The 288,358-nt window shown below is 41.9% G+C and overlaps 1 protein-coding gene across 3 annotated transcripts; it reads left to right on the top strand.

The window, feature by feature from the left end:
* The first annotated feature begins 92,127 nt into the window (after window positions 1-92,127).
* Window positions 92,128-196,401, top strand: cdh8 (cadherin 8). 3 transcript variants are annotated; one of them, XM_069674278.1, is made up of 11 exons: window positions 92,128-92,385; window positions 128,843-129,137; window positions 155,294-155,413; window positions 163,965-164,132; window positions 164,389-164,576; window positions 175,481-175,728; window positions 186,282-186,418; window positions 189,287-189,408; window positions 190,119-190,236; window positions 193,849-194,100; window positions 194,265-196,401. In XM_069674278.1, the coding sequence occupies exons 1-11, from the start codon at window positions 92,128-92,130 to the stop codon at window positions 194,750-194,752; spliced, it is 2,394 nt and encodes a 797-aa protein (XP_069530379.1). In that variant the 3' UTR covers window positions 194,753-196,401. The 3 variants fall into 3 exon arrangements, with proteins under 3 accessions (XP_069530379.1, XP_069530298.1, XP_069530451.1); XM_069674197.1 differs by having other exon boundaries at window positions 194,259-196,401; XM_069674350.1 differs by lacking the exons at window positions 193,849-194,100; window positions 194,265-196,401 and adding an exon at window positions 192,065-192,091.
* The last annotated feature ends 91,957 nt before the right edge of the window (window positions 196,402-288,358 follow it).

Below are 288,358 nucleotides of genomic sequence, written 5' to 3'. Positions count from 1 at the left end.
AAATGCCATACTATGCTAGCAGTACGTACTGATTTGGCGATGTAGTATGCAAACTAAAGCAAAATGTGCAGTTTGCCAAAAATACTTGGATGTCGTACTGATTTGGAGAAAATCTCCAGTCTGCATCGGACCAGTCTACCTCGCCTACTGTATCCCACAATGCAAAGCGCTGGAACGTCACAACGGCAGTTGAAATGGCAGATAGCAGCAGAAGAACAGAAGGGGGCGCTATAGCTGAAGAAGCAGCTTTTCACTATTGGTGGGCTGTTGTTTATTTCAGCTTTCCAAAACCGGAATCTGGTGCCTGGTGTTGCATACAGGAAAATAAATTTAAGTAAATAAATTCTGTACTACATACTACTGCAGAACGCAGTATGCAGTATATAGTATGTAGTATGTTGTATGTAGTATACCGATTTTGAACACAGCAATCTTCTGTGGTAAAGGAAGCAGTCAGTGCTGAAATGAGACAGACAGTCAAATCCTGCCTATAAAATGCTCTGGTATTGCATTAAGAACTTCTGATCTCTATTTACCCTTGGGGAGGCTGTGCAATGATACATTAGCTTCCTGGTGTGCAACAATCCTGAAACATTTTCTCTACATTGTTCCATCTTGTAGCTTACTAGCTTAGCATTGGAATCAATGCAGGGTGTGTTCTTAACTGACTGTACATAAGAAGTATCCTCTGTGTCTTAAACCCTTAAACCAAGTCTGATAGTTTGGCACCAGATAATAAAATGATTGTACTACTCTGTTGATTTTTTCCCTCAGTACACATTTTCCTAATGGGTTTATGGTTTCAGTAGCTGGTTTTACGTGTCTTCAATAAAGTAGGATGTTCATTTCTAAAATTGTGGTCCCATTTAGAGTAGAACCGACGATAAAGCGGGGGATGCTTTAGAGCGTAGCTCTACCTTGATTGACACCATGTCTTCCAAATTCGGTCTCTTCTCATTCCAAAAAACCAGGATGGCAACGGCCAAAATGCCAAAGTCAAGGCTTCAAAAGGGGGCTCATGAACCAATGGGTGACCTTACAGTTGCTTCATCCACTTCTTTTATGCAGTGTATGGTAGATAATAAGGTAAAAACAGTTGGATGGTGTGTAATTGCAGGCAGGTGACCACTTGAGAGCTGCGTTTGAAGGCAGTTTCTGAATATAGGCTGTGTGCGTTTCTCTGTGGATTAAGTGTTTTAATACTTATATACAATATTCATAAATATACATATATAAATATATATATATCTATATATATATATATATATATATATGTATATATATATATATACAAACACATGGAAGTGCCTCTCAGTCTTTGTCTCCCTCTCCCTTGGGTGTTTCTGTCAACACTGTTATAAACTGCCATTTTGTTCTATTAGGTGTTTTCCATACAGTGTTCTTACTCTCCTATTTTGCACAGCTCAAGTGCTATTAAAGGAAATAAACACAGAGCGCAGTGTGTTCCTTTATAAAATGCTCAGAAATGATTTGAAAGTGAAAGACGAGTATGACTCAGTCTGCAGTGTGCAGCGTTTCAGCACTGACAAACACAACGTGGGGGTGGAGGAGACGTGGCAGACCTTCTAAAAGTCACAGAAAAACACAAAAATAATGTTTCCTTGGCCTCAAATGCACCGCGTGTCTGGTGGGTCAGGTGTTAATGATGTGTTAATTCACTGCTCAACATTTGTTGCTGTTCTCTAGAAATCAGCATCACTGTGAGCAAGCATGTGTGCAGCATGTCTGTTGTGTGAAGCTGGGAGTGCTGGGACGTGTAGGTGTGGTGTGTGTGTGTGGGGGGGGGGTCTAACAGCAGGCAGCAACAGACGGCTGAACCTTTGGCGTAAGACTACATCAGGCCCGATAGCTGCTCCTCCACTGATGCTCATCTCAGGGCAATCTGACATTTCAAAATGAGAGAACAGCTGGATGTCTTTTTTTCTAAAAGCAGCAAATGAGCGTTCATTCTGTCTTTATTCAACATAAATGTACCAGCTTCTGGTAAGAGTGATGTAATGCACAAAAACTTCAGCCTTTAATCAGCTGGAAACACAAATCCACAATAGCCTTCTGACTATGTAATTAAGGCCCTTTTGTACACAACACGAAGCATCTAAATGGTATTAAAAACAAGTTTCAATCCAAATGACAATATTTCTATTCAAGATGGCTGATACTGAGTTTGAAAATTAATTATGTTGAATAAAAATAATAATGCCGAAGATCTATTTTTGGTGGCCGGCGCTGAGCGTTATTGAAGAGAGTTTAGTTTCTTAGCTCGTAGTAATACAGCACTAGCTAACGCTATACATGCACTATTTGGCATGAATTTACAGCCTTGATAAAAAAAAGGACTTCTGAACTAATGATGCTTATGTATGCTAACTGCAAACTATGCTACTCTTGTAACTCAACATTAGCCGTGTCCCAATCCAGGGGCTGCAGCCTTCGAAGGAGGCGGTATACGGAGGATGCTCCATTCATAGCCTGTGTAGACCGTTAAAGCTGAACTGAAATGAGACGGTCTGGTCTACAGAGGATTTCTTGCTTGCGTCACCAGTTGTAACCACCCTTACCCTTACCCTATTATTATAAAGACAATTTGTTTCAAGGGCCCTCTGGTTTTTTTAAACATGTGTTTCTCTAGCTATTTGATTGAGTTGAAACAAAAAACTTTTAAAAGTGTATTCCTTGGCCGTGTAAGAGTCCACCAACTCGTTTCAATTAGCGCACAATCAATCACAGGACACGATGGGCCGCAAAGGATGCACCAAATGGATCCTTCGTTGCCCGGGAAACGGAGGACGCATTTGTCGGCCGCATCTGAAGGAGCCTTCAAATTGGGACAGCCTTCGACGCGCCGCTGTGACACAATCAGCCTTCAGATACGGCCTTCGAAGGCTGCAGCCCCTGGACTGGGACACAGCTATTCAGTGACCAGTAGAAATAAATAATGAATTTTCAGTTGGCAGGGCTTCATCCTCCTCTAATTCTGACTCAGACCACTAAAACATAATGAATAAGGCTGCACGACTCTGATTGTGCCATTGCTGTGTGCAGGGCCAGTGAGATGTCAATCAAAATGGGATCTGCTCACATTCTTGGGGTCTGCTCACGACCTCACAGTTTTTGAAATTGCCTCAAAAGAAAAATGAGCAGTATTTTGATGTGGGGTCATTTAGAGTTTTTTTTACCACCATTTTTGTGAATGCTTAATAACAATTTCAACTTTGATATCATATATACATTTTGACTCCTCTGTATTTCCAGCCTCGCTCATATCATGTCACATCATTCAGTGTCGTTGTCGACAACATCTCCATCACTGCAGACGGCATCAGGGCCGAGCTGACAGTGAGGTTTCTCTTTTTAAGTGAGATTTATCAGCACAGTGCACATTGCTAACATGCCCGTTGTTATTGTAGCATGGTGCTACTACAACACAATACCACCACCATAATCATGCCTCACACTGCTTCGCTCCGACAAGATGAAACAGTGTCAGCGCCGCGGAGCGCTGCCACATACTGAATAACAGGACAACATCTGGCTCACCAGTCGAGTTAGAGGATCTTTGCTCACCTCATGCGGCTCTGACTGGAAAAATAGTCTGTTCTGCCTCTGATTAGAAAAGCTTTCTCACTCCCAAACATATCTCAGTGTGTTTTCCACTAAGTGGTTAACTTTGAGAGTGGACTTTGCAACAAGTACAGAATCAAAGCGGTGACTGCAGGTAGTCATGGAGAGAATTTATTTCTCGCTTGCTGTCTAACAACTGTCTGGCTAAAAGAAGGCAATTGGCTTTTGTGTGCCTCATCTCTCCGGCTGCAGCCGTACGCTGACACTTCATAACATAGCACTCCCATGGTTCTTGACAACCAATTTTCAACTATCACATTTCATGCTGCAGCACGATGAAAAACTACCAGGGAGAACGGTAAAACGAACGCTGAAGTCACTATGATGAAGATGTGGTGTGCTAGATGGGGCCACATGTGAACACCACAGTCCATATACTCATGTTGTACTTATGGTCTATTAACAGTACATTCACCCAGTCAGATTCTTACTATACGCAGCAGTGTCCTACATTAAACAGTCTTTCTGCCAAAGTTAGACTAGTAGCCATTAAAGCAGGCCATGCTCAGTCGACAAAGATAATGTCATATATTTGTGAACCATTCAGAGTTCACATTTGAATCAAAATGTGATGACAGCTTGTGGGTTGTCTGCTTATTTTGCCAAACCACAGTCAATTAGATCTGATCAAACCACAGATACACAGCTCTGATGAAGGGCATTAAGTTAGTTTTTGAGTGATAATTATATTGCTGTTTATTCAGACTAAGTTTTCAGGGGCCCTTAAAAACTTACAGTGGTTTATTTAAATGAGTGTGTTTCCATCCTTGAGCCAGTTCTGTTTCAACTTCTCTCTTCAGTGACCAGTGCATAAAGCCAGTGTTCCCAGTAAGGTGAGAAAGAACGAATGGCTGGCCTGTTCAGAGCCCTGACCTCAACCCCATCAACATCTTTAGAATAAATTAGTGAGCCAGACCTTATCACCCTACATCAGTGACCTCACAAACGCTCTCGTGGCTGTGTGCAGAGGTGCAGTGATGCTTACAAGCAGGTATTTAAGGAAAACCCACCTTTAACGTGTGCTTGCTGGAAAAAACGGTTATTTAGTAGAGTACTCGCAGAGTTAGGCTGCAACAAATCACATCACCGTGTCTCCTATCCGTCCTGTTTATTGCTCATGACAAACTTTTGTTCCCTGACTTTAGCCTTTAAGGCAGCGCCTCCTCCCAGGTAATGTAAGTACCCTCGAAAAATGGACTAGGCCTGGAGAGAAGCCCGCCTTAAGGAGCGCTCTGGGAACAAATGTCCCTTTCCTTGCTGTCATTTCTTAACCATAACTCCCAACCTCAGTGGAGGCCGCTGAAATGGATGAGTACAGTGGCTATAATCGGTCATACACCTACAAATATAAATCAAGAACACCAAAGCACATTATTAAGCTTTGTCACCATGAAAAAGTGCCTCATTGTAATTACTTAAACACTTACTAACACTTAAAAGGACATCATTGGATGGATGGATTGCTGGATGGATGGATGGATGGATGGATGGATGGATGGATGGATGATTGGATGGATGGATGGATGGATGGGTGGATAGATGATTGGATGAATGGATGGATGGATGGATGATTGGATGAATGGATGAATGGATGAATGGATGGATGGATGGATGGATGGATGGATGGATGGATGACTGGATGAATGGATGGATGATTGGATGAATGGATGGATAGATGGATCCCAAACTGGGAAATTGTGGCATAAAAGCAGCAGGTTATCAAAGCGAGTACAGCACAAGTGATTATCAGTGATGGACAAAGTATTTAGCTGCTTTACCTTAAGCAACTTTATTATATACTTATATATGAAAACAGTGTTTCAGTGTAAAATAAATGCACCGTTATGAAAGAGTCCCCTCAAAGTGATGACCTGCAGCTCCCCTCACTGTGTGAGGAGCTTAGAAGTGAGTTTCATCTCATTGTTTAGCTGTCTGGACAAGATCTACTGTTTTGATTCACTCTTGCTCTCAAAGCTACATTTTGGCCAAATTAGGCCTGCTGTTTTCAGCAGAATACTTTTGAAAATGCATCTGTACACTACCTGCTTCACACCAAACAGCAGACAGACACAGTTTGTGACTTGCTGGGGAACATGGTTTAGGATTTAGCAGCAAGAGAAGCAGATATTTCCTCAGGGTTTGGCAGAGATCCCAATTTAAACATTCACTATATGACAGTGTTTTGTTTTTCCAACATGTTTCTTAAAGTTACAAATATTTAATAAAAGGATTCTTGTGTTTTTAAATGATAATCTATTCTAGGAGGAACATCTGCAAGTATTGTTTTATGTTTTGTAGTTGGTCAATGTTGACCATATAACATCTGGGAAGTGTAATCTATTAAAGTTGACATTTACCTGCGCAATCAATATTCTATTATTCTAATGTGCTTTTGAATCACGTTTGTAAAGTCGGTTTCATTTTAAAAATTGTATACATATTTTAATGTAATTCTTTTTCAGAGCCTCTCCTTCCTCCTGAAACGAACAAGCAGTTCTGCAATTCAAAGGTCAGACTTTAGCCATGATTGTCTGACAGTATTTGGAGTGACCGGGCAGCCCCTCCCCCATGTGTGCGATCCCACATGAGGGAGCGGCTGCACTGCACTGTCACTCCAAAGTTGTAGAAAACATGGCTGCTCTAGGATCGGTTATTCGGTCTTATATGTACGAGCCAGAATCAGACCCTGAGTGGGAGGACGATACACCGGAGCAAGTGCAGCAACCCAGGGGGTATCAGAATGTTACAATGTTACAGTGTTACCATTTCATTTAGCAGACGCTTTTGTCCAAAGCGACATACATCTGAGAGTTAATACAACACAAGCAACGATCAAGACAGGAGGGAACAAAGTCAGTAAGAGCCAACAAACAGCTTCAAGTGCGATCGGACACTGGTGCCAACAGGCAGTGTATAGGGATTATAATCATCATCAGCAACATCAACAAGATCAGTAAAGTCATCATCATCATGAAAATCCTAATCAGCATAAACTACATCCTCGATGTCATCATCATCAATAGCATCAATATCATTAAGGTCAGAGGTGTTCATAAAGAGCTGGGTCTTCAGCTTCTTCTTAAAGGTGAAAGGGACTCTGCGGACCGAATGGAGTTTGGTAGCTCGTTCCACCACCGGGGGACTACTGAGGAGAAGAGTCTAGTTAGCAACTAGAGAGAATGGTAAGTTGGCAGCCTGAGGTGAATGGCGATTTCAGCAAAAGCAAGGTTCTACGTAGAAACCTGCAGCTGTGCCCATTTCAGAGGCGGCCTTTTTAAACATGTCATCCTGGAGTTTTCACTTTTTCACTGTGAAGGATAAACACCCAAAAATGTGAAACCCATGAAAATATGAGAATATCCATTCAAACGATATGGCCCCTATAAGTGTATCATTTTTAAACTGTTTTGTATAACAAAATCTCAATATATATCTAAAGCTGTAGACATAGCTTTCAAATATGCTAAATGTGATTGACTTATTGTATATTTTCCTCTGCAGCGTACTGGAGTAAACATATCAAGTACTGAGCAGCATGAAAAGGAAGAAGTTGCTCTGAGTTCGCCCAGCTACACGGTAGCAAATCTCTCTGGGTAGCCTCCTGAAAAAGCAGAGGCCGTCATAGCAGTAGATTGATGCTAATGGTTTTAGAATGAGAATGAAAATAATCGAGTAAGGCGTATTTATCTGGTGCCCACACACTTACATACAGTGTATTTACCAGAGCCAGAAATCTAGTGCAGCAGCCCGCTCTGCTACATGTTGCTTCTTATACTTGTTATGATCCAGACACAAGTCTCGGCCTTTGTACTGCTGCATCTGCTACTGTAGTTCCTCCTCTGCTTTATGCCTCTGTGGTGTCACACGGCGTCGGCAGGTTCCAGATGAGATGGGTTGGAAACAGGATAGTGCACCTGGCTAACGGAGAATGTGCAGAGAATATGTAAATGGGCCCGGCAGCAGAGGTTATTTGGTATTTGTGAGATGAATCAAATTCTCCCCTCTCTTTTCCTCATTTCCCCTCTCACGTTTGTGTGACTAGACTAGTTAAGTCCCTGTCACTCAAGCTGCCAAGGTCTATGGGGCACCGGAGCGAGAAGCCGAGTAATAGGAGGAAAAGAGAGAGAGAAAGAGAGGGAGGGAAGGTGAGAGAAATTGGGCCAGGGATGATTGCAAATTGTCTGTCTAATGGCTGCCACCCAGGAAGCCATTTCAGGTGACTTGTTATCCGTCATGAGAGAGGCAGACCTGCCAGGATCCCTCTTCTCACTCTCCTTCTCAGTGGGCCACCAAACCTAAGAGCTTCAGGCTATCACCAGTGACCTCTCCTCTTAAAACTCCTCTGTCTCCAATTTTAGCTGCCTTTTCTCTCTTCTGCCTCTCTGTTGCTGTCTCCATGTCTCTCCCTCTCCCTCTTTGCCTCATCCTCCCCGCAGTGCGTCTCTCTGGCTCCTGCTCAGCAGCTGTTGTTTAGTGATAGATCAGTGAAGCAAAAAATGATGCTGGGTATAAAAAAAAATAGATCTTGAAGCAAAGCACAGCCTCCCTTTTCTCGCAACCTATTGTTCTGCATTAGCAGGGAGACTTTAGGGATTCATTCAGAGGTAATCATTTGTTACTCAGGGGCACCGTGTCTTTCAGGCACCAATGATGAAGTCACCTCTGAAAGGGCCACAAATGAGAGAGAAATCATTTGCTAACTAAGCATGCTGGGTAACTATCGATTAGAGGGACTACAACAAGAAAGCTTAAAATCTGAAAGTCATTTTTTAGCCTTCTAATCACTACCTGCACGGCAGTGTTTGTGGCTCTGTAAACATAGTAGAAATTGATTTATATAGTAAAGACTCATTGGTTTATGCTTACTGTTACAGGGCTGAGAACACCACTGATCCCTCCACTGCCTCAGATTGACATTCAAGAGGAAATTGACATGCAAAGCAAGTCTGCTCAAAGTTAATCTGTATGTGCACCGTATCACGTGGATCACAGCTCGGAGGCAGCTAGCATTAAAAGGAACCTGTCAAGCTAAGTGTGCTCCTCAACCTTTCTGCCATTACTCTGACATGTTTTGTGACCCGTGAATTGAAGTCTTGTCAAGACCTGGTCATTTTACCAGCTCTCAACACAGACGGGAGGGCTCCCAGTAAATCTGCCTCTCCTAAAAAATGCTTTCTGCCTCCTCTGCACAGCAGGTGGCACTGATTGGCTCCTGCACATATCGCTCACTTGTCAGCTTGTCCCTGTGATGGCTCAAGGACTGCCCAAGGAAACCTGGCATTAGCCACCAGCCCTTCCAATAAAGCACGGATGAAAGGAGACGCTATCAATCAGACATGGATGTCAACACAACTGACTGATCCGAGCATTTCTCTCTGAAGTATTGTTATGCTGATGTTTGAGTCATTCTTTAGTGCTCAGAATGCATTTTTTTTTTCAGTTTCTTGCTATTTTGAATAATCACTTGAACAGGATGAAAAGAACATTTCAACTCGTGTTTAATCTACAAAAAGTCCACAGCAGCTCAGCTGAACATGTGAAAATGTGTCTACTGGCAAGAATACGATTAAAGTTTCCTCTAACCCTCCTGTCGTGTTCGTTTCTCCCCCCTTACTTTGGTGTTCCCGGTCAAATTTGCCCGTTCTGTTTTAACTGCTCTTACATGAACACAAAATCCATTAATGATCACCAAACTCCTTTTTTAGCTGAAAACAATGTCTCAGACGAGTGGTTGACGTGAATAACTGCAGTGAATATACAAAGAATAGACACTGAAAATGTATTCCAAAATCCATCCATGTTGTCTTCACTTCTGAGACATCCTCCTCTACCTCTGGTTCAACTTCTATCTCCTATTCATCTGGTTCAAAGAATCAATCCAGTGGTTCAGTGTGAAATGTGTGCTTCATGTGGGGGGATGTGGGGGTGTGAATTGGGATGTTTTCCATCTTGTGGATGAACATAATCTAGTGTTACTCATTCATTTCCTATATGGCGGTCTTTTTTGCCCGGGAACACCACAGGTGTTACAAAGTTGACTAAACCACTGAAATATCAATGAAAGTGGGATCAGCAATTTTATATGTTCAAATGCCATGTGGAGGATATCATGAGACCTTGAAGAAATCAAATGTGAAACAATATTTATGACTGATGAAAGTTGTAAATCGGTCAGATTTGACCTGAACACGAACAATAACCATTTACCTGAGTAACATTAGACCTTGCTAAGCGTTAAAGGTACATCATTTGCTAATGGTTTCAATTGCAGACATGAAATAATGAGTTTCCACTTTGACCATCATAACTATAGAATATAATGAAATTGACAAAAGGCAAACGCTATCAATATGGTGTTTAGGAACATAGCTATATCCATTCCATAAAGTCTGAATGGGCTAAAAACAGTTCAGTCGGACACTTCAGCCACATTACAAGAAACTACATTTCTAACTAATATGGCTAACATGGGACAGAACTTTATTCATCCTGAAGAGATTATAGTGCCAGAGAGCTCCAAAAAACAAAAGTAGAGAAATGCAAAAAACTACTCACATATAAGTGAATATAAAGTGTATGGGTTAAAGATGCTTCATAAAGAATGTAATTGTACACACTAATTAAGAAAAGATTATATTGCTCCTGATACTATACATGGTACTAATAAAGTTTTGCACATGATTATGCATTCTATAAATCTTAACATGAATACAAATTTAATATGGACAGAAAAATAGTATTGCACATAGTGAACCTAATATAGCCAGATATAGAACAATAATATACAGTAGTGAACATAATATAACCTATGTTGAAAATGTTATTGCACATTATATCAGAAGTTGCACATGGTGATAAAAAGTCCCATCATGCTCCATGTTGGGGTCAATGTAAGACTTCCTTTTTGCAAGAGAACACCATAGTGTTGCATTGGACTGTAATAAAGTGTCATTGATTTATATACTGTAGGAATAATAGCTTAAATTACAAAAGAGACCCAAATGGTAATAAAGTGGTTTTATCCTTGAACATGAAGACCTATTTGCCTAGCTGACCTTTTTTTATTATTATTATTTTTTTTTATCAAATCATTTATTTAAAAAAATTGAAGTTTAAATTGAATATCACTGAAAATCATAAGCCTGTACATACATGTTTCTTTGTTTAGTCTTTTGCCCCTCCATTCTTAAACTCCCCCTCCCTCCCCATTTGACACCTGAGCCTATTAAATGGAAAAGAGTTTAGGGAAATGTGACACTATCATAACATAATCGTTTTCATAACTATCAAATGATACATTTCAAATTCATCCATAGATTTTATTTAATTCCCAGGAAACGCTTCTAATTCCAGCTTTGCCTCCCGACCATTTGCACGCTGCGTAATAGTAATGAAGAGGGAACCTATTTACATGGAGTGTGGCACTGTCCGGATGTGAAGCACTTTTGGTCTAGAGTCACATGTGTAGTATTCCTATTTCACCCAGTGTTTTACTCTTGAATGATGATTCTCTAACAACTGCTACCAAATCTCAGAGAAGACTTTTTTTATTAATTTAAATCTTTATTTTCATTCATATAATGATAATTGTAATCATTGTTATAATAATAGTTGTGGTTCAGAGATAATTTTCCTCACAGTTTCCTACTTCGGAGACGGCTAAAATTGCATCTCTGTTGGATCTACATCAACTATAAAAACAACATGAAAGAAAAAACCCTCAAAACAAAGTTCAGCAGGAAAAAAATGGACTACAAATATAATATTTCACAAAGCCATTGATGCATCACACAGACCCTCCACTACATAATCAGCCGTCACCTAAAGATCTTTTTGGAGCAGGCCACACTGTGTCAGCCTCTCTGGGGAAGGCTGGACAGCGTGTTTTGATGCTTCAGGGCTCTCCAGGCATCTGTCCTGTGGAGGCTGATTGCCTCGCAGCCCCCGCTCTGTGGAGAAAATGAGGTTGAGGTGGGCCACTCGGGCCTCTCCAAGGCTCAGAGCCATCGCAGTCGAAGTGGAGCCCTGACCCCCAGCAGATTTCTAATGGATTTTAGGCGTCACAGGCAAACACACAGCTGGACTCCAAACAAACTCATCAAAGCACCCCAGATTTGTGGCTCCCCCATCGACCCACGCACCCACCCACACAATCCTGTCTCTAGCACACTTTTTCTGTACTTGTGACAAGCAGCCACCGCCGGAGAAACTGAATCCGCTGCCTTTCTTGGTGCTTCAGAGCATTGTAAAACAAGATCTATTGCTACATTAGCTCCTTTTCAATAAAATCAGCGGTTTTCATCATCTGTTCTTCATATTTTGAGTATTTCACCTGTTTGTATTTTCTTGGTGAAATCCATAGAGGATATTGAAGTGATTTCAGTGTTTTATAACTCACTTTTACAGGATTTCCTTGTGTTCCTCTCGTCTCTTCTCTGACTCTCTCTGCCTCCTTTTCGCTCCCTGTGTGGGTGTATTTTTGTGTGTAGTCATATTTTTGTAGAATCCTGTGTTGTATTAAGCCTCAGAGACAGTAGTTCACTTCACTTTCAGTTAGAAAGTCAGAAAATAGCACAGTGACAAGCTGAAACATCATGCATTAATCAAAGCTCAGTTTTTGTGTATGTGCTGCAAATTACGGATAATTAGTGCAAAAAAAAGAATTCAATGATTGCATATTAATGAATGTCAGCCTCCTGACTGAAAGTGGATTTGAACTAAGCCAGGCTTTGTCACTGTTTGATGCAGTGGCTGATCCAGTGACTTTGGGCCTCTGCCACACATGTGAAAGTCATGAGCACATGTCCCTGGCGAAGTGGCTCCTGGCTTGGCAAGGTCTCAGCTTTTGTCTCATAGAAGTCAGGGGTATTGATTCACGCTTGAGGTGTCTCTCTGTGGAGATTGGCTTGCTGCACTAGCATTATCTTGGGTGGCAGCGTATTCATAGTGTACTGAACAATGGGGCTGAGGGACGATGGAGCTAAATTGTTCTGAATGACTTTCATAAGCAGCGGGGGCCGGTGGGTGCGAGGAGTAAGCAGCAATATACTTTAGAGGATACTGAGGACAAGGGGACCTCTTCTCGCTCAAACTTCTTTAAAGTTTTACTTTTTCAAGCAGCACATCTTAACATGTTATTTTACCTCTCCCTCAGTCCCACAAGCATCAATGCCAGCAATCTAGCAGTTAGCGGATTAGTCACGTACTTCAGTTTATCTTCAAAATGTCATTGTGTTATTTTAAGTGTTATTATTAAGACATTTCTTTCTTTCCCTCAGTGATGATGCCAGGCTATCTATCTGTTCGTGGGCTGCAAGAAGATACAAACTGCCCAGTAGGAGAGGGAAAGTGACAACAGCATTGTATTAGCCTGGTGAGCTAACATTAAAGGTACCCTGTGGAGGTTTTTAGTAAACAAGTTATACATTCCCCTTTTCTCAGAAACACTTAGCTCTCTCATTTTGTATCATTTGTGTAAAATACAATGTTTTGAACTGCATATTGTGTTGACCATGTGCAGGGACCCACTCATAAAAAAAATTAGCTCCATTTACCACATTGACGGAGCAGCCATTTTCCTCTGACATCATGCTTAGGGTTGAAGGCTCAAATGCTGTTTAATCTCATACAGCTGTGTTCCAGGTTGCATGTCAGGCAGGGTATCAGACGAATCACAATTATTTTACAGCTTCTTGATTGATCCGCAACATAAAGACAATGAACAGAAAAGCTAAAGGGGAAATCTTTCCATATTTTAAGTGAAAACATGAAGAATGATGAACCATTAGCTACAGCCAGACAACAACTAAGGTTATCTTTCTGCCACTTCACAGATAACCTCAAGCTAAGTGTTACACGACACAGTAGGAAAGGCATCAACTCCTAGCTAATGTATGTTAGCTAACATAATGTTAGCAAGGAATTTACTTCCTAGCTGACGCTATGTTGCAGTGTTGAATGTAGTGTTGTCAGATCAGACTGATGGTTTCCAGCCCAATTTGTAACCTTGCAACCCGTGTAAACTGTAAAACAATTACATACGCAATAGAAAACAGATCATAAGCATGCAAAGCTTTCATACCTGCATCAAATTACCAAAGATAAAATGTTAGATAAATATGCTGTCACAACCCAAAAAGAGTGCAGTTAGACAACCAAATACACAAATTGGTGTCGTGGTGAAACCACAATAAAGTGATCGAATAATGCCATGAAATCCATCCATCAGTAAGCCAGGCCCCCGGAGAGAACCCACGCATGCACCGGGAGAACATGCAAACGCTGCACAGAAAAGCCAACTTTGTCCAAACCGGGGTTTGAACCAGTGACCCTCTAGCTGTGAGGCAACAATGCACCACCGCGCAGCCCTACTGCCAAGAAGTCCGACACCAAAACAACAAAACGCATAATGTTCAAAGCAGAATGTGCTGTACTGCATGTGTTTTGAATGGCGCTAACCAACTAATACAGGTTTGAAATTTCACTGAAAATATAGGTTATCACCTTTTTATTTTATTTTAACTTGCACAATAAATTTTATCACCTCAGCTTGAATTAGCTTTAAGTATCTCATTTTCCATCATTTCTTCAGTTATAAGCTTCTAATATTATTACTTTCTTTCTTTACATAGATTAATTTTACCTTCATTCCTCCGTTATAACCTGAGCTGACCTCCCGGTAGGCCCAGCATGACATCCAGGGAATGATGATGACACCACATAGAGGATATTTCAGTGATTTCTATCTTATCAACATGTCTTCATCTCTGGAACATTGCTTGTAGGCCGCCTAAAGCAGAAAAAAACATGAATATATTCACCCAACATGGATTTAAAAAAAGTCAAAAGTGCTATTTAAGACATTAAATTATGCTATATGATTACACGTTATGTGTGAGTCCACTGTATGCACTGCATCTAAAACAAGTTCACACAATTCAGTTTATGTTTAGTAGTTTTATGTGCTGAAAATATTATACTGATTTACAGTTATTGAAAATACCAACACCTGCACTGGACTGATCAAAAACTGCCTAAAGTATTTCAAACCTAACGGCCACAAAAAGAGAGAAAACGTGAGAAAAACAGAATCACCATAGAAACAGATAGGCAGCTCAAGGTGAGCTCCTCTCAAACAGAGAAGGAGAAACAATGCTTTGTGGAGGAGGAGAGCCGAGGCGCATCCTGAAGTATATGCATGCTTACCATATGTCTCCGATGGCTGCATCCTCCAGTTCAAGGTTTTTGCTTGTGGACTCTCTCTCCCTCACTGTAAGCTGGACACTAATCCATAATTCAAGTTTGTTTGCATTGAGACGAAGGCTCAGTATCATATAGAGAAGTGCCTGAGACCACGCGGTCTCTGCAGAAAGGTATGATGCCATAGGAAATGTGAAAATGATCATTTACAGATTCTATGCTTCCTGTTCTTTAAGCAGATTGACCCACATAGCGGAGGCCCCCTGCTGCTCGGAGATCTTGTTTCCTGCAGGAAGGAGTCTGGTGAACCAACAGCGTGTTTTATTCTCTGTCCTCCAAATCTGTTCGCAGTCGTACCACTTAAGAGTCTGACGAGTGTCCATATAGCCCGCAGCATCAGATTTCACAGTGCCGGCAGTGAATAGATAAAGCCGAGGAAACACATGATGCTTTTGTAGCTCACCAAAATAACTTAAAGGCAGAAATTCAAATGCTTGTTATGCTTTTGTCACGCTAAAGGAGTATTTTAGTCATCCTTTACAAAGGCAAAAAATTTCTATTGTGCAGTCGGACATAAAATCTTCTTTTGGCATAGCTTTGTACAGACCCCCTGAGTGTTAAATACACAAATAACATAATATAACAAAAGATTTGTGAGAAATGATCATTGAGTTAATGATGTATTACGACTAAAATAATGATACTTACACTTACTTACAGCTGTGGCTCAGAGAGAGAGTCGGTTGCCATTCATTTGGAAGGTTGGTGGTTCAATCCTCGTCCAGTCTACATGCCGAAGTGTCCTTGGACAAGCCTGTAAATATGTGTGTGTGAAAGCGTGAATGAGACATGTAGTGTTAAAGCGATTTGAGTGATCTGAAAGGCGCTTTATAAGTGCCGTCCATGTTATACATATTTGTCAGTGTACTGCAACATTCTTATTCATTTGGAGCAATGATTTATTCCATCATTCTTGTATGAGTTCACAAGATGAGATTTGTTAATATTATTTGGCCATGTTTTCCTTTATTGAGAGAAAAGCTGGAGATAGACATATCTATGGGAAGAAGAGAGTGCGGGGTGACATGCAGCGAAGGGCCGAGGGCGGGAGTTGAACCTGTCACCGCTGTATCGAGGACTGTAGCCTCTGTATATGGAGCACCTGCTTTACCCACTGAGCCAAACCAGCACCACATGAGATTTATTATTAAACATAGATTTCACTTTCCTTTCCAAATGTCTTATTTGATTTTAGGCTCCTTGGGGCCCCATAGTTTTTTAGTGTCAATCTCAAATTCATGAATACACCCTGAGAGAAAGTAATGAAGCAAAAGCAACTATTTATAAAAAGACAAACAACTTCTTCTTGAAAATTCTGGCTCAAATGTCAAGGAAGGTTGTACACCGACTCAGCAGACATTTGTTTCCCAGAGCTCAGTATTTATTTACAATGATCTCCATTACTAGTGTAACTTCTCAAAACACCAAATAATCTAAGGAAATATCTCAGCAAGTCGTTTAACATAACTCACTATGACTCAAACTATAGGTACATGTATTACAGCAGCAAAGCTTCCCCTCTCTCTCCCCAGCAAGAGCAAACTTAAAGTGATAATCTGGAAGATTTACATGTCAATAAATGTCTGTTAAGTCACTCTCTATCGCTGAATGAGGTAACACAATAGTTATTGAGCCTATGGCACACTGATGAAAGCCTTTGCATTTGTGATATTACAGACTGGGTGTCTGTTGTCACAAGTGACGCCGAGTTAGTGAAACGTTTTCCATCAGCCAGCAGGGGTTGGTCTGCCAGAGAGGGTAGGCGGAGCTAAGCGGCTGCTTTTCCAGTCTCTGCAAGTGTTGCGAGTAAACAGTAATCTACTATGGCTGAACAAACAAAGAAAAGATCGATGACTACAGATACAACTTCAGAAATAAGTGAAAATACAAAGAAAAAGAAACACTCACGCTCAGATGAAGGCAAACAGGCTAAAGAGGAAAGCGACCGTCAGCAAGGAAAATCAAGAGTTACAACCGGAACCAACCATGGACGTCACACATGCAACACTCTCTGGATATCTGGGAAGTGTGCTCCTTTATTTGTCGTTTATCACCATAGATAGCAAAAGAGAGAACGAAACTAAGATTTCTCGATTTCCACTTTAAGCTGCCTTTGGAGGGTGTTCAGTTAACTCCTATAGACTGCTACAGCCAATACCATAACTCAGTAGGTTGACTTGTTCATTATCATTAATGCAAGGAAATCAAATCACATTTGATTACAGGGTAACCAAAAGTCTGTGGAAAAGGTAAGTTATTTTAGCAGAATATCCCTGGATGCTTGAAATGATATCTGGACTTGGATTGTCCCAGTGATGTAAGCAATGACATCACCAACACCACAAAAAACAGGAAACGCTAGGCCAGCCTTTCACCAACATAGGACCTGCATAGTGGGTCTCAACAAGTGAGGTAGTTTAAACAAAGGAACAAACAATTATAATGTGTAAACCTGCGTCTTAATGAAATAACTGAAGCTAACGTATGGCTGTCTCTTTGCTTTGATGTGAACTGTAACATATTGCTAAAACAAACAACCCCAGGACAGTTGGTGATGAAATGTCACAACAACAACAGTATGTTAAAAATAATGTAACATTTCTACAAGTATTGGGTTTAAAAAAAATCATTGTTTGAGCTCTCTGTACAAGAGCCAAACTTGGTCCCTTTAAACATATGATGAATTCCAGGGAATTGAAATGCTGCATGGGTTTTTCTCTGGTGGAATGGTGAGGACATATTTGCGCCCTTTTTACTGTAATCCTGACAGCTGTGACAGCGGCTCTCTTGAATTGTTAAAAGGGAAGCTGCGTGGCTGCCTTATTGCAGAGCAACCTTTTCTGCCCTAATGTCTTCTTCTGCTGCAGCTTTGATGTCAGCTCGGCTCCAACAGGAACATCAGACAAGCGGCTAAAGTAAAAACACTGTAGCTATGATTTAGCTCGAGCTTCTGTAGCTCTTTTTTTTGTCTTATTTTGTTATATTAGCACAGCGGAGCGTTATCACTGCTTTCTCACAAATAGTGCAGTTTGGAGTGAATACATTGTGAAATGTCACCTTTTAATAAAATATAAGCACTTTGGTCAGCGTTCATTGTTTTTAAATGTTCACGATGAATAAATCAACTTTACTAAAAAAGACTGTCTAGTCATTGTCATGTATTTCTGTGGTTTGGAGTAAAAAGGAAAATCAGTGTGATATTTAATAAGTGAAATGTTAGAAAAGGGGAATAAGCTGTTGGCAGGAAAAGCTATTTGGTTCATTTTGACCTGAAAACATTCTCAGCTTTATACTTTGCACCTGCAGAGCAGAAGATGGGCTTTTCTGAGAAGGAGCAATGGCTTTTCTGCCAGAGGCCTCATATGGGACTACCTGGTGCTAGAATAGACTGCAGCTCAACGGGGATCTGTGGCTGCAAAATCATTACGCTACAATCCACTAGTGACTATATGCAATCCAGCTCCTACACTAGGTGCTTTAAAACTCCTGTATTACCTTTTGTTTTGTTTTTTTGCCCTGCAAGCGCTCCGATCAATACATGTAAAGTAGCTGCAGAGAAACAAGGTCTGAAGAGCAGCTGCTGAGAGGGCTGAATACACCTGGAGGAATCTGAAAATCAAAACCCCAAATAGTTAACCTTGATTCACACGTTTGAGATACAAACATTGTATGCTTCTCTGACTATGATTACATTATTTCTTTCACCACAATTAGCGATCGTATTTATCCGAGTCTTGCCTGAACAAAATAAAATATCTTCTGGACATGTTCTTGTGGTTTGTGGAGTTCATATTGCGCTGGATGTTGGAGCTGAATTTAAGTTTTTATGATCCTTTTAAATCAATGAAGGGCTCGGCCCTTGTTTATCTGCTGCAAAGCTTTTTTACTCCCTGTACACAGAAGCATTCTTAGATGTACGACTGAAAGCATTTTCTCTGTTCTAGTTCAGATCTCCTGAGTCTGAAGTCAAATAGTTGTTTCAACTCCTTAAGATGTGACTGAAGGCTTATTATATACATTTTCATATCGCGGTGATATTTTAAAACTGCCACTGTTACTTGACAGGTACTGATAACACCTGTAATGTGCCATAAAGGCAGAGATGGATCTGCTAATTGTCACATAATTCTCACTGATTGTTGAAACATTGTTTTTTTAGTCATTTATTTTGACAGCCTGTTAAGTTTACTTACGCTAACTTTTTATATCAGGAAAAAAATGTGGAGATGCATGTTCTCCTCGTGCATGTGTGGGTTTCCTCCCACAGTCCAAAGACATGCTTGTTAGATTCACTGGTGACCCTAATGGTTTGCCGGTAGGTGTGAATGTGAGCGTGAAAGGTTGTCTGTCTCTGTGTGTCAGCCCTGTGATTGACTGGCGATCAGTCCAGGGTGTACCCTGCCTCTCGCCCAATGACAGCTCGGATAGGCTCCAGCCCCCTGCGACCCTGAACAGGATAAGCGCTATAGATAGTGGATGGATGTGTGATTTACTCAATTTTAAAGACCCAACATGTACAGTCATGTTTCAGTCTAATCACACTATTTTTTAAAAGTACAAACCCTGCTGAAGCTATTGTTTGTAAAACCCAGCACACTGTGGCAGAGCCGCTTATTCAGCTGTCGGCTCATTGTGTTCTTTTAAACCGAGCGTGGAACTGTTTTTCTTTCACTTGACCCCCTTTTAATAACTGTAAAAACAGACGTGTCAGCCTTGGCTTTGACCATACTGACATCTCATTTGTTCCTGCTCTGGATTATTACTCTAAAAGCCTCTGACATTGATAAAGTCGGATTCTCAGATGCTCAAAAGTATTTGTATTCATGAGTTTTTGAAGCACCCATTTTTTAGTTACACTCTGCAAATGAGGGAGCACAGAGCAGTTAAATAGTCTAATAAAGCTCTTTGAAAAATGGGAATGAATTATGAATTTAAATTTGGAAACTTTCCTCAGGGTCCTGACTCGCTAGGTGAACACTTCTTTTTTACTGTATTTGACTATTTTGTTCCTGAGCCTGAGGTCAGACTGTGTTTTTTCCATGGCAGGTGTTTACACATGCTAATATGTCGACTTTACCAAAGACATTTACTGCAACTTTCAAAGGATCTGTAACTCCTCACTGCATATATTAATGTTAAAAATATTGTAGGTAGGCTGCAGTGTGGTGTAGGTGTAGTTCAGGCAGCCAAATGCTTAATACATATAAGTTACATTTAAATCAGAGCAATGCCTGCTCGCTTGTCTAAATATAAACTCAATTTAACATGCTTATGAAGCTTTAGCTGTGAATCACATTTGGTTATTGTGCAAGACTAGTTAGATGGCTTTACACGTCATATTGAGACTCGCTCATACGGGGGGGGTGAAGACAAACCTTTTTGCCTTTAACTGCAGCATGGAAATGATTACAGACACAGCCACCCAGTAAGCTAAGAATGCATCGTATTATTGTTCTTATCTGTGTGGATCTTTAGTCTGTTTTCTTGTCTGTATTTGCAGCACATTTTCTAAGTGCTTTGCTTGTTGTCAAATTGATGAAGAATTTGTCTTTGTGTGCTTGTTTTGTCTTTCTGCATGTGTTCTCTTAAATTGCAGTGTGCTTAGCTCTCAGGGCCACTGTGGATTTCCACTCAGAAGATGTAATTTCATGGTTTTTGCAAGGAACAGTAGAGTGTGTGCCAACAGAATATCCTTTTTCTTTTTTTCTTGTGGGGTTTTGAATGCCTTTATTGAGAGTGAGAGGACAGTGGATAGTGTCGGAAACAGGAAATAGGGGAATAGAGGGTGGGAATGAAACGTGGCAAAGGGCCGGGGGTGGGAGTCGAACCTGGGTGCACTGCGACGCACAATTTCACCTTTAAGCTAAACCAGCGCCACCCGCCAACAGAAGATTCGTAAACTTAAAAAGTAGTTTTTACAGCTGTAATTAAGCTTAAAAGTTTAAAATGTTACATTTCTGCATTAAAAAGTCTGAAATTATTAGAAATATACTACATTTGGTAGATTAGTGTCTTTTAATTATCCCAGCAATGTTCAAATCCAGAGAAATTCATCCTTTTATTCAGGGTAAGTGTGCGATGAATTGCTCTCCTGTCTTCTGCCCAAACACAGGAAACAGACAGAAGTCTGCAGACTATTAATGTTAGATAACGTACAATTGTTATATTGGTATTAGACTGAAATGACATGATGTGAATAAATGTGACCAAACTTTACATGAATGAACTTTAATACATAACCAAATTCGGGAACATGACTTCTGCCCAAGTCACGTCAAATTGACTGTAACCAGCAATGGTGTTTGTTTAAAGTCGAGGTGAAATGAAACTGTCATTTAATCCTTTTAGATCACATCCCCGGTAATATTGTGCATCTATTTGACAATATAGGCCCAAAAATATACAGAAAATCCATTTCTACGTATTCTTATATCAAAATCCGATCATTTTTTCTTCCGGTAAAACTAGATTTCAAGCCTGCTTGCGTAAGTTAGCACCAAACAATTTCAACCAATCAATCTGCAACATTTAGCCGCAGAGCACCAAGAACGCTCGGTCAGTTAGCTAGCTACTGCGCTGTGGAGAACGTCTGTCTACGCCCACTTCTCAACGATCAAATCAAATCCCTCTAATGATACGTCCCGCCTGCACGTCCTGTTTCACTCGGAAATACACAATAGTGATTGAGCCTATGGCCCACTGATGAAAGCCTTTGCATTTGCAGTATTACAGATTGGGTGACTGTGGTGACTTTTGTGGAAAAACTCACAAGCGGCGCCCAGTTATTGACGCGTTTTCCATCAGTCAGCAGTGGTTGGTCTGCCAGAGAGGGTAGGCAGAGCTAAGCGGCTGCTAATATAAAACCAAAATTTAAAGCGGTTTAAAGTTTACTTTAATATCTTGTAAGTAAAACAAGTACAAGGCTTCAGTGTTTTTATCAGTCTGTGTAGTAGATGTATATCAGTAAAGCACAATGAATATCTTTCATGAATATACTTCATAAAATCTGCAGTAAAGCAGAAGTGTTTTACTGGTCTCTCTCCCTCCTCCCTCTTGCGATCTGCTTACAGAGCTCCTGAATCAAGAGACCTGATTGGTCAGCAGGTGGTGTTTACTACAGGTTGATCTCTTATCTCGTACAAAACCTGCTCCAGAGCAGTAGCCGTGTCACATCATAAATCATCTTAGTCTTTTTTAAGTGATTTGAGTCAGTGTTGGAAAGCAGAGAGAAATTACAAACTACTGTTTCATTCACAGAATTAGGTGTAACTTGTTTTCATTTAAATAAATGTCTGTGAACTATCTATCGCTGAACAAGGTTTATGGACTGGGTATCTGTGGCAACATTCACGGAAAAAATCTCAAGCGGCGCCCAGTTAGTGACGCGTTTTCCATCAGCCAGCAGTGGTTGGTCTGCCAGAGAGGGTAGGCGGAGCTAAGCAGCTGCTTTTCCGCTCTCTGCAAGTGTTGCGAGTAAACAGTAATCTACTATGGCTGAACAAACAAAGAAAAGATCGATGACTACAGATACAACTTCAACAATAAGTGAAAATCCAAAGAAAAAGAAACAAATTTGACGCTCAGATGAAGGCAAACAGTCAGAGATCTTCAAGATTATCACTTTTACAATGAAGACACAAACTCCCATGATCCCCCAAAATGTCATCAAACTGTGTCTTTTGTTACTGTTTTGATTACATTACATACTGTCGATTAACTTGTGTTAAAGTAGTGCTTACTCCACTTTACTTTAAACTTTACTACACAACTACACTGCGTGCACAATTATTAGGCAAGTGAGTATTTTGACCATATCGTCATTTTTATGTATACTTTCCAACTCCAAGCTGAATAACATGAATGCCTATTGGATTTAAGCATACTAGGTGATGTGCATTTGTGTAATGAGGGAGGGCGTGGCCTTAGGAGATCAACACCCTATAAACTATAAAACATCTTTCAGAGGGATGCAGCACTCTTGAAATTGCCAAGATATTAGGACGTGACCACAGAACCATCAAACGTTTTGTTGCAAATAGCCAAAACTTATAGTTGCCTAATAATTGTGCACACACAGCTATTCTCGTACAAAAGCCAAAACCTCACTTTCACTGTCTTAAATATTCAGGTTTGAGGTTTATTAACATTTTGGATTGACCAAGAGCACTGTTGTTGTTGACTAATAAAACTAATCCTCAAAAGTGCAACTTGCCTAATAATTGTGCACACAGTGTAAAGCTGCAAAAATAAGCTTGAGCATCACCTGAAAATCCTCGATTCATAAATTAGTTTATATTGTCACCTGTTGTTTCTGCTTACATACCATCCCTTTACAGCATGTATTGTGGATCACATGTGGCGGTTACCTAGCACAGCTGAGATACTGTATGACTCAACACATTCTGGCTGAGTCCTCTCAGTGAAATGTTTTCACACTCTTTCACAATTGGGAGCACTTTCTCTCTTGGCACATTACTATACACACGCTGCTGCAGTAAAAAGCCCAGGTAAAACAACAAGCTGTGCGGCTCTCTTTGAAGTTTAAGTAACATTCGGTGATGCTTGTGGAACCACTTCTGCAAATACATCAATGTGTGTGCCAAGTTTGTCGCAGTTTGCACCGAAACCTACTCTATCATTAGTTATTCATCTGACGTTAAAATGGTTCAGCCAGTTTAACTGCTGTGCTGCTTCTGTATAACACCTTCTCTACTTCATTATATTTAATATCTATAAATTACAAGTTACATTTGTTTTTTGCATGTGTCTGAATCCATTTGTTTTTTTCCCCCAGTGAAACATTGATTGACAGGTAGACAGAATGGTTGTACATAAGGCTCCAGTCTGTCTCCTGGATCTTTATTCCCTGGAACTGATTGTCTTTTACTTCTCCTGGGGATTTTTGTTTATGCTTACTGCTTCATGAATCCTGCATTTAACTGTGCATTTTTTATTTAATTGAGACATGTTTTTGCTGATGAATTGTAGATTAAAGAAGACACAAGGTTTAACATTTCCCTCTGTTCTTGGGGTAATCTCAGCTGCGTGTTTTTAGTCCATCACTGGGTTTATTTATGGTGCAAACGTGTCCTTTGTGAGGCTGACTTGGTACCAGTCAGAGTTGACTAACATCTTACATGGTAGGAGACCTGACTGGTGCTAAGACAGCTTTGTATGTACTTACAAGGTAAATGGGCATTAATCCAATCTGTTGATATGCTCTTTAAGCCCCAGGATGCAGAGGAAATAATACATGTGATTATACCTAGCTGCCATTATAAAATGACTCAAAATGAGTACTTTCAAAGAGCACAGCATATACAATTCATCCCCTTTGACCCTTGAGTCCACACTGTGATACACACATACAAACACAATATGACTAAGAGACTTCAAAGCATTATCACAGAGATCATTACAGTCATCATGTGTATGCTAATGTTCTTGTTTATGCTGTGTTAGGCCATGGTCTGCTACGCACCCTGCGTAGGACAGGAGCCATTCATAATTGATACCCAGCGTTTACTGCAGGCCCAGGTGTGTTGCAGGAAATAACCACTGACCCAATTACAGTCTGCATCCAGCATGCTTTGCTTAATTTGTGTAAAAGCCATAATTGCTCTTGGTTTTATAATTCATGAACAAGGGCGTGCGGCACTGGCAGAGCACCAGCATCTATTAGTCAACCACCCATGAGTGCATCCTCACACTCGCTGCTCTACATAGACAAATAGTAAACACGTGTGTTTGTGCATGCACACGCACACACAAAGCCAGCAAACACACTTGGGCTAAATGGTTGCAGATGTTAATATCGTGGGTGAGGGAGATTATGAACTTCAGCTCCGGTGAGCTGCCACCGGGAGATATGAATGTGTTTGACTTTTTGTTGTTGTTGTTGTTGTTTCTTTTTGCTACAGGTGCTGTCGCCATCAGAGGAGACTGGCAGCTGCTGGGGAGTCAACATGCCCATTGTTAACAGCATCGGCCATAAAGAGGAACTGCACTGCACGCTGGAGGCTGTTTGTGTCCCTGGGTTGGCAGGGATCACATGCACACTATGCACTGGTAAGTATCTTCACCTGCTTCCTCCTCTCCTTTAGTCACTCGAGTATGGAGGAGGCAACAGTAGACAAACTGTTTAATTTAGTAGAAGTACAGATACTTGTTTCAACAACTTGAGCCCTCTGAAGGACATTGCTACCAGCTGTTTCTGTGCAGAGCTCACTTCATCGTTTTAGGAGACATCATTCTAACTTGAAATAAAACGATAAATAACAATACACTGAAAGTAATGAAAATTAATGTGCACATCAGTCTGATGGATGTATCTTCCTGCTCTGAATTTGTTCTGAAGTCGTCAGCCATGTTGGCTGGTTCGCTTTCATCCATGTCTTACTACATCTCCTTGTCAATCAATCAATCAATAGACGCCTCCGATTCCAAGGTCTATATCGTCTTGAGGCATCTTTGATAAGGTTTCTTCATGTCATGTGTGTGATAATCTCTGATGGCAAAGTTTCAATGTTATTTTCCCAACGATTTAGGTTGAAATTTCTCTTGTTGTTGGGAATAATAGAAAGATTCATACTCGAATAATGTACAGATGCCTGAAAACTCCTCAAAGCTACAGCTTATGTTTGTACTTCAATACTTCACACGTCTGGTCATGTACAGTTCAGAGTCAGTTCAGTGGTTCAAAGGTTCATTTTTATCGATTTCATATCTGGTGTTATGTTCTGTACAGATATTTCTTTGTAAATCTTCAAAGGTAAATGGACTAGCCGGACTGTTCTTACATAGCACTTTGCTTGTCTTCAGACCACTCAAGTGCTTTTACACAACATGCGTGCTGCATCGTTTACAGAATAAGAACACATTTTTCTTGTGATTGACTTTAATTAACGACTCTTAAGTTTGCAGATGTTTTAGCATCATGATGCAGATTAGTTAAAAGTCAAAATGAAGCGTTTGTCGGTCAGATTGATCATTTCTGATGCATTCGAGGAAGTCGGGAAATCTAAACACTGAATGAATGGCTTTCGTGACACAGCGCCAGGGGAATTTATCTCAAGTTGAATTTTAGATCTAGAACAGATTGTTAGCTGTTAGCATGCAGATGCCCGTTTATAGAGATTAATGAGAAGGTAAATCATCATCAGATAGACGCTGATGGGAGCTGAGATGTCATTACGGCGGATTATGTTCCGCCTGCTTTTGCTCTCCACATGGACTGTTTTTTATGCATATGCCGCAGCCAGCTGATACGTGATTGGTCAATACTACTCGAACTACAAGCGTACTTCAGACAGAAACCAGAACGCTTGCCAGCCCTAAAATCCACAAGATTATCAAACTTCCAACCTTCCTATTGAGAGACGACCGACTGTACCACTGAGCCACAGCTGCCCTGGAAAGCATAACAGTAAGTTTAAGGTAAAAAAAAAAATTGGTTAAACCGCTCACCACAAATAATTTCCACACCAAGGCCACATCCTGTGAAAAGAAGTCACAAGTAGACAGTGCACAATTTGAAAGCATCAGAAGGCAAAGAGGCTGGCAAGAATATCAGCAGTAGCCACTATTTTAAAGTGACAATAACCAACAAGCCAGGGTTTATTTCTCCAGTCATCCTTGTTCAGCAGTCATACACAAGGAAAGGCTCAGGGGACACACATTCCTCCAGCAGACAAAAAACAAGAATGCATTTTTGTCATTTGAACCTGGCTCAGCGCCATACGGTCGTGTTTTCTCCTCGCTCATATTTTCTTAATGAGCTTTGATTGTTGCTCCTTTTTAGCGCTACACACAGTACAACCCGGAGCTGGACTCGGGACATTAAAGTCACAAACAACATTTCAGCGTTAAATGTGGACTCTGTGTGAAGGAAACAACACATTGGCTGGACTGAAGTCTTCAGGAAAGGCGAGCGAGGCCCTGACTGAACCTGCTACTTCACTGCCATGTGGAGAGCATTCAGGTAATCACATGAAAACAAGGCGGTGGTACTTATTTATATCTGGAATAAAGTTTGTTTTATCAAATTTCAATTTTAAAATATTTGTCCTTGAAATCCTAAAACTGTACAGACAAACTGAGTGTGTAGCTGTAGTAAAACCTGCTTCTGTTAGACAGTTTTAGCTGAACATTCACCTGCAGGGAGTTCCTGCTGTTTTCCTTCTGAGCTTGGTTTTACTTGTGTTTTGTCTTGCAGCCTCTATGAAAGAGTCTGAAGGTTACTGTTTCTTATAACACAATAACCAGAAGGACAGTCATAAAGGACAGAGGACACAATGCCACTCACAGTGTACAGCAGAAAAGCTGACATTTGAAGGTTTAAGATACAACAGATTATACCATAACGACAAGCAGCTGCTATAAAAGAAAATAAGTGTCTATTGACGGTGATAATAAGCATTTCTGCATCCATAGTTCAGACCTGCAGCTGCTTTTGCTTTCTGTATTGTAAGGTGATGCAAGGTGACCTGAAGCACCGTCGCTGTGTGAGACTGTCCTCACAAGAAACCAGCGCCTGTTTCAGCAATGGTACGCTTCTTTATGTGTTAACACCACAACTGCAGATCTTCTTTCCTTTGTATAATGCTAATGCCGAACCGCAACAAAAATGGAAGCATGCATGTTTTTTAAATGAAATGTGATTTTAAATTGGATAAACCAATGAACTCTGTTGTCTAATCTAGTTTTTATCATTTGAATCTTTTATCAAAGATTAAGTCGGTTTTATCTTTTAATCCTGGCCTCCCTCCACTGGCTCCCCGTTCGTTTTAAGTTTAATTTTAAAATGTTATTGTTTGTTTTTAAATCTCTAAATGGGTTACATCTCTGACCTCCTGCATGTTTATAACCCCTCTGAGGTCTCTGAGGTCAGCTGCTTCTTGTTGTTCCCAAGACGAGGCTGAAAACCAGGGGTGACCGTGCATTTTCAGCCGTGGCCCCCAAATTATGGAACGAGCTCCCCCCCATCGTTAGGATGGCCCCCACCTTACCTACATTTAAATCATGTCTTAAAAGTAACTTTTATTCTTTGGCTTTTAACCCAGCATGAGAGTTTTTGTGGTCTTTGTCTTTCTGCGTCATTTCTATTGTCTTATTACTGTATTTGTATGTGTTTGTGAGTTTTGATGTTTTTAACAGTGTCTTCCTGCGTGCTGTTAATGTTTCTATGCATTTTACTGTTATTTGTTTTTTATTTCATTGTGCAGCACTTTGGTAAACTTTGTTTTTTTAAATGTACTATATAAATAAAGTGGATTGGATTGAGAAACGTTCATTTTTGCTTCTCCTGGTCAAAAACTCCAAAGGGGTACCTTTATCCCGTAACTGTCACTTTATCTTGCCACTTACTACTTGTATAACAGTTGTATATACCTCGTATTTTTATTTTTTATTTATCTATCTATTCTTAATTTTATACTGTATTTACTGACTTGCTATTTTGTCTTTGTACTGCTGCAACACCCGACTTTCCCCCCTGGGGATCAATAAAGGATTATCTTATCTTATCTTTAACAATGACGTTAACATTGTGCATAACATAACCAAGACTGCAGATCTTTTTCAATAGTGATTTTATAACAGTTTCAGAAGGCACTGTCCCACTAACAAATCAGAAAACTCTAAAATGTGTTGTTGAAAGGGCACTTACAAAACAACGTTTTCTGGATGATTGATTACTTTAATTTTAATTTTTTGATTTAGAGGATTTGTTTAACCTGATTGTAACGCTGGTAAGATGTAATATAACATTGGGTTGCTCAGCGTTAACTATTAACTCGATATGTTTAATGAAATATACCTTTGGGATGTGAGCAAAGCAAGAGCACAGGGAAACTTCTGCTGTGTTTCACGGTATGCCTTTAATGACTGGCCAGACCGTAGGAAAACTGAACACTCAGCACAACCATGAACAAATATCACTTCGGCAATCTTAATTATCAGTAACCCTTACAGGCAGAGTGCACCATGTCAAAGTTACCTTTCAGAATAAGAAGAACAAAATAGCTTGGAAATATAAATGATCTTACTTAAATTAAATTACGTATATTATCTTAATGAAGAAAAGGAAACCTACAACATAAACCTTTACAAAACAAATCTTATCTTACAGGATGTGCTTGAGCTGCATGATAGTGTCGGGGCATGGTTTCGATTATTTAAATCAGTAACACTTAATATCCATACATTTTACTGATGGATTACATGTTGAGTTAAAGGGGAGGAATAAATAAGTTACTTCATCCTACTCCTTTTTAAAAATTATTAGAAGCTTTGAGTTGTCTCTTACACTCTAGCAAGTGAGGTTTATAATTGTTAGTTCTTTTATTAGTTTAGTTTCTAAGTTTATTTGACAGCAGCCGCGGGCAACACAACTGTTGGGCCAGAGTTAGCTAGATAGCTATTTCACATCTGTGGTCCCTGGGCAGGAAGATCTAAACAACACACATTACAATACAAACAATACAAACACGTTTGACAAACAGTATATGACATAAAAACAACAAACATTGCAAAGCTACATTTCCTTCTCTCCATGTAGGTGGACCGTTCCATACGAAGGTTAAAATCAGTGGTCACATGACTGGTTTGCCTTCAGCCATGTTTTAAAAATACTAAAGCTGGTGCGGTCTCTGATATGGGAGGGTACTGTGATCCAGCTTTCTGTTGCTCTCACTGAAGATGCTGATTGACCAAAAGCAGCTTTCTTAAATGTAGCTGAACAGTCCCCTGGTCTCTCTGATATTGTTCCTGCAGAGTGACACATATTGTTTAAGTGGTGGGGTTGCATGATCATGAATTAATTTATACATCAGACACACACAAAAGGTCAATAAATTATACTTTTTAATGATGTAAAAGTGGTGGTAGTTCCTTGGTTTTTTATCCAGAATTATCACAGAATGTTTGTAAAGAATGTATAATGGTTTAAGTGTGGCCCAGGACCAGCTTGTGACACAGTAAGATAAGATAATCAGTAAGATATTCTAATTCTTGTTTAGTGTAATATTCAACACCACTTCTTACCTACATGTGTTTAACCAAAACATGTGAATCAGGTTGTTACGTTTGAAAATTAATTGCAAAAACAAAAATCTGCATTAAATTAAGATCAGAAATCCAAAACAGAGCTTAGAAAAACTTGGAAGTGTACACAACACTACTTCTAAGCTTAGTCCAAAAGGCTTACCATGACCTGGATGACTGAGAACCGTCACAGATACACAAAAATTATATAGTATTAATATCACAAAGTATTATATAATAGATACATAATATCTGTCAAATCTTTTTCTGAACACTAGCAACGTAGCTCTCCCCCATATTGGTCCAAATGAAAGAAATTGAAAACATGATTTATTTAAAAGGAAAAATAAAATTATCTCGTTCTCTTATAATCAGGGTACCTTAAATTCCAACCAATACGGTGGTTGTATCTTTCTCTGACAGCCCAAACATCAAACTTAATTGTGTATAAATCTGTTTATCGTTGCCCTTTCCTCTTCTCCTCCTGTCTGAGCAGACTTTTTTCAGTTTTCTGTAATCTTCAGGTTGTTACGGTCCGTTTCAAACTGTATCTCTGAAACTTGCAGCCTGTGATTTTACCGGGACATTCGGACAGAATGAGCAATCAGTCCTCACATGGTTTTAGCCAGGCCGGGGCCTGATTATATAGTATATCACAGAAAAAGAGCCTGCAAGAGAAAATGATGAGGACTATAGTGAGATAGAGGGCGGGTGGATGTGGGGTGGTTGTTGGGGACAGAGGGAGAAATGTAGGAGACGTATAAAGGATTTTAAAGACTCATTTGTCTGGCTCCTTAATGAGAGGAAGCGGAACAAAGACCCCGGCTAATATTCCGAGGGGTCTAATTAAAATTAGGTGTGATCCGATGGAGGAAGGAGCCACAGAGGTGATTTTAGTCACAGCCCAAAAGAGACCAGCTAATTAGGGAGAGTGATGGCCTTTACTTGGAAACCACTGGAGAGTCGCAGGGCACACACATTGTCCACGTCCCTCTGGCCTTGGCATGGAGATTGCTGCCATACTCTGAGCTACAACCAGGCCAGAGAAAAGAGGACGCTACAGGGAGATGAGACAAGAACACCGGGCAACAACAGGGTCGCTGGGCCGCTGTGGACTCTGATTGGACATCAGAGCGAAGAGGAATTCCATCCATGCCATTTTCTCGGTTTCACACACCACCAGCTGCTCTGTTTCTGTTCTCCTGCTCCATGTTTTCTTCTCAAACAGGAGGGTGGGAGCCAGTGGTGGCGCCGGGGAATTTTGATTGGAGGAGCTGTGGCTGGTTGCTTAAAGTTTTTGACCTAACAATTATAAGTTAAAGAGGGGTTATTTTAACACATATATATAATGTTATGTTGGATGTCCAGACTAAACGTGGATGAAGTCTCAGATCTGTAGGTGAAAGTATGTTGGTGTAATCCCCAGGCTTCTCAGCTCAGTCTGCAGGCTGCTGTGAACGCCAGGTTTCACACAGTTTTTTCTACATGCTGCACTTTGTGACGCCTCAGCAGGCTTCAGAGAGCTGGCCAATCAGAGGAAAGTGGGCTTGTAGGGGCGGGGTTTCTCAAAGGGACAGAGCTGACTGAGTCGTTTCAGACAGAGGCTGTATGAGGGCCTGCACAGAGCACCAGTGTGAGAAAAATGAGGAGTTTTTTTGACTGTAAATTATGTGAAGCTACTCCACAGGTGCCCCAGAGTGAAATATGAAGCCCTTTTAATGTAATTTAAAATGTTAATGAAACAAATACCTACAAAATGTATGCAACAACAGTCCCAAGCAATCACATGAGCAAATTAAAGTCACCCCAAAAAGCATCTGTGGATTTACATAACACTTAAGCTGTCAGTAAAATCACTGTAGCACCGAATAGAGTTGAATACTTTTTGGTAAAGCAGATTCATCTTCCATCACTACAGAAACGAAGATACACAATTCCTGCTAGCTAGCAGCTCATGTTAGCCCTGATGCACACAGCACATGACAGAAGCATCTTATTTTTAGCTCAGGATGCTAACTTAAAATATTAACGTTGCACGACGCTAGCAGTTAGCATCCTCTTTGTAGACAGACAAAAATTAGAGTAGCAAAAGTAAAGAGGTCCAGAATCAGCTGATAAGTGTTTACACATTTTTCACACAAATGTTTCATTTGTTGCATGTGTAGACTAGAAACTATTAGAGCTACTTATAAAGACGTAATCAGACTTTCAACAATACAAACTAAATAATCAAATAGCACTAAAAGCAGCAAAGGTCAAAGGTCATCATACTGAAATGTAATTACATTACAATTATAAAGATATGATTACGGCATTTTTTTCTTTAAAAATACAAGCCAGATTCATGTCTCTATTAGGCCTACTGTATATCACATTTTTATTCCATGAAGGGAGGCTTAGAGAGGAGGCTAAGCCTTTTTCAGGGGGAACTTGAGACCCTGCTCGCCCAAAGCAGACTTCAACTGAAATGCTCCCCAGTCTGAGAATTCACCCTCTAAAATGTCATATCAAGGGAAAATAACTCTGATGCCTGAAATGAATTAATTAGACTCATCCCTTCCAAATTCGGGCCTAATTTAATATCAGAGCTGCATTTGGGATCCCCTCCAGGCTGTTTGAGCCGTGTCACTCTCAGTGATGAAGAAACATCAATAGCTGTTTGTCAATGTGAGCATTATGTATATGAGCTATCGGCTTCTCTTTGATTTTCCCAACAGCTTGTACATGTTCATCTTACCTTTGACATTGAGGGAATGCCGTCTTGTTGTTCTTTATGAGACTGTGATAGCACTTGCCCTAATCTTAATTGATGGCGCTGTGGCTCATCTGCTAAAAGCAGCCTATATTTATCTGCTCGGACTATATATGTGCACTAATAGCAATTGCTTTCTGCTGGCCGTCCTTGGGAAGCTGCCAGGAAGACTACGAGAGGGCAAGAAGTATCGTCCTAATGTCTCAACACCATCGCGCACTAAATCATTCTGTGCATAATAAAAACACACAGAAAGACCACACAGGCTGGAGCACTCGTACACAAACACCCAATGAGTCCTGTAATTATGTGTGGCAGCATGTTTTATTAACAGCAGAGGAGGTTTGAACATGTCTCCTTCCATCAGACTGAGATGATGTGAATGAGGGAAAGACCTTGGCTACATAGACTCAGAGCCGCTCTCTTCAGCCTGATATGACCAATTACTTTTCACACCACAGGCATGGGAACCTTCATGTGTCTGCAAATAGACTCCTCCGCTCTGTGTTGGGTATTTACAGGAGGAGGTGTTGGCGAGCTACATCATTACAGCACAAGGTCCATCACCAAGGTAATAAAAGTGCCGATACATTGTACATAAAAGTTATGAAATAAGAATATCATTATGTGCTTTAATTGTTATGTCATTATAATGACACAAAAAACAACACATATGCTAAAGTGGCAGAGCCTTGTAGCGTGCATAGAAATTCTGATGGAAGCAAAGCAGGAAGTCAGGTGATTGGGTTTAGTCCGAAAGTCGGAATAATATTGAGGGGAATTTTGAGTCTTCTTCTGGCTCCCAAACAGCTCTTCATTTGGTACCATTTTTAGATTCCATGACTCAGTCAAACGCTGCAATGTTCACCAAGCAAGTCTCGCCATGCTTTGCTTGCTTTGCTGTAATCAAAGTCAGGCATTTCTGGATGTATTTTACAAATGTGTTGCTTTAAAAAAAAGGGAGTCGACTTCAATCATTCTCTTACAGGAGCAGGCTTATAGAGCCAACTAGCTCCTGACTGACACGTCACTGCCAGGGTTGGGAGGAGCTCTGGGTAAATGGATGGGTCAATTAAAAAACGTGATGTATCCAGGTCTCCTGATGTTAACAAGATTAACAAGATTAATTCATTTGTCATTGTCTTGTGCACTTGCGTACATAAAAAAACTAAATATTGTTCCCCCAGCCCATGTCAGTACCACAAAAAGACAGCAATCAAGAATAACTAAAAACAAATAACATTAAAAACATGATGGTGGAACAGAAGCCTGAGCACAGTATGTTAAAGTGCTTAGAAAGTGTAATTAGCCAGGTACATAGCAGCACAGTATGTAAAAGTGCTGGTGCAGTTCAGTCTTGTAGCAACACAGTGTGTTTAAAGTGCTATAGAAAGTGTAGATTCAGAGTTGTCACAGTTGGTTATTAGTCCGTTCAGACAGCATGAATCTGTCTGTTTGGGGGGGGATGACAGGGGGAGAGGGCACAGTCCATTTGCAATCCTGACTGCTTGTGGAAAGAAGCTGTTCAGCATCCTGCTGGATCTGGCACAGAAGCTCCTATACCTTTTCCCTGACGGCGAGAGGGAGAACAGGCCGTGGGAAGGATGATGAGGGTCCTTTATGATGCTGGTGGCCCTGCGAGCATAGCGTTGGTCATAGATCTCCAGCAGGGAAGGGAGAGAGGCACCAATGATCTTGCTGGCTATCTCACGATCCTGCTCAGCTGATGTTTCTCCAGTGCTGTGCAGAGTGGTTTTCTTTTATGGCAACTTTGTGTATAATTATGAGTTATTCTAATAAGAGGATAGACGTCACGAGTCTCATGAGCTCATGAGGGATTTGAATAAAAATGGTCCAGCATTGGACAAAAAGATTTATTTTTTGCAGTAAGGTGAGTAGCCTCACCTTACTGTAAGTAGGAGTAGGAGTACAGCACCAGCAATCTGCTCCATCACTAAACTAAGCTAAACTAAATAACTGAATGTATATTAAAGTATGTTCGAAACTGAATTCTAAGGAAAATATATATATAAATTCCAAATTATCTGAACTACTCTAATATAACACTGTGTTCAATGGATGGATGTTTTTGTTTATGTGAGAAGCATCATCATATTTAATATAAAACATTTTACCATCCTTGGACCATGTTCCATTTCATGTTTCTGGTTATCACAACAAGCTGGCCCCCCATAAATGATTGTTTTCCTAAATAATCACCTCCAGTGATGGCAGGAAACATGTCCTCATACCTTCCTGGGGAAAACATTGTTCACACTGTGACATGGTGTCAGTTTGCATGTGTTTTGGAACCAAAACACAGTTACATTTAGAAAAAAAGTTATTTTAATTACATATGTTAATAATTGTTACATAAGTTATGTCATGTTTGTACCTTGATGTTACCTTTTGTAATTAACACATGGACTCTAATGGCTGAAAGTCCTGCGTTTGTCTGAGCCTCACACCTGAACCCAAACAGAATTTATTGCTCTATGCACTGTATCACCTTTCGCCTTTTCTGAGGTAATAATACCTGCGGCCTCCTAAATATAATATATAATAAAATGATGCTGTGGAGCGTCCTGTTTTTGAACTTCAAAGGCCAATGTGTTCAGTTTCACACTTGGACATAAAGTGTCCAAGGCTAGGCTCTGTTGCTAGTTTGGCTATTTATAAGAAGAACCACAATTTTCACCAATCATGTCTGCAACAGATGCAGTCTCTTGTGTGCTTATTTCCTGAATTGACAGAACAGAACTGTATTTAGTTTCCTTTAAATGTTTCCACATCCCATCCTGTGCACACTGTACAGTCTGCAGGGGGGGAGACGGCAGCAAACCCTACCAGAAATAGTTTGAAGGTGCTTGGCATAATATCGATTAGATGTCTTGAGAAAGGTACAGCTGAACAACTTGTGTTTTTATTTTGTATTAAAAAAAACCCAACATGCATTGTTCCAGTCCCCCTGACAGTATTTCATTTGTAAAATCATCCCTTGGAGCCTCCAGGAGTCCAGTCTTTGTTTAAAGCCTCTCTGTACTGTGATCCACTCTGAGAGCACTCATGTGGGGCCTGATGTGCCCAGTGGCTGTGATCTGACAGGCTACGGGTGCCACAGCCGCTTTACAAAGACCTCCGATGAGAAATTGATCTGACAACCATTCAAGGGTAAATCATTTGCACAAGTTAATTACTTTGGAAGAAAAAAAAAAAGAACACGGCTGAAACTCTGAGGCATCTGTGTGAGTGTGAGATCCATGTCTGTGCCGGGGGAACATCACTACTTACAGGCAAACTGCTCTGTGTCTGATGCTGTTTATGGATTATTCTGACTGTAAATAAGACGGCACCGCCTTAAAATGCAACATTTAAATTTGATTTCATCACGGCTGATTGACATGTATGATTGAACTGCTTCTAATTGAGACAAAACATCCACGTTTTACACTGTGTAACATCTTCCCCTTTTAGCCGGCCAATTTACACATCGTCTCTGATTAGATTTGTGCATTTTAATAAAACCACGGGTGAACTCCAATCTCCTCTAAGTGACTTTAATCTGCTCGGATTAGTCGATTTGTGCCACGTGTGAGTATAATGCAGTGAGAAGGGATGCATTTTTATGGATAAGTAGTCAATAACATCAGCATGTGACTGCCTTAGTGCTCCTTGGCTGGGATCCAACCTGTTAATACCATTACAACAATACTGGTAAAAGGCCTGTTGGCTTGGCAAATTGAGCCACTGTGGGCTCGCTGGGATCTGATTGGATTTCCCCCGGTCCTGCGGCTGGGAACATGTGTTTCTGCGATCCCCAGAGCGGCTGTCACTGATGTTTCTCTCAAACCGATGGAGGGAAAGAGCAGAGAGAGAGAGAGAGAGATGGAGAGAAAGACAGAGACGGAGAGAAACACCCGCGGCTATTTACAAAACATTCATTGTTTTATCTGCACGAGGCAGTCAGAGGCCTTCCCAGTCCTCTCCACCTCTCATTAATCAGTGACAAAGCCTTATTTAAGTGCTTGTTGTCCTGACCTATTCATGACTGACGTTGGCATTTAAGAAATACCAGCGAAGAGCGGCGCGCTATCGGCAGGGTGGGTGGGACGGGAGGGTCCACGCGTAGCATTCTAGTCAGAAGCCGAGCCATTAATATGTTTCTGCTCAGAAGAAGCTGTCAGCTCAGCGACAGCCCCCTCCTCAGACTCATCAGTCAGCGGGTGAGAGGAGTTCACTCCGGGTTGATGAGCTCAATGGGTGATCACCTTTTGTAATGAGAGCGACTGAGAGATAGCAAGCAGGGCAAAGCTGAGACACAGGGACGGGGTGAATCACCTGTTTGGAGAGATAAAAGGAAGAACAGAGCGGTGAAAAGAGAGTGCACCAGAGATGAAGGGAGGAGAATGAGTCATGTGTTCACAGAGCATGCAGGATAGTTAACTGTGAGGAAGAAAGGCAGCAGAATAGAGGCTACAGCTACAGACAGAATGAGGTATGATGGCGATGATGAGGAGTATAATTACTTTGGTGAAGATGTCGATAATCCAGCAGCCAACAAGTGAGCGCAGAAGAGGAGCCCCTGATGCATTAAGTTGACAAAGGTCAACCTCTCATAACCCCCCACCCCCCCACCCCCACCAACTCCTGCACGGCTGCACATCAGTCAGCCCGGCTTCATCATTAACACGTTCTCTGTCAAGGCTTTATCACAGGTCAAGTTCAATGGCGCTTCTGGCAAATAAATGCTCTTCATAACTCAGCCGCTTTATAAGCATGACGGGGTGATTGACAGAGGCATAAGTGATGAGGAGACAGCAGAGATGGATGGGAGAAGAGATGTGAGTCGTAAAGGCAAACAGGCAGATAAAGCACAGAAATTTAAAGGAGTAAAATACAAACCAACATTTATATTTTGTAATTACAACAATCGAACCTGGCACATTACAGCTGTGCTTCTCTGCCTGCTCTCACTTTTTGTTTTCCACTGCAGGAACCCTTCTGCGCTGCTGTTATCACTCTCCTCCTACATGCAGACAGCACAGGGAGCCCTTCACTGAGAGCTTGTCAAAAACACGCTTCTGAGGGAAGTACAATTTCACTTTCAGACAGTGGAGGATGAGAAAAACTACAACTAATGAGTCACTCTCATTTTTTGTATCAATACTCACTTGGTCCAGAATAATTGTTTCCAGGGAAGAGTGGCTGTAAAATGCTTTCACTCCTTTTGAAAAATGGAAAAAAATTTACTGTTGTGGAAGAATTCAGACAAAGGAGATACAGAATCCAAATATGCCCCGAATTTCAGAAAAAATATGTGTGAAAAAAAAACCATCCAATCAGAAAATTCCAGTGTGTAAGAGCGCTGCCCTTTCATGTAGTCTAACACTCTGTTTATTGCACTGGCTGCAATTTAAACAGATGAAACATGTGAATTTTGCATGACGTATAATGTACATTAGACTCAATGTAATTCAAAGCACTTCCTGTCCTCAGTCATTAAATATTTAATTGCACGTGACATCAGTCTCTGGCAGATTTTCATTCTTCTTCGGGGGCATGTCGGTGCAGCTCAGGTCACTCTGTGTGAAGATGTTAGCAACGGAACATTTTACAGTACAGAGTTGAAGTTAGAGCAAGTTTATGGACATTTCTGTCAATTAAATGCATTTAAGAGTTTACATAGTGTTCTGGCGTTGTGGAAGCAAAACATGTACAAGGTGTAAACAAGCTTCAAATACACACACACGGCGCTGGTCTGCCCTGCCTTCGCCGGCTCAGAGGCAGAAAGACTTCGCCCCACCATTCCACCTCCGTGTGTTTTACATAGAAGACGGAACGTGACCGAGGCGTCAAAATCCCGCTTCTCGCCCAATGACGGCAGGGATAGGCTCCAGCCCCCCCGCGACCCTGAACAGGATAAGCGGTACAGATAATGGATGGATGGATGGAAATATAATTTTGACTTTTATTTAAAGCAGTTATAATAAATATGTATAATACAAACTGTGTATCACATGACTATGTGTATGAAAAAGTGGTTACCAACAATCATCACCCCATAAAGAATCTTTACCTGACTCTGCAGCATTTTTCAACTTGTTGGCCACTGTACACCTCCTGATCAGCAACATCACACAAAATTAAAGAGTTGTTATTAAAGAAAAAGTGGAGCATTAAGCTGCTAAAGAAGCAGATGTTTTACTCAGGAGTTGGTGGATAACGTAATAACTAGATGACGATATGACAGTGTTGAGTTTACAGCTTGTTTCTGCTGTCCCCAAACGACCAACAACACTCCTTACTGCAGGTTCAAGAAAAACAAAAAGTAATAAATAAAGCTAATTGTTTGATGTTGCACATGTAAAATGTTTTACAGCACAGAAAAGACCAGTCCCAACAATAATCATCACATTTTAATACAACTGTCTGATTGTAGGAAACCTATTATTTAAAAACTGCAATGTTCCTGATGTAGTCTTCTGTGTTATTACAAGTTCTGGTCTGGGTTTGATTTCTCTACACATTGAATTGTTAAAACAGCACAGATAATAAGCATTTTGAACTTTTCAAGGTTTTTAATGAAGACGAAAACGTACTTTATTAATCCCTGAGGGGAAATTAAATTTTTTCCCACTTTGTTTGCATGCTACAAACACACACACACACACACGCACACACACGCACACACGCACGCACGCACACACACGCACACACACACACACACACACACACGCACACACACACACACCCAAAGGAAATACACACATGCACAAACAGGATCCTATGCACATGCACTAATGGAGAGGTGTCAGAGTGAGGGGGCTCCACATGGATGCGCCCCGAGCTTGGGGATTTGGTGCCTTACCCAAGAACACCTTGATCGTGCATCTCTCCAGCTACCAGCCCCAACTCCACACTTGGTCCATACCGGGACTTGAACCGGCCACTCAAGTGCCTAAAGACTGAGCTACCGTCTACCCCAAACAACAACTTATTCATTAGCATACAAGAACAACAGTCCTATGCAGTACAGCAGTGCTCATAACTGTTGATTTCTTTGTCCTCCATGACACCCTCTGCTTAAGTCAGTATCATAAATGTTATGTCACAAACAGATATTGTCTGGTTGGGTTCTTTTTATCTGACTGTCACAGAGGTTTGTTATATCTCAGCATTTTTATTGTGTGTTTAATATCACATTCACAGGGCTGTAGAACTGTTCAGGGTCACAATAATTCTGATAATAACTGGTACATATGCCTTTGTATGTGAAGTGGTCTTGAATGAATCACAGACTGGGCTTCAAGTGGCTCTGTGTTGTGTTGTTCTGCTTTAGGCTCCAATTCATCCAAATGAAAGCAAAGGACTGGAATGCATGCTAATAGATGATAAACCAGCAAATGCTTGAGCACTTTGGATGTCCTTACTGTCTGTCTGATGAAAATGATAAAGAAAAAGTTTACCTACCCTATAACCTCTGTTTCCTCTATCGGTAATACTCCAACCAGCTACACCCCATCCTACCCGCTCCTAAACCCCCACCATTTCTCTCCTAAACCAATAATCCAGCCCCCTCCCTGTTGGGTCCACTCCCTCAATTTTTTCCCACGGATCGCTCCATCCCACGTGTTGGTGTTTGGAAATGCATGTCATCCAAGACGTATAAGAGCAAGGCGAGTCTGCCAGAAGTGATTATTAAAAGATGTAGGGAAGATGGAGAGGAAGGAGGGGGAGAGCAGAGGAAATGCAATGAGGAAGACAAGGGATGAAGGGGGAGGGAGAGAGGCCTGCTAATGTCAAGCAGGGCCGAGTCTCCCGATTCAAAGGGGGATTTTCACATTATGATTCTGCAACAGTGTATTGCATACTTCAAAGACCTTATTACAACGGCCTATTAGCATTCATGCTGCCATTCACATCGCCGGTCCAACACCTGCATGGGAAACAGGGGGCAGGATTTGCAGCGAGGAGGACTCGCTGAGGATCGCAACGCTGGGGCGGATGACTCGGGGAGGAGGATACTTTCAGAGTGAGGCGCCACAGCACATGAATCCTAATTAAGACCACAGACTGAATACCACAATGGAGATGGAGGAGTCATAAGAACCTCTGTGTTTGCCCATTTCTCCTCAAAATCCATGAATCTAGCTCGTCGAAGAGCCCGACATTATTCTATATTCACCTCTCTGTCAACAAACTTAAACAAAACAGAGAAAATTACGAACAGTGTGTCAGTCTATCTGAAGTAAGTCACTCAGCCATAAGCCCTACTGAACATGTGAGTCTTCACATTTACACTAGAATTAACGTCTCATGGTTGCATGCCTCTGCCAACCAGTCAACTTGCAGTTTCCATCTCTCAGTGTTTCCCAAAGAGTGACAGAGTAACTGTGATGGGGACAGGGCAAATATTTGTGTATTGTTAGTATTTGAAAGACTAAATGACACTAAAATCAGCATGAGTAGGTCTACACTGAGCAGGAGGTGTAGCCCCGACACATCATTCCAGAGAACCTCTCTTTATCTCTGTGTGTTTCTGTGTGGAGCTCGTCATTGTCAGTAGACCCTTCTTGCATTAGCAGAACAAACATGTACACTTGTGACGGAGGAAGGGAAGTTTGTCCACTAATCCATCACGGATGGCGTTTTCTCCTCAGAGGGATTCAATAAATAACAAATAACCAGATTTGATCACACTCTCTCTCGGCGTTGTTGAAATATCATGTTAAAGTGAATGGAGTTGACTTGAGCTAAGTAGCTTGACCTTTGACCAAACTTTTAACATATCACCCCTGAGTCCAAATAGACGTGTGTGCCAAATATGCTGCTTTTCCCTCCATACATTTATGAAATATCATGTTCACAAGAAATGGATTTACAGACGGCTGGATCGACAAAAGTAATTCTTTGCCAAGTCTGTCGGCGTATAGATGCTAAAAAATACTTTGGGGCTTGGCTCAAATAAACATTGCTAATGTTCATCTTATGCATAAACATGACAGTCAGTGCTATGTTGTGCATTTTTACAGGGATGCACCGGGTATCAATCCAAATACTGACCTGAAGTGTTCCAAACAGTGTTAGTGGTTTGCTAATGTTGGATATATATATATAAAAACATTGTTTTTAGCTTAGTTTAGATGTGTTTTCTTTGCCTTGTATGCATTAAGTACTGGTAAAACTGTATCTAATGGTTAATAGAGCTTCATAATGAAGACCAGCTCAGAAAAGAAGAACTGTATATTTTATAAACACAAACCTTTAGGATTTGGTGTTTAAAATAAAAGTGTTTGTTGATTTGTTTTTCTATCTGTTTTTTAGACTTGGAAATTGAAGTTCCTGTCTGTGGGCTCAGGTTTGACCTGTGCATTCAAGTTTATATCCCTGAGATACATTTTGCAAATTTACATTTTCTTTTCTGCCTGCATCCATTTAAAAATCTGCTCCAACCAACACAAGTGTGCAACTGCATATCTATTGTAGCTGCAGTCAGGACGGACCCTGGACAAACTAAAAGGAAAAAGTTAATGAGCAAGTTTGCAAAACTAAGCTGAAAAATACAAACTTAATGGTAGAAGTTTGCTCAACTTCAGCACAGTAGACAGCAAGTGAAGCATCCCCTCTGATCACCATCAACTAGCAGCATCTTAGTAACTAAAACCTCCAAGAAGTGTGCATGAAAAATAACAATTTAGTGTCACCAATGAACCTAACGAGCATGTCTTTGGACTATAGGAGGAAGCCGGAGTACCTGGAGGGGACCCGCACATGCACGTGGAGAACATGCAAACTCAACACAGAACTGGGACTCGAACTAGGAACCTTCTAGCTGTGAGGTGACAGCGCGTGCAGCCGATTTCCATGCAGTTAGTTCTATATAGATTTAACATTTGGGAAAAAAAAAGAAAGAAACTGCTCAAGTTTTGGACTGGTACTAAACGTTGGCAGATACCCTGAGATTTGGTTTCAAAACTGATATTAGTATTGGCTTCATGTTCTGAAGTTATTTGCATACTTTGATTGTTGGTTCTGCTCCTTTGGGATGCGATTTATAGACAGTAAGAACAATAAAAAAAAATTGCAGTGGGAGTAGCTCCTGCATGCGAAGTAAAATAAATCAATTTTTCTTCCATGACAGCATTTCATTGAGGAGACACCAGTGCAAACAGGCTGCAGTACGACATGGAGAATTGATTGGCAGGGTGGATGTTCTTGTTCAGATCAGTTCAGTTATTTCTTGAAGAAAAGCGTCACACTGTCGACTCCTCGACCTTTAACAATGTGGTTGGATTTGTACTACATTTTATTCTAACACTGACTGAAGTCGTATTGTGGAAAAAATCTTCTACCGACCGGAATATATGCCACTTTTTGTGCTTATGTTGTTAATATAAAATAAAAGAGATGGACGATCAGTGTTCTCCCTCTGGGTGCTGTGCAATAACCACAACCCTACAATCAAGTTACTACTCTCTACAAACTCACCATTAAGTCCATTCAATTCATTTCCACAGCCATTGGAGTGGAGTCCTTGTTATGTGTGCCGTCTATTCTTTACTGCAGCGCTGTCTTCTTCTCCTCTCATTTTGAGTTGTATACATGTCAATGGATTACGTCTGTTTTCCACCAGCCTCAGGAAATAGTTTATTCACTTAAGCGTGCTCAAGCTGCCGATGAAGGACTTTTGATGCAACGGCTCTCTCTTGCTACACCCCACAAGCTGTTTGCTATGGTTCATTAGCTTTCTGTTGAGTTGACTGCTAACACTTGATATTGTTGCAGGCTGTTCATTCCACACATTTCCAAGTGCTGCCCACTAGCAGAGCACAATTGGAGAAAGAGAGTGCCTGCCATTATAAAGGAACAAATGCTGTGTTCACAATGTGCCAACCGAGCCAACAGTTCATCATGTGGACTGAGGAAAGGTGGAAGTCAGTAGGAAGGTTTTTCTTTTCTTTTGACTGATTGATTTTTCTGGTTTTAGATGCTATGAGAATCGGGGAGACAAAAGTAAAATCCAGATATTTTGGGGGGGAAATAAGATGTTAGAAAGTAGTGTATCCTTTTGTAGCTGCAGGGAAAAACATGTTTGCAAAATGTGTGAGATAATAAACTGACAATAATAATGCATTTTAAAACAGCATTTGCAATGCGCTCACACATGTAACTGTGTTCACAAGATGAATTGCTTTAGATAATCTAAAGTCAGTAATTATACTGATGTTATCGTTTGGTAGCCTGCCACATGTCGTATTGTAAGAACCATCATTTTGAGCAGGTAATTGGGAAAAGAGTTCACATCAGCCTCCTGGTTGTAAACCTCAGTTAGAGATATCAGGGATGTCTTATAGGCTGCAAATTGCAAAAAATAAAATTGGTGTAAACTGACTCGGCAAAGGGGGGTGAGGCGACCATAGCTGGAGATTTAAGTCAAAGTAAAGTACAATATTTACACTGATACAGGGTTACAGGTTTATTAGTATCTGGTTACTCTTACTGATATACCTACGAAAATATACAAATGTGAAAGTTGCTCATTTGGTGTCTTGGTCTGGTAGGCTAAAAATTATGTAACAAAGCTCCAAAGATGAAATAACTGGACATTTCTCTGTTCTTTTCAACACACACAAATGCAGCATAGCGTGTGTATGCTACAGCACGTAAAAAAATATGGTCTATAGTTGCTCTCATGTTAGCTTGTTTGTCTGTAACTTGCTAACACATGAAACAAGCAGCAGACTGTTCACAAAAAGCAATTCCAATGAAGCATTAATTAGTTACTGCTTGTACCAGCCCGTCTCACTCCATGACTGTATATAGATGGACAAGTCTCCATCTGCTCTCATTGTACGAAAAATAGCCCTCCTGTCGGGCACTGCCATCTTGCAATGGTGACGTCATTTGGAGCTAAAGTTGCACAATAGAGATGGCCAAGTGGAGCCGCCGTAGCCACTTATGCTAACCAAAACACACACTTAACTTACCATTAAAAAAACAGCAAGGATCCTGCACGCCGCCGTGTTTAACAGCAAACCAGCTTCTTGTGTTGGTCTGAAGCAGACGTTCACAGATATGGAAATTTCAATGACTGTAGTGACTGTTTTAGTTACGTCTCCTCTCACTGTTCCTCCTCTACTCTGCTAATCAGGAACAGATCGGCTGCAGGAGCTGTATTCGTCAACAGAGCTGTCAATCATCCTTTTTACAGCATCAAATAACTAATTAAACTTGTCAGTAAAATGAACACTTGGACATAAATCAGCATGGTAAGAACTAACTATAATGACAGATAGCATGTTTGAGAAACATTTATTTGACGTATATTTTGATTTTATAGTTTGACTCATGTCCCATCTGTTAACACGGAGGAGGCGGGCTTTATGGCCTATACAGCAGCCATTCAGCAGGGGAAGATAGAGAGGGTTTGGCTTCACTTTTAGGGAGCTGTTATGTCGGCCATCTTTTTATATAGTCTATGCTCTCACTCATTAAAATCAGCAGCTTGGTCAGTGGCCCAAGGCTTCTAAATAAGCTTGTTGTTTTCATTTGTTGCTCGGTGTTGAAGTCCGGTTACATGGTATGAAGGGCGTAAAAGTTTTGGTGTGACGGTCAGGGGTGATGGATGGGTCAAACAACTATTTGTGTGAAAATAATGTTTCATTCTGAAAGCAGTTGATGTTAGTCATATAAGTTAACATAAGTATGTTACGTTAAATACAGTGTGTTCATTGCGTAACCTAGAACTATTATGAAAGTGTAACCGGACTTTTCATATTTAATATTGTTAACTTATGCCCTGCACATGTAACACTGATAAGTTGTACCTAGATCCTAATCTTTTCAAGCTGCTTCATTCGGGGCGGCTGTGGCTCAATCAGAAGGTTTGGGGTTCGATCCCTGACTGCTACAGTCACATGTTGAAGTGTCCTTGGGCAAGACACTGAACCCCAAACTGCTCCAGGTGGCATAGCCGAATGGGCATAGATCTGATTGGAGATTGGCACTTAGGCCTTTGCCATCGGTGTGTGAATGAGTATGAGGAATGTGGTGACATGTAGTGTAAAAACAGCTTTGAGTGGTCGCAATATAAGCGCTATATAAGTACAGTCTATTCACCATTTGACAAGTTTGGAGTAAGAACATGTTGCCTTTTTGAGAGAGTGGGGATGACGTGCGGCTAAGGGCTGAGGGCAGCAGTTGAACCTGGGGCCGCAGCATCGAGGACTATAGCCTCTGTACGTGGTCGCCAATTTAACTGCTGAGCCAAACCGGCACCCTGAACATGCTGACTTGTGCTTGATCTGGTAAGACTATACCATTTAAACACCAGCGACCAGTGTCTTTGTAATAAATTCACAGAGCTTTTTTGCTATCATAAGCATGTTCTTGATTTAGAGTGAGGAAAATACTCGTTAAAGCTGGGGTAGGCAGTTTGGTATTTGGCAGGAATACAAAAATAACCTTTTATTATATTGTTCTTTCGTCTCAGAGTGTGTCTCTGTGTCTGAAAGAAAAGTCTACGTCTGCACCTCCTCTTGGCTCCGTTTTCAAGCTTTAGAAGATCTAGCCCATGATTGGTTGACTTTGGCCAATCGTATGTTGTTTCAGAGTGGCACTTCTATTGGCTGCAAACGCTGATGTGTGTGCATGTCCCTTTAAGAGGTGAAAGTAAACAACTAATTCAATGGCAAAAACATCCTGCAGAAAAAGTTGCTATTTCAGCTGTGGCACCACCTGCCTACACTGCTAAGCAACCCCCCTAAAAAAACTAAATTGACCTTTCCAAAGGATTGTCACAGCAGTGAATAGTTTTAGAGAGGGAGACGCGATTTCATCGGAGTCAAGTTGGGTTCTGAGTTTGCGGCTGTGGTGAGGTGGTTATTGATAAGGTTGTGTGATTAGATCCTTCCTATGTAGTTTTCAAAATGTTCATATGAATGCCTACAGAGAGGTGAGAAGTGACGATATTTTGTCTTTCCCAGAAAACTACATATCCCTGACTTTAAATGGTTCTCACATATTGCTAGTGGTATCTAACCATGCGGATAGTTTCAGTGTTATGTGCGCAAATTTTAAAATACTCACCTCAAAGAAGCTTAAAGAAGAGAAGAAAAGAAGAGAAAAAGCAGCAACATGTCTTACAGTGGTTACACAGAATAATCCACACATCTTGCCTGGACTATGTCTTTAGTAAAAAGGTGTCCACTTAAAGGTGTCGTTAGGGTGTGAGGATTATCCTGAGTTACTGGAGGCATTGTTCCTGAAAAGACACACTGTTGTTGAGTTTCTAAATGTCATCCTTAAAAGATTTGAAATTGCCTTGACCTCTGTTTTATTTGTATAACGCCAGACATTTCAGAGGAGGATAAATATCTGAAAAACATTTAAGCACAAAAGCAAACAAAGCCTTTGCAAAGTCAAATAACTCTAAGGCTCAGGCAGAATTACCAGTGAACTGTGATCAGACAGGAGCACATGGACACGGGCAGGCACCAGAGGCAGATATCCGACCTGGCACCAGACGCAAACATGCAGGGAGGACAGTCGGATGGATCAATAAGGCTGCTCAGAATAAGAAGAACTGGGCTTTTAATACAGATTGCCCTCCTAAATGGATGTGAACGTCTGCTCAAATGCCTCCAGTGTTAGTCAGCACAGTTGGAATCAGAGCCAAGAGTTCTCCGTCTTTATCTCTAACGTAGCACTGTGCCTCCCCTCAGGTACAGGAATATTTGGGGTAAAATTAGCTATGTTTACTCATATTAAGCCAAATTTAATGAACAAACTCAGCCCACAGGCAAATGTAAGAACACTTAATCAATGTTTGAAACATATTAAACACCTATAATCCATTTATGTTTCTGCTTCTTCACTGAACTTAGCTGCAGTTTGGTTGTTTTTGAGTGGAGATGGATGATGGGAGAGAGCGGAGGATCATAGTTTCCCCGTTATTCTCTGTGATCCGTCTCTCTGCGGACGTACGAGCGCTCGCCTCAACAAGAGAGAAGACAAACAACAATCAAAGTAGACTGAAAGAGAGGGAGGGAGAGAAAAATCCCCTGCAAAGTTAACACAGGATGTATTGCAAACGTTTTAATGAGTCTACTCTTAATTAGTGCCACAGGAAATCGATGGTTACCCCAAATGCTTGTCATTAACAAACGAGCAGACAGCCGACCCACGGGACCTGTGCTGAATAACTGTTTTTCTGTCACGTGCTGCAGCTGAGGACCAGGAGGAATGTGGAAGTGTGTGTAAGAGTGTGTGTGTGTTTGTGCACGCCGGCCTGCTGAGCGAAGCAGAGTAGGATATTTGTAATGGCTGGAGGTAAGAAGAGAATAGTTAATGTATCTGAGACGTGGGAAGGCAGAGATCTATATTACACTATTTTTTACCTTGAATCATCATTTCTGTTTCAAACTTACATTTATATTTGCTTCTCATAATAACAATTTATCCCCGACTAAAGGAACAATGGGTGTTTTGTAACTGCAGGCGTTTTCAAACCTAAAAATCCAGTGAGAATTCTTCCAAGTTAAAGGAAAAGAAATCAAAAAAGTAATGTTGTAATGTAACTGAACAAAGTCAAAAGTACTTTTGCAGTTTCAAGATGTCTAACGTGTTTAGTTTTAAAACACCTTTAGGAGCAGGTAGAGCGGTTAGTACAAAACATGTGTTAGAACATCACAACATTAAAATAAGGTATGTCAAAGAATAATAACAAGAAACTTTCTTGTTAAATTTCTTAAAAGCTATGCTGCAGGGGATCAGCACGCCTAGACAACGCACCCGACCCCTATGCCTGTGGTGCCATGCCTGGGCCATTGGTACGAGCCATCCGGGCTCTGTGTAACCAAAGTGAGAGCTGTGTCCGCATCCTCGGCACAAAGTCAGACAAGTTGGCCACCACCAGGGTTGTCCCTTGTCGCTGATTTTCTTTGTGATTTTCATGGACAGGATCTCAAGGCGCAGCCGGGGGGAGGAGGGTTTCCAGTTTGGGGACCTCAGAGTTTAATCTCAGCTTTTTGCAGATGATGTGATTCTGTTGGCTTCTTCAAGCTGGGTCCTCCAGCAGGCACTGGGGCGGTTTGCAGCTGAGTGTCCGAGGCCATGGTTCTCTGCCGGGAAACAGTGAATTGCCCACTCCGGGTGGGGAGTCAGTCTCTGCCTCAAGTGAAGGAGTTTAAGTATCTCAGGGTCTTATTCACAAGTGAGGGTAAAATGGATCGTGAGATTTGTAGGCGGATCGGTGCAGCATCAGCAGTAATGTGGACGTTGTACCAGACCATTGTGGTGAAGAGGGAGCTGAGCCGGAAGACACAGTTTTCGATTTACCACTCGATCTACGTTCCAACCCTCACCTGTGGTCATGAGCTTTGGGTAGTGACCGAAAGTATCGCGGATAAAAGTGTCCGAAATGAGTTTCTTTCGGAGGGTGTCTGGGCTCGGAAATCCTCGTTGAGGTGGTTCAGGCATCTGGTTAAGATGCCTCCTGGGCGCCTCCCTTTGGAGGTTTTCCGGGCACGTCCAACTGGGAGGAGACCCCGGGGCCGACCCAGAGCTCGCTGGGGGGATTATATATCCCATCTGGCCTGGGAACGCCTCGGAATCCCCTAGGAGCAGTTGGAAAACGTTGCTGGGGAGAGAGACACCTGGGTCACCTTGCTTATCCTGCTGTCACCGCGACCTGACCCTGGATAAGCAGAAGAAAATGGATGGCTGGATGGATTCTTAAAAGCTTTTAGATGACTAATGGAGGGTTTTAGATTGTTCCAGGTGTCAATTGTAATTGAACAGTAAGTTTCATTACACAATGTTTAAAATTCATACACAGCACTAATGGGTCTTCCTTTATTTTTTTTGTATTTATTTATTTATTATAACCTTTTATGGTCTTTCATTGCTTTTTTTTTCTCTCTTAATTCACATTGCTTATTGCTCGAAATGCCTCTGTTCCTGTTTTGTCAATTTTTCTTCTTTTGAATACCCTCGGTTTGGCCTCATTGTTGAAAGTTCCTTAAATCTGTTTTGCATTCCGTAATCCTCCAGAGTTCCTGCCTTTGCTTTGTCTGTCAAAGCACTTGGTAAACATTCTGTTTTTAAAGGTGCTATATAAATAAAGTTATTATTATTATTATGTTCATTTTAAAGTTGTTTCCAAAATCCATACAGAATTCAGATTGTAAGCAGGTTCAGAACATGTGACCTGTTCACAACACAATAACATTTTCTGAAACCTGACAATGTGCTTCGGAAATACAATAGTCAACTTCTGAGTCTGTCGTCGATTTACACTATTCAACAAAAAAAATAATGTGGATCCTTTCTGATTTGTTCCTTACGTGCTCCTTGATAAAACTACTCGTGCCGTATTGTAAAATGTCACCCATTCTGCTCAGGCAACAACTAAGGGTGCTTTCACACCTACAGTCCTTTTGTTTGATCTGAATCAAAGACCAAATTGTTCCAATGTTGCATTTTGCCTCGAGTTTGGTTTGTGTTCACACAGCAGCTTTTACCAGCCGACCAAAAGTTTTGGTGCACGGGGAAACTGCTCTCTGATTTCCACGTGTGAAAACTCCCTGAACTAAACTGAGAGAGAGCACACTTGACATGATCGTAGACTTTTATTTGTTTTTTTTTCCCTTTAACCAGCATTGTTCCACAGGTCGATCAGCTCCACTCTCCTTTAGTTTTGCACTGAACAGTTTGAACACCTCTGTGTTCATGTGCGTTTCAATAAGCATATGTGAAATTGTTTGGTCAGCCCATATTTCTATTACCTTGTCGCTCCCCCATGTCTGTCCTCTACTCATCTTGCTGCCTGGCTGCGTGTCTGTCCCTGCAAGTGTCAACATCCGTTAACGACCCACAATGCACAGTGTTTTGGTTTGCTTCCTTTATTTGGTCCTACTTGGTCCTACTAAGTCTGTCTATGTTCTCACCTGAATCGAACCGGGCCGTGATTCGTTTGGAAACGGACCGAGTCATCATCTTTTCTGGCGGAGTTCGAATGCGTGTTCTCATCACCAAGCAGACTTTCCGAAAGTTAAAGTCAGAAAGTTCGGACCAAAGCTGTCAGGTGTGAAAGCACCCTAAGAAAACAAAAAAATGAAGAAATACTGTAGATGTTGTAATTCTCTTTGAGAAGTTTACATGGGAGTCAAATCAAAGTTACAGTTTGATGACAAAAACATTACACATCCTGTTTGAAAATCAGTGATACACAAGAAATCTAAACATTGTCAAAAGTTTTTAATACATTTGGGAATATAAGAAAATAAATGAATGTGAAATTAAACAGGATATTAAATAATTTATTGAAAAACATTCCAGTAGATAGGCACATCATGATTAACATTTGAATTAAAAAAGAAAAAAAAGTGTATATATATAAATATATATATATGTATGCTTTTCTTATATGTTTTTTTTTCAGGGTTCAGGGTCAATTTCAGCACTCAGTTTGAGATCCAACTCTTCCTTTAGATATTTTTGTCTCTCAAATTGTCAAAACGTTTGGCCCCTTTTTGTCTCCATACACGATCACACCTCTCCTGTCTCTGTGACTGCAGGCTTTCAGTGTTCAGTCAAGTGTGGCTGTGAGGAACATGAAGCACTTCTGTCTTCAGACGTTCGTTGTGTGAACTCTTTCGAGCCAACACCTACCATCACAAACAGTTGTTGGGATTCACTGCATCTCCAATTAGGAATGTGTTCATTTATGGACTTTAAACTGACTCTTCAAAATGGCAGCTGAAGTTAACACTCAAACTCCAAGCAGCCTCTAGGTTTTCACATCTTCACGTGAAAACCCCTCCCCCTGGCCAGGTCTGTAAAACCGGAAGACCTCCATTGTTTTTGGGTTCTTTTTTGTTCTGAAGCTCTGAAGCTCAGAAGCTCTCCACTGCCCTCTAAGAAGGTTGGAGCTGCTGCCGCAGTTCCCTCCAATTCAACAGCTCTCATGTCTTGCTAACCGAGCAAGGCCTCAGCAGCGATGCGAGATCCTGCTGAAAAGATTACCGGTTTACTCAGCACGAACTAGTAACCGTAGTTTAGCAGCTGAAAGAGTCTGCCCGCTATTCAACGGAGCAGTGAAGGACCAGTTTCCCTCCAACTGGACACCAACACAACGACTGCAACTTCACCAGAACCGCTGCTCCCCCAGCCCGGTTGAGCAACAGGACCGTCGGCCTAACAAGCTGCAACACAGCACAGCATGCCTTTCCGTCCACGGTCTGGTAACGTAAAATCAGGGCAAATCTAGAATAACTCACAGCACCGGCTAAGCAGGAATGTTTACTGTATTGTAATGTTATTGATTTGATTTGTTACCGAGTTGTATTGTTGTAATGTCTGTTAAGTCAGGTATTGATGGTAGTTGAAGTTACTTATGCTTACACAAAGACATCGTCTGCGTGCTAAATTAACCTCGCTCTTTTCTAACCTGGCATTCTTAAGACTTACGCACACAATATTTTGGACTGACCTTTTGACCTTTTGACCAGACTAAACAGCCGGGAATTAAACCTCCCAGTTCTTTTTCTGGGTCTCGACCCGTCCCATGTGCTCAGTGCAAGTTGGTTGAGACAAAGGACAGCATTCAGTGGCCATCTTTAAATTGGCCATTTTATTCTTTGTCTCCCCTATTTGCCACTGAAGCCATGTGGTCTCTTAATGGACACAACCTCCATTTCGGTCTCTACCTGTCCTGAGACAGACACACCCTTTTTTCTCTCTCTCTCTCTCACACACACACACACTTACACATGTAAATATTAGTGTTAGTTAGATTCCATGTTTCGTGTTTTACTTCTGCATTTATTGTCTTTTTAAATAAATCATTGTGTGGAATAAAATGCTGTCTGTTTATTGTTGCACAAGAATGAATATCGCCAACCTCTTCTGCGTTTGAACTCCAAATCCTTCAAGCTACTAGCTATCAATAATTGGGTTATAGTTATTAAGTTAATGATTGATGGTCTAGTATACTTTATGAGACTGGGGTAATTAGATGGTTATTTTCTTAACTTCATTAAGTGGTGCCCCAAACAGAGGTGATTTAATGTAGACTAAATCATGTAATTTATATAATTAATAATTACTTTTAATAATTGTTAATTTCTTTTAATAGCCATTTTTAATGCCTCCCTTTACTTATGGAATCTGACTTAGAGGCATAGTCCGGTCCCAACACAGTGTAGGCCTGTGACATCATCAGTGACGGGACTGAGCTGTGGCACACGTTGTTGTTCCTGACACCTCTACCTGCTCCTGATGATGGTTCTACTTTGAAACTGAAAGTGTTAAACTACAGCAGTGCCTTTGTTCTTGTTAGTCATTAGACCCCCCGTATTACTCCATTTCATTATCACTATCACCTCTTGTTGAAACTACAGGTGTGGCACACATGCCTGCATACACTCACAATGTGTGATGTGTAACAATCTGACAGAGACAGACATTCATGTGTCCTAAATGAAAACTCCTGCGCCTGTGAAAAGCATCCAAACTTTCTTTATTTTGGGAATATTAAAGCAGCGAGGAAAACTGCATTATGTTATAGGAGCGCTTTGAAGATTAAAGTTAACTGTCGTCTCGTGTGACTTTACAGTAGGTATTTTCATGCTCCCAGACAGCATAATTTATTTTCATCGGGATCTGTCAGTACACTTGCCAGTGTGAGTATGGCCTCTGTTTGTGACGGCTTTGACTCGCTGAGCGCCTGATTGGAACACACGCGTTTTTAAAGGGGGACAAGCCCTCTGACTTTGATGGATTTCCGGGCAATATTAGTCAGCGAGCATGTATCCCCCTAAGCTGTGGTGGAACTGATCGAGGTTGACCAAATAATCTGCCAATTCCCTCCCAAGAAATGCAGAGACGACAAAAAAACGTCTAAGTCCTCCAAGCCCTCATCCCCGAGAGCTGGATCAGCACTTGTGTCAAAAAGTCTCCCGTTAAGAGCCCAAGATTTCAACTTTAGAGAAGGTGGTGGGAGGATTTGCAATTTCATGGTTTCACTTTTAATTCATGTTTAATCACACAATCGTGTACAGGATCAGGTAGAGGAGGGCTGATGGATTGTGACAGTATCGTTAAAGAATCGTGAACAAATGTCACAGCGTGGGTATTGTTATGCAGCCTGAAATTACCTGTCACATCACTCCCTTAAACCTCTTATTTATTACTCAGGTAATGAGGGACTTGAGAGCATTTCAATGTTTGTCTGTTTGTAAGTCGTGTCAAGGGCTGGCCTTGAAACTCCCAGCGCGCTCTCATTCATCTCACTTCATAAAGCTGCAGGCTTCCGAGCCCCATAAGTGCTGGAAGAGATTGTGTCAGTGTGTTTTTTTTCAGGCGATATCGTCAATATGGTTTATGAAGTCCAGGTCTCCCCGGGTCACACAAGAGCAGGACATGAAAGCCGAGCGCTCGGCCTCCACTTCACAAACAAGCTGTCCCCACTTCAAACGGGTGGTGAAGCTGCCCCACATTTCTTCCCTTTTCACTTCCAATAGCCAACACGGCTAATGGCCGCCGGCTCTCTCCATCTCCCCTATCCACCTGGCAGCAGGAGCGGGCGAGCAGCCGCGGCCAAAGGTAACCTGAACCATGACAGCACATGGCACAGAGCTGAGCTTTTAAACACAGCATCATCAACATCACCTTGGATGTGCCTTCTTTATTTATTTTTAAATTTTCCACTGAATTATAAATAGCTTTTAAAGAGAATCATATTTGATCATTTCTTTTCTTTACTTTCTTCCACAGTTTTTCGCAGTTTCCAGGAAACAAGGTCAGAAAGAGCTTCCATCAAACAGAGAGAGAAGAGAGAAACAAAGAGGGAACTGAAACGTCTTATTATTTTTTCAAAATTATAAATACAACCAGAAATAATTAACTTTTAACTTTGTATTTTCACTGGTAATGGTATTTTTAGAACCAGATTCTCAACCACATTGTCGTACTGAATTTAATTATTTTTTCTTTGAATTTTTATTTTTGGTTGCTTCAGGGCAAAAATATGTTTGAACCGTGAGAAAGCACAACAAAAGACCACAAATATTCTCACAATTACAGGTGGAAACGAGTTATATATGCATTAGATCAGTTTTATAATAACAAACAGTGTATCATGTGGTCCCCTGGTTCCTTATTTCCAAGATAATTCAGAATTTTAAATATTTTCTCAACCTCATATTTCATCTTCTAGTTTTTCATTCTGTGTGGAAACTCAGGAGGCTGCAGCATCCAGGCCATGACAACAAAACAGGGCAACATATTTTATACAAACTGGAATTATGTTGCAAACTAGGAGATAAAGGGTTACCACGGATTGAAGGGGCTCGCATGGGATCTCCTAAATCTCGTCATCATCATGTAGTACGAACCTTCTCATCCAGCAGCTCTTTGGGGGATCCAACATCCTATGGTATTCTTCCAGGATTTGGGCGTTTCAGTGTAGTGCCGCCATAAGTGATCATCAACATTGCTAACATGACACTGCTTCAGAATGAACATTTACATTGACATATCTTCAACCTGTATCTGGACCAACAGAAACACACGTAACCAACATGTCTGAATGACATCTGGTACATCTTTGTGCAGAATCAGGAACAATTTTATGGTTACATGTTCTGTGCTACGTCTCATCTGTTACTCACTGTCAACCCCTATTCATCTTCACGGGCTGTTGAACATATTTGAAAGGGCATAATCATTCCACCTGTTTTGATATGATAAACACATGTGGAACATTCTGGGTTTAACATATCTAATTCATAAAGACATAGCATGTTTGGTTTACATCTGTTGGCTGAAGACGAATGACACCTACAAACCTGCTTCTAACACCTGATGGTTGGATCCTTTCTCCTTCACTGTCTCTGCCCTCAGGCTCGCTGTCTTCAGCATGAACAGACCCTACTCATACCTCAGGTTCTTTTGCGAACATCTGACAAGCGGACAGAAAACACACGGTCACTTTACATCATCACACATCTTTGTCATCAAACATGCATAACTCTAACAAGGTAAGAGACTACAAACCACAGTATTGGAATTATATAAAGATATAATATGACTTGAAGGCTGCTTTTTAAGAGATCAGAGACCAACACTGGCCAATTAGACATTGTTTTAAACTAATTTACAGGTCGGAGTTCCCTGCGGATGTACAGCAAGATAACGTAGAAAGAACAGAGTTCATGACAGTTACTTCTGGAGACTTTTTTGTCATATGTGCACGTCAATGCTGTGGCATCATAAAAACAGGCTGAGATCGCCTTTGCAACCACAGCCGCACACAGCACACCTTCACAAGTTACCCAAACTCCAGTTGAGCAGTTCATGTGTTCTTTTACACCACAGTTGACTCACATTTTATATGTAGTGAGTTTAAATTATTGTGATGCGTTTACCGATGTTATTTTAAGAAAGCAGAAGCAGAAATGACACGTTTGTAGCGATCAGCAGCATGGTGAGTGTACGGTTCACTATTGTCATGTAATGTTGTCAACAGAAAAATGAATGTCCCAGCTAACTGTGTCTCTCACAATGTATCAAAAGACACCGATTAATTATTGAGATATAGCAGGGAAGTTGCCGAGTCCTTTACTTCCTGTACTAAGCCATGCCTCACATGACCAACGGAGCGTAACCTGATTGGCTGGATGATGGTTCGATTTGAGACAGAATCGATTGCTCTTCCTTGGTATCCCAGATGTTGCATCTGAATTTCAAAATCTGGTGAGACAGATTTGCTTCCATAAAAGTATTTTCAGACGGGGGATTGCTGCGCCCAGTAATTATTTTTCACCGAGAGGCGAGCGGGCAGGAAGGGAGGCGCAGGCAATCTGACAGGCGGAGCAACCCCATGAAATTGTCACGGCCGTACTCGTCTTCCGCACACACCCTCCCGCTGCCAGAGTTGAAAGTTCTTTAACTTTTTTCTATACGACGCGCAGTAGTAACACAAAAATCACAATGGATTAGAGACTGATCCTTGCTGTATGTAAATTCGCGGAGATATATAACCACTTTTTGTATTTTTCTTTAATATATTTTATATATATTTTTTATTTATTTTTCTATTTGTAAACAGTTACTGGGACATAAACAGGAGGGCCTTTGCTTGGCAGAGCATCAGCGCAAGACTGGATGTATCAGGTAATGTAAAGTTAGTTTTAACTTAAGCCAGGCTATACGTTACGTTAGTTGGTAATGGTTAAGTTAAAATTATGCTAATTTAGCTAGTTGTTATAGCCGATAGAGAAAATACAGTCATACCGGCAGGGATACAGAAGTGCACAGAAGCCGTTTCCATGGTTACCTTGCGTAGAGCGCCTGCTGTTTACTCGCGGGGCGCTTGTGTGCCTGTCTATTCACATGAGGAGCGCAGTGAGACACCGAGATCCAAGCGGCTACGCAGGCGGAGTGTCGCCCCCCTCTGAAAACAACTTTAGTCATTGCCATGCAACATGTGGCACTGTTCCTAAAGCATGGCTTTACATCAAAAAGCAACATTATACCCACGTTGACTTGGCAATTAATAAATCATAATCATGTCATCAGATGGTACAATAAGCAAAAATGTAAATATTTATAATGGGGGGAGTATGAGGGACCAACATGTGGAGCCCTGCATGTACTCCTCTTCCACATCCTGCCTCACTCCTCTGATACCGGACATGTTTGTTTGTTTATGCATGTGTGTGTTTATGAATCCCTTTCTGCTTATTTGCCAGAGGAGAGCACACAGGCATGCATGTCTCCCCTGCCTGTCTGCCATCCCAATCATCTCCTCTGGCCTCCTTTACCCTGCATCCCCACTTCAACCCAATGCATCGGCCCCCGTCCTCCCTCCCTCTCTCCCTCCCCGTGCCGCCAATTTGACTGGAACAGCGAGTGCAGGCTGGGCAGCCTTCCAGGAGCCTTTCTAAAGCAGCTGAATATTCATCTTCATTAAGGGGTATCACCACCCCCGCTCCGTCCAGGGCTGGGTCCTTTTAACAAGGAGCAAGTGATCCAAATGGGGAGCGGGGGGGCTCAGACTCCAAGGGTTTGGTGGGAGGTGAAGATGAGTTTTTTATCTTTTTCTTCTTCTCTTTCTTTTGTCCAAAGGCTGTATAGGCAGGCTGCCCTCATCAATATATTTGTATTATTTTGTGATCTTGTTGTTTTCGACAGTGGGCAAACATGGCTGTGAACAGTTTGGGAGCTGGTGCGATTGATTCGTCGCTGCCTGTTGAAGACAACAATATGCACAAAACACTGAGACATGAAGAGTTGACAAATCCTTCCCAAAATGTTACATAATGCAGTTAAATTCATTGTATTGTTGCTGAATTCAAACTCCACACACTTCCTGTAAAGTTGGCACTGAATGAAAAGTCGAGGGGTTTCAATGTTTGGAACATAGCATAAAAAATTGTTGTAGGTTTGCGTGCGGTAGCTCGGAGGGGGTTCTGACTTCAGATGGAAATCTATGTCAAAGGGCAAAAAACAAGCTGAGTTTTTGTACGACTTCATGAAATCGAACAATTCTCCATTGTGTTATCTGTGGTGAGTAATAACACATCAAAAAACTGAAGTAAGACACCCAGGAAAGAACATTTTTACTGCATGGCAATTCACACTCATACAGCACAAAAACAGACCTACGAATGACTTCAGAAACACACAAAATAAATAAACATAGAAACAAATCAATAATGAATCACATTATGAAACAAAGCAATTGTTCTTTTTTTATATTAAAGACTTAATCTAAACAAACAAACACACAAAGCATGATGGAGATCTACAAGAAGGCTTGTCAAGATTCAGCAGGTCTGATTTTGGAGGATGAAAGTGTAAGTATAATACACATAAGAGTTGGATTTCTGTCCACACACCAATCAGTGATTATCACTGCATGCCCATACCAGAGGGTAACACTAGAAGCGAGTTAACATCACGTTTCCCAACCGCTCAAAAGTTATGTTGTAACAATGCGTTCTCATCCCAGGTCGTCAAACACCACAGTTTGTGTGTTTGTCACAAGCCATTGGCATCCCAAGGCATATGGTGCCATCTGTTTTCTTTCTGTCTTATACGTATATGTTTAAGTTTGGGTATGGTAAGGGAAAACATCACACAGTTTTGGTGACTTGAAACCCAGTCTTCAGGGAGGGGCCTTGTGTTGTTTGGCCCATCTATCACCCCCGACCATACCTTTTCAGTCTTTCTGCTATGTCACTGAGAGCAGTTTCTGTGAGCGAAGGCTACCTAGTGTGTCTGAATGAGACACAGAGGGCCGTGCAGCGTCTGTATTTGACGCATTGGAAATGAGAATGGACTACAACCCAATGGCTGTATACAAAGATGGACGACACGTCTCCACCTCCTCTCATTGTACAAGAATGAAGGCAAAATACCCCCGGAGCATATATGGAGTTTGCGCAGTAGACATCGGCTGGTCGAGCTGCAGTACTGCCCCTCAGCTAACCACAACACACATTTAACTTCCTCTCAAGCGCACGGGCTCAGTCTGCAGCAAAACTGCTTCTTTGTGTTGGTCTGAGGTTAATGTCTACAGGTATGGAAACTTCAATGACTGTAGTTATTGTTTTAGTTACGTCTCCTCTCACCGTTCCTCCTCCACTCTGCTAATCAGGAACAGATCAGCTGCAGGAGCCGTATTTGTCAACAGAGCTGTCAAGCATCCTTTTGACAGCATCAAATAACTAATTAAAAATAAACTTGTCAGAGAAAATGAACACTTGGACATAAATCAGCGTGATAAGAACTAACTATAATGACAGATAGCATGTTTGAGAAAAATGTATTTGACGTGTATTTTGATTTTATAGTTTGACTCATGTCCCATCTGTTAACATGGAGGAGGTGGGCTTTATGGCCTATACAGCAGCCATTCAGCAGGGGAAGATAGAGAGGGTTTGGCTTCACTTTTAGGGAGCTGTTATGTCGGCCATCTTTTTATACAGTCTATGGTCTCACTCATTAAAATCAGCAGCTTGGTCAGTGGCCCAATATGATGCTATAGGTCCCCCTCTAGAGTTATTTCTGGACGCTGACCTCAAGCTTGTTGTTTTCCTTTGTTGCTCGGTGTTGAAGTCCGGTTACATAGTATGAAGGGCGTGAAAGTTTTGGGGTGACGGTTTGGGGCAATGGATGGGTCAAACAACTGTGGGACTTTCATCCAGTATCTATGTGAAAATAATGTTGATGTTAGTTTTATACGTAACATGAGTTTGTTTCGTTAAATACAGTGTGTTCGTTGCGTAACCTAGAACAATGACTGTTTCCCTACATTAACCACATGTTAATGATTGGTGCATGACCCAAAGTCATAAAGTGTTAAAGCCAGTCAGCAGGGGGCGATAGAGAGGTTTTGGCTTTACTTTTAGGGGGCTGTCATGTTGTCCATCTTTTTTCACAGTCCATGGTACAACCAAATACATTTATACTACTATTTACTACTATAAGTTAATACTGCTGTAACAGCGCTGAGTGGCTACTCTTTAAAGCATAGCTAGCAGAGAGTTGGTTAGAATAAAAAATCCCTTAGTGGGCTCAGCAAAGGGTCAGGGCTTTAAAATGGTTTCATCCACAGTTACAAAAACAGACAAAAAATTAGCATTCACTTCACTTAAGACACTCCGAGCCTGACTCTGCTCAACTCCCTGTTGGTGAAGCAGCAAACTTTTCCACTGTGCCTCTTGCTCACAATCAGAAGAAAGGCCCTCTTCTGTTTTCATACACTTTGACAAGAAGGGAAAATAATGACAGGAACGTAGGGTGCTTTTCTTCTGGGAGAGAATCAAGTCGCATCACTTCAACTCTGAGAACACCAGGCGCTTCCTCTAAAGTGCCAGCAGCAGGTAGACGTAACGCGCCTGTGGCATGAACCAGCACGCAGCTTCAAACTCATTAAAAACAATTACAGGGAAAGGGTGCATCTCACTGTTTAAAATGTCTCCTGTGGGATCATGTCAGCGCCTTTAAAATAATGCAACATAGAGCATTTACAGGAAGTGTTGAATAATGTAAGCAGTGAGATGATGTGTGTTGTTGAGAAGTACTTGGGAGAGGAGTCTTTAGTTTAGGCTCGATCTCAGGGCATCTCATTGACCCGAGGGCACAGAGCTTCACAAACACTGCAGAGCTCCTTGCAACCTTCCCAGAGCCGGGGCTTATTTCTTACTTATTGCAGTATGTGTATAAATTTTACTCCTCTGTCAGAATGAAGGGAGAACTTCTGCAAAACACAAGGTTTCCCATCCGAGACATTTTCTGCCAATTACATCATTTATTTCTCCCACTTCTGAGTCTGAGAGGGATTTGCCATTTTTTTGCTGATATCCCCTGATGCCTGTCAGACTGTGCATTGAGCCTCTGCCTTAAGCTTTCCAACAGACACTGAAATATACATTACAGCTTTGTTTAGGATTTGTTTTACTTCCCTGGCAATTGTGCACATGATGTATGTGGCCGGTATGTTTTATTTATGCACAAGCCAGGCCTTATTCTACGCCCTCCTCCTGATTTTGCAGCACAATTAGAGGCGAAGTGTAAGAAATGATTCAGAGTGACTTGCAGCTAATGATGTATACATGCCATAGGTTTGTTTTTCTAATCCTGGGAACGTTTCCTGCTGTCCTTGTGGGAGAAACCACCTGCAAATGCATAAGTCATGAGATGTAAAGGAATATAAAGTAGGTTAGAACGGCTGCAGGTTATACAATCATTCTCCTTTTGTTGTCCTAACACTTGAAATCATTTGCTTGAAGTCAAAGTCTTCACCAGAAAGCTTCAGAGACCTTTGGCAACAATGGAATATTTTACTTTCACAATTACTTGCCAAAATAGATCAGCTTTTGTTGTGCTCAATTTTCTCCCAACTAAGACTTTCCCTCCTCAAAGTGAATTTTCTACTCCTCGGTGAGCAGCCCTTTTTCTATAAAAGTATGATAGAAATTGTCTGTGACAACCGCCACTCAAACTGAGCGGCCCATAACGACAAGAGAGCCAAGAACAGGCTTAATACTATTTATAAATCTCTGAAATGGCAGGGTTTGCAGTAAAGTGTGAAGGAATAAGGGATGGAGGGGAGGAGGTGGTGTGGTGTTTTTTTTTTCACCCCAAAGCTTCTTATGACCTTAGTGGTGCTCTGGTCTAAACATAGTCCCCCTCCAAACACAAAGGAGCCTTCCAATCCAGTGCATCCCCTAAACAAGCGTGCATTTTAATCACTGTCACAATGCAGCGCTGCAGTTTGTGATTAATGTGAAGAAGTTCTCTGATGAAAGCATCTATTTCTGTCTGTAATCAGTCATAGTTTTGATATTGTGTTCATCATCTGCACGCCAGTGTAAAAGTCTTCTCCCTTTCTGCAGAGTATGTTCATTAATTTTCCAAATGAAATATTTCTAATCCCAAAAATAGTTTTATCCTGCACACCATGATTTCAACTCTTGACTCTAAGGCTCTCTACTTTTCCAAGAGCACAGCAAGTGTTCAGTCCTACAACATCCAGTTCTAAGAAGTCCCAAAGGATTAGCCAGATTATTGAATCACGGTTTTAGATAATACCATCAGTTACAGTTTGCTTCGGAGAACAGATGCAAGAAGGGGCAATATGGCAATGCTGTGCATGTGCTAATGATAGCAGCAGACTTTTCCTCCGAAGAAGCAGATGCGGTGAAGTTTGAACAGCTGTCAAACGTGATGAGCGTGACACAAGCGCCTGCAGTGGAAACTGTGGGACTTTTCCTATGATATAGCGGCCTACACACCAGCAGAACATAGCAGATGACAAATCACACTATCTGTGGAACACCTGGCGCTTCTCTTTGAGACCAGATTCAGGGTGCAGAGGAATTATAATTTAATCAAATGCGGTGCACGCAGGTAAAGTGAGTACAACCACTCAAAGATTACTAAAAATGACGATAACAAAGAAATCACACAGGCAGCTTTGTGTCAGCTTAGATGTACTGTCGACTACGAAATGATGAAATATCCCGAAATATAGGCTTCACGTGATGCGGTCGTGGCGGCCTCAAATGTGACCAGTTCAGTCCTTTTGTCTTTGGTACTAAGGTGTCAGTATGAGGTGCAGATGTGTCATTATAATGCTCTCTTTAAGGGTCACTTCAGAAAAATACCACATATTTTATCAGTCACCTTTTGTGTCATCTGCCCATGCAGATAACCATGGTTTTGTGTGCTGAGATTTTGTCTCTGAGATTTATGCCTCCAACCCCAAAACAATGGAGGTGACAGTGTGACAGCTTTGTTTGTGCTGCTCAAAGCAAAAGAAAATTACATAATGAAAGACTCAACAAAAGCGTATCGTTCTAAAAACAGTGTTCCAGATACCCTCATGATCCACAGAGGAAGCAGCACTTGGAACTACATTTCCCTGAAGAAATGGATCATCCTTTGAGCCTTTCAAACTGCGCTCATGTGCAACTCATTTTCACTTATATGTGGGGTTATTACATATAGCAGGTTTAACATGCCAATTATATAACTAGTACAGACTAATCTTTTATTGTACTCTGTTGTTGCTGTACGTTTGTAGGAAAACATACTGAGGGATTTTCAACAGGAAATGAGACGTTGATTTTGGTCCAGAAATGAATATCTGATACGTGTAATTGTTGCACCTTCAACCTGTGGAGGAGTTGTGCATGAGACTCTGTGTGTCTCCCTAAACAAGAACTCCCGTCTACAGTTCAGTTCACACACTTCACTAAACTGAAACTTATACAGCGGAACAACATGTCTCATGCTCACCACTTTTTGCACCGCGTCTCTCTCTCTCTCTCTATCTCTCTCTCCCTCTCTCTCTCTTTCTCTCTCTCCCTGAGGGAGGGCAGGTTCGTTTTAATATTATACATACTAATATTAATTAATATCGCTGCCCGGATGTCTGTGGTTACAGTGGGACATTTGAAATGAAAACACCTCATCATCAAAGCGTGCGGTATCAAAAGTTATCCATCATAATTAATGGATAAAATAAAGGATCAAACCTATTTACTGCTACAGACACAAGTTACTGAGGTGGAGATAAAGACACAGAGAGTTCATTTACTAAAGTCATTTCTTCTTTTCAGTTTCAAGCACTGATGAAACATTCATAAGGCAGAGAGAGAGCAGATGAAGCAGAGAAATCATTCTGTCCTCACTCTCTGTCAACTAAACTACTCCGAGACAACGAGGAGATTTAATGACATGAATAATCATATCTTAAATAATGCGAGGAAAAAATTCAAATTAAATAAATTAAAAAGTTGTTGTCCCTCCAATGTTACAATGAAAACTCGTCCCTTGTCTGAAACTGTCCAACTGCTATTAAAATATTAGGTCCTATTCTAGCGGAAAGCTGCCTACAAAACTCCTGTTTAGAATGAGTACATTATAAAGACACAGCTGTTACCCTCAACAGTGCAGGCCGATGCATTGTCTCATATTGTAATATGTTTAAAAATGTGCTCTAGGCAGCCTTATATGGAAAATGTCTTTAACATGTAAATGAGATCAGATGCAAATCAATTCTGTCAAAAAAATTACTTCATTAATTGTTGAATTATTGTAATAATCGTTGTAATAATCCCTTAATCAGTAACACTTTATTTTAACGCCTTAATTTGCATCTATTAGCAGCATTTAAACACATTAATTATTCATAACACACGATTAGTCAGAAGACATTTTTTAACATGATTTTTTTATTTATAAAAAAAAAATAACTTTATGTGAAACACTTGAATCGGATAAATAAAACAGTTAATGCATGCTTGATTATATAATGCACAGCTCTGCTTGTGTAACTGTCACATACAGCAGATACATGAAGTGTCTTTTAATTCAGAAACTTTGATTCATGTCTGATTTCCTCTTCTTCCCTCTCCCTGGCTGCAGAGAAAACTCCTCCTCCGCTGATAGCTCATGAAAAAATGTAGAAGACCTTGAGACCTATTTTATTTTTTATCAGGCAAACTGTTATTTCCAAGGTCAAGAATGGAAACTCTACAATTTTTCATGAGTTCTGATCACAGTGACTTAAACATGTGCATAAACAGTACACCATTTATAGTGTTTATGCTGTTTATACACTGCTTATAAATACTAAATCCTGGGTGTGATGAATTAACCATGGAGAAATATCAAACATTTGCTGGTTTCATCATCTCCACTGTGAGGATTTACAGCTGCTCCATCTTATAAAGAGAATCCTGAGTTTCAAACTGTGCCAGGAATGAGCAAGTGGAAGATGTTTTAGAGCTGAGTGATAAATCAATCTATCAATTAATTTTAGTTGATGGTTTGGGACATTGACCTAAAGTTAATATTTAATTAATAGACAATTACTATATGAGGCCCCCACTTCTTCCCCGGGCTCATGTATGTCACCCAAGAATTGCTTAAGACCCAGAGTGTCAAGTTTCAGGAATTAAACAAAAAGGCAGAGGATGCAGACTTCAATGTTTATTCTTCTTAATTCCAACAAAAAGACAAAAAAAGGAAAACCACAAGGCAGAGCAAAAGGCTTACTGTGGGATCGAGGCAAGCGGAATAATCAAAAGGAAAAGGTCCAACCAACAAACCAACAAAGGGAGAAAACACAAGGAGAGTCCACTGAGATAAATCTTAAAGGGGACCTATTTTAGCTGTGCAATCAATTTTCTGTTCTAATGTGTTTTTGAATCACATTGTTTGTAAAGTTTGTTTCCTTTTAAAAATTGTATACATTTTTTAATTTCATTATTTTTCAGAGCCGTTTGCCATTCAAAGGTCAGACCTTAGTTACAAAGTAAAACAGGAAAAGATCGAACCAATGAAATACAAGTGAAATACATGACAAGAACACAATAAAATAAAAGCAAAACTAAACAATAACAACACATGACACAGAGAAACTGTCAACATGGTGGCATTGAAGTGATTTTGTCTTTCAGCATCTGACCTCGATCAAACCTCCATCCTCATCCGCAAAGTCTGACACAACTACAAGCCACAGCGTCACTTCTTTTTTACAGCATCTAAAAGAAGAACTTAACGGGTCATTAATGCGCCAGCAGCACCTGCTAGAAACCTGCCAACTTTAACCACAGAGAATCGCTCCACACCACATGCACTAGTTATATAATATTATAAAAATAAAACTTTGAAATAGAAAAATAATATTCAGTTGTAGGAAGCTTATTAATGTAATTGCAGACTCAATGGGTTGTTCTATAATGATAAGAGCACTATGATGAACTGAAGCATCTTCAGAAGCTCAGCGGCGTGTTTAAGCTTTTACAGTAAATCTGTGGATCTCCTTCACCTCACGTTCCCACCTGACAAGCTGCCACCGCTGACTCTGCCGCGTCCTCTTACAATTACAAGATTAATGGACAGGGTGGATTTTGGTTCACAGGAATTAATTGCTTCTCATTTTACTTCCGTGCCCCGACAGATGAAACAATCAGGGCAGTAAACCTGGTGGTGATTCTTGTCAACACGAGTGCAGATGCAAATTAATAGATGCTCAACAGGCCATAACTTCCCACAGCAGTGTGGGCAGGTTCAGGACAGAGAGGATGTGCACAAAGCCCGCGCAGAGTTACAGCAATAAAACAGCGTTTTGTTGGTTTCTCCTTCACCTGATCTCACAGTTAATGTCAACGTGTTAGCGTGCATCTTAATGTGTCGACATTTACTGTCGACTCCACGAAACAACTCCGATCTTTTACTACAGACAGGAAGCTTTAGATTTCAAATGAGACCTGTTGTGTTTTTGTTGCCTTGTGTCAACCTGGGGGTTCGTTTCAGAAAGGTGGTTCAACAAACCCTCAGTCTAACCCTGGACTATGGTTTGATTTACCCTGAGCTGAAAGTCACTGGCATTTTGGTTTCAGAACGAGTTGAGTAGGTTCAGCCGGAGCTTAGTGCATGCACGCTGACTATAAAAGGCCAGCATCAATGGAGCCCCGATACCACCATTCACTATGGCAACGGTACACAAAAAGAGGTCCTCCTACGTCACACCAGTGGAGCTCGAAATCCTCAGGCAAACGTTCAGCGAATACGAGCATGTTTTTAGAAAAATAAAGTGACACGGCTGCAGCTGCAAAAGAGAGAGAAGCGGCGTGGGAAGAAACTGCTGCTCGAGTGAACGCGTAAGTTTGAACTGGTCTATTTATTTAAAATTTAATCACAACTGGAAGCAAAAATTTATATTAATTTAGGAGCAATGCAGCGGGAGAAAAACGTACATGGAAGCAGTAAAAAATAAAATACCAGAACATCATTCAAAGGTGCGGCTCAGGCAGAACAGGCTCATGGCTGAACCTCACTTCAATCATATTTTAAATATTAAACAATTAACATAATGCTAATTTCACATACGGTATGTCCACCTAAATCCTGTTTATTGATTAAACTGAATTGTTTAAAATATTTCCGATAACTATTTTGTAATTCTGTGTTCGTGGGAAATGAAGAGGACCAAATAAATGATCATTTGTCTTATCTGAGGGCTCTCTGCAGTGGTGGTGGAAAATCTACAAACGATGACTTTGACTCAGATTTGTCTTTTGATTATTTTATTATAATTATAAAAGACTTTGTCAAAGGGGTCAGAGCAGCACAGAGACGCAACGTTTTCATTTTATACGGTAACCGCTCAAACGCGCGTGATACGGGCTGAATGAATGAGGAAGTCAAATGAGGGATTTATAGCCTCGTGGGAGGAGACAGAGTGAAACTCTGAGTTTCCTGAAGAAAACCTGCTCTCGACCAGGTTAGGTTTCCCCTCATTTCAGCCCAAGGTTTTCACTAAACCCGCTTTCTGACACAGTCCCCTGGTTTGGTCCACAAACCATTAAGACAAGTCAAGCACCATATTAAAATGAAGTTGACGTAATGACATTTTATAATTCATACCGTAGTTTCTTGTGCAGTAAGCTATAGCTCCACAGTGTAATTAACCTTACATTTATATCGCTTTAAGTAAAAAAAAAAGAGAGGAAATTAGTGGTGGTCTGTGTTTGGCCACAAAGAGACCTTGAATAATGTATGGCTGCTTATAGTCACATTTTTAATAGATCAAGTGATGTGCAGGATTTTAAAGGGGCTGTAGTTAAGAACAGACAGATAATTATCACCGTACTCCACAGTTCCTCTCACCTCTTACTGAGGCTGAGGTTGATTAATATTCACTTAAAAATATAGTAAACTGTGTATAATAAAAAATACTATGTGCAGTTTGGATTCATGTTGAGTTGAATTCAACAAATATCAACAATTTAGTAGTAGATTTTAACTGAATTTTCTGTGAGTAAAATAAGCTGTGAATTACTGAGTAGAATCTAGTTGTTTTTATTAGGAACATCACAATTGCAGAAAATTGATCAATTTTACTCTGTTTCCCAAAGGTAAGACCTGTTTAATTGTTGTTAGTTAACAGAAAATTATAACCAAGTTGCTGTAACACTTGATAATTGTTTTTTGGCTGAGTTACCAGACAAACAGCCAGAGCTTCTAACTCCACTCCACCTTAACAAGCTAGCTAGAAAGTTCTGTTAGCTGATCCAACAGAAATGCTCATGCAGGAACAAACGTTGTTGCTTTCAGAGGTGAGTCATTTTGTGTTTCGTTTAGTTAACTGCACTTGTTTCATCAAGCAAACTGACATAACATTTTTAACGGCAGTAACATGTTTACTAAAGCAGTACTTTTCTGCATTAGTAGCGACATCATGGAAGTTCAGGTTGGTTTCATCTCATCACATTGTTCAAAGAAGAGTTATATCCTCATCTAGTTTTTAATATGGCTATATTTTATATTGTCGGCAGTATGTTTTTTATTTAACTACACCCATCAGGATAGATTGTCGTAAAAAGCTGGACAAAGGTGGAAACAGCTAGTCTGGCTCTGTCAGAGCATAACAAAAGTTGCATTCAACTACATACAGCTCACCGATTACCAAGTCATGTGTTGTTTGATTAATCCATACAACAAGCAAGGTTTAAAATGTGGTTATAAAAAACAGGGTTTTTTTTCATCAGCTTTATTTCTTTCTTTATTTCTTGTCTCTTCCACCTGGTATATATATAGCTGTAGTTTTGATGAGTCATTAGCGTAATCGTTGTTTTCTCTGAAAGTGTGTGCCTAGGTTTATTTAGGAATTCTTAATTGCTACTAGAGAAATGGAAGGTGTTTTTTAATGCTTGCCATCTTATTATTTGTATAAGTGAATTGTATTGATATTCGAATTGGGTCCTTTCCTGGCATGTAAATATGCTTTTTTAAGTGCATTATGTCTGATTTTTGCTAAGACACTGAAGGGGTTGTGTAATGTTCTTGAGCTATAACAGCCACAGGTTGTCTTGTCCAGAGGTTCACCATGATCCTAAATTAATTTAGTTCATGTTAAATTATGACCTTTATCTTTGGCTGTACAGTCTGAGCTACACAATCTTTCTTGCTATTCCAGGATATTGACGAAGAAGTGTGTCTGAGGACCTTGCTGTACAAAGCATGAAGATCTACAACATCAAAGCAATGTGAGGACATCGGCATCATGGTAGAGGGCGTGAAAGTTCTGACTGGTTTGGGGAACTTTCCAAGGGCTTGCGCAATGTTTGTTGGGCTGACATATGCAGTGAATCTTGCCTATCCAAAGGAGTTCACGTACACATTCAAACTATTTTAGAAACTCCTTCTTGAGCTGGACAGTTCAAAGCTGTCCCCAAATGTGAACAGCCTCAAGAATAAACTTTTTACTTTGATTCTTCAAGTGTCCCTTGTCTTAAGCTAGTAGCTAAGTCATATTTGTTACATTACCCCCAAGGCTTTGTCAAATGCTGCAGTTCCAGTGATGCAGAGTTGTTCAGAAAAACTTTGAGCGTAGTGGCATCATGTTTTTTTTACCTAATGTTGGCGCAGGCAGCTTTTCTTGTTCGTTGTGATTCTACTATGTACACCTGGGATGAAAACAAGACATATTTTATTTTACAAATTTGAATCTCTACAAATATATGTGATGGGCATAAGTCATTTTGCGGTGTTAGTTAATAAATATGGACCTTTGTATATTTTTAAGTCACAACATTTATTTCTATAGTCTGATATTTAAATAAGCTAAACAGTGTATCACAGATTAAACATTATTAAGGATTCATCAACATAAATGACTATTACATTGCAAGCACAGTATACCCCTATTAGTACACGAGCATGCATTCTGTCTGTTGTTTTACAGCCCCTCCCTCTGTTTTATGATTGTGTTTTGGCATTTTGCATTTGAAAAACATGTTTTAAAAAGTGACACAAATAAATGCTAACCTGCCGTTCATTTTATTCCACCATCATCAACAACAGCCCCGGTAACTCCAAACAACTTTTCTCGACAATAAATCACCTTCTCAAACCGCCTTCACTTGCCCACTCTGAGACCACAAAGGAGAGGTGCAATATGCACATCCCTTTTTTCAGACAAAAAGTTGATAACATTCGTTCACACCTCTCCGCCACTGCTGTCCTGCCTCTCACAACTACCGATCCACCATCTGAGACTGTCCAGCCTCTTTGTTCCTTCTCCGTTGTCACTCAGAAGGAGGTGGAGGATGTCATCAGAAACATGAAGCCAACCACCTGTGCTCTGGACCCTTTTCCTTCAGCTCCGCTGAAGACAAACATCTCTGCCATCTCTCCATTCATCACCAAGATCATAAACCACTCCCTCCTGGCCGGCCATATCCCACCTGCATTAAAAACTGCTGTCATCAGACCACTACTGAAAAAACCCACCCTGGATCCAGAAGTATTCTCCAACTACAGGCCCATTTCCAATCTTTCATTTCTGTCTAAGGTTCTGGAAAAAACAGTTGCAGCACAACTTCAGGATCACCTCAAACATAACAACCTCTTTGAGAAGTTTCAGTCTGGTTTCCGCCCTGGCCATAGCACAGAAACAGCCTTGGTCAGGGTCACCAATGACCTCCTGATGGCAGCAGACACCGGTTCCCCATCTCTACTCATCCTCCTGGACCTAACAGCTGCTTTTGACACAGTTGATCACAACATCCTCCTTCACCGTCTGAAATACACCATTGGACTCTCCGACAATGTACAAAACTGGTTCACCTCATATCTGCCCGACAGAACCGAATACGTCGCCCTGGGCAAAGCAAGGTCACACACCCACAATGTCACCTGCGGTGTCCATCAGGGCTCGGTGCTGGGCCCCACCCTCTTCACCCTCTATCTGCTCCCCCTGAGCAATCTCATCAGCAGGCATGGGGTTTCTTACCATTGCTATGCTGATGATAGACAGCTCTACCTACGGACAACCCCCACTTCTCCTTCTCCCCTGTCAACATCCGCACTCACCACCTGCCTGGAGGAGATAGAGGCGTGGATGAAGCTCAACTTTCTTCAGCTGAACAGGTCCAAAACAGAAGCCATCCTAGTTGGCACACACATCAGCTCCGCTCTTCCACCATCACCAGTATCACCTTCTCCATCCCCCTTTCCACATCTGTCACCAACCTGGGTGTTAAAATGGACCCCCAACTCACTTTTGACATACACATCAAACACCTCTGTAAAACATCATTCTACCACCTCAGGAACATCGCCAAACTCCGTCCAATACTCACCCTGGCAGATGCAGAGAAGCTCGTTCACGCCTTTGTCTCCTCCAGGCTTGACAACTGTAATGCACTTCTCAGCGGCATCTCTGGAAAGAGCATCCAGAGGCTGCAAAATATACAGAACAGCACTGCACGGATCCTGTTAAGGGTCCGCAAATATGACCACATCACCCCCTTTCTAAAATCCCTTCACTGGCTCCCTGTCCCACTCAGAATTGAGTACAAGGTCTCCCTCCTCACTCATCAGTGCATTCACGGACATGCCCCCCAATACCTGAAAGAACTCCTCACCCTCCAGACCTAGTAGTACCCAGAACCAAGCTCCGCACTATGGGTGATCGGGCCTTTTCCTCTGCAGCTCCGAGGCTGTGGAACACCCTCCCCGACCACCTGAGGGCCCCACAGACTGCAGATGTTTTAAAACGGGACCTAAAAACGTATCTTTTTAAGAAAGCTTTTTGCTAGGTGCCTTTTATAGGCTCTGCTTTTAACACATAAAAATGGTCTTGTTTTATCTTTCTTCTCTGTAGCACTTTGAGATTCCTTAAATATAAAGTGCAATACAAATAAAATGTTTTATTATTATTATTATTATTATTATTATTATTTAAAGCATTGTCATCTGTTTTTGTGATCTTGGGTTAAGTGTGCCACCAAAAAAGCAAAGTATTGAGTGGATTAGACTTGTAAAAATTGTGGCAAAAAGTGACATTTAAAACTATTTCATACAAATTTAAACTATCTAAACAATGAATATAGTTACCTTTGAATTAAGAATCACAGTGTAAATATGTTGGATTGAGCAAAAGTGTAATTGTGTGAAAAAAGGTAATTTATTTTATTTAGTGAATCCAACTGATTTCAATCCAGATATTTTGTAAATCTAAATCAATTTTAACCAGCTGATTAGTAAATATAAATCAATTTTACTTGTTAAATTAATTTTGATTTGCTCAATATTTTTTACAAAATCTAAATCTAAACTGTTTCTCTAAGTAAAATACGCTTATTTTTCTTGGTTTAAATTTGGTTACATTATGCAATACTTTCTAATCAAAGTTATAGAACTTAACATTTAATCAATGATATAATGTGTCACTTTGTTGCCATATTTTTTTTAGGTAAACAATGGTAAGACTTTTTACGGTGCATATTGTGCTTTAATGACCCCAATTTGACAGATTGTGTTACTCTCACCAGTCTCAGGGTCATTTCAAGTGTGAAAAAAACAAAAATACACGTGCTCAGCACTAAATGGCGTGAGAAAGTGAGTTAGGCCACTGTGAGCGTTTAGCTGCTCAAGAGCCAGATATTTTCCCCAGGAGTTTGTGGAGACAAAAAAAAAGATATAGGCCTTCATTCATCCCTCACCAGAAACTGAAACCCCAAAACAAAAGAATGGTGTCGAAATATTTCTGCTCAATTTGTAGTGTCCTCTTCTGTGTGTATAGTAACTGCAAGCGCCTCTGCCCAGGGTAGAAGACCATCGCTTTGGTCACGGCTGGGGAAAAGACAACATAAGCGGCCATGATGACCTCCGCTGGCCTGCTAGCAACAGCACAAGACTGGTAAAGTTGACCTGGGGAAACAACTGAAGTTTCTAGAAACTGTGGCCGTAACAATGTCAAGGCAACACATGGTCATTCTATTAGAACTCACCGTTCCCTGGGAGGGCCGCATCGACAAGGCCAATGAGAGGAGGAGGGCAAAGCACACAGACCTGGTTGAAAAGTGCAGAAAGAACGGGTGGCGAGCGAGGTGCGAGCCCATTGAGATGGGTTGCAGAGGGCTCGCAGGCCAGTCCCCGGGTCGCCTGGGTGAGGGTGTATGATTGTTGACCCGAAACACCCAATGACCCAAGGTAACATCACTGATGATGTGTCCAGGTGCATCCAAAGAAAAAGGCCTTGTCAGCCCCTCACGTCTTATTCTGCCAGGTCTGTTGCTTGAGTTCAGCAGGTATTAGATTTCAGTAGAGTCATGTTGGCCTCTTTTTAAAGAGCCCTCTAACTTTAATAATTTGCCAGATTTAGTGTATTTTGCTTTTGTCAACCCATTTTTAAATTAATAGCCTTATTTTTTTAAACTTTGAATCAGTGTTCCTTTGCGCCTTTACCGCCAATCCACTGCAGATACACGCATTTTGCAAAATTGATCATTTAAAACAAAAGAAAAAAATGTTCTTCTCCGATATGACATCTGAATCAGTAAACATCTCTCAATCCTGGGGGGGTTTCACAGATCGTACACAGATTTATGTTCATTCAAAGAGTCTATGGTTACAGCTCATCCATGTCATGTTCATTTTGACGATTCTGAATGTACAACTAAGGGCTTGAAAAGGAAACAAGTTTTTGTTATGTGAGAATAACAGATGATATCAACTGACATAAAAGGAATGAAAAATTAAATTGTGATTTATTTTGCAGTATGACACAGACATAGTTTTTCTATAGACGAAATACAAAGGAGTGCAGGTAGATAAAGGCCACTGTATTTCAGATAATAAAGGCAAGAAAACAATAAATGTCCTTTGACTTTTGCATGTATTTTAGAGAGACCTTGGTTTTACCTGCATTATAATACTGTGCAGCCTTTAATTTGGTGTGTAGTCTGAAACATTTCCTCCCCACTCCGTGGAGTCTTCTGGGCTCGCTCGCTCCGGCCTCTGCAGTGTTGGGGAATGTCAAGGATCCTCTGAGCCATTTTGAGTTTCCTGCGTTGGATATTGGCAAACAGCTTGCCTCTGTGAGTAAGGATAACCTTCCATTTGATCAATCCTGCACCCGTCTCTAAGACTATACCCTCCAATAAATCAATAGCCTGGATGTGTTTGTCCTGGTGCTTTCTATTCTCCTCCAGCCCTTCCCATCCGCTCCTTTCCTGAACTACCTTTCTTTCCTCCTGCTCTCAACACGTCCCCTTTAATATCCACATCCCTTTGTTCTTCTTTTACATCTTGTTTTTAAGCATATTTGTAAAACATGATCTAAAAGCGGATGCAAATTGCGTCCTCTGCTAATTTGTCATGATACAGTATTTCACAGAATTTCCCAGTGTTTGTCATCAAACACTACTTCACACTTGGCTGTCTGTTGTGGTTAATTTTGTCGAGAACAAAGGAAACTTTCTGTACGCAGCACCGAGGGAAAAGCCTTTTTGGACTATGAAAGCTACAAGATATGGAAAAGCAAACACAGAGGGAATTTGATTGAGAGTCGGGACAAGTGGCAATTTATCATCAAACAATGAAGTAAGTCAGAGAGAACAACAGGACTTAGGGTGTTAGCGTTAATATTTTTCCATTAAGATTATTCCAGCCCGGAGAAGAAACACATTTTCCCCTTTAATTTCATGTTAGAACAGAGTCATTATTTTGTAATACTCACAGGAACAAGTTTGTAGATGCCGCAATTAAATTTCCTGAACAAAACACTTTTGGTGCGGCTGTGCGATCCCTGCAGGATTTCTGGTCGCCTTCTCTCGCTCCTAGATTCAGTGGAAGGGGGTGCTTTCTAATGACTTCAAATAATCTCACAGCCACATATACCAATTATTAATTAGAAACTGGAAATCCCTCTGAGATGTCGTCTTGGTGCAAGAAAAAAAGAGCTAGGTAGTCCCATAGTTGCCAAGCTGCAAGCCATTTCAAGAAGATCTTCAAATGCAGGCTTTACTGCCAAGTATCCACCAGAGAGGTATGGATAGAAAAATCAAAGAATCTTTACTCAGATTATCTGCTGTAGGCCGTATATGCACAGTGACACTGTCACATGGGCTGCTACTCCTGGGGTGTAGTTACACAAGCTGCTGCTAACCTGCTAAACAACTTCCTTTTACAGCATCATTCAAATTCTCCAATGTCAAGATTAAAGAGATAAATTGAAAGTCATAAAAATCATGATAAATAATAATAATTAAAAAATAGCACAGATGAATCAATGATTGTTTTAACCTGCAATAACTGATCTTGTTGCCTGTTTTTCAGGAGCAGCAGAGAAAAGCTGTTGAGGACAGCTTTACCATATCACCACAGTCGAGAGTCAAACTGTCAGGGTCCTAGTCTGTCTTCCCCGTGTTTCCCTGTGTTTCCCCTCCCTTGTGTGCCTGTATGTTCTCTCTTTGTGTGTCAGTAGGAGCTGGGCGTGGCCTTGCTGACTTCATTCTCAGAACAAGCCTGCACACCTGCCGCTCATCAGCTAATCAAGCCACCTACACTCAGCTCTGTATAAAAGCCTGGTTGAGACAGTCATTCCTCGCCAGTTCGTCCGTTCACCACATGTGGTATTCGACCAGGCTGCTCTTTGCAAGATTTTTGAAAGCTTTTTGACGATTTATTTGTCGTATTGACTCTGTGTCTTTTGTGCTTAGATCCACCTTCTCCTGCCATCTCCACCGTCTCCGCGCCCGGCTCGTGTCCTCAAGCCACTCTGGTCTGCCTTGCCCTGCTCAACTTCAGCCTTTCAGTTTGGAATAAATTACCTTTTTTCAACCTGCATTTCCAGTGTGTTTTGCTGTTTGTACGTGGGTCCAACCTTTTGGTTACATTAAAACACAAACAGTTGCCTTTTTACATGAGACAACAGCCTGTGTTCACTCACAATTTCTTAAAGACGGCAGCTTGACACAGTAGGTACCCCTATATTATAATTCGTGTCCTCTATTCTGATATAGTGTTGAAGTCAGCTGAAGTTGTATGAAGAGCTCAAATCATGGGTCCAACAAACACAGGACTTTCATCTGGGAGGCTGGGGTTCAAGTGCACTGTGAAAAGTTACATTACTTGTGTTGGTACACAAATTCTTATTTGAAGTTGTAATCTCAAAGATCGTCACCTTTGGCGATAAACGGTAATAGCGGGAGCACACTTCCCAGATAGCCAGACAGTGCTGCATGTGTGACGTCCACGGTTGGCTCCAGTTGTAACTCTTGATTTTCCTGGCTGACGGTTGCTTTCCTTTTTAGACTGTTTGCCTTCATCTGAGCGTCCAATTTGTTTCTTTTTCTCTGGATTTTCACTTATTGTTGAATTTGTATCTGTAGTCACTGATCTTTTCTTTGTTTGTTCAGCCATAGTAGATTACTGTTGACTCGCAACACTTGCAGAGACCGGAAAAGCAGCCACTTAGCTCCGCCTACCCTCTCTGGCAGACCAACCACTGCTGGGTGATGTAAAACATACCTGCTATAAAAAGCCATACTTCCCAATTAGTCATTTCTTCCTATTATCTCCCTATTTCACATTGGTGATACCAATCAAACGGGTGTTCCTCAACCTCTATGTGGGATATGTGTCATAAGACCTGGCAACCCAACTGGAGGCAGCGGCAAGCATGAGCAAACCACTCTACCTGGCGTGCATGCGTCACTCAGTCCTCACTGCAGCGGCAGCTCACTACCTCTCTACGGCTTTGCTGTCCTCTCTCTCTTACTAACACACACACTTAATACTTTTAATCCAAATGTCATAAAATAATATCAGAAAGCTTTATTTTGAAAACTCAAACCAGGTGTTTCTTACTTACTATTGCTAACTGTATTGCTTTATTCTGAAACTGCATGCTGCACATCTATTATTGCCAACATGAAGGCAAACCAAGCGCCAAACTGAAGCCAGAGTGGTACCTAGATAGTCGTATTCTGAAGCTTAGGGCCACAGAAGTTTGGAGTCTGGCATTGTGTTTCACTTGCTGTCAGTTTCTGACCAGCTGGCAAATGTAAGTCCAAAATTCACTCGGCTTACATTTTTTTGGTCTGTACCAGCTCCTGGGGGAAATATGTGGCTCCCTGGCTACTTAATGCTCCTCTATGTACACCAGCTAGTCACTAACTGTGTCTGTCTGCTTCTTGGTGCTGGGCAGATAATGTACAGTGGATATTTCGAGCTTTTATAAAAAAAGACACTGTATGAGCAGTGAGAGTGAACTAAAAAAGTAAAGTTGCAGGAGGAACTCATTAAAAAGGTCCTTAAAGCTGAGGCAAGCCGCAGACTCTCTGTAGGTTAATCAGTACGAGCGACCTTTTTGTCATGTTGTTTTTTAATAAAGATAATGATTATAGCCTTTTGATTTAGGTTGTATTAATAAGTGTGTAACAGCTCTGTAGCTCTTGCTGTGGTGTAAACCAGGATTTAGAGGCAGCAGGGAAGAGATGTGGCTTTTATATAAGAGGCAGGCACACACGCTTTGCTTTACACTTTCACACACTGTCCACCTATATGTCACTTTTAGTATGTTCTAAATAGTTTGTGCACTTCATAGCGTTTCTAATTTAAGAGATGTGTATTCGATCATACTTAATGTACAGTGGCATTATTGTGATGAAAGAAGCATTGACATAATTTCACTGAAAAGGACTATACCTCGGCACATTTAATTGATCTATATGTTGCTGTAGCTGTTACATCACTGTGCAGGTATCTCTCCAGTCTCCACTAAAGGTGTTTGATTGTTTCCAGAAGCCTACATTTAGTGAAAACCCACCATATCCTGCCACTGACAGAGTATTCTGGGTTACGTATAGTTGTGTTTTGTGCAAAAGCAGTTCAGCAGTTAATGTACATCCATTCCATACAACTGATACTTTAAAGGACATCATCAATTTTCAGTGGTGACCTTATTAAAATGCTGAATTGTGCAAAGGATGTCACTGATAGTTATGGAAATGGCAAACTAAGTCCTGTGAAGCCGTTTCTCGCTGTGCTCTCACAGAGATTTTGTTGGTCAGTTTATCAGTTTTGCAAATGCTATTTATTTATTTATATGTATTATTTCATTTGAAGACCCCCTCGAGTGAAACTCAAGAGTTTAACCTTGTCATCATCTCCATGTGGTGTTCTTCATGTGCTACAAGACATATCAGGGACAACATCAGCAGTCATCTCCATGGCTGGGCCTGTCTGCTTTTAAACTGTAGTGTACCAAGGACAGGCTGAACAACACCTTTTCAGATTGGCAGGTTTGAGACGTCACAAACCTGAGGAGCCAATCCTGTTAATGGACGGGGTGACGCTATGCATGTCATTATTTGGCACTATGGCAACCACTTCGGCAATGTGCGAGCCAGCTGTAACCATCATCATAATTTTCTCACTACTGACTACTTACGTTAACGCAACTACTACTAATTACTTTTTGAAGCCAGCTAAGTTTCAACAAGTTGCAACTAAACGATGGCAGAGACGTGTTTTGTTTTAAAAACAGAAGGGGGGGGGTGTAGTTTGCATTGTGGGCGGGGCCTATGCAGATTCAGGAATTTATAATGAGGGAGAAGGAGGAAATGGCTTGACTTACTTTGCAGAAAAAACACATCAGACACAATTTATTATTTCAAGCAGAGCATTTAATGTGTTTTAAAACATGACTGGAGCTGGTCCTTAAGAAAATCATTAAACAATTTAACCTTAATAAAGTAATACTTTTCTTTATAAACAGGATTTAATTTGAAATATATAATTTTCAAATATAAACTTTAAAACCTTCTCCGTCTCTGAGTGTGTAGTCTGGTCTGGGCCCCATGCATACATTTCTTCAGCCTCTCCAGGTTTACACTTATAGAACCTTCCAGCTTCTATAATCCTTTGTCTCTCATCAGTAAGGAAATTCATGCGACCCGTCATTTATCTGTGGCCTTTTCGACAAACGGCAGAGCTCATCTCTCATCCTCGTTAACCAAGTGGCTAGTCTTCTTAATGAGCACTATTAAAGGTAAAGTGTCATTACAGCAGCACTCTGTCTATTCATTACAACCATCAACGTCTATCGATGTCAATCTTCATCTAATCATAGAACTCTTCAGCTGGCACTTGTCTTCATATGTAACCTCCCTCTCACATTACGCTGCATTAATGTCAAATTGCTTCCTTTTTGGCACATTCACTTTTTGCTATTGTATATCCTAAATGCTCTTAAGTCATCACAGCTGTCAGAGAGGCAGGCGGAGATGGAGAGAGTGATGTTCAGAAGTAGAGTGGGTCCAAGTCCTCATGTAACTTTGTCTGAAGTGCCAGTTTCCATAAGGAGCTGTCTCAGAAACTCAATGCAGTTTAGAGAGACAGACTCACCTTTAATCAAATCAATGACAACAAATGGGTTTGTCCATTTCAGCTAACAGGGGCTGTCTGGATGTCTACTTTAGAAGTTACAATCTTGAGTTGGTGACTTGTGGCTTGTTGAGCTAACTTGAATAGGTTTGAAGTGTCAGAAAAAAAAGGTACAATACAGATACAAAGAGGATAAGAAATGTTGTCAGAGTAGACTGTGTTTAACTTCCGTGGTGTCCAGACATTCCTCCGCAGATTATATAACCACTCTCTTTCCATACTGTGATATTAAAGTGGGTTTATTTGATATATATATAGGTATTACCATTTGAATAGCTTATTTGTTCCAAGGTCGGGGCTTAAGTGATGGTAACATTAGTCTGTTGGTTTACATGGATAACCAGCCGGTCTTATGTGCAAGGTCTGAAATATTGGTGCTTTGTCACAGCCGTGGGACTGTTACAGATGCACAAGGTCCCCTTCAGCTTCTGCATGACACACACCAGACTCTCAACGAGCTGTAGTGTAACCCTGCTAAACCTTTGACCGTATATAAAGATGGACGACACCAAAACACCTCCAGAGCGGACACTGCCATTTTGCTCATTTGGAGTGCAGTAGAGATTGACTGGTGAAGCTGCATTATAAACGTATCGCCCCTTCTGCTAACTAAAACACACATTTAACTTGCTGAAAAAACGTTGCAGAGCCCTCAGGTGGGCTCAGTCGGCAGCAGAACAGCTTCTTTGTGTTGGTCTGAAGCAGATATTAAAGGTGATAGAAAGTTCAATGACTGTAGTGTGAGTGTTAACTATGTCTCCTCTAACCAGTCCTCCTCTACTTTGCTAATCCGGATCATATTGGCTGAGGGGGCTGTATTTGTCAACAGAGCTGTCAATCAACCTTTTTTACAGCATCAAATAACTCATTAAAACTATATTTGTCAGAAAAATGAACACTTGGATGTCAATCAGCATGATAAGAACTAACTATAACGACAGAAATCATGTTTGAGAAAAATGTATTTGATGTGTATTTTGATTTTATAGTTTGACTCATGTCCTATCTGTTAACATGGAGGAAGCGGGCTTTATGACCTATACTGCAGCCAGTCAGCAGGGGGCGATAGAGAGGGTTTGACTTCACTTTTGGGAAACTGTTTTATACAGTCTATGGTTTAATGTTATGTTTTTTTGCCTAAATCTAACTCAACGGAACATTTGAGAATAATCACGTGTTAGAAGAAACTTCTGCGTCTGAAAAGGACGCCAAATGAGTCTGACAGAGCGTCTGTATTTGATGACTTGTGATGAGAAGACATTGGTATAGTCAAAAAAGTTTGCATAGAAATGTATGATCCTCATCAGTATTTTGTGTCACATACATTTAATTTACTATGGATAATAAAACACGACATCACAGTCAAGATGGTCGTCACATGACTCCATAGATCTAGTGCTGGTCTTGGTGACACTTACCATGTAGCACTGTAGTAGACGAATAAGAAACTTGGTGGTCTCTGTTAATAATTGTTTTAATATGAATCATGAAGATTTTATAAAGTAAAGGGTTATTTGTTAACAGTGTAACAAAGTAATCCGTAAAAGTACTCCACTTACAAGTCAAGTAATCAGTTATTTTGTTACTTCTTCATAAAAAGTAACCCATATATCTCTTTTCCTTTTGTCGCCACAAAAAAGAAAATCCCTGAAGTACTGTTTCTGTTTCTCTCCTGCATCTTGGCAGGTAGCTGCGTACCAGCAGATGGTAAACCTACAGCTGTGTCAGTGCGCATGCGTAGCTAGCTAATTCAACTAGCGAGATGGCAGAGAGGACAACATTTATTCTGTGGAAATGTTCACATTATTTTTAATGTTCTGGTAACAGGGACGAGAACAACATGACCGTGAAATGTAAGCTGGAGGATAAGTGCTCGTCAGCTGTGAAGAGCTGGACTTCAAATGTGAAGAAGCATCTGCAGCTAAACACAGCTCCACAACACTGATGGGACTAAGAGCCTGTGTTGTGTTGTTGTCATGGAAACAGCTGTGCCTAATACTGTATGCCTCTGCCCAGTTCATTGTCAGATTGTAAGAATGATAAAGAGCTGTAAAGGTTATATTGTGTCTGTAACTCCTGTTATTAGGCAGCAGAGTTACAGATTATGGGCCGTAAACGAGGCTATGCAATGACAGGTAGACATACAGAAGGCTACACGCTGTCCTAACTATATAACCGACAGTGTAACAATTATTAATTATTGGTAACGCAAAAGTAATCTAATGCGTTACTTATGTTAAGAATTGTTGCCCTACACTGTTTGTTAATTTTAATTATAAAGCCATCTTAGGTGAATATAGGATCTTTGTCTAGCCAAAAGAGAAATAATTATTTTCAAAGAATAATTCCAGTTTAATCCTGACACTTAAACACAGCAGACAAATTGTAGAAAACCTTTGATTTGCAGCAGCTGTGTTCTGTTCTGAACAGAAAAACAAATATCATTTGAAAGTCGTTCATTAATTAGCTCACTTCATTAACGCTTCAGAATGCCTGATTCAACATCTGCTGATCATCTTTGTTCTATTAAGCTGTTTTTTACTAATATGTTCAAAACTACTTCAAATGTGGAGCAGCAGCTACAGTTCTTTATTATCTGTGCGTAGTTTGGATGTAATATGAGTTAAGTCATGTGTGTAACTAGAGATGTAAGTTGAGGCTCCTCATCACACATTTCATTACCCCTACAGTAGACTCAATATATGTGAGTATTAAGAAAGTCTAATAATGCTTTCTGATGCCGTGCATGTTTATGCTGCAGCTCCTCGCGCTCATTTGTCCCTTCATCCCCTCAGCGTCTTATTACATGCTACCCTAATGAAGCAGCGATGGAATTACTGTTTGTTATATCAGCGGGGGTCTGAGGACTGTCCTGCATAATTGGGAAGTAAGTGGAATAGATATGTGAATGTGAATAAATAAGTCCAATGTAATTAATGAGGACCACTGATTGGACCGGTGATAATTAAATCTGCCGTGTTTTTCAATTTGCATGATTAAGATGTTAGTTAACGGGATGTTGTGCCCACACGTTACAGGTTGTTCATTCTCAAAATGTCAACATATCAGAATTCTCAACACTGCACTTAATTATCTTCAGGAGCTTTAAAACTATCAGCTAAATCAATTAACTTCAATCTGCAACCAATTAAAGTGTGACTTTTAGGAATGCTAATGCGCCACATGCTGAACTTATCCCTCAGCCTGCTCAAACACACGCGTCACACAGAATCTATCAGCCACTTTGAGCACCAGGTTCGTTTGAGCACTCTGCATTTCGTCTGAACAGGAATATTCAAAGTGTTTAAGCAGAGAGGGTTTTTTTTTTTCATTCTCAACTCCAATATAAGTTTGATTTTATGCTGCGTTTTATGATTCAAAAGAGGTCAGGAGTGATTTGCATATTTTGACATTTTAAACAATTCACAGTAGCTCAAAAAGGGATTTTAAAAACCTGCCTGAAATCAGCCACGGTGGTTTGTGAAGGAGCCGGATGGAAGGGAACCAGCCTGCATACTCGACAGTGCTGTTAATATTATACTGTCAAATGGAGAGGCCAACACTTGACAATGAAGAACAATGAGTGTTTCCAAGCCTTTCATGTCCACCCGCCGCATGCCTGTTGAGGAGAGCACTTCCACACACTGATGTTCTTTTTTTGTTTTACTGGCTGAGACAAGGTGAGGAGGAGGAGGAGGAGGAAGAGAATGTGGTCACTTCAAACACAGAGCTATTCACCTAAACTACATTGTAACCCATTGGTTTTGTCATTATAACCTTTCTATGGCCCTAATGGTCGTGGCAGGAGCCCAAACATTAGTGAGACACGTTTGTAACCGCAGGGAAACTACAGGAGTTTCAATCTCGTGATCATCGGGGGAAATCCTGGGAGGAGGAAGTGAATGAACATTGGTCCCAGTGGGCCCACTTCCTTTAGAGCTACAGTGTGAGATTTTTTTTAACAATAAAGTGGTGCCAGATGAGTAAGATATATTACACTGGTCCAGTCTGAATGTGTCCACTCTTGTGTGTTAAGGTTTCAGTAACTGGACCAAAAAGATCTCTGTGTTTGCCTTTAAAAACAACACATGGAAATCTCTGATCTTTCCTCTGTACTGTTTACAGACTGGGTCATTAAAGGAGAGTAAAAATAATCAATTAAGGTTAAGATTGTTTTCATGGTTAAAGAAACCAATAATTATTATATTGATTTCTCTATTAAAGAACAATAATCAGCAATAAATCTGACGCGCTCGCTTATCTTTTTTTTTTAATATAAATGTTCAATGAGAGGATTAACTGCATTTCTCTGTGATGTTACACTGTAAAATCATTTCTGTTGGTCAGACAAAACAAAACAATTACATTTGTAACCATGGGTGTGAGGACATTTTTACTATTCTTAGCATTCTTCGCAAATCACGTAATTAATTTTCCATTTTAAAACAAGATTTTGATGAGAAGCATTTGAAGCCGTATTTTCTAATTAAGTGGACCTTTATGAGAACAGCTCCTCACTGATTTATGGTGCGGCACTATTGTTATGTGATAACAATACAATTGTGAGACAATAGAAAACACAAAAACATTGTCTTTCAAGACGACTAACAAGAGTTATAAAACTTTCTGACAAAACAGATTCATACAAATGAAGAGAACAGAAACCAACAAGCAACTGACCACAACAACAAGGATTATTATTATTTTGTAAAAATGTTTTTTTTATTTTGACTCTGAAGTGTACAACGAAAGGAATTGCAACGAAAGGAGCACCTGGAAGAACACAAATATTGTGGTGTTGCAAAATTCAACACCTCCTCACTTAAAGGAGAAGTTCTCCCCCGGAAAAAGCCTCTGTCAGTCAAAGCTGGTGTTCTCTGTAATCAATAGAAGCAATAATATTTGAAATTGGCGCCATAAATGGTAAATGGACTGTACTTATATAGCGCTTTTCTAGTCTTTGCGACCACTCAAAGCTGCTTTTACACTACATATCACATTCACCCATTCACACACTGATGGCAGAGGCTGCTACGTAAGGTGCCCAACTGTCAATCAGATATCACATTCATACTCGTTGGCTATGCCACCGGGAGCAATTTGGGGTTCAGTGTCTTGCCCAAGGACACTTCGACATGTAGCCTGACGGAGCTGGGGATCGAACCTCTGACCTTCCGATTGAAGGACGACCGACTCTACCACTGGGCCACAGCCGCCCGTAGCTGTGGAGAAAGTTGTACAAACAGCTCGTGGTTTTGCCCATTCTACATTCCAACACCCAGCATGCATTGCGCCCCTCCCTCTGAAAGGAACGGCCCAGCGAGATACGCTGGACTACCGTTTTCCAGTCAAGGACATTGATTGCTGCAGGCAACGGCTCAGAGCGGTACAGAATCCAAAATACGACGAGAATATACCGGTGGATCGTCTAAAAAATCTTCAGGTCTGCAGTCTACATTTCAAACCTGACGATTTGAACAAGATAAGACATCAGAGGCGGGCGTCCTAGATTGAGGAAGTGTAGTTTAGCAAGCTCCCTGGCCTCCGCCAGATGACGCATTGTACGTAGTCTGGTGGAGGTTTTCCAGGGTTCATTAGCTTCTCTTAATAGCATGATAGGACTGAGGTTGAAAATAGGCAAACTGGCCCTTTAATGACAAACCCTTTGTACTGCCTCTGTGTCCTGCCTCTGTGCCTCCCTGTTGGACCTGTGACCAATACATGTTTCTAGCACTTCTCACGTTTGCCCTCCAGTCTGGATCCTTGCTTGTGCTGTAGGTCGGACAAAAGTGTCTGCTACATGAAGTTGTAAAATTGTAACTGTGAAGTTGTTTGTTTTCGTAAACCAGAATTGAGTGAACAGTCCCTTGACTTACTTACAAAGTTAGAAAAAGAACAATGGTGAAACTGTTAATACACTATACAATGTATGTTTTGAAAGTCGTTAGAAAGATAAGGAGGGGTGTATCCTGAGATGTTTTTTGACTGGGGACAAAATATTACCTCTGGATTTGAGTCACTGTTAGCGTGACCATAAGGGGGCGCTGATCAGTAAACGTAAGGCTTCAGCAGTCTTTCTTGTTGCGACCCTGAAGGCATCTTTCCAACTATCCAGCCTATGCCACGGATTAGCTTGGCCAGTCGTGAGGCAATTGTAGCTGTCAGGATGAGGCTGATGGTCACACAGCAGGGGAGGAGGAGGATGGGGGGGGGGGCTTACCAGCAACGGCAGCAGTAAAGAAAGAGTAAATCAAAGTAAAGACGTAACATGAGGCTAAAAGCAGACTTTACTGTTGCTGGTTATCTCCACCTCAGGCTGGATTGCTGTTTTAAGGTAGACTGCTCATCAGAGTGAGTGATAGATGTTGAAATGGAAACTTGGCCAAATGAGTGTGCGGGGGTGTGTGTGGTGGTGGTGGTTGTGTGGTTATTTGCAAAGAAATGCGTCTCTGATGACATTTACACCTGCTTTAACAGGCTCACATACTCGCAACGAGAAGAAACCCTGCTGCGAATATCTGCAAGAGGGGGCGAGCTTGTGCTTTAACTGATTGGTCAGCACACAAATAACGCAAGAGGAAGTCTAAATCAAGCAGCAGAATCTCCATATAGTAACAGCCCCTGTGAGGGTGACTTGTTGTGCGAGGCTTCAGATGTGGGAGTGCGTGGCTCACGCTGCAACAGCTCTGTGATTAATACCTCTGACAAAGCAGTAACTAATGATCGATTGAGGATGCCTGGGTTCTAAAGACCATTTCCCCTTCACTTACTTTGCCTTTTTCAAAGCCATCTGATATTTTGATCACTGGCAGGGGCCATGTCAGTGGAATTAATCACTAATTTAAGGCTGGAACCTTCTCATTTGCACCAAACTCCACTCACAAACAAGGAGATTTTGAATGATTAGTTTCAGATTCAGCTTATGTCAATGGAGCTTTTACCCTCTACCTTTTAGAGAGCAAGCTATGAATAACAGCAAAGCACAGGTTTATGGCTCTTTATATTGTTGTATTAAGCATGAATTAGGGCTGGTGCTTTGAAGTGTGACACTTTTACTATGTTGTGTTAGGCAGAGCGTATGTGTGACAGCTTCTGAAAATAATTACAGCATGCCAACAAGTCCAGTTAGTGCCGTGTGCTTTCAGGCTGTTTATTCACTTAAATATTTACTGTGATTTTAAACAGCCCACCCCACCTTCTTCATACATTAAAGTCAGTCCACGCATATCTGATGTGCTCCGAGTGTCCGCCTGTGAAATCTTCATTCACATCGAGCAAGGGAAACATGGCTCAACATTTACAGTCTAATGTATTATGCAGCAGAAGCCTTTAAATAAGATGATTGGAGAATTCCCATCTGAAACACAGCTGCAACATCAAAGCGTGAGTGGGAGGGAAATTAAATGGTACAGAAATAAATAATAGTAGACTTGATGTCTTTGCTAATTGGGATCGCTGGCACTCGGGGTCAAAGGCCTCCGCCGGGCGAGGCCTGAGAAGAGCAGTGCTGTTGTGTTAAGGTGGTGAGGTATAATAACATGTTGTGTTGCAGAGAAACTCTTTCACTCTTAGACTAAGACTTATTATCTGCAGAGGTGGGAGATGATGAAGTCCAGGTACTTTGTTTCAGGTACCTGTACATTACTTGAGTATTTCTTTTTCTGACAATAGTTTACGCTTACCTCTACAGTACACATATCTGTCATTTTACTCCTTTTTTACTTTAGCTTTAGAGCATTTAAGATTAAATACTGATACTGTTACTGCCTCGGCCGCAACCTCAGCTTTCCCTGTGTTTCCCCATCCCCCTCGTGTCTGTCTGTTTCTCCCTGTCTGTCTGTGTGGCAGGCGCAGCTCATCTCTCTCCAGTCCTGCCTCCTTGTTACCTGGTCAAGCCTCTCCACCTCCTCCTCCTTGCCCCACACCTGCTTCCCATCCACAATCAAGCCTGCAGTGTTTCAAAACTCTGGCCTTTCTTCCACTCGTCGCCAGATCGTCTGCTCACCAACAGTGGTAGTTAGAGTCGGCCGCTTGGATTGGGAATTCAAGTTTTTGCTCGTTCTGTTTTTTGAGAGTTCTTTGAAAGTCTAACACTTTGTCTCTTTTTGCCCTAGTGTTTTTGCCTGCCCTCCTGCCACCTTCTCTTCAGCCGGATTATCCACCTTTTCCTGCTTTGTTTGGGACAATAAAACCCCTTAAAACCAGCTCCTGTGTTTGGTGTGTTGCACTTGGGTCCAGCCTTCCGTTAAATCATCACACCCAACTTTCCCAACATCAATACTGATTAAAAACCTATTCGTAAAAGATGATTCTTTGGGTATCCATCAGTGAATATCATGCACTACAGATGTAGAGTAAAACAATGTAAAAGACGTTTTAAGAACTAAACAGACGAGCAGGAAGCTCAACCATGAAGAGGCGTCTAGTAAACGTTCTGTCCATTCGCTATAGAGCTATTTTGACAAACTCATGCCGGCATGTTTAAGCTGCCAAATGTGCGATTCATTGTGGAATAAAATAACAATAATAATAAGAACAACAAGAAGAATAATGCCTTGCATTCGGCTCCGTTCAGTCCCCGGGCCCTGACAAAACAATGTAAAAGATGTTTTAAGAATGAAACAGACAAGAGCAGGAAGCTCAACCATGAAGAGGCGTCTAGTGAACGTAACGTCCGTTAACAACACGGAGAACTTGTTAAGACATGGATGAAAATGAGCCAGCAAACATTCCCAATCCATCCGTTATCTTTTCCACTTATCCTGTTCAGGGTCGCGGAGGGGCTGGAGCCTATCCCAGCTGTCATTGGGCGAGACACCCTAGACTGATTGCCAGCCAATCACAGGGCTGACACACAGAGACAGACAACCTTTCACGCTCACGTTTACACCTAGAGGAAATATAGAGTCACCACTGAATCTAACGAGCATGTCTTTGGACTGTGGGAGGAAGCCGGAGGGAACCCACGCATGCACAGGGAGAACATGCAAACTCCACACAGAGAGGCCCCCCATTCCCCATCCAAAGACTCCTAAATATAAGCCCAGGTTGCACAGAAACAGCAGGTTGAAATGTTCTTCAGAGGGCGACATTTGACTTTAATACTGTGCAGAGTTTTTTGCTTTTACTTCAGTGAAGAAGTTTAAATCAGCACCAGAGTATGTTATACAGGAGTACTTCTACTCGAGTATAGAATGTGTGTGCTTTGTATACACACATGTGAACCACATGTGATTATCAATAAGAGTGCAAACGCTTCAGCACTGCGTTGAGGAAGTGAGAATGCATTATCATTTGAAGTGATGCACAGGAAGTTTGAATCCTCTGCGGGCTGAAGTTTCATAAAGAGATTCTCACAGCAGAAAAAAAAGGCCATGTGTGTCAGACAATATACTCACCATCCTCTCCTGCTGCGTTAATAAAAATCTGCCTCCCCAAAGGCCCCCGCCTGTCTGCTGCCGAGCAGCCGGACAAACACTAGAGGGCTCTCTGCATGGACAGCAGCACGGGCCCCCTCTGCTGCCTGTCACTCACACACTCTGCTGCTCTCACACACAAACACTCAACCATGCAATGATGAGCATGACCTTTTCACTAACCGTCTTAATAAGACCTGTGTAACACTCCCCCCGCTCCTTGTCTTTTTAATAGTCAGAGCTTTAGTTTTTTATGCTCAGTATTTAAGCCATGTGTCAAAAAATCAAACAAACTGTCAGTGTGAGAGAGAGGAAATCCACTACATGACGAGAATAGCTCGACTGTCTTTTGTGCCTACGGGGCTACCATATGTGTGTCCATCTGATCATTGCTTAACCCTATCAAATGACAGGGTAAATGAGCAGCCTCGGTTTCGTTTCACTGATCACCTGGCTTCTTTCATTTCACTAACAAGCGCGAGACGTGGTGGCCAACTCATGTCGTTACCTCAACAAAGAGAAGAGTTATAAAATATACAGTAATAGGAGACTTTTACCTGCGCACACCTATGACTTATCTCAATCTATAGCCGGTAATTCGAGCCGCTAACCTTTGCGCGCTCGTGCCTGGGCAGAGCGGCACGCATTCATTTGTGCGCCTGTTGACCCGGCTCCTCATCAGCCCAATGAGCGGCGCGGAGGGGAGGCTCTCTCCGCCAGCGTGCATCTCTCCTCCATCTCCTCCTCACTTTTCCAGTCGGCCAGCAAGCCTGTCGGAGCTCTTAACTACACTACACTAAAACACTGTCTGTCACTCCGCCGTGACAAACTGCAGGAAGGATTTCTAGTCTCTCGCAGCTCCGCGTTCCTGCTCATTTTCTCAGCGTCTCGAATGAAACGCAGTGGACTTCTTTTTGCGTATTTTTGAAGCAGAAGGGGAAAAAAACGGTGAAATGATGCAGCAGCGGAAAAGGATGCAAGTGTCACTAGTAAGTACAGCCCGTCACCGTGCTATAAAACCTTACAGGTATTCCTGATGTCTGTTGGTAGTAGAGGGACTTCCCATAGCCTCTTTCCTCCATAGCGGGCATACGGTGCTTTTTTCCCCGGCACATTTACAGGCGCGAGACGTTTGACGGAGTGACAGAGCAAGTCTACAGAAAGGTCTGCAACTTAGGCTTCCTTCTTTATTCACATTTCTTCTGCCTCTGTCGCGGAATAAGTCACACATTTGCTGCCTGTTTACCGCTAAATGTCCGTAAATTGGACTGCTTGTGCGCTCTGGTGCCACATTTGATGCACTGAGAGGAACCGGCAGGAAGACGTCTCCTCTAAGGCTAAAACTTCAGAGAGAGGGAGAATTTGGTAAATCGTGTTTTGGGCTGCAGACTGCTGCAGAATAAAAATGCGTAAAAGGCGAGTAGCTGCTCAAAGTTTTACGGGTTAATTCGTGGATTTATTTTTGAGACTAGTGACCAGAAATGGAAAAAGGCATCTTCCTGTGTATGGACTACCTTGGACAGCTCCGCCGCTGCCACCGGCGCTCGCGTTTTGGCTGAGCTGTCTGGACCGGCTGCTTTTCTGGCGGGGAGCTGTCCTCCCCCCATGGTGCTGAAACCGCCGGCTTAGTCACGCGCCGCAGTGACTTAAAATGCGCTAAAAAGAGAAAATAATAATAAGTAAGAAAGAAAATTAAGAATTGTTAAGAAAAATTACACATCAGTTATTTGATGTTAAATTCTTTATTTCCAGTGATTTTGTATTTTAACAGGTTTATATTTCCCCCTCCGGGTTAGTTGGAGAATATCTCATTAACTCTGGTCACTCCACACTTTATGATATTGCAGTTTGCTTTAGGTGGAATACGTTACAGCGTATTGTCCTTGGAATCGCGTCGCTGCAAGCACACAGCATATGAGCACACCGACATAAAGAGTGTGGTAAAAGTTACCAGAACTAACACCGTCACTGAGCTGAAAGCGAGCCGTTCCGTGCCGTGGTAGCAGGTCCACCTGCATCTCAAACTCACAGCCAGCCCTTTGTGTCTGTGCTTTTTTCCCCTTCTCTTGTTTTGCATTCTGGTGCACAACGCACATCAGTGTGTTGTGCACTGACACGGCTGAGCGAGTTCAATTGATGTTAAAGCAAAAACTGTTTTTGATTAAAGGGCAAAATTTACATCCGGCTGCATCCTTTCCATCTAATTCTACACTGGTGTCACTTTGTTGTAGCTAATGAGGTTATTTTTTATTTTACTACTATCTTTCTGCGTTTGAAACAGAAAGTTAACATCCATATTTTTATCTGGAAACATCAGTTCTGATTTCATTTTACATACTTAATATAATCAAACACGTCTCTGAATGCCTTCACAATTATCTCATCCGGATTACTGTGATATCAGAGAGCTGCAGCGCTGTTGACATTGTAGAGCTCACCTGCAGACACTCTCTCTATCTAAAGCCAACACTATCTGCATGCACGTCCAAATGTTTTAGGAATCTGATCGTAGTCTATAACCTTTAACCCGAAATGTATTGTCAGAGCAATAATCATAAGGCACATGTAATTGCTCAAAATCTTTCCAGGATAATCCCCAGAGCGACAGATTAAAGCAAGGCAATCTGATGTTGTGGGCTGAATCGCCTCAGAGTACAGACAACCCGTTTGTTGTTCAATTGGAGCAGGATAATGTGAAAACAAGATAGGAATAAAGGGTCATATCTGCTACACACAGATCATTTGTAATGATGATGTGACATTTTGACTTCTTATACTAAAATCATTATTCCTTTAGGTTTTTAAATCTTGTACATTTCCTTTGAAAAAGACTTTCTTCTTGCTCCCGTTCTGGCTGTCTCGTCTGATTTGGGCAAATGTTTATTTGACTCTGATTTCTTATTCCCAGCTCCCCCTCCCTTCCCCACCTCCTCATAACTCCTCGCAACACTAAAAGACAACTAACAAACTGCTATTGCTCCCGTCTAGGTCTCCCCCTCGGAATAACGCCAAATGGATGCTGTGCAGAGCGCCTCACCCCCTCACCAACTGCTATGGAGGCATGCCAAGCCATGCAAGTGACCTTTATCACACCATGAATGCGAGCTGCGCCGTTCAAAGAGGACACAAGTAACCTTTTCTTGTTATCTAAGAAGGAGCTGTTGATCTGAAGCGAGGAGTTGGAAACGAGAGACAGAGAGAGAAGTAAAACAAACAAACAAACCAACCAACCAACCACACAACGACAGGATGCCAAAGCGGTCCGAGGAGATGCTCGTGGATCTGTGGATGTCCTTGCTGCTGCTGTGGATTACTTGTGTTCCCTGTGTGTCTATGACTCCTATCATAGGCCAGTCCAAAAGTACACAAACTGGTGGGTCTGCAGTGGTGGCGAGCGGTCTTGGCGAAGGACAAAGATTACTGAGCCGCGCCAAGAGAGGATGGGTTTGGAATCAAATGTTTGTGCTGGAGGAATTTTCTGGACCCGATCCAATTCTAGTTGGCAGGGTGAGTGCTGTGATTGTCAGCATTATATTAAGCTCGCTTATCGTGTGGAAACATTAATTCGGCCATTTGAATGCTCCCTCCATTTTTTTCCTCTTCCCATGGGCAGTGGGAGGGTTTTGGTTGTCAAGGGGAAGCAGAGATACGGGACAAGAGAGAGAGAGAGAGAGAGAGAGAGAGCGGCGACAAAGAGAGAGATGAGGGGGGGTCATGAAATGCTTTTGGAAATAATTAAACTCAAATGAAATGATGGTGGCAACATTTTTTTTCTCTGTTGGTTGTCCTTGAAATCTACGACACTGTCGCAGTCACACAGATTGTTGTGTTATTATCACCGTCATCTTCAATTCAAAGGACAGATGCATGTGAAAGAATGTCTTTCTTTTTTTTCATATTTTCGATTTTTTTTCATTTCTTACTACAAAGTCGCATTTTACCAGTTGTGCATAGCATGGATAAAAAGTGCCAGTCGAGTTGTCACTGGATAGTTTTTCCGGCTCTGTAACGAACAGAACTGCAGGCTAATCCTGCGGCTAAGGGCCACCTGCTCCCTGGCCTGCGTGAAAGTGTCAGGCAGGTTTCAGGGGAGGCAAAGGATGCTGGCCAGCACGGCCAAAGCAGCTTGTTCACAGCTCATTGCTGGGATTCACCTGGGGAGAGTCAGCCTGGCAGCCACGCTCGCTTCCCTCCCCCAGAATCTCACCCAGCCGCTCTGGCATGGGCAGGAACGCAGGCCATCAAGCACAATATTTGATCGTGTTCAGTAATAGCTTTTGCAAACAGTGTTTCATGCCTAATATTTGTTAATTGGTGGGTATGCCTTTCATGTTTATGACATATTGTCATTGTAGTGCATGGCTTTTTTCCCCAAGCCTTCAGAAGTGGCACCTGACAGAAGCAAAGCAGAAAAGAAAAGCGTGTTACATTTTTGTAGCACAAGAAAAAACAAGTCAATTCTTTTCATTTGACTTCCTGTTTTTTTTTTCTTCCTCTATCCCGAGCACTGTCATATGGCTGCATCAATTAAATATTTGCCACCATGCGGGATTTGCACCTGTGTTTTCTAAATACCATACGAACACAAAAATGCTGTTAAGTGATGCATTAATTTTTCAAGCGAGTCAATTAGGCAGCCTCTGCTGGATTCGACAATGGCTGCTCATCAGAACGCTGAAACAAACAAACACTCACCGGGGCCTCGGTGGCCATACGTGAGCTTTGAATTTAAAGGTTAGATCTCTGCTGTGAGATGTGGAGCATCAAAGATTTGACATAAAGCCTGGAAAACTCTTTTATATTTACTGGTATTTTATCTTAAAACGTTTCCTTTACAAAGAAAAAGACTACTCCTGATCCAAGCTCTCACACACACTCTCGCACATAATACTCTGCTGTGTCCCTCTGTCTCGAGTGTGAAATGCTCTTTGGATTGTCAACGGAGGCTTGGTGACACAAAATCAAGTTGCGTTCCTGAAGGATGCCTCCTCTCAAGGCCTCCCTTAATGCTTCACCACAGAGTTGACTGTAGCATAGGTCAGCCATAGATATAAGCGTCTTCCTGTTGAAGGACGTGCGGGGATCGGGCGCGGGGTAGGGGTGCAGCTGCGGGTGAAGAAAAACGCGGCTTGCCTTTTGCGAGGCGATGATGATGGGTTGCGTTCACTGCAAGGTTAAGTGCTCGTGAGTATGCCTGGCAGAGCTAAGATAAGTCCTATGTTAAACCAAGATGGCACTGTATCGGTTTGGACGATAAATCTCTCTCCCTCTCGCTCCCTGTGTCTCCTTTTCTTCTCTTTTTCTCGGGGATTCTCAAGCTTAATTAAAAAATGAATCAAACGGGTGGGAGGTGTGATTCAAATGGGTCATACAGCTCTCTATATTTTGCACAAATTCCTTCGCTGCTTGTGAGGCCTTCTGTATCCGTGATTGTGGGTCTATTATCAAGGAAGTCCAGGCCAAGATTGGACGTGAATAGTTCTGTAATACCGGACGCTGTGAGGTTTAATTATACGTGATTCCCCCAATCTTTGTCTGCGCCGGGGCTCCCCTCAACTGCACGGAGAACGAGAGTGAGAGATAGTGTTTGTGAGAGGGACAGAGAGAGATTGTGCCATCGATTTTCAGCGGTGTGTCATTCTCTGTGTTCTCTCTCAGCAGAGACTATTAGCATAAATGCAGGAAAGCAGGGTGGGGGGGGTAGGTTAAGAGAGGCAAAGGAGCGGAAGAGCGAGAAGGACGGCCACAAGGCGTGACAGCACCCTTCCCTTTCGCTGTTCTTCTTCAGCGCGTCGTTTCTTGACATTGTGATTCACTGAGCGGCGCGTTCGTCAGCCCCCGTCAGTCCCGTTGGCGTCGGGGAGGCAGGCGTGCAGTACCTGTTAAAGTGAAGCACAGGAGACAGCTGTGAAAGCTTGTTGCTCGGCTGTAGCTTAAAAGGAACACGGTGTTGGAAGGGATTTTAAGGATTACTCATCATGAGCTAGGGAGCGTTCAGAAATAACCCGTCATTAAGAACAGAAATAGTCAAATAGAGTGTGAAGGTAGATTGGCTTGAACGTGTCGATGGCACGGACGGAGCTAGGGGACATGTGGTTGGCTACAGACTCTCAGGTAGACCACTGGAAGGTAGCAGAGGGTAACTCTCGCTTTACTGTTTTTAAATAAAGTCAGGTCGTTATAATCTCCATGAAGAAGTTTTTTCATTTGAGGCCTATCCAAACCGGCTCAGCCATCAGCCATGTATTCCCACCATGTTGCCTCTTCAATCAAAGCTATTTCAATTATTCAAACTCACAAAGAAGCACACACTCATTTACATCAGGCCATTAAAAGACAAAACATCGCCTTAGAACAAAAGACAAACCGTAGACAAATTGCTGTGTTTGCACCAAAGAGAAATCAGAATGTGTTTCCTTTGTAGCGGGAGGCAGATTGATGGCGGTTAGCACATGAATATCTCACAGAAGCTTCACAACTAACTTTTCTCGACTCCTTTACTTCCCGGCGATCATTTAGCATATGGTGTGTGAGGATTGATAATGAAGGGTTCCAGTCTGCTGAATTGTGCTGCAGATGTGGTGAATTGACTGATGCCTCATCCCATTGTCCAACACTTTTATCCGCCACGGCATTGTATGTGTTTTTGCTCAAAGGGAATTGATAATCAACCATTAATATTCATCAATTCAGACTGAACTGCCGGATTGCGAGGACTGACAGCGATACGGAGAGAAAAAAGGCTTTGATTATTGATTCAGCAAAGAAAATGGATATGTCCGGAAGAAAGAAAAAAGAGTGCTTTGTCTTTGTGCGTGTATGTGCTGGGGGAAAGAAAGAGGAGCTTCATTCCTCGGAACAAGCTGTTTGACAGGATTCCCAACATGAAGGCCACAGTGCTATCAGATTGGTAGTGTGATGTAATTCTGCACGGTGTTTTGCTAGAAGCAGAGGTGATATTTTCCCGTATAAGTGATGTTTGCTGCAAAATTGAAGACCACTTTCCAGCACTGACATGTCTAAAATGGCTCGATCCTTCTCTCTTCTTTCCCCTTCAGAGGTGCATTCAGGTGAAACAGATAAAAATCACAGCTTGGATTCATTGGCTCAGTGTGTTCCATGGAAAAAAAGATAAAGCCTCTAGTGCATGTTTATTTATTTACTGAATGGTGTTTCGGAGTGAAATTTTTATATCTCACAATAAAATGATCAAGATTGGAGTTAGTTTTTTGTCTGTTCAGCAGCTCGATCTGGACCTGAGTTAACCGTCTGTGTGTGAGTTTCCTGAATTCAATCCAGACCTTTTTGTTGCTTTCTGCACTTTGGACTGCTAGTACAAGATGTGGGACATTGGTCTATAAATACTGATGCGAGCTACTTCTGCTCGGCTGGATTGCCTCTTGTCTGTCCCCCACCTCCACCTCCGCCCCCCCCTCTCCCTCTCTCTCTTTCTCTCTGTCTGTCTTTGAAGGGGTGATTATGGAGAGAGTGACTCTTGAGCCCGAGGAAGCTTGCCTCCGGGGCCGATTGGGTGTGGTACGACGACATTGTTAAAATTTCTCTGAGTGTGTGGCTTTGGCGAAGCAAGGCAGCAAGGCAGAGCTAAGGCGTGATTGAGTCCTTAATGCAGCTGCCAGAGCAGCGTGAGGCTCCGTGGTCCTGCCACAGGCACGACTGTGTGGCTAGTTTACACGGATCAAAGGTTGATCCCCCTGCTTGACTGAGTCCTGCAGATGTGGCCTCTGATTAGCAGGAATCCCCCCGCCTTCATCTGCATTTTACTCAGGCTCCCACAATCGAGCGGATTTCTGCCTCTGCCTTTGATTGATGGATGAGGAGTGGGAGTTAACGAGAATATTAGCAGAATTATCGCCGGTGATTGATGGCAAATTTGACACATAAATTATAAGCATTGGCTCGGATATAATAAATGCTGAAATATAGCCCAAATTAGCCACAGGTTCCAGTGCCATAGTGAGAGGGTTGACTCGAAAAGCTGTCATTAAATCCTAGAAAGGGAAGCCCATCGATGTTTGCTGGACTTCATTTCATTCCATTTGCTTTCTCACACCCACAACAGCTCCAGGAATACAGCTCTGTAATCTCTCCTCAGGCAGCAGCACAAAGATCCGTATTGAGCTGCAGTCTAGCAGCAGCTCCTCTGTCTCTCAGCTCTTAGATCTCCATTCCCTCCTCTTGTGTGATTTTGAAAAAAACATGCCAACATCCCTCTGTCCTCTGCTTCCCACTTCTTTGGCTGCTCTGTTAACGCGCTCCTCTCCCTCCCCGAGGCTCACCTGTACAGTATATCACTAATGCCGGCAGGGCCATTATATCAATGGGCCATGGTCACAGTCTCCCTCTTCCTTTCCAATCTCTGCCTCTGTCTGTCCCTCCTGGTCTGTAATAAAACACTGGGCCCAGCGGTGGCTCTGATAGAGCTGTGGGATCACATTAGTGCTGCCCTCCAAGAGCTTGACAGGTTGTCTATGGCTTTGTGTTGTCGTCCTGGTTCCCATTAACCAGCTGTGTATGTGTATGTGCGTGTGTGTGTGTCATACAGTAGTTCATTGGGGAGTGTGATAAACCAAAATGAGATGAGCAGACACAGGCTTGAATGGAGTATATTTAGACATGAGGGTTATGTGTGCAACAGTAAACACAGTGTGTCTGTGAAGCTTTATCGCTGATGTTCCTTTGCAAACATTTGCTGTCAGTAGCATCATATTAATGAAATATTTCTGCCTCTAAAGTGCTCTATATGTGTTTTGAGCAGAAATTGCAGCCTGATAACGGCGATATTTCACATTTACAGGTGACCTCATCATCGCTGGCATTATTGCTTTCCCAGCAAATGTATTGTCATTGCTTCTATCTCACAAGTTATTGCCAAGTTACTTTGTTTGCACCTGCCTATCAGTGATCATTTGAAAGAAGAGCTGTGGAGTACGTTCATTGGAATACAGGAAAATGTCGACCCACGTTTCAACCACTGACTGAATAAATAATGAACGTAGCAGCTGTGAACTTACCCATTGGTTTGTTGACTGCCTTTCTACAGCCGTAAGTGTTGGCATTGTGGCCTTCTCGTGTTGGTTTTCTCGAGCTAGAAGTGACCATATTTGGACAAGAGGGTAGCAAAGGAGAGGACCAGGGGTTTGTCAAACGACAAGTTAAAGGAGAGTCCGTCGTCTTTTCACTATGGCCTCTACTTTTTCTGCGAAGAAAAGCCAACAACAATCCTGATGCCCATGCACAAAATGGCACAAATAAGTTGTTTAAGAAACAGCTAGAGAGCCAGCTGTGGTCAACACAGACACTGACACTTAGTAGTTACATCAATAAAACAATACTGCGAGAATTTCACTTACCAAAAAATGTCTGCAGCTTCTTGGACGGTCTGTTCGTGCCGAAGACACAGCAAGCCAGATAAATCGTTCAACATTCACATAAATAAATCCCGTTTCAGCGGTGGGTCTGCTGGGGGCTCTTTGGCTTTGCATGTCTATTATTTTGGACCAGCAAGCTAATGTGAGGCGGACGGGCTGGCTAAGTTAGCTCGACTAGCAAATCGGTTCGGCATTTCAGCAACAGTAGAATCCTACTTTTAGCTAATTTAAAGTTTTAACAGGTTCAAGCAACATACGCTAGCCTCCTATGTTCTGATCTCAGTCCGTGATCGCAGGGAAGCTAAATGTTTCTCACCTGTGTCAGCTGTGTGTCGACAGACTGTGATTGACAGATAAAGCACGTCGAGGCAAACGATCGGCTACGGGTTTGACGGAACCAAATTAAAGGGGCGGTCAAAAAATGTCAGACTATTTTGTTACTTGTTTTCGTCAGTAGCTGAAAATAGTAAATGATCATTCATATAGGGTGCTTAAATTTAATCACCTGATTGTGGGGACTGTATGATGGTAATTATGTTTTTAAAAAGACAAAAAGTTGGGTTGCAAAACCAGAACTTTGGTCCCCCTAATTGAATAATGGGGATGCATTGCTTTATTGCTCAGGCACCCATGCTGTTGGGCAGTTAAGTTCAGCTAACTAGCCCAGGTGACACCTTGCAGCAACTACATGTTACTCAAAGTGGTCACACCCCTAATTATGCATTTCTTTCAGCCCAAAATATATAGAATGAATCTTGAATTGAAAAATTACCAGTAAAAGAAAAACCCGTGTTGTAATCATGTTCTTTAATTCAGCTGTAAAGTTGGACATTATAATATGGTCTCTAATGAGGACTGACCTGCTTTTGGAACCAGCCTCAAGTGGCCAATTGCAGAACTGCAGTTTTGGCACGTCTTTATGGCGTTGGCTTCATCTCTCAGCCCCAGAGGTTACTGCTTGGTATAAACATGGAAAATACAGCGCTCACAATTCCCCGTCTCTTCTATCACATGTACCCAGCAACCGCTATGCATTCAATCACGTACTGTATTTCCTGCCTGTGTTTTTCATAAGGGAGGTGAAACCATGCTGCAGTTCACTATATTATAGGGAGGCACATGACACGTCCCGTCCGTGATCCCTGGAAGCTCTCTTGTGTACATGCATCAGCTGCAATTATGATTTAACAGGAAAGCACATCCATTCACACGGCTTCAGAGTCCCTGAGCAAAATAACAAGCTTGCTGCTATCACTCACATCTGTGGCTCAGCATGATTAAATCCGTGTTGTACAGTGAGCAGCTCGCGCCGGAGCCACTTTCCTGAGCTGCTACATCACTGCTAATTCACAGCAAATGGCCCCTTTATGGTTTCACCTTGGACTGCTTTCTGTGATTAGCCGTCTCCCATGTCAGTGTTTGTCAGTCAACGGTGTCAAACTCTTCCAGGGAAATCCAGCGACGCCCCCTCCTCTGATTAAGTCCTGCTCTCCCTCACCTTTTTTAACATCTCTCCTTCCCCTCTTCTCTCACCGCCTCCTGCCTTCCTCACCGGACTCGGCCTGGGCTGGCTTTTGCGGAGGTGGAGCGCTTAGCAGGCTAAATCATCTGGCACTCTGCCTTGAACTTTGCTCTAACTAATTTATAAGAATTAAAGCGCTTCACCTCAAATGCTTGGCTCGTGCGCTGCTTTGGCTAAATTAGCCTTTTCAAAATAGGGGATTTTTGCTCAGTTTGGATTCTATCTTTCTCAAAGCATCAAGAGATGCAATTGCAATTAAAGAGGCTTAAGCATCTTGGCCTTTGTCTTGTGCTGACATTTAAATGATTGTTGATTTCTCAGGATAAACAGCAGCTCCGTGTATAATCATATTTTAAACAGGCAGCGATAGATGACTGAATTAAAGAGCCTGATGTTGGACATTCTGCTTACTTATGAATTTGGACTGTGTTTTCCAGTCACAACATCGGCCAAGCATCAGTAGCGGTAAATGAGGTTACAATTATTCAAATCAGATTATTCAAATCAAAAGATTATGATTATCTGAAACCTGCTAATTGGCCCTTGCCTCTGAGATAGTAGTTGTGGGCATAAGCCACAGCAGCAGCAGCAGCAGCAGCTAAAGATTCCTGCTCCCCGTGCCAGTGTACTCTTGTGGGCTCGATGTTTGGATCAACTCCCCAGGCAGCTCCCCTCCTATGGATAGAGCCCAGAGTATGTGAAATGCTGCAGGCAGCTGCGGGCGGCTTATCCCTGTGCCTCTGCTCCCATACTCGTCCCATCAGCCAAACTGGGACTGCAGGAGTAATCTTGTTAAGAATGGATGTTGTTATTGTGCGACTGGATGTGCATTTGGCTTCACGGTTTGCTGGGAGCACACGTGGGCTGGAGCAGGAGAGACAATGGGGAGGGAGTTTTGGATCGGGTGGTGGGGGGCTGAGTGTCTATTTCTGGCACTTAAAAGATGACAGTCCTCCACCCGCTTCCTGCGCCTCCTTACTTTCCCTCCTCTGTCCTTCCCTAGCTCCTCTCTCCCTTCCTCGCACAAACATAATAACAACAAAGCGGCCTCTGTAAATGGTGGATGTGACATTTACTTGAAGATGGGTGTCTTCACCTATAACAGGTATTAAAGATGATGATTATCATCAGCGCTGAGAGGGAGGCAGAGGGTTGCTCACCTCAATCACTGAGTCGACAATAAAAAAACACACAGGCACAATCAATGGCTGCGTCCTTTGCTCCCTCCTCTCTCTCTGAACGCAGCCACTCCTAACTCTGGTATCTGGGTGCCAACAGACTGTGGCTCTGACCTTTCTCACAAATGAATTATTTCGGTTTAATGATCCCTTCTGCAGAAAGAGCAAAAAGATAGCTGAAATAATAGCCAAGGAAGGGGAGGAGGGACCGTAAAGGGCAGCACCCACACACCCCATACTTTCTTCTCTAACCTTAGTTCCACTCTACCTCAGAAGACACCTGTATCCCTTTAATAATGCCTCTTCCTTCTGTTTGTGCCGCCAAGGTGCATGTGATACATCTAGCTGAGCCTTACAAATGAACTGACTTCAAGAGAAAGTACCCTGGATGTCACAAGCAGGTGTTGATGGTAGAAACGCACGCTTCTTTGTGTGTGTGAAAGTGACACTCTGGGTTTTTTTTCTCCGCTGCTCCAGTGTTTGATTAATTCCTCTTTTTTTTTCCAGTCGGATCAGAAAAGAGAGGGGTGGGAAGAGGAGGGGAAGGGGTGCATGCATGAAAAATTCACAACGTTATAATATAAAATCCAGATGAATCATGAATGCTTAATGGGAATCAGGGCCGAGCGTGCAGCATGTTGAAATTGTTCCCAAAGAATCCTGGTGCATGTGCGTTGTCTGCCAGCGCGGCGTGCACAACCGGGGACACGCCGTGTTACGTCTCCTCTCTCAGCTGCTCTCGCCTCTTGATGGCAACGAAATGAGGTGTTGAGGGACACTGAATAGAGGATGCCAGAAACATGTGAAAAGCTTTCAGGGGGTAGAGGCCGTCTGTTATCAAAGTCTGGCTAATTGCCTTTATCCAAGCCACAACTGCCTGTTGTTGTGCTCGTGGATTGGACATGCACCGACGGTCTATCTGATGAAATATTAACAAATCTTTGCTAACACCCGGTCTTCTCTATTGTGTTTTAATGAAAGGGAGAGTTCCAAGAAAAACTTCTGCTATTATGAATAATAGAACATCCAATTAGTGTAACATCATCGCAGATGAGTTTGATGAAAGACCGGACCAGCGTAATGTTGGACAAGTGTGAACATTTAGTTGAGTTATCAGAGTATGTGTATGTAATGTAGGGCTGTGTTAGTTGATCGTTTATGACTGGAGGATGATAATGTCACGGAGGTTTTTTAAGAGTCAGATTTAAATCCTGACTGAACAAAAAGACAAACTGAAGATTGAATTGTTTTCATTTTTTCTAAACAAAGACATAATGATGATGATCCTGCATCTCATTTGCATATTTTTCAAAAGAGGATGAAATAGTTTTTGATCATATATGTGGTAAAACACAAGCTGAGCTTCCATGACTGCAGTTTGAGAGCCAGCACTGACAGAAGCTTCAGACTATCGATATAAAATGACATACAGTATAAGAGCAGGAGCGAGAGAAATTGTTAGAATTTCACCCACTAATTGCACAAGTTTCAAGTTATTTCAGAGTAAAGAACATAAGAATTGATGAGGTTGCACAAATGATGCAAAGGAAAAAAAATGTTCTGAAGACTTTTCATTTGGTTTCTACAAAGACAAAGTAAGTCATCAGACTTTCTGTGCAAGCTTAGCTCATGCTAACAGTGAGTGCAGCTAACTGGACCACTGGTTAGTCGCACAGTGGGGCGACTTGGAATTATTCTTATTTATGAGGATTTAGATACAGTTGTTATAATTGTATGTGAAGGTGTAACTTAGAAATACTTGTTTTCAAAATGTTGAGCATGGTGACCAAAACGTGAAGAAGAATGCACTGAGTTGGTCTAGCTAGCAAGCTAGCTTACCAATGAGCCCTCCTCTTTACTAACATGAGGTTATGGTTGAGGCAGTGGCTCTCTCACATCCTGACTCATCTGCCTCTACAGCTACAGGAGATTACTGTTTCAACTCCTCCAGCTTGGGCCTTTGCCTCATCGCCTTCATCCTTTGAAGTCTTGCCTTATTGAATAAGCTAGCTAACTACAAATACCAGATACACGATATCTCTTCTTCTCCAGCTCACACAAAATGCTTGCTTTTAAAGGTTTGTGAAGAGGATCTTATTTTTGTAAAAAACAATAAAATAAAACAAAAATTGAATCTATGGGGCGCTGGTTTGGCTCAGTGGTGGAGAGGGCGCCCCATGTGCAGAGGCTGCAGACCTCGTCGCACTGATCGCGGGTTTGACTCCCGGTCTGCTGATCATTCAGTGCATGTCGTCCCCCACTCTTCCTGTCTATCTTCAGCTGTCCTATTGATTAAAGACAAAAGCCCAAAACATAATCTTTAAAAAATCAGACCTATGTTCACGGTTATTCATACAAAATTCATGGATGTAGTCCTCCAAACCACCAACCATAACAGCTTCACTGGATAAGACATATTTCCCATTTTCCAACAAGCAAACGTTGCTTCGTTATACACTTAAATAATTATATGTAGGTGCAAAAATGACATTTATAATCGGAGCAATCTATTTTTTTAATGTGTCCTGCTTGGGATTACAGAGGACTGGCATCTATCCCACCATGCACTGGGCAAGAGGCGGGTTAAGCTACATGCTCGCTGGCTGCCATACCAGGCAGCCAAGGCTAACACACATCCAGACAACACATTCACACTCACATTCACACCTACAGGCAATTTAGAGTTTCCAGTTCACCAGTTGACCTGCATGTCTGTGGGCGGACACTGAAGCACACCCAGGGAGATCATGCAGAGTCCACAGAGCACCGCTGTGCTACCTTTAATAATTAATGCTACTTTCTGGGTCTGTTTTTCGCAATATACTTAAAAAAAAAAAAAAGTAAAGTAAAAGCTGCATTTGTTATACCCCTGTGTGATTAAGAATGCCATTTGATACATGAGTTGAACTGAAAATCCAAATATAAAACATTGTCAACAATATGTTGCTTCGAGGAAATTCTCTTTGGGTACTGAGACACTTAGATAGAGATACTTTAACTTTCACAGAAAGGGGGAGCAGTGTCTTGGAGGGAAACCCCCACCGCGTCTCATGAGATGACTCTTCTCGCCTCCAAGAAGAGGAACACTCTGCCAAATGGCACAGTGCCCTTTTATGTTACTTTCTGTGCTCCGTCTGCGTCACGAGGCCGCGTTGCTGCTGTTAGCTGATGAAGACGAGGAGCAGCTGTGGTGAGGCAGCAATATTTAAATGGCTGCACACACAGATCTTTGAATGGTTTATCATTGGCGGGGGGGCGACCTGGGCCAACCCCAAACCATTGTAGCCTCCATCTGGATGGAAGCCGTCACACAGGTCCTCATTTCCCTCCATCTCAATCTGTGCAGTGTTTACAGAAGCCGGGGCCCGCTTGAATCACCACTTGCCAAGATGTGGCATGTTTATCAGTGTCTGTCTCTGCACACAGTAACACACAGCCACATACACACACATGCACAGGCGAACACAAACACACATTGTCTTTGTGTCTCATTGAGTGGCCAGATAAGAAAACATGACATTATCTTTTTGGTTTTGTCTGTGTGCCTGCCCATGCACAAACACACACACACACGCACACACACACACACACACACACACACACACACACACACTTACACACACGCACATGTTTGTGTGTGTGTGTGCGCACCGATGTGTCCGCTTGTTTTGTGTGCAGTCAAAATGGTAATGTCATATCAGCCTTGATGACCTTTTCTTCTTTGTTGATGTCCGGTGTTTTTATAAATACCGTACTGATATCCTGGGATGTGTAATTACCGCACAGCAGCAACACACTGCCTCTTTATTAGTTTTCTGACAATGGCCTTCCCTGTCACCGCTGAGTGCTCTGAGTGTGTGTGTGTGTCTTCACTTCCTATCTTACAGGAGTTGTTTCGATTCTAGCTAAGCTTAATTTTCGGGTTAAAGTGGTTATCACTTTTATTTACTTGAAGTACCTTCTGATAACATACAAATACAATATGATGCATTCAGAAAAAATAATAATAATTTGGAGCAAAATTAAATAATCAGTTAATCATGGACAATATTACTCACATTATAACATCTAATGAAACAGATGGAAATAGATGTATCCTCATCAGAAGATTATCACATATCATCATCAGGATATTGTCATTATATTTATGTTATTAGTTTTTCTCGTGACATGTGACAAACAACCTAAAGTGCATTGAGACGACCAGCCCCAGCTGACCTCTTAACAAAGGCTTCATGCTTGTTTAAGCATGTCTTAGCTAGCAACTGGACAGTAGACTAATGAAAAGCTTGATCTTTTTAAGCTTTATTACTACCTTATTATCAGCTTTACTTGATGATGATAAACCAAAAAAAAAGGTAGAAAAAAAACCCCTATACACTGCCTGTTGGCACCAGTGTCTGGTCGCACTTGAAGCTGTTTGTTGGCTCTTACTGACTTCGTTCCCTCCTGTCTTGATCGTTGCTTGTGTTGTATTAACTCTCAGATCTACGTCGCTTTGGACAAAAGCATCTGCTAAATGAAATTGTAACATTTCCTTCCTCTTTGTTATAAGTGTTTAATTACAACAATTACAATGACAATAACAACAACAAAAATAAACATTGGAAAAAAACTACTGCAACCAATGCATATTTACTCTCCACCTCCCTATTTTTGCAGCCCACACAGAAAAAGCCAGATTGAAATGAGCATGAAATTGCGCCAAATATTTGATATAAGCATGATGAAACAACGCCCTCTAGTTTTCCTGCAATAAGCACTGTGACAACCGACCCCGGCCTCCCCTATTTGTTGCTGCTCAAACACTTCTGTATAAGATGTGTATTGAGTGTGTGATGTTGCTTCTATTTAAATCAGTGTAGCTCAACAATAGTCATAATATCCATACTATTGCCTTTTACTATCTAGTTGTTCATCGAGAGGAGCTTCTTAGAAATGATCTCAGGGGATTCATAACTGGCTCATATCCAGTCCAACACGTAGATGAAAACAGGATGGAGGGATTTAGCTGAGCAGATACCTGAGCACGCTGTATTACTTCAACAAATACCACATCAAATCGAGGCAGAATGCGGATCAGGTATCTTGAGCTGGATTTCTGCACACAATATCTGTGCTAACATTTACAATGCAAACATGGGAGCGGGATTCCTGCCTTTGTTGCATCACCGGCGTGAAGGGAAAATGCATGTCAAAAAGGTCTCTGTGCATATGTAATGAGATCTTACTCTGCAGCGGCTCAGCGTTTGTCGATAAGGATCACACTCCCCAGGTTCGACTGCGGGGATTAGGGCAGAGGCCGTTTGATCTTGGTGGTTTTGCATAAAAATCACAAGTCTCCTGAATCGTGTAGCAAAGGAGCTGAGTTAGCTAATTGGGAGGAGCTGCAGCATGCAGGGATGGACACGCCGTAGCTCCATGTCGTGTCCTCAAGATGCCTTTGACAAGGCTGCAATTACAGTAAAGTCAGAGTGGTGTTAATGATGCTTTCAGATGGAGGGGTGCTTTGAGTCATGCAGATATTGACACACTGCAACTATTCAAATAGGATAAAATACACACTGATTACGGTGAATATGTGCGTGGACAAACAACAACTTCTCCCAATCAGCAGCAGGAAATCAGACAGGAAGCTCAACTTATCCATCATCAAATGTGAGCCGTGGTCAGCCTCAGCCTGTGAAAGTGTGTACTGAAACGCTTCCGAGCGGCTCTCAGGGTCCCCTGCGTAAACATCAGATCCACATGCGCCTAAGCAGCCAACGCAGCAAAAGCAGAGAGGGGTGTGCCAGTTACGGAGCATAATTGCTACTAATGACCATTAGGAGTTTGGTTTTCATCCTCCAGGGGCCCCAGAAAAGGCCTTTCGTCTTATCAGTTGATTAGAAGCAAATAGACGGGGCCGGATCCTGCATATTAAGTAAACAAGGGGCTAAAATGGTGTTACTCTATCAGGGGAGAGCCTAATGGAGTGGCGGGGAGCTCATCCTCTGCTAATGCCCGAGCTCCAACAAATGGACAACTGCTCACAAACCTCCCTCCAAATGTCAAATATTTGGTAGCCGTTTCTCTCCCGCCAGCTGAAACTGTAAAAAACAAGAACAACAAATAAAACTGTTCTATCAGCTCGGGGCTTGGATCAGTTTATTTTCCTGTTCGTAACAGCAGAGCTGCTAACTGCTGTAGACCTCTGCGCTGCTCTGTGGTGGAGGCACTTATGCTTCTCCAGCAGCAGCGCTAGTATCCAACTGTCAGCGATGGCAGCAAAGTAGTTTTTTCCACCCCTTGCTTTCATTTGCATTATGCAAATGAACAATTGATATGGATCTTCTCCTCTCCAATGAACATTTTGCACAGCAATTTGCCAGGCTAGTAATTACTTATTGATAGAATGATATTACACAGGAAATTGTTGTGTAAAATGGCAAACTCATCTCATTGAAATGATGGCAAAAAAATAATAAGAATAACAATAATAAAATTAGAAATGATCAGTTAAATGGACATGAGTTATGGAGGCTTGCACTCAGCACGCCTGCTCTCACTGCGCTCTCTCTGCCACCACCTGTGGTTGCACTCTGGGCTTGTGGCTTTGCATTTTAATTAATTCCAAACATTATTAAGGATACAAATTCACTGTCTCACTCCACTGCACCAGGCAATGTAGCCGAGCTGCAGGAATATCAGCAGGTATCCATACTGTGAAGGAATATTTATGCTGTGTTTGTGTAACCCGCATGTCTCATTGTGTTGGGACCGGTGATAAAGCTCTTTGTTTCTGCTGTTAACATGGAGAGAAAACTAATTAATTTCTCTAATATTGTTGTTAAATGTATGAAGCAACAGCAGCAGCTGCACCTGCAGTCCGCTGAATATTGCCAAATGGAAAAGGTGACTTTGCACACATAGTTTATTTAGATAGACATCATGTTTTAAGTCTGATGCTCAGTTTGTTTCAGCACAAGATTCCCTCTGCTGAATTATATATCAAAGGCTGGATTCAAAAACAGTGTATATGCATTTAATGTGTTTTTATATTTTCAAGGCCAGATTTTTTTTTTCAACTCTCAGGCAACATCAAAGCAGCCCGAAACATGCAGCGCTTCAACACGTTGACCTCTGCTAACCTTGAGAGAAATAAGAAAATAGAAACCAAGTCAATAAAGCAATTTATATCACGCCAGCAGAATCAGCGGTCAGCCGCATTGATTTAATTATGTAATTTATAATGACCCATCTCACTGTTATGTTTCATTTTGTGTGTTTCCACCTTAATTGCAGAGAGAAATGATTTCCCCATGCGTGCGTTGTTACCGCTGTGTTTGCTCGCAGCTCAAACATCTCCAGAGCATCCCGAGAGATTGGCACCTGGAGGAAAACAGAGAAGGGGAAGAAGAGAGGGCCAGTGTGCAGCTGCATTTTCTTCCTCAGTAATCGAATCCCTCAAAAGGGGGCCATTTTTCTTCATCTCCCCAGGTCCACAGGACCTTTAAACAGAGCAAGGCACCAAAAGAAGGCGCCATAGAACACAATTATAATTCCAATATAGTCTTGTAAAGAAAATGTAAACAGATAGCCCAGCTGCAAAGCTGCCCCCATTTTCCCAGAAGACGTGTAATAAAGTAGAAAAGATGTAATACTGGAAGAGGCTTTTTACCCCCTGTCCTTTTCTCACTCCAGAAATTGAAAAGTGTGGCTCTCTGCGATGACGCCGCTGGAAGAAGAAGGGATGCTCGGAGATTTATGGGAGATTTAACGGAGGGACAGAGGAGGGGGGAGATTCTACCAGAGGCGTTAATGCGGTTTTGCAAATGAACTCTAATGCACGAGTATTGATAAGAATAAATGGAGCTCTGCAGTGCTGCTCGAGCCTCTCTTTCCAGTACAGTAACTGTGCATGTTTTGTCCCTGGCTTAATTTCAGAACCCTCCAGACTCTGACGGGGACACAAACAAGCCACCGTCCCCTCCAGAAATGTGAATGAGAGCGAATTGGTGGCAAATTTTGATTTGTAAGAGCGTGCTGCTTTCATTTTAGCAAATCTTGAATTCTCCAGGCGAGACATATTCTCCCCCTCTCCCATAGTTTCCTCCTCTCTTGAATATTCTGTTTGTTGTGTGCTGTCTTGGGGGTAGCATTTGTTTAATGCTGGATTTTGTGTTTTCTCGAGTTTATGCTCCAATCATTGGAAGGCAGAGGAAACAGCAATAGGCTGCTTATGTTAATTTCCTGGCAGTGGTTGCAACTGTCCTAACAACATTTTGTGTTATAGCGGGAGCAGCTTGGGCACACAGCTGAAGGGTGCTTGTGCAAACAGGACAGAATGTCTTCTTGTTGCACTCGTTCACAGCATCATCTATCATTTATAGTTCAGAAGCTGCTGTGACTGTCATACGAGGTCAAGAGTGGAGTTGGTAAAACAAGGCGGAAGTTGGATGGATTTTATGCTTTTTGACGAAAGTATCCTGTTATCATCTTTAAAGAGGTTTACAATCCGGAGGTGATGACCTAGGACTGTTGTTTAGAAAGAGCTAGTGCTGTGACCTTTAGCATTGCAGTGTGAATCCACTCTGGACGACGTACATTTATGCTGGGAGAGGAGGCTCATCGAGCTTTTGGCCCATTTATATGCAATTCCCCCTCCAGACAATCAGAGGAGGAATCTGTTTTTGAGCCCTTGGAGGGTACCCACGTCAGATCTTCTTGTAATTGAGGGGTCAAACACATTTGATAATGACATAAAATCAGGATGATTATGTCACTGCCTTCCAAGCAGAACCACAATAGCCAATGAGAGAGAGAAAAAGATGGAGCCACTGACTGTGTATTCAAGCAAAAACATACTAGCCCTGAGGCTAACATTAGCTAGCACGCTGCTGTTGACATAAACAGGTAAAATCTCACCCTCCAGCTCTTGCTTAACAACAGACAACCTGTGCAGGCCACCTTCCACTAAAACATGTTCTCATCCAGACTTGTTAAGTACAGCTTTTGTTTTTTTACTGCTAGCATCGCTACAGCAGGTTGTATCAGTCTTCCTTTTATATGCTTCCCAGTGAGATCACGCGAGATTTTACGAGATTACATGAGGAGTTACGTTTCTCCCTTTGGCACGCATGATGATCTTAATAATAAGGTGTAGTTAGTGTGGTGCCGTTATTTTCCTGAAGCGTGTGCATGTTTGACTTAACTTTCTCCTTGTGTGCGTGATGCAAGCTGTTTTTTTTTTATTCACTCAGGATTATAAAACCCCTGCAGTCTGAGCCCCGCTTCAGTGGGACAATTGTTACTGCCGCACAGTTTCCCACAGAGTGTAAATCACAGGAAGAAAGAGAGGAGGCATGCATGTTAGCACTGGTGTTCTGAATATGTGAGTGGCCTCCTCGTCGTCTGTGTGTGTGTGTGTGCGAATCTCAGCCCGGGCCAAGAAGCAGTGCAGCCCGGCAGGCCAGGAAGGCGTGGAGGAGGGGGTGTGACAGTTCAGTGTGAGGAGGGGAAATGGCATGGTGCTGCTAAAGCTAGTCATCCGTCTGCTGTGACACCCAGCGTGCAGGGAAGATGTCCCCGGGACTCGGCAAGGCGGAGAGGAAGTGTGGTGGTGCAGAGGAGTGGGCGGCAGAGTGGAAGTGTCACCCTCTCTGTAAGTGTCACTCTCTGGCTCTGGTTCCCTGACGTAACTTTGCTTCGCACTTTCTGTCGCTGTCCAAATGTTCGATCAAATGCACAACATGAAACATTTATTTTTCCTCTTCTCCATGTTACAGCCACTACATTTCTGAGCTAGGTATGCTACTTTAAACATCTTTGCACTAAATGTTGAGAATGAGAGGACTGGAAAATGAGCAATTGAAAAAATACAAGTTTAAGAAATATGAGATAAGTAGAGTGCAAGTGCAAGTGTAAATGCAAGTGGACGAAGTTTAATGAAACAACACTTATAACCACTGTTTTCACTCTGCTGTGAAAGCGCATCACATTTGTTCTGAAAGAATGTTTATTTACAAGAGCAGAGCGCTGAGTGCAAATGAGCTTTTGTCAGCCACTTCCAGTGTCATAGAGTGGACATTCATTAAGCGAAAAATGATAAAGGATAGCTCTTCAAAGAGACTTTTTCAATACGTTTTTTAGCCTTCATTGACAGGAGACAAAGTATTATTTCACACGCTTTTGTACCTTAGTTAAACACACATCTTGAAAGAACATTCTGAGCCTTAGAGCTGTCAAATAACATGTTCAAATTACCATACAGACCAACACAAGAGCCAGGTTTTCACCCACACTCCAGTCTGTGGTTAAGATAAGGCAACATAACAACTTTAAGTTTAGGGAGATGTTGTGTTTCAGATATTCAGATTTGAATAAGTCTTGTGTTTCAAATCACTGCAGACTTTTTAAGTTTTACCTGATTTAAATACTGTCACATATTATAATCTGTAACAGTGCATCAAAAGTGTTTTAAAGGGACATATTTTAGCTATGCAATACATTTTCTATTATTCTAATGTGTTTCATTTTAAAAATTGTATACATGTTTTAATTTAATTATTTTTTGGAGCCTCTCCTTCCTCATGAAACGAACAAGCCGTTTTGCCATTCAAAGGTCAGACATTTGCCACGACTGGCTGACAGTATTCGGAGTCACCGCGTAGCCCCTCCCCCACGCGGGATCGCACACGTGGGGGAGGGACTACAAGCTCGTGCAAGAAGGCAGCCTGAGGTGAATGACGATTGGTCGATTTCAGCGAAAGCAAGGTTCTACGTAGGAACCTGCAGCTGTTCTGAACGGCCCATTTCAGAGGCGACCTTTTTAAACATGTCATTCTGGAAGAACACAAAATTTTCACTTTTTCACTGTGAACAATAAACACCCAAAAATATGCAAAATATGAGAACATCCATTTAAAAGATATAAGATATATTAGATATAAGTTAAAAGATATATCAAAGATATATATTGGGTGCCGGTGTGGCTTAGCGGTTAAATTGGCGACCATCTACAGAGGCTATAGTCCTCTATGCGGCGGTCCCGGGCTCAAGTCCCGCCCTCGGCCCTTTGTCATCCCCCCTCTCTCTTCCCCTGTTTCTGGCTCTGCACTGTCCTCTCTTCAAATAAAGGCATAAAAAAAAGCCAAAAAAAGATATATATATTTATCTGATCTTTTTTTTAGATACTTGTACTTTACTTTTATACCAACCTGGTAAAACGTAGTAAAAGTTACGTTTAAGTCTTGCTGATTTAGTGTGTGTTTGAACTGGGCTCAAAAGGATTTCCTGTGTGCGGTAGAATTGTAACTTATTCTGTTACTCTGCATAGAAGCACTGTAGTTATTAATTGTGTTACCTTCAGTATCAAGTGTCTGGCAGTGGATGACCCAGTTGGGAGAGAGGGGGAGACAAAGAGAGACAGAGGGGGGAGCCAGAGTTGCTGGATTTTAATGGCTCCTGCTTGCCAAGTGTGGTCATGTGCCTCGCGAGCACACACACGGCCTAATCAAAAGCCCCACACCGTGTGAGTGACAGCATCAAAGTGCGTCTGCATACTGTGGGGAATTCTCCAACTTTCTGATTTCCTCACAATTAAAGTCAGCGCGGGAACGGAAACGCACGCTGTGATGATTTCTTCCTCCTTTTGCCCCCCTCCCTCCTTCCTCCCGTAAACACCGTGAGTGCTCACCACGCTCTCCTGTTATGTTTGTGTACATTATTTCCCAACCCCCAGGAGGCCCGGAGGAGGAGAGGAGGGAGAATTAAAAAGGGAGAGGAAGAGCTGAGGAGTGAAAATGTAGAGAAGACACTAAGAGGAACGCTGCTGAGAGGAAGACAGAGCAGGGACAGTGTGCGAGGCGAGAGCTGTGTTTTCACACCATTACTGCTTGTCGAGCGTTTTAGCACCCCGAGTAACTACGCCATGTCAAAAACAGTGATGTGCTGCTGCAGGAAAACATCTTTGTGGAACGTGAGCAGTGTGACCCACAGCGAGAGCGGGTGACCAGCAAACTATAAACACAACTCGAGGCTCGAACACGCTACAGCAGCTTGTGTTTGCTCGCTGGCATCAAAGTTTCTGTTTCTGCTTTTACATATTTTACCATAAATATTTCAAACTCATCACAAAATTTTTTTTGGTAGGGGTAGGAAGCAAAAAAAAAACTCCATCAGGATGAAATTTATTTTTGAGGTTTATACTTTCAATCTCGGTTTCCCTCCCTCCCATTAGCGGATTGGCTACTCAAGCGCTGTTTCCTATCAAGGGAACTGCAAAAGTCTGCACGAGCCAGAATGATGGAAATTACTTTTCTGGCTTCTTTTGGTGGCGCTCGTATAAGGCCAGGAGTGTATTTCAAATGTAATTGAGTTTGGTGCGTTCACAAAGGCAGAAATGGTGTGTTTGTGACCAAAACGATGCACATTATTTCGCTTTTTGATAAGATGCCAAACTTTGTTGCACAGCTACATCCTCTCGAAATTCATTTGGAACTCATTGGCACTGTCACATGATTGTTTTTTTTATACCCGCGTCCTTTAGACCTTCCAGTTCCCCCCCCTCTCTCCTCCCAAAGAGACTCCCAGGCCCCTCCATGTGGCTTTGATGTTATTAAATGAAAAGACCCAGGTTGCAGAGTGTTCTGGCACTCGACAGACGCGTTTGGGAAACAAACCAAATTGAATTTCTTTTACTGCCAGCCTAATGACAATGACGACCTCGCAGAGTAAATGCAAAGTTAAACTTAGAGATTATTCCTGATCCCGTGACGTCCTTTGTGTGTGTTTTACCCGCCCGTATACCCAGAGCGCAGGTCAGTAGGTTTGGCCGCTGCATTTCTGTGTATGTAAGCATTTTTGCCAGCATCTGGAGCGACTAAATGGATATTGGAAGCTGCTGCCGGAGCCCAAAGAATGTTGGACAACGGTTGAGATTGATGAGTGTTTGGGCGCTTTCCCTGTGACCCCACCGCATCTGGCAGGAACAAAGTCAGGCAGGTGTGACAGCCAGCATCCATCTACTAGTCAGCTGTAATAGGGAGGGGGCATTTGTACAGGGACACACACGCACCAGCACACACATGCACAGACGCACAAACACAGCCTGTGTTTTCTGTCACACACACAAGTCAGTGAGCGAGGCAAAGTATGCACACACTCACTCAGGCACACACACACACACACACAGACTCAGACAAAAAACAAAAAAGCTTTTCTGGCAAGCGTCTCTGTGTGTCTTTCCAGGAAGGAGTCGTTTTGCGATGCTGACTTCCTTCAAATGTCTGCGAGCTCTCATGTCTTATTACGGGAGACAAATGGCATGTCGCGCTAACGCCGCGTCCTCACTCGTTAGCTCCAAACACGACAACCATCACAGAGCATCTCACTAAACTGTGTCCTCCTCTGCTGGGTGAACATGTGAGAGAGTCAGACAGCACACATGCTGGGTTTTAAAGTGTAATCATAGATATATCAGGCTGATCTGCTGAATAATAGATACAAGCCTGTCAGTGTCTCTTCTGCTAAGACGGAGCTGCGTCTCTGACCAGAACTACACATGGATGTTTTTCTAGTCACATTCAAATAAAGCTTTATGTAAACAAACAATGAGATGATATTTATCCTTTTTTTTTAGAGATTTTTTTTTTGGCTTTTGCCTTTCTTATTTATAGGACAGCTGAAGAGAGACAGGAAATGAGCGGAGTAGAGAACTGGAGATGACATGCACCGAATGATCGGCAGACCGGGAGTCAAGCCTGCGATCAGTGCGTCGAGGACTGTGGCCTCTGTACATGGGAAGCCTGCTCTACCAACTGAGCCAAACCAGCACCCCGATGATATTTATCCGAAAGCGGATTCACAATGTTGTATATTACAAACTAAAACAACATATTTTTCAATTAGAACCAGCAGCATCCAGATAAGGATTCATATGTCTCCAGAACATTTAAAAATGAAGATGAATTGAACTGGGGGTTTTTTCTGCATGGTTCAAAGCCACATGTTGTTTCTGTGCAGAGATGTTGTTGCAGATTTCTTTAGAAAAGAATCAAATTAAGATCAGAAATCTAAAAAGAAACATGCAAATCAAACTAAAATAGCTGCCTGTCTAAATGTGATCACATAAAATGTGCTCGTGGAGGTTCAATAATTAAACAAACTGTGATAGGCAAACAAAAGCAACTCATTACATATACAACACACAAACGCAGCAGGTATAAAAGCACTAAACACACTTAGTCTCAGCCCAGAAGGGTCGACGGTGTCTTATTGATTGCTGTAAGTTAGTTAGTATTCTCAACGCCTCCTTTTTCCAATCTATCACTGAAGCATCTTCAGAAACTGCTACACCATCCAGCTTAGCTACTTAAACACACCGACGGGGAGTTCTTCAGACACATTGTGTCCTATGGTATGTCTGATTTGTTACTCATTTTGGGGTCAAGTGGACCAAGTTACTGGAAAAAAGAAAACCAGCTTCTGCTACAATGAACACCATAAAACGGGAGCAGGATCAATAGATAGTGTAATAAGGTGACTGAAGATGGCATTACCAAACTCATAAAGCAGTTTAAGTGTTAATTGGAGCTATAAATGTATTCTCTTTACTACTCTTACACCTAAGAATCTGTGTTATTCTTTTTATACATCAGCTATGATGTAATTCGGATAGACAAAAACACTCATAGGAGGAAGAACTCTTAAGACATCTTATCACCTCTGGTTTTTTATGTTACATGCTGGAGTAGTTGGTGTTGCAGAGGAAACCTCATGAATGGTAATTAAAGGATCACGCTTTCCAGATATTCAGACCGTGTTGCATGTGGGACGTCCACGGTTGGCTGTGGTTGTAACTCTTGATTTTCCTCACTGACGGTCGCTTTCCTTTTTAGACTGTTTGCCTTCATCTGAGCGTCCAGTTTGTTTCTTTTTCTTTGGATTTTCACTTATTTTTGAAGTTGTTTCTGTAGTCATCGATCTTTTCTTTGTTTGTTCAGCCATAGTAGATTACTGTTTACTCGCTACACTTGCAGAGATCGGAAAAGCAGCCGCGTAGCTCCGCCTACCCTCTCTGGCAGACCAACCACTGCTGGCTGATGGAAAACGTGTCACTAACTGGGCGCCGCTTGAGATTTTCTCAGACACCCAGCCCATAATGCTGTGAATGCAAAGGCTTTCATCAGTGGGCCATAGGCTCAATCACCATTGTGTTACCTCAGCATGTGGTTCGTCGCTTCGCCTGACTGTCCCGTTGATGCTGCCACAGGTCGCTCAGGCCTTAAAAATGACAAAGTTGTCTATCGTGTTCCTCGTTTGCTTGTGCAGATCATAAAGAGGCATCAGTATTAATTTCAGTCTGTTTCATAACCAGCTAAAAAATGCTCACAGGAGCTTTGAATACCTGCTCTGCATATATAGATACATGTAGGCTCACAAATGCACCCGTTCCAAAAGAGGCCGAAAATAACTCGGGATGTGACATTTAAGGAGCAGGGCCTGATGCAGTCATGCAGGGTCTCTTTGCGGTAAAAGCATCTCTCAGCTGGGTGGTCTATGCCACCATTGTTAGAGTGCCTTACTGCGTCAAGCCCCAGGGTACGACAGCCCCCACCCCCCCTCCCCATCATACACTCACCAACTCCCACCATCCCCGTCACAGCTCCCCTCCCGTCGCTGGCATGGAAAATCCCCCATGAGCCTCTGCTCTGATGTAAATCACAGGTAGGGGAAATGTGAGCCTGGCTGATGCACCGGCACTGTGCCGTGAAATCTCTGTTGACATTACCGACGGGCGATTCCAGAAAAAGACACAGAGCGAGAGCCGGAGAGGAAGAAGAGAGTGATAAAGAGGGAAAGGGAGCGAAAGAGAGAGAGATGCGAGGAGACGTGTGCATTTCAGGGACTCACTTTTGACTTTCTTACGGTTTTTGGCTCACCGTCTTGTCTTCATCTCCGCGATGATGGACTGAACTCAGTGGGCTGTGAGCTTTCATCCCCAGTCTTTCATTCAGTTTTGGCAGGTTTAATGATTTTCTCCTCCTCTCTTTTATATGCAGAAAGAGAAACTACCTGTTTGGTTTTAGAAAAGCACCTTTAATTCTGGATCTTACAGCTCTAATACCCTCGAGGCCTAACCTGTTTTTTTTACTCTTCTTTAGGTAACCTTTTAACAGACAAAGATTGATTTTTTCCTGCTCTGGTAGCTTTGTTGTGTTAGGAGTAAGAAAGATGAAGATCACTTGGAAATGAAGTGAAGGTAACAAGGGAATCAGGGAAATGGGTTATGAGAGGCAATTTCCAGGCCCACTCCCTCTCACCACGCTCTGAAAAGAAGAGTAAATGACTTTTAGTTTAGTGTGTGAAAATATTTAGTTGTACTTCATCTCGAGTGCTGCATTCCAGGAGGGCTTTGGTATCTTTCCTCCTGCTGCGTCTTGGTTTGCGTGGTGCATTGGGATGTAAAACTTGGCCTTGTTTAGCCAAAGGATATGATTATGTAAGGGAGAGAGGACTTGGATATTTGTCTAATGTGGCGGAGGGAGGCTGGGGGATTTTGTCTCTGGTAATGCACTCCATGTTTCGCCCGTGTGGGGTGAAGGAAGGGATAACAGGAACATGTCATCACTGTCCGCTGTACTCTGTCTCCCCTCTCTCGTCTTCTTCTTCTCCCCTTTGCTCCTTTGTGTCTCCTCTCTCTCTCTCCACTCCCACCGTCTGCGGCTCCGTGCTGCAGACTCAGTGTGAAACACGTATAGTGGCATCATGACACACAGGAGGAGTGCTTGTGCTTGTAGCTGCCGTCCACTCCAAGGTGATGTGACATCTTAAAGCGATGCTTCGCGCAATTGCACATTCACTCAGACAAGCGTGTTGACGTCGCTGCCGAGCCAAAAGGACCCCCCCCCTGCCCTGCCCCCCGCCTCTCCTTACCAGTCTGAAGCCGGCTGCCAAGTGCTTCCGTGAAGAGGACGGCTTAATTGTTTCTGCCACAGCCATGCTTCTTCTTCATTTTTCTCTCTTTCCTTCCTAATCCCAGGGACGGGAAAATGGAGCTGTTATTTGCATGTCTAATGATACTCGATATCACAGGCCTCTCAAAGGAGAAGGCACAGATGATTATTAATATAGCCAATGAAGCCCTCATTTATGCTGCCTTTTGTTCTTCGTCCTGAGCAAATACTTCTTCCGATACCTGACTAATAAAGACGTATCCTACAGAGAGATACGTTGGCTTTGAAAGTGGAAAAAACTACAGCAGATACATTCAAAGCCTTCGCCCCTCTTTGTTACGCTGGAATAAGCTACTTATGTAAAATATAACGTAATATTGATCCTGCTGGAGATGAGAATTAGTTCTGTAATTCTTATATGTTTTACAAATACATGTCACAATGCTTTTGTTTTGGCAGGATTGGTTTCTTTTCCTCCGTGATGGAGCAGATTTTGTCTGTCCCAAAGGTTTGACGCATCACCTGCGTTCATTGCACATTAACAATTGATATAAAAACACCATAGCCTGAAGAGCCATCCTAAGAAAGGGCCGACAGTACAGACTTGCTATAAGACAAACAAAAGTGCTTAGCAGAAGCTGCCAAGGCCCATTACTCAAGTCCCCGTACAGAAAACTTACTGTACAGCTGCAGGAATATTCCACCCCAGCAATGCACCTCCTCCCCAGCAGTGGCAGTTGCCATTGAAAGTGGCTAATTTGCACGGCTGCTCAGGTTGAGAACAATGACTCTGACAGCTTGAACAGGCACTGTGGAGTACATCTGCATTTTTCTACAGGAATAAGCCCCAAAGAATGGCTCCAGCACTGCATGTCTTCCAATTATGGAAATTGTGCACGTCTATATATACTATATGGGAAGCCCTTCTTCAACATGCTGTTTGTAATGCAAAGAAAATCAGAATTAGCACTCGTGTCCCCTGCAGGTTTCTGTCTTTATATTATCTTTTTTTCCCTTTACTATTATTTAAGTTTAATTCAACCCATATTCACTGTAGATGACACCTTTCACAGTCTGACGTAATCAAAGTGTGCACCAGATTTAACATGAAACGTGTTCTCACAGTTTGTAAAGAGAAAAAGTACATTCATTCATGTACATAACATTTTTTTGGCACTCGCACCCTAAATTAATATTTCCACTTTCTGTTCCCGACAATAGTTAGGGTGGAAGTGTACTTTTTACTCGGCTATATTTGTAGTTTGATAATACATGACAAATAATACAAATTGTGCTTGAAAGCTAATAATAACCTTGTTAAAGCTAAAACATTATTTCTATTAATCAAAGCTCCTTAACAGCACAGGAATTAGTTAAATGTTCTTATTTAAAAAAAAAGGTTTGATCATCTTTTTACTTTTGATACATTAGGAGGATGTTGATAAAATCTCTGTGCTTTAATTTACGAGAAATGTAGAAAGCAGCACTTTTATGTGGCGCAGCAGTGCTGCTTCTGGAGACTGAACTGAAAGAAAACATTAACTTTGTGTTTGAAAAACCTTCTGCAGCCTCGTTATTTCAGATTTCTTTGAACCAGCCTCTTATCTTTGAAAACAACTGCTACTCCCTCCCCACCACATGTCAATATAAACGTTTAACTTACTTGTCTCCTGCAATTTAAACCTTAAAGACATAAAATGCTCTGCTTGAAATAATAAATTGTGTCTGATATGTTTTGTCTGCTAAATAAGTCATTTTGTAAGTATGTAAATAAGTAATTAATTACCTTGTAAAAATCCTCCCAAGACATCTCCTCCTTCTCCCTCATTAAAAATTCATGCATAGTCCCCGCCCACTATGCACATTTTCAACCGCCCCCTCCATCGCGACAACAAAACAGGCCTCTGCCGTCGTTTAGTGGCAACTTGTTGAAACTTAGCTAGCTTGAAATGTAGTAATTAGTAGTAGTAACGTTAATGTTAGTAGTCAGTAGTGAATTTGCAAAAACTCCGATGACGGTTACAGCTGGCTCGTGCATTGCCAAAGTGGTTGCCATAGGTTACACATAATGATATGCATAGCGTCACCCCGTCCATTAACGGGATTGGCTCCTTAGGTTTGTGACATCTCAAACCTGCCGATCTGAAAACGTGTTGTTCAGCCTGTCCTTGGTACACTGCAGTTTAAAAGCAGGCAGGCCCAGCCATGGAGATGACTGCTGATGTTGTCCCTGATATGTCTTGTAGCACATGAAGAAAACCACATGGAGATGTTTACAAGGTCAAACATTTGAGTTTCACTGGAGGGGGGCTTTAATATCTTAAAGAGTATTTTAATATGCAGCCATGTAAACACTGACAAAGCTCTGATAGGGCCCCTGCATGTAGAAAGGTAACATAGAACATGTGAGAGGTGCCTTTACAACTATTATAACTTTTTATTTAACTATAGACTCATTGCCAAAAAATTTAAACATACCTTAGGAGCAGAAAAATAACATCCACCTACCAAACCTACATTTCCTTCAATCGTACACATTCTCCGTCTACACTGGCCGGACTCGTTACTTTCCCGAACACGCGCTGCAGCATCTCCATGATTTCACCAGTCTGCATGTGTTGCTTGTGACAGTTAACAAGATCACAGGATCACATGTTTGACAGATGAGTTTGTGATGCTTATATCTGCATCAACACTCATTTACTCACTGCTTAAACTATGAGCACAAGAAAAAAAGAGCCTGCGAGAGAGTGAAAAGAAAGAGAGGGGGAGGCAGGAAGGGAGGAGAAGGAGGGAGGGGGGGGGAGTAAAATGTTGAAATATGAATTACAAACCCGAGCGGCACCATCTGGACCGAGAAAACACACATCATAGTGGAGAGCCGGCACATTGAATTAGACTTGCTACGGGATCCATCTGCACCTCGTGAAATCAATCTCATTCCTTGATTTGATTAGGTCAGACGCGCAGAAGAAAGAGAAAACTGTTGTGCTCCTTGATTAAGCTTGTTTTGTTTCGCACACCTCCACATGCGCCCACCTCCAGCATGCTGAGTATACCGATGAGTTTTGGGCCCACAGGTAGGGTAATGACAGTAGTCGAGGTTAATGCTAAAAAATCTCCCTCTATTTAACACTCAGCGTGAGCGCCTCAGCCCCCGTAGCTTAGCTCATTTACACTTTTTCACGGCTCTGTCTCTTTATTGTTTAGAGCTTTTCTTTTTTTGTTTGTTTTGCTCGCTCAAATTACAGATTCCCTTGCAGCCTTAATTCTGAGCTTTTCAGAGGACACATGTGGAGCTGCCGTGATTTGGACGTACGCTCTAAAACCAGAAGTCGTGCTTGTTATTTACCTTTATTTTCCGGCGTTGAGGGCCGCACCGGGCACACACCATTGAACAGACTGATTGTCTAATGCTCCCTTGTTGTAACAACAGCATGTAATGAGCAGGCGGTGCAAATCCATACTGAACATTGCTTGCATACAATAGGTCATTCTTGAAGTGAGAGCTGCTGTAGCCGGCAGCCAGGATGCATTATGCGGAATTGTTTTTATTTCCTTGTTTTCCATTCTCTCTCGGCGATGACACCGTACCCTGCTATGATTAAAATGCATCCTCCCATGCATCCGCACGCACAAACAAAAGGCTTTCATGGGTGGCTAAATCTAATTGCGTTGCTTTCTTGTACTAAAGGTAGCTGCTTTGACTTTAACTTATTCTACACAAGTAATAACGCCCCTGGCAAGTGAATGCAACCCATGTGCCATTGCTCAAAGTGTAGCGATGGACACGGAACACATTAGCCGTGATTGACCTTGGTGCGGATTGGACACAAATCCTGCACAAATTGTCTTTTTTGTTGTTTGTCTCATTAATTCATGATTGTCTGAGAGGAAAATAAAACACAATGGAAGCAGAAGAAGAAAGCTTGCCGATGATGCAGCTCTCTGTTCGATAAAAGTAGCATAAAATAGCCGTGTGGAGAACGTTTAACAGTGAGAGTCTCTGTACTGATTGTAATTGCTATGCCTTTTCTAAGTGGACCTGGCTTCAATTACAAAGCGTCACCTAAGCGTGGATGCGGGTCATGACACCATCTCCTCTCCATTGTCTCAATAATGGAAGAGTGTCTGCCATGATAACAAATGAACAGGAAAACATGCAAGGTACTCTTCTCCCCGTTTTGGCCTCTGTGAATGCCGCATTTGACCTCTCAGAAGAGCGATATTGATTATTTTTATATTGCATCAGAAGCCCACACTTCCCAGTGGCTTTATTTCCTTTGTGGCCTCTGCAAGAAAACAACAAAAGATGACCCGGCACTTGAAGAGTTTAAGTCTGCAAGAAGCCTTTCAAATTTGAGGCCACAATCTTTCTGAATGAAACTTTTCATTTCCAATGTTCCAGCAGCGTTGACGCTCACTATACGGTTTCCTCCAATAAAGTCTGTTGTGGCTCACACCAGAAGGGAACTTTTCTGTCCAATTTGATAAAACGCTATGTGCCATGAGACAGACTGGAGGGAAAATGTTCCCAAGAATAGCTAAGTGTATCATATATCATGCATTGCACCATCTGTTCGCTACATTCAAAATGTTATTGCAATATTTAGAATTAGAGATTATTCATGTAGGTGTAATTAACAGAGTCGGAAATCCAACAAATGGGAGGAAGCTACGATTAATTTGCAGACATGTTTGAACAGAATCTATCTGGAGTAACTATTTAGGCTACAGTAGCCCGCGGCGGTGCAGATGGAAAAAATGGAGGCTCTAATTTTACCAGTTTTGGCAATGAATTAGCCTCTGTTGATCCCTCACTGCAGTGTGAAGCCTCTTTATGGATTCTTTGGATTCTTCCAGTGAGGCTGGGTCACATTGACCAGCTGAGGAGAACTGGGCCATAATAATTGACTGGACTAAATAGAAAAAGGTTAACATCTGGCTGTTACAAAAGGTGCTATGTAAACCAGCCCACGCCGCAGATGGCCTCTGGCTTTCCATACATTTTACATAACAACATGCAATCTACTACATATTTAACGTGACATTTTCCCCACAGTGTGATCTCCTGGTCTGGACGCGCAGCTTCGGTTAGACAAGCCCGCCATCGTCTCCACGTCAGGACCGCACCAAACATGACATTTAAAGTCAACACAGCGATGCATTATACAGCACATTTTCATGCTGCACTACAGCTGTGCCAGTCAGCATGAAATAACATCAACTGCCAAATTATTACTAGCGATATTATACAGTAGATAACAGTTGTGGAAACTGTTTATTTAAACCTAAATGAAAATGTACATTTTAAAATATATTATATCGTTAAAGATGAATTAACCTTTTTGGCTTTAAGGCAAGGCAAGTGTATTCATAGAGAACCCTTCATACATAAAGAAATTCAAAGTGATTTACACAATTAAAACAGGGGATTAAGAACATTAAAAGAAATACAAAAAATATATATATTAAGATATAAGTTCAGGTCCAAACCCTATTAGTCGTGTTCCCTAGAACACTTTTTATCTTGAACAAGTACATACTCTGAAGTTAGGACTCCTCACATGTTTCGCATGTGTATGAGACATACAGACGTTTTCCCTCCAAACGTCTCAGGTTGTTTCTTTTAAAAAGGCACTAAATTATATCCCAAAAAGAGGCAAAGATGAAACTAAATCCTATAGTTCATGAAAATAATATTTTATTATTTATTATTAAATAATGTTTTCTTTCCAATCCTATGAAAGATCTCATGACCTCTTGGAGTTAGCTAGTGACCCTTTGGAAGGCCAGGATCCCCAGCGGGCCTGAACCACTCAACTGTGTACACACAACTGTCAAAGTTGCAATAGTATAATGCTAATTACAGTGTTACAGCAGTATTAATACATGCAGTCTGATCAACCTGAACTCCAAAAATCAGACAATAATACGTTGCGTCTCTTCAGTACGAGCATGTGTGACCCCCATGTGTGTTTATCTCTTGACTGGCTAAACAACAATAATATTTTTTCCTTTGGGGTTAGGTTTTAGTTTGTGGGCCATGTGCATTTTGTGTAATCTGGGGTAATATGGTTAGGTTTACATCTACGGACTAGACTCGACTGAGGGGCAGATTTAATGACAGCAACCAACCAGTCGTTATTACAAGAACCTGACAGCTTGTTCTGTCAAACAAATGCTGACACTGTGGTGAAGACATAAAGTGGAACTCCTGTTTGATACAAAGTAGCCTTATACAGTGAAATAGACACCCATTCCCCTTTTACAGAACCCATTTATGTGGAAAAGGCTGCATACACTTCATGTAAAAAAAAATACAACAACAAAATCTAGTCCAGGACTGTTTACTCAACATCAGCAGAAGAAAAAGAATGCCTGACCCTCACTGAGGACTGACTGAGGTAGTATTTGGAGCAGGCAGTCAGACGTACTGTGTGCAGTCTGTTCCAGCAGACGCAACCTGACAAGCTGCATCACAGTGACAGCATCTCCTCCCTCCAGCTCCTTGCTCCTGTCTTCCTCTCCTTCTCCGGTCCTACTGGTACATACAGAGGAGGAGCACATGTCCTATCTATCATTTGCCCTGGCGAGGAGCAAAATCATTAGTTCCCTCTGTAGGCCTTCACTTAAATATGTGGCACCCAGGCCCAAGGCGGGAGGTGGGAGGGGGATCTGTAGAACTTCCTCATTAGGACACAGTGATTGTTCAAGTGATTGCCGTAAAAGCTCATCTTGAGCAGGGACTGACATATTTCCTCCTCCGCTGACAGGAGAAGCAGTCCCAAGCAGCCCCTGATTGGGAGTTGTGCTTGGCAAACGGAGGTGTGCACGTGTTAGAGCGTGTACGTGTGTGCGCGTGTGTATGTGTGCGCACAGCAGGGTGTCTTCAGTCAACCAGTGCTTCCTTTATCATTTGAACTGCAGCTTCTAAATATACGGAAGTCTGTCTTTTCAGCAGCCAGGATACAGCAGCCAAGAAAACAGTATATTAACTTTGCCAGTGTGTTCACACAGCTGCACTCCCTGATGACGCCGTTATGATGAATTCTGTTTCATGCAATAATGCAATCACGCTGTTTACTTTGGTTACACGTACAATGAGCTACACATGATCAGAAAGTCAAAAGGTTGTCTTAGACACCCTGCGCTCAGTCCGCTGTGTTTGTGTGTGGTGATTTAAGTCTTCTTTACAGTACATTTGATCCTTTATGTGCTTGTTTCCTTGATGTCACAGTCCATGTCAGGCCATGCTGCCCAGGCGACCCCCCCCCCCCCCAGTCAGTAATTGTACTCTTTGATGGTCGTTTGTGCACTCCAGTGTGAAGGCTGTGTGAGAAGTGGGCGAGCGGGCGTTTAGAGGAGACATCAGTGTTGAGACCTGCAGCTGCTTACAGCCAGCTCAGCTCAACTTTCAGGGAACGCAGAGTTTAAGTGGCAGTCTCCGGCAAACTGATGATTGCTTGCCTGACTTATTTTTTTCAATAGAAAGCACACAGTGTGCCCTTTCATGTGAAGTAGAGAAATTATTCATCCACCTGCAACTTTTGTTAACGTGTCAGCCTGAATGCTCCGTGGCCTGTGCTGCTCAGACAGCTTTTCAGAGTGGTAACTTAATTAAAATGTTAAATGTTACAAATGTCCACCAGAGGAGGAAACAGTGCCCTTACGAGATATTCAAGGCACTGAAGTTATGTGGCAGATATGCTTCGGTGTTGTTTTCAATTATGTGACCCTGTGATAATGTCCTTTTTGTGGTTGTTTTTTTCTTATTTCTCTGCACAGCGCACACACATTATACAAGCACTACATCGGAATGACCAAAGCCATGGCCTGTGGTTTTCATGAGCTGTGAAATAAAAACCGTGGTTTACAAAGCACCGCATCGTCTCCTGTGTGTCTCTATGAACCAGGAAGAGCTCTCAGATATCTGGCACAAATATTTTAGTTGTTCCAAAGTGCCTGAAGCTCTGAGAGCTCCTGAATAACCTTCGTTTTTAATCATTCATCATTTATTTCTTGTTTTCGATTTTATTCACTTTATTCACTTTAAGCATTTCTCTTTTAGGTGTGCATTAATGTCCACTTACACTGTCTTGGTATCAGCTTGACACCTTTAAAGACCAGCTCCAGTCATGTTTTAAGGTATATAAAATGCTCTGCTTGAAATAATAAATTGTGTCTGATATGTTTTTTTCTGCAAAATACGTTTAATTACCCTGTAAAAATCCTCCCAAGGCATCTCCTCCTTCTCCCTCATTAAAAATTCCTGACTCTGCATAGGCCCCGCCCACTATGCACATTTCCAACAGCCCCTCAAGGCACGTCTCTGCCATCGTTTAGTGATTAGCAGTCAGTAGTGAGTTTCTGAAAATTACGATGACGTTCACATGAAGAACACCACATGGAGATGTTTACAAGGTTAAACACTTGAGTTTCACTGAATCAAATGAATTGATTGATTAACAGTCGAAGGTTGTAAGTGAACTTCAAATTAACAACCCATTTCGTTTTGTTATTATTATCTGAAGGGCCTTTTTATGACTCTCTATGGTTGTTGAAAATAGAGGAAAGACAGGAAACGATGGAAGACAAACAAGCAAATAAGGGATGCTGCGCTCTCTGGTTAGCACCTCAGCATGACGTCCAACATGGCCCGCAAGGTTGGAATATTTTTCCATAGATTCGTGGTTTGTGAGGCCAAGAAATAATAAAAACTTTATTTGTATAGCACGTTTTGAAGACAAAGCGAGGTAAAGACATATCAGTCGGAGATAAAAATATGTTGGCTAAAATCATACATCAGATCATAAGATTACATGAAAGCCTGTGTATAGAAGTGTGTTTGAAGAAGAGATTTAAACTGATTGTGCTAGCTTAATGTCCTCTGAAAGTAGAAAGAATCTCCTTCCTCTGCAAATATAAAAATGTTATAATGCCAAATATTCGGCAAAACCAAACCTTAGTTATATTCCTATTTTAAAAGTGCATGCTAATTTATTAATACGTACATGCATGTATTGAGTGATGCAACTCAATTAACGTTCATTCTTGACCTTGTAATCAGCAGTTGGTAAAACAATACCAAGCTCTTTGTCCTTTCTTGTTCTGCTTTTGACCATGTCACATGGTCCTCATCAGGAGACTGAGTTTGCACGGTTGCCATAGAGCTGTAGGTGATCGAAGTTTTCCCACATGGACCAAAAAGTTGAACTTGGCAGATCATTTTGACCTTGAGCAGCTTCAGGTCTGGAACACATTTCTACCTATTCCTACAATATTGTGCATATATTTGTACTTGGGTGACCTCATCTGACGGCATGAGTGCCAAGTGAGGAATCCGAGTGTCAGTGCCAAGAACACCAGGCTTAAATCGTTGATCCGTTGCTAAATTTATGTGTGATATATGGCACAATAAAAACCTATATGCACGCTTAAACAGTCAATCTGACCCCCTCTGAGGGAAACATGCAGTCATACAGAGCCGCAGGCATAACGTTACACGCAGGAAGTCACACGTAGGATAAAAAAACAATGACAGACCATCATTAATTTGAGCTCATTTAAAGAGTTTCTCAGTGTGCAGGATGTTGCGAGGCATTTGTGTTAATGAGCTACATCATTCATGTGAAATGATGGCACAATTAGGAAAATAAAAGTGCAAGGTGTGACAATTTAAGTGAATGTGCTTTGTCAGTGTCTGCAAACAACACCTCTGAGACAGTATATGCATAAAAGCCGGCTTATAAAAACATTGCGGGGGGTTTGGAGGTCGGGATTTTCACCGGCAGATTTTTACCTTGCTGTTCTGCACCCTGCCTTGCTCCCACAGGAATCTCTGCTGAAACTCTGTGGCAGGAAATGAAATTAAAGCTGCTGAATACAGATGTTTTGATGCATGCCCTCGCTCGGTTTTGTGCGCGCGTGTGCATGTATGTGTGTGTTTTTGAGATGCATGCACATTAACAAAAATCCAAACTGAAAAGGAGCGGGCTGCCAGCCGTGTCACAGCAGCTCTGAACATCGTTGGATTTGCACATGTTCTCCTCGGTGCCTCCCTCCTCCCATCTGAAAGTCACTCACCTTGGGGATCAGGAGGCTTATATGAAAGGTGACTTACAGTAAAAGAAGTGCTCTCTCTGTTTACGCGAATAAAAGCAAAGTTCTTTGCTTCCCTCATGTCAAAGCCCGGGTGTTTCTCTTGTTCTCTGACCTCCTTCTTTCCGCACCGTTGTATCTCCTGCCCTTCCAATTTACCTTTTTAAGTTGAAACAGCAGAAGGCTTAGCCCGCTCTTCTGTCCACAGATGTTTCAACAGCCTTATGTAGCATTGTCAGACTCATTAGTTATACTCAGCCCATGCGGCGAGCGGGAGCCGACCACTCAGCCTAGCACGTAATGCAGCTTTAGTGAACTAATGAAACTGTAATTACAAAAATAATGAGGAGCATGCAGGATCGTCCAGTAACTTTGGGGCTAGTTATTTGTGAGCATGAATCATCATGTGCAGAGTTTCCTATTTAATATTTTATGGATTTGGATGCTTTTCTGTTCTCGCCATGTTATGGGATGCACTTCTAGGTTCTTCAGACAGTAGGGAGCAATATCCCCCACAATGTGTGCTTGTATGATGTATTTGCCATGTATAACGAGGAACAATGTAGGCTAAGGTCCATTTCCTGGGCTACGTATAAAGTTATTGTCCCCAGTGGGCCTCATTTAGCAAAGTGTAGGCTATGTTGAGCCGCATTTAGTATCTCTTTTGCCGCAAAGCACAGCAACAAAACCCACACCTTAAAATTGTACTGTACACTTATCTGCATTTACACTGCGAGAGCATCTAGAATCTGCTGAGCATATCATCTTACATTCAATATAAACCCTCGTCTGTTTACTCAGTGGGATTAAACTTGATTCTTTTCCTCTTGATTGCAGCTACACACAGACTTAGATGTGGGCAGCAAGAACATCAAGTACGTCCTAGCGGGTGAGGGGGCCGGCACCATCTTCGCCATCAACGAGTTAACAGGCGACATCCACGCCATGAAGAGGCTGGACCGTGAGGAGAAAGCAGAATACACACTAACAGCCCAGGTCGTTAACGCCGACACAGACGAGCCCTTGGAGCCGCCGTCCGAGTTCATCATCAAAGTCCAGGACATTAACGACAATCCTCCACAGTTCATTGAAGGCCCATACCGAGCCTCTGTTCCAGAAATGTCTTCTGTGGGTGAGTCACAACAAACAGACTTCCTCTCTGCTCTCTGCCGCACACAGCAGCCTCATCAGTGTGTGAGATTCCAGAGACGGCTGATCTCTAATGGGCTATTGCATAAAATAATGACTGAATAAGAACCAGAGGAAATGAGTATGCCTATTTACATGCTTGCTTGCTATGAGTATCTTGGCAAATGAAAACACAAAAATGATTAATCAAATCAAATCACTGGAACTTCACCCCATAGCTCAGCGCTGAAACCAAACAACTGATGTGAGCGTCAGCACACACTCAGGCCGCTCAGACTGAAGGAGTTTCTGGCTGACTTACACCCAATCTGCTCCTCCTGACAATCGGACAAAGGATCAGGTCTTGGCCCTTGGTTGGTCCTGATCTCAAATCCTCATTGGCTATATCAAACATCTTTGATACTTAGGAATTACATTTGAGATGGGTATGTCAGAACTTCTCAAGTGGTAGAACAGAAGCCAATGAGAAAGAGAGGGAGGAAAGGAGACAGAGCCACTAACAATGTTTCTAAGCAGACCTAAGACTCATGTTAGCTACAGGTACAGGTACAACCTCACCTCCAGTTCTTGCTGAAGAACAGACAACCCAAGTTGACCTCCTGAATAAATGTATTTTCTCATCCAGACTTTTTCACCGTGTTATCACATGTATTGATACAAGATCATGTGATGTGGAACATTCTCACTGTAGCACACACATTTATTGTGATAATAGCTGTGTCCCAATCCAGGGGCTGCATCCTTTGAAGGCCTTATCTGAAGGCCGATTGTGTCACAGTGGAGCGTCGAAGGCTGTCCCAATTTCGAAGGCTCCTTCAGATGCGGCCGACAAATGCGTACTTCTTTTCCCGGGCCGCCAAGGATCCATCAGGTGCATCCTTCATGGCCCAACATATCCCAAGATGCATAGCGCGCCAATTCAAACAAGATGGCGGACTCTTACGCAGCCGAGGAATACACTTTAAATGTTCAACTCAGTCGGATAGCTAGAGATACACATGCTAGAGATAAACGAAAAGGCCCTTGAAACAAATTATCTTTAAAACAATAGGTTAGCTTCCTTGAGCCCACTAGTGGTAGCCCACTAGCTACCTGTTGCTAGGCGACAGGAGTGGCGTTTCATGACGCAAGGGTAAGGGCGGGAACAGCCGGTGACGCAAACAGGAGATCCTCCGTAGACCAGACGGTCTCATTTCAGTTCAGCTTTAACGGTCTATGCAAGCTATGAAGGATGCATCCTCCGTAGACCACCTCTTTCGAAGGCTGCAGCCCCTGGATTGGGACACAGCTACTGTCCTGTAATGAGTGATGCACTATAGTTTTATTATATCTTGTAGTATGTGCATGTTGTAGATTAGAGAGAGGAGAATCTGAGAAGTTTCTCCTTCTTGATCCAACCTGATTTTTCAATTGATCAGGGTTTCAAAGATCCAAAACTCGATCCAGAAAGTCTTGAATTGTAAACAACTCCCCACACGAGGAAAGCATTACATTTACCATACTTATACTCTTTTAGTTGAATAAAAAAGCAGCATGAGCACGTTTTAGACATGCTACAGCAGCATCAGCATATGTAGATACAGCTCTCTCGCCCTCTTGGCAAGCATTAAAAAAATGCTACGCTCCACTTTGTACAGGTCAAAGGCCAAGCTATTTAATGGTGAGAAGCATTTGGGAATATGTGGGTTTTTCATTGCATTCTTTTACATTTTCATGTGTGCGATCGGTTATGTGATATAAACTGGTGATCACTACGATCAAATATTTATGCTCAGATTGGAAAGCTCGGCATATATTATTTTATAGACGGCTCAAACGCTGGGAAAGAAACCTGGAGAAGGCGCTCCTGTGGACTGCTTGAGAGACATTTAGAATCGCTAATTTCTCCTTTTTTCTTCATGACACACATTGTAGAGAAGTCTAAATATGGATGGTTTTTACTTAAGATTTGAATGGTTTAGTATAATCATAGGGGAAGCAGAAGAAGCTGAATAAAAAGCATAACTTATTTGCATTTACACTCACAGACTGTTAGCACCTCACTGCCACTTAGCCTGACAACACTGACTGATGCTAATTGCCACAAGCTACCATTCTTCCATTCCCTCAGACTGGTACACAAACCCCTGCAAACACTTTCTGTTCACTCTATGCTAATATATTCATATATTCACATTCTTATTCCATCCATGCATTTAAATGACCGCCGCGCGATGATCACATAATTCAAATGTATTGCTCATCTAGGTTTGGCAGAAGAATGTATGTGGATCCGCGCTTTCTCGTCAGGGGGCCTCACGGCTGACCTCAGAGCAGTGGGAGTCTTGTCGAAAATGTTTCTATCAGTGGCAGGAAGGAGATCAGAGTGTGTCTTTATGCCTTTTTGACATTGGACGAGTTCAGCGGGGTGCTGAGGCCTGTTGTTGGGCGGTTTGCGCTTGTTACTGTGTTTTCCTCATCGCACTTCCTCTTGTTACCTGTCATGAAGCTGACATAACATGCTAGGGCAGATGGTGTTAGGTAGGTAATGGATTCTGTTTGGTGAGTCCCATCTGTAGGTTGCAGCTTTAGCTTGTGATGTTACGCTGATTTAACTTCAGATTCTCCAGATCATTTGTGCTGATTTGTAATTGCTGCTGCGGCTGCTGGAAACAGGAACAAAACACAGTGCATAAAGAATCCATGTAAACACGGAAAAACAGTGAACTCTTGTTGTCTGAACTCTGCAACTCGATGCCTGCTGCTCATTGTTTTGGATCTCAGTTGAAATGTTCTGCAGCTCTCTGAGGGTTTTGTCAGAGCAGTGTTGGGACCGCCATAGTGACGGGGTGGAGAGCAAAGTGGTAGTTGACAGCACTCTGTGATTTGCCAGTGGGAATAATGCATAAGAAATGGAAATCGGCGTCTCTTTGTTGATTGTTGTTCCCTTTTGTCACTTCTGATTAATTAAACATTCACGAATGCTCAGTTGTTTGCATGAAAGGCTTTTTCTTTCAGCGACTAGTTTTCCTCTTGTTAAGTTTTCATGTGCTGCGGCATTGTGGGAAGAATCAGATGCACCGGACAAACAAATAATAAGTCATTCATCTCTCTCGCCTCAGATTCATAAATCACCGCTTTCTTTAAGGTGGTGTTTCATCTTTATCGCGCTGCAATGAGAATTTATGCAGGACTCAGTGGATTAGTGGAAGTGAGCTGAGCAGCGGATAACTAATAAAGTCCACAGGAAGGGGAGTAGAAAATATCGGCTGCATATGAGCAAATCTTCTCTTCGATGTGAGACCGAGAAGCATTAAAATGTAATTACGGCACATGCTTGGAGATGCGGCATAACATGTGGTATTGGGTTCAGACAATGCTGAGTGTGCTGCTGTATTTCTGCTCAGTGAGAACACACCTGCATGGAATAATCAAATATCTCATCCAGGCCGTAACAGGCTGGTTCTCCTGACGATGTTATCCACTTACAGAGCTTGTCAGTTCCACTCCAGACTTCGTCAATGTCTAACCGGCTTCTCCCTTATCGAGAGTGTAACCACGGCGTATCAGTGAGACCCGGGACAAATATCAACAGCCTCCTTTTATCTGTCAAGGACTACGGTTAGATAGAAAACCCTCTCACTGAATGTCACCATCCCCCATCGGAAGCGGTCCCCACAAGCCGGATGAGATATGTGACATGGGCCACTGAGGTCGCCATGTTTCCTGTGTGCGGAGGAGCATAGAGGTTAATGGGAAATGAAGGAAGAAGACCTTTTGTTCTTCCTTTAAAAGGGCCAGTCGGATAAGATGTGTGGCTTTCCCTGACTTTTCTCTGACTTTCATTTTCCTGAATGGCTGAGAATGGAGGTGACTACCATTTTAATTGTTTAGCGGATCGTCTCTCACAGTACAGTGTAACAAAGAGAGGAAGTGGAGAGCAAAGGTGGCGGTTGTGCTGGAGGAGAGACGGCCAGACAGAATGGAGTTTGATCTCATTAGCGTAAGGAGCCAGGATAAGTCTGTTGTCAGTGGAGATTGTTTGACCTATGTGCTTGAATGGGTTTTACTATACAGTGCTGCTGTCAAGAGGGAAAAACTGAGACTCCAAAATGTCAACTTTTCTAGTAGCTCTGAAAAACAGCAATGTTTTTAAAGGTGCTTGAATATATTACCTCATGAAGTTAACCAAAGATTATGAGAAGTGGACGGAGCATCCTCTCACGGGCTGTGGTCCTGTTGTAGGAAACCAGGTGGGAGAATGAGCCTACTTCTCACTTCATTCATTACCTCAGTTAACATTTTCCTCATGAGTTTTTGCTCTCAATCTCTGCGTTCGAGTCATTTTCAACACATATATGATTGTTTATTTTGAAAATTGTTGCCCCATTTGGAGCAAAATCGACATTAAAGCAGGGTAAGGTTTAGGGCGTGGTAAGCTGTGGCTAGGGTTACCGGTTAACCGATATAGAGACATACCAATGCTTACAATCCACCCTGTGTTAGCATGTTAGCAATCAGTGGTATATTTATAGATGTTTGCCATCACAGAGCTACATAATATTCATTTGGTGTAATTTGTCAGGCCAAATGACCAATGCAAGTCTTATTTAAACTCTTCTTTTAGCTCTAGAGTCTCTATGCGTCATCTTCTGGGGGAATGCAAGGCTCCCTCACTACTTGGCTAGCTAGTAGCTAATGTTGTATGTCGGCCATTTTGAAAACAGCCACCTGCCATCGACGATGAATAAACAGAGGATCAGGTGCAGCACACTAAAGGAATGAGCTCCAAAAAAACAAGCAATAAGCCCAACACGACACAATGGGAACATATTGAAGACACTTTAACTGATGGACTCGTAAGTGTTTTATCCTCAGTTGTAAAATTGTGATTTTATGATTCCAAAATATTAGCATAGTAATACTAGCATTATTGTTTTTAAATGTTTTTTTTCTGTTGTAAATTAGTAGCATTTCTGGGGGGAAATGGTTGTGTATTCTAAGTAACTGTAGTGTTGGATCTCTGTAGGTCCATCTTTAAATGAGCAACCATTTCTATATTTCACATACTCGTGATCCATTGTTAGGAATATTAATTAAAGCAGCTTTAACCACACATTCATTGATTTAGTTTGATTTGCTTTACAAATCCCCAGGTTGTGTAATTTCCTCTTCTTCTAATCTTCAGACACGTTAAAGAACGTCTACTCTTTAGTCTTAATTAAAGGATTTTAATCATTATCAATTAATTCATCAAATAAATACTTGTTATACTTTACCTCTTCATATCTCTCCTATATTCGTTTCATAGGTACAGTGCACTCATTGGATATTTGTCTTTCACTGTCTCTTCAATTAGAGCTGGGTTTGTGTCTTATTTGTTCCGGCGAGCCCGGCCATGATGAGAATTATAATTCATTTGCACGGATGCACAGATCTCACAGGATTAGCAGATCCTGTTTTCCTGTTAATGGGGTCTTCGACTTTAAGGCCAGTACAAGCTGACAAATTCCCCCATATGTCTGTCGACCATATGCTGGAATTATGAGGCTCTGCTACCCCTCCGCAGCTAACAAGGGGGTGGGATGTAGTTGGAAATTACAAAGTGTGCTTGAAGAGACGCTTCAGGTAATTAGACGGAGGTCGCTAGAACGTCCTCCCTGCGCTAACGGGGGTGCCAATGACAATAATTGCTACACTGCGAAACAAACTTGCTGAAAGTTGTTTTGCAGGATGGAACTCATGCGAGAGATGCCCCGAGAGTGTTAGGCTGCGAGTGTGCTTCATTATCAGGGCGATTAATAAACGGGCGCGTAGACAGATGGCCCGTCTCCTGTTCGCATGGGCCGTGCTCTCTGAAACCCCGCAGAATGAATACCTGTATGGAAGCACGGAGCCTCGCCAAATGTGTCAGGATCTGCTAAATTGGAGCGCAGACATAAAATTGAAGTGACATTAATAGATTACCTGGAGTTGATTTGCATTTTCAGAGTTATTATGGGTGTGGGTAACAGGACTAACAGGCACAGCCGTCTATGTAGGGCCTTAATGATGTTTCTGATTACGCTCTCATCACCAGCGGCAGCTGGGAAAATAAGTAAAGGCTTGTCATCACAGATTTGGACGATAAATGAGCAGACTTGATCAAGAGGAGACGTATGGAAATGAGCGAGATGCAGACCTTTATCAGAGATGATCGTTACACGCTTACAACATACAGCAGAAAGCCCACTGTGATCACAGACGATTAAATACCCACACAGTTTAGTAAGTGATCCACTGATACATAATCCAGCATGAAGGATAACATTGTTAAATATTGCTGTATGTTTCATCAAAGCGTGTGTCAGCATGTGTCTGTGTGTGTGGGGTCTTCTTTCCCCGTATCTATCTATATATCAGGCCATCCATCTCGCTACACATCTATCGCTGATTCATGCTGCTCTCCACTTTTTCTACACATCGGCAACTTGCAGATCAATACTGGAAAGCTGAGTTATTTTGAGACTATTTCATGCTCCACTTGGGTCAGATGTTCTATAAAAATCCCCTTCCTGGATATACCTAAAAATATTATTGTACAGCACTATGCTGATCTTGCAGTAAATCTCGAACATAACGTGGTCCTGGAAAGTCTGAGTCTGAAAGCAGTAAATGCAGTTTAACTTGAATAAACCCAAGCAGCATTTCAGGGTCACAGCAACCCACATAAGTAAAAGAAGCACATTTATAGTGCATCTTTTATCTGGCATTTCTCTGCTGAGCTTTGAGCACAGAGCTAAAAGCGAGGGTGTCTGGTGTTTGTGTCTCTCTCTTCTCTGATCCTAGACTCTGGTCTGCAGCTTGGCAGATGGACTGAGTGGCAGGGGGCCCCTGGCCCTTTAACATAGTGGGCAGCTGGGCCAGAGCTGGGCCGGGGAACATCTGACGACCACGCTCCCGGGCTGGGCAGGGACGCGGCAGATCTGGGCTGTGGTGATGGTGGTGGGCGGCTCACAGGCCGAGCTGGGGTGAGTGGGGGTCAGAGCGGTGAACCTGGCCAAGGCTGTGACTCTCTCAGGCCTGTCTCACTGCCAGACGGTGCGCATGCCAGCCTGCCCTTTTCTGTGGCCGCGCTAAATGGGGATAGGACAGGCCTCCGAGGCAGAAAGGATTTAACTGACATGCTGGCGTTTCTCTGTAAATAACCTGCTACTCCCATCTATCGCACCTCATTTGGCAACAGCATCTGCTTTTGTGCATCTGTGTGTGTGTGTGTGTGTGTGTGTGTGTGTGTGTGTGTGTGTGTGTTTGTGTGTGTGTGTGTGTGCATGTTACTGTGTGTGTGCAGGCCGTTCTCACTAACACTCAAAACACAGCAGCTTGGTCCAAACACGTCAAAGAATGACGCTGAAGGAAATCCTCTATTTCTGAATGTTGTTGACCGGGGTGTGAAAGAGATATAGAGTAAGTAATGCACGTTAGCATTAGCATTAACATTGCAATCATGTTAGTTATGTCATATATGGTGTGTGAGTTACATCCTACGACAACGACAACCTACGTAAGTTATGTCACAAGCCAACATTTCAGTACTCATATAAACTGAAAGCAGAGTTTTTTTAGCTTAAACTCACCAAGTAGTCGATGTTGACTTCTTTTAAAAAATGGACGTAAGTTACCAAACGTTCGTTAGCAGTTTCACAACGTTAGACATGTTAATGATTGCTGCACAAAAGTCAGAATTTGCAAATTGGTTCAGATGAAAACAGGCAAATATTTTGGAAAAGTAACCTTATGAAGGTTTGTACCACGGATTGCCGTATGTAATGAGTTTGAAATGAGAATGTGTTTGTATGAGGGTTTATTTATAGGCTTGCTTTTATTCACTTGTGCCTGTGATATTTGTCACCTGTAAATAACTTAGCAACTGTTTTTTCTTTGTGTCCAACCATTCTTCTTCACTGCACTTGCACACAGCATCAGCTGACGGAGAGTCACAGTTAAGTCTTTGTTTTAGCCATTACACCCCCTATGAAAGAATATGTCAGATATTTCCTAGCTAACCAACCGCTGTTAAGGAGTAAAAAAAACATACATGCACAGTCACAGCTGCTCAATATCACATACAATGTATTACAATTGATGTGTATTACTAATTCATCAAAAGTTATTTATTATCCAGCGTACCTCTGAATAATGTATGTAACATCATCAGTCAATGCTCCAGATACAGTAATATAAGCCCTTTAGAGCCTCCTGGGGCTTAATTTCTTGCAGACAGGCACACATGCACACAGTGTACACATAAATGCACACACAGTTTACACATGCATAAGTGCATATAAGTGCACATGTACACTAAACTGCACACCGTCTCTGTGTTGGCAAAAAGGCACGGTGCAGTCGTAAAGATGCTGTTGTTCAGGTGTAATTTGTCCCCGCTCCCCTGTGTCGCCCGCAGAGACGCACTCTCTTTGTAACTCTCTCTCTCTCTCTCTCATGCAAACACTTTTTTCTCCTCCTCTGTACTTCTCCCTCCCTTTTGCTCGCCATTGCTCTCTTTTGCTAAGCTAATGCTCTCTCTCACTCTTCCCTTGAGGGAGAACAAAAAGTAGCTGGCTTCTAGGTAATGAAGCCCTTCAATGTGATCTGCATAAGATTGCCTCCCTTGCTGGCCTGGCTGCCTTGCCCCGATGAATAGCAAAAGACTCTCAATGAGACTGAGGACAAAAAGCAGCCTTCTCCTTAGCCACAGTGTCGTTTCTCAAACAAAGTCGGCTCTTTCCCTTTTCTTTTTGCTGTGCCCATGAAGTAGAAAGAGCAGAGAAATGAAAAGGACTGAGGTAAATAACAAACAAAATCATAAAAGGGAAAGTAAATGAGAGAGTGTGCGCATATTTGTGTGCTGCAGCATTTGGCGAGCTGTTGTGTGCCTGTTTCTGTAATGATGAGGAAAAGGATGCAAATAGCTGAGGCTGTCACAAATGCCACCCTGCGTGTTGTCGCGCTGAGTGGATGTGATTAAATGGATTTCCTGCAACAAGGTCAACAGTGGGACAATGGGACACGAGGGAAGCAAAGGTTGGAAAACTAAATTTATTTGGCTGAGTGCATTTTTCAAAATGTTTGTAAGGCCGCAGCACTAATTAAAACATGAAACCCTTCTGTCAAAAACACATAACCCGTCATGTCCAAGGTTACGCTCCTGTTTAATTAATGCTTGTAATGAAAGTTTTTTGCAGCCCTGAAACGCATGTAAGACTCATCTTTCCCTGTCAAACTGTCACACACTGCTGATCATTGTATCAAGGTCAGTTAATCAATCTGAGAGGGAAAACAAGGACGCAGCATCCTCCCATCAGCAGCACAGTAGGGGAGGAGAGAGACTGATCCTGGTTCAATATGATGAAGACGCTGTCGTGCGCACTGATGGCCACTAGTGGGCAGATAATCATACTGTGGTTAAGCGGATAAATAAATTAACAACAGTATGACTTAAATATTTAACAGCCTTGCAGTGGGTCTCTCCTGAGAGTTGTACACCCTGGCATTGTTGTAGTGCAAGCTAAACTGATTAAATGATAACTCAGTAAACTAAAAATGAATCAGCAATTAGTATGATATTTGTAAGCTGCATTAATTGTCATTTCCAGTCAAAATTCCAAATACTCCACAGTTTGATTGAGTTTGTGCCGCATGTCTTTGTCCTTTTTTTGCTTATTTTGTTTAATCAGTCAAATGATGATCAATCCCTGGATTACAGAGGAGAATTAACTCATTTAATCAATACAGAAAAAATGATAAGGGTTACTCACATCCTAATTGTGACAATCATTGGCTTTCTGTCCAGGCTGGGTGGTAAAGCCTGTCTTATGTAGTGGCTGTCACTTGAATCTGTGTGCTACTTGTGTTCCATTGAAGTAAGACTGTAACAAAGACAGCTTGTGCGCAATGAAAAAATAAAGTCACACTGTAATGGGAACATTTCTTATGAAGAGAACTTTCATTCAACAAATAAAATACTACTGCGGCAATGACACACTGTACCTGTATAACGTTAGGGACGTGCAAGAGACAGATTAGAAAACAGGGGTTAGAGCCCTGCGCGGGACTGTTCTCTTAATCCCTCTCCCGCCCGTTCCCGTTAGATTTCTGACCATTTCCGCTCGCTCCCGCAGTGTCGATTTCCACTCCCGCCCGCTCCCGCAAAGATTCTGACCATTCCCCCCCGCACAATAGAGTCCCCTTGATTTTGTGTCTTCTCCCGTCTCGCAGGGAATAAACATTTCCTTTTTGTTTAGTCTTACTAAAGAGCAGCGCAATGCGCAAACCTGTCGGTAATGAGATAACGAAATGATGTTCTCCTCCTTTGCATTTAAACACAACAGTTTGACTTATCAGAAATCTTGCACCATAACACGCGTCTGTTTTGCAACTAAGTTTCAAATTCTATCGTTTAAACTTAACGCTTTAATTTGTGTATTTCATTTTGCTAAATGATGGTCGTACTTGTATGCATTTCCATGGCAAGGCCAGTGCTCGGTTCAGTGGTTCACAGTCATGCAGGCAAAGAGGGCTGGTGTTTATTCATAATAAACAAGGTTATTTCTGGACAGTGTGAGCATTGACAAACATAAAGGGACTGATTTCTCCAATTTTCTTCCTGCAGAAAATCCCACCGTATATTTTTTGACCGCCTGCAGCAAAGTTTAAACTGCCCGCTCTCACGAGATTTGTGTTGGGATCCAATCCCGATGCAGTCCTCTAACTAGGATGGTGAACATATGCTGGGGAAACTGAGATTTCCTTACTTTAATGCAAAAAACAAAGGCTCCTACAGTTCCCATAATTCAACTTGATTGTCTTTTGTTGAACCCATTTGGTGCCCACATTTTTTGACTCGTCACGTTACCTGTAATACAGCTGGTTGACAAACCTACACGTTGAGACATTATAGGACATTCTAACACTGTTTGACAGGGAATGTACGTCTCACCATGAATCGGAAAAATTGAATCTTCAGCGCAGCTGTACTGCTAATGGAGTACTATTCAATTAAGCTTTTCACACGTAAGTTAATGATTTTTCAAGCCTAAAGTGAACCAGCTGTCAGAAAGCACACCCTTTGTCTGCATGGACCACTGCTAATAGTCTGTCTCTATCAGAGCCCCTCTGATGCTACACTGCAGAGAAGAGTGGACTGATTCTACATGTGGGTAGACGCTGAGGAAAAACAAGAAAGGGCTGGAAAAATATGAGTAACACAGATGTGATATACTGGCACTGATCTACAGCAGCTGGCCTTCAGCCTGTGACCTATGACCCCCAACACACCAGTACCACACATTATAGGCCGGCCTTGAGCATGTCATTGCTTTATACAATATTCTGTACAACAATTCATATAACAGAACGTCTGTGTCCCCATGTTTTTAGTATCTCACTGAAACCCCTAGATTATTTCTTCTTTCGTCGTTCTTTCTCTGCTACATATGTACAAAGTAAGACAACAAATCTGTTGTTATGCCTGTGATGATAATACAGCCTGTTATCACTCCCAGTCATCAAATATGGCAGTTTGGTTAGTGGCACTGTTTCCTTCCTGGATGCCGTTCTGTAGCTTATTGTTTACATGTGGCACAAGGATGACTAAGTGTGAAGGGTGCTGAAGTCTGTTTTTGGTTAGAGGAAGTGGCTATGGCGGCTCCACCCTCCGATCTCTACTGCACAGACTTTGGCTCCAAATGACATCATTATCACAAGATGGCAGCACCTATCACGGGGGGTATTCTGGCTTAAATGTTACAATGAGAGCAGATGGAGACGCATCGTCCATCTATATATGCAGTCATTGGGTCAAACAAACACAGGACATCCAGCAAGGAAACCAGGATTTCATGTGTCTAAGAAAGTCAATGGTGAATTCTTTTTAGAAGTTGACTTCTTTTTAAAGTAATGTAACTTTCTGTTAAATTACATGTACGATTTCCCAAACACAACCACAAAGTTTCAGTGCCGAAACATAACTGAACTGCGACTGTTTATCTATCTAGTTATCTAGTTATCTATAAATGACTTCCAGTCGAGACTTCCTTTTCCGCGTGCTGCATTGTTACAGAAAAAGAAAATGTTTTTCTTGTGATTTACTTTAATTAACGCGTCTTAACTTTGCCAAAATTTCAACATTATGATGCAGATTAGTAAAAAGTAATAATGAAGCTTTGTCAGGTCTGTCCTCAAGAGGAGAAGAAAACTACTTTTAAAATGCTCGTTTGTTGAACAAAGGTCGGATCGATCGGATGCATTCAAGCACAAGAGCATTTATCTCAAGTTGAATTTTAGATCTAGAACAGATTGTTAGCTGAACTAGCTGAACAGATGTCTGTTAATAGAGATTAATAAGAAGGTAAATCGTCATCAGATAGACACTGATGGGAGACGGGATGTCATTACGGCGCATTATGTTCCGCCTGCTTTTGCTCTCCAGACGGACTGTTTTTCCTGCATACGGTGATTGGTCAAAATTACTCAGACTACAAGCGTAGTACAAGAATCTGTAGAATCTGTAAATAGAGATTAAATTGAGATGTGTTAATGATTTTCAAATATAAAATGTGACTTGTGTTGGGTAACAAGCTTCATTTTGTAAATCTTACTGGATGTTGCTAATCGGTTTTCTCTAACTTGATTGTTTGCAGAGCCCTGCATGTGCCAAACTGACCCTCGAGTTGTCCCTATTCCGTCACATCTTGAGGCCAAAGACAGGGCTGCCATATTTGACAGCTTGGTTGAACATGTAGGATGATGATATAATTTTTTGACATGAATATGAAAATAAGTCAAAATGTGCGTGTCAGAGTGCCTCATGTGTGCAGCTGACACTAATAAAATAAGCCATGTGTCATTAGAGCGCTCCTCCGCAGTCTCACCTGTGAGTGAGATCAGTGAAGTTTGCTGTAAGAGCCACGAGCTGCATTCATTAGGCCGGGAACATATCACACCTTACTGGAGAAATATGTGGTGGAGCTCGGCTGAGACACTCAATTTCTCACTCACTCCCTCGTACACTTCCTCACTAATTGCACATTGGCCCCCTATTCTACAGATTACACTGAGCGTGGATCATTTGCACTTCCTCTCTGCTAAACCACTGAGCTGTCCGTGTTACAGACGAGGTTTTAACACACAAAATGCTGTTGTTAACTTTTACTTTAAGGAATTCATTTCTGATGATTAAGACTGAACACCTTATGGACTTTTATTTCAATTTGACACATGAAAAGTTCTCCTTCCAAGGTCTCCGGATGTAATCTAACTTTCCTGTGTGTTCTCCTGTGTGTGTGCGTCCTCATCAGCAGTGTTAACTATTAGGCAGAAGTGACAGGGGGACTGTTTGAAGTCATGCTGGTGAGTGGGAGGTCCTCTCTGCATCATCGCTATAACGAGAAAAAATTGAGGAGGGCTCTGTTTCGCACCTCAAACTTGGCAAATGCCTACTCATAGCTGCTAAGAGGCCAGGATTCTTTCTCATACGCACTCTTCAGTACACTCACCTATTAATTATTCAACAAGAGAGTTGTGGATAATGTTGTGTTGTTGGCCTTTTAATCTGCTCTGCAGTCATCCCCCTTTGCGTCTTCCTGCTGCGTCTCGTAATTTTGGTTACGTCATTTCCACTTTCTGTCCTTTTCTTAAAAGAAGCAAGAACTTAAGCTGTGTGTTTCTGCAGCCAAAAGTCAACGGGAAAGTGTGTGTACGTTGGCGTCCCTGCTTCCTTTTCATGCTTCAGGTGCTTTTACAGTGTTGAGCAGCGAGAACAGGAGCCCCTGTACTCTCATCCCTCCATGTCTGCATTATTAATTGTCTGAGGTACCAACCATAGCCATTTGGACCCTGCAGGCAGCCAGCACTCAGTAACTAAAATTAAAAAGCAGTGATTGCATCCCATTGAAAGACATAATAACTCTCTTTAATATTACATTTTGCTCCCACAAAAGGCTGTGTAGACTTAATTGAACTGCAAGAGAAACAAAGTAAAAAGAAATGTCAAAAGGGGGGCTTAGCATCTTTATGAGCTGCTTTTATTCCTGTGTATGTGTGAGTACATCCTCAAGTGGCTACAGCCAAGATTCATGTCTCATACTGTGTCTGGTGGAGCGGGATTGGTCAGTGTAACATAAAAGGGGGTGGAACACATTCATCAAGGTGGCAGAGATTTGAGACTAGAGAAGCCCATCCAATCACTGGCAGAGAATAAAGGGGAGAGGCATAAAAGTCCGTACAGCAAGGTCATTTGAAAAAGAAGCTGATAAGACGAAAGGATCAAATCTCCAGTACGGGCGAGGCCCTCCTCTTGATGTCGCTCCCCATTAACTAAAGCCCTCGCCGGCGTGTACCGGCACTGCCACGCCTCAGCTGTCTGATACAATGAACGGAGGGTAAAAAAATAAAGAGAAAAAGACTCGTCTGCTGTGCTTTTACTGCCTTTTTTTCATCAAAATTTATGGCCTTGTCTATAATTTAGTTTTTTAACCTTTTCTTTTTTTTCAGATGCTCCGTTTTTATTGTATTTCATGGTAGACTTCTGACAAACTCAGATCTGGTTAGTGTGCGTCTCATCCTCCTGTCTCGCTGTCGTGCAAGCGGCTGATTTGTGGCATCACACAGCCTCCTCCTGCTCCGGCTGCTTGTGTATTGGAGCATTGGCAGCTGTATTGCTCTCAACACTGCAGTATGGATTTAGTCAGTTTGTGGTTTTACCACAGTCACAGTCTGGTGTCCACACACACACACACACACACACACACACACACACACACACAGAAAGCCACGCGTACAGACACACACGCAGTCAATCCTGCAGCAGGTTTACTATGTCACACTGGGGGCTGCTGTGTAATTGGGTGAATCTGCTCTCCAGCACGCTACAGAGATAGCCCTTTAAAATTTCACTTCACTTCTGGGAGTGTAAACAAACCATGGGATTACTCGAGGTGTAAATCCACATTCCTCCATTTCTTCCGCTCTCCCCCTCTCTGTTATATTTAACCCTTTTTTTTCTGTTGGCCACTTTCAGTAAGGTTGTCTGTGTTTGTGCATCTGTCTCCTGGTGTCACATGACTGTCAGCATGTTAAGAAGGGCACAAGTGTGTGTGTCTGTCTCCATCCAGGATATTTGTGCGTGTGTGTGTGTGTGTGTGTGTGTGTGTGACGGTAGGCGTGTGTATTTTAGCATGTCTGTCATGCGGACATTTATGTGGCGGCGTGCAGCGTTCTGTCTGTGTGTTCTCAGTGATGGATTGCTTGTCAGACGGCAGCGTAGCACCGCTCTCACCGGCTGACGAGGACATTGAGTCACCACTCACGTAGTACGTTTCACATGCCTCTGGGAAAACGCTTTAACCCTTCACTCTCCAGGACGGCTGTCAGTGTGTTACTTAGAAGGTGCTGCGCCGAAACAAACGACCGGGCTGGGTTCAGTGCAGCTCAGTGTCTTAATACAGCTGTGTGTGGGGCGGGGACCTCTGACCGAAGATGCTGGGGTTATAGGCCACAGACTGAGAGCTTCTACTTTAGCTGCTCGAGCTTTAGTTTTTTAATTTGCCTCTGCAGTCTGTAAGAATAGAAATATGTAATTGAGTGAGAACATCTTCTTGCTCTGCAGCAGCCTGGGGGAGTCGTTACTGAGGGAGGGAAGGCAAAGCTCCTCTCCAACTCTGTCTTTTGTTTTTAATGCAACGTCATCCTCAGTGCAGCTGCTGCCTCCAGAATATGGAAATAGCACTCTGAGAGAATCTGAATGTTCCCACTGGTGCCTAAAGAAAATTTACTTTTCCTGTTACAGCTAAAAAACACCCCAGAGTGATACCTATAAAATCACTGTATACATATGAGAGGGATTGTGGATCCTTGTAATATTCAGGTTGGCAGGATTTCTTGTTTAGGTTGTAGCGCTTTAGTGCATATTAACTTTTACAATAAACTTTAAATGCACTTTAAATGCATTCCTTTTTTTGTACATGTACTTATGTCTTCTTACCCAGCGAGCATGTTTCCGTTGAAAAGGCGTTTAAAACTTCAAAAGTGAACGTTTTTTCCCCGACTGTTTGAAGACATTGACCAGATTTCACCTGCTCCTGTCACAAGATCCATCACACAGTCACACACATACTAACGACAACTTTCAACTCTGATAGCTGCTAAAATGATTGTATAAGTGAGCAGAGCATCACAGTCACCATCTTCATTTTTTTTAGCAAAATAATATAAATAATGATATGATAAAAATGCGTTGAAATTACTTCTTTGGGTAGACCGGATTTAACCCACCGCTGCAAAATTACCTTTGATAAATGCTGCTACAATCATCACTTCGTCTTTCAACGCTAAAGTTAACAAATTATCAACATTATGAAACAAAAATGTGTTTTTGAAGGTTGGTGCTCACTGGGTACTTAAATGTGACATTGCTTTATCTTATTTCATCATGTTTGTAATCCAGTATTTACAAAAATTCATGTCTCTTGTGAAAATTTTGATTGATAATTGATGTTTTTTGAGGGGGAAATACATTTTTATACCTTTAACCTCAAACAAACACAACTGATCTGCCTCGTCAGGACTGTGTGGAGAGGAAATGATCAGATTTGATTGACAGCAACAACACGAGCAAATAACCCACCACTACAACAATCATCACAATTATACTCAAACATTTCTACATTTTGGTGCACAGAAACTGTGAAGATCCCAAAATTATTTTTAACTTTGGGCAATTATTTTTGGGATGATTATATTTTGTTAATATAATTTGGGATTTTCTCAGATCCCTCACATTAAGAACTCATTGGAAAAGACAAGACGATAAAAATAATCACAAGCTAACATCAGCGGCCCAATTGGAAATCAGCTGATTTAAAAGGCAAGTTCGCTAATTTTCTATCATGCTATCATGGGGAGCTAATGCCATTATGGTTGGAAAAAATGCAATTTGGCTCTGTGCCTTTGGAGGACGCTATCCGCTTCTCCAATGGGCCCTGGAGAACCTCCACCAGACTACGTAAAACCCGTCATCTGGCGGAGGCCAGGGAGCTCGCTGAACTACACTTCCTCAATCTAGGACGCCCGCCCCCGATGTCATGTCTCGTTCAAAATCGTCAGGTTTGAAATGTAGACTGCAGACCTGAAGATTTTTTAGACGACCCACTGAAAACGGTAGTATTCCACTCCAGCGTCTCTTGCTGGGCCATTCCTTTGAGAGGGAGGGGCGCAAAGCATGCTGGGTGTTGTAGGCATGTAAAATGGGCGAAACCACAAGCTGTTTGTACAGCTTTCTCCACAGCTATGGTGCTAATTTCAAATATTATTACTTCTATCGATTACAGAGAACACCAGCTTTGACTGGGGCGAACTGCTCTGTTAAGTTACTGCAATAAGTATCTTTCTATCTGACCACCAGATTTGCTTCTGCACAAGGCTGTCTGTTTCTCTTGTCTGGATTTCAAGTGACGTTTGCTCACATTTCTTTGTTTCTCCCTATTGATGTGGCTCCATGGTTTGATGCAGGAGGACATTTGCTGCTAACTTGTTTAGCTTGAACAGGAATGCTCAAATATGAAGTTTAAGCAGGGAGGACATGTTGCTTTTTTATTAGATTTAAGTCAATCCTTGTTTCCATTTTGTCATATCTCTGTCTATATTTATTATCTTATCCCAGTTGTTCTGTGGCGTACAGTAGCTTGGCATTCACACAGAAGTACATCAACACACACACTCTGGGAGTTGTGTTCTGGTGGCTGCACGCCTCGTTAAGGGCATTTTGGCACCAGTGTATACATAAGTAATTTAGTTCTGGTATTAAGTAATAACTTTGATCTCTGGTAAACCACTCTCAAGAGCGAGTGCTGATGTAGTGCGGCAAAAATCTTAACCACAAGTTCTTTCCCAGCACAGTTTTGCATTATGCTGAGACTTTTTTTCCTCCACTTTTTTCCTTTTTTTTAATTGAGGAGGCATAATTCACATTAAACACCCCTGCCCCCGTGGCAGAGTTCTCAAATTAAGCAACATTTTGTTCATTTAGCCATGATAAAGTTGTTCATTAGACAATAGACTTTGCCTTATTCTTTGTTATTACCTTGCCATTGTAAATGCCTTGGGAGCAATTAAACATGTGAAGTGCCCAATTTTCCGTCCTCCACTTCCAGGCCTGAACTCTATCTGGATGTTGCACACATTTTCTATGAACTAATTAAAGTGAATCAATGACACAACCCTTTAAAATGGCAGCATATGTCACGGCCATCAGCGGGGAACAAAGGACCCTCTTAATTATTTTGTTCCTGGCGTTCCTGTATACGGCTTGTCGAGGCGGCAGACTCACAGGCCGGCTCCTTGAAATAGGGATGTCATGTACGCGCACAAACACTGTCCTCAACTTCCCTGTGATGGCTCCCTCTCTGTCTCATAAAAGTCTAGTAATTGTACTACAACAATGACAATGTAAGTGCTTAAGTGTGACGGTCCCTTACTCCTCACAAGCGCAGCGTCCCTTATCCATCATTGGCTCAGGGGAACAATTTCTAGGATGCTGACAACCATATCTTATCTTCCACATACTCTCTTCCTGTTGTTAGCCCTCCTCTGGCCCATGTTGTATTTCGCCAGGTTTGAAAAGTGTGTTGGGGCCTGAAATAAACGTATATCCCGCTCCTTTCAGCCTCCGCAGGGTGTTTCCTCATTCATTTGCTGTGTTCCTCAGCTGCGTTCTGCGGCCCTGCTGAAACAAGCAGTTTAGCATGAGTATGCATTAGTCCTGTTATAAAGACTGATGGGCTGAGGGGAAGCATGTTTTCTCCTGCTTGCAATTATTTACTGTGGCTCCCTGTAAGGTGAAATACTTACATCCTCCTGATATAAATATGAAACAACGCGGCAGAGGAGAGCAGCCTGGGATTGAGTGCTGGTGGAAATGGAGACAAATGGAGGGGCTGGGAGGTCTGAGGCTGCTTTGGCAAATGACAAAAAGTTTACACATGCCAGTTGTTTATGAGCATGCTTATTTGTTTGAGGGTTTCCCTTAATGCCCATCTGCAGCGTTGCCATAAACGCCCATCTGCAGCTCAGGAATCTGAAACTGGCTTCGACTACAGTAGAAAAATCATCTGGCGACGCTCCAAGTATGTCATCTTCTCCTCTGAGAGAATATACGGCCGGGGATGGATGGATGGATGAAAGGATGCCTCGACACGCTTGTTTTCTCCACCTCGTTACAACCGTTTCTGTGTTATCAAGAGCTTTGGCCTGCTACACTACGGCACAGCTACACTTTGTGTTTGACAATACTCTGCCTCACAGAGCTAATCGCCTCTTAATTCTTGCGTTAGTCCCCATCCGTGCACATGCATTTCAATCAAAAAGGTGCTACTGTCCAAAAATAGTGCTGGTGGCAGTGCCTGGAGAGATGGCTTGTCAGTCTCCCTGTCTGATCATGAGCTATTATCCTCTCTGCCCACAGACAGGAGAGGGAGAGAGCCACACCAGTGTCTATGTGATCATGATCAATACATAATCACTTTCCTGTCACCGCCATGGCGCTATCAGGGGACTGTCCAGCCCCAGAGACCAGCCATTTCAGAAAAAAAGAGTTTGGCAAACCATCGTTCTGACCTAGAAAAGTGCGAGGGAGGGCGAGCGCTGGCTAAGTGAAGGCTGGACTCATTTAACAGTCATTGCCATGGGAGGCATTATTACATTTCCACCATGCGAGGGTTCATTACATTAGTTTGCATCCGCTGTTGTATGAGTGACAGTTCTGATAGCAGAAAATATTTACTGACCGTCAGACAGACTGTCTAAATCTGATTGACAGCTACAGTGAGTGAACATCATTTATCACTTGACTTTGTCTAATTGGCCACTGGATGAACTGTGAGGTTGCAGTTGCTAAACAACAGACCTCTTTTTCACATTTACTTTTATTTTATCACAGTAGGAAAGTCTGCTTTAGTGATAGTGATTAAATTATCCTTCAGAGCAGGAAAAAATATTTCTCCAGTAAAATGACAAATTAACCTGAGTGTATGGCACTTTATAATGCTAGTTACAGGCTCAGCAGTCTCCACTAAAAAGTGATTTCCATTACAGCAGCTGTTGTAAGACATGTAACCGTCATGATTTTAACAGCAATTAGCCTGATATACTACGAGTACAAAAAGAAGCTACAGCTCCTGTGTAGAGAAAAAAAAGCGTATTGACATGTCATTTATCAATATATTCCAACATCATGTCATTTTAACATTATTTATCTAAATCTCTGCTGTCTATTTACTTGGTGTTTTCTGTCTGTATAACAGGAGATAAGCCTCTTTGCCCCTTGACTGGCCCTGAGACACTTCTATTTTTTGAGCTGGCATTTAGCGTGCAAAGGTCTCGCGTTCCTATTAAAAAGAAGCTAGAAAAAGCTGAAATATTACATAAACAATATGAGACTTAATTTTTTCTACAATTATTCTTGGGCCATTTTGTGCCTCAATTTATGGGACAGCGAAAGACAGACAGGAAATATTGGGAGAAAAGAGGGATGACATGCAGCAAGGGGCCAGGACTGCAGCCTCTGTATTTGGGGCACTGAGCTAAATCAGCCCATAAGATGTTTTTGAAACACCACTGTTATTATTTAGACATGATGCAAGTCACAGGCATGACATTTTAATGAGCTTTTACTTCTGTACAAAACCCTTGAGTTTTACTGTAAATTTGGCTCTCTATTATATCTTACTGCAAGTGTATTAGCTGCTATCGTTTAGCAACTAGTTAGTGTGGATCGATATTTTTCAGAGAGATAAAAGTTGCTAACAAGCTAACATTGCATGCAAATTTAAATATTAAATTATAATAAAAACAGCAAAGAGCAGTTCACCCCCAGTGTGACCTTTAACCTGAACACTGCCCCTTTTTTAATGTTTTTACACGTATTATTGGCTCAGTGCAAACCTTACTGTTGTAATACACCTTAAAAATGTCTGTATTGCTATGCACACGAATGCCCCTCTGCCCCTCCTCATATTTCCAGTGTGTTTCTGCCTCTCTCTTTCAACCCCTGCAGCGTTAAGCCAGTCAGACATAAACAGTATTGTTTTACCCGGGTAGGGCTCACAGCAGGGCACTGTTAGCCCTGTGCCTCATGCAGCCCACAGCTCTCCCCATGCCTCAGTGATATCCCTTCTCTATGGCTCAGTGCCTGCATACATATGAATGCCCCCTGTCTTCTACCCTTCATGCCTCTGAGCTGGTCCGAGCCGAGCAGAGCTGAGATGTTACACAGCTGCCATGCTTGTTCGATGGAGGGATACGGAGGAGAAGTCTAGCTTTCCAGCCATAGTAAATGAACTGTAATGACACATTTTTTTCAAATGATTATAGGTATGATGGTACTCGAGCTGAAAGTGCTTCCCTGTGGTGCGCTTTGCTTAGTTGAACTAAGCATGCTGAGGGTGAATTCTGGAAAATACGGGAAAAATAGCAGCTGATGTTCATGTTACATCAGCTGGAAAATACACCCTGCGTTCATATAAACATTGGAATGAAAACTCAGTGCAGGATTTTACACTGTGCAAAATGCCGAATCTTTTGTACGGTAGTTTGATGTTTTACGTGAAGGAGCCCTGCACACACATTTTCCAATAATAGTGTTAATTAGACAAGAAAATACTGTATCTCTCCTTTTCGTTTCATTTTCAGGTAAATTAACTTCTTAGATTTGAACATTTTAAACATTAATCATGTGTAAGTATTCCCTGAATCTCCATATTTTTGCTTGTAGCCGGCGGAAATACTGCTGACAAGTCCCCAAACCCCCTTTTTTTGTGGCTACAGCTGTAGACAACTCTTCCGTTTAATTTTCAGATCATTTCCCTCCCTGCCACCCTGCCGGGTACAGTAAGTGTCTGCAAATGAGCATCTTGTGATGGCTCAAAGCTACATCTTTATGACCTTCCTCTGTTTGATTATTCTTGCAATACATCCAAGGAAATAAGCAGACTGTGGAGGCGAAGCTGTGCTGTGGGATAATGCGCTACAGAAATAAGCTGCAATGTCCTTCCACAGCCGTGGTGTGTCACATCGGGCCGCATCCCCCAATTTATCCCCTCTGTGGTTCAAGGAAGATTCCTATTGATTTGCCATCACTGAGCCAGCGTACAGAGTAAATAGGAAGTGGGTGCCCTATTATTTCTGCCGCTTGATAAATCAAGAAGTCTAGACCCCCATGTCTTTATTCGGGGACCCCTTCAGAAGCCACGGGCCTTTCAAATAAGAAAAAACAACAGCTGTAAATTTGACATAAATGCCTCGTGTACAGTAATGGCGTCTTTTAGAATGCTGTGTGTTTAAATTATTAGTGTGGTATTAAATCCTGTGAACTTCAGGACATGATTAATGAGATTACACTCAGCGTGGGAAAACAAGCATAAACGCAGGCTGTATTTTCATGCATGCTTAATGCGTGTCACTCTGTGGGCTACTGCCCAAACCAACAGAGGGACATTTGCTTTCCCAGGAAAAGGTTATACGCAATCGTTTAGTGTCTGGGCATCTGCTAGACAGCGGGAGAAAAGTGAGACTAATCCATTTAGACAGCAAATAGCATGATTGCACATCTCTAACAGGTCTGACCAAGAATAGCGTGTAGGTACACTCAGGTAAAAGAAGCAGGAGATTGCACAGGACACTGCTGGCATTGCTGGTGAACATTTTCCATTTTCCCTTGCAGGATTTCTCATACCTAATTCCTCCCTGCACTGTATTTGTTTTTAGCAACCATTCAGCTTTTCATCCCTGGAAGTTTGAAGGTGTTGTGTTGCTATTATTGTAATCGCCACAATGCTACCGGCTTCAAATAAAAGCCCGAGACAATATTCCTCCCACAATCGAATTTCTGCGCACATTCCCTGGCCTGCTGCTGCATCCGTTTCTGCAGTGTCCCTGAAATTTCTGTGCATTATCAAGGGGAAGGACGAGCTAATCTGCACTGATTTGAAACAGGACCAAAACACTGGCTTTCCTAATCCCTCATTTTTTTATCAGGGGTGGTGAGGAGCATTTTACCCCTGTGGGAGGGAAAGAAAGAGGGAGCTATTTCATGCTTCAGCGCTTCCACTGTTTTTATGAAGATTTTTCCCTGCCCTTCACTTCCCCCTCTTCAATCCATAGTGTAACTGAATTTAAAAAGCCTGTTTGCAACAGTCAGACACCTTTTAGGAGTGCCAACGTACTTTTCATAATTAGGGGTGTGTAGATGGCTGCCTCCTCTCTCTCTAGTAGTAGTAATTTAACTTTAAGGCAGATAAGGCGCTGTATCTCTGAAAAAAGGAGGTGCAATTTCCTGAGCTGTCTCTCATTTTTATTCATTTGACAATTGGCAAACACCTATGGCACACAGGATATAATTTGCTTCCCAGCGTTGCTGCATGAGCGCACCAATTTGGTTTGTTGCACACATCTCTCAGATATAATAATCATATTTCCATACATTCTGTCAACCGTTTAACTTCATATTTAACTGACTTATCTGACATGTATGTGGGACGTTTGCACATAATGCCACGTTTTTAGTTCTGAACTGTGCAGTCCACATGGATTACAGCAGATGAGGTGGCATCGTGTGTGGATAGAAAGAATTATAAGATTTTCTACAACACACACAGCTGATGGTGAGAGGTGGTGTAGGTTATAATTAGATCATGTTAACCTTTTATTTCAGGTAAATTAAGACTATGTGATTGAGTGGTAGCTCAGGGGAGGAGGAAACTCCAACTCTATCAGCAGCTGACATCAACTTACAACATGCAGTTTTTTCTTTGCCGTTGCTATCGCAGCGAGCAGAAACACAGAAAGCAAGCGAGCTCATTGATCTGCTGTGATCTAAGCACTGCAAAAAGGCACGGGGTGTAACAAGCGCTATGGAATTTACAAGTTAAGCTTTGGCAACACAACAGCGTGGGTCATCATAAGACTATGAATTACTAGAGCACCTCGGTCCCAGAGGAGCACTTGAGGCTCTCTCACTGTGAAATAATTGGGTTGCAACAGTGAAACTGCTACTTCAGTTAGAGTGCAAAGGTGGCTTTTGCTTTGTTTTGCTGTTACAAGACCACAGACACGGCGGCGACTATTAATCAATGGCTGACACGCCGAGCTAACGTCATAAAGAGGAGGAAGATCTGAAAAGGTGCAGTGCTTGAAGAAAGGCCTTTTCTGTTCTGCAGTGGTTATACGAGAATAGTTTGGTTAGGAGCTTTGAGAGTTTTTGTTTTTGCGGTTCAGATTCATCAGCATTGTTCAGCAGGTCAAAAAGACGATACGCCAACCGAACACCGATGTCTGATTTGTGGGTTTTAATTAATGATCGAATCGTCCAAGGCAGAACTCACTCCAGCCGCAGGTCTTTCCTACAAGCCCTTTCCGTCTGCAGAGGACACGCTCAGATGTCTGTGGCAGGACCTGTGCCGTCTGCGACCAGGGACAGCTCTCTTTGTTGTCAGAACACCTCTAAACATCTTTCACAGAGACAATTACCATACCATCTGTAGCTTCCTGCCAGCGTGTTGCTCACTGTCAGCACGTCAGCCTCTCTTCTCTCCTTCTTCCCCTCACACACACACACACACACACACACACTCTGTCACACTGAGACTGATGAGAAGCTAGGTCACTGTGAATTAAAATGGATGAGTTTAATTGCGTTAATAGTCTCTTTATATACTGTTTTTTCAGAGCATTTTTCTCCCTGATACCGTATAATAGAGCTGTGAACGTTGGATTGAATTGTAAGTAATCTATTCTGTGATTCGCCTTGAGCGTTTAGCTTTGAGTTGGTGTATTGAAGAGAGTCCTTGCGTACACTTTGTGTAAACCTCATCGAGCTGGTTTAATAAAGAACCTCATTTCTGCTACATTGAGTATTGTTGGGGTGAAGGTAATGGCTAATTGCTCCAGTGTTAAAGGAACCGAGATATCTGATTAGCAATTTAAGAATACAAACATGTATTCAGGCAAGCTAACAGTTGCATTAAAGACGTTAAACTTTTAATTGGACAAACTCCTCGGAAGGAAAAGTGTTTCTTTGTGAGTTAGAAGAAGTAGACATTTACTGTAAGTGAAACACTCATGACATATTTGATCATCTTCTGACCTTCAGCAGAGAGCTTTTAGGCAACACAACAAACTTTGTGCAGCTCTTAGAGAGCAGTAGTGGTGGAAAGCATGGATAAGAAAGTACCATTACTGTCTGTGCTGCGGTATAAGTATGAGACACATCCATCACTGCCATGTCGATTTGCACACTCGCTAACGTATCCAGCAGAAGCTAGCATGACGAGAAGCTAAATGCTAATCAACACTGACACGACTGGTTTGTCCATTTAGGCCAAACGACCATTATACCATATTTCATCTGAAGTCATGTCGCATTTGCCGCAAGTAATTGACACTTTGACGGCAGCACTGTACACACACAACTGGAAGATGGATTACGGGCATTGGGAGGGGGGTCACAATACAAGATGCAGTCTGTTGGAGGGTAAGCATGCTTTTAAATTATGCTCATAAATGTATTTACATTTCATTATGGTTTGGGACTGTATAAAATATTGATGGTGGGGGTAAAAAGGAGTAAGGGTGGGTACTTTTTTCCACTTCTGATTAAGGAAGGGTTTTAAAAATGTTCTGCATATTTTATGATCCTTGTATTCACTTTTAAACGCACACCATTTCATTTTTTAAATGCGTTTTACCAGTTAAACAATTGCATATTATTTTGAAATAGTAGGTCGAGGGGTGGTTCCATAGAAAGGGTCCATGATTTCTATCCAGTGAACCACAAGGTAGAGCTACCCAACCATCGCAATCATTTCCACACTCTTCTTTGGTACTACACTGAAAATATAAGTGTAAAAAAAAGCTCAGATGTCATGTAAGTGCTGATGTTTCATGCTGAAGTGTTGCAAATATCAAGCCTGTCTGTTACGGATGAGACGGGATTTTTGAACAAATCAACCCCACAGTGGGCTGAATCGTCTCCTCCTGATTGGCTCAGCACTTCCAGATCTCAGCTCACAGTGATGCAGAGATGATTGCCCATAGAGTTGGAGTTCATGACTCTGTCTGTCTGCCCCACAGGTACCCCCGTCACCCGGGTAACGGCTACGGATGCTGATGATCCAGTGTACGGGAACAGTGCCAAGCTAGTCTACAGCATACTGGAAGGACAACCGTATTTCTCCATAGACCCCAACTCTGGTAAGTGCAGATCTGTGCTTGTTAGTGTTTTGGATGTTAAGCCACACGTATGTCGACTACACTACACACTGAACGCATGGTAATACTGAGATCCAGTGTGATCACTTTAAAATGAGGACACAAAAGCAGGACAGGAAAAGCTCTTTGTGCTGTTATTCATTGTTTGTGTGACAAAGCCTGACGAAGATCTCGGGGAGGTCGAAGCGTCGCTTCATTAAATTTAATAGGCGCCATTAATACAGTGAGCAAATCCTTTGTCTGTTTCTCACCAACGGAGAGCATAATGTATTCCAAAGTGTAATGAATGAATGCCACGCCCATAATGGGACAAAAAGGGAGGAATTAGGCTTTACAGTGAGTCAGAGATTACATCAAAGGATTACTTCGACAGTCTTTGACTTAAAGACAGGAAGAGGAACATCAGGCCAGAACCTTTTAGTATTCAAACACCCGTCCCCTTTCATCACCTGCTGCAACGTAGATAAATGAGCTTACAAAGTCAGCCCAGGTCAAGAAGTGAGACATCTTTAGGTAAGTATGTCCAAAGTTGATACATTTTTTATTCAAGTACAGTTACAGATACTTGTGTAAAACATAACTGTGGTAGAAGTAGACGTACAGATTTAACGTATTTACTGACATACAAGTGATAAAGTTCAGGCTCTGAAATGTTCTCACAGTATGAAAGTCAAAAGGCCCTCTGTAGGACGTTTATACCGACTGTGCAAAGCTCACTGGACCTCATGTAATATTTGAGAGAACCCTAGACTTCAATAATTCTGACATCAAAGAAAAAAGTTTTTTCAACTGAAAATATTGAACAATATTGGGAGGGTCTCGCTGCTCTGATTCTGCCTCAACATCGTACAAGTGTTGTTCGGTTCGCTTTCATCCATGCTCTCCCTGTTTGGTAAAAGGACATCATATCACCAGATGCATCTCAAGTTTCCCTCTTCTTTTACATTCTTTTCAAAATCTATCGTGCGTGACTTTTATATGTTTCAGTGTCCCATCAATTCAGGTTGAAATCAGTCGTGATGTTAGAATGGTGATGATGCACAATGACGCAAATACACATAAGCGATAATTCCCCTCACATTGAAATTCAAGTTAGGATCCTATTTTGAAAATCTAAGGAGAAGAAAACACACATTTATTTATATAAAGTATAAAGTATAAGGTTGTTGGTGGAGCAGGCGCCCCATATACAGAGGCTGCAATCCTGGAGGCACTGGTTGTAGGGCCAACTCCTGATTCATGACCATTCGGTGCAAGTCATCCCCTACTCTATACTCCCCACATATTCTGTCTCTCCCTAGCTGTCCTTTATAATAAGGCAAAAAACAATAAAAAAAATAATCTGAAAAAGAAAAGGGGGAATTCAATCAAGGATTGCGCAGCTTTTGCGCCTGCTAAACCTGTGCAAATGACACAATAAGACTCATTCTCGAAGCACACGCAGAAGGTTGAATGTACACTAAAGTGCGCTGAAGAGCAAACAGCGTCTCTGTGCTCCGGTGCTGTCTGCGTGTATTTAAATGAGTCATTATGCAGACAGTCAGAGCAAATTTAGCCCCTTACTATGTAAAGGAGCCTAGTGGCAAAAAGCACCTAATTCACAAACAGCAGCGCGAACAGCACCGCACAGTTAGAGTGAAAATATTACTGCTGCAGAGAGCTGGTGGTAAGTGCAGCGCAGTATTATAAGGGCTGTCACACTCTGAGTTTTCAGTGATCATGACAACTTCCACCGTTTATGTGATCAAAAGATTTATTTTTCTGTTAAAGCAGTATGTAAATGATATGTTCTCATTATTATTATAATCAACCAATCAGTCCAAGGCTGTATGAGGCTCAACCCCGGCACACAGGCACACTTTGTCCACATGTGTGGAGCCGTTACGCAGGACGGGGATTATTACGTGGACGAGCTGCTCGTTTATAAAATGAAGCTGCGTTAAACAGTTAAACTAGTAAACACCTGTCGAGTCTGGACTTTACAATAAACTGTTAAAGAGCTGCCTCCTCCTCTCCCTACTCATCATGGAGTTGAGATCTGTCAGTGTGCGCTCAACTGATGCCTGAGAGCGCAGCAGAGAGCGGAGGTGCAGACAGCTCCTCTTCACAATCGGACAAAAAACGAGAGCAAACTGCACGGATCTGTGAAACCTTATGGGCGTGTTTGCGTTTGAATATCATCAGTGCAATTTGCTTTGTGAATGGGACCTAGAGACGGAGCAGATAGCGGGGGCAAATGATGCGCAATTTATGGTACTATCAGCGGCCGCAATTCATTCTTTGTGAATTCCCCAATGAGTGTAACGTTGTCATAATAATTACTCAAGAAGAGTACAGAAGCAAGAAAACCTGGTAACCTGTCTAATTTGTAATCTTATTCCCAGTTTGATTCTGTCAAACTGACCTTTAGAACTTATTGTATACCTTTCTGTTCCTTTCAGTGCATGTTTAATGTTACACTACATTGAATTGAAGGGAAACCAATGGCTGCCTGTAAAGGAAGGATAGCTCATTTACAAGTGAAAACCTGTAGCCCGCCTAAAATGACGGCAAACAGCATAAACATGTTTGAATATTTAAATCAGTTTGCATTTTGGCTCTGATGTCTAGACTACATGGTCGACATGTGACATCCAAACACGAGATGAAGCATCAACAAGACATCCGGATCCTGATTACATGAATATGCATGAGCATTCTGCTGTATGCATACAGTCGCTCGTCTGTATGCAGACAGACGGAGGGTCATCCTTACTGCAGTATCTGCCATGCAGGGTTTAGATTCAATTGGTTATAATTCTTAAACATTGGAGTAGTATTTATCGCGCTCTCCGTGCTGACAATATGTGGATTTAAATGAAATGAAAACGAGAGAAGTGTTGGCAGTGAGTGAGAAGGTGGCTTTTTAATGTAGGTGTGAAGCACAAACAGGTGCCTCAGGTTGTGCAGGTTCCAGCAGGTGGACATTCAACAGCTAAAACACCTGCTGTCCCATCTGAGGTAATCTTACCCTGTGCACTCGGCTACACATGCTAACATTCACTGAAAGGAAACAAATAAGGGGGGGAAAAAACAAGCACTTATCAGAGGACCACGTTGACAAGTGTGTTTTTCACCACTTTGTAAATGTCTACGTTATTATGTAACCTCACCTCTTCTCAGCAAGCCCAAAAGGGAGCATATTAGCAAATGCACGCTAAAAGGGAGCTGACAATGTTGGTTATTGCTTGAAAAGTTGTGCAACAACAACAGGACTGCAGGTAACTCAGCCCATCTGTTTTTGGAAACGCTTGTAGATTATCGCAGCGTGAGGCTGCTGTTAGCTCAGACTCCCAGGCTCGCTGCCTCTCTCTGCTCCTTCCCTCTCCAGCTGCACTCTTATGTTTCACAACATCAACAGAACGCTGGGGCAAAATGTGTAGCACTGGGGGCACTACAGCTCGAATGAGTGTTTTGCTTGATGTAAAACATGAAATAACGCAGCCATGTGGTTAGAACAACATGTTGATGTGGTAACACCTAAACTACTGGAACTCTTCAACTACTAGAATTGCTGTAGTGTCATTCCTTTTTTTCTTTTTTCTTGCAAATAATCTCTATAAACAACGTAAAATCGGATAATAAATGGATCTTTTATGCAATGCAATAGCCTCAGAGAGGGTCATTCTAAACACCAGGATATGGTATTATTATCTAATCAATCTACAAGAGGGAAAAAACTGCAGATACATTGTTCTGTTTTTCTCACTTAATTCATCATTTCTAACCACACAAGTTATATTTAAACATATTTTATGATCATCAGAATTTATGCTTAGCTACTCTCGTATATAATTATAGTATTCATACTTTAATACATATATTTATAACTGAATCCATACTTTGCAATTATGTCTGTTCAATTATTTTTTCATGCGTAATTGTTTTTACCTGCAGTGTTTTGCAGTGTTAACACTTGCAGAGAGCGGAAAAGCAGCCGCTTAGCTCCACCTACCTTCTCTGGCAGACCAACCACTGCTGGGTGATGGAAAACACGTCACTAACTGGGCACCGCTTGTGATTTCTTCCCGTGAAAGTCGCCACAGACAGCCAGTCCGTAATACTGCAGATGCAAAGGCTTTCATCAGTGGGCCATAGGCTCAATCACCATTGTGTTACCTCATTGGGCGATAGATAGTGACTTAACAACATTATAAATAATAAATTATAAATAATAAATAACATTTATTCACATGAAAATCTTCAAGATTATCACTTTAATAAACCTGACCAATATGTCTCTCACTTAATAGTAAAAGCCTTTCTGGAGAAGAAACGCATGTAACACAAAATGGCTGAAAACGTCTTTCTGACCTCACAGATAAACTTTATGAAAATAACCAAAGCTGGAAAATGATTTGGAAAACAAGGTGTTATATAAATCAGAAACATGCTGTGGAATTATAATGAAAATATCATGCTTAAATGTAAAATCATAGTGAAAGCAGTCTCCACTGCAGTAGTGTATGAATAAGGACTAGAATAAAATGGTACACCATGTTTAATGAATACAGCGTTTATGACTGCCATGGCCATTAAAGGGAGATATTCTCAGAACATGATTCTCTCACAGACGTCTTCATCCTGCTTGTCAGACAACAGTTAAAGACATCATAAATGGGAAGTATTACACACACACTCTAAAGCTCGCCTGTGATGACAATCTTCATAATAAACACCCACCCTGGTGTTATACTGAATAAGATCCACGTGCAGCCTTTCGCAGCAGGACGTGTAGGCTAAGCATGTAGGTGGGTGAGGACAACAGTATCAGTGGGAAACATCAATGATTGTCCTGGTTTAGCAAGGTCATCGTGTTTTCAGGGACATTTTGTATGGCTCAACAATGTGATGCAGGAAACTCATTACAAGAATCACAAATAAAAGAACTCATAAGAGCAGAGCCGGGCATCGCAGAGTCGCGTGTTCCCATCAGCTGATTGGTCGTCCTAAATGCTAAATGGGCCAGTACTCATATGCAGCCGCGTAGCATCAATGCGTTATGAATTCGAAATAATAATGACAGTCATAATTAGTTCTTCCCTTCACAAGGCGGACTCTTCAGCAGCGTCATCATGCATAAAGTTATCTCCAAACAGATTCCAGATTGGATCTTTAATTGCTTTTGCAGCCGACTTTTTAACATGTGTCTGTAAGCAATATGATTAAATAATGGTGAAATTACATTAATAAGAAATGAGATGGAAATCTGCTGCTCACAATTTGGGAAAACAGCAACACAATAAACAAGCTTCCAGAAAGGGACTCTCCAAATGTATGTACATAATTAGGACGAACAGGAAGTTGGACACATAGAAATGTGTCGTCCTCGCTGCTACAGGCGTCACGAAGCATCCGCAGGCGAGACATGGCTTTAGAAAACGCACTGAACGGACAATTTAAGGATTAGCATTCATGCTTTGTGTGATTGCAGAGCACATGCAGATGGCTCATTCAAGTGAGCCAGATGTTTTAATGAATGTTAATGAAAAATAAAAGGTAAGGGGAAAACAACCATTAGAATGCGTTTGACACTTACAACGCCACATTGGAAATGAAAAGCATCCAATAAATAAATAAACACCGTGCCCCAATTCATCACTTGGTTAATGGTCGGTGAAAAAAAAGTTGAAGCAAATATCTATGGAAATGAGTGTTTGTCTATCCTCCCTTTTCAGTGATTAGGAATTAATTTGAATAATTAACGATGATCAACAGAGATGAGTGTTGCTCCTCGCTGGATGACTGAAGCGTGTTTGTGTGTGTGCGCGGAAGAGGAAGTACGAGCGGCTTGTTTGTGTTGCTCTTTTTTATTTATGGATTCATTTGTTTGCGTGACTCGAGGAGAGGTGGGCTCACCTTGTTGATACTCTCAGACTAAACCCAATAGAATATAAACAGAGCAAGCCACCAAATAAGTTTTATAGTTTCTATAATCAGAGCACACATGCGAATGAGAAGGAGAAAAGTTGCAAGCATGTGCACGGTTTAAAACGATCATCAATATCTTCTTTGCATACTTACATGTTTCCTTCCTCCGTCCTTTTATTCTGACAGAATAAAACACCCTGTACTGTATGTGGAATATATCGTCTTATTTTGAAAACCTGAATAAATAATATTCCATGTCTCCTTGCTCATCTTCAGTGTGCTTACAAAACATTAAACTAGACACTAAAGAGTCCCTGAAATCTACTATTTCTTTAAAGTCGAGCTGAAACAGCATTTCGAGAGTATCTAGCTTCCGTATCGTGACGTATTTCTGAGTGAAACAGGATGTGCAGGCGGGACGTATCATTAGAGGGATTTGATTTGATCGTTGAGAAGTGGGCGTAGACAGACGTTCTCTACAGCGCAGTAGCTAGCTAACTGACCGAGCGTTCTTGGTGCTCTGCGGCTATATGTTGCAGATTGATTGGTTGAAATTGTTTATCGCTAACTTACGTAAGCACGCGTAAAATTTAGTTTTACCGGAAGAAAAAATGATTGGATTTCGATATAATAATACGAAGAAATGGATTTTCTGTATTTTTTTGGGCCTGTATTTTCAAATAGATGCACAATATTACCGGGTAGTGATCTAAAAGGATCAAAATTACATTTTTCATTTCACCTCGAATTTAATAAGTGTACATTATTATGAATACTATAATTACCGTCAGAATGAGAAGCAGCAGTATGATGAGTAAAATAAAAATATACTCGTATAAACACTTAATTGCCTTTTTGACACAACACTTAAAGTAGGGCATTCATGTATCATTGTTTTTGAATCAAATGGGTCAGTGTGTTGTGGGATCACTTATTAACTGAATTCCTAACGTCTCGCCTGTGGTCCAGCATCTATTTATGTGTGTAACATTCAAAGATAATTTGTGCATCCAAATTGGACATCTTGTAATTGAACGTCCTCTGAAAAAATGATGAAAAGTCTGAATGTTGCCTTTGGGCTTTAAGACGGCCCAGGCCTCTAACGGCTGAGCAAACGTGTGCTTGTTTAACCTTTAATAAAATGACTTCACCTACATGTTTAACTTAAAATACATACAACAGAAATAGAATTTGGTCAAATGTAACATGTCATTATTTTGATTATTATTATTATTGGTAGAAGAAGAAGTAGTACGACAAGTCAAATTAAAATGTTTGATGATTGGTTGGAGTGCACCTTTTCACCAAAGTGTATTTAGATTTCTGGTAATGAGGATTAAACGGAGGCCTGACAGAAAGTTCAGAAAACATCAGTAAGTGATTTAAACTTAATCATGCAAAGGCCAAATAACACATGAAATATGCAGTTATTTAATGGAAACACAGTGCTATATGGTATTTTACATATGTATCATGTAATCTAATATACTGTAAAAGTCCTGTTTGTGGCAAATCAAATAGTTTACCTCAACTTTTCCTGGGAGGAAGCCGGAGTACCTGGAGGAGAACATGCAAACTCCACACAGAAAGGCCCCTTTTGTCCAAACTGGGATTTGAAACAGCTGTGAGGCTAACCACTGCCCCACCGTGCAGCCTGACATTAAAAATGTATTTATTTATTGAGCTTAGGGAGTGATGGTAATAGCAGCATGTAATGTCCCACACTAAATGACACAACATAAAAAAGCTGAGGTGTTTGGTTATATACCTACATATTACATTATCCAAACAATAAGCTTATAGCTCCCTCCTTAAATGCAGTCTTGCTGACGAGGTGAGGAAGCATTTTTTGCTTAAAACATCCAACTTTCCTCCCTCACATCCCCTATCTGTTTAGATCATCAATGCTGCGTGTGACCTCCAAAAGCAGAACTGACCCTGAAATCGAGCTGCATCTCAAAGGAAAATCTGTCTGAAGGAAAGAAAATGCAGGCACAGACAACATCCTAACCCCTCCCACATTTTTCATCATAGCCGAGCATATTCTCATTGTCTGAGGCGGCTCAGGACCAAGGCAGGGTGTCATGCCAAAGCCTGGCTTTTATGAGGGGTTTTATATTCATTTGATGATCCTGCGGGCCTCTGTTTCCTGAGTGGATTATCCGTATATGCCTGTGCTGAGCCCTTTTTATATTCAGCGCCGTGGCAGAGTCAATAAGGTCCATTCTGCATACAATATTCAAGATTATACAAGACAGACAGCATAATTCACACTCAATCAGAATACAAATGACTGCAGACGGCGGAGCAACACATTCAAAAACAAACACAGCTGATTCTCAGAGCTGGGGCTGGCTCAGGCACGGCCACCTCGCCGCGCTCACACAGAATGAGCAGAGAATAAACCTGCAGGAAAGTCTAAATATCCGCCTGCCTTCTACAGTCAGCGTTTGAAATAATGCACGTTACAGAGCGGGGAGTAAGGTGGACTTGAAGGTTACGGTACGCCTCGTTCAGGGTTGCTCGTGCATACTCGCACGTGCATCATTAAAGCGATGTGCAGTGAGTATATCAGTCATGTTGTTAATTGCATTAATGTGTTATGAACTGTTTCCACCTCCAGCGACCATAAAAGTTGCCCTCCACGGGATGGACCGGGAGATGAGGGAGGAGTACCTGGTGGTCATTCAGGCGAAGGACATGGGAGGTCACATGGGCGGCCTGTCCGGAACTACAACTGTCACGGTCACGCTAACGGACATCAACGACAATCCACCAAAGTTCTCTAAAAGTGAGTCACTTCGCCACATGAAAACATCCCAAATCAAATTAAGAGCAGGGACAAATTAGCCCTGCTCGAAATGACTGTTTCTCTGATTGGTCCTAATTGGGAAAATAAATGTTATCTTGCAAATTTCATCAAAGAGCTCCTCAGAAACAAATCCCTCTAACTGCTGTGATGCCTAACGATGATGCAGGACTGTAATATGCTGTTTGATTTGATCAACACTACAAGAAATCAAAGAGGTCTATCTGTTCCTCCTCAGGTTTGTACGAGTTTGTGATCCCTGAAGACCTGCCGATTGGGAAAATGGGCGGCAAGGTAAAAGCAAACGACAGAGACGTCGGCGACAACTCCAAGTCCACATACAGCATCGTGGAGGGAGACGAACAGGGCATGTTTGAGATAGTTACGGACTCGCAGACACAAGAAGGAATCCTTCGACTGAAAAGGGTAAGACATACTGTTGAAGCTAGCTGAAATGGCTCAATATAACTCCTCATGCCAGATGCTTGACAGAATGATGGTCAAACAAATCAGGGGACATGGACTTAAGGACAGTATGAACATGTCCCTACTAATTATCTAAACGTCCCTAGTAATCATTTTGTCTAAAAACTAAAATATATAATCCGTGCAGTTTCAACCTGCAGAAGACTTGACAGATGCCGCTCGGTCTGTCACTGTTAGACTACTGCAGACTGCAGTGTAGTTAACTCCACTGATAAACCAGACAGTCATACAGAGCTACACCAGGCTTCATGATAAAATGACCAGGTTTTGTCTTTCCCTGACGTCTTAAATTACAGTTGGACACTTAAATAGAAAAGCTCCGACCATTTTCGAGTAATGTTAATTTGTACTTACTATATGTCCCCCACATGTTGAAACAAAACCCACACCTTTGCACAAACTGCTTAAACATTGTAACGCTCGTCATGACAACACAGACATGCTAGTTTAACACAAAAACAGTTAAAAGTGCATCAATAAATGATAAAGTGCATAGCATTTACACAAATAAAAACATCCCAGCATAAACATTTAACAAAAGTACGTCTCATAGTTATTACAAAATACCTCGCCGTCTGCTTGTCATCAAAAGAGGTCCTTTAGGTACATTCACTTCCACTTAAGCTTCAGACATCACTTATGTCCTTCGATAAATGTCTGACATATCTGCAGAAGGGAGCATGTGCTCACACTGGATTGCACACAGTCCGTCCCTGAACTCCACCACAGCTAAACGAAAAACCCGGAACGAGTTCCAGGACAAGACGTAAAAAAAAAGGTTTTTAACCTTTTACCTTCAAGTCACATGCATTTTGTATTTACTTATATTGCATGAAATAACTACAACTATAAAATCAATAACTAGTTTTTATGCATGAACACTTACACTCATGCAGCTGTTGGCTCACTTACTCTCCTGTGGCCAGTGTGCCTTTTGTGTGTATGCACATTGTGAGTCTACATGAATATACAAGCTGGTTATTAAACCAAACCAAGATGTGGAAAGTTCATTTAAGTTCACTGAAATATATTGGCAGTTCAGTCTCACTACGGGGCAGGATGGTTTTCTCCTGCGTTGTTTAAAATCCAGCTTTGTATTAATTAGTTTCATACACACTCACTGTGCAGTTTAAGTGGTGTTTAACTGGACTGCATTATACTCGGATGTCTTTCTAATGTCTTGAAAAGTCCACTAACAAACATGATGCAGAAACAATATACAAACACATTCGAGTATAATACAGTGTAGTACAACGCCACCACTAAGTACACCCTCCACAATAAACATACGGCTGAATTAAGAGCTCTCTGAACATCCTCCTCAGATCGCTTTATGGGATTGCATTCAAGTGTAAAGGTCAGGGAGTGTATGTGTTTGACATTAACATTGGATTTGAAATGATAATAATAATAAATTATTATAATTGTTTATTGATATAGCAATTACCTATAGTTCAATACTTATTGATCAACACACAACCTCAGATTCATTCAGGGTTAAGCTCTGGATCATCACTGACCCAAAAACCGCTCCTGCATCAAGATGCCTGCCCAGCTAGAAATGTTTTGTTCTGAGAATGTTACGTGCAATGTTCTGGTAATGTTTGGAGAGGACACTCTGCAACTAACCAGTTCACACCGCTGCAAGTTTCTCTGCAACATTCTAAAACTCTTTTGTTGCGTTTCGAATCATTGATCTGAACTGGGCTTAAAACGTTTCTTTGAATATTAGATTACACGGTTTTCTTTCAAACGTAATTAGAACTTGTAGGTAACGTTAGACAATGTTATGGGAACGTTCCCTGCTAGCTGGGAGGGCTGAGGTCTTAAAGCAAGAACAGTTGCAGGTTCATCAAACTGCTGCAGCTAATTTCTTAAATTATTAGCAAAACTGAAAAAAAAGTGATGCTTATAATTCAAAATGTAAACTAAGATAAGGCCAAATCCCTCTGCCTGTTTTGTGTGAGGTGAAATTATTGGCCTTAAATATTCAGAGGTTTTAATCAAAAGTAAAACATTAAATATTAAGACACTGTGGCATTGGAGGCTGACGGAGCATCAGCTTTTGTAATATTTTGCTAAAACCAATTTTTTTTTCTTTTTAGAAAAATCTATGAAAAGAAAAGAAAAGTAACAATGAATTAAAACATCGCCTGCACAAGATTTTAGCTTGAAGTAAAGGAGCAATTTTCAGTCTGGACTTCGTGTGTGTGTTGACATCCAGGCAAGTGAACAAATGTTTTTTCAGACGATAATCTTATTTTCACATTACAGTCTTTCCCGTTTAGCTCTAGCCGTCTTAGCTCAAGGTAAAATGTAACATATTGTAAATTGCCTCAGCCTCATTCTAAGTTTAGTTAAATTCAGTTTTGCTGACACCCACATTACCATCAGCATAAGAGCAGATGGACTGAACCTGCAGCCGCTTGTTGTTCTTCTGAATGCTAACACACAGCCACATGTTAGAACTGCAGTTTTCTACCGCCGGCCCCAAAGCTACTTCAGCTGAGCAGTTGTTGGTTAATTGCTTCGCTCAGGGGAAAATAGCTAGCCACCGTCCTGTCACAAAACCTGAATCTCTAACCTTGAGGCAAACACATCTGCGTTTAACGGCACGGTACGAGGAAATGTTGGGGAAATAAGCGTTCACATCAGGACTATTTTATTCATCAGCTAATTTGGAAGTGAGGCAGAGGCTGAGACGTGTGCTTTGCAGCTCAAATTAAGATCTCAGTGATTTTTGATAGCTTGCAGTTTGAATATTTCCTGCAGCATAAAAGCTGCAGAGGTTTGGGCCTGCGTATCATTGCGTGCCTGTAGCCATTTAAAGCACCCTAACCCATATTTTGCTCAAAAGGTGTGAAATGTGTGCAACTCGAAAACAGCTATGCATTTTAATAGCACTGTGACCTGCAAGCGATTTGGGACTCAGCCGTATCTGAAGGACATCCAGGAAAATCAACCTGAGATCTGAACACACGGTATCAAAGATAGCAAAGCATGTGCTGTTTATGTATGCATGTATTCTATATTGGAAGTCAGTGCTTGGTGGAGGATGTTTGCATAGATTGAATTATACACATGACTGATGGATGGGCGCTCTAAAGTCTCGAGTCATGGTTGGTTCAGTGTCTGTAGAGGAGAGCTATACATCACTCAAATGTGGAATGCCGTTGTGTTGTGATGTAAAATGACATTACCCCAAGGACGTGTGGTGTGACTTTGTCAGAGTGTGAACAATGAAGTGAGTGGGAGGTGGAATGTATAAGCGCTAACGCGATCTGCAGGGACCACGATTCACTGCCACTAAAGAAAACATCAGTGCTGTTGACAAAGCAAATGTCAAATGTGTTAGTCTTTTAGGCAACCTCCACTCCTCCCGTGTCCCGCAGAGAGCCTTGCTCAGCTTTCTCTCTGTGGCCATGAATTTGTTTCCTTCATCACTAAAGCAGGATGGATGGTAATGTGTCGGGAAAGGAGTGAGGCATCTGCACACTTGCTGTTGTTGCATCCCCTCAGATGGCAGCGTCTCAGGTTGAGATGAGTTAAAAGGTGCAGTTTTTATGTTTTTGCTTTCCTGTTTAAGTGATGTGAACTTCAGCTCTTTCCGGTGATCAGATCATGTAGCTCATCTCAGCAGCAGTTCTTTGGCTCCTTATTTTGCAATGTTCTGACCTATGCAAGTGTACACGTATCTTTCACTCAACCTATTTTATATAATCATACTCAGTCTCACTGCTGCACGGTGGTGCAGTGGTTAGCACTAGCCTCGTAACTAGAAAGTTCCTGGTTCATATCCCGGTTCGTACAAAGGGGGACTTTCTGTGTGGAGTTTGCATGTTCTCCTCGTGCATGGGTTCCCTCCAGGTACCGACTTCCTCCCACAGTCCAAAGACATGTTTGTTAAGTTATTTGTGACTCTAAATTGCCCGTATAGGTGTGAATGTGAGTGTGAAAGGTTGTCTGTCTCTGTGTGTCAGCCCTGTGATTGACTGTCGATCAGTCCAGGGTGTACCCCGCCCTTCGCCCAATGACAGCTGGGATAGGCTTCAGCCCCCCGTGACCCTGAAAAGGATAAGCAATATAGATAATAAATAGATTACTATAAATATATAAGATTAAATGTATAATTAGGTATAAAAATATTAAATAAAAATATCAAACAAGTATATTCAATTATTACTTTCTTTTTTGAAAGCACATATGCAAGAAATAAATGTGCAAGTTTCTTTTTCTATAATTCATTAAAATATCTGGTGATAATTCTGATTAAAGAGTAGAACATGTCAAGGATAACTATCTCCCTTAACTGAATAATAATCTCTAATCATGATATGATATAAATATGAAAGTAATATTTTTCCATCATTTTTCAAAAGAACGATGAAGTACTTTCTCTTTCATTTTTCCCCACAATTTAAAGGTGAGCTTAAAGGAGCAGTTCCCCTATAGAAAGCCTCTGTCAGTCAAAGCTGGTGTTCTCTGTAATCGACAGAAGCAATAATATTTGAAACTGGTGCCATAGCTGTGGAGAAAGTTGTACAAACAGCTCGTGGTTTCGCCCATTCTGCATTCCTACAACACCCAGCATGCATTGCGCCCCTCCCTCTGACAGACACATAATAGCATGATTTATTATGACTTGTATTATTTAACCAAAAGGAAAAAAATATATAAGAATTTGGCTCTTAGACTGGAGCAGGCTCCCCTCATTCACCTTATAAAGCCGATTTTTTCACGACCGACACATCACTATTCTGTTCTGTACGCTCACCAGTGTTCTCCTCCAAGCTGGCTGACAGAAGAAAAGTGTAACTCTTTCCCCACACAGCCTGTCCCTGTCCAGCAGGTCTATAGACTGCCATCTAAGGTGGAATTCGGATGATTAGAGATCCTTTGCGGCAAGGTTAAAACACATTGATCTGAGTGAGGCTGGAGAGGCACAGACCAGGGGAGAGATTCTTTGCTGTTTGTGGGTTTTTAAGCTTTTTATCTGCCGGCCCCCAGGCCTGTCGAGGGATGTTAGTGGGATGCTGAGCTTTCACCCCTGCAGCCAACGCTGAACTTTGAAGTCTCTAAATGGCCTTGTGTACATACTGATTTGATGCTAAGGCTTTAGAGGGACAGAAAATGACACAGTGGGGTTGAGGGGTTGGACACGACGACAAGAATGTGTCTTTGCTGCTTTGTGTAGGTCTGCTGTCCTGCATTCAGACCTTTAAGTTAGCACATGTTGTTTACAGGGAACATATAAGAATGTAAATCGGCTGTGCAACCTTGACGCTAAAATGTCTGGTACATAACTCTGCTGTTCTCTTTTTGCACTCATGAATTTCTTAATAATCAAGCGGAGCAGCACAACAGCACCACCGTGCATACTAATACAAATCAAAGACGCTCTCCCTGGATTACTCCGTCAAAGTGCCGTGCGTTTATTGAATTAATAATCTGAATGCTTCAAAATATGACGTGTATTCTGATTCCATTGGCAGGATATGATAAAGTATTTAAACAGAAGCTTACATAGATGCTTTTTTATTGATAATAATGAATCAAATTTAACTCTGTGATTCAGAGGAGCTGTTTAGCACTCTGTTTTTCTTTCAACATACAAGTGTTTTTGGTTTCATTAAATATGCAAGCAGCAGTCAGAGCCCCCCTCGCCCCTTTCCCCTCTGGAAAAAAATCTAATGAGTTGTTTCTGCAGGCTGTCAGGTGGGAATAATAGAGAGTGTTTTGATAAGGGAGAATTTCCCCAGATGAATTTAATGTGGAGTTCTTCATGGGCCGTGTTTCTTGTGTAGAGGTTAAAAGCAGCTCACCAAAAAATACTCATTAAGCAGCGTATTTCAATATTTATATATTAACAGTTGATCAAATAACTGTGGAACCATCATTGTGACCACACCACAGAAATGTAGCCTCCAACTGTGATTATTTTAGGCCCCTAGGCCTTTTATTTAACAGCTAAAGAGACACATTTCTACTGAGGAGTTGGTGGGGAACAAGTGGAGTAGAGTTAGGTGCCACCTGCAGGTTTAGACTCTGGATGCTGATTTCGCTCTTTGTCACATTCATCATAAAAAACTTAATGATGATGGTTCAGTTTTGTGTTTGAACTCTTCTACCACCTCTAAGTGGAAAAAATATCTCTCTTCATACTTTCTCTTCGAAGATGCAGCTTAATTTTCCGGCACAGTTCTTCTGATCCCATTATTTTCTAACCTATACCAATTTGGATTCTGTGAACTTGTGTATCAGCTGTTGCTGAGTACCAGTGTGATTCCTTCAGTGTCACTATTAGCAACTCATCTTCTTCCTCTGCCCCTGTGTCCTCTGGTGTCCCCCAAGGCTCCGTACTTGGTCCAATCCTCTTCTCTATCTTTTTGCTTCCGCTAGGCCACATTATTCAAAAGCACATTCTTTATTTTCACTGTTATGTAGACGATACTCAGATCCACCTCCCCCTAGAGCCAAACAACTACAACAAACTAACTGACCTCAATAACTGTCTTCAAGACATCAAATCCTGGATGGCTGCAAACTTTCTTCAGCTGAATGAGAACAAAACAGAAGTTATTTTATTTTTGCCACAACATTTTGACTCCTCATCTTGGATTGTTAAGACACATGCAAAAAAACTTGGAGTCATATTAGATTCAGGGTTAGAGTTTCACAAACAAAATCAATCATGTAGTAAAAGTAAGTTTCATGCAGCTCCACATCATCTGCAAACTCAGATCAATTCTCTGTACCTCTGACCTGGAAAAATCATCCATGCCTTCATATCCTCCCGGTTTGATTACTGCAACTTGTCATATTTTGGTATCACCCAGTCTTGTTTATCCTGTCTCTAAGTAATCCAAAATGCAGCAGCAAGAGTTTTGAGAAGGTCAGAAAAGAGGGAGCACATCACTCCCATTCTTGCCTCCCTAGACTAGCTGCCTGTGAGCTACGGAATTAGCTTTAAAATCATGTTTACAAGGCATTCAAAAGTTTGGTCCCCTCCTACACCACAGAACTACTGTCCCCATATCACACAGACAACTAAGATCATCTAACCAAAGACTTCTATCTGTCCAGAGATCCAGGACAAAGTGTTACAGGGACAGGGCCTTTTGCATCTCTGCCCCCAAACTACAGAATTCTCTTCGCCCCACCATCTGATCCTCCCCCACTATTCAGATCCTTAAAGTAATAATCTCAAAGATTTTCATGTAAATAAATGTCTGTTACATCACTATCTATCACCGAATGAGGTAACATAACGGTGATGGGCTTATGGCCCACTGAAAAAAAAATCACAAGTGGCACCCAGTTAGTGACACGTTTTCCATCAGCCAGCAGTGGTTGGTCTGCCAGAGAGGGTAGGCGGAGCTAAGCAGCTGCTTTTCCGGTCACTGCAAGTATTGTGAGTTAACAGTAATCTACTATGGCTGAACAAACAAAGAAAAGATGGATGACTACAGATACAACTTCAAAAATAAGTGAAAATCCAAAGAAAAAGAAACAAACTCGACGCTCAGATGAAGGCAAACAGTCTGAAAAGGAAAGCGACCGCCAGCGAGGAAAATCAAGAGTTACAACCGGAGCCAACCGTGGACGTCACACATGCGATATCTGGGTATCTGGGAAGCGTGCTCCCGCAATTACAGTTTATCGCCATGGAGATCTTCAAGATTATAACTTTTAAGTCAACTTAACTAACGATACCAGTCATGATGTTAGTATTATTATTATGATTGGCTGCAGTAGCAGTAGTAGCACTAATATTATTACAATAAGTCCTATGACTACTATTATTATTAGTGCTGTTATTATAAATCTTTTTTTATTATCTTTTCATTACTCTGATTTTTTCTCCTCTTCTATTTGTGTTTGTGTCATGTTGCTTTTGTTTTCCTGTGTGTGCACGCTGTAAAGCACTTTGGATCAACTGTCCTGTGTGTAAAGTGCTATATAAATAAAGTTCATCTGATGAATTTGAATAGATTTGAATAGAAAAACAAATGATTTTTAACAAGCTCGGCCTGCTAACCTCCTATGGCAACACTACTTCCTCCTCAAAACTGAAGTCTTGCATACTGTACACATCTTTGTTTTACTGCCGGGATGTTACATTGTTAAATATAGAAAAATTGCTGACATTTAGTCAACTCTGACTTGTTACATTGTCTGCATACATTGACTCCTGTAAAACAGTAGCTGCCAGTGGCAACTTGCTGTGTAGGCTGCTGTTTGGAGCAGTGAAGAAGAACTGATTCCGGGTGATTTTTTTAAAGGCTAAAAGATTATGGATTCGGATCTGTATTCACTGATATCATTTTTTCTTTGAGGCGGTATTGGAGGCATATCTGACACCAATGATCAGATGTATCAGAACAACTCTTATTTTGAAAAGACAATGTTGAGCAATTTTATTCAACAATGTAAGAACATATCAGTAAGGCTAGAAATCTAACAGAAAGATTTAACTATACTTACAGCTTTCTGATATTTCTATGTTTTTAAAGTATATTTTAAATGCAGAATCATGACATCACAATAAAGTTCCAGTATGCTTCATCTGTGCTGGACACCAACCAGTTAAACCCACGTGTGTACTTCAAATAATAATTCATATTAAAGTTAGTCCTCTCTCCATTTCCATATAATCATTTGGACTATCCGGTAGCATCTCATACAGCTCTTACACTCCACTACCCTCTGAATTAAAGTGTAATCCATTGGCTCCACGTCCAGCCACACCATGTACTTTCTCGGCACAGACGGCAGGATCAGAGAGGGAGAGAAAAGAAGAAACGGAGTGGGGGTGGGTGTCAGGAGTGAGGAGGAGAAGAAGGGGAGGTTAATAATGAAAGTGTTCCAAATAGCTTCTCCGACCATGGAGGAGTGGGGCTTGGAGAGGCTTCAGGGGCTTCGGTCTGTCTACTCGTGCCCCGATGCCAGGAGTGTAGGAGTGTGGAGGAAGTCAAAGCCCCTGGTTGCCTCCCCCCGCGTCTGCCCCCCTGCTGCTGCTGCTGCTACTGCTCTCTCCCAGCAGGACCCCCTCTGATGCCCCCCTTCACCCACGGCCCCCTCTCAGCACCGGCCCTGTCTGACCTGAGGGACACTTCTCCTCTCTCTCCAACTGAATACATTTCTCGTTTTGTTCATATCCCTCGTCTTAGCCCTCCTCCCTCCCCGAGCCGGCTCCTATCCCCTCAAGCGGCAAGGCCCAGTTTTGATTTCCCTATAAATCCTGGTTATGGAGCGTGGAAGTGACTTGATCCCATTATTCTAGTAGTATGAGAGCGACCAGAGGTGATTCAGAATGAAATTGTGACAGTCTGGGATGTCCTCGGAGATGCCGAGTGAGTAAAAATGTGACTCCCCTCTTCCTTTTAAATATTAATGACGAGCCATCTGTAAAAGAAATACTGTACAGCAATTGACAAAAGCAATTAAACAGATATGTCAGTCACACAACGACGACGTGTCCTCCACAAAATATTTTTACTTCTCTTTGCAAAATTGAATAAGCACCTGCTCTCATTTAATTTATGTGATGTGGTTGTGATAGCAGTAAGTGAGCTCTATAATCTGCTGTCACTGAGAGCATTAGCAGAGATTTATGTTATTTCACAGCGATTAAGGGTGGGAAATACTCTCAGGTCTGTGCAACTCGGAAAATAAGAACTATATTGATTTAAATCAAAATGAAGCAAGAGATGTAGAACATTGACGTTATCACACAGACACTCACAAACTGTGTCTCTTTGGATTAAAGCTCCTTGTTGGTGCAATTTCCACGTAATAACAGCCTCTTTGAAATGACTACATTGACATGTTTTTATTGAGTTGAAAAATAGAGAATAATTCACAGTTTGGATGCTTGCTCGCTCGCAGGTCCGCTCAGTCCAGTGGCCCGATCCCTGGAGAGATCAGTTAGCTCGAGCAATAAGCAATGCAGTCTGCCAGTCTGTTCTCCTTATGCATGCAGTCAACAATACAGGCATACACATTTATGCATATGCAATTAATAACAATGATAAAAAGATATATATTGTAATTACGTTGATTAAACTGAAATAAAATTTCAGGTTGATGATGTACATATCTTAAGTGTTATTTCACCATATTTTGCACACTGTAAAGTTATAATTGCACATTAAACAGTGATGTTTAAATGGTGGAAAGGGATATATAATAAGTTAATGAGTTCAGCCTCTTACGTAACTTCAATAAAAGGTAGAAATAACACGAAATCGGGATACGTAAGTAAAAGTCTTCTGGTGCCAATTTATATGTGATTGAATAAAAGTGCAGAAGTATATTTATGAGCAGAAGTGAAATGTATAAAAAGTAAATGTGGTCAATAGACAGAATGACCATTTTAAAGTTATAATCTCAAAGATCTCAGTTTTGGTAATTGCGGGAGCACACTTCCCAGATATCCAGACAGTGTTGCATGTGTGACGTCCACGGTTGGCTCCGGTTGTAACTCTTGCATTCATGATCTGCTTTCTGACTTTTTACCATCTTAGTTAAGATGACAGGATAAGGGTTTGTTTTTCCTACTTTGGAGCACTACCTTCAAACTCACAGAATCACTCACTCTGCTGTCACATGCCCAACAATACTTTTAGTGACAGCTAAACTCATCCTGAGGTGTAAAATGTATGGGGTGCTTCAGTCGTAGTGTTTTGAAGTTTAAGTGCAATATCTCCATTAAAATTCAAGAGCTTCAAAATTGCATTGTGCTCCTCCATAAGATTTTGCATGTGTGATTTGGACAGATGAAGAAGCACCCGCATTGGACTACACATCAGTCGTTGACCTCTCGTCTCTTTGTTCCCCTGCAGCCTTTAGACTACGAGAGCAAGAGAGCCTTCACCCTGAAAGTTGAAGCCACCAACATCCGCTCCGAGCCCAGCAGTGGGGGACCCTTCAAGGACACGGCTACAGTGAAGATTGTGGTGGAAGATTCAGATGAACCTCCTGTTTTCTCCAAACCAGTGTACCAACTGGAAGTGAACGAGAACGCCCCCATCAACACGGTGATAGGCACGGTCAACGCCAGGGACCCCGACTCTTCTGGGAGCCAAGTGAGGTAAGACAACCTTCACTGTTTAGCCTTTTGCTATTGACTGAACAGAGCAACATGGTGACTAAACATGAAAAGCAACGCCCTTCAGTGTAACTTGAGGAAGTGATAGAGAGAACAGGTTGAAAGTGAGTCTTTTCAGGCTCTAATGAGTTGTTTTAATAAAAGCTTTGACACTGAGGCATGCAATTAAATCTCCTCATGCCTGTGACCTTTGGAGACTGTGGTGGTGTCGTTGGCAGTGAGGAAACCGTCCAATGATTGCTCTCATTTCCACTGATGTACCAAAGAAAAAGTAGATTATGAGTTGAAGGCAGCACAACTTTGTCTTTCACCGTGTGACCAGGCCTCCTATATTCTCCTCTTGTGTGACTTATTCTTAGAAATACCACAAGGGCACCTTGAGGATAGGTTATACCGGCAATTTCTCTCCCTCCATCTTGGCATTTCATTAATTCTCCAGCGACTTGCTGACCGCATTCCCGGGACAACACTCAACAGGTTGTGTGTAATTGCATGGCGGGCAGAGAGCGGGCTGGCTCTCGTAGATTGGACGAGGCTACAGAGCAGGGCCAGTTCATTTTACTCTCTCTTTTTTTATTTCTTTTCTGGTGGCATCCTCATGTTTAGTGATGAGATTGCCAGGAGGAATTGAGCCCTGAGGTTGCATGATGTCCCTCCGCTGGTGAAAAAAAAAGACAAGCATTTCATGTATAATGACATCTCTCGCCTCTCTCTGTCCTTATTCTGTGCTGTGCTGTTTGTTGAGCAGCTCTGTGCTTTGTATGTGTGTTAGAGTGAGACAGAGAGACAAAGTTAGTGAATTAGAAATATTCACTCCCAAAGCATCAGTTTGACTGTTTTTACAGTTTGCTCTGTAAAAACTTTGTTAAAATAAAAATGCATGTAACTATAAGTCCCTGACTGTCCCTAAATATGTTTATACTTTATTCTAACATTGTTTCTTTATTAAAATTACAAAACACAGAAGAGTCTCAGTATATTTACCTTGTATGGCAATACCGAAAATATTTGACCGCATGCATTGTAGACTGTTTGCTCTGCACTCTTGCTGGCATGCAGCACTGTTGTCTAGCATACATTTTTCTAGTTTTTGTTTAAATGCTATTGCAAGGCTAAACTTAGGTTTTGTTTTTGACAATAAAGCAAAGAGAAAACTGCCCCCAAAACAAACCGATGCTTTGTTCAAGAGAGCCTCCTCAGAGGGAAATACTTGGGATCAATGGGATTTCACTTTTTAAACAGTTTGCAGCATGTTGTGCTTAATACACCAGTTAGTTTTTCTGCGGTTAAACTAGTTTCTACCATTAAGTGAAATACAATTTGGTGATGTTTTTTATAAGTGATGTATCCTCCGACCCAAAGGAGAATGATTCATATGATCCAACTCAATCTCACATCTGCAGGTTCTGTGGTTGTCATTTAAGAAACATTCATTATATTATAAATGTCTTGTCATGCTATTTATCGTTACCCTCTCTGAGGCTATTGCACATCAACAATACAGATTCATTTGTTTCTTAGATTTGACAGTGAGTACTATCATTCTATGCAAATAATGCATGAGCAGCCAGAATGGTTGAAAAGTGTTTAAAAGTCCAGTTTGTCATTTAATCATCTCAAAGCAGCACATTCTTCTAAGTGCAGTATTAAAAGCTGGTTATGTTGTCATCAGTGCGTCATTATGGAAAGAAAAGTGACTAAATAATGAATGAGTGTGCATGCATGCTGTCAGGAGCTCTTCGCACGTTAACTGCTATAAAACTGTCCACATCCAAACATCCTGTGTTGTGTAAAGTTTAGAATGTGACGCAGAGCGGCCATCTTTATGCAGCAGGTCATTTCTCTTTCTGCAGCCATCTCCCTCTCTCTCTCTCTCTCTCACTCTCTCTCTCTCTCTCTCTCTGTCTCTCTCTCGTATTTGTCCTGGGGTCATTCTCCAACGCTCACACTGTTCATTATTCTTTTAATCACCAATTTTACAATTTTGTGGAGAAGTTGTTATTTTCAGAATGGGTTGTTGCTGCAGGGCTTTGTGTGGCTGTCAGGCAAACAAAAAACACATAAAAATCCACTGCAGTCAGAGAGGCAGAATGATGCCTTTTGAAAATATTCTCGAGAGCTGTTAGATTTTTTTAATAATAAAAAGCTCCCTCTAAAACTTTCAGTTTGATTCTCCGAGAGAAAGAAGAACAAGAAGTGGGTAATAGAACGCAGCATTAATCATCTGCCAAATCCTGTAAAACACTGATCATCGAAGGGGAAATAAGTGCTCAAAGATTACACTCACAGCCAGACTTTTTCTTTCCTGTTTGTATTTTGTCTGAAAAAAAACTGCCGCATTTCAACATGTGATTTTCTCTGAAGTCCCGGCATACATCTGTACCCCCATCCTGCAAACCTTCAGGATGAGCATGATCTATCACAGATGTCGAGAGTTTCCTTTGTGGGGGATGAGATGAAACAAACTATTGTCATGGAGGGCTTAATATGATGCATGGCCCTCGCCAAAGACCATTTGATTTTCCTTCCAGCCACGGTCTGTATTAGCCCGTAACTCTGAGCTTTGGGCTGATAAAATGATTACAGCGTGGAGGATTTTAATCCTTCCAGAAAAACTGGCTGACAGAAGGCTGCAGCCTGAATAATGCCTCTTACAAGATCAGACGCATGTTCTAAATAATGAAACGCTGGACAAAAGCCTCACTACACAAAAAGCATAATAATTACACTTTGAAAGTTGTTTGCGATGCACAATGGGATGCATTTTACATTTGTTTCAATTCATGATTAAAAGGGCAACAGTTGTTTTTAGATTAATCAATTAATCATTTGGTCGAAATATGTACTGTTCTCCAATTTCCTCGTCCAAGAATGGGTCTTTAAATGATGTGTTCTGTGCAGCCAACAGTCCAAAGTATTGGCCTTCAGGGTGATTCTTAGTGTATGCACCCGAACCTGTTTGTGCCTGAGATACCACAGACCTGCCACGGTGCATGTCAGAGAGGTGAGAGACCACAGACCCGGGTCTTTTCTATTTACTCAGCAAACGCAGTAATTAAAATGTACTAAAAATGTCAAACGTTGCACACTGTCAAATATCACCAATATTAAATGGTTTATACAGTATGTCTATTTTTTGTTCCCTAATTTTGTTATTGATGTTGCGATAACTTGAAGGAGCAATCCTCCCCAGGAAAAAGCCACTGTCAGTCAGAGCTGGTGTTCTCTGTAATCGATAGAAGCAATAATATTTTAAATTGGCGCCATAGCTGTGGAGAAAGTTGTACAAACAGCTCGTGGTTTCGCCCATTCTGCCTTTCTTGGACACCGAGTGTGCATTGCGCCCCTCCCTCTGAAAGGAACGGCCCGGCGAGAGACGCTGGAGTGAAATACCACCGTTTTCCAGTCAAGCACATTGATCGCTGCAGGCAATGGCTCAGAGCGGTAACGAATCTGAACTACGATGAGAATATACCGGTTGATTGTCTAAAAAATCTTCAGGTCTGCAGTCTACATTTCAAACCTGACGACTTTGAACGAGACATGACATCGGAGGTGGGCGTCCTAGACATGACGCGTTTTACGTGGTCTGGCGGAGGTTTTCCAGGGCCCATTGGAGAAACAGATAGCGTCCTCCACAGGCACAGAGCCAAATTGCATTTTTTTCTACCATCATGACATTAGCTCCCCATAATAGCATGATAGGACTGAGGTTGAAAATCGGCAAACTGGCCCTTTAATTTTGCCAGCTCAGTTCGCCACACATCACACTGAAACGCTGTGTACATGTGACGGTGCTAACTGTCTCGTAGTCTTTGTCCACTACTTGCATGAAGGAGAAGCAGACAGACGGGGTGCTGCTTGGTTTGACTTCTTTATATCAGTTTTATTTTAGCTTCTTGTTCACCTCAGTAAACAGTGGTATGGATGGTTTCCATCTTCCCTCTGCTCCACTGCCTCCAACTGGCTGCTGCTGCTGCTCAATGTTTTTCCACCTTACTCCTGCTACTGTCATCCCATCCTATCATTATCTGTTATACCCACCACTCAGTTATTACACATAATAATAAAAAGACCCAGGAATGTAGAAATAGTATGGGACCCAACCCACACTCGATACCATAACACAATGCGGACACAAAACTGTATCAGTCTGTAGTCTGGGTTTTGGTACAAAGGTCGAGGCAGACCCATGAAGACCTCTTGTGCAAAGTCCCAAAGATATTCAGTTTATACAGATACCAAACAGAGAAACTGGAGAAGTAGAACCAGAGAAATGTTGTTGTTGTTTTGGCTTAATAGATGAATAAATAGTCAGTTAGCTGCCAAACGAGTCACCCATTAATAAACGTATCGTCTCAGCTTTAAATGCAGAAATATTCTTTCGGTAACAAAAACGGTTCCGGAAACAGACACGGACAGCAGCTTTCATTGTCAAGAGAAAATATTTTTAGCTGTGATACTGATTTAGAATAAATAAGTAGTTATTTTATTAACTATAACCCTCTAATAAAACGGGTGAAGAATAAAGTATTCTTGTGAAAACAATCGAGAACATGTCAGTGGTAACACTGCAGCCTGTTGATCTTTACACTTGAATTAGTCGTAAATTATACTTGTCAGCCTGCAATTTTCCTCCTCCCTCCCTTCTGTCTCCTCTCCTCTCTATCTTTTGTTCTTTATCGTTCTGTCTCAGAAATTACTAAGAGAAGAAGGGCTCTGTAACAAAGCTGTGTTTGGATCTATACTACAGCGTTGAAGTGGCAGCGGTAATAGCGACGTTAGTGTGGACTTTCTCCTGACCACCATCTGAACGAGCTCTCCAGTCGACCCCTTTGATTAGAATCGCTCTCCCCCTCCAGCCGGACCAGACTAAACCAGTTGGAGTCTAAACCACTCGGGGGCGAGTGCTCTGGTGGGCTGCCATGTCCTCTGCACTCAGGAGACAAACAAGCCCTTAGCTGTACTTAATGCATCCAACCAACAACATTTCAGGTGCACTCCATGAAATAGTCCCTCAGTATTGCCTCTCTCTGGAGCCTGTGCTCTGTCGTTTTCTACCTGACTGATCACAAATAAAACGCAATGTGACATCTGGCAGTCACTATATGGCTGTATGTCACCCACTGCTGCATTTCATAGAGTAGCTGTGACTGTAGTTTATTCCCAGTACTGATACCGTGACAAGCATTGCCAAATCTGGTTTGTAATTTAAACAAGCACAGGTAACATCTTTTTCTTGGTATTCATCACTTTTTTCCTTTTATTTTGGAGGGAAATTGTAACTTAATGGAATTCTGTCGAGTCTGTTTCTTTCTGCGTGTAGTATTAGCACAGCTGACAGCTGACATGCTGCATATGGTAATACAAGCAGACCTGTAAAGGAGACGCTGTTGAAGTGAATAGAGACTTTATGTCAGGGAGGCAAATTCCACAGGACGACTTTTTGTTGTTTATGATTTCAACTTTCCAGGAAAATCACCTTCCTGGTACAGCAGCCTGGGATCCAACCTAAATACGACGTAGCTTTAAAACACGAGTGGTCAGCATGCAGGGGACGGCAGAAATTAGTTCTACATCTGTGATCCTCCCGGTGGAATTACTGACCTAATAACAAGCACGAATGTCACAGAGGCATTTTGTTCTCAGCGGGAGAAAAAAAACATTTGTTCTCGATCTTTTCACCTCCTCTCGCTCTGACTGATACAGGCGCTCAGTCGCACAGAAGCACACATTCACTCACATTCACACTCTAATGGTGATAAAAAGCCCGCCCCTATGTGCTAAAGCACAAACACACTGAAGTGCAGAAGCCTTTAGGCCTTTAATTTAATGACGATGCTTACCTTGCAGTGGTGCTAACCAGAGCCGGACTCCCGTTTGCACGATCAGTGCTGTATATACGTTAGTTATTTATAAATGACACCTACTGTGGGAAAGTGTGGGGCTGATACGTGATTAAGTGATTAAAGTAAAGATGGTTCCGACACATCATTGTCATCGTATCATTTTTATAGTATACAGTATATTTATAGTGAGACTATTTAAATCATGAAAGAATAAAAGAATACAGTCTCCCTCTGACAGTGAAATTAGAGTTCACAAGTAGAGATGCAGCGATTAACCGGTTACACTCTTAACCTCACACTTATCTAATCGTAAAGGCTCCGCTACACCGAGGGTTTCTGTGCTCACTCTCAAGAAAGTCAGTCCATTATTTTTGGGCCAAACTGCACGGAACGTGGCCAAAGTGACACCTGTGTTGGTGCACCAGCTTAACATGATATGCTTATCAAGAGACTGGGGCTACGTTAGCTTTACTACGGCAGCGAAGCTTTGTATCCACCAAAGTGAAGTCGGCAGCGTGGAGGCATTTCGGGAACACCGAGAATGACCGGGGAGTTCTTAACGGATCCCCCGTCTGCAAAACCTGCCGGAAAAAAGTTGCGGCTAAAGTGTGAAACACATCAAACCTGATGCAGCATCTGTGGGTCACCACCCAGCACTACACGCCCAAGTAAAGGCAATACATATTAACTGAGTGATATTACGTTAGTGGCTAGTTACTTGATGAAATATTGTAAGTGACGCGCTTATATTTAATTACCTACTAACTTTATCAGTGGCGTAGCAGTGAAAGTTGTGCTTTCAGTAAACAAAGATGATTTTATACATTAGTAATGTTGTAATATTAATTCATGCATAATAATCGTGAAACCATGATTATTCCTCAGACTGTAATCATACAAAATCTCTAATGGTTGCATCCCTATTCAAAAGAAAACAACACACCTTGTTTAAACAGCTTTGCCTGGTCTGCAGTGACTTTAGCTTGTGGTGGCTGATGTTCTCACTTCACTTCTCACCTTTATAGAAGACGTATTATAAAACTGTTTCAAAAACAGAATTGGCAGACACATCGTTGTCTGATTGAGAAGTCTTCTTGTCTGCACCTGAACTGTCAAATATCAATATTGACCTCAAACACCCAGTATTGCGAAATGCTCTCATGTTAAGAGGCACACTGCAGTTTTTGTCTGGCACGAATAGATTTTTTACATCAAAGAGGTGCTGGAGCACCCAGTGACCCTGATGATGTCATGAGGGTTATTTTCTCAGACTTCACAGCGCTCCCTCGAGAGGCTGAGTAGTGCTTGATGAGTAATAAACTGAACTTCATGTGTAAAATCTGTGCAGCACCATTTTAATTCAGATGCTTTTATGCTAAGTGCCTTACATTTATGTCCTTCACATTCAGTGTACACAATCGGGGCTCAATATAACGCCGGACACTGAACAATAAGTGCTTGTGTTTGTGGAAATAAGAACCATGTTTTTCTTATTCATAACAAGAGGTCATGAAGGGATTTGTTGGTTCATTCAGTGTTTCTCCTCTTAGACATATTCAATCATCGTCAGTCTGCGTCTTTGCTTTTGCTCTTTGTTGTTGTGTTCCCAGTTTAAGGACATTAAGTTTGATTTCTTGATTTTAAACTTAACATAAAAACAGCTTTATAATCATAGAAGTATTTGCATCTGTAGTGTGAAGAAGAGAAGAGTGAAGCTATTAATGTTGGTGTAGAGTCTGAAAGCTCTTTACCAGCTGCAGTGTCTGGCATCGCTTCAGGAGAAAACTGTCTGACACACATTACGAGACGGGACAGAGGAATCACCGGGGTGTTAGCGTGAGCCGTGGTAGCCACTGTGGCTAAAGAGACAAAGGATTGCCACCCACAGAAAGGCTTACAGAGAACATGTCCTTGCCCCACTGTTTGATTGACAGGTGAGCTGTGAGTAATGCAGTGCCGACGCGCCACATCAATGCACCAAAGGACCGTAAATGAATGGAAAAAAAGAATAATGATCTCACTGATTACAGCTTCTCGTTATCTCTTTCATGCACACAACGGCTTCTGTCACACTGATGCTTTCTGATTAGCGTATTATGTTTGATTTTTTATATTTAGGGTTGAATTTATCCGGATGTCTGTTGCGTCAGCTCAAAGAACGCTTCACTGCTTTAAAATATTTGGCACAAACAGCCTCCACGTGATGTCTAACTGTTCGACTGAGGTCAGTAAGTGCCGTTTAGAGGCCTGTGAAGTAAAGCAAAGCTGGAGCGAGCCGACACGCACACACACAGACAGACGCGCGCATGCATTCAAACATCACGCTCTGGGACCCCGCGCACGTATAGCGCTGGATATCATTTTTTATTTGCTTTTAATTCTTTTCACATCACGTTGTCAGTTTGAGTGACAGGTGGCAGAACATTTCAGGGTCTGTCTCCCCGCTTCCACGTGAGGCTGTCAGAGTTTGACTGGGATCCACTCAGTCTGCAGGAGAGAGGCTGCTCCCAGGTGGCTCGCTGCTGTCTGCCTGTCTTGAAAGTGCTCTGCGTCTGCAGGGCAACACAGAAAGAGGGAGAGAGGGAGGGGGCAGGGAGAGAGGGGGAGGGGGATGTGGGGGTCCTCATGGACCTCTCCCAGCCCGGCGTCTAGAGGATTTTACACCATTTCATCTCAAAAATGGAAATGTCACGGCTCGGTACATCTCCCCAACAATTGGAATCTGGGCCAGTGGTTTATTTATTTCATTTCCCACCATTCTTGTATAAGCAGCATCCTCCTTCATATAAATTGTTGTTGTTGTGCTCCTTCTGTATTCTCTTTCCTCCCTCTCCTGCATCCCCTCTTTCCTCCCTCTCTTCTCTCTCTCTCGTACAAACACTGTAGGGTCCCTGCCCACAGGTCTGGACTGATAGGGATGAGTGGTTCCTCTGCGAGATGGAACAAGACCCAGGGTTAGGAAGGAAGGGAGGCAGGGTGAGCGGGGCGCCTGGTGGCCGAGGGATGCCTGTGTGGGGAAGGGGCCTGCAGAGAATTGGATAGGGGGATTGGATTAGAAAGAGCTGGAGACCCAGCTGGATTGAAAAGGAAGAAAAAAAAAACTTTTCAGTGAGACTGTGAGGGAAGATGCGAGAGTGAGGCAGGAACAGTTTGTCCTGTGGAAACTCTGGTGCGGTACGCTGTGCGATTTAGTCACGTGAGTCAGTGCAGCCTTGTGTTTTGGGTGAGTAGGATGTTTGTGACAGTCACACATAATGACAAATGAAAACCAAAGATGACCCATAATGACAGATTCTTTTTTTAGCCCGTTTTGTGTGGGCTTGTCCCGAGAATTGGCGATGCTCACGTTGCAACATGAGAGAGCGATTTCACAGCTTCAAGTGGCATCGGAAAATTCTCTTTTATGTGCTTTCCAATTTCATAGCCGCTGCTGGAGTTTTTTTTTTCTGGGGAGTTTTATGTCTTGCAAGTGTATTTTTAAGTCTGAGAGAGTCAGTGTGTCACAGGCAGAGACCAGGGTCAAACACAAACAGAATCGGGAAGAGGAAAGTTTTACAAATGCACAAAAATGCAGCACTATGAGAGGTGGTGATAGCTTTGTGTTTTTCCAATAGATCAAAACAAGATCTACAAGAATAGATGGGTCTTTGAGGGATTCTATTAAAAGGACACAGGAGATATGGGAGGAGAGAGCGGGGATTACATGCAGCAAAGGGCCGAGGGATGGCCTCTGCGCCTCCTTGTAAATAAGGGGCATGCTTTAACCACTGAGCTGAACCTGCGTCCCTCTGCCTTGCTTTTTTGCATTTGCAACCTATCAGGGCTACAAAAAACTGTTATCTTAGCAACTCTGACAGATCTCTAAACATGCTCTCCCTTGGTGTAAAAATCTGTGTCACAGCCCAGATTTTTTCAGATTCCATTTCTTTGTATCTTTTACTACGTGCAGTTGCCTGAAAATCAGGTGATGCCATTTGCCAGCTCTGCAATCTCTGTGGTACATGAATGAGGTATTTAAAGGGATACGTACAAGTCGGTGACAGATCGGATCTCATTGTATCTCTTCTGTGAACATTATGTACATATTATATATTCCTAAATTTAGCTGCCTCTGGAACATTCAGCCATTTTTCCTTTGCAACAGTGTTTGATTCATTTAAAACTGTGCTGCTTTATTAACCTAAAAACGGCGAGTGGTTTCAAAAGCAAACGCCATCACTTTGCCTAAGATCAGACAAGGTCACACATAACAGGCTCATGGATGCTTCATCTCCATTACATTCATTATCTCCCCTCCCTGTGCTGTTAGAGCTCATGTGTGACACAATGCTGTCCTAACTCATTAATGCAAAGCCTTTGGGAGCAATTGAGTGTTGACAGATCGCAAACAGGGTTAACAACACCCCATCTCTTACCCTGACATAACATGGACTAATGGTCTTTTTTTGCAGGTTGCCATGACCGCGAAGTGGGGGGAGCACTTCTCAGACATTATAAGGTTCTAATGCCCCCCGCTGCTCATGTGAAAGCTGTAATTATTCCTCAGATAATCATTGATTTCCTACTGTTTTGAATGTGCATTAATCTACAGGTTTTCTCTTGATGGATTAGGCGCCGTCAGCCACAACACCCAAAGGACCGCAGAGAGTTTTGGCTCAAATTTCTGATGATTGATTGTCTTTGCAGGTACTTCATCGACCGGCACACGGACCTGGAGAGGCAGTTCAACATCAACGTGGACGATGGGAAGATCACGCTGGCCAAACCGCTGGACCGGGAGACGGACATGTGGCACAACATCACAGTAACGGCCACAGAAGTCAGTAAGTAACTGCTCCTGGCTCTGCTCTCCCCTGCTGTGAGCAGTGTTCCTCATGAATTGTAATGCCCTATTTTCTAAATCAATTTCATCCTGTTAGACGTTCACTGGCACGCAGGTTTGACAAACTGAGAATTACAGGCAGACACGAACAAAAGAGCGACTTCATGGCTTCTCCCAGTCAAAGGAATCACTGACCTGCTTCTCACAATCCTCTGTTCAACTGTAGATCCAGCGCTTTTAATCGCTCCCAGAATATGCCACAAACAATTAGCATTTGAATCCACAGAGGCATTAAATACGTTGATTTGCTGAGTTTTGATTGAATTAAACAGCTCAGTAGTCAATTTGTGGAAGTGCAAGAACATTAAGACGTATCAAATAAACAGTTTTAAAGGCATGCTCCAGAGTGGATTGCTCCAACGCCAGCATCCATTACAGATTAAAGAACATCTGCGAACCGCAAAACTCACTGACTACGTAGAAAATCTTGCCGGCAGAGCTACAAACAGCTCAAACCGTATGTAAGGCTTTATTTGCATACAGATTGTTTCAGGGGGGCTGTACGTTGTGATAAAGCTTAATGTACCCCTTAAAGCTATTGGAATAGAAATTGACACAGCTTGTAAGTTTTTTTCCTCCATCCTCTTCTGCTCTATCTCTCCGTCCTTCTCTCTCTCTCTGTGTCTCATCCTCTATCTCTCCCTTTCTTTCCTTAATCAAAGGAAACACACATTAATTGTCAGAATAAATGAAAGCCCGAGCGCTGTCATAATGTTTTGGCCGTGCAGCACAGACAAATCCCGCCATCGAAGCAGCCCGTCGGAGGAATTGAATGTGTCTCATTTGATAAGCTGGTTGCCTTGTCATTTTCTTGCACCCGCACATTTAAAGCGCATTTTCATGCCTCTTGGCAAAGTAACTGTGGCTCGAGATAGTGGCATCTCTGAGAACACCTAATAGGAATTTGCCAAAGTAAATATGGCAGTTTTGCTATTCTTCACGGATGGGGAGGGGAAGCCGGTGTGTTCTCTGGCGTGAAGAGGAATAGATGTGTTCCCAGTTCTATCCCGATGCCATTTGCCACCCAAACGGAGGCGCGTTCTGCCGCCTCGCACCAGTTGACATCTGACTAATCAGATTCCATTCCCTGTCTGCTGCTGGGGGAAAGTCACTTTTGCAGGGAGGGGGGTATGTATCCCTCTGCCCTAATCCATCTATCACTGTCTATCAGACTGTCAATTTCCACTCTCCTCACTGCTTACCTCTTTTTCAACTCATCTCATGGCACGCCTGTGGCCTCCACTTTCTGAGGAGTCCTCAGCTCTGTGTTTAGGTTTTAATATCAAAGGAAAACAGTTTTTAAAGGATTTTCTTTGAAATTTTCTTTCAAGGAAATGTCTATTTCTGTGTCAGTTGTTCAATTTCATAATACAAGCTCCAGTGGGTAAAGTCCGGTGTTTTTCGTACCTTAGGATTAGCTCTTTATATCGACATAGCAAACCTGCTCATTAAATGATTCACCACACTGCACGCACTGGCTTTAATGCAGGCCGTTCACAATCTATCTCAGGTTTGTACACCTTTGGAATAGAAGATAGCAACACCTGTGAGGCCCTCATACTGATGCTTGTCAGCTTATAATATGCACCTGCATGGTTAGATGCCTCTTAATCCTACACACTTGTCTTTTTAATTGGGACTATGTGCCATGTTAAAGAAGGAAAAACACAATTCTGCTCTCACAAATAAACACTGCATTTGTTAAAAAGTAGCTCATATGAGCAAACTTTAGATGGATGGTCTCTAACAGACATTAATTAGCAATGCCTTATGACTTTTTTTTTTTTTTTTCTGCTTGTGCTCCAATGTTAGGATATTATATGCCATAAATAAACATATTGATGTTTGGAACCCTTACAGGAGAAAAGGTAGTTCTAGGAACATCTGTTCAGTGTTAAGAACCCGCAGGTACAAAGTGTTCTGAGGGTTAATAAGTTTAACTGACGAGTTAAAACTTAGAAAGGCATTTCTAATACTTAACGTGTTAGAAAGTGTCCTTAAGTCAGCATGTACTGCAGTAGTGTTCTGACCGGACCTGAACTCTTATCTTAATATATTTAGTCTGCTTTGTGTAAAAAGAACTGAAGGTAATCCCAGTTTGCTCGTTGGGTCGTTGCTGTAGCTGCTGTTCAGTAGCTGTTACACTGTCTCACTTCAAACACATTTTATATTTTAGTAATTGACACTGTCCAGATTGAATCAATTAAAGAATCAATTAAAAATACAAAAACTGAAATCACACGCGTGTCAGTGGCCACAGCGGCACGGCTTCCTTTGGCCCGCATTAAAAGATAATTATTTTAAAAGTTGACATTTGCACCACAGATTAATAAAAACAACCGTTTACGGGACTCTCGAAAGGGACTGTCAATTACCAGTGATGAATAATTCCAATCAAAATCTAATCTAATTAAGCTGCCTTTATTGTCTTTTTAGACTTCACTTACCAATGACTCATTAATATGCATGTTTTAACCCTCATGTTTTAAACATTACAGTGTACAGGGGATTTTCAAAAGCACTTTGAATGGGGATTTTTTTTTTCCTTTTGTGTTGCCTAGAATCCTGCTTTGCATGGCTGATAGCAGCTGAAATGTGGATTGATGTGGTTTCTCATCTGTCCTCCCATCAGCTCAGGAAATGAAGGGAGGAATAAAGACGGAAAATAAAGGAAATTAAACTAGGTCACAGAAATTACCTGGGAATTCATGTGTAACCTTGTTTTCCAAACCTGCTCACTGTCTGTTCTTAATTATCTCCCCTTGTTGCTCTATCTATCTATCTATCTATCTATCTATCTATCTATCAGGAAACCACAGTCAGATATCGAGGGCGATTGTGGCCATCAGAGTAATGGACATTAATGACAATGCGCCTGAGTTTGCCACCGAATACGAAGCCTTTCTGTGTGAAAATGGAAGACCTGGACAGGTAAGGAAAGAAGTGGCTCATTCATCAAAGCAGTGATCCATCTTTCCCCCTCTCTCCCTTTCTTTTCCCCTCTCTCCCCTCCCCCGTAATGATTGGCCACAGTGAATTATAGCCTATTTATTTCACTGTGAAACTACAGAGGTGGGAGTGCGGTCTCTTTTCCCTGCTACGGCCCTCCCTTGACACAGTGTGCGCAGAGCAAAGGGGAAATGAGAGCAGTCAGGATTGATCAGAATGGATCATAATTCAAGACTGTCTTTCATGTCCTCCTCCAGATGGCACACTGCCTCACCCAGCCAAAAATCCTGGACAAGTACTTAGCATTCTCCTTCTCATCAATCGACCCTATTCAGGGGAGCTGCGTGCGTACAATGGGGAGCTTTATTGAAAGGAGAGGAGGCGAAAAAGGGAAACTGTCCTGCAGGGCCTGAATTCTAATTTCCAATCAATCATAAAGACATACAGCACGATAAGACCTGTGGTGACAGATTAACAGATAGAGCCAGGAGCCGGAAAGTGTGCCAGACGAGACAGGACCTCATTGATAATAATCTCAAAATCCAGGAATGAATAGGGCATATATTTCATCAGGTGTGATCCAGCCAGTATTAGACTGAAGCAATCTGCAGTGGCAAAAACAGAGTAATGCCTCCTGTAATGGCTCTGAGCCCTCCTCTGTACATCTTCTTGTCTCTCTGTTTGCAACACAGGTGATTCAGACTGTCAGCGCGGTGGACAAAGACGACCCGATCCAGGGCCACTACTTTGACTATCGTCTCGTCCCCGAGATGCTCAACAACCCCAATTTCACCATCAAAAACAACCAAGGTGAGTAAGAAGAGGACTCGCGGAGGAGTAACTGTTCTGCGGCAGCATGAGTGAAGTTTCTGTAAATTCATCCAATGGCTTTCCAGTCTAATCTCTAACCCGCGGCATGTTAGCCGTACTGGAGATGAAATCTGGTGGATCAGTGTAGCTCACAATTAGCAGATGTGAAATTGTCTGGACACCAGCTTCTTTTTACTCCCCAGTGCGTTTTGAGGGAAGCTAAATGAATGGGATCCAAATGGCTTTTCCTGGTAGTCTTGCAGCTCAATGTAGGGTGACTTCTCAGGAGCTGTTGCCGCGTGGCAGATGGTGCTACATTTATTTGCTAAATACTCTGATTGGTTATTTGCTGTTTCTCCCCGTCTTTATCCCATTCCTCGTCTCCTGCCTCCCCTTCGTCGCTGCCTCTGAACAGGCTGTGTTCATGATGACATTGTGTAATGTCTTCAGCTCGGGGCAGAAAATCCTCATATGGTACTAGCCTTCTGTTGCGACGCAGAGGCTGCAGGCGAACTCGCTGCAACCTCTCTCTGACGGAGGAAAGAGCCCATAAAAATCAGGTCATCAAATGGACTAGTCATCTTTTGGAAAATAAAAAAAAATACTTTTGAAACAGGTGCACTGGCAAGCAAGTGGACAAGATGCCAGCATATGAGTCACAGGAAACACAAAAATAGCATTGGCTAAGTACATTTGTGTAGCTTTTTGACACATGAAGAAGAATAAAGAAAAAATGAATGATTTGATGAATGAGTGATTTAACAGGCACAGACCGGCCACTATATACTTGTCTTAATTCACCCCACCATGTAATGTATACACGCAGGCTCCTTCTCTTTTGTTAAGAGTTAAGGGTTCCTTAAGAAGAGATAAAACCTCCACTAGAGATGTTTCACCATGACAGAGCAGCTCTGTGTTAGTCCAGAAAACAGAGATACCTTTGTGTTTCTCACTTGCCTGAAAGGAAAGCAAATATGTGTTGTGGTTCAGCTCCGCAGACTACATACCATGCCGACCACTTGTCGATGGTATTTCTAATTCCGAGCAGAGAAAAAAAGCCCATCGCAGCGTATCCCCCAGCACTTCAGCAACTATTTCTATCTGAATCGGCAGCTGTGGGAGACACTTCAGTGAAGAGCGTCAGGCTCCTGCGAGCCTGTGTGCGCGGCTTTTGTTTGCGATGATGAGTCTAATTGTAGGGATTGAACAGTGAAGAGGTTAGGGGTTGTCCATGCTGTGGAAAATCGCCAAGGCTCTGACCAACTGTACACAAGTTATCGAGCTGTCTGACAACTCTGTGTTCAGGAGGCGGGGCTGCAGCAGAGCGCAGCGTCCCGTTCTCAGTAATTGAGACAACATGCACTTACACTGCCTGAGCTGAAATGCTGCTGATAGGAACTCTTTTCAGGCTCCATGTGAATGTGTTAAGCAATGATCCAATCTTCCTCATGAAAACATCAAGTTAAACTCCTTAGCAATAAAATGCGCCTTTGCTCAATCCGATCAATACACTCACGCATTTTGCCGCCATACAGCCTAACTTGCTCTGGCATACACTGTACCTAGTGGCTAATGTAAGGACACTTTGATGGCTGTTACTTTGTTACTGACATCAATGAGTCAGTTCAGTGGTTCCTCTTTACTGGTGCTAATGTTACACCATGTTTTAGCCTTTAGCATAATCCCCTAATTAGAGGCACAGCTGCTGCTGTTTAGTTAAAGTAACACAGACTCATTTTAAGTCCTACTGAAATTAAATTGTTTTTTTTCTCATGTTACAGCCTATAGCTCTGTGATTTGTACCCACATTTCTGTTTCATTTTCTTAGTTTGAAGACGGCCCCGCAGTAAACCAGTCAGAGGTTGACAACAGCTGTGACACAACACAACAAAGAGCCACAGACACTGAAAAGCTAATGTCTCCTTCTCTTCCTATGATCATGGAGGTGTTTTGTGTTGCTAGTCAGCAAAAGCACACTGTCCAGCATTAAAATCTACCTGCAAAATGTCAGTGTTCTCAGCCTGTAAAGAAACATTGTCCACTGTAGGTTTGCTTGTGTTGTGTCGAAGCAGGCGTCAATCACCCAGCCCGTCCACGCAGAAGCCTGGATGCCAGAGACAGATTTGACAACAACAGTGTTAAACTGTGTTTTCACAGTGAAAACAGGATTTCTGTTGGACTTTAAGATGTTTTCTATTACTATAGTCTAAAATATTAATGCATATTTTAAAGGAGGTTAAATGTAGGCTATTGAGATGAGGACTGTTCAGCTTTTGATACAAACTGTCAACAATAGTGAGAATTTCTTTCTAAACTAAACTGGATCTGCCAACGTTACCTCCATTGCCTCCAATCCTTTGGTATTATGTTGCTACTGTAAGACATTTAAGTCCTGCCAGTTAGGCATTCATGAGTGCGCTGTGTCTCATAATCTTGAGAGACTTTAGTTTTACTTTTCAGTTCTGCTGTCACTGCTGTCATTTGGAACCTCCGACATTTTAAGTCATTTATAGCTAAAACGGGTGTTTGTTGTGGTGATGATTTATATTTGATTTGATTTTTTTGATTTTCTTCACCAGAATCTATTTGCCTGATGCAACACTTTAATGCACCTTAACATATATATAAGATAAAAAAAAGAGCAGTCTAACTGCAGAGAGTTTAATCTATTTGAAGGTTATCAGCACAGCTGTCTTTCTCTTTGAGCTGCAGACTTTTTCTGTCGATGAGCTGACGGGCAGGAGATGTTTAATTCTATTTTTACCATCAATAGCTGCCAAGAAAATGGAAATGACCTGTTTACGAGGACACGCCCTGATGGTTTACTACACTACTATATACTGCAAACTCACTGAGCACTGCTGAATGATCCAAATGAAGATGGACATGTTGGTGCTCACAAAGCACAGCGTACCACTTTGTGGCAGCACTCATAGGAAAATAAATCTGAGCATATGTTCACATCAATTACGGATTGTGCAAAGCAAATAATTCTATCATGAAGCCTTCCATCTTTTGATTAAGTTTGCTCTGTCAATGAGAATGTTTCAACATGGCCCTAAAGTGATCATCACCAGTCCTCTGCTCTCAGTGGCACCAAGAAGCAGAGAGGCAAAGGTTAGACTACCAGAAACCTTGTACATTTTCCATAACATCAGCAGGAGTAGTTTCATATGGGACTGCGAGTGTTTGATAATGTGAGCAGGGTAAGGAGAGCCAGCTAATGAGCAGGCGGCTTCACAGAAGTGTCATCAAAGAGCAGCTGGCACCTTTCTGGGTCGACATGTGCCATCTTCTAAGTCAGTGTCGCCTGCCACGGTCCCTTCATTTCTTCAGCTTTCAAAGGGGGGGCAGCGAACGGGGTCCTTCAGAATTCCCAAATCAGACTGTTGAGAAAGAGAAAGATGGCTGAAATCTGTCAACAGCATTAGAATTTGATAATGCCAGAAAGCCCGGTGACAATTGATGTGAAATGAGTTTACCCTCATGCTGCACTCATCTTCACACGATTTAATAATAGAGCTTCAGTCTGTTACCAGCATGAATATTAATAATGGCTTTTTCACACATCTTGCAAAATTTCATCTCTGGTTTTACCCATCTCTCCCACAGACAATTCAATCAGTGTTCTGGCCAAGCACGATACCTTCCGACGACAGAAACAGGAGATGTACTTCCTGCCAATCATTGTGACTGACAATGGGAATCCACCAATGAGCAGCACCAACACCTTGACCATCCGGGTCTGCGGGTGCAGTAAAGACGGCATCGTCCAGTCCTGCAATGTGGAGGCCTACGTCTTACCCATAGGCCTTAGTATGGGAGCTCTGATCGCCATCCTGGCCTGCATCATACTGCTGTTAGGTGAGGTTTTCCTTTTTATTATTACCATAAAGTGGTTTAACAGATGTGGACAAAAAACTTTATGACGCAACCTTGCAGTGACAGAAAATCCACTAGTCAAAGCTTGACCTAGACTTCTTCTTCCTTTCCTCTATTCTCTCCATCTTTCTTTCTGACAGTAATAGTAGTTCTATTTGTGACCCTGAGGAGACACAAGAATGAGCCCCTGATCATAAAGGACGACGAAGATGTGAGGGAGAATATTATCCGCTACGATGACGAAGGAGGTGGCGAGGAGGACACGGAGGCCTTCGACATCGCCACACTGCAGAACCCAGATGGCATCAATGGTTACCTGCCACGCAAGGACATCAAACCTGACCTGCAGTTCATGCCACGGGCAGGGCAGCATTCGGGCCCAAACGGCGTGGACGTGGACGAATTTATCAACGTACGACTCCACGAGGCAGACAATGATCCAACGGCACCGCCTTACGACTCCATCCAGATCTATGGATACGAGGGCCGGGGATCCATTGCAGGCTCCCTCAGCTCGCTGGAGACGGCGTCGTCAGATTCGGACCAGAACTATGACTATCTCAGAGAGTGGGGCCCACGCTTCAGAAGACTTGGGGAGCTCTACTCTGTGGGCGAGAGCGACCGCGAGACCTGACCTTTGATTTATTAGAAAAAAGACCTTTCTGATTTTTTTTCTTGTCCACATACTTGTGTATTAAACGCTAGGGGGTTTGCTGGCTTTTAGAAACAGGTGTTTAAAAAGAATAAAAACAGTTAATAACAAGGGAGGCCACCTTTTTGTATTCTTCTTAGAGTGAGGTTTAGCAGTCGTCATCCACTACTTCAAGCGCATTGTAATTGTTGAGCCAAACAATGTCTTTCTTAGGAGATCTATGATTCTTGTGGAGTGTAACTTAGATTACGTTGTGGAGTGTCTAGCAGTATTTTGGGTGTTAGTCATTTGCTGTGACTGCCAGTAGCAGAAAAACCTTGGGATTGCTGGTAGCGGCCCAATGAAAGGATATAAAGAATATCGTTGGGTTGTCAGAAGCTTGAGCGGACACCATACCGCGCTCCATGGACGGCACGCTGGACCTCGGAAGCTGCAGAGGGACTCTTGTTTCACGTCTCCGTGAGGCAACCAGCTGTGTGACGATCTGAAACAGAATGACGATGAAAAAGCAATATATGGTCTACATTACAATGATGAATGTATGTATGATTTGAAAAAAGCAAAAAGACAAACCAGTATTGGCTTTAAGTGAATTTGTTATCATTTGATATCTTCTCTGGTGGCCACATTTATAAACTCTCTAAAGCCCGGAAAGGCTTGCTTTATACAACTCTTTGTATTTACACGCTACAGGTGTGGGTCGCAAGTGTTACTAGCCTATAAAAGACTGAAGTGAAGACAAAAAAGAGAAATGTAGAAACTCTGAGGCCTTCTTTTTACAGAAGCAACATTAAATACAATTGTAATCTACTGTTTTTTGACAAGAGTGTTGATTCTTCATTATTGTTCTATGAGTTTTTGTATTTCTGTTCTTTAATCATTTTTTTCTGTGCTGACAATTTAAAGTGAGTGTGTTTAGATTATTTCACATTCTGCTGTTTTTTCAACCACTTGAACACTGTTTCATAACGGCCCCACCATATCATGAATTTATTGCAGTTGATGATATAGACTAGATGTAAGCAGGCCAACAAGAGCTCTAAGTTACCGCAACAATACCGAGGATCTTATTAATTGGGACTGCAGGAATGGGACATTTCTGACACATGCTAATTGTGTGTAAAATATATCTCATAATATATTCTGAGGTACAGCAGTTAGTGTCTGAGCACAATAGTCCAATTGATACCCGAGTACATGACTCCTTCCAAACATCAAATCTCATGTAGGAAACACAGATTGCATTAATAATTAAGACACAGATGCAGACCATGTGCATAGTCCGCTTACACTGTATGATATCAAGAAAAAAGACTTGTACTGTACATAGAGTTACTGCTAACGTCATTAGCTTTCAATGAGGTGGTAGGTTTTGTCTCTGCACGTTAGCTCTTGCACATAATGATAATTTCAATGGCACTACAGCTGCGTGCATACTCAGTTTGTACTGATACAGTATTATGGCAGTTCTCGGTAGACTAAACAATATATATGGAATAGTCCTACATGCAGATCATATTTTCTACTGTGCTTTACTGCTTATAAATGTGTATGTTCAATTATTTACTCCCTGTACTGTAATCTAAGATACCCTGTATTGTTTCCTACTTTGTGAAATATATTTTTATAAATATTGCTGAATGGTGTGGTTTTCTTATGTTGGTCAGGGGTCACGGGAAATCATTACTTTTATCAGCCATAACATTATGACCACCTGCCTAATATTGTTTAGGTCCCCATTCTGCCACCGAAACAGCCCTGATCCATCAAGGCATGGACTCCAATAGACCTCTGAAGGTGTTCTGAGGTATCTGGCACCAAGACGTTAGCAGCAGATCCGTTAACTGCTGTAAGTTGCGAGGTGGGGCCTCCATGAATCAGACTTGTCCAGCACATCTCACAGATGCTAGATTGGATGGAGATCTGGGGAATTTGGAGGCTAAGTCAACACTTTGAACTTGTCCTGTTCCTCAAACCATTCCTGAACCATCTCTGCAGTGTGGCAGGGCACGTTATTGCCATTAGGGAATACCATTTCCATGAAGGGGTGGACTTGGGCTGCAACAATGTTTAGGTAGGTGGTACGTGTCAAAGTAACATCCACATGATTGGCAGGACCCAAGGTTTCCCAGCAGAACATTCCCAAACCATCACACTGCCTCCGCCAGCTCGCCTTCTTTCCATAGTGCTTCCTGGTGCCATGTCTTTCCCAGGTAAGAGATGCACACGCACCCGGCCATCCACATGATGTAAAAGAAAATGTAATTCATCAGACCAGGCCGTCTTCTTCCATTGCTCCATTGTCCACTTCCATTGTAGGTGCTTTCGGTTTAAGTTAGCAGCATGGTATCCAAGCAGTGTGCCTTGAAATAATTTCCTGGGTCTGTTTTGGTGCTTGATGGCATATTTATTCTCATAGAACAGTTTATTGAAAGTGGGTACAGAGATCTTTTAAGTAAGTTATTTCATCACAAAATAGCTCATGAAACATCAACAATTTCAACAGCTGAATAAAGGAACAAGAAGCACAATGGACCCTTCTTTAAAACAACAGGACGGCACTGCTGAGTCTCTGAAACAGCTTCTGGCAGGCTTGTGCGTCATCAAACAGTGGGATAAAGACAAAAGCAGCCCCGTAGCATTATATATCACCCAGTGTTCTTCACTTAGTCACCTCACATTGTGGCTGAATGCTATAAAAGTCTGTTCCAATGTCTTTCTTGATGCTACGGAAAGCTAAAATGGACTTTAAACCCACTTGATACTACATTCTATTATTACCCCTTTAGGCTGAACCTGCACCCTGAAACAGCAGTGAGATAGGAAAACACGTCGGCAAGGAGACAAAAATGTCAAATGCTTATCATCTTTTTCCTGGCTTGGAAATATCTGTGATGTTGAAGGTAACTTTCATGCCTAAAAAGTTGCCTTTTTGCTTGTTCAGAAAATATACTGTCTTAAGGATTTGCTTTAGCAGTTTGACATTATGAAATTTAACTTTGAGAAAGATGTAGCAAAAAAACATCTCATTAAAACCTATTTATACTTCAAAATATGGTAAAAAAAAAAAGGGAATCAAGAATAAAACGAATACTTGTCCCTATACTTTCAATACAGTATCATTGGTTATGTACTGTATAATAAGATTAACACAACCTAATCTGCCCTCTATCATTATCTACCATTAATCCAGATAGAATGTACCGAGGGAGATAAAAGTTTAACAAGAGAAAGGCCTTCATTATAATAATTAGTGCGGGATGTAAGTGTGGTGTTGTTTTACAGTAATACTCATCTGCCCCTGTTTTTTTTTATTATTTTATTTTAAGAGCCAAGGAGATTAGATATAATGCAATTTCCCATTTCCTTGCCTTTGTTATTTTTTATTTCTTTTTGAACATCGTCCTCTCTTTGTTAATCTTGTCGAAAGATTAGACTTTTGTTCAGCTTTATCTGATATTGAGGTTTCTCATAAATAACAAAAGCTTTTGATCGTATCAATTAACGGCTGTGCTCGACTGAACTCACAGGCACCAAATTACACAAATCCACTCACACATATGCTTATAGAGAGAGCGTGCAGTGCACATGCGCACACACACGCACACACACACACTCACACACAGTTAAAACGGGGAACTGCTCTACTTGATAATGTTCTTGCAATGACAACAATATGGACAGTAGGGACAAATATAAGATACAGTATATTTGATGTCAAAACCACAAATATCTTTTTATCTGTTTACAAATTTCATTTTTTAAATTCCTTTTCCAGACTTGGTCGTCGGTGTGTCAGACATGTTTGCCCTCCCGGATCGGATGTGATGTTAAACCAGGAGGCAGCGATCTGTACACACCTGGTCCATTAGTCAAAAATCAGCCAAGGAACACATTTTACCCACCGATATCTCACGCTAAATGATAGCACAAATTGTTTTCGGGAATGTGCGACCCCGGCAGGTCAGTAAACTCATTTGTAGTCAATCTTCATGCGGCCCCACTGCTGTGTGTGGCTGCAGGTCTGACAGAGGTTGCCTAACTAAACAGTAAATCAAATTATCTTCTCACTTTTGTCACGTAATGGAAGTGTCCCTCGGGTGACAACCTTGCACTTGTTGTTCCCCGCTGATATGTGGCAGATTTTCTAAGGCAGGCCTGTGGCTGCAGCTCGTGTGGTTTAGAAACTGTAATTACTGTTGCCTGCCAGAGATGCCCTCAATTACAAACAAACTTTGGTGCATACAAATTAAGAATCTGCTTTCTACCCAGGTTTTTGAGATATGGATAGTGTGGATTGCTATGTTGCAGCTGATTTCAGGGAGAGTAAACTGCTTCAGTTTGTAATGTCATTATTTTTTAATATGATAGTTTGTTATGAAATATTATGAAACAGGTTTATTTTAGTAGAAAATGGGCCTTTTCATAATCTGCATTTAAAGAGTGTGATCTTTAGTTTGCTATGGTGGCTATGGATGCTGCTGTCACTGACACCACTCAGCTAGCATGTTGTTTGAATCAAGTGTGTTAACATGGAAAGTATATACCGTAAAATCCAGAATATAAGTCACACCGGAATATAAGACGCAGTCTGTTTTGGGTTTTCTAGAGCTATTTATTACTACAAACATACATACAAGTTATTTCAACACTATTTCCATTTAATTTAAAACACATTAAAAACACACAAATTACAGCCTATACCATCTGTGTTCGCCATGTTGAGTTTGCAATCATGCTAGCTACCGGAGCTGTAGGTAGCGGTAGCTGGCAGCTTACGGTGGAACGTTGATTGTTGTGAGGGTGGCGGCTGCATGGCGATCATGACGGTGCATGTCCGTGACGAAGCGTTAGCAACGATCAAGTTCGCTTAAAACAGCGAGGAAACCAGCACTGATGCATGTTGTAAATAACAGACGTTGTAGCGACTTGGACCCGGAAACAGTAAAATGCCGAGGTGTGATGTCACCACTTAACAATCAACAACTTTAGCTAGATTATAGCAATACTGGTATATTGGTCGCACTGGTATATAGGACGCAGCCCACTTTTTAGATGGAAAAAATGTATTGAAAGTGTGTCTTAGACACCAAATTTTCTGGCATATATTTTTTGTATTTACTTACTGCACGCTATTTGGGCAGCACTTGTTGTCAATGTTTAAAAAGTAAAACAAGTACCGACAGTTTCACTCTGCCATGTGCAGATCATGTTGAGGTCAAAGGCAGTACACAGAAACACTGTGAAGTTGCACGAACAATATTGACTTCCATGTGAACAAATGTCATACAATTTTCTGTCTTTGTTTTCAGCTCTCACTGTAATGTTGAAGAGACACAGTTAAACAGCCAAGTTAAATGTCCAATCTGACTGTGCTGTGCTAATTTGATATACTGCGTTTCCTTGCTAACTGCAAGTGACACCAACTTAACCACAATCCTTAGATCGTGCTGTTCATGTTTGTTCTTCGTGGATGGAAACCTCACACAGCTTCACTCAGGTCATGTGTCTGCAATTCTCTGTAAAATATGAGTGACATCTGAATGAACCCTGACCCCTTTAAGTGCCCATCAAGCACACAGCAGACTACACACAGCAGATAGTATATTTTATCTAAAGCTCCAGAAACTAACCGGTCCTCCTGTGCTGGAGATCTACCTGGCCCGAGGTTTGCTGCGCGCTAAATTGCTTGTGGTAATTTGATTAAACACTAATTCATTTAGCAGTATGCACCATGTGGTCACAAAATCAACAGAAGTAATTAGAGTTGTATATTTTTCCACTTACCTCCAGTGGTATCCAGCAGTTCCAATTTTACATTTATTCTTGAACAATTCAATTATTTATAAAAGCAAAAAGCATCTGCAAAATGAATCAATATGGAGTCTGAGAAACAGCAGAGCAGATACAAAGGCCAATTCACTAATTTCAGTGTTAACCTTTTTTTTTATTACAGTACAGTTGACAATAATGTTGAGACTTTATTGACTAATACCTGGGCTGTAATAGCTGAAGAGATTCTATGTCAAGTGCACCTTTTTTAGGGAGTTTGTTCATGTGCTGGGAGAAGGTCCAAAAATATAAAAATGTTTGAAATGTGAACAAAAACAGTGAAAGCAATTTATACTGTAAAGTCTAACTTATATGACACATACCCATTTCAGGGAGCTGGATATCTGAGTATTGAACTTTTAAATTCATTTGCAAAAACTGTTTTTTATCATATCAGAGAGTTTTAGTTATTTATAATGCATCTGTATTTGACTACACTCACACTGTAAGTTGCTAAATGGCTGTGGTACTAATTTTGTGATTCCAAATTAAAATAACAGGTGAAACACAATCATACTCATGTCCTTGTTAAGTGCATAGAACAAACGTATTAAAACAAATACCACTCTGGTGTTCTACTTAGAAATGACGATAATTAATTATGCATCTATAATTTATTTCACAGTAAGAACTAGTTCATTATCTGCTACAAACACATACATATAACTGTATTAAAAAAGACGCCCTATGCAATTTGTGTGAAAAAAATAGCTTTCTTACCTTTCCTGCCAAGTCCCAACAGAATTCACAAATAAACCAATTTCTTTATCATATGAAATTATTCCCTCATTATGATTGAACTTATTCAGGAAGAATAACCTTAACAGTAACTTTTTAATTAAGTTCCATCAAACAGTGTTTACATGTCTAATTTCGTCCACTTTCATCTTGTGAGGGTGCTGTGAGAATTGCTCCACACCTCCACTACAAAAGAAAATCAAAGTAAACAGTGTGATCAGGTGCAGCTATATGTAGTGGAGTAAGTGGACTTGTCTAAACAAAGGATAATGAAAATCATCGAAGATTAAAGGCAGCCTGTCTCGAAGTTTGTTTCCAAAGTGGACAAAGACATTTTGGGGCCCATTAAATGTTTCATACTGGAAAAGAATCACACTAATGGTCCAACCAATCATGTGTTTCTACCACTGGTCACTGAACCGCCAAACCACGTAAACACCATATGGTGGCAGCTGCTGGTCCAATTCATTCTGCTAGCAGTTCTCAAAGTTTTGTTGACATGAAGGACTGTGTAGCCACAGCTAATTCAGCAAACTCTGACATCCAGTTAAACTACAGTTGGAACTTTCCTACTCTCACATGCCTCCCTTCACCCATGGGAACTGTGATTAACAAGACAGTAAAGTCATGTTTTCAGAATGTAGAGAAGAGAACAAGCAAGCTGCTACAGAACTCCAAAGGAAGTGTCGAGTAAAAAGCTGAATCTGTGCAGGTGTAATGCAGGTGCGTGGGGGCCAGTAGGAACCTCACTTTCTCCCCATTGTAGTGGTTATAGTTATTGTTTAACAACCCAACACTACAGGCTGCAAGTCAGTTCTTAAAGCCAGAAGTTAATTGCTGAGTATTGGTTTTTAGTTACAGCTCAATCCCTTCCCTGGAGAACTATTATGGTCATTTTGTGCGAGGCAGAAGAGAAAATCCCTCTTATTACACCTTTAATGCACCAATATGTTTTTGTGCTCTGTTTCAGCCGAGGAGAGGTTAGCTGTTGTTTTCATTCACTCGTCGCTGACACAGTGGTCCTAATCATGCACCATGGAGTGTATAATTGACCCCCTCTTGCAATTAGCATTAATTAGCACCTCTGTTGGTGGATAGCACAGCCAGCAGAATTGCACCATAACTGCCCTGCCGTTTTTACAGTGCACCACTGTCTCTGCTTTAGCCAAATAACTGCTGGGACCTAAATCAGTTCCTGCGCCGGCAGGCTGCTTCACAGCAGCTCAGGGGATGAAGGGAGCTTGGCCCTGCTGGACAACAGAGCGAGTCTCATGAGCAGCATGGGGCTGTGTTTGGATTATCTTTGTTTGACACCACTCTGTTGGAAGTTATTATAGTTGGTGACTTTGCAGCAACATCATCACTTTCTCCTTTGATTTTCTTTTTAGAGACAACACAGCACTTTGTACACTGTTGAGATTTTATCATGCTCTTTTTTGTTCGTATGAAATCACTGTCTGTTCAGAAATATCCAGAACTCTCTAAATGGACAAACATGTTTTACTTGACTCGACGCTTAAGTCCAGTAGTGCACACAAAGATGCTGGTGTTTTTGAGTTTTTCGCAATTACTTCGGCATACTTCTTGAAAAAACTTTCTCAACACTGAAGACAAATTTTTAAGAACGTGCAGCAAAACACTAGTGAACCTGCAAAAAACCTTGACTTTATGTTTTAGTATTAAGTTATTGTTTCAATTAAAAAGCCATAGCCCACAAAAATGACACTCTCCTTTGGCATGTGTAAAACCAGGGGGGTGAAGATGTTTACTGTCTCAGAATAACAACCAAGGACTGCAGAAGTGTACATTTTATTCACAGGTTTTACTGAAACTGAATGCCTACTGCCCACTTATTTTTCTGAAACTAATTGACAGCTTTTTATTATAGGTGAAAAATCCTCAGCTGCTGATTTTTAAGAGTTGAAGGTTTAACATTCAACTTTGTGACGCAAATGAGCAGTTACATGTTCATGTGATGTGGACAAAATGTGATGTACACACCACTGCAAAAAACAAACAAAAAAAGTCTATAAATAGCAAAACACTACGGAAACACATCAGGGCCGTCTCGACACATCCTACAATATGCAGTACTACTAGGCCTTAAGTACACAGCACTGCTGGGCCTACAATATGCATATTACAAGGCCTACAATATGCCATGCTACTAGGCCTACAATGTGCGTAATGCTAGGCCTACAATATACCATGCTACTAGGCCTACAATGTGCAGTGCTATGCCTATAATATGCTGTACTACTAGGCCTACAATGTGCGTAATGCTAGGCCTACAATATACCATGCTACTAGGCCTACAATGTGCAGTGCTATGCCTATAATATGCTGTACTACTAGGCCTATAATATGCTGTACTACTCGGCCTACAATATGCAGTAATACTAGGCCTACAATATACTCTACTACCTTGCCTACAATATGCAGCAATACTAGGCCTATGATATACAGAACTATAAGGCCTGCAATATGCATATTACAAGACCTACGATATGCAGTACTACTAGGCCTACAATATGCATTACTACTAGATCTAAAATATGCAGTAGTACTAGACCTACAATATGTATATTACAATGCCTGCCATATGCAGTGCTACAAGGCCTACAATATGCATATTACAAGGCTTATAATGTGCAGTACTAGGCCTACAATATTTTGTACTACTAGGCCTGCAATATGCTGTATTACTAGACCTACAATATGCATATTACAAGGCTTATAATGTGCAGTATGACTAGACCTACAATATGTATTTTACAAGGCTTATAATGTGCAGTACTAGGCCTACAATATGCTGTACTACTAGGCCTACAAAATACAGCACTACTACGCCTATAATGTGCCATATACTAGACCAACAATATGCTGTACTGGGCCTACAATATGCAGTACTACTAGGCCTATAATAAGCAGTACTACTAGGCCTAAAATAAGCAGTACTACTAGGCCTAAAATATGTAGTCCTGCTAGGCCTACAATATGTGTATGTCTACAACGTCACTCCATATCAGTGCAAAAAAATAAATTCCTTATTAGATGGAATGCATGTGATTACATTGTAATAATTCATACATTTGTAAGACAAAAAACAATCTATTTTGATCACAGTTTAGATATAAGGAACTAACACTGCCTGTTGACAGTCGTGCTAACAGCTCAAAACAGAATCATACTTTAAACAGGATGTTGAAGAACATTCAAGAGCAAAAAGCAGAAAAAAGACTTTAATTCAGACTTTATTCAGTGTCATGGCCAGACACAAAATTCTAAATGAATCCCAGTGTTACTCGTATTGCTAGATGTGCAGACATAAAAACAGTATTCTAACGAGTTTCCCATATCAACATAACAGTTGTGATTTTTTTTTTTCAAAGCTTCCCTCAAGTAGCCAAAGAATGGTACCCATATTTGCACCCACTATTTGCACTAAAGATTTAGTTTCTCTATATAATGGGTTTCTGTAGCTTAGGTGGTTGAGTGGGTTGTCAATTTATCACACTGCTCATTGTTTATCTGATAGTTGCACATAGTTTGGTTGTATTGTCACATCTCTCTCCTAAGCAACATTTCCAAGTTCTTCCTTGGAGATCCCAAGGTGTTGCCTGGCCAGGGCACTATCTGGGTCTACCTTGGGTTGTCCTTCCAGGTGGACGTATCTGGAAAACCTCCAAAGGTAGGCCCAAGAGCGTCCTAATCAGAGGCTGCAATCTCCAAAGGAACAGCGGCCCCACTCTTTGCTCCAGCTAGATGAGCTCCTTACCATATCTCTAAGGCTGACTCACCTGCAGCCATGATCTCATTATTTCATGGTTGAGAGGGCTGAGTCTTAGTTGAGTTGCTTTCTTGAAGTTCCCCCTTCAGCACCACAGTTTGGTACAATGCCAGCATAACTGCATAACCGATTACCCGTGGATCTCATTGTCTGTTTTAACTTACTCCCAACCCAGAGAGATCAGTTCAGCTTTTGCCAGCAGACGTGACATCCTGACAACTTCATACTTTCTTCAACTGCCCCAGTGCCTGCTGGAGGTCATAGTTTGATGAAGCCAACATTACCACAAAGAAGCAAAGCCATACAATATCCTCTTCCTGGCTGTGCCTCAAGATATTGTCTGTAAGTATCACAAACTGTCGACAAGGAATGATGACGGAGGTCAACGATCACCAAAAAGCATGTTTGACTTTTAGCCGAGAATATTGACGTAGCTCTTGCTTTGATTATTAGGACCACATGGATCATAGAAACAGTCCACAAGACTACAACGTTATACAGTTATAAGCCTTCTCCAAGACCAATCCAATGATCTCCCCAGTAACAAAAGAAGTTCCCCTTCCCCAGCCTCCTTTCTAGTACCGTACAAATTTCCAGAGGCAGGTTGAGCAGTGATATCCTAATAATGGGAGCACAACCTCTGGTCCCCCCTTAGCTTATAGTGTCTCTAGAAACCTTTGAGATGCTCTAACTGCGTGGATTGAAGACGTTTAGTAAAGGTAGAGCCTGCATTAGTACAATGTATACAGATAGGCAGGCCAGGTTTAACATGTAAATGTGGGCTTACTGTGTATGATGATCCATTGGGTTATACTCAGAGTGACTAGACAAAATAACAAGTGTAATAATAAGTGATGGAGATGACTCTTGTTTGAACATGATGTGTTGTTGTGTATCATGGAATTGTGGTATTTAAGTGAAAGCACAAATCAAATAGCTACTCTGCAGGGAATATACGTCAGCTTCTTTGGATGAAAATGGACCCTTGATTGATTTTTCATAATCTAGCTTGTTTTCAGATATATGTAGGAACTGATCCTTAGACACTGGATCGAGTATGTACAAGTATGTTGCAATGTATGTTCAAGTAACATCTTTAAAGTAATAAAAAATGATGCAGTAAATGCCTCAAACCATAAGCGATGTCATAATTTGACAGCATCTGATGATAGAATAGACATGATATGTACTATTGAAGACACTTGGGTCAGGCCAAAATGGCTGAGACCCACATTGTCACTTCAAACTGTGCTGTACTGTGTTTGGAGTGTCTGTTTGTATAAAGATCTTTGCCACAAAGCTATTTAGAGCTGCCTTTTGCTTTCAGTTTAACTTACTTATGTGACAGATGGGTGCCGTTTGCTATGTCTGCAACACTTCCACAGCGAGAAAGTTTGAACAAATAAAAGCAAAGTAAATCAAAAAGAGCTCTTTTGCAACACAACTTTTGTGACCCTTTCTGAACTTAAACAAGAGTAACAGCACAACAAGAACTTTAAATGACAGTCAACATGGATGTGTACATCCAACAATGTGTCAACATTCAAGATTAGAGCAAACAACAAAGGATCAAAATGGTTCTATTGTTAGCGGCTAGAACTTTTACCAAGAGTAGCAACATCAGGGACGGGGTTATTGTTGGACTGTACGTTGGCTGGTCCAACACTTTCTTTCACATCGATATATCTTGCAAAGCATCAGAGAAATGATCATTTGTACTTTGTACACACATAGTCACCAGAGGATGAATTATACTGACTTGATTCCTCAATTTTTGATCCAGCACCGCTATCAGTTTGAGATTTGTGGGGGACATTTTATGAAATGTCTGGACAACTTTCGAATGGATTGTCTTGACATTTAGCACAGAATCAGAGGTGCCCAGAGGATGAGTCCTGCTGACTTTTGGATCCTCTTGTTTCCTTTGTTCTGCCATCAATCATATTCTGAATTTGATCAATACTTTGGTAGCCAAATACCTGATCAAATACCTGTAACTGCAAAACTACTAACTCCCCTATCTACCTCAGGTACAAAACAGTAAGCATGCTCCATGGTGAAGAAGGTAAACTGGTAAACATCAGCATGTTACTGTTGTCATTGTGGGCATGTTTGGGATTACGTGTTGTTGTGTTATGTTATAAAGAGTACGTTCTGACCTGCTCTATGTAAATTACAATTGATTGACTGATTGAAGTTGGAATGCTGACGTTAGAATTACCCTAAGCACCGCTGTAGACTCTTAGTATTGCTCAATAATATCTTTTGTACATTTATTCTTTCAGAAAAGGACTGTAAGCTAACACGGGAACATTTTTCAATACATGCAGGGTCTCATATTTTATCATGTATACTGAATCGCAGAGACTATTTTCAGGGGGTTTATGTATTTATTGATGTATCCTGGCCTGTAATCCTGTTGGTTTAAACGTAATATTCTTTCCCCCCCAAATGTATTATTCATCCTGCGAGATGTTTTGATGTGGGAAATGAAAGAGTTGGCAGGCTTTTCTGTCCAAAGCCTAGGGTAAAAAAGATGACTGCAACTAACCCCCAGCTGGGCTCTGTTGTAAATGATCAATACCATTAAACTGAAATCAAAATCAAAGTATTTGCACATATGTTTAGGACATACATACATTCTCTCTAAGACTTTGTTCTTTGCAATTATATAAGCTTTCACATCAATCCAGTCTAATGATGTTTTAGTTGTTCTCTGCGCCTTTAAAGCTTTACCCAATTTGATCCTCTGTGCTTATGTTTTCAAGCAGCACATCAACTCCAGGTTGTGAGCTCTTGTAGAGATGCCGTCTCTCTTGCCATCACCTTTGATCGTGATATGCATATTTCATGACCAATGTAATGTCAATGAGTCCTCGACTAATCCACCTCAGAGCCAGAGGGAGCTCACCCAATGATAAGGGTGAGTGAACTCAAACAGACAGAGATAAATATTGTATTTTACGAGGAGCAGAGAGAAAGACGCAATGGGGGCCGAGGGACAGGGAGTCAGCAGGAGGTGAGATATCTGGAGGGATAGCCAGAGAGAAGAGTATTTGAAGAGTTGGGGGGGGGATAGGGGCTGGGGTTATTGCAGGCCAAATGTGGCTGTCCTGAGACACTGGATGTTGGTGGAGCTGGACCATTTCTTTCAAGTTTACACTTTCCTTGCTATGTTGACCCGGGCAGCAAACAATAATCAGTTCAACATCAGCTTATTCCATGATTGACTCATCTCAGATCCATGCATCTTTAAAATCAATTCATTCCCTCAAACAAACTTGTATTGATGAAAGAGATTGAAAGTTCAAAAATTTGATTTTAAATGTTTTATAACCATGGCATGTTTTAATCATTACAAATATGTTCTTACCCTGAGATCATTTATATTCCAATGTGACCATTGGGAGACAGATCTAAAGACACCCCGGTGAGCTGGCAAATGCCTCATACCTACAACGCAATGAAACAGCAGGGGGACACAGGAAGACAACCGGCAGCCAGATATAAACTCATTCATAGGAAGACAGAACATATGATGCTTGCTAATTAGTCAGACGTATAGGTTTCCTTTTTCCCCTTCCTCTCTTTCTATCTCTTTCCTTCCTTCCCTCCGACCCTCTCATTCTGCCCTCTCTAATAGCTGGGGCTCAGAACGAAAGAAAAGCACTTCTGTTCCGCATTCCCATGGAAATGTGTTTGATTCTAGGAACCTTTTGATGCAGATGATTTTTGCCTCAAAGCGTCTTGTCCCAGCTCTCCGCACAGCCTCTTTGGAAGTGATATGACACCGGATAAATGATTATGGGGTCCTCCATCCCCCCCGGCAGTGAAGGGACGAGGTTATGTGTTAATACAGGAAGAGAGTTTGTACTTTATGTCCAATGATTAGCCTTCTTAGACCTAATTATGTCCCTGGGGAGAACAGCAGTCCTCTCCTGCTCTTTTCTCAAAACCTTTTTATTCTTTTCTCCTCTTACCTTTCATTTTTCTCCCCTGCTCCGTTTCTCCTACGTTTTTACTTTCGACCCCACCTGCAGGCCTTTTCTTTGTCTTTCTCAGGTAACAGACACTCCAGATTCCCTTTTCTCTCAACATGAGCAGCATGCATTCACAGATACATTTTCAGCAGGTAACCCAAGTCAGCCTGAGCCGACTGCAGCGGTGTGTGTGTCAGAGTGAAAGAGTGGTCAGGCCGGGCTGACAAGCAGGAGGAAGCTACATGGACTCTGCTGATTTTTTAGAGTAAAGGAGATGAAGAGAGGGGAGGAGAGACGGAAAGAGAGAGAGAAATGATTTCCACTACATTGAAACCCTCCTCCCTTGATTGTGCATCAATCCCTGGCTATCTCTCAGCTGCAGATGGAAGTGAAGGGAACCCGAGTCCACCTCAGTCTGGAATCTGAATAAAACATGCTCTCTGCTTTACAGTTCAAGGCGGCCATAAAGGCACACAAGCTCCTCTAAACTTCTAAAAGTGGGGCTCCCACTCAACAGATGCCAGTTTGGCGCGCTGGTATGACTAATAGGAGTGTGATGGTGATCTTCAAGTGTAAATATGACACCTTTGTGGTGATAAACTGTGTTCTCTTGTGGCAAAATCCCTACTTTGTTCTTGTTTTCTGAAAGTTGAAGTCAGGTATGTTGAAGTCAGGATTAAAAAAAAGTAGAAATAAAGGACCTAGATTGGAATGATGTTGGCACCACTTACAGTATTTTGGATATTAGTATTATTTTACTTTTACTGTGTACAAGGGGAAAAGATTATATTGTGAAGTCTGATAAACTGTTAACATGCTGTGACAGTAACATGTAGATATTGATATCTGCTCCTGTAGCCTTAGCCAAGAAACTCTTCCTCATCTAAAAGTCACTTTCACAACTCTTCTTCCGCATCAGCGATTATGTTTTGGGCAAGCAGCCAACAGCTTTGATGGTCTAACTAATCATTAGTGTGACCATCAGGTGAATACAGCAGGTATAGGTGTTTTCTGTTGGCTCTAAGCATTCCCCTTCAGCACTAGCATCCTTTGTTTTACTACTGACATGGTATCATTTTGTTATGAAATTGGTGAGGGGTATTTTTTCATTATTTAATCATGGCCATTTTAGTCCCACCTTAATATCACCCCAATGCTTCTGGAAATGTGGCTTTGAGCGGCAAAAATGCATTACGATATCAAAGTTGAGTAAAAGTTAGGAAACCTATAAATAAGAGCTAAGTTTTAGCACTGGATGTTATCCAATTATCCACCATGCGGCCATTCCTTTGTTTGGTCCGGGAGATTGGTGGAGTCATTTTCATAAATACTTTTAATTTTAAACCAGGCCTGAATCAAACCCAATATCAGGAAAGTTTACAGAAACTTAAATGACATTATTGTGAATTTGGACTGAAAACCAATACTGAAATACTTACTGTCATGTGCATAAGACCCTAAATTACAGACTAATGGATTGGGGTTTCTGGTGGCTTTATGGTTTAGGTAGATCTCGAAGATATACTCTTAAAAGGATCAATTCTCTCCCGCCACTGTCAAAGCTGGTGGTCCCTGTAATTGATAGAAGCAATATGGCGCCACAGCTGTGGAGAAAGTTGTACAAACAGCTCGTGGTTTCGCCCATTCTACATTCCTACGACACCCAGGGTGCATTGCCCTGAAAGGAACAGCTCAGCGAGAGACGCTGGAGTGAAATACTACCGTTTTCCAGTCAAGGACAGTGATCGCTGCAGGCAATGGCTCAGAGCACAGAATCCGAAATACGACAAGAATATACCGGTGGATCGTCTAAAAAATCTTCAGGTCTGCAGTCTACATTTCAAACCTGAATGAGACATGACAAAGGAGGCGGGCATCCTAGATTGAGTGTAGTTTAGCAAGCTCCCTGGCCTCCGCCAGATGATGCGTTTTACGTAGTCTGGCTGAGGTTTTCCAGGGCCCATTGGAGAAGCGGATAGCGTCCTCCAAAGGCACAGAGCCAAATTGCATTTTTTCCCCTACCATAATGGCATTAGCTCCCCATAAGAGTATGATAGGACTGAGGTTAAAATGGGCGAACTGGCCCTTTAAGAATGTTTTTATAATCAATCTTGTGTGATATTTGCATAATTCAGCTGTAGCTATTTATTGTCCACATAAGAGACCAAAACATAAAGAATAAGAAGGCCTCAAAAAATCATCACATGGTGTGTGGACAAAGGCAATAAATGAAGGCCATCGAAATTAGAGGCAAACATTAAAGCAATCAAACGACAGTACCAAGCTTCTTAGTGTCAACATATTTTCATTATATCACTTAGAGAAAATTTGCAAAAGCTAGTTTGTTTGATATTTTGGCTATTTACTTGCACAATATGTGCACAGTATTTAGAAGCTAAAAACAGACACATATTTGTACCCATTTGTACTTCCTGTTTCTGCAGAGGCCCATATTAACTCCCTTTCATGACTTTTTCATTCATGTGGTTCAAAATGAAGTCAATCTGTGAGTGAGGGGGCAAAACATCTACGTTTGAGCATTTTGAAAGAAAGTCTCATCTCTGTTAGGCTGAAATGAAAGTGAATATGGGATTTGTAACTCCCCCATGATACCAATGACATGATATGAAGCTGTGGTAATTAGAGTTTGATTGCTTTTGAGGAGAAATCTGATGTATCTCATGATTTGTTGAAAGTTAAAAAAAAAGAAAAACTCCAGTTTAACGCTGATTTCAAACTGAATTACATCGTTCATCACCGTGATCATTACACCAGAGTAAGTGACACATAAGAAGGCACAAAGTATTTAGCTTTTACATTGAAATTTTAATTGTGTTCTTCCAGGTCTAAATGGCACACTCTGTGAACGCAGCTCTGGGAGTGTGTGGAGGGTGGAAGTACTAACTGATTACTTCGATGACTACAGAATGTGCCGCGAATTGGTGCGCCAGGCGACAGAGCAGAACTGAAGTGAGCATCCACTGATTGGGTAAGTGTGCAAAGTGCTTCTGTCTCTGCAGCGTGCTCTCCATACACAGTACTTTTCAACACAGAATCATTTTCACATCGTGTTGAATGCATCTGTGTGTGTACATGTGTGTATTTCAAAGGTCTAGTATGGTTTTATGTCAAGCACTACTATTAGAGTTTTCATAGAGTGATCATTAGCAGCGTGTCTCTGATTAGCTTGTATCTGCAGTGGTCATTACCACTGGTGACCAAAACAAAATGCCTCATTCTGACTTTCTTCAACATTATTTTGACTTGAAATCTTAAGGTAGGGTGCAAGGCTAAATAGTCTGACTCTTTTAAAAGCCTCCCTGGGTTGACTTCAAACATCAATTTATATTTCAAACCTGATTGCAAGCGTAATATATTATTACAACAAAGATATCCAGTTCACAGGCATTCCAGCCACTTTCTAATTTTTGTACCTATAGTTACAAATGAACACTCTTTGGTAATTTAAAATGTGCTTCGCCAAGCGGGGAAACTGTGGAACATTTTCTAGGTGTGATCTGGCCGCTTCGGTGGTGCTGCGGATGGCTTTCCTCATCCTCTCTACCCTGTTGCCCAAGTCTCTGAAGGCTCTGACTAAAGAACGGCCCGCATATCCCCTGCAACCTCAACTGGGAGAAACTTCGCTCTCCATCTCGCCTGCTTGCAATCACTGACCAGTCCTGCATACTTGAAGAGCTTCCTTTCAATGGCCTCTTTCAAACGATCTTCCCATGGGACTGCCAGCTCCATGAGCACAGCCTGCTTGGTGGAACCTCAGCTGTTGAGCACAAAAGTTCGACAATCGGCTGCCAGTTCCTTGCAGAGGTCAGGAGGCCCAGAGATGTTCTCTTGGCGAGATTTGGTTTCTCCCCAGCTCTGACAAAGGCGATGGTCTGCTTGGAGGGGTGGAACTGCCTTGCCTGCTCAGTTTCCTGCCTAATGGATTCCTGCCTCATGGACTTTGGGACCTGATCACTCAAACTCTTGAACTGTCCCTCTCCAAAATGCCTTTGAGCAGCAGCTGAGGATGTGCTCCAGGGTACCTCATTCGGAGCACACTGAGCACCCTGGTGATTCTACCTTGCTCCAAGCATGGAAGTGTATTGGGCTTGGAAAGCACATTGTATGTCGCCTGGACAAGAAGTTGGATGTGGTGTGGCTCAGCTTTCCAGAGCTCAGCCCAGGTCACCTTCCTCTCAAGTGCACTCTCCCATCTTGTCCAAGCGCCCTGCTGTTTTATTCCCACCAACTTGCATGTTCTTGTCTCCTCCACCTTTCCTCTCCCCTGATGATGTTTGTGTAGGGAGTTGGAAAAAATCTTAGCCCAGCTTGGCCTCGAATGACCACTCCCACCAGACTCCTGTGACGCAGCCGTGCATATGCTTCCTGTACAGCCTCCTCTGCTCACACCTTCCTGACAAATCTTACTTGAATCCTTGCTTTTGCCACATTTGGGTCCCTTGAGGATTTTACTGAATTACTTCTCTGGCTTTTGGGATTTTAAACTCTTGAAAAGCAGTTGTAGCTTGTTGTTGTGTCCATAGAGTGCTGGCCTTCCTTTCCAAGGTCTTCACTACTGACATTGGAATTGAGTAGACAAGGAGGGGCCACATAATTCTAGAAAGAATGCCGTGCTTCTACATCCAGGCTTTGAACTTCCCTCAATCTTCCCTTTCCTCAGCACCACAGATCTTGACTTGGCTGGTTTAAAACACATCCGAGCCCATCGCACAAGCTTTTTGAGTCCCTGCAAAATTCATTGGCAGCCTGGGATGGATTCGGTACTGACAGTGAGGTCATCCATGAATTCCCTGATTGGTGGTTGCCGTTGAGCAGAATTGGTTCTGGGCCCTCTGCAGCCTGGTTCCACAGACATGGTGTGCATGTTTATGGCGAGGAGGAACTGCATCACATAGAGTGTACACCCTGTAATGATGTTGACCTCAACCTTGTGCAATCCTGATGTACCTGCTCCTAAAGAGGCCCTCATCTTGAAATTGTTGTTGTAATCAGGGATGAGGTCTCTTATTTTGCTGGGTATATGATGTTTGGTGAGTGTGAGCTGCACAAGCTTGTGAGTAATTGATATGTGTTGGTCAGGTGAAGCCACAACACTGCAGGTTGCCCTTGCTCTCTCTGGTCTCCCTTATCAGCTGTGCCAATCCACAGTCATTGGCTAAGACCTGTTGCTAGGCAAGTACGAATGAGCCCCTCCCCTCTCCTACAGAACATTAACATACTATGTTATGTCTGCTTAACATGATTATTATTCTGTACGTTTTAGCTGAAAAGTTTAAACAACTAATTTACTTTAGTAATGACAGTGTTTTTTTTTATTTTTTATAAAACTTAAAAGAACAAGTAAAGTCAACTCAAAAGTTGAAATCAAATCCGGGTTTACAGTGTGGTCTCTTCAGGATCGCTGTAGGTATGCTTCAGATAGAGGTATATCTTCCTGCGAGCAGGCTAGGGTCCCACTGTACTTGTTCCCCAGCAGCTCCTCTGTGAACTTGAAGGGGTTGGTAATGAAGGTGGTGCGCTTTAGGGCTTTTTTGCGACACCTCCTCCGGTGCCACTCTGCCCGGCGGAGGATCCTGATCTGCCTATGAAAGATGTCCATCAACTAAGCCAAGCCAGTCTTGATTGTCATCTCCTGCCCCCTTGTACTGGGACTTCAGTACCTTCATCTCCTGCCTTATGTTATAGATCCTCACTGCTCTCTGGTTCTTTGAGTAAGGTGTTCTGGAACCTTTCTTCTCTTCTCCGAACCGCTCTGCAGCAATGCTTGAGATTATTGTTGCCATGGTTTGAAGTTTCCCTTCAGCCTCTCCATTTTTTGTTGCCTCCAGAATTTGATTGACATCTTCATCAAATTGTTTCCACAATGAAGTCATAATGGCTGCAAGCCTGTTAGGCTGTTTTAGAGAGAATTGTTTTTAACACTTGGAGGTTCCGGGCACTGTGGGGTGACTCTTGGTCTGGCGCCTGCTTCTCACCAGGTTGTTCTTGCCGATCTTACCACATGCACACTGTTTGCTTGTGGTCGTTTGTTCGTTGCCAAGGTCTGATTCCATTGTATCTGCTGGGGTGATCATTCTCCCTGCCTCTCAGGCACCCCTGGGGGTATCTTTTCCTTGGATTCTTCATTGTGGGGCTCCTCCTCACTGAGGACACAGATTGGGTTGCCAGCCCGATCTGCCCTGGTTGCCGTCTCTCGGAGCTGTTGCTGCCTCTCCAGTAGTCACAATGCTTTTCATGGTTTTCAACCAGTTTTTCCTGATTGTCACAATAAATCAGGGTGTGAGCTGTAAACATACATCTTCTGATGCATCTGGACACATCTTCAGTGATGTACCGTATATAAATGTGTGAAGCGTATATAAATGACAATTTTCCACAAATGCTACAAATTTTGCAGCCTGTGCAAAACATAGGAAATCCATGTGTATGTTCAGCAGAAACAGTATCTAAATTCTGATAACGTGCATACATTAAGACAAAGCTGAAAAAAAAAAAAGACATTAACCTCAAATAATCCCTGCATGATCAATATGTCAAAGCTTTGGCCTTGGCTTTAACGATTAGCCTGTGCTAGTGTATTAGCTTGATGCATTATAAATCCAATAACTTTGCCCACCAGTGTGTGTTTGTTAAATGATAGTTACATAATAGAGATCAAGCAGAGTATTTAGTCTTAATTGTCCGCAGCGTTGTTAAAAAAAACAGTTTATTAATATTCTTCTGTGAGCACACTCTGAATGTCTTTATGCTTCTCTCTCTTTCTGTCCTCCTCTGCTGTCTCTAATTAAATGGGGTGAAACAGCCTTGTGTTTCACTTTTATGTGTTTCAATTTTGTCAGCAAGTTTCTCCACAATGCGCCCATCTGAATTTCAAATGATAAATGAAAATTCTGCTCTTAGTGAAGTAATTCCATTAGAGGTCCACATTAAGGAAATAAAGACAAAAACCTACAGTACGTAATTTAATTTTCTGCGTTTGGTTTCTCATAGAGACCACAGCGGATGAGACCATCTATCGAATTCACTAATATTTAAGTGCCTCGTCTTCCCTGAAAACCACATTACGCTGTGCATAAATGAAACATTTGCATCGAACCATTCCTCTAAGATGTATTTCCTTTTTACTTTCCTTAGCCTGCATGAATTAGATATCTGAAATGTTTTTCCACAATAACCAAATCCCTGTCTCTACTCAACCATGTTCTTCCTTTCAGGTTTGATGGAGGCAAGTTTTGGGAGTTTCAAAGTAACAAACAAGCCCTCCATCACTCAGAAGATTGATGAAGCCCACAGTGCATGTTTGAATAATGTGTAAGACATGACAGAGGCCACTGCCGGAGGTTGTTTTCTTGCTCCTGGCATGTGTTTGGCTTCAGCAGTGGCGGCCTTAACAGGGATATGGATCCCGGCCTGGGGAGATGTCTCAGCCTTGCTGTGGGATCATTATTCCGATGGACAAAGCCTCGGTTATAAATAGGTTCATGGAGTTCTGGGGCGGCACACTCTTTGTTTTCAGACCATCCCTATTTGTCTTATTGATCTGAATATGTGTGGCCACAGAGCTGCACTTAGGAGGAACGCTGGAAAGATGGTTTGGTGCTGTTTTTCCAGTCTGAGCAGGAAACATTAAAGTAATCCGTACCAAATTAATTACATCTATTACTTTACTGATAAAGTTAAATGTTTTTTGCTATTTGCACACATCCATATTTAGTTATGTTATTGATGATTATGCGTCATAGAACTCTATACAGCTCTGATGCACAGCTTCTTTCAGCATGTTGGGTTGTTTTTGGCCTGCAAACTCAACTCTGATCACGTGTTTCCAGTCACAGCAAGTGTGACAGGTTGGATGATGGTTCACTCCTGGTCCTGGGAGCATGGTGGATGCATGGTGATGACTTTGAAGCCTGATGGCATCATGGAGATCATTCATTCATAAGGACAATAAAACAGTCATAAAGTGTTAAGGCTTGCTACATGCTTAGGGATGCTGGAGGGGTGTTTGTTTTACATGGCCTACTTTGTTCTTTGTCGCCTGGTTTTGACAGCGGTGGAGTTGATCTGTGATCTGCAGGTTGGTCTTGATTTGGTGGCCCAGGAATGATTGCTTCCATCTCCACCCACATACCCGGGGAAATAGCGGTACTTCTGTCATTCAACTATAGTTGTCACTCAGGGGGCATTACCCAATCATCCTTGTAGTGAGTATCATTTGGAGTAGGTTATTATAAGGTTTAGCAGAGTTTAATGAAGATTGTGTATGTGTGAGCGGAGCCCCTGCTCGGCCACACAGGAAAACACATAACTGGACTGAGTGCGGTCACATTTTGTATTGACGGTGAACTCACATTTACACATTGTAATAACAGGCTTGCACTGTCATGTGCAGGCCTGCTCACAGAAATGACTGGGCCCCTGAAAGGTCCAGTGAATGGGCCGTCCCAGAATCTGATTTCCCTTGATCAACACATGGGGCTGCTCTCTCAACACTCTCTCTCCTAAGACATACTCAGTGAACGGGGCAATACAGGCACAAGTACAGGCATCACATCATTATCCACCGATGTTGCAGTGGGTTCAAAGTCTAGTGTTGGGCTTAAATCAAGAAAGTCTTACCTTTACCCACATTATCCTTCTTCTCATAGGTGCGCAGTGGTAGTGGTGTTGCCTTCACTGGCGGCAGCTGTCTGCTGGTCAGTTACCTGTAACCTCTTGGCTGTCGCTTGTCTCTTCAGTCTGGCTCGGTTTTGAGCTGACTACAAAAATGCGGTCACCAATTTCTAGGTCAAAAGCCCTTGCCACCTTCCTCATATAATTCTTCTTCCTTCTTTGCCATCCTAATTTATGCACCGGTCCTGGTGTGGTGTGTTTACTCCATGCTTAGCCTAGCAGTTAAGGTCATGTGTGGCCTGTCAGAGGTCCTGAGGTTTTGACATTACTTTCGTAGAATAAGAAATGATTCATGCCATTTTAAGGCAAGGGGTCATGCTTTGAAACACGCAAAAAACTGATTTAAGCAACAATAAATAGAATATGTGTTACCATTGCTTATATTTAGGATGAAAAAGGTTTTTGCCCTCCATGGGCCCACCTGGCCGCTGGGCCCCAGGAAGCCTTATGGGCGGCCCTGGTCATATGTACATTATGTTCCATTCCTATTTGTGAATTTGATGAGATTTGTAAGAACCTACTGAGTTAACGCTGCTTTGAGTTTCACAGGAGAAGTGTTTCTGCCCAGTTTTTATGGACGAACACAAGCAGCTATTTTGAACAAAAACCACTGATAAAACAATATAAACTGCCTGCCCAGCACCAAACTACAGACAGACAGAAAGCTAACTCAAACTGGCCCAGGGATTTAATTTAGGGATTTAACGATTTTTGATTATTAGCAGAGCGGAGGCGCTCTTTAGTTTTGCAGTCCTAGTTTAAAAGCTGAGTAAATGAGTTCATGTAAGTGCAGCTTTAAAAATCAATAATAAAAGAAAAAAAACTAGGTGGTATAAGTGAAAAATGGACTTCTTATTCTCTCCCTCCACCAGTGTGTACAAGAGTAGGTTCATTTCTGCTGCGCTGCATGGTCTCAGTGAGGGCTGAAATCACAGATGTGCTCTACAGGGCTCCACATTGTTACACCAGCGTCAGCAACTTTCCTACCACCTAGCATATGTGGAGACTCAGCCTGGAATGCATCCATGAGGAAGAGCGCAAAGGAAGCTTTGCTGACCCCAGACAAAATCAAATGGAGGGAGGTGAGGGATGAAGAGAGGGATGGAGAAGGAGAGCGTGTGTGTTTGTGTGTGTGTGTGTTGAGGGGCTGGTGGCTTACATTTTCTGAGGATTAAAATGTGGCTGTAAAACTTTAATGATTCCCTGTCTGTTAACAAAACGAGCTAAATGCTGGCCACTGCGTAACCACTTTAAACATATCACACACTCTCAGAGTTGCACATCCTCCTGGAGCAGAGTTCAAGAGAAAATGACATAAAGCTTTAATGCATTACAGTAAATTCTGCAGCATTCTGTGGTTTGTTTGCATATGAAACATTATGTGTAAAGATGAAAGTGAGCGAATAAAGGTGAGGCATTAATAAAACCTTAATGGAAGAATATATTAATGACCCTGGAGAATATTTGACCTTGACACCACTATGGTAATTCTAACATGATCTAAACAAAGACAAAAAGATTTATGTTTTAAAGCTGGCTGCAATAAAGCAGTAAGGATGAAAAGTATACTCACAGTTTACAGCCTTGACCTAAAGGTCTTTCAAGCATCTCCTAAACATCTAAGGCCTTTTCTACATGTGAATGAATATCTCTGAGCTTGAATATCTTGCTCTTTGTGATGGCCTATCATCCTCACACGATGATGTTTGAGGAAACTTAAAGGTAGATTTTTAAAAACTCAGGACTCTGTGCGTATGTGTGGACAATGAGAACAGTGATTTGGAAACAGTGTCAATGTCACCTGTATTTGTGCATGCATTGTTGCTTTGTGTAGGAGCATGCACCAGAAACGTCAACATCGTACATAGGCTAAATAAGAAGTGGACATAGTCACTGTTGCTGTGTCCCAAATCAGGGGCTGCATCCAGCACATATTTCAGGGCCGATTGCGTCACAGCGGTGTGTCGAATGCTGTCCAATTTCGAAGGCTCCTTCAGATGCGGCCGACAAATGCGGCCTCCTTTTCCTGGGCCAAGAAGGCTCCATCGGGTGCATCCAAAGTTTTTGGCTTCAACTCAATAAGCTTTGGACAGGTCTGAGGTCTTTTGGATTCCAAATGAACCACGGTCCAGTTTGATTTAGGTGAGAACATAATCGGCCTAAAGTAGGACTTAATAGGTAGGAAGCAAAGCAAAAAACTGTGCATTGTGGGTTTTCAACGGATGTTGACACTTACAGAGGCAGCCAGGCAGCAAGATGAGTAGAGGACAAACATGGGGGAGCGATGAGGTAAGGGCTAATTAAAGTCTGCGATTGCGCTGAGTGTCATTGATCCGGTAAAAGCTCACGTTTTGTTTTTTTTATGACACCTCTGCCACGTTCCGTCTTCTATGTAAAACGCAAGAATGCGGAATGGTGGGGCGAGGTCGCTCCACCTCTGAGCCACCATTGGAGGTAGTAACAGAGGCGTAACAGAGGCAAAATGGCATCTGTGTAAACAGCAGAGCTAACAGGGCGGAACAGCGCCGTGTGTGTGTATTTGTAACACGTGCTGTCTGTTTACACCTCCCGCACTTTTTGCTTCCGCAACGCTTGAACACTATGTAAAGACACACACTGGGGTGGCTTAGCGCCGGTGTCCAGTGTAAAATGGCAAAGGCTGCATGACGGTGAAGCTTCATTGCGGCGCAGAGGCGGAACTGCAGTGTAAAAATTAAGCTTATTTGCTCTCTTCCTAAGAGTTATGAAACCATATTACCTCATCTATTACATATAAAAATATCACATCAGCAGATCAGCTTAACAGAAAGACTGGAAACAAAATGTGCCTAAAAGCATCTGTTTAGCTTAAGAACTACTTAAACCAACACTGTTTCAGAGTGTTAATAAATGAGCTTTAGAGATGGGAGTATTCCACAGCTTTTAGGCCTTCTCACAGAATATTCGAGGAACCTGGTAGAAATGAAAGCCTTCTTTCATAGTTGTTTTATAATAGCCAGAGGTTGTTCCACCAGCTCCACCAATTAGAGGTAATGACACAGTACAGAACCGCCTTCTACCAAGTAATTTGAGTCCATATTTGCATAACCTTACACTTGCTCTGCCTACCACTGAAATCTTCCCACTGTGATGAAATGTGAGGTTTTAGATTACTGCCTGACCCCCACCCTCTGCATTAAAAGAGAAATGTGTCTTACCAGTCACAACCGGAGATACTGCCCTTAAGCTTACATCTTTTACAGCAGCCAATCAGAGTCCTTTTCATTTCCATTTCATGTCCTTGCCTGGACTCCGGGCAGGAAATTGTCTTGTGCTCTAATGATGCAGCCTAATGAACCAGCGTGTTGAAGTTTAACACAGATTGTGATAGAAATGAAAAGGATGAAAATAATAAAAGCACACAGATACAAAGACATGGGTTTCTGTGTTTGTCTGTAGCCTTACACTGTTTGTGTCCGCCTTTGTGCTGCGTCTACATGAATGAGTGTGTTTGTGTTTGTGTAGCAGTGTCTGAGCCGCTTTCTGTGTATGAATATGAGGGAGCAGTGGGGCGACTGGCTGACCTTTCAAGGGACCTCCCCGACTGAAGCTGTCCTGTAATGGTATTTACATTACCATTTCAATACACTGCCAAGCCGGGCTGGCAATAAAATATTCAGCTGACCTTTAAGGCAAAAAAGACTTAGTTAGAGACTGTCATATCATTTAACCTTAAGACAGTACAGCGTAAGTGTGAGCTGTGTCTCTGTGTGCCCCTCATTACCGGCCACAGTCTGACAGAGTGCTCTCTTTAAGTGAAAGCAAGCCTGTGGCAGAGGGACTAACCTGCCATCCCCAGAGCCCGTTCTTCCATCTCTGCCTCTGAACATATGACAGCCAAACTGAAGACTTAATCTGATGTCTTACTGTCATTCATCTGTACACCTTTCAAGCATGCATGAGATTTATATAAAGCAGCAGCCTCCAGAGCTAATTAAATGGAGCCAATGCAGAAGTGCTAAAAAGCTGCAGTTCCTCGACTGGCCACTTGAGGCTGCCTCCCAAAGCGAGTCAATCCCTATTAAAAGCCCAACTTAACAGCAGAATTAAACATGTTTACAGCCTGGTACAAATTAGTATTGGTCTCTATAGCTCATTTTCTCAGTCATGACAACTGTACAGGTGTTACATTTTAAAGTAATAATCTCGAAGATTCTCATTTAAATAAATGTCTTTTAAGTCACTGTCTATCGCCGGATGAGGTAACAGAATGGTGATTGAGCCTATGGCCCACTGATGAAAGCCTTTACATTTGCAGTATTAAAGACTGAGTGTCTGGTGTGACAAGTTAGTGACACATTTTCCATCACCCAGCAGTGGTTGGTCTGCCAGAGAGGGTAGGTGGAGCTAAGCAGCTGCTTTTCCGGTCTCTGCAAGTGTTGCAAGTAAACAGTAATCTACTATGGCTGAACAAACCAATAAAAGATCGATGACTACAGATACAACTTCAAAAATAAATGAAAAATAAGTGAAAATCCAAAGAAAAAGACACAATTTTGACACTTAGATGAAGCAAACAGTCTAAAAAGGAAAGCGACCGTCAGAGAGGAAAATCAAGAGTTACAACCGGAGCCAACCGTGGACGTCACACATGCGACACTGTCTGGATATCTGGGAAGTGTGCTCCTGCAATTACCGTTTATCGCTATAGATGACACCAAAGAGAACGAAAAAAAGATTTTCAAGATTACAACTTTAATATAACTCATCCGTTTTAATGAAATTAAAGTTTTAAGCTATGCTGCATGTCTACATTGATTTACAGGTAGATGGTAGCTGTCTGCTAGATCTCACCTCAGCTAATTCAGGGACTGAAGTGAACCTTTAGCCATGTTCGTGTTGTTGTTGACTTTTGGATAGTTTCTAATGCTCAAAAAGGTTTATTGGACTAACAGGCCATCCATGGCAAAGGCCATAATGCCATAATTGATGAAGGTTCACAAACTAAAGGGTAACACAATATCTAATTTATATAACTGTACACTTTCCAAACATTTTTATAGTGTTTCTTTCTTTTTTTAAGTTGCAGCCTTCAGTTTGCGGTTATTTTATTGTGATATTTGTCTCTTCATATGACAGGGTCTGAGGCATCCTGCACTCTCAGAAAATAACACATTTATTTGGATATTTTTGGAATAATTCAAACATGCTTGGTTACCATGAGTAGTAACAGCCAACTTGAATAAACATGCAGAATGACACCCACCCACTGGGACTCATCAGGACATCCCAGGGACCAAGACAGCATCTTAACTGTTTGATTGACAGGTGATCTTTGGGATGTTCTGGTCAAACAAAGTCACATGACAGGCTTGGAATTAACAAGAGAGACACAGAAGGAAAAGCTATAATGATGAAGACAAAGAATCATGGTTTGAGTCATTGTTCCTGTGAAGGCTGGCCTGACAGTTTGCACACAGCAGGAATAAAGTGAAGTCATTAATCAGTTATTTATACGACCATCAAAGTCTACCTCTGAATTCCTAAACACCAGCATCAGAACGGCAACACTGGACATCCAACTGCAAAAATAGACAGACTGAAACAGTTTAACAGTTTACACATATTTAGATATTCTTAATCACTCTTTTATCCCTGTAGACCCCGGGAAATGTTTCTGCCATTCACGGAGATACAGCTCCAGCTCAAAATCAGTAGGAAATTAATGACTACTATTTATTTTAATTAAAAAACACAACAAACTGTCTGCACAAATATGTGGCATGTGTAGACCGAGTTTAATGCTTTTTAGTTTGGTAAATAGTTATTTTCTTTCAACCAATTTCCATACAAAGATCAGGGATTACAGATTCATTGTTTGGATGTGTCTATGCTCTATTTTAATTTTTACATTTATAGAAAACTGCAAAAACGTTACTTTTAAAAGAAACTTGTTATGTTACTGTGTTACAGACTGAGAAAAGTAACCGTTTGATTGCTTTTGTGTTACCCTGAATTAAACCCTCTTTGCAACTCGTTACACACGTCTGTTATATTATCAGGACGGTGTGTAGCCTACTGTACGTCTACCTTTGAATGTATTAACTCTACAGTCGTTGCATAGCCGCCTTTACGGTTCATAATCTGTAACTCTGCAGCCTGATAACAGGATTGACAGACGCAGTATAACTTTACCTTTACAGCTCTTTATTGCGCAAACAATCTGACAGTGAACTGGGCAGAGGCATACAGAATCAGACACAGCTGTTTCAATGACAACAAGTCTCCACCAGTGTTGAGGAGCTATGTTTAGCTGCAGATGCTTCTTCACATTTGAAGTCGAGCTCTTCACAGCTGACGAGCACTTATCCTCCAGACACAGCTTATATTTCACCGTCATGTTGTTCACGTCCCTTTCCCCAAAAATTCAAAATAATGTGAATATTTCCACAAAGTAAACGCTGTCCTCTCTGCCATCTCGCTAGTTGAGTTAGCTAGCTGCGCATGCGCACTGACACAGCTGTGTTTACCTTCCGCTGGTACGCAGCTACCTGCCAAGAAGTAGGAGAGAAACAGAAACAGATTACTTGACTTGCAGAACTAACGTGATATGTTACTTGTTACAACAAAAAATTAAATCAAAGTACTCTTCTGTTTACTTTGTAACAAAGTAATCTGTCAAAGTCCCAAAATTAGGCCACACAGCTATGTTATAAGAACAAACAATTCATCACCATGTATGGGCCCTGGATACTCATTATTCCCCTCACTTCAATGACCCTGTACCTTTATAATACTCTTACCCTACAATAAATCGTCTCCTTTTGCAGAACATTATGCTCCACGTTTTAAGACTAAGACAACTGTGTTCTTCTTGAGGCCATATTGAATTGTTGGTCTTGATCGCATTTTGTTATCAGATACCAACAATCCTCCAGTGTCTTCAAATCCTTGGCATGCCACTGCTGATGCCACAATGACACGTCGTTCAGTTTACCCTCAGAGCTGAGGGCAAACTCAGTGTTTCTGTGCTGTGCAAATGGATCCATATCCACACAAACATATGCAGATGTAGAAGGCTGGCCATTTAAACTAGCATTCTTTGGTACACAGAGACACATGCTATTGTGTGCAAACCACAAACACAAACACACAACATATGCATAGATAAAGGCACATATCAACATGCAGCTAGCACTGTTACACACACACACACACTCACACACACACACAAACAGAGAAGGAGAACCCATCTGCTTGGAACAAACAAAATGGATGCATGCCCTTTGGGAGTCCTGGCAAATGAATACTGTTGACAGAACAATTAGCATCTTAGAGACAGGATAACCTTTACTCAATACATCATCTTTATTATTCTCGACCTTCATTCTCACTCCATTTTATAGTAGCCGTACGTCAGTGTGTGTGCGTGTGTTTATGAATGTGCAGGGGTACATGTGTGTATGAGCATTCTTTGCGAGGCTGCGTGTATGAGTGTAAGGAACAGTGTGGATCTGGGACCCCGAGGAACATGTGAAGTGTTTAATGTAGTGAAACAGGTGCAGCGAGACAGAAAGGGCAGCCCAGCCAGAGCTAGTAGGTTAGTCACACTCTGACCTGCACATCACAGAGCTGGCAGCGCTGTGGGCGGAGATGTACAAATTGCTTTGCTTTTCTCCTCCCATTCGCTCCCTCTGTCTCTCCTCCAGTCTCTCTCTATCACTCACTCACACTCAGAGGTTGCTTAACACCTTGTGCTGGAATCATTTTTCACTTACACTAGTTTATTAGTTTGCTGATGATGTCCTTTTATTGATGTTGGACAAAATAGGCCTTCTCCGGTGATAGCAAGCGGGTCTGTTTTTATTGTTATTGTTGTGGGAGGATGCAGGGGATTTTACTTAACCGCTTTATGAGTGTCGGTCTGCCTCAAAGGACGACTTCCAGAGTTTGGCTTATTGATCATCCTATACACAGAATGTGGCAAAAAAAATCAGCTCTAACATCTTCAGTCCTGTATCTTCTTTAGATTTTGTCTGCTGCACATGATACCACAGTGTACATCCATCCATCCAAGTTAGCCCACACGTCCCTCTCCCCAGCAGTGTCTTCCAGCTCCTCCTGGGGGATCCTGAGGCGATCTCAGGCCAGATGAGATATATAATCCCTCCAGCGTGCTCTGGGTCCACCTTGGGGTTTCCTTCCAGTTGGACGTGCCCGGAAAACCTCCAAAGGGAGGCACCTGGGAGGCATCCTGATCAGAAGCCTGAACCCCCTCAACTGGCCCCTTTAGCCCTACAGTGTACAGGTACAGGAAAACATGGTGTCTTTAAAGGTATAATAAGTAGGATTTTCCTAGAAAAATAAAATATAGACTTTTACAAATATAACATAAATCATCACCTATGGGCCTCTATACATGTGTGTTGGTGAGTGTGTGCAGATCCTTGTGAGACCCTTCCCTCTGCATCTATTCTGTTGTTTTGCTTTGAACGGGACGTTTTCAGGAGGGGCGCTGTTGTGGTTCCCTGAGCCAATCACAACGTACAGGTGAGTGTGGGAGTGGTTCAAATTAGCAACTGGGCCCCATTCAGACCGGCGGACATGGAGGAAGAGCGATGCAGAGTTGGCCTTCTTTCTGTTGGACAGGCAGGTGCCTCAAAGCATCCTAGTGGTAAGCGAACTGCCGGTTAGCATGCGAGCGCAGCGGTAGCCACTGGTTAGCATGCTAGCGCAAAGGTAACGGTGATGCTGTTGGTGTTAACTCGGCGGGTTGGGCGTGTCGTCTCACGAGAGAGTGAGAGTGAGCTTTTGGTGATGAAGAGCCCAGGAGGAGGGGCCCAGTTTGAATGTGTTGTTGACAAAATTCAGGGACAAATCCTACTGATTATACCTTTAACACCAACGTTAAGGATTCCATTTTGATGTTCAAGCAGGGCCTGGACCACTGCGTTGAACCTGATGCTGGTATTTACCGAGAACACACTGAGGTCATTTTGTTTCTTGGTGTCTCGACATATGCCCCATTTGGAGGAGACGCCTAGTAGAGGATGTGACAGGGCTAATTTCTTAGCATACTGCCATTCTGGTGCCAAGAATGAGTGCTTCTTGTGTGGTCATCATGCCAACAAGAAAGAGTATAAATAAATACAGACAGTAGCCCATACCAAAGGCCTTCCCTTTACTCAATAGTGACTCTTTTAAGCTGTCTGAAAACATCTGCAGTCTCTAACTTGAGTTTTGTTTCACACTGTCAAGCAACAATTACATATAGCTGAGCTGGAGGAATGGACTGTGGAGCTCTGTGCTCATGTCTGCATCAAATGTGTTCTAATAATTAATAGTTCTACACAGTGTCTCACGCAGAGTTTCTTTCAACAGGCCTGTTGGAGACTGACACACTGAAAACAGTACAACATAATACATGAAAATACAGTCTCTCAGTAAAGACTCCTTTAGAACATCAATTTGGGCCTTAGATACCCCAGTGTGTCCAATCTGGGTAACCAGGAGTAATCAATGCATGCATCACTTTTTTAAGACCTCTGAATTTTAAGTTACTGTACAGGTAGATGTGAGGCTGAGATGAGTGACATCAGGTGGCTAAGGTTGTTTTTGTTAAATAAATATATTAGTACAGAAGCTCTGCAGGTCACACTAGGCAGGATCTGAGATCTGCAAAAGAACAACTGCATGTTATTTTAATGGCAGAAGGTCTCTATTATTGACTCTTTATGGAGAGTAGTTGTCCTGTAGTTGTACCAAAATGAACATCAACATAGCATGTGCCATAGCTTTACATGTGCACCATGCAAACTGAAGACAAAGCAATTATTTGGAACCATGAGTGGGCACATTGAACCAAGACATACTTCAAAATAAAGGTAAAACAGTTTAAAATGTTTAAAAAGTTCATTTTTGGGGCACCCTGGTGTCTTAGTGGTAAAATACTGACTGTGGATGACAAAATAATAATATAATAATAATAATAATACTTTATTTGTATAGCACTTTTTCAAGACAGGAGTGCAAAGTGCTTTCCAGAAACAAGTTAAAAGAGACAATCACAAATGTAGATAAAAAACAAGAAAGCCGAACAGTTGAACAACTGTCTAAAAGAAAACGTTAAATCAAAACAAGCAAAAGGTAGGTGACACAATAAGTTAAAGTAAGCACACCAGAGCTCTAATAAAATTAGCTGTCAGCTAAAAAGGCAAGTTTGTAGAAATGTGTCTTCAGACAGGATTTAAAAGCAGAAACGGTATCCGTGGATCGAATACAAAGTGGACACTGAGGACAAATCCTGAGTTTGAATCTAACTGGGGTCCTCGTTTGCATAGCTCTTTACTTTCATCTTCCTACTCATTTTGTATTGGCTGATAACAAAGTATAAAGCACAAAATAACCACAAGAATAATAACATAAGAAACTATAATTTGCTCAGAAAGCATTAATGTACTCAGAGTTGTAATTTTAGGCCTAGCAGGTGGCCTTACACATTGTTCACAGAGAGACACAGTGAAGTAAAAATGTATAGAGTATTTTCCTGTGTTAACTTTGTTAACTTTACATAAATGTATCCAATCTAAAGTGATTCAAGGCAGCTAACTCCTCCGCTCATCACATGACCCCAAAACCAACAGTTAGCTTCTTGTGGGTTTTGGAAGCTTTCAAATCAGTATCACTGGTCAGAGGTATGTGTCTGTGTCTGGTCGTCAATACTTTTATGTTCCCAGTGAATGTACTGTAGGTGTTATTTATTCCTAGCTCAACGATTTTACCTCCTAGTTAAAAGGATTCAATAATATGTCAAAAAAAAGTATGTCTGCCTGTTTCTCCAACCACTTGTGTTTTTTTCTCCATCTTTATAACAGACCCCAGAGCAGCTGCAGCGCTCTTTGTCATAGAGTATCTGGAACTCTGACACCATTATCAAAAGATACATTCTCTTATATTGTGTTTGGAAGATAATGTGGATTTGATTGTCAAGCACATCACTCCAAAATCTTAAGTAGGTGGCATCTTGAGTTGAAATCTGTTGACTATGAAGGTCACAGCACTTTGGACTACTAAGGTCTTTTGAAGCTTTTTTCACAAATGTCTTTATATTAAGGAGCAGCTCCAGTCATGTTTTAAGACGTATAAAATGCTCTGCTGGAAATAATAAATTGGGTCTGGTATGTTTTTTCTGCAACATACGTTTAATTACCTTGTAAAAATCCTCCCAAGGTATCTCCTCCTTCTTCCTTTCCTGACTCTGCATAGTCCCGCCCACTATGCACATTTCCAACTGCCCCTCCATTGCAAAAACAAAACATGTCTCTGCCATCGTTAAGCGGCAACTTGTTGAAACTTAGCTAGCTTGAAATGTAGTCATTAGTAGTAGTAACGTTAACGTTAGTAGTCAGTAGTAAGTTTACAAAAACTACGATGACGGTTACAGCTGGCTCGTGCATTGCCAAAGTGGTTGCCATAGGTTACACATAATGATATGCATAGCATCACCACCTCCATTAACAGGATTGGCTCCTTAGCTTTGTGACGTCTCAAACCTGCCAATCTGAAAACGTGTTGTTCAGCCTGTCCTTGGTACACTGCAGTTTAAAAGCAGACAGGCCCAGCCATGGAGATGACTGCTGATGTTGTCCCTGATATGTCTTGTAGCACATGAAGAACACCACATGGAGATGTTTACAAGGTCTATCCATCTATCAATTATCAAGGGTGGCTGGAACCTATCTCATCAGTCATTGGGTGAGAGGCGGGGTTGCACCTCAGCTGACTGCCAGTCAATCACAGGGATGACACATACAGACAACCTTTCACTCTCACACTCGGGCAATTTAGATTCACCAATGAACCTATTGAGCATGTATTTGGACTGTGGGAGGAAGTCAGAGTACTGGGAGAGAACCCATGTATGCACAAGGAGAACATGCAAACTCTACACATATGATATTAACATCATATATTTATTTAAAGCTAACTGTATTTGGCTGCCCAGCTATGAGGTTTTACATCTGTGGTTCCTCGAATGTAACTTTTTAAATTAAGTTGTTTAAAATAGATTTTTTCAAAGTCAAACAGCTATTGAGTGCAGTAAACGTAAGATTGTGGCTGAATAAATGTATTCTAATAGCTCCTTAGCTCAGCAGCCCACACGAAGAAGTATATGCTATAAAGGCCTGCATGTTAGGAAGTACACAGAATGATTCAATAGATGGCTCCATCAGGGGAGTTATTCGACATTATTCGCACTTTGATTAGTTTTTGCTTTTATTCAGACTGATCAATCAAGTGAATTGTATATTCACAGCACTGCATGGGGTTCCCAGAGGAAATTGAGCCTATAATCACTTTTTATTGCACTGCATTAATCTAGGATGTGCAGATGTATGATTTCAATTCTTCAATTTTAGTTTTGTTGTGGAAGAGAGACATGGCTGTCAATGAAATTCTTATTGAGCTGTCTGCTTGTTAGAGCCGTATAGCACCATCCTTCCTCCAGTGTCAGTCTGTTTTGGGGGATGTGAGGCTATTTTCAGCTTATTTTGTCCTTAAAGGTTTTGTCATAATAAAAATGGCTTTGGGAAATGGAAACGGACATGTCTCAAAAGCACTCTGTCACCCTTTGGACACCATTTCATTGGCAGAAAAAGTCTGAGAGACTCGTAATGTGGGAGATTCTTCAGAGTATATTGATTTTATCCACTACTGCAGGCAATTGTTTGATTTACTTGTGAAGGCCTGCCTTGCACCATGTGCCATTTATGCAGCACTAACTACTTGTATTTACTGGATCCAGTGATTTACATTTCCTCATGTTGAACCACCCACAGGATGACTTCAATGTATGAGGAATGGAAATCGGGTGCCAGTTTCACTTATGATGTTGAATTGGCTATGAAAGCTGAAAGGCATTGTTAAAAAAAAATGAAAACACTCTGCCGGAAGGTTCGAGTGATGAGTGTACCCTCACAACCTCAAATAGAAAATAGAGCTTATGAAAATAGTTGGACCGGTTGAAGTTTGAGGCTGTTTGATTGTGGCTGCAAACGTCTGAGGGCAGAAAAAGATGATCCACTCTTGGAAATGTGACTAACTCTTAAAATGGATTGGAAACCAGGAGAAGTTGGCATGTAAGTAACTCCACTTGTGATGCATTCGGGGGACTCAGAGCTGCTCCGAAAACTCCATGCCCAAACTCTGATGAGATTTGAACACGGTGCAGCCAACCTGTTTATCACCTACAACTTATCTTTGATGTAAAAATGTACTTTAAGGGGATTTGTGGCTTGTTTCAATCACAAGCCTCCTTCGGCCTGTTGATAGAGTGGTATATCACTGCCAATGGAGGACTACTTACCCCATGTCTCCTCCCGAGCCGCCTACACACAGAAATGCGGAACCACCCAGACATGAAATGTCATAAACTCATTTGTGATATTTCTCTCTCTTTAACTGAACATGCAATAAAATACTAAGTAAATATGGTCAGGATAAATCCAGGGTCTGTAAAGCTGTCTCTTTTTGTGTATTTAATTTCACACATATTTGCACAGGGAAATTACATTTTACTTATCTTATATAGTGGAGGAGCACAGGTAAATACCATATTCCTGGATTTTCTGTAGGATATTGAAACATGAACATGACCCAGGACATTTTCTGCCTCCCATCCTCTTCACTGGTCGACTGCTCACACTGACAGAAACTGTATTTTAGCATAGATGAAAAAAGTACGACATCACTTTCCTACACAGCTTATGAGACTCCCAAAGTAGTTCTTGGCAGGGTCGTTATGTTCCCTTGATTGTTTTCTTCTGTTTTCGTTGTTTTCTTCGATCACACTGAGTGGGCATGTTGATACAGTACTGCTGATGTTTTTCTATATGTTCCCCAACCTACACAATGAGTAGGTTGTTTGTCATTTCCTCCCAAATGTACCCAGACTGTCTTACTTTCTGTAGCCACTATTGGGAAACAACATTGTTCCTTCAAACACTGACCACAGAACCATAACAAAAGTTATATGAAAAACTTGATAACCTTTATGAGGGAAGTTTGGTTGTGCGAAAATGTCAAAAACAGTTTGGTTAGAGAATGGTTCTGTCATGGTTAAAGGGCAAGCATATGTTTGTGCTCTGGAGTGAGTCAGACTAGCTGTTTGTGTGGTTCAAGTCTTTGCTAAGCTAAGCTAATGTGCTCCAAACTCTTACTCCATTTTTAAAGATAAAATCTTGAAGATTTTCATTTAAATAAATGTCTGTTAAGTCACTATCTATTGTCGAATGAGGTAACACAATAGTGATTGAGCCTATGGCCCACTGATGAAAGCCTTTGCATTTGCAGTATTATGGCTGTGGCGACTTACGCGGAAAAAAATCCCAAGCGGCGCCCAGTTAGTGACGCGTTTTCCATCACGCAGCAGTGGTTGGTCTGCCAGAGAGGGTAGGCAGAGCTAAGCGGCTGCTTTTCCAGTCTCTGCAAGTGTTGTGAGTAAACAGTAATCTACTATGGCTGAACAAACAAAGAAAAGATCGATGACTACAGATACAACTTCAAAAATAAGTGACAATCCAAAGAAAAAGAAACAAATTGGACGCTCAGATGAAGGCAAACAGTCTAAAAAGGAAAGCGGCCGTCAGCGAGGAAAATCAAGAGTTACAACTGGAGTCAATCGTGGACGTCACACATGCAACACTGTCTGGATATTTGGGAAGTGTGCTCCCGCTATTACCGTTTCTTGCCATAGGTGCCGCCAAAGAGAACAAAACTGAGATCTTTGAGATTACAACTTTAATTCGGAAATGTAGGAGTTGTTTCAGTCTTCTTACCTAATTTCCAGCCAAACAAAGATTAATGCTTGTATTTTAATTTTCAGAAATAAACACACAAGTACACTTTTTCCATAATTGACTGAAAAACTGAATATTGCTTGTAAAGGAATCATTGATGCTCAGTGTTGCAAGGTGTTTCGGTACATCAAACAACAGCTAGAGAGGTCCTGATACCATTTTCCCTTCTCATTCTGATACCTCGAGCTGAGTGTTGGCCGATACAGAGGACCCATTCATACCAGTGAGATTTAAAGAAAATACGTTGATGCAGCTGTAAACTGCTAACCCTGTATTGATGTGATATAGTGCAATGATTGTTGTATGGCCTGGCTCATTACACTGATGGAATCCCACAGTTAAAACAAGCTGAGCAGGGGCGCTGGTTTGGCTCGGTTGGTGGCAGGCTACAGTCCCCGATGCACTGATCGCAGGTTCGACGTCTGGTCTATGATCATTTGGTCCACTCTCTCCTCCCAATATTTCCTGTCCATCTTCAGCGATTCTGTAATAAAGACAAAAAGTAATAAAAAATAAATAAAAACAAGCTGAGCAACTTGAAAATGTCCAAGCTAACATGAGGTACAGCTTGGTTCGCAGCCTCTCCTGACCTCCTGTGTCTGCTGAAGAGCATCAGAGAAGCCCTGATTTATTTATTTTTTTTACCAGCTTTAATCATCTCAACATTAAATAGAAATATACAACCTTAAAATATATAAAAGGTAGACAAATAGCTAGCTTTGACTGACGTTAAACCTTCTGCTAGCACTGCACTGTTGAGTCCTTTTGTCAGATGAAGATTTACCTGAAACTAGGTTTTCTGTTTTGCTCTTAACAGTTGCTAGGGGCAACCATAAGGTATACTATTCCTGAATCGCATCCTGTTTTAGTGAAGCCGAAACAAGTTAATACTTGGTGGGACTTTTATATTCAGTTTGAAATTTGTGCAATGACTGGCACCTTTGCTGATACTCGACAGCACTGTTTCGGCAGTATCAGAGGCATTTCTGATTCAAGTATCGGTATTCACGTTTTGCTTTTAACCGACAACTGCATGACCACAAAAACCATGAACACTGGCCTTTTTAAGGTTTTTACAAATTACCTGTTGTCCACTTAGACGTTTAAAGTTGTTCAGCATAAACTGTGCATCTTATCCTCCTCCCTTTGACTTCTGTGCCGAGAACATCAACTAGTTTACATGAACAAATTTTGCCATACTTTGTGAGAGACCTTCACTTCTTTCTAGATTTTATGAATTACTTCCTGCAGTGGCACTAACTGAGCAGTAAATAGAGTAACCTAACCCGTTGGTGTTTTGGTTCTTTTTTAAGTTGATGAGAGTTATACATTTTTGAAGTGAAGATTTTCATTTTAAGCCAGTCTTCACACTTTCTTCGCTGCGATTGTCCAGCCGGTTGTACTTTCCCTTTCACTATCCACTGGGGGTTGTGAGAGGCCTGACCGTAATAACACCGGTCTGGTTATTCAGGGGCTTTCATATGAAATTGCATCTAGATGACAAGGCATTTATAGGTGAGAACACAGTGCAGAGTGATGTCAACACCTTTGTCGTGGTGTAGCAGTCCACCTTAAACAGAGCAGACTGCACGGCTCGCACACTGAGTATCCTCCATATGTACTATCTGCATTTAACAACAGGTGCAGGTCGACAGCAGAACATATGCACAGCAGCTACCCTGTTAGTGATGAATAATAAAGGCTGTAGAGGTAAGCACAGTAAGATTAAGGTGATCATCACTGTGAATCAAAGAAACATGAAAAAAAATCACTTACACTGTCTGTGCTGTAAAGCTTTACCTGATGTTTTCCCCTCAAAGCCACAGAGAGGAAGTCTGAAGGACAGGAGAGGTGTAATCCATCTTTCTCCGTCTACCCAAGCAGCCAATAGCAGTTAGCATGGAGACGGGCTGACAGCTTGTGGTGAGGCCCTCGCTCTCCTGAGCTCTGGTCAGAAAAAAGAGCCACCGAATGTACCTTGAGAGGAAATACCAGAGCGATGCAGCAGTCAGTGTTACTTGTTGAGTTGTGACTCATTCTTGTGTTCAGCCGGTGCAGGGATTACTTTTGCTGAATTCAAACTAAATGTCAACTTATAAAACCTACCTACGGAGGCTTAGAACAACTCTTTCTTAGAGTAACTTAGCGTCACTTTGAGACGACTTAAGGGTGATTTGTACCGCTGGGTTATGTCATGCAGGATTTTGTCACGCTCTAATGAGGGTTGTGAACTCTTTTCCCCAAACAAATTAGGAAGAAAGTGTGATTCCAGTATCTACAGTTCTGCATCCATGTTTTGTGCATATGTTTTTATTGATCTAATGAACCTTCTGGGCAAGATTTTTGTTCTTTAAAGTCATGCTGGAAAAGAATATACTGGTCAGTATATGGAGATGAATCCCAAACCTTTAAATATGTATGTTTGCTTTTTTCTTTAGGTTTAGATTTAGCTCATACCCTTCTTTAGAGAAAGGAACATGCTCAGGTATCATCTTCTCAACAAAAGCTCCTGTCATGTGAAAACAGGTGGTAACTGGTGGCTGGGGGTCCGTAACCAGGGCCTAAGCTGACATAGCACAGGACTTTTACACACAGGGCTAAAAGTCCTTATTAACCCTTAAAAAATGGAAATTACCCCTCAAGAAACCAGACAAATATTGTGTCATTTAATGAACACTCTTCTTTGACAGAGGTGGCAAAAGTACACATTCCTCATGTCTTTTCACAGCAAACAGCCTCCCCGCCTCCCACCCATCCATTCATAAGGTTCAAGTTCAACACCAAGACAATACAGGAGAAAACAAACAAACAAACAGCAGCAAGAGGGATTAGAGGAAAACAGCCCACATGATGTACAATAAGTAACACTGTACACTGGATTAAATCTAAGAAGCCTGCATGTTACATTTTCGAGTGCATCGGGTGCTGCTCTAAGCCTGAGCCTTGTCACAGGTAGCTGTCAAACAGGGGATCTGTAAGTGAAATTATAGCGCAGTCTCTTTATATGGAGCTCATTTTTACCCACGTAAAAAGACTCTGGCAAGAACTGATTCAAATTCTTTACTGCAGTTTAATAATAATAATAATAATAATAATAATAATAATAAAGGTACAGATTCCAAAATGTACCCACAGTATAAAAGTAAAAAGTAGCACTGTGACGGACATTTCTACACGCTGCTCTGGTGCAAGTGATTGTCAGGTCATATTTGGGAGAATATTAAACTTAAATCTTTCTAACTTAATATAAAAATAAAACAATATACTGATGAGCATTCACTTTGCTCTGTTGTGCAGATCAGTTGTTGTCCCTTAAGCCCTGATGCACTGACTATACAATCCCCAAACAGCCTTAGTCACACACTGACAGTGTGACATTTTCACTGTACCCCTATTTGTTGAAAAGAAATGAGAAATGGACCCTTGATCATTTTGGAACGTAAATGTACCCTTTTAACCCAGAAAAGGTACATTTATGTACCATACGGATCAACTAGGAGGGTACATCACCAGCAGTTGTACCTTAGAGAACATACATTTACATCAGCCGCAGTTTTTCTGACAGTGTCCAGTCAAGTAACAAAGCCTGTCTTGAAAATGTAAGTAGTAGAAAATACAGATATTTTAGGTAACAAGGGGGTATTAGGAAAAAGTTATCTGAAGTAATGTACACATACCTAATAATTTAGTACAGTAACAAAGTTTTTGTTCTTCCCACTTTTTGTAGTCTCTAACTAGTTGCTCACATGAAGCTCATAACACACTGCAACACAGCCAACAGTGGAAAAGAAAAATGCCTAAACCTCAGTGGGATTGAGAGACAACGGGAGCAACAGCAGGCTGATTTGTGACAAAGTGATCACCATTTTTAACAAGCTGCTGATGCTGCTGTTCCGGTTGCTCATTGGCCAAATGAAAAATGCAACGATCGCCCAGCCGAGGTGCACATGTTGCATGTTGTAAGGAGCCGTTCCTGCGACTGATCTCAGCGAGCAGGGGGAAGAAGAACAGAAGAGGATTGGAAAAAAGCCACAGGAGGTCCCGCCCTTCCCTGCCGAGAATGTTATGAACTTGTCTGGGAGACGGAGATGTCGGTCCCACGGCTAATACAATATTTATTATTCTCGCTGTACCAGCTGTAGACACAAACAATGTATAATGGATCAAATATCTTTGCTAAACACCTCTCTCATAACCTTCACCTTGAGGGTGCACACGAGCTGTTCCCTTTCAAGCACTTCCTTAATTACATGTGCACGTCACCAGGCAGCAGGTGGGGGATCAAACTGGTCAGAGGTCTGGGTTATCACTCAGCTGTTAGTGATGAATGTAAATGTGTGTGTGTATCCGACAGCATGCACATCTCCTCTTCCAAACCCACATTAGCCTGAAGTAAGCACGCATCTTCAAAGGCATGGAGAACTTGTTTTGAACTACTCGCAGGTCTGCTTTCTCCCATCCTTTGTTCTGCTAATCATCCCATGGGCACGCACCGTCCATAACAAAGGATGGAACAACAAGCCGCTATCTTGTGAGAAAACAGGAAAGTAGATATCCCCATTGTGCATAATTTAGCACTGCTCCCATTTCTATGCACCCGTCGTCGGAGGGAATAGGACGGCGCATTGGGAAGAAGGGGAAAAGGCAAAGACAGGGGGTTTAAGGGTAGAAGGGAGCATATTATGGCATGATGGATAAGCCAGTTTTGGAGGCATGTCCACTGTGCCAAAGCCACTGTGCCGTCCACTGTGCCAAAGACTCAAGCTTCATGTCATCATCAATTACTAGAAAGTGAAGCTGCTGGGCTGAAGTTGGGATGTGGTAAGATTTAACCCGCATCAAGTGATTTCATACTGTAGAAGCAGATCTTGCTTTGCGAAATCCGTGCAGATTCATTAGGCATATTATGGTGTTTTTGGGAGGCTGGTGAGCTTCAGATAAGGTCGCTGCAACACTACTGTATGTATGTGTGTGAGTGTGTGTGAGAGAGAGAGAAAATGAGAGAGATTACGAATGAGAAGAGGAGTCAGTTCTGTGCAAGTGAAAGAGATTGAGTCAGACTTGGCTTACCTATGGCAGATCGCTGCGTGCTGACTTACTGGGAGGGTAAAGCAGCGCCGCACTGCTACTAAGCCAGATGCCACTTGCCTCACACACACAAAGACACACACTCAAGGGCACACACACTCACACCACCTACAACTCCTTCCCCACACCCCCACACCAAGGACAGCTCTTAGCTCTGCCAGGAATCCAGAGTTGGGTGAGACAGCGCTGAGATGTAAATGGAGAAAAGTTTGAAACAAGCCTCTGCTCACACGCACATACACAGCCTATATATATATGCCTATACAGTACAGAGGTATGCATGCACATATCCCCCCACATGTTTCTGTTATTTGAAAACTTTCTCTGTTCTCGCCCCCTGTACATCGCTGCAAACTCACCTTTGGGTTTTATGTGCAGTTTTGAAGAAATAAACGGTCATGCTTTGATACTTTAGAGCTGAGGACTTTCACAGGATCCTGTTTTACTTTATGTGAACTTAACAAGATGTTTAAGACAAAACTATACATCATTTTTCTTACACAAATACGTACACTGTTTCTGTCATTTTTCTTGCTGATCTCATAAATTAGACCCCCGTATAAGAGCACATCCCCTCAGAATCTGATTTCACTTATGGCAAGCCTCCAACTGGGACAATATAGATGATAATGCCTTAATATGTGCTCTTGTCTGTCTTCAAAATAGTGAATTGTATACTTTTAAAGACCCCCTCCAGTGAACATCAAATGTTAACCTTGTAAACATCTCCATGTGGTGTTTTTCATGTGCTACAAGACATGTCAGGGACAACATCAGCAGTCATCTGCTTTTAAACTGCAGTGTACCAAGGACAGGCTTGAACAACACGTTTTCAGATTGGCAGGTTTGAGAAGTCACAAACCTGAGGAGCCAATCCCGTTAATCGACAGGGTGACGCTATGCATATCATTATGTGTAACCTATGGCAACCATTTCAGCGATGCGCGAGCCAACCTTCATCATAATGTTTGCAAACTCACTACTGACTACTGACGTTAACATTACTACTACTAATGACTACATTTCAAGCTAGCTAAGTTTCAACAAGTTGCCAGTAAACGATGGCAGAGACATGTTTTGTTTTCACGACAGAGGAGGCAGTTGTAAATGTGCATAGTGGGCGGGGCCTATGCAGATTCAGGAATTTTTAATGAGGCAGAAGGAGGAGATGCCTTGAGAGGATTTTTACAAGGTGATTAAACGTATTTTGCAGAAAAAAAAACATATCAGACACGATGTCTTAAAACATGACTGGAACAACAAATAAATGTTTCTCTCTCAGATAACTGAGGTCTACACACCTTTTGAAAATCAGAGTAAAACTTGTAACAATGACGGAAAAGATTATTTAAGAATTAGTTCAAACAAGTCATCCATCATCTGGTGATGATTTATGCTTTGTGTTTGATGAATGGTCATAACCGACCAGCAGGAGGGTTAACTGAGCGTCAGTAAACTCGCCCAATGTGAGCTGAAAGGGAAACTACACAAGCTAACTTTCAGCAGAAAAAAAAATCACTTCACTGTTGAGCAAAAGAAACAAAAACCTAGACTGACATATGTTTGTTGTTGTGGTTGTGTGTTAGACTGTGTTCTGACTGTAGGCTCGTCTTTCTGTCCCACCTCCTACAATAAGGAAGGCTAAAATGCAAATATCTACAAGATAAAACCATTTCCCCACAAATCATCGCTCGCTTTGATTTCGAGTCAGTCAACCTAAAAGCAGCAGGAAAACAGAGTCCGCAGCAGGAAGTAGCCTTTGCCAGAATATCAATTTTGTGCCTCACTTTCAATTGAACTCTCAATGTCAAGGCAGTGCCGTTTTGGGTTGTAAATAGTGACAGGATTCTAATAAACAATCTGCCATGCTTCACCCCGTGTTAATAACCAACTTTCATCTGGTGTCAATCTTAATACAAAACTCCAATTATCCAAGTCTTTACTGGAGTGGAAAGGCTCCACCATCCGCGCTGGATAAGCTGAACAACATTCTCACCGAGCTCAATTCATTTCACTGCTCTCTACTCGCTCCGCTGGAACTGTCTTCTTTGTTCTAACAGCATCCCTATGCAAAGCTATGCTATTTTGATGTGCTACATGTAATTGTCATAACATTAAAGTCCTCAGTCTGACCAGCTGATTTCAGTACTGCTTCTTTTTGGAAACTCGAGTTTGAACGTGGCACACTGCAAAAGTAATTTTGAGATCCACAGTCTTCTCTCGGCCGTGGGAAAAGATGGTGTCTCCTTGCCTCAGGAATGATCAGTTGGCACTTGTCAGATTCAGTTGGCCGTGCCAGTTAGTTTGTGTTTGTGGTTGATCGTAAATGAGACTCACCACAATCATCTCTAAGGGTTCCAGGACGATGCTCTCACATCCGGGTCGAAGGCTGCCCGCTGATCGCTTCCCAAAACTGAGCAGAGAAAAAAAGAACTGAATAAAATGATCAGAAAACAAGAATTAAGAAGTCGACCCTTTACCATCTGGATCTAAATCTAAATGTCTTTTGCCTCTTACAGTGAAAGCCAAGAAGACTGACACTGACATTATTAAAATAAACCCAGGGTTGGAATGTAAACACCACATCGGTCTGATTATGTATGCAATGGTGGTTGTACTATAATAAATATAATCATCAGGGATATTGCTGGTTGCACTGTACATGATCATTTATTTATATGTGTCTGTACACAGAGCAAACAACATGAACCAATGTTTGCAGTTCCTGTCACTAGCCCATCATACACATGACTGTTAGTCTCAACAACAAGCAACAGATCATCTATACAGATGAGTAATGTTTCCTTCAAAACTGTTCCAACTTCATTTTCAAAAGATGCTAGTCATTATCCAATTTGAGTAATGTGTGGGAGTCGTTCCACATATTGATCCCTGCAACAGAAAAAGTTCAATCAAGGATTTACCAACTAAATTACTTTTCCTTGTTGATGCTTCAATAGCAAGAAACTCTTAAAGTAATATCTTGAAGATTTTCATTTAAATAAATGTCTGTTAAGTCACTATCTATCGCCTAATGAGGTAACACAATGGTGATTGAGCCTATGGCACACTGATGAAAGCAGTATTACAGACTGGGTGTCTTTGGCGACTTACGCGGATAAAATCCCAAGCAGCGCCCAGTTAGTGACGCGTTTTCCATCAGCCAGCAGTGGTTGGTCTGTCAGAGAGGGTAGGCGGAGCTAAGCGGCAAAGAAAAGATCGATGACTACAGATAAAACTTCAAAAATAAGTGAAAATCCAAAGAAAAAGAAACAAATTGGACGCTCAGATGAAGGCAAACAGTCTAAAAAGGAAAGCGACCGTCAGCGAGGAAAATCAAGAGTTACAGCCGGAGCCAACCGTGGACGTCACACATGCAGCACTGTCTGGATATCTGGGAAGTGTGCTCCCACAATTATTGTTTATGACCATAGGTGCTGCCAAAAAAAACAAAAAATAGATTTCACAAGATCTCACAAGGTCAAATAATACAAATATGAAAAAGGTCACCCAAAGTGATGAATCTGGACTTCCCCTCGACCTTGGGCACACCACTTCACTGTTGTGCAAAAAGTCTTGAATCCCTGTCCACTACCTGCTGCTCAGCACCAAACGGCAGACAGACACAATTAGCTACTTGCTAGTGAACAAAGTGGAGCATGTTACATTTAAAGACACAAACATTTCACTCTGGACTTACTCACATTACTGGACTTACATCGGCAGAATAAATCTCCATAGTGTTGCTTTATAATGGCTGGAGTTTTCACGCCATGCTGCTACTGCATTCATACAGTATATAACTGCATCATCTGTGTACATATGAATACTCTTTACAGTGCTCAGAATGACTAACACTATATGTCTCTTTTTCTGTACCTTTGTCCGTGCAGTTGTGGCCAAAGATGTATGGTTCTTCCAGTATGCATGCGGAAGTGTGTTTGAGTAAGATACTGAAACCAAACTGATCCAAAAGACAAAGCCTTCAGTGTGTGTATGAATGAGTGCGAATGTGGTAAATGGCATTCAGTGTAAAGTGCTTTGAGAAGTTGGGAGACTAGAGAGGCGCTCCATAAGTGCAGACCATTTAACATTTATCTGTGTTTCTCGTTGTATTAAAGTAAAGTGACCGTATACTGAGTCTACACTATGACTTTGATTGTTCTGGGAAATCACTCACTGCACTATTCAGTCACTGTAAAGTACCTTGAACATCCTCAGAATCCTCTGCATGTGTCAGAGATGATAGTGATTTCTTCCCTCTTTGAGTGATTAATCTAAAGCGCTCAGCCTCTTTATGAAGACATGACTAGTAGTGGAAATGATTATATAATGATCTCCTTCTCTTAAAAGGACCTAATTATTCCCAATAAGTAGCCTTGATGCTACATTCATGATGATTTAATTCAAGCCAGGGCCACGTTCTGAGCTGTAAAAACTATATTGATGACATTAATTCAAAGTCACCTTTGGGTGTACTCAAAGGGATCATTCAGGGCTCAGGGTCTGAATGATGTTCTCTGTTTGTGTATGTAAGGACGGCAGATTTCATTTACGCATGTTGCCAAGCTGCAGAAGAAGTTTCTCCTTAATGAAACTAGCTACGCAACCAGATCAGATTCTCAAGGCTTCCTCCATTTCTCCACCTCAGTCTAGTGGCAGGTAACAAAGATTACAATAAGCATACAAGGCTCGGTGAGCCTCAGTGCCAGCCATCAGTATCGTTAGGGGACAAAGGATTTTCTTAAAGGACATTATGTGAAATAGCCATGTGAATAAAATGGCCTCTGAGAAACATCGCAGTGACAGATGTTTGGTTTGCTGGGATTTTTAAAGAATATCTGTAAATGGCAGATGACTTGTTTGTCTTGTTTTGCCGTCACAAACATCCTTCTGTCAGATAAAAAAGTAATAAATGGGAAATAGAAAGAGGCAAAGCAGGAAAAGATGCACTACATGTTTTTGTTTCTGAGAGAAATGGTGTTCAAATACATCTTTTATCTGTTTTTTTCTTTGCTCTTTGCTGATGTGTGACCTTGCAGATTGTTCTAAAAAGAGAAAGAGAGCGGGAGTGAAAAATAAAGAAACCTCCTCCCTTGAACCAAGTGTAGGAGTGTAAGGCTTTGGGCTGTTTTCTGGCTTCCTGCCGCTGCCATTGCTATGGCGCAGCTGCCACCTGAGATATTCCACACATGACATTTATCCAGGGGAGGGCATTGACAGATGCTTCAAAGCAGCTTTGTGGCACGGCCAAGAAAGGCCCCTCGTCACATTAGATAAGGCAGGGGACTATCATATTAACCTGCGTGCTGCGCTGCCATGTTTGAAAAGCACATAGGACCAGCCAGCGCACGACTGCCTCGCCTGCAGCAAGCCGCCCGGCGGCACACAGCGTCCTGACAAGGAAGCAAAAGAATAAACAGCTTGACAAAATGCTCATTGCCACATGCATTCATGTGTTTACAAGGACAGGTTGGCTTTTACTGTCCAGCTAACACGTGTGTTACAGGCTGTCAGGCAGCAGTCTCTGAGGTGTGGATGAAGTGTATAAGCTTGATGAAGCATGCTCTCTGTGCAGTGTTTACAGTCTATGTAGCCTCATTTGTTGTTGGATAATTGACTCGGTGTCTTCTTGTGGCTGATGTTGTGAGAACAGTTGGCAACTTTTGTTTGTGGTAAATGGACACAAAGAGGAAAGTGTTGCGTAGCTGTTCACTCACCAGAGTGGATGTAAGAAAAATGAGTTTGTGTTACGCCAAAACTATAATCTGTAGCTAATAATCATTTAAATTGGAGTCTCTAGTACTCCTCTCCCTCTGAGGTCTCCACTGACAAGCAAATTTGCATGTTGAAAGATGAAATTCTGCTACTTGAAATGTCATATAATCCATCAAGCTGAAAATCAAAGCGCGACTTAGCAGAAGCTCAAAGTCTTGTTTTAACTGACCTCCAGTGCTTCTAGCTTTGCACCTTGTTGCTTTGACGATGGATCCAATAGAAGGCGTGTCAGTACATGATGACATCACTACTGGGTGTGACCAGCGGAGCAAACTTCTGACCACACCAAAAACTCATAGACTGTATAAGACGGGGACCTATGTTGAAGTGCCATAAACCTGCATTCTCTCCAACAGCCATAAGGGGGCGAGTCAGCTGATTGAACAAAAGAAGTAAATGAAAAGATAGGAACATGAGCCTACTTCTCAGTTCAAGCCTTCTCCAACAAAACAACACGCTCATTTTGTAAATGATGCTCTCATTTAGAGTAAAATAGATGATAAACTGCAGGTTATGTTTTGGGTGTGGCTACCTGTGATTGACAAGTTTCTACTATGGAGGCCTGTCACCCAGGACAGACCCTCAATATGTCCCCTTCTGGTTCCAAAAAAGAGATGGTGACAAGTCACAGTGGCTACGTCCACTTCTTTACGCAGTCTATGACCCAACCACGCCAATGAGTCAAGGTAAAACAGCGCACTTCTGCATAATACATAAAGCTAGGATTAGAACGAAAGCCAGAAAAATAAATGTAAATTCTGGCAAAACATGCACAACATTACAATTACACCAGTGCACCCTCCTCTTGATCTACCACACACACACACACGCACACACACACACACACACACACACACACACACACACACACACACACACACACTGTCTAATTCAGCAGACAGACAGATGCGGCGTGTGTGTCCACTCTGGCTGGCTGCGTTGGAGGTGTGTCAAAGTAAAACTAATCAATCTTGTCTTTATTTCCTGGCATTGCCTCTGTCTGCCCTGCAGTCATGCTCCAATCAAGAGGCTCTGAAGAGCCAGCGACTATCCAGAGACGCTCTGAACTGCTCCCCAGGCACAGCGCACTGGGCCAGCGTTCTGTGCTGATCGAGAGGCAAAGTCGGCGCTCATCGCGAGTTTCACTTCATCTTTACCAACAGCCCAGCCTGACCTTTGCAGGCAACTGTCTCTATTGATCACATGCATGCGTCCTGTCGCACTGTTAAACCCTGTTTTTTTTTTATAGGTGTTTAGCGTGCCAGCTCGTATTTCCCTTCCAGGCAGAGCTCTGCCTGCATGTGCGGGAGGATGGTGAGGCAATGGCAAAGCCAAAGGTCAGTATGACATTACTGGTGTTTCAAAATGTTCAACAGCAAAGGTGCGTCGAGCTGAATCCTAAAACAGTGGAAGCTTTGAGCCCGCTGTCCTATATCTTCTCAAACTGTTTTTCGCTGGTTATGAAACAGACTGAAATTAATTCTGATGACTCTATATGACCTACAAAAGCAAACCAGACCATCAGCAACAAGATTGATTATTTCTATATAGTTATTTTTAATGCCTGAAACTGCTGGTGGGGGGGTAGGTGTCAGGCGAAGAGATTAACTGCACGCTGCCTTTTTTTACATTTTCCAGGGCAGAAATTTAAAGTGAGTGATACATATGACAGTAAGAGAAAGTAGGATGAGATTTTGTGTTAAAAACAACCACTTAAGCATGAACAGGACAAACTCAGCAAAGAGATAAGAGGTACAGCTTTGTCCACAAGGGGTGCCAAAATCAACACAAACCAAAAGTTCCTCACCAGAGCTTTAATGACTGCATTAAATAAGTTAGAAAGTAAATTAAATTGTGACTCATTTAAAAGTTAATGTGCATACTGTATTAATTGGACAGCAGCGTTGAGATAAGCCACAGACATTCTTTAGTTCAGGTCCCTCCCTCTGCTGTGATCGACAGGCAGCTTTTTGCTGATTTTCTGAGCTGCATGTCTTTAAAATGTCAAAACCAACATGCAGAACATTTTTTTTGCATGTTAGCGCTCCATCGCATGCAGCTGGTGACCTTTGTGCATATTTTTTTGCCCTCAGACTCTGCCACTGGTGCGCTCTTTGATAAATAAACACAAAAAAAAAGACTTTTTATTCTTACGACAGTAATGTTAACAAACAAAACTGAAGTGTCTAAGTGTTTTCTAATAATTACTAGGACTGTTTGTTTTATTATAGCAGTGTTTTCTTTTCAGTCTTTTTCACCTACAGTGAGGTCGAACTATCCTGCAGTCTGTTTACATATTAAATAATAAGCGAGACTGATGTATTTCTCAGGGGCTTTTGTTAGAAAATGTACAACATTGAACATGAACATGTTATTGTATTTTAACTCTATTTGTTCACCATAGTGATTAAAATATAATGTAAAGTTTATTCTCTGAGGTTTGAATACGTAGCTTTTGACCTCAAAACAGGATCCGTGCGCACAGGATACCTAATCAACCTGTAAATAGCTCCAGTACAAACAGGACCTTGATTTGTCTCTGTTGGAAACCGAGAGCTGTGCAATATTGATCAATCCAGTTTGCCAAAAAGAAGAGACAAAACATCTTATACATATTTATCACCAAAACAGGCCTTTACAGCCCGTCTTTCCCCCCTGCCTCAGAATGTTTTTCTTTCACCACACAGCCGTAGATTGTTATGCATAGAGTGACACGACCTACAGGCGTTGCTCAGATTCTTATCGTCATGCTCTCATCTGATGGGAACGCGTGCTCCGACAAAGGCTGGTCCTCCTAGATTCTGCTCATATCTCCTTTTTAACAATTCCATCAGCGGAGGATAAGCCGGCTGGCAATAAAGACGAAATGGCAATACATAGAGGGATCTGGGCAGCATCTGCTCACAAGAATGACCGATAGCGCGCTGCTGTTTGAATCATCAAAGAGTGGTTGAAAAATGATGATGGAGAGATAATGCAGGCCGGCTGAACATAGGCTCAGGTAAGGAAATGTCAACGCTATGGCTCCACAGGGTCAAAAAGCATGAATTGCTTTTTGATGTTGATTCCCTATGATTTCTTTTTCGTTCTTTGATATTATACACAGGCTCCCATGACAACCTATATCTTAAAGAACAGCACCCTGAGATGCTTCATTGTGCAGGAAGTCCTTTCTATTCTTCTTCATGTTCAGCAGATTGAAGTTGTAGTTGTGTGTTTCATTCCTGAGAGAGACCTTCTTATTATACAGACATCATCGTATTGTTTGAGTGTTCAGCGGGAGGAGGTACACAATGACAGTTTAATGTTCATATCACATTAGACTGAAGCATTGGCAAAAGAGGAGAAAAAGTAAAACAATGAAGCCACATTTAGCCTTGTGCTGATAACGATCCACTGTGGCACAATAGGTGGGTTTAATACAGTAATTAGCCTGAGGCTGACATTTCCAAGCCTTGGCCTTTACCACTCAAGAAGCTAGTTAACTTACTGCTGACCACACAAAGTTATATAAACAGGAATGAATATATAAATACATTTTAAAAAGTTAAAACCTGCTTTTACATACTTTTTGGCTACTTGAGGGAATATGAAGCAACATGTGATTGAAAAGCTCTGGCTCTTTAGCAGCTATGCTCACAAGCTAGCTGCTAACATTGTCTGCTGTGTGTTGCTGCAGTCAGTTCATCTGAGCTTTGCTGAAACCAGACGCTTGCTGTGGTTGGAAACAACACTGATGAGAGCGGTGAGAGTGAAACAAAACTTTAAAGCACTATAGAACCAAAACAATGAGCTGCAGCGAGCTAAAAAGCTACATAGAGCTCAGAGGGACGGCAGAGTAGGGTGAATCCTTTGGGCTGCACCGCTGTAAAAGTAGCTAGCACTAGCTCCAAAAGTCGATAGAAGTTGGCAACACATGTTCACTTGCATAAAGCTTATTGGTTGTGAGGCAAGCCCCCCCCCTGACTGCCTGCGCAGTGCTGCTGTGTACAGGACAAGAGGAGAGAGGAGGGAGAGCAACTCTGAGCTGTTGGCAGAGGAGCCGTGAACTGCGACTACTCTGAGCAGCAGACATGGGAATTAATTACAATATAATATATTGCACAGGTCTGAAAAAGTCGCAAAATTTGTCGCTAGTCGCTTTTTAGAAAGAAAAAAGCCGCCAAGAGTGTCTAAAAAGTTGCTAAATCTAGCGAGAAAGCCATTAAGTTGGTAGGGGGGTTCTTTCACATTAAATGTGGTTGCACTTTGGTTGTGTTTTTGGATAAATGTTAAATATGTCAACACATCCAGTGCATGAGGAAGCAACCAAAAGCTGTATTCCTGTTTTAACAGTTTAAATGGTTATATAACATTAGGCCATGTGCCTGTTTTCACCCAGTAAACCTACATGTTTCTCTGAACTCAGCGTACCACTGCCTCCAAATGTTTTTGTTATTGTTCTTTCCCAGATAAAGTTTACCTGTGCTTGTCCCAAACCACTTTTTGTTACAGTCAAACATTTAAAACCTCTGTTTTTGTTGTTTTGTAGTTGTATTGATTTTATGTGCTGCTCCACAGAAACAGGTTAGATGTTAGCAGTGGAGGCAGACTCAGAGCCAAAATCTCCCCTGACCTGCTGAGGTAGGCTCTCATTGTTAGGCCTTGCAGGCGTGTGCTGCTAGTGTATTATTGTCCCACAATTGTCCAGCAGTGCAACAGTGCTATATTGTAGCTTTTGACTCCTCCAGTGGCAAACTCTTAGCGCCTGGCTCCTCGATGCCCGACACACACGAGCCGCATCCTGAGTGACAGGCCGCTCCCTGCAGAGCCGGGGAGGGTAATTGGCATTCAGGATCATCTGGATGATAGGGAGGGTGGCGAATTCCGTGAGATGCCGCTCCCCGCCTTTTATGCCGCGCCACAAAGTTCCCCAAGACCCGAACCCCATTTGCACAGAGAGAGGGAGAGAGTGAGAGATCGACATACTCACAGAGAGAGAGAGAGAGGGACTACTTTGCATGCAGTGAGTTGGCAGTAGCTTCCCCGAGGGAGACATTGTCGGTGAGGGGGAAACAGCTTTCTATGCATGAGGAGAAATCTCCTTCAGGTTTGTGTTGCAGCTGCCCCCACCTCCACATTTTCTTCATCACACCCCTCCAACCCCCCCCCCCCCCCCCCACACACACACACACACCCCACACTCATGTCTGTGGGGATTTATGACCTGTCACCTCGGGAGCTCCTGGGGATGGGAGGATGGAGAGGAGAGAGGGGGGGTAAGGTAATGTGGCGACAGTATGAGGGACGGGGGGCCCTTCACGTCACTCTGGAAAGCACGATGTATCAATCTGTCCGGGGATTTTGTCCATTCAACCATACCGCAGCGAGAAGAATTAACCAGAAATATAGGGAGTGGGGGGGGGCAAGGTTATTGTGAGAGCTAGCACACCTAAGCTGTCTCCCAAAACGGATCTTTCATTTCACACTAAGAAGGCAACATCTGACAGGAACACTCAGCCCACATCTACGTGTCATTTGCTCTGCCGTCAAGTGGTATTTCCAGAAAAAACGGTAACACGAGTGGCAATCAAAGACATCGCCTTGACACAGTTTTGTTTAGAGAGCAGCTCGGAGTGACATGTGCATACAGTGTGCCGGGTTGTATATTTCTCTGTGGACATGTGATGGAGGGCATTAACCTGTAGATTTCTGCCAGCTCCCGTAAATTACTGCGCTCTACCTGTGCCCCAGAGGTAGATCATTAGTGTGCTTGATAGGCATAATAACCTATCCCGCTGCATTGCCATTCACAGGCTGTACAGTCATGACTAAAGAGCTCTCTGCGCAAAGAGAATTGAATTATGCCCTCTGTCACACAGTTACCGTGAATTTAATGCATACTGAGTCAAAAATCAATAAATTGTCAAAAGCTGCTGATGCATTATTGTCAACCCTGCCAAGATGAAATTATATGGAGCTATTGAACATAGGAGGCACAACAGATTCTCCTGAAGATTGCAAGGCTGCCTTTCAGAAAATAGCATTAAATCACAGCAGATATATCAGGATTAATCCTTATAGATTCCTCAGGATTGACTCCAGAGAAAGCCTCTAATCTGCAGCCCGACTGTGCAGGAGAGTCTAATAACGCAGAGCTGGCTCCTGGGCCCTGATAAAACAGGCAAGTTAAAGTTAAAAGGATGATAATTAAAGAAAATATAATAGAGATTTTTAAAGAGACGTATTATACATAATGGATTTACATATCAATATTGATGCCTGGAGTTTATAGTGGATCATCAGCGAGCATGCAGGCCTACCTCTACCAGCTAAAGCAGCTACTGATATAATAACAATATGATATCATTTAGTTTTTATATCACTTTATCTTTGGTGTTTTAGCTCAATATGGAAATCTAGCAGCCTCTAGTCAATAGCTACATGCAGCTTACAGGGAGACACAAATCATCTTAAACACACCACAGTCATTTAAAACTGCCTAATAAAACTAAGTGATGCAAAAGGCAGATTTAAAACAAAAGGAATGGTAGAAGTTGATGAAGCATTAGTTTAGATATATTGAGTTTAAGTCCATTGTATGGGTTAAGCCTAAAAATAAACACTACATTTCCCATAATGCAACAACAGCATCTTTCATTTGACTCTCCCTGCCTCTTAAATGTCCAACAAATGCCACACCCCAGTTTGTAAAGCAGGCTTTCTTATACAATATTGTTGTCTCCAAACTCAAGCATGTATACAGTCCTGATGACATCATGAAGTGATTTACTCGTTGTCATGGTTACACTGCTCTTTTTAGAGGTAGAGGACTACTAACCATAAAAAGTAAAACATCTTTGGATCATATCTTTAACACAGAAGAAACAAGGCATAATGTGTCTATTTGTTAATATTTTTTACATGGCTTATTTAACCAATTTTAATACTGTGTGCACAAATATAAGCTCAAAGTATCATCGGCTATCACAGTGGTTCTCAAAGTGGGGTCCTAAGACCCCTGGGAGTCCACGAACCATACCCAGGGGTCCACGAAATCATTTTAATAATTTTTTGATAAATTAATTAAGCTTTTGACCAATAGAAACTGATGTGATTGTGACACATCACGTCAATCTGTCATGAATCACTCAACTCACTCAGGTCGCAGGGAACCGTTCCTGTGGCCGTCCTGCGATTTTTTGAAAGCTTTTAAGATCAATTATACTTAAAGGTATTAATGCTGTGAAGTTGAGTCCACAAGCAATTTAAATAAAATGACTCTCTGTTTTAAAGTATATAAGTGGTACATTATTCAAACTGAAATGTTTTTCTGTTTATTACTATGAAACAGGTCTGAAGTATTGAAGTTGATAAGTTTACAATACAAATCGTTCTAATGGCATCTAAGAGTACAAATGGTAGTACGCATATGCTTTATCAGTGTTCCGATTATGAGGGGGTCCTTGGAAAATGTTCACCCCTGTAAGGGTATCCTGTCCCCAAAACATGTGAAAACACCTGGGCTGTCATGTTTTATCATGGCAGAGCACTCGTTGGCTAAGTGTATAACAAGGCTACCTCAGGGACACAGGCCTTGTACAATAATATCCCTGGGTTATTTTCCTTTACAATAAAGACACAAAACATACATGCTGCACATGTTAAGAGTTTTATTTGGGTCCACAATTGAAATGTACACGCAGTGTACTGTACGGACACTTAACGTAAGGACTTTTAACAACAACAATCATACATTCTGCTATGAAGCATCCTGACCTTAATGCATGATTCATTAAATCATTTAGTTGTAAACGTACTTAATGATACATGATTACACACATGAACAAATCCTTTCACTGTGATAGAAAACTCAGGCAGGTTTAAGACTTGTGCTGAATGTGTTCATGGACACATGTTGACCTAAAATCCTGTATTATCTGCTCATAACCACTCACATGATGTTGTACTGGAGCATTTATAATTGTTGATAAATACAATTAAAAGGACGTTAAAATGATTATGTATTGATGCGTAAATACATTTTACTGTGCTATAAACCTTTTATATGCTGCCTATTAATCATGTGCTGCCTGTTTGGAGAATATTAAGTAATGACATTTTCATGCTGTCAGTATTGGGGTTCAGTTTTATTTCTCATATCATAGAGAACTCTGTATTCTGTATCGTTCACAATATACTGCATGTATCATATGGTATCAGTATAATATTAAAGTGACTGTCAGTCTGTGCACTTGTCCAGAGGCTCTGCAGATTACAGTGAAGAGATTGGTCTTCCAGCTGTCTGTCACAGCTGTGCCTGCAAGTTATAAAGGCTGAACCTTGTAAAATATATATATTACAATGTATACTGCAAAGGTCAAAGCAAATAATATATTGCCAAAAGTATTTTCATTTCACATAATCACAATACAAATCTGTCATACTGATTCTACATAAAAATGTAAAATCAGTAGGCACGTGACAGGATTTTAGTAGAGAAAGTGTTCCAGTTTCCACTTGTAGTACGTTGTAGTCTGAGTAGTATCGACCAATCACATATCTGCAGACTTAAAACCTACTTAAAAATAGCAGGTGGAACATCTTCCACTGTATTTGCATCCCGGCTCCCATCAGCGCTCATCTGACGATGATTTAGCTTTTTATTAATCTCTACAAACAGACATATGCAGCAAGTTCAGCTTACAATCTGCTCTAGATCAGAAATTTTAACTTTAACGCAATAGCTTCACTTGATGCTCTGTTGTGAAAACCAATCAGCGGTTAGAATTTCCTGACTTCCTCAAATGCATCAGAAATGATCGATCCGACCTCGGTTCAACACATTTTAAAAGTAGTTTTCTTCTCCTCTCGAGGACAGACCTGACAAAGCTTCATGTTTACTTTTTACAAGTCTGCATCATGTTGACTGTTGATCTGATGTTGTTTCAGCAAACTTAAGACTCGTTAATTATAGTAAATCACAAGAACATGGGTTTCTTTTTCAGTGTTCAAACCACAGTAGCTAGAGTGCAGCCTCTGTGTAACGTACTATTTACAGTGAAACTGAGACTCATCAGAAACAGATGAACGGGCTCCGAAATAACACTAACATAGGTACATTTACTAACTAATTTACATTTATTGTGTAACTAATGTACGTTATGTAACTAATTAACGCACACTGCGTAAATCAGGGGTCTCCAACAGGCAGCTCGCTACGCGGCCTGGATTTTAGTAGCTTCGCCAAGAGGTTCACAGACTCTGTACAAAAAAATCCGACAACAATAAATGCACCTTAAAAGCCTCTTCCTACTTCAATTCAATCATATATACAGATGTCCCAGCCCCATTTAGCCACATTTATGATGGATGATGAAGGCAGCCACGCCAAGAAAATGCAGAAAACATACTATTTCCACGGGGAGTGGGAAAGCAGGTTTTTATTCCCGAATGTGAAGGACAAGTGTGTGTGCCTCGTCTGTGGTACCAACGTTTCAGTCGACTAAAGAGTCAACACGGGGCGCCACCAGCAACTACAGCGATGTAATGCAAGTGGCTCTTGGCCACTTTCATTTTTTCAAAGTAGTTCTCCGATGAAAAAAGGTTGGAGGCCCCTGGTGTAAATAGACTTAAAGGGCAAGTTCGCCAATTTTAAACCTCAGTCCTATCATGCTATTATGGGGAGCTAACGCCATTAGGTTTGAAATGTAGACTGCAGACCCTAAGATTTTTTAGATGATCCACCGTTATATTCTCCTCGTATTTCGGATTCTGTACCGCTCTGAGCTGCAGCGAAATGGTAGTATTTCACTCCAGCATTTCTTGCTGGGTCGTTCCTTTCAGAGGGAGGGGCCCAATGCACGCTGGGTGTTGTAGGAATGTCGAATGGGCAAAACCACGAGCTGTTTGTACAACTTTCTCCACAGCTATGGCACCAATTTCAGATATTATTGCTTCTATTTATTACAGAGAACACCAGCTTTGACTGACAGAGGCTTTTTCCAGGGGCGAACTGCTCCTATAATCAGTCCGAAGGTTCCCACAATGACTTCTGGTTTCACACATTGAACCGATGTCTCCGGGATGTCTCCATTGCCCTGACTGTCACCACGAGCAGAATTTGCAGCTTTTCATACTTCACCACCTGACTTCAACAACACATTACAACATAAGGACAGTGCCCTGATAAGATGCTAGAAGGGTATATACCGTGTCATATATGGACACTTTGGGCCACTGACAGAACAGCTGCATTTCACACATTCAGAGCGAGATATGGATGTTTTTTTTTATTTCATGAGCAGTCGGATTCAAAATGTTGGGCGGCTTGCTGTGCATCCCATTACCAAAATCATAATAAAGCATAATTTTCCGTTTTTGCAGTATGTTTGAAATCGATGTGAAACAACTCAAACTGAACACAGAATCAAACTAAAAACAGTGAAACCCTAGGGAATACAAACGTCTTACCTTTTCCTTCAACCCTTGAATGTAAGATTGTTTTGCTTGCTGTGAAAAAGCTACAAGTTCAGATAAGAGCTATAACAGATGAGGAGGGATGAAGAGGAGAGTTCTAAAAGGCAATCTGGGGGACGAAGACATAAGAGAGGGGAGATATAAGTCGAGAACGTGAAGTATTTCTCAAAGAGATGATTTTTCAGTCCAATTCCAGAAGAGCAGGAGGTACATCTCCTGTCCTGACTGGATGGGGAAGGTCAAACCAGTGCAGGCGAGCCGAGAGGGAGAGGAGGGGAAAGTGGAGCGATGGAGAGGTAGCCTCAGGGAAGGGGGAGCTAACTGCGCGGTCGAAGAAGAGAGCAGAGCTGCTGTGGAGGGCAAAGGCCTGGAGGAACTGTACAGGGGAGTGGTTTACTCCAGCAGCTTCACCGCCAATATAAGCAGCCAGGGGTATCAGCGGAGTGGGTGCAGAGCGGGGCTGACACCGGGGAATTCTGTGAAGAAAACGTGGGCTGAAGTATTGTGAACAAGCTAAAGGGGTGAGAAGACCTCAGCCAAAACCAATTTCTCATTCAGAGCAGCTTACAATGGTCCTCCTTACAGCTCAGGCTCACGCAATTTTGTGAAACAGTTGCTTTGTAGTTGTGAAACTCTAAAATGCCACGCTTTGGAAAAGAATTTAAGATTATGTACCCACACCGTGAATTAAACCACAAGGCGGAGATCAGGCAGCCAAAACAAGTTCAAGTCCTCACCAAAAACATTAGCATTAGCTGCTTAGCATTAACTCGTTTTTTTCACTGTGAGTGTGAGGCAGAAGCAGAGCTGTGAAAAAGTGGAGCCATTTCATTTTTAGGCAACCTTTATTTAGGTCTCATAATTTGGATTAAAAGAATGTTAACTTGCTTTTTAAGCCATTCGTAAGACCTGTAATTCATCCAAAGTCATTTATGAGCAAGAAGAAGTGCATATTAGATTGGTTTAAGGATATCAAATGAGTGACTTATCATTTAACTCTCAGATGATTTTCTAACCTTTGCTCCTGGTTTAATACATCTATGTCCACCCTGGGAGATGAGACCTCCCAAGGAGTCCTTAATTAAATCACAGGCAGAGTTTGAACTTTAAGGTTGGGGGTTCACAAAAAGATATCTAAAGGGAATGTAATGTGTACAAGAGGGGCTTCATTTACACAGAAATTAGTAGTCAGGATACCAGCAGGTGAAGTTTCATATCCCCACTAATGTGCTGAATGGATATTGGAGGAACACATAGAAACCAATCTCACACAAACCAGAAAGCCTGATCGATAACGTGGCTGGCATGAGCAACTTTGTAACGTAAAATATCACAGCTAGATTTGTGTAAATATAGCAAATCAACAAGTCTCTACTGGATTTCTCTGTTGCAAACTAAACTCACTATAATTCTGAGACATTTTTTTTTACTTTGTGTTATAACTAGGTACAGTTTGAACATACTCACAGCTGGATAAAGGATCAGGCTCGTTGACAGACTAGCCCTGTAGCTTGCAGGAACTGGTCAGGCCGTGGTGGACGATGGGTAAAGGTGGAGCTTCAGCACTCTTATGGCTAACAACAATGACGCTGCCATTAACGTTAGCAAAAGTTAGCCCTCCTTATGCAGGCTGCACTAGCAGTTTTGTCTCACGGGCCTTGTTGGTAATGCTGTTTTGTTGGTAAAGCACAGCATATATCCATTATCTGAGCAAATCCAAAAGTCTTCTTCCTTTCAAGGCAGTGGTGATGAGCTGAAGAGGCACATAACCCCTCCTTGTTTGTAAGTCGTGGGTGGGCATGCAAGCCTTCCTGTTCAGGCTTCCAAACCACATAAAAAGACCACATGCAATGTTTCATGAAAGTATCACACTTAAACAATAAGTTTACTATCATTAAGATAAGAATATAAAATATTCCTTTTTGCATTTTTGGCTACCTTGTCAGGGGTTCGGTGAGTCCCCTGAACCCACACAAATTGTACCTGTGATTAGATTAGGGCTTGTACAATGATTAACAAGTAAAAATAAAGGGAACAAATTTGGTATGCTGTGATGTTTTTTCTTATTTCTTCTAAGAAAATGTTGTATTTTGTTATATTATATTAAATACTGGACTTTCTGAGGCTTTTGAGACCTACAAAGTTAAGCAGGCAGGGAAGGAACCATCACTGTACTCACACCTTGTGATAAGAGGTTGTGAGTAGACGGTGCTTTGCTTGAACGGGTCACAGGTTAAAACATTGGGAACCTCTGGCTTAATAGAAAGTAAGAAACCTGTGACCCGTCATTAATGACTTCATGAACATTTTAAATTGGAGATGACTCATTTTTACTTGGAAACACATTGTAGTTTCCTTTTTCTACATAGTTGAACCTCTCTAGACTTTAAACAACTTTTCATATCAAAGAACACGCAGACCTACAGTATCGACCTGCAGTGGGTTGAGTTGAGTGTTTTATCCCATAGAATAACAAGGCAAAGTGATGGGACAACACTGTCCAAACAGGAAGTAAGATAACAGAGATCCTGAGTAATTACTAAATAACATTAACAAGATTCCCCAAGGTCTCAAAATATGCCCTTTTTATTTCTGTGTGATACTGAGTCATTTGACCTCTCAAGGACTTTTAATTTTAACATTCTGAGAAGAAAATTTCCTCTTTTTTTAAAACTGTTTGAATCTAATATTATAAATCCTGTTCTTGTGGGTTGTGAGTAAGCAGTGCTCTTCTTTAAAGGGTTGCAGGCCAAAGCCGAGGGGAAAACAATGCTTATTACAGCAGCTCTATTTACCCTGTATTTATGACTTTTTAGCTTTTGCAGACAGTTTAGTTATTCCGGGCCTGAGGGCTGAGGCATCCTCAGGGGTCAAACATCAATCTGAAAGAGAGTGAGATGATTAACAGGACGGGGGGAAAGAAGAACTTCTGACTTTATAAAAAGAAAAGAAAAACCTCTAACCCTTCGTGTGTATAGCAATAATGTTTTATTAGAAGGCAACTAACTATGCCAAAATATAATACATGGGTAAAAAACGTGAGGGTCAGGTATTTAAGATCTGACAGATCTTTACTTGAAAAATACTAACAAACTGATGAACTCACTCAAACATTTGTATGCATGTTGTGCTTTACTCGAGCACACCTGACGCTCATCAGGCCTGCTAAATGTGACCTCATGGCTATTTGTCTTGATTACAATCAACACTGTAAACATCACAGAGGCAATGTCATCAGTTAATAAATCAATAATGTCATGGTTAGACTTAAAGTTAAAAACATTATGTTTTTACATTGTATTTGTATTAACATTGTGAAAAACATTGCAGCAGAATTATAGTTTGTATTTGTCAGTTAAATTATTATGACTTACAAATATAATGTAATTGAAATTATCACCTATGGGCCTCTATACATGTGTGTTGGTGAGTGTGTGCAGACCCTTGTGAGACCCTTCCCTCTGCATCTATTCTGTTGTTTTGCTTTGCACGGGACGTTTTCAGGAGGGGCGTTGTGGTTCCCTGAGCCAGTCACAGCGTATAGGTGAGTGTGGGAGTGGTTCAAATTAACAACTGGGCCCCATTCAGACTGGGGAACATGGAGAAAGAGTGATGCAGAGTTGGCCTTCTTTCTGTTGGACAGGTAGGTGCCTCAACCGGGTAGGACAAGCTAACCGGCGGTTAGCATGCTAGCGCAAAGCTAACCATAATGCTGTGTTAGCTCGACGGGGTGGGCGTGTTCTTGCACGACAGAGTCAGAGTGAGCTTCTGGTGACGAAGAGCCCAGGAGGAGGGGCCCAGTTTGAATGTGTTGTTGACAAAATTCCTACTTATTATAACTTTAAGTTGTCTTTTTGAAAGCAATAGTTTAGCTAGTTGGATAGCCGCAGCTCCTAACCTGTAGTGAAGACAGTTTTAACATGTTGGTATCAATGACTGTATATATAGATGGACGCCGCGAAATTGAAGCCAAAATAACCGTAATAGGCGCTGCCATCTTGCAAATGTGATGTTATTTGGAGCCACAGTTGCCACATCTGCTGACCCAAACACACACTTAACTTACCGAAAAAAAACCCGCAAAGATCCCGCACGCCTGCGTATTTAACAGCAGAACAGCTTCTTGTGTTGGTCTGAGGTTAACGTTCACAGATATGAAACTTCAATGACTGTAGTGATTGTTTTCGTTACGTCTCCTCTCACTGTTCCTCCTCTACTCTGCTAATCAGGAACAGATCGGCTGCAGGAGCCGTTTTTGTCAACAGAGCTGTCAATCATCCTTTTGACAGCATCTAATAACTAATTAAAGTACACTTGTCAGAAAAATGAACACTTGGACGTAAATCAGCATGATAAGAACTAACTATAATGACAGAAACCATGTTTGAGAAACATTTATTTGACATGAACTTTAGTTTTATAGTTTGACTCATGGCCCATCTGTTAACATGGAGGAGGCGGGCTTTATGACCTATACTGCAGCCAGTCAGCAGGGGGCGATGGAGATGTTTTGGCTTCACTTTTAGGGAGCCATCATGTTGTCCATCTTTTTATACAGTCTATGATTGGTATAAATAATTTCGATTACTGATGTCACTGAGAAAAAATCGGTGATTTTTCAGGCCGTTCCACTTGCATATGAATGTACTAAAATGTGAGAAGATAAATAAAGATAAAGAGAAGAAAAATAGAACATGACATTTTCAGAATAACAAATTAGGTTGTCTTGATAGTGTAAGACAATTTCAGTTCATGTTTAGTCAATCTGTCTTATCTCTCTGTAACGCTCCATACTACAAAGCTATCTCCAGCCCAACATCCCCATAACTGCGAGTAAACTCTTGATAGTTGACTTTGCTACACTGGTTTAATGTGTCTCAGTGGCTGGCCTCCTCTGCCCTGCAAAGCTATCTCTGTGTTTGTCTGAGGGGAAGCCATGAATATCTCCCACCTGCTTTAAGTAGAACGCCATCGACATAGAGCTCAGACATCTTCCGCTTCAATGAGCGGTGTGGACAGAATGATGGAAGCCACTAAGAAAAGCGATCCTCTTTTCTCTGGCCTCGGTGTCTGGCTGGCAGCCGGTCAATCGTCTGTGACTTTGTAATATACAATTGGATTCCCCTTGCCTGCCATCCTTTTGCAGATTAGACTCTGGATGACCCGCCAAGGGGGTAGGTTTGAACATATTGACTTCTATGCATATGCAACAGCTCCGTCTCCGCGGGGCTTGCCGGAGCGGAGACGGAGTGCGGTCATGGAGCGTTGCTGCAGGGACCATTGACGGAGAAGAACATGCAGCGTGCTCCTCTTTTCACCAGCGACTCACTTGAGAAAACCTCATCCTTTGCCTTCAGAGATAATGCATGCATCTTTGTAGGCTGCGGCTGTGGGCAGCACATTCACAGGATGTCCAGCAGTGCGGCGGAGATGGATTTGTCCCATTTTAAGAAACAATGCTCCGTATATGTGACAGTAAGGGGAGAGATCCTTCATGTCGCAGAGGATTTGCAGCCACAAGGCCTCCCTCTGACTGATAGGCATGTCCAGGTTTCATTTGTGAAAGTATTCCACACACCGATGGGTCTTTTTGCCTCCCTTTGTTCCTGTCAGAGGCACTTTTTCACCCTGAAAGCTGTGCAGCGTTTTATTTTTTAGTAGATCATCTCCCTTGAAAACTCTCTTTAATGTGGTTATTGTTACACAAAGGCACAGAGCACCTCAGAGCCTTCTTTTATTCATGTTTCCTGCAAAATAATGTTTGTTTTCGCCTCTAAATGATAGTCTGGAAGCAGTTTATCTAAAACACAGTTTTGGCGATAAGAAAAGAGCTAATTTTGAAGGCTGGATCTCCCCGCCTCCGTTCCCTGCGCCTGTGACTTATTGCTGTGACTGCTTTCGACTCTGTTTAGCTATTTTTATTCCCACATTTTTTTTTTGTTTGGCAATTCTTTCATCCAATTTCCTCACAGACACAAAAGATGTCTTTGTAAAAGACTAGGAGGAAGAATGACAAGTCCTGGATAGCTTGAAAAGTGTGTCAGCGTGTGTCATTTAGAAACATCATGTGAATATTGAGCAGGCGGACTGTGTTTGATGAGCAAGCCATAAAAACTGTCAAATCCTACGTTTTATTAAATAACACCGTCCATCCAGGTTTTTTTATTTTTACAAGCCTTTAGATGGTTTCACCGCCTAAAGGTTTTTTTTCTACGGGGAGATGACACGACATCTTAACTGTGTTATTTGTTCCATTGTGGAAAAAAAGAAGATCTAAAAAAGCCTGACCAGGGTGACCGTTTGAGGCGAACACAGGTTCGGTGTTGACACGGAGCCCTTGTGGGACCGACCTCAGCGGGGGAAGTGACACAAAGCCGGAGCAGAGAAAGAATGGCCCAGGTGTGACCTCTGACCTCCAGCGAAGTTATAACTAGAACACTGAGCTCAGAGCTGATACTTTATCTTAATTTGAACCCAGGTTGTCGCAGCTTCTGCGGCCCTGGACCCTGACTCTTACAGAAAGGTGGCACAGCTTTTTGTTACTTTATAGAAAGTCCTCAAGGTAACAATGGAAACAAGGTCATGTGGCTCAGTAGCAGGTTTTAAGTGCTTTTGAAGCTAAACTCAGGGAGTACAATATGTCATCATAGGTGAGATGCTGGTAGTGATTGACAGTATTAAATATTTATCAGTGCGGTTGTCATGAGAGGACCTTGTAGCTCCAGTTTAAGTTTGCTTGTTTGTTTGTTTTCACTTAAAGAGAAGTGAAATAAAAATAAAATCCCCAGTATTACAGTCTGTGGTGCATTATGGGGCCTGGACTTAAGTTAGAGAAGGTGGACTCATAAACGTGAGTCAATGTTTTAATTGAGTCACAGAATTTATTTCTTCTATCATATTTCTTCGCTCTGTTCTGCTGCTCAATAGATTTAGCGTTGACCTGCTTGAGGACACTCACACAAACCATCGGGGGGAGATCCACATATTTTTTTCACCAACTCCTGAATTATTCACTAACTCAGATTTACTAATTAGAACAAAACCAGCCTGCAACAGGCCCTCACATCGGGGAACATGTCACCAATCATGCACACACAACATCACCCGTGGTCTAACCACATTCACTCGCTCTTTAATAACCACAGCTGTAGTATGGAAACATTGTAGAACAGAGTATACAACAGCAACACCACTTACAGAGAAGAGACACACATACATATTAAGTTCTTATGTCCACAAGTCCATGTTACCCTGTTGCATGCTGGGAGTTGGACCTAAAAGCCTATGCCAAGCGCTAAAATATTACAGTAATTTGTAAGTTATGAACTGCTTATTTTATTTTTTAATATATTTCTGAAGTCTCTAACACCAATCTTATTTTAATAGAGAGAAAAAAAACAATTCATAATTAAATGAAAAAAAAAACAGACTGTTGAAACTACAAAATGTACACTGAATAAACAACAGCATTTTTTAACTAGTTTTATGATCCCATTATCTATACATAGATTAGGGATGCACAATATTATCGGCATGTTATCGGTATAACGGTATGTACAACGCCTCTTCCGTCAAGCGTGAAGAAGGGTGCAAGATGTCTGCTTTTGGCCACTACAATAAGAGTAGGCATGATACCAATTCCACTAAAGGGGAGACTTGATGTTCTCTGCAATTAGGTGGAAAAAACATGTGCCTAATATATCTGTATCCAAATTGGCAATCGGCAAAAAGGATTGGAAAATATCGGCACATCGGATATCTGCATCACGCATCCCTAACATAGATGTGTCTGTGCTTTTGATATGAAAGCATTATATGGCATGAAGCCATTCAGCACAACAGCGGCTGTTACTAATACTCTGTCCTGTAAGAGAGACCCCTCCTCTCGTGAGTCTGTCTTGCTCAGAGGGTCTAAGGATGGACGCTGTCGTATACTGTGTAGTTTTTAATTCCTTTCAGGCACATTTGTGAGTTCGGGCTGCATGAATACAAGCGACATGATTCGACACATTTCTGGCTGTTGTCAGGAACAGCATGTCATTTTTTTTGCAGGATCTCACTCTTCTTATAGACTAAATTAGCCTTCATACATACACATGAACAATCCCCCACGCTGTGATGTATAGAGAGCTATCAAAACAACTCCATAGGTGATGTTGAATGATGATGAGTGACAGAAAAACAACAAGTATATGCATACTAAAGAAAACCTCAAAAGAGGTTTTAAATTGCAGAAACACTATTCACTAAATAATGAATAGATCAATAGTGTTATTGCTATCAAAATAGACTGGGACACTGGATTGCACTTTCTGGCTCAAAATGTTCACAATATGCAGTACATTTTCTCCAAACATAAGGCAGAAAAGCACCTGAATATCGTCTCTAATGACATCTGAAATGATCATAAATCACCACAACAAGCCCAAATAATGATAATGACAAATATGCGATGACACTGAGATAAGAGCATGCTGTCTTCATTTGTCTTCTCCTTGTAGGAACTTGTTTTGCTCTGCTTTTCTCAACTGTTTTATTTAATTCCTCACATATTGTGAAATAGTTAACAATAAATGTAAATGTAATAAACTCTAACTCTCTTTATGACTATAGCATGCAGCTATTTAGAGCTTTGATTGTGCGAAAGCAGTGATTTAATTCCTCCCTCTGTGATCCTTCACAGTGTCAAAGGATTTCTCTGGTGTTTGTCATCAGACAAAATGCTTAAGCTATATCCTTGGAGAAATAACTTCATTCAATTCAATTTCCTTTAATTAGTCACAAACATAATTCGACTATTTCTAAGCATCTTTGGACGACGGGGGACAAAATCCTTTCATGTTTTCAGAGGATAGAGACTGCCAGAGATTAAGAGAAAATTCCTTGCAGTTTTCGAGCCAATCTCAGCAGAGTTAAGGCATCGTGTTCTGCTGTTGTTTTTACTCTATATCACAGCTGATGCATGCGAATTATCAAAAGATTTATGTGCATACAAAGTACGAGTTGGTGACATATTAATCAGTGGATGCTTCCAGGTATAGCCTACTTTTGATCTGAATAAATATGCCATAACCAGTGTGTAATGCAGCAAGGAACAGGACATTTAACACTGTTGTTCCCTGCCAACACTCCAACAGAGGAAAATCCCAGGCTGATTAAAATCAAATGAAAACAGCAAAGACATTGCCCAAAGCTTACTAGATGTTAAATCACAACATTCTCTCCCAGTGTTTGATTCATACAGCGAGTGTGCTCAGCTGGAAAATATAAATAAAATGTAGAAGTGGGGCTCATCATGCATGCAAATGAGATGCACGCATTAAAGCCTTACAGTTACTTAGTGATGTTTTGTTGTAGCTGTCACTGTAGTTTATTCACAGGAAATTCCACTACTTCATCACAAACAAATGTCAAACAAGTGTTATTATCACTACATTTATTGAACAGAGACTAATCCCCTCATTTAAATGTTTAGGATTCACTGAAAGTAAAAAAAAATGTTTGCGCCCCAATTGTGAGAATGTGATGTGACATTTCGAGCACAGATTAAAAAAAAGAATGTGAGCATAAATTATATTTTATAGAGAAATAATTTCATTCGAAAACACAAAATAAGATTTTTTTCCTCTATAAATGCATTTGCATGGTTTCTATTACCCACAAAAGCACTCAGATATTTGCCCTCTCTCTCTCCCTGCTCTTTGTGCAGCCAGCCCTTACTCTCTCTCTTTACTCCCTCAAAGTCTCTGAGTGACTGTTCCAGTGCTACCGTTTCAGCCAATCAGAAGATGGTTAGCGTTAGATCATTTCTGATTGGCAGTTCTTTCGCCAATCAGATTGCAATTACAATAATTGGTTACTAGGGGAGAAGAGCAGCACAGCAACTAGTTTTTAGGTTTTAATCCTTTATGAAGTTCTGTTTTTAGTTTATACTTAAAGGAGGAGTTCAATATTTTTTATCCTGGGCCCTATTTTTACAGATTCGGGTGTCAAAATGACTCCTAGGAACAACAACTTTTGGAATCAGTCCAACAGAAGGGCTCCGTCGTAGCCGTGATACAACCGGATGGCTGCAACATAATCCCCTGGGGCAAAGTACGTCCACTAAAAGTGCTTGTTTTAGCCACTGACAGGCTCAGATTGTTATTTCAGGTGTCCGACAACATTATGGAAATGATCTGTACAAAGATTGTCCTCTTTGTGTAACCAGAAACAGAAGTCTCACTCTGAAATCTGGTTTAAAACCAGGTTTAAAAATATCGAACTTCTCCTTCAACTAGCTTCAGTGTGTTCCACAACAGATGTCTCCTGAAGATATGTTGCATTTTTTGGCCAGAAAAGATCTCCAATCAGGACCTGTTCAAAAACACCAACTGTCACAATGTGGTGCTGGAAATTACACATCGACGCCTCCGATGGCTTGGACATATCCTCAGAATGGACCATGACCGCATTCCTAAAGTAGCCTCCAGATGGACTCCAACTGGGAGGAGGAAACAAGGGAGGCAAAAACAACCTGGTGGAGACCTGGGATCTCGGAACCGAAAACAGCAAACCTAACTTGTGGCGAGGCACGACATCCTGAACAGGATAGAACCAGATGGAAGAGTATAGTCGCAGCCGTATGTTCCACAGGGAATGAAGAGGATAAAGTAAGTTAACTAGCTTGCATCAACAGTAGCTAACTAAGCTGCGTGGCTAACTTGATGACTGATGTTAAGGCCTAGATATTACAGCCATTGATGTTGGTGTTTTCTGAAAAGCTAGCTTTAGCTTTGCCTCTATTTAAATGATTTTATCAAATCTTGGGGACAAAGTGCGCTACATCTCTGGTGGTGAAAAGTAATCAGTTAGCCAGTTTACTTTTAGACTTGACTTAGGACTCCATGCTTTAAAATATTAGAGGAACATTTTATGTTCATGTGGTTTTAAGTAAGGTTATTTATGATAACGACGCCTTGGCTACACCTATGGTGGATCACGGAGGGCTATCTTAATTTTGCACAAAGACCGGCTTTATCAGTTAGCGATGATCTGTCCAAAGCTGACAAAATCCATCTACCCGCACTTCTGAAGTTCTACGTTATGTCAGCTGTCACTTTTGTTAACTTTGGTCTATTTACAGATTGTACATAGAAATGTAGAATCCGACCTCAACAAAGGAGCATTTTAAAAATAGCTTTCTTCTTCTCTTGAGGACTTTTATAAATCTGCATCATGATGTCATTTCATCATGACGTTGACATTTTTTAAGCAAACTTAAGTTAATTAAAGTCAATCACAAGAAAAAGGGTTATTTTTCTATAAACAATGCAGCACGCAAAAGGAAGTCTTGACTGGAAGTTGTATATTGCTAACCGCTGGCTACACGCCCGACATGTTCACCGTTGTCCCCAAAGGCTATATCGTCATCAGACTATAGCTGATGGGATCGCTAACTGTTTCCCTCTCTTTTCAATTGTCATGCCAAACCCAGTTAGCCTTGTGCTTTCAGTAGCTTCATACTTGCTAGCACGTGGCAAACACATATGGGAATTGTGTCAATCATTTCATCTCATTTTTGGTAAGAAAGTCAATATTACATAAAACATGCTCTTTAAAAGCATTCAGAGGTTGGAAAAAAAACATTTCCTGTTTTTTTAAAGCTTTGTAGTTTTGTCCATGTGATGCTTTGTGTGTCTCTGACAGGTACAAACACACCCAGTGAAAAGAAAAAAAGGACATGATGTCCCCCTGATGGTACACTTAAAATGAAATACAGTCCTGTTGTTCATGGGTGCATAAAATTTTATTGTCCAGCTGATCTTTAAGACACAGTGGGAGCTCTGCTTGACTTGCTGCATCTCGTCTGGGCCAGTGGGTAATGACTGAAACCCCCCCCTCCTCCCTCCCTCCCTTTCTTGGCCTCAGCCGAGCCGATGCCCGGGCCCCTCACACTCCACACGGCCCACCGTCAGCCTGGGCCAAATGGATCTAATGCTAGGTGACACATTTAGCGCATGATTTACCTCGCAGACCTACAGCTGTGTCCCCGACACTCCAAGACAAGAGCGTCGGGGCGTCTCATGAGCATAATTAACCCCTTCATTATGGAAATAAGCAAAAACATTATAAATAATTGTGGCGTGTTGGATGGCCGTGCTGGATTAAAGCAGATGTGGCGGCGTGCTTGGCTGACTCTGTGCTGTCCATTTGAGCAGAGCCAGAGATGACATCATTGAGTGGTCGGGGACCTTGAAGCGGGCAGCAGAAGTGAGATGTAATGGTTCAAGGAGAAGGAAACAGATTCAGGAAGCAGCTCACACCAAGGTTTGGCTCATCTCATCACCCTCTATTCTCCCCTGAATTGTGAGTTTGAGAAATAAAAATGATACTTATCGCCCGGAGCAGGATAGGTAAAGTCACTCTTAAAGTATAAGGTGTAAGATACACACCCTTGAGAAATAGAAATGTGCTCTTGGTTGGCACATGGATTGATTTGGAAAAAGGGGAATATTACATTGACCTTAATGTTACCCTTAGAAGCTGACTACTGCGGCTACCTTGGATTTTATGCATCAGACAGAAGCAAATAAAAGCCGATGAAGCTAACGACAAGTGCATCAAAGAGCAATGTTCAGAAGGCACTTGTGTAGATGTGTGATATTGGATGAAAGGCTACAGACTGGCTCTTTTCACTCAGCTATAAAGCGGCTGGATCACACTTTATTGATCCTTCTTGCTGAATCAGCATAAAGTCTTTTAAGTATTGATAGAGTGAAGTGATTATCAAAGTGCTTTGTAGGTCTAAAGCCGGAGATATACTTGCTACTTGGCCTTGCGTTCGCGTACACAAACGGCTGAGTCAAAATTGTTCACATACTTGTCTATGCTCTACACGTGTTACTGGAGGATAGCTCTAGAGGGCACACCAGAGAGTTTAGGCTGTATGAAACTATATGTGCAGGACATAAACAACAGACACGGAGACACTCGAGGAGGTTACTGATATGTTGGTGGAATAAGTGACAGCTTTTGTGTGTTTGGTGGACTCCAACTCCGTTTCTCCGTGCATGGACGTAACGGTCCCGGGACCATTCCATTTGGTTTTGCAGGTTTCCACGTCAACTTCTAAAATGATCTTATCTGTCTTCAGCAATTTTGACAGGCATGTTTGTCGCTGTGTAGTGGTAATAACACATCATACAGATGTGGATTATTGCGGACTTGTGGTCATGTGCATACTGCATCTCATATACGCGTAGCGTTCAGTTTTGAGAACGTGCCCAGCCGAGGCGCCAAACAGACGCAGGAAACATAGTTAGCAAGTTTAAGCAAGCGTATCTCCGGCTTCACTCTAAAGCAACATTTTCTCCAAACTGTTGAACGATCCCTTTAACCTGCTTGGCTTATTTAACCGACAGTCACTGAACTTAAAGTGCTAAATGTGAAATCAGACCGTGTCCTGCACGCCTCTCTGGATGCACCGTGTTGTCGCCAAAAGAACCACGCTGTTCTCACATGAAATACTTTGACGCAACCTCAGAACATACTGTACTTACTTACTAACCATAAAATATGGAGTCAATGTGCAGTGCGATCATGTTGTTACATAATAACAACTTTTTATCAAAGACTTCATCACATTGATAAAATATTATTTTGCAGTTACACTTTGAAATAAAAGCTCAGGGCTACAGTTCAGTTTTCAGGCGAACTGCTCTTATTGCTATCTCCTCCGCCCGGCAGCAAACACAGCCACACTTGAATTATTTATCGTTCAATGCCTGCATATACATTGTATACTCTTACATCAGAACTACTTTTCCAGGATTATAGATTTCCACGTTCACTTAACAGATCAAAATAAAGTATGTATTTAGTTTAGGCAGGGTAAATCTGGGCACCCACGGGCCCTTTTGGTCTTGCGGTGATGTGAGTTTCCACATAAGAGCCTCTGAGCACTCTGGGCCTGAAGCATTAATATGTATTTGATCATGTTTTTCTTACTGCATGCTACTTCTTCTATTAGATGCATGTAGTGGACTCATTACTTAAAATGCTGTGACATAAATAGAGTACTTTCAGATTACCTTTGCTTATTTGAACGCCTAATTCCAGCACAGGCTCGAGATCAGTGCGATTCATCCAACAACTATAGACTGTGTGATGGACAGAGGTGGGAGGTGATGATGACAACCTTTTATTTGTACCCTGTACAGAAATGTCTGTACGTTCTATTTCTAACATTTCCAAAACAGGCTCCCTATTTTACTGTGCATGCATTTCAGAGGCATATTGGTTATTCTAAGTTAGCAATGTGCCCCTGTGTTGCTCACGTAAAAGGACAGTGAACAATCCATCAGTGCATCTCAGGCATGACAGACGGTACATGGTGGGAGGACATATCAAGACGACACAGACCAGAGAGGAAAACTTGACCGCAGAGAGCAACTACTGAATGTGTTCTGTGTCAGGGTGAGAACTTGAAGCAACATAGATGAGAGTGAACCAGCCAACATGGCCGACAAGGCAGTAGCTGATTCAGAGCAGCAAGACATTCCCCATCTGACTGATTTACATTATAGATCAAAGATAATGGTTGCAACTCTCCTCGCTGGCGGTCGCTTTCCTGTTTAGACTGTTTGCGTTCATCTGGGCGTGACCGCAGGGAATGCTAGTGGATGTGTCAGAGAGTCAGAACTTGAGGTGACATGGATGAGAGTGAACCAGCCAACATGGCCGACAATGCAGAAGCAGATTCAGAGCAGTAAGACACTCTCCATCTGACTAAGGTACACATCGGAGCAGAGTTAATGTTCATAATTGCTTTATTCTATTTTGTGATAGATTGATCAAAGTCTAATAATGACCGAATATGAGCTGAGGTTCAGTGAGCTTTGCACAGAAACAGCTGGTACAAAGGTCCTTCAGAGGGCGACTCTTTTATACTGTCGTACATTTAAGTGCCTGGACTTTTTGAATACTACTTCAGTATAGAAGATGAATCAGTTCTTCTGCTTGTGTACAGAATGTGCACGCCACCTCTGATGATGGAATCTCATGTCTACGTGTTACCAAATAACTGCAACCTACTTAATGACATTTGTGCAACTCTACAATCACCACAGCCCACTTTTTTAACTTTGGTTCAGTTCACTTTTACTTCCTTTTCTTTGCTCTGAAGAAACCCAGTCACGTTCGGTAACCTCTGATCCTGCATGTTGATCATTTATTATTCAAATGATGGACGGATTTGAGATTTATCATACTGAGCACAGTGTCAATGACATTTATGAATGGAAGACACAGCTGGGTGGTAGCCCTTCAACATATGTGTGTGTACGTGTGTGTGTATGTGCGTGTGTCTAATAGGGAGCATGGGTGTGTGTTGGGGATGTTGGAATTCAATAAGGCAGATGGGCCTTTTTAGAGTATTATCTTTATTGCCAAAGAAAGAGCCAATCTGTTCCTGTCTTTTGCCAACAGCACACATCAATATGTACGGCACATATCCACTTTGCTTACATTTTTCCACTCACTCGCTTTGTTTTTATTTTTATTTTGTGCCTTTTTCTTCAATTGGTTCCAGCCTTTGATGAAACCAGAATGCACCTGAGCCTCTTTCACAGCCAGAAAATGAACTGGAGACACACAACAGGGGTGTATTGCAGGTTTCAAGAGAGAGGAGAAAGCGTGAACCTTTAGTGCGAGGCTTTTACTGCAGGGATTACTCTGTTCGGCTTGACAGCGAGAGCAAGTCATGGAGCAGACAGCCGGGGCCTCGGTGGAGAGAGGAGGGGGGGGCCAGAACAGAGATGATCCACCTGTACCGCCGCTCTCTGAGGGCTGGCTAAGTCAGAGCCGTGTGGTTTCTAAATGACACAAGCACCTCAGCTTTAAATACCACTAAGCATATTCCTCCTGTTCGGCCTGGCAGAGACGGCTCACACCTGCAAAGCCGAGAGCATAAAATATTACAATGAGAGCAGGGATGACATTTAAAGAGAATTTCTACTCCGCTGATGGGGATAACGCCGGGCTGAAGTCAAGTTTTAGTAGCAGATGTAGTCGTCATGTGATAAAGGTTCCTGCAGCATCAACAGATGGATGTTATTTAGAGAGGAATCAGTAAATAAAACAAACAGTGAAGTGCACAAAAAAGGACCGGTAAGGCATTATTTGCTGACGTCTAAGCAGACTTCCACTAGATTCTCCCGATGCGATTCTATCCAGGAATTTGCCCCAAACATATGGATGGAAGAGGAATAAAAGGATTGTTCTTAGTCCTTCTATGCATTTTGTGTACCTGTCTGTCTTGTGCTCACAGGGACGTGTTATATCATCAGTGGTCGATGTCATGTCTGTAAAATGAGAGTTTCCTTGCTGTTCTGCCGTTTTATTTTCTCCTTCAGCCATACAGTTTGTTGTAAATCAGACAGACGTTTGGACAAGACATTTCAGGTTTGACTCTGCCTGGTTCAAGACCTCTGAAGTGCTGCCCACATCTGTCAAATGTTAGCCATCCCAGCAGCACGTCCTTCACTGTGGTGCAGACTGAAATACAACGACGACTACTGGATCATTGCCGTGAAAATTTACAGCATGCATAGGCAATGAGTCCTAATGAATATGGAGATCTACTGAAATATCCTCCAGCGATGTCATCAAGATTTAACGATTGTGATTGAAATGTTCCACTAACTATCGTATGGAAACAAACCCACAAAAATGTATTTAATCTTGTGCCGATTGAAATTTTAATTTATGCAGAACCTGAATTTGGCTTCCCATCAGCCTTAGCTGTACTTTACAATTTAGTTTAAGTTAAGATAATCCTGTACCAGAGGGGACATTTAGCTGTTGCAGCAACACAAAGACAAGCAAATAAGAGTTTATTATATTATTTTTTATTATTATTATTATTATTATTATTATTATTATTATATATTATATTTTATTATAATTTGCAGATAAGCAAATAAATACAAATAAAAATAGATAAAACTGGCATACAAATAGGAGTCAAATGAACTATACGGGATAATTTGAGGGCGCATTCACACTTCCACAAAGTCTGTGTGTTTGGTCAAAGTCAAAGACCAAATTGTTTCAATGTTGAGTCACCTCGAGTTTGGTTTGTGTTCGCAGCTTTTAGCAGCGGACCAAAAGTTCTGATGCGCGAGGAAGATGCTCTCTGATTGGTCAGAATTTCCACGTGGGAAAACTCCCTGAAGTAAACTAATCAATCACACTCACCATGATCGCGGCCTTCAATGTTTTATTGTTGAGTTTTTAACTTTTAACCAACATTGTTCCACAGATCGATCAGTTCCACTTTCCTTTAGCTTTTCACTGAACACTTTGAACACCTCCGTGTTCTTGTTCGTTCCACAAGTATCTGTGAAATTGTTTGGTGAGCCCATATTTCTATTTCCTCATCGCTCCCCCACATCTGTCCTCTACTCATCTCGCTGCGTGTCTCTGCAAATGTCAGTCCCCTCGGTGCGCAAACGAAGCACACCGAGGGACTAAACAAGGCTGGTGTCTGAGACACGTTAGTCAATAAGTGACAAGTTAAAGTGACAAGTTGAGACAAAGTGATATGGTATGATCTACATTTAGCTAAGTTTTAGTTGTGGGCTGTGGTGGTGGTTAGCACCATCACCTCAGAGCTAGAAGGTCCCTAGTTCGAATCCTGGTTCAGACAAAGTGGGCCTTTCTGTGTGGAGTTTGCATGTTCTCCCTGTGCATGCGTGGGTTCCCTCCGGGTTCAAAGACATTCTCCTTAGGTTTATTGGTGACTCTAAATTGCCCATAGGTGTGAATGTGAGCGTGAAAGGTTGTCTGTCTCTGTGATTGACTGGCGATCAGGCCAGGTTATACCCCACCTCTCGCCCAATGACAGCTGGGATAGACTCCAGCCCTGTATCCCTGAACAAGATAAGCGCTGTAGATGATAGATGGATAGTTTTAGTTGTACTTAGCAAAGGTATGACTGTGCTTCAATCTGCATATTAGCATTGTCACAGTGAGCAGATTAATTAGCTAATATTACCAGTTTGCTCAAAGCACGGCTGTGTAACTCTGAGAACATGACAGAAGTGTGACTGAGAGCTGCTCACTGAGCCGTAGACAAAGGTGACAAGTGGTGTCCATAGACCAAACAAGGGATCACTGAAATGCTGTGAATTTAGTTATCAAATTGTTCATTAGCAATTCTATTATTATCATATTATTCTTGTTTTCAGCACTTACACAGAACGTCCCAGTCATTATTCACTAATTAAAAAAACAAACAATGCACCATGTGTCTCAATTAACGCTCATTTCTGTGTATGTGTTAATCAGAGTGGAGTTGTTGTTTTTATTCTCGCCTGTGAGTCTCAGGTAAGTGTAAAAGACTATGACAGAACCTTTGAACGCCCCTCGTTCATTATGCTAACGGTTTGCTAATATTCCTAGAAAGACAGTCTTTTCAAAAGAAAGTTGAGCAGACTCCTGTGTAAAGTATGCCGTTCACTACATCCATGGTAATGAAGTTACACTAAGCATGTGTGCTCAGTGCTGATATAATTGTCCCCCATTCTAAAAAAGAGCCTAAGGTGTGTGCATTAAACCTTACACATTTGTGTGCATGTGTTACAAATAAGGGTCCCACTCCTCTGTAGTTTTTTATTCTTTGTACTGCGTTCCTGTTAAAGGCAAAATAATTTCCCTCCCTGAAGTGAAAATATAGTGACAATGCAGTCTTGCATGCAGGTACGATTGCTTCGTACCGTACCTGAGTGCGGTTGCCCCCCTCTCTTCTCTCCGTCACCGGTCAGCTTTCACATGAATAATTTCATTCCACACCTGAGAACACTTGCGGTAGGACTCCAAAGCAGAAGGTGGCGGTATCATCTCATTGTAGAAAAGGGTGTGAATCGCATGATCCCAAGCCCGTACAATGGAGCTGACCTTCGCACTATGCCTACTATTATTCATGTTTTGGAGAAAATCTCAAAACGACCCTCTCACCTACACTCCTACAGTATCAGCCATGGTCGTGCAGTTCAGAGGATGAGATCGGAGGTGCTGCCCGCATATGCAGATTTCTGAGGAGACATAACGATAAAAAGCAGTCCACTTCCATGGTTTGGTACGGTTAGCTTTCACACCTGATGCATACCATACCCAAGAACACATGAACCATGCACCTCAAGTGGACCCGGGCACGGATCAACAAACCGTGCTCGAGTACGGTACACAGTGTTCACATTAATCAAACAAACTGGACTTTGGGGTCATGTGTACTCGGATCAGGGCCCAGGTCCCGAATGTGAAAGCTCCCGTATGCCTGGATCCCACATGATCCAAGTCCGGCATGTTCTGTCTGCGCAGCAGTTCTGGTATGTCAGACGGCGCAAGCCCTCGCCCACAGGAAGCATATCTGATCTGCAGCGCAGCGGAGGACTGGCCCAAGCAGCTGTATTCGCGAGATCACAAGATCGCGGGAGAATTGCAAAATCACGCGATAACATCAATGTTAAACAGAGCAACACACAAACAACAGTTCAGTTTGCACCTCCGAGGTTGATTATCTGCTCATTAGGAGATCATTCTGTGTTTTTTATGCTTCTGCCATGGCTGAGTACACTACTTAATTAAAAGAGTTCTTTTATCAAGATTTCAGTGCAGTGTGTTGTTGATGTGAAAATGGAAAAAAACGTGAGTCTGTACCGGTCTGTACATGGTGTTTTATTTTGAAATGTCTGGATGCTGTATGCTGCTTTCGTGTGCGACTTCCTGACTGGAACGATCTGCTCTGTTCAGCTTGACGCGTGCTTGCAGAAGCCTCCCTCAAAAATAGACTCGGGGCGTATCTTTAGTGGAGCAGAGTGGAGAGACGCTTCTGGGACACGCTGGAGACGGCACGTGCTGTGGAATCACGAGCATTGACTTGAATGGCCGCGATCGACTCCGGAGGTCGCGGCGCGCACGGAACATGCCGGAGACGGATCATGTGGAATTTGAGGGTTAGTGTTGGGCTTTAAATTCAGAGGCCGAAATTTATAGAGATACAGTTTTACCATCAGTTCTGTGGTAGCAAGGGCAAGGCATTATGGGAGATGGAGGAACTCAGTAAGAAATATAGAGAAGAAGAAGACTCAGGTGCAGAGGAAGTGGTCACACTAAGACATTAAATTAATAAAGAAAAACACCATGATTAACACAGTGTGACTCCCTTTAGTGATAAAAACAGCGTGAGAACATTTAATTAATGTTCCTTTAAACAGAGCTCACATGTGTGCTGCTGTAAAGGAAGGGCTTTTACACACTGCATCAAAAGTGGAACAGAAAACACAAGATAGGACCGTGTCATCTGTTGTCAGCCGAGGTTTGGCTGCTGGAAACAGCTGTGTATGTATGCGTGTGCAAGTGTGTGTGTGTGTGTGTGTGTGTCAAATGTATTAGCATGTTGGCAGATAGTATTAGCATTTGGTGCACGTGTGTATTTGTGCATATTTGTAAATAAACACAAGCAGGCATGTGTGTGTGTGTGTGTGTGTGTGTGTGTGTGTGTGTGTGTGTGTGTGTTAGCTGCACAGCTGAAATGTTCCCAGGCAGAAAATGAGGCAGTAATGAATATGCATTAACACATTTTACAGCATATCATCATCAGGACTCAGTGCCAGGGACTCAGGCCAAACAGAGCCTGTAACTGACCCTGGGACAAGCTGGAGCTAAGGTCAAGTCAAATCACATTTATTTATTGTGTGGCGCCGTGTTGGTCTCACAGCTTTTAGCAGAGAAACAAAGAGAGCTGCAGATACAGGGTGGTGGCATTCTGCAGAACTAATGTGCGAGCCTGCTCCACAACTGGAAGCAAAGTAGGTTAGAGTTGTGTCCAAGCACAAATGTTAATAACAACAGCTGTAGTTTAAGTCCAACATGCTAGCCTCTGAAACAGCAACACAACACATACAGCAGCAAATGAACGCCAACTACAGCAAAGGATTGTGGGTACTTACATTGTGTGGAACAAGCTAGTTGAAACAGTCCATCTTGCACTTCAATCAGAGGAAGAAAAAGGAAAAGAAAATGTGACTCGTAAATATATAAGACGGTCAATCGGAACGCTCCGGCACACTTCTGCAGCAGTCATGCTTTTAAATAGAGTAGGAGAAAAATGGTACATCTTGACAACACCTCACAGTCACTTAGTACTGGATATGTAATCCCTGCAGCTCTGCAATGTCAATTCTGTCAGAAGATAATACCGGATGATGAGAAAATAGTATTTGAACAAGTGGCAGCCATGATTAGCCGCGCAAGAAAATGATGTTTATTAGACTGATGGTTAAATATTTGTGTTTTGTTTTGTGCTTCAAAGACGTCAGAGGATTCTGTTGATCTGAATGAAAACAGCACAAAGGGGAAACACGACAACAATAAATATTACACGAATACATGAAAAAGTGAATTAATTAGTGAGTAACACTTTATTCTAACCCCTGAAATAAACTTTTAAAACCAGTACTTAAAAAGGGTTTTAACAACTTGAAGAACTTCCTGTCTGTGGCTTAAAAGCTGAAGTTTACTGTGTGTTTTTAAATTCAGAAACAGCAGTTGACACAATAATCTCACCATTGAGTCATTGTTGTAAAAATTGACATCTCAACCGCTGCTTTGAAGGTAAAGGGGAATCTACACCGACACTGTAGCGTCAGAAGCACGTGCACGACACGTAAGTGTCATGGCAGCATGTATTTCGCAATCTACACCAGCGGTCACTACAGCAAAGATAAGTGTCAAAGTAAGCCGAAGGTAGTTGCGATTTCTGGCCATAAATAGGGGCGGCAGTGACGTCAAAAAGTGTGCAGCCTCCCAGAAACTGTAGAAGCAGAAAACTTTGCAACCGACTTGAGGACTTATTTCTTAATTGTGTATACGTTCTGTATTTATGTAGGATGTAGAAGTCAAATGAGAATGCATGAATAGGATTGGTATACCCAGATGTTGAGGAAACGTACATGCTCATTGCTCTTTTAAAAATAATCTTGCCTGCTAATCGATTCCTTAGTTATGGGCATGTGTTTACATAGCAGTCAATGGCTTTCTACACTTCACTGAGGCAGAAAATGTGTCGCGTATTACGCCCACCTCCCGTGCAGCATTAGTGGCTGGTAGAGATTGCAGCATTGAATAACAGTGGAGCGGTTCTGTCCCGACATACGCGTGTCAAATATACGCTTCAGATACGTTGCCTGTGTAGATTACCTTTAGAATCAACTTTGAATCAGCTTCATGCATAAGATGTCTCAAAGGGGCCCTGAGGAGCTCTCTTGTTAACATAAGTCATGTTCACATTAAAAAAAAAAAAAAAAAAAGCATCCTTGATGTTGACTTCCTAAATATTGTGAAAACTGCTAACGTTAAGCAGTGTTACAGTGACAAACTGCTGAAATGGCTCACAAAGCTTGTGACCAAATTATTTCAATACAAATCCAGTTGAAACAATAAATAAACAAATAAAGCAATGCAGTATTGCTTAACATGATTCTTTTTCTACTTGAGCCTGGTGCTGTGTGCGCACTGACATTATGACAAGAAGAAGAGTCATTTTCTTTGAATGAAAAACAATGTCTTCTTGAAGTTTATGACAAACTGCCACCAACGGGCCAATGAGAGGGCAGTAAAACCTGGTGTTCCTCAGACCACCTTGTGTAGTCTATTCAAACAACAAGAAACAGCAAAGGCTGCTAAGGTTGCTAGTGATGGAGACAGCTAACAAAGTAGCAGGGAAAGCACCTGAGGTTAATTTAGCAATGGTCATTTGTATTGATAATGTAGATTCACGTTACACCCCCTTGAACAGGCCCCTGAAGAAAAACCAGGAGAGATTTACTTTGTCTTGAAACAGTCAATGATGTGTTGTAAATAGCAAAGTCTTGGTACCACTGAAGCATCAGTTTTCCACTGCGGTCAGTTTAGTTAAGAAATATGCAACATCTGCTTAGACTTCCAAAATAAAGCAGCCAAGTAAGCAATAATATTTTAGCAACATCTGGTTTCAAAACAAAAGCATATTTCCAAAGGTTTAACATTTCATGGCTGTTGGATGTGCAACAATCATCAGTGTTTAAAGGGGGGGGGGGGGGGTCTAATTTCAAGCTGCATATTTCACTCTGTGGGGTAGCTTAGCATAATTTACAGTTAAAATGAATCATCATTTCTCTCATACTACTGCTCTGTGCCGGCCCTCATACAGCCTCTACCTGAAGCGACTCAGTCAGCTCTGTCCCTTTAAGAAACCCCGCCCCCACAAGCCCACATTCTTCTGATTGGCCAGCTCTCCGAAGCCTGCTGAGGCTGCACTTTGTGACTTCACAAAGTGCGTGTAGAAAAAACAGTGTGAAAGCTGGCATTCACAGCAGCCTGCAGACTGAGCTGAGAAGCCTGGGGATTACACCAACATACTTTTACCTGAAACTTCACCCACATTTAGTCTGGACATCCAACACTGTAACATTATATATATGTCTTAAAGTGTGAAACAGCATAATACCCCCTCTTTAAAGTTGGGAAACCGTCAGTTTGGTAAGATATAGGCATAATTTCATTAGGTTTAGGACAAAGATCAGGGTTTGGGTTTAAATAAGTAAAATTGATGTAAGCCAGTTTTGTAATTTACAAATGTAACTACCTACATTTGTTACTCAACCTATGTACACATATTCTCATAACTCAAAAAGAAGTCAACTATTTATTTTACACAGGAATTGAAACCCCATCTTCGTAATTGAAGCCCTGTGCTTGTTTTACACATCCATCGCCCCCGACCTCCACCCCAAGTGGACTTTGCGCACACTACACTACGTCACCTGACTTCAACGCCTCATCAAAACAATAAGCTAGAGAAGGGGAACCAGAAAAGACCCTGCAGGCATAGTAGAATATCATGACAGAAGCTGAGGTAACAGCACTAATAGACTATATTTATATCAAAAAATGATATATCAATCATTTCTAACACACAAACACATAAACCGTCATATCCCTGCACCCACGCAGGTTTCTTCCCCCTCTGGAGAAGCTGTGGAGAAATCCACTCAAGCTGCACACTCATGGAAAAAAGAAACAAGACAGGCAGGTAAACAAGTAAATAAAGGAGAGTTTAAAGAAGTGCAGCGTTTACGTGTAAGCTGTTGACAGCAGGGGTGGGGGTTTAAATAGAGAGGGCACCGCTACCTGCTACTGCCTCTAATAAATACTATTGTTTGTCTCCCTTCTACGCAATTAACAGATGTTTTGATCCGCGAGTTTTTACTTTCATCCGCCGTCAGAAATGAGACGCGAACCCCCAATACACTCTCCGTCTCTGAACTCCAGAGACCACTTCTGACAGAGACAGAGAGAAACATCACACCAGCCACACATGGGGAGAGAGATTACAGGAGAGGGAAAGTGACAGAGAGAGAAAAAATAAATAGATAACATAGAGATGATAGGGCACCTCAACAGGGGGTAAAACCTCGGCTTTATATAAAACAAGACAGCTCTGTCATCTCCCCTCTGTAGTGCGCTGCTGTGGAAAATGTTATTATTAATGTACAAAAACATGGCTCCCTGCTGCTGTCACCGCTATAATGTGTTTAATATGTATTGGAGAGCATCATGGGAACATGAAGGGGTTGTAGTGTGGTTAGTTTCACTGTCGGGCTAGAGGTGGGAGGATTAAAAGCAGGATATTCTCTAAACAGAAGAAAACACTTTCATTTGTCTTTGAACGTATTTCAGTGGCAGTTTAATTAAAATGAAATGAGATCTGAAACCTTTGTTTGTTTGTTTGTTCTCTTAAAAAAGCATGTTGTCTTCTACTTTAATACATCTGATCCTCTGCAGCATTTAAGGGCCACAACAATCACGGAAAAAGCCCCCAACAGCCTGCAGGGAGACTGTTTGGACAATTTTATAACAATGTAATGTTTTTAACTTCTTTTACAGATGTTTAAACCTTAACAATAATCTTTTCCCAAAACCTAACTAAGTTATTATGATGCCTAAATATGACCCAACTGCGACCACTTTGTATAAGGTTAACCACTTGTTGTGGTCCAAAAGTTCTCAAATTTAAAACATTTGTCAGCAAGCTTAACTTTAAAATCGAACAAGATGTTGGTTTTATTTTTTTCTAACTTGCCTTTAATTAATGTATTTTGAAAGTTTAAAGGCTGAAAGTTACTCATGTAATCTAAGAAATCAAACAAATATTTTTCACATGATATTCGTAATGTATAATTATTATAATTTTCTTGTTCATATGCACTCACGTGAGAAAAGGGAGGCTCAGAAGGAGCTACTTTTTGATAGATATATCAGCCTCTTCGAAAAACTGTCAAAGTGTAATGCTTCAAAAAATAAATATACAGTGTAAGATATGAAAACAAACACTGGGGTGTTCAGTAATACTTCCATTTATAAGTCAATTAAATTGGTAAACACTAAATAGAAGGAAATTGATAATGCATCAACTAATAAAAGATGCTAATGAAGCATAATGCTTAAAATAAAGGTCCACATCAACAGAAACTGTGTTAAATATCCTCCCCACTGATAGAAATCACAAGTAACTGTGTAATTACTCACCTCATATATTAACCAAAGTGCTCTGCATTGTCTGAATATTTTTCTCACTGAGGATGCCAATGAGGGAGAACGAGCCGCTTCAAATGTATGGACTCATTAAATGTCATTATTAGACATTTCCTTTAAAAATACCCTGTTTACACAAAAGTCAAAGCGTCGTCCATCAAACACTAACAGGCAGATAATCGCAGAAAGCAGAGAGCGATACGTCAGCACTGTGCTGATATGTGTGCTGCTTATTCATCAGGAGGGAAACCCCAATTATCTAAAGCACACATGAAACCTCGCCCACGTCTCTGCACGTTAAAGTGGTCCGAGCGAGGCTGCACAAGTCAGAATAGTGTTTTATATTTGTATATGGATTTTAAGGGGATTTACTCTTTTGAACAAACACACACACATTGAATCAAGTGGAAAAACGAATTTATTTTGGGAAAAACAACAATTCTACACCAGAGAACTAGAAAAGGAAACTTGAGCGCAGTTATCTTACGTCATAGTTATATGTGGATTATGTACATTACTCAAAAATAACAATATGTAGCTTTTTTGTTTGCCTGTAAGATACTTAAGCAAACATATAATGCAATAACCTGCACAGAGATATAATAAGCATATTGCTTCTTTCTAAAGATGCATCCCTATAGTGCAGGTAAGAGAATTAGCTGTAATTCATCCTGTTGTTTTTCTCATTTGTCTTGTGTTCCTCCTCCTCAGGGCTCAGTGAGATACATTTCTTTGTTTCTTAAATATAGTTGCAGCTTTAATGAACACAAAGCAACACAATGTAAAGCAACAAAAGGGCATTCAGGCGGCTTTCTCACACATCCCCCCATTGTGCCTTAAACTTTGTATTATGTTGTTTACTGATACTGTTCTTCCCACATAATGAAATTCAAGAATAATGGACCATCGATCCCAGCCCGCCGTATTCAAAGGAGAGGAAGAGAACCATTGAGAGACTGATGAGTTCACACATTTTCAATGGAGATCTTAACATCTTGAATTTCAGAGCCAGTTCTGCCAGCGCACTGGATCCAGTATCAGCGTGTTCTATTTGGAACCCGCTTAAAAGCTGTTTGAGATCTCTTTGTAAAAAGAGCCAATTGATTGAAACGGGATGACACTTAGATGTTGGATGTAAATCTGTCTTCACACAAGGTTAAAGTCTCTGCTGATCCGAGGGGCAGAGCAGGACCACGTGCTGCTGTTAGTATTGAACCATGTGATCACATGAGGGGTCTCTGCATGAACCTCTTATCAGTGCATACACCAAAGTCAAAACTGTTTCACCCTCTAGGACCTTCAGCAACCCCAGAGCGCCCATTTCACTATAAGAGCAGAAGTGCATGAAAAATTAAGTCCAAGCTTTGTCTTGTAGATACTTTATTTTGTAGTCAATAATCAGAACTGGAAATATAAGGGTTAAATCTGTGTTGGATTTCAGCTGTTTTTTTACCCAGTTTACACTAGAAAATCTATAAACAGCTCTGCAAGCCATCCATTTCTTTATGCACTTATTGAGGCCATAAAAGCATCTTCTTTTAGATTATATTTTTTGCCTGTATTGATAGAACAGTGAAGATTGACAAGAAATGGGGAAGACATGCTTCAAAAGGCCACAAGTTAAAGTCCAACCCGCTGCAGATGTGTCGAGGACTTTGCCTCTGAATGTGGGGCGCCTGCTCTACCAACTGTGCTAAACCAGGTTGTCTTTTGAGGGAATCTTGACCTGTGGTGCATTATGGGAAGCTATCCCTGGCTGTCCCTGCCTGAAAAAGAAGCAGTTTTAAAGGGAGCAGAGTGAGTCAGTGTCAGTGAACTTATCTGGTCGAGGTGACTTTTTCACATGTACGTTTTTGTAATATCGGATGCCATAGACACTACATGTATTTGGAGGACGCTATCTGTTTCTCCAATGGACCCTGGAAAGCCTCCGCCAAACTATTTAAAACGCGTTATCTGGAGGAGGCCAGGGAGCTCGCTAAACTACACTTCCTCAATCTAGGACGGCCACCTACGATGTCATGTCTCGTTCAAAATCGTCAGGTTTGAAATGTAGACTGCAGACCTGAAGATTTTTTAGCCGATCCACCAGTATATTCTCTTCGTATTTCGGATTCTGTACCGCTCTGAGCCATTGCCTGCAGCGATCAATGTCCTTGACTGGAAAAAGGTAGTATTTCACTCCAGCGTCTCTCGCTGGGCCGTTCCTTTCAGAGGGAGGGGCGCAATGCACGCTGGGTGATGTAGGAACGTAGAATGGGCAAAACCACGAGCTCTTTGTACAAGTTTCTCCACAGCTATGGCACCAATTTCAAATAGTATTGCTTCTCTCGATTACGGAGAACACCAGCTCTGACTGACAGTGGCTTTTTCCAGGGGAGAACTGCTCCTTTAAGTGTGTGGGCTGAAGGGAAATTAATTTTATTTTGAAAGCCTCATGACTCAGTGAATGATCTGAAATTCATCTCAGGAGGCAAACACAGACAAATGTTTTGGATCACATATTCATTGTAAAATTAACAGTTTGGCATCACTACAGTTATTGATAAGAAATGTTTGAGGGGCGCACTGCATTGTGGCTCCAAAGTTCTGCTCTAGGATCGGTTACTCTGCCTTATATGTACGAGCCAGAATTACCAGGAGATATCGGAATGGTAAGCTGAAATCCTGACAACGATTTGACTACAAGCTAGTGCAAGAAGGCAGCCTGAGGTGAATGACGGTCAATGACGATTGGTCGATTTCAGCGAAAGCAAGCTTCTACGTAGAAACCTGCAGCTGTTCTAAACGGCCCATTTCAGAGGCGACCTTTTTAAACATGTCATTCTGGAAAAACACGGAATTTTGCAGGTTTCACTTTTCACTGTGAGCAATAAACACTCAAACATGTGACACCCATGAAAATATGAGAATATCCATTCAAAAGATGTGACCCCTTTTCCTGTTTTTTGCGACAGAGCTGATTGCTGAGATTGTGTTAAAAAAGTGACGGTTCTCAGTGAGCTACACCTTCTAAAACTCTACAGGGGTCTAAAGGGTTAACATGCTAAAGGTACCATTTCTTTCCCATGAGCTTCAGCCAGCATTGCACCATTATTGATGATGCATCATGCCATGACATCCCTCATAGAAACATCTAATACATCTGTACTTCGAGACATGTTTGCTGTGCATCTGAATTGGCAGCAGCCGTGCGCCTCACTCACAGCTCGTCTTACTAACAGCTTTCCTCAGCGTCTTTTATTCAGTAAACAATACGAGCGGGAACAGATTGTGCACAGCTACATTCCAGAGTATCTTCCCTGTGTTATTTCCATGACACTTTCAATCATAAGTACATGTTCCCCTCCTGCCTTTTTACATCAGTGTGTGCTGTGCGTCGTGAGCAGCGGCTGCCGCATAGCAGCAGCTGCCCACTATGTTAACGGATGAAGCAAAATGAAGGTGACTGGTAATGGTTATTGTTTTGTCCCTCTCTGCCATTTAATCTCCTCTCAGAGAGCTTCATTAGGCCGTGGAAGAGCAAACGGCTTGTAGATAAAACTTGATCTGTAAGCCAGGGACACTCAGGACGAGCCAATCTTCATTCACCTGCTGGCCTGAATGCAATGAGCATCCGTCCAATTTTCATAGGAGCACTCGGTCACAGAAAAGAGGGTTTTTATCCTGTTTTATTTCAGAGGAGGGTTTTTTCTACATTTTGTAGCAATGCAGGCTTGAATTCAATCAGTGTATACATTTATGAGAGAACATGATGTTTAAATGGACTTTGTGAGGCTGCACTTACATACAGAAGTGCTTGAAGCTAACTCCTTAGCATGCTAACAGGCTAATTTTTCAATATCAACATGCCAATGTTTAATTATTATGTTTAACATCTTAGTTAGACTATTAACAATTGCTAATTAGCACTAAACACAAAGTTGGACACAGGCTGATGACACAGTTTACCAAAGTGTAAAGACAGAGCACAAGTAAGTCCCGCCAACTCCGACAGGGGAAATTTGTATTGTATAAGGGTGCCAGAAAACCATCAATGAAAAGAACCCAGAACTGAGTTTCTATAAGCAGCCAAACAGAAAAAGTGCTGAAGGTAACAAAAGTGGCTGCAGGTAATGAGACGATCAGCCAAGATTGGGAAAACTGTGGGATCCTGACACTCAGCCATGTGACCAGACAAACTTAGCAGTTGAAGCTAAGCTATGCAGTTTGATCTTATTTGAGGTTAGTGATGATCTTACCTGATTTATCAATGAAAGAGTTGTAAATATTGACGTATAAGTAGAAAATGTAAACACTTTTTCTTCTCTTGCAGATATACACCGATCAACCATAACAATATGACCACCTGCCACGCTGAGCGGTCTGTGGCTACGCAGCTCCATACGCAACAAACTGCGATGCACTGTGTGTTCCAACACCTTTCTATCAGAACCAGCATTTTTAATCTTTTTAATCTGAGCTACAGTAGCTCTTCTGTCGGTCCAGCCTTCACTCCCAACATGCATTAATGACCCTGTCGGCGGTTCACTGGTTTTCCTTCCTTGGACACCTTTTGGTCCTGACCCCTGCAGACCATGAACACCACACACGAGCTGCGGTTTTGGAGATGCTCTGACCAGTCGTCTAGCTATCACTATTTGGAACTTGTCAGAGAATCGCTCACATCCTTACACTTGCCCATTTTTCCTGGCTCCACATCAACTTCAAGGACAAAATGTTCACTTGCTGCCTAACATATCCCACCCACTGACAGGTGTCATTGTAACGAGACCATGTGTGGCCTGTCAGTGGTCATAATGTTATGGCTCATCGGTGTAGGTCACTAAGCTATTGTTGGTATCTTGTTAGCATTCCTCCACCTAGCTGCATATTGTGGCACAGTGGGTGTGGTTTGCTACATTTGGACAAACTGAAACTCTGAACTGATGGTGGCATTTGATAAAAAAGAATCAATGACATATGTGACATATGTGAGTATCACTTATGTCATCAGATTTCACATCCATCCATCCCATGGATGCAAGATATTTCACTTTGATGGGACAACAGGAAAAGTTATTAGCTTTAATTTTTGGGACCCATACTAAGACTTGTAGAGAAACTTGTCTCTGTACCAAAGTGGTGGACTAATTGACAGGAGCCGTGACGTGAGCATGGCTAACAACAAGCTATGAGCTACAAAGCAATTTCAGTGCCAACCAGACTCAAACCCAAAAGCTTGACGAGAAGCCGAGTTGGCTACTTTAAATCCAATCTCTCCTTGTATCTCAGCCAGGAATGGCTCTCTGAATGTAAATGAAACATGCCACTCTCCCCGTCCCTACTTTAAATCCACCCTCAGCAGTGTTAGAAGGAAGGTAGAAAGCACTTTGGCTGTGATTTGTTTCATGTGAGGCACCAGGCAAGTGTGGAAATGTTCAGTTGTTATTAGGAGGGACACGGAGGAGGAGGAGGAGGAGGAAGAGGAGGCGGAGATGGCTGCAGCTCCGGCTATGGGGATGGCGTGAGCGTATCAGGCCGAGCAGATTGTGTGGTCTGAGTGGCTATTAAAAGTGACAGGATGGAGGCCTTGGAGTTGGTGAGCCGCCTGATTACACCTCTCCTCCCCAGTCCCCCTATTGACTGTGGTTAGGATGTAGCTTTCCATTTCCTGCCGAAATAAATTAAAAGTCAGAAGTAATTTGCCTGATGGGGGGATGCAGGTGTTTTCTCTATCTTTGTGTGTGTGTGTGTGTGTGCTTCAAAGTTCTGAATAAAAATTCTCCTAGCCTGGAAATCAATTGAACCCTTGGCTCTTTGATAAGGAAAGGGCTTATTTTCAGCGGGTGACAGTTTTGTGGCAGGGAGGCAAAAAAGGTAGGGATTTGATTAAAGGGGAGATAGTGAGAGATTGAGGTCTTGTTCTTGCCATAGGAAAGATCAAGGCACGTAATCATGTCTGCTACAATGCTGGCTCTACCGCCATGCTCCTGCTCCCTCATTGTCTCTCTCTCTCTCTCACACACACACAGTCGTGATTTCTTCCTCTTACTCGAACAACCACGCATACGTACACGTCTCCTTCTCCTCCTCTTTGTAGTGACACATGATAGGTAAGAAATGAATAGGAGGGAATGCTTTATTTTCCTGCTCAGCTGTGGTCTGGCCACCGTCGTAGTCATTGAAAATGCTTAGATCCCTCTTTGCGCCGCTTTCTCTGAGGCCTCTCTACCTGTCAGACACGCTGCGGACATGCAGCACCTACACAACCTCTCCTGCAATATTCCGCTCACAAAACTCTCCTTTACTACCCTCTAAAGCATGCAGCGCTGCCCACGCACTGAGAATTTTGGGTAGCTTTAGATAGATGCCTTGAGAGCGCCAAAGTAAGGGCAGGGTGTGAACACTCCCAAAGCTGTTAAACTGGTGAACTGCAAAGCTTTCAACAGCGAGCTGCATGACAGTGACGGCTGTATGTGGGTAGAGTACTGCCACCGGGATAAATATTGCATGATGCTACACTTGGGTAAACAATGACAAACAATATTGTTGGAGGAGCCCTGTGAAAGTGCATCAAAAGAGAGCCTGTGTTGCAGAGCATTTTCTCTGAAATGAGTGTATTTATTATTATTATTGGATGGAACCACGTCTCCCATTATTTTGTCCACAGCCTTTCGAGGCCTCGGGTTAGGCACTTTGGCCGTCACCATGTTGGTTTTCCTGAGCCATTACTGAGCATATCTTGATGATTATTATGAGACCACATAATAACATCATCACATCATATGGCCCTAATCTCTATTTATGGATTCTACATTGAAATGTAGAATCTGGCAGGGACGTGGATTTTAGGGCTGGCAATTCTGGTTTCTGTTTGTACTACGCTTGTAGTCCGAGTAATATTGACCAATCACGTATCAGCAGGTTGCGGTGTATGCAGGAAAAACAGACCGTGTGGAGAGCAAAAGCAGGCCGAACGTAATCCTCTGTAAAATGTATAATTCAACTTAAATTAAATTCCCTGTGTTATGAAAGCCGTTCAGCATTCAGACTTCCCAGCTTCTGCACCAGAAACAATCGATCCGACCTCCGTTCAACAAACAGGTAGTTTTCTTCTCCTCTTGAGGACAGACCTGACAAAGCTTCATATTTGCATCATGACATGTCGGCAAACTTTAAACCTGTTAATTAAAGTAAATCACAAGAAAAAAAGTTTATTTTTCTGTAAACGATGCAGCACGCCGAAAAGGAAGTCTTGACTGGAAGTCGTTTACTGCTACACGCCCGGCATGTTCACTGTTGACCCAGAGGCTATATCGTCGTCAGACTATAGCAGATGGGATCCGAGATTGCTACGGCCCATATTCTCTGCATTGAGCGCCAACAACAATCCTGACTCCTGTGCACAGGCCGCAACAATATAAATCAATGTATGACAAACACAGAACGAGCTAAAAAGCTGTTCATGATACCTGACAACGAATACCTGCTATTAAGTAAATACATATCAATAAAATAGTAAACAGTAATCTACTATGGCTGAACAAACAAAGAAAAGATAAAACTTCAACGCTCAGATGAAGGCAAACAGTCTAAAAATCAAGAGAGGAAAATCAAGAGTTACAACCGGAGCCAACCGTGGACGTCTGGTTAAAGTGGGAAGTGTCCTCCCTCAATTACCGTATAGCGCCATTAGGTGGTGCCCAATATAATGAAAGTGAAATCTTCGAGAATGTAACTTTAAATAAACTGCACAGCAGGTCATATTATATTTGCAATATATGCATGAAAAAGGCTCAACATCAACAACAAAACACAGCAAAGAGGTAAAGTTCAGTGACTGTATTAGATGTGTTGGTGTCTTACAGAAAACTACCAGCAACCATCTGTCACTCCACACCCCTCATTATGGCTGACTTTAAAACTTAATATAATTAAAATGTGTGTGTTCTATAAAAATGTACCCCCCGTACAGTCTTGATGAAAGAGAAATGAGCTATAGAGAACAACTAGTCTCTTTTGTACCAGGCTGTAAACATGTTTATTTCTGCTGTAATGTTGGGTATGTTAATATGAGGTCTTTAAGGGATCGAGTCGGTTCCTGCCTGATAATTACGAGACAGATGAGACGATCACAGTCCTAAAACAGGTCCTCCCTCTGAGTGAGTCCTCGTGCCACTCTGACCACGCACGCCTGCCCACAAAGGCTGAAAAGTGTCTCTCTGCCGCTTGTTGCTCGCGCTCGTGCTGCTGTCGAGAGCAAGGTGAACCCCTTGAACATCAAACAGGCTTTCATGTTTCCTTTATTTTAAATGGCAGTGTTTGTCCAACAACAGGAATCTGAAGCCTTCCCCTGCTCGCGGCTCAGAGGGAGCTTCCTCATAACCTGACCTCCCCCGCCTCCCACCCCGCGCTGCTCTGGGACACCGAACCACCTCATCCTGGGAGCCCGAGAGGGGACGCACGGGGGTGTCTGGTGTGGGCGAGGGAAAGAGAAGGAGCGGCGCAGAGAGACGGAGGGTCGAGGTGTGCAGGTTCTCTCTGCCGCTCTTTGAGTGGCACAAATGAAATTCACATCAGGTGCAGCGTGATCAAAAAGCAGATGAGTCAGTGCCGGTCGTGTTTAGACGCTTGGCTTTACAACATCAAATGGCACACAGCCGTGGATCACACCAGCCTCTGTGCACTCCCACATCCCTCCTTCAGAAAGGCACACACTCATACACAACACACACTGCACTATCTGGCGAGCCCATCTGGGAGTGAAAAGAGGCCTTGCTTGAAGTGCTTCCCA

The sequence above is a fragment of the Semicossyphus pulcher genome, unplaced genomic scaffold (assembly GCF_022749685.1).
Source record: "Semicossyphus pulcher isolate SPU_LCO1_2020_fin unplaced genomic scaffold, fSemPul1.0.p SCAF_1, whole genome shotgun sequence".
Classification (NCBI taxonomy): Eukaryota; Metazoa; Chordata; class Actinopteri; order Labriformes; family Labridae; genus Semicossyphus; species Semicossyphus pulcher.
The sequence above is the reverse complement of the archived record's forward strand: the minus strand, read 5'-3'. Positions and strand labels throughout refer to the sequence as shown.

Excerpts from the sequence above, each read along its gene's own strand:
- cdh8 (XM_069674197.1), top strand. The coding sequence starts at position 92,128 with ATGCCAAAGCGGTCCGAGGAGATGCTCGTGGATCTGTGGATGTCCTTG. Across the intron at positions 129,138-155,293 it reads TCCAGAAATGTCTTCTGTGG|GTACCCCCGTCACCCGGGTA; the intron begins GTGAGTCACAAC and ends TCTGCCCCACAG. Across the intron at positions 186,419-189,286 it reads AGTAACGGCCACAGAAGTCA|GAAACCACAGTCAGATATCG; the intron begins GTAAGTAACTGC and ends TCTATCTATCAG.